At 38.8% G+C, this 288,358-nt stretch overlaps 1 long non-coding RNA gene across 1 annotated transcript; it reads left to right on the top strand.

The window, feature by feature from the left end:
* Positions 1-2,833: 2,833 nt before the first annotated feature.
* On the top strand, positions 2,834-219,188 carry LOC132536992 (uncharacterized). Its single transcript, XR_009548504.1, has 2 exons — positions 2,834-2,897; positions 219,138-219,188. It is a non-coding gene; the product is annotated as an uncharacterized LOC132536992 (long non-coding RNA).
* The last annotated feature ends 69,170 nt before the right edge of the window (positions 219,189-288,358 follow it).

A 288,358-nucleotide genomic window follows, 5' to 3' on the forward strand; every position in this document is an offset into this window, starting at 1 on the left:
AATACTGCCCTATGTGTCACATATAGTTTTTTAAAAATTATTTATTTATTTATTGGATAGAGACAGTCAGAAATCCAGAGGGAAGGGAGGGATAGAGAGGGTGAGAGACAGAGAGACACCTGTAACACTGCTTCACCACTTGTAAAGCTTTCCCCCTGCAGGTGGGGACTGGGGGCTAGAACCTAGGTCCTTGTGCACTGTAACATGTGCGCTCAACCAGGTGTGCCACCACCTGGTCCCGTACATGTAGCTTTTTAATCTCTTATTTAATTAGATTTATACCTAAGTATTTGAAAATATATATGTATAACTTTCCCTGACAGTCAATCTTTTCCTTACTAAGAAATCCTTAATTTCTTGAAATTCAAGCGAGATCAATGATTTCTGCAGTCTGCTCCCCCATGTTTTTAAATTTTTTTAAATCTTTATTTATTGGATAGAGACAGACAGAAATTAAGAGGGAAGGGGGTGATAGAGAGGGAGAGAGACAGAGAGACACCTGCAGCCCTGCTTCATCACTCACAAAGCTTTCCCCCTTCAGATGGGGACCGGGGGCTGGAACACAGGTCCTTTTGCATTGGTGCGCCACCACCTGACCCCCCCCCTTTTTTTATCATGATCCTTTCTTCCAAAGCCTTCTGGTTATATTACAGAAAGTTCATAGGCTACTTGTGGGATGTGGACTGAACAAAGAAAATGAATTTAACCAAAGTCTGTCACATAGACAAGTCTTACTAGAAGGATTTGGAAGATAATTCTCAGAAGGAGAGTCAAATTTGCTTTCATGATTAAATAAAGTATTTTATAACTTTCTTTCTTTTTTGCCTCCAGGGTTATTGCTGGGGATCAGTGCCTGCACTCTGCACTATGAATCCAATGCTCCTGGAGGCTATTTTTTACCTCTTTGTTGCCCTGGTTCTTTATTGTTGTTGTAATTGCTGTCATTGTCATTGGATAGGACAGAGAGTGTTGTTAAAATTTCGGAGGCTCTTGCCGGGCGGGTCTAGCTTTACGGGCGGGTAACAGAGACGCGGAGACAACGGCTGGGCAGGGAAGCTGTATTTCTTTATTTAGGAACAACGATTCATAAACTAAGACAAACTAATCACCACTGTCTCTTTGCGGCGGCGCAAGCACTCTTTCTTTTACTCTCGAACTCAGGAACTCTCTCCCTTACTCTCGAACTCAGGAACTCTTGGACTCAGGAACCCTCTCTCGGGATTCCTTGGGGCGGGGCCAAGCAGGCCCGCGAAATTAACAGGACTGATGCAATTCTTTTGGCGGAGGAGGGCTATAACAAACCAATGTAAAGCATATGACAATTCCCCCTTTTCTTTTAACTAAATGGCTACAGTATCAAGGGTGTGGGGTGAACAGAAACCTATATCGTACAGGCATTTTTTAAAAAAGAAACTGGCACAAACTAAACTTTATCAGCTTAAAAAAAACATTTCTTGCCTCTGGGGGGCGTACTTTCTTCGACGGGCATTTGCATGGGGGCTGGGAACGGCCTAGGGTCCCACAGGCAGCTGGATGCAACTTACTTACTATGAAACAAAACTTGTTATTAGCATATCTACTGCACGATCCAACGTTTCTAATAGAGAAGGAATTCCTGAATAAAGAAATACAGCTTCCCTGCCCAGCCGTTGTCTCCGCATCTCTGTTACCCGCCGTGAAGCAAGCCAGCCCGGCAAGAGCCTCCAAATTTTAACAACAAATGGCACCCACGTGGACCTGACCTGCGCATCTCTCAGATAAGTAAAGACAATTTGTCTACCTATGCACTATGGCCTTCTCTTCTGCTTGTGAAGAGATCTCCAAAGGCCTCTGCTCTTTCTTCACGAGACTGTTTTGCTGTTTCTAGAACATTTATCTCTGGACCACTCTGTGGTTTCCACTCGCTCGGGCGAACTCAGAACAGCCAGCGGGAAGAGCCAGCGGGCAGGAGGCGAGGCGCGGAGCTGCTGTTTCCACCTGGTTAAACAGCCAGCCAGCCGGCTGCGCCCACACAACCCCGTGCACCGCGCCCGCAGCCCCGCAGCCCGCAGGAGGCCGACGCCAGCACACAAGAGCCCCTGGAGCCCGAAGCCAACACGCAAGAGCCTGAGGCCAACACGCAAGAGCCCGAGGCCAGCCCACAGGAGCCGGCTCTCCACCGCGTGGCGCAGGGCACTGGACGCGTGATCCCTCCACACTGCTCGGCCACTGCGAACAGGGCAGCAGACATGGCAGGGCCATGGGGCAGGGCCGCGGCGGCCTATCATGGCCGCCACCCCTGGGCACCTAGGCCCACGCCTTCTACAAAACTGGCCTGCCTGCCCTCTTTCTATGAATTCTGGAACCATCCCGGGCCTCCTGGACCCCCGGGCTTCCTGCCGAAACTGGGCACACGAGATCTCCAGCCGCCGGTCCGGTGTGAAGACAGACAAGCTGGAGTACGCAGAGATTTGTGCAGAGATCACAACCTGCAATTCCTAGAAGTGGAGCTGCGCGGGAAGCCACCTCCGGATGGTGAACCCCCCCCTCAACAACTAAGAAAGTACAGATTTAAATTTGTGTTTAAAATGACATGTCTTCGTAACAAAGGTTTCTCTCCTAGTGTATTAATGACCATGTTTATGTGTATGTTTAAAGTTTGGTAAACAGTAGCTTTAAGGCTAAATTCTTACTAGTCAAAGTTAAATGAAAAAGGTTTTCAACGTAATTCTCATAAAGATAAAATTAACTTACATTTAAAGTCTGAGGTAAAAATTAGTTAACAATCAATATATTTTAACTAAGTTAGGCTAAACAAAAGATTAAATAGACTTGTTGATATGTAAAACTCTCCACTACCTTCTCTATTAGAAATGGTAGATTGCACAATGGCTATGCTAATTATTCTCATGCCTGAGGTTTCCTCTCCGGCCCACACCTAGGGTGTGTCTCCATCTTGAATGGGTGTAACAAAAGGTTAAAAGACGTTGTTGATATGTAAAAGTCTCAAATTCCTTCTCTATTAGAAACGTTGGATCATGCAGTAGATATGCTAATAACAAGTTTTGTTTCATAGTAAGTAAGTTGCAGCCAGCTGCCTGTGGGACTCTAGGTCGTTCCCCGCCCCCATGCAAATGCCCGTCGAGGCAAGTAGCCCCCCAGAGGCAAGAATTTTTTTTTTAAGCTGATAAAGTTTAGTTTGTGCCAGTTTCTTTTTTAAAAAATGCCTGTACGATATAGGTTTCTGCTCACCCCACACCCTTGATACTATAGTCATTTAGTTAAAAAGAAAAGGGGGAATTGTTGTATGCTTTACACTGGGTAGTTCTTCCCCGCCAAGAGAATTGCATCAGTCCTGTTAATTTCGCGGGCCTGTTTGGCCCCGCCCCAAGGAACCCCGAGAGAGGGTTCCTGAGTCCGAGAGTTCCTGAGTTCGGGAGTTCGAGAGTTTCGAAGTTACAGAGTAAGAGGGAGTGCTTGTGCCACCACAAACAGACAGCAGAGTTCTGTTTGGTGATTAGTTTGTCTTAGTTTATGAATCGTTGTTCCTGAATAAAGAAATACAGCTTCCCTGCCCAGCCGTTGTCTCCGCGTCTCTGTTACCCACCGTGAAGCAAGCCAGCCCGGCAAGAGCCTCCGAATTTTAACAACAAGAGAGGAATCGAGAGAGGAAGGGGAGACAGAGAGAGGGAGAGAAAGATAGACACCTGCAGACTTGCCTCACCGCCTGCGAAGCAACGACCCTTGCAGGTGGGGAGCCAGGGGCTCAAACCCGGATCCTTACTGGTCTTTGTGCTTTGTGTATTATTTTCTTAGTTGACTCACAATTAAAATTTTAAATCTAATTTCATTCATTGATTAATAAGGATGCAAACAAAGAGATATACAGTTACAGTAAACTTACCTTTAATTTCTGAATAACTGGTCTTATTTTGGAAAATAAGACCAGTTATTTAGAAATTCACAAAAATTATTAGTGTTATCTAGGTATCAGTATTAACAATATGATGTGTAAGAGATTTCTTGTGCAAGAGTTTAATGATAGTGCATCTCTTTCTTTCCTTCTCTGGGACAGAAATATGCCCAATATTTATTCATTATGTATAAAGTGATATTTTTGTAATAGTGGCATTCTTTTATTTCTTTTTAAAGCAGAACTAATTAGTTTAGGACAGCACTGCTCAGTTCTGGGACCCCAAGTGCTTTAATTAGACCACATTGAGGGGAATTCCCTGACTTTTTCTTGATCACATGTGAGCTGTTATTCTGCTGTTTAGTTTCTTCATTTATAAATTGGTGGATAACTATACATACTTCACAAGGATTTGCAGTATGATGGTGGTTTTGAAGAATTTAACCTTGGACTTGACGCATACAAGTAGGTTTTGCTATAACTTCCTCCTGTGCTCAAGGATTCCGTATACCATAATTCAGTTTTTACAGAAATCAAATAAATGTCTGGTTCATACTTGGGTTCTTGTTTCTTTTTAAGGACTTCCTCCTCCACCCTTTGCAGATAAGATCACATGTTTGAAGTTGTCCCAATTTTCTTTTAAAAATATTTTTATTTATTTCTAGTACACAAAAATATATTGAAAGAGAAGATGGGAGATAGTAAGGGAGAGAGAGACTTGCAGTACTGCTCCATCATTCATGACCCTGCCCATGCAGTTGGGGGCCAGGGCCTTTAAACCTGGGTCCTTGAGCATTATAATACCTCTCAAGCAGGTATGCCATTACCCGGTCCCTCAATCATTCTATCAGCCCTAATAACCTTATTTGGTTTGGCCTGTCAAAATAATTATTGGGTTGTTGGAAAAGTCAGAATGTATTTTCCTATGCAAAACTGTGTCATGACTTTTCCAACAACTCAACATTTGGAAAACTTGAAAAGTGATTTTATATACAATGTATACTTTAGTGTCTCTTTGAAAAATGGCAGTTCAAGTGCAAGAATGTGCTTGACAAGAACCATGACTCTGACTCCTTCACTCCCTCTCTGCTCCCCTCTCTTTGTTTTTAAGATGGAGACAGAGAGGCAAGAAGAGAGAGGAGGGAGAAGTAGACTCCACAGCACCAAAGTTTCCTTCAATGTTGTGAGTTGTTACATAACGAAGCATCCCAATAGCCAAGTGAGTTGTTTATCAGCCTCATGTCATCCTTGTTTTAAATAAATCTTTGTTATTAATAGATTACAAAATTATAAGTTTATGATGAATAATTCCACACTATACCCACCACCAAAATTCTATATCTCTACCCTCCAGCCTCCCAAAGATAAACACCGTAGTTCACATAAGTCTTACAAACAGTTTGCTTCTTTTTTTTTTTTTTTTTTTTTTAGGCAGGTTCATGTAAATCAGATCTCTGTATTCCACATATGAGTGAAACCATCTGGTAGATGTCTTTCATCTCTTTACTTCTTTTGCTAAGTATAATTACTTCCAGTTCAATCCATGTTGTCCCAAATGACAGAATATTCTCTTTATTTGATCACAGAGTAATATTCCATGGAATATATATCCCATAACTTCTTTAGCCAGTCATCTATTGATAAGCATTTAGGCTGCTTTCACTCTTTTCCTATTGTGAATGATGCAGCTATGAACATAGAGGTGCATATGTCTCTTCTAATTAGTGTTTTAGAATCCACTGGATAAATGCCTAAGAGTAGTACTGCTGGATCATATGGTAATTTCTTTTTTATTTGTTTAAGGACTCTCTAAACAGTCTTTCAAAGGAACTGTACCAGTGTGTATTCCCACCAGCAGTGTAGCGGAGTTCCCTTTTTCCCACAACCTCTCCAGTACCTGTCATTTCCAAATTTGTTGGTGTAAGCCATTCTGTCAGGTGTGAGATAGAATCTGAGTGTAGTTTTATTTTCATTTCTCTAGTGATAAGTGAAGTGAAGCATTTCTTCATGTGTCTGTGGGTCATGTGCATCTTTTCTTTAGAAAACTGTTTAATTCTTTAGTCTACTTTTTACTGGCTTATTTTTGCTTCTTTTGTAGATCTGTATCAATTCTGTATAAGTGTTTGATATCAGTTGTTTGTTTAATGTGTAATGTGCAAACATCTTCTCCCATTTACTGCATTTCCTGGCTATCTTGTGTAGCTTGCTTTTGATGTGTAGAAGCTCTTTAGCTTCATGCAATCTATTTTATTTATTCTTGTTTTCATTTCCCTTGCCCATTTGAAGATTTGAATCTCCAAATACATCTTTGATGTGAAGGTCTTGTAAAGTTTCACTGATATTTTCTTCTATAAAACTTTCAAGTTTCTTGTCTAATATCTAGATCTTTAATCCATTTTTATTTGGCCTTGATTTATGGTATTAAATAGTGGTCTATTTTCACTTTTCTAGTTTTTGTCACCCTCAACTTAGGTCCTTTTTTAATGACTACTTTTTATAATTTAGTTATTTATTACCATTTCCATCACCAAAGTGTTGTGTCTCCATCCCCAGCCCCATAGATGATCACTATAGTTCTCCCACAGTATTGGGTGTAGGTTGACATTTTGTTTTTTTGTATTTGTATACTCAATTCTCTGTATTATGAACATAAGTGAAACCGTTCTGTAGTTGTCCTTCCTCCCTTGCTTGCTTCACGAAGCATAACCTTCTCCAGTTCTGTCAACTTTATCTCTCCCCAAAACACTCACAATTATATTTTTATTGCTAAAGAACACTCTGCTGAGTATATGTTCCATAAATTTTTTATGCAGTCATCTGTCAAAGGGCATTTTGGCTGTTTCCAGGTTTTTGCTATTGTGAATAAAGCCACTATGAATATGGGAGTGAATATATCTCTTGAAACCAGTGTTTGTTATTGTATCTTTGGGACATATGCCTAGAAGTGGAATTTCTGGATAATATGGCATTTCCATCTGTTTTTGTCTAAGGATTCTCCAAAATGTTCTCTATAGTTGTTGTACAAGTTTGCATTCCCACCAGCACTGTACAGAGTTCCACTGTTTCCACACCCTCTCCAACACTTACCTTCTCTTCTTTTATTGATGGATTCTATTCTCACAGGTTTGAGGTGGAATCTTGATGTGATTTTAACTTATATTTTTCTAATGATGAGTGAATTGGAGCATTTCCTCGTGTCTGCAAGCCATGTGTATCTCTTCTTTAGATCACCATCTGCTCAAGTCGTCTGCCCACTTTTTTATTGGGTTGTTCTTTTTTCTTTTTGTTGAGCTATAACAGTTGTTTATAGATGTTTGATATCAAATGCTTGTCTGAAGTATAGTATGCAAATATGTTTTGCCATTTGCTGGGCTTCCTGTTTATCCTTATAGAATTTTATTTTAATGTGTAAAAGCTTTTTAATTTGATATAGTCCTATATATTCATTTTTGTTTCCCTTGTCCATGGGGTGGAGTCTACAAATACATCTTTAATTTCAATGCCCTGAAAAGTTTCCCCAGTGTATTATTCTATGTATTTCATAGTTTCAAGTGTAATATCCATATCTTTGATCTATTTTGAGTTAATGTTGGTGTGTGGTGCTAGGTGGTAGTCTAGTTTATTTTTTCTGTACCTGGTTGTCCAGTTGACCAAACACCATTTGTTGAAGAGACTTTCTTTTTCCTACTGGACAATTTGGACTCTTTATTATACATAATGTGTCTATCCATGTGTGGGTTTAGTTCTGGGTTCTCTATCCTGTTCCATTGGTCCATATATCCATTTCTGTTCCAATATCACACTATTTTATTTACTATTACTTTGTAATATAAACTGAAACCAGGAATTCAGATTACTCCATTTTTCTTCTTTTTCCTCAGGAGAGCTTTTGCTTTTTTTTTTTTTATAGTTCCATACAAATTTTTGGATAACATGTTCATTTTCCCTGAAATATGTCATTGGGAATGCATTGGATCTATGGATTGCTTTTGGCAGGATTGCCACTTTAATGATAGTTATTCTTCCAGTCTATGAACTGGGGATGTTTTTCCATTTCTTTGTGTCATCCTCTATTTCTTTTAACATGGTTTTTGTTGAAAAGGTCCTTCACCTCCATTGTTAGAGTTATTCCTAGGTATTTTATCTTTTTGTGTTCAATTGTAAATAGGATTTCTTCCTTAAGTTTCCTATCCTCTGGCCCATCTTTTGTATAAAGAAATGCCACAGGTTTATGAATATTGATTTTGTAACTTGTTACTTTACTGAACTTATTGATGATTTTAAGTAATTTTATGGCATAGATTTTGGGGTCCTCTAGGCATAACAGCATATCATCTGCCAGTAATTATAATTTACCTTCATTCTTCCATATTTGGATTCCTTTAATATTTCTTTCATGCCCGACAGCAATGACAAAAACTTCTAGGATTATGTAGAGTAGATGTGGTGAGAGTGGACATCCTCCCCTAGTTTTCTAGTTAGGGGGAAAACTTTCAATTTTTCCCCACTGAGTATGATGTTATCCATGGGTTTGTCGTATATAGCCATTATTATGTTAAGGAATTTCCCTTCCACTCCCTATTTCTTGAGGTTATTTATTATAAACGATGTTGGACCTTAACAAATACTTTTTCTGCATCAGTTGATAAGATCATGCTATTTTTTATCTCTCTTTTTATTGATATGATGTGTTACATTGACTGACTTACTGATGTTAAACCATCCCTATTTCCCAGGAATTCATTCCATTTGGTCATGATGGATTATTCTCTAAATATATTGTTGGATTTGATTAGCCAAATTTTTGTTGAGGATCCTTGCATAAATGTTAATCAAGGATATAAGTATATAGTTTTCTTTTTGGGGAGGTCCTTTCCTCCTTTGGGTATTAGAGTGATATTAGCCTCATAAAATTTATTTGAGAGTATTTCCTCTTCTATTTTCTGGAAGAGTTTTAGGAAAATGGGTATTAGTTTTTCTTTGAATGCTTTATATAATTAATTAGTAGTATAGCCATCTGAAACTGGGTTTTTGTTCTTGGAGAAGTTTTTGAATACTGTTTCAGTTTCTGCACTATTGACTTTATCTGTTAAGTTTATTTACTTCATCTTGTGTCAAGGTTGGCAGTTGGTATGACTTTGAATGTGTCCATTTCTTTTAAGTTGTCAAATTTATTTCTATATAGATGCCCATAATCATCTTGCATGATCTATTGTATCTCTGCCTCATCTCTAGTAACATCTCCGATTTCATTTCTGAGTGATTTTACCATAGCTTTCTCTCCTTTCCCCATAGTGCATGTTGCTAGTGGTTTATCTATTTTATTTACCCCTTCAAAGATCCAGCTCTTGGTTTCATTAGTTTTCTTGATGATTTTGTTTTATATTTCATTGATTTCTGCTCTTCTTCTTCTTCTTCTAGCATTTGCTGATTTCTGCTCTAATTTCACTATTTCCTATCTTTTTCTGATTTTTGGATCTTTCTGTTGCTCCATTTCTAATAGTTTCTGTTGGGTTGTTAGGTGGTTTATTAGTGATTTCTTTATTAATATAGGCTTGTATTACTATAAACTTCCCTCTCAAGTTTTCTTTTGCTGTGCCTCATAAGGATGTTGTAACTAGTATATTCAATATCATTGAGGAAATTATTAATTTCTTTTTTGATTTCTTCAGTGACCCAATTGTTATTCAGAAAAATGTTGTTTAGCTTCCAATCTTGGGGGAAGTTACTTTTCTTTTTGTGGTTGATTTTTAGCATCATTCCATCATGATCTGAGATGATTTATTTTATACTTTTAATATTCACATATTTGTTTACATTGTATTTTTAGCCTAGAATATGGTCAATCCTTGTGAATTATCTGTGTGTACTTGATAATAATTTCTTTTGGGATGGGGTGTTCTGAATATATCTGTAAGGTCCATTTCACCTATGGTTTAATTTAAAACCCCTGTTTCAATGTTGATTGATTTATTTTTTTATCCAGATGATCACTGTCTTGCTGTGAGTGGTGTGTCAAGATCTACAACCATTATTGTATTTCTGTCAATTTCTCCCTTATGTTCAGAGGGTACTTGTTTTGTATATTTGAGTGCACTCGAATCTAGAGCATATATATTTATAAAGGCTATGTCTTCTTGTTGAGTTGAATTGATCCTTTTACCAGTATGTAATATCCCTTGCTGTCTCTATTTATTTTCTTTACCTGAAAGCATATTTTATCTGAGAACAGAATTGCTGTTCCTGTTTTTTTTTTTTTTTTTTTTGTGCCATCAGCTGCAACCTTTTAGCTTCCAGCTGCAGCAAATTATCTTCTGAATGACTGCCTTAGTTTGAAATGGAATATCAGACTGGTTTGGCAAATTCCCTGCTACTGTGGTGTGATGCTATCATCAGGCTATGGGCTAAATTTCAGAGATTAACTACTTTTACAGTCAGCATCCTGTCCAGTCTTGTCTCCTGTTGCTCAAAGACAGATTTGTGCTATTTGTTGCTGGAACTCTCAACATCTGGGTGCTTGCCTTCAGTCCTTTGCCTCCTTTTACCCATCCACACACACACCAGTACCTGCTTGAAGACTCAGAGTCTGTGGATGTCCCAACTGCAATTTAGTGAAGTTTATAGATTCAGTGGTTATTGATATTTGTTGGTTTGAGGGGAGAGTCTTTGATATTCACTTTTAGTCCAAAGTTACACCTCCTGAAAATCTCGAGTTTCACTTTTCTACATGGGGCTGTCCCATTTTCCCCAAACATCTATTGAAGAGAACTTCTTTACCCCATTGAATGTTTTTGGCCTCTTTCTCATATATTAGGTGGTTATCTATGTGTGGACTCATTTTTCAGCTTTCTATCCAATCCATTGATCCAAGTGTTCATTTTTATTCCAGTACCATGCTGTTTTGATTACTGTCACTTTGTAGTATAAACTGCAGTTTGGGAGTGTGATATCTCCATATTTCCCCTTTGTTCTTATCAGTGCTTTGGAAATTTGTGGTCTTTTGTGGTTCCACATAAATTTTTTGACATGTTCAATTTTATTGAAAAATACCATTGGAATTTTGATAGGGAGTACAATTTTGATAGAATGGCCATTTTAATAATGTTTTTTCTTCTAATTCAGGAACAAGGAATGCTAATCCACTCATGTGTTCTCTCTCTCTCTCTCTACGTCTCTATCTCTGTCTCTCACTCTCTATCTGTCTTTAGCAATGTCCCATAGTTTTCATTCTAAAAGGTCTTTCTCCTCTTTGCTGAGATTCACATTAAGGTATTTTATCTTTTTGGACTCAATTGTAAATTATATTGTCTCTTTTTCCTTTTCCTCTGATTCCTTGTTTGTATACAGAAATGGCTCAAACTTATGTGTATTGATTTTTTTCCTGCTACTCTACTAAGTTTATTATTTCCAATAGTTTTTTTTTTTTTTTTTTTTTGTGGAGTCTTTGAGGTTCTTTAGGTGTAATATCTGTTGTTTTCGCCAGGCTATGTTGTTTTCACCGGGCTGGCTTCACGGGTGGGTAACAGATGACCAGGGACTCATGGTTGAGCTGTAGGCAGTATCTCTTTATTCATGCAGGATGCAGCGCAATCTATACCAAGCTAAGCTAAACTCTAGGTACTGTAAAACTCATGATGCTGTCTTTATATATATACTTGCCAAGTAGGGTGGAAACAGGATGTGTCATAGAGAGGGTGGAGAGAAAAGTGACTGGTGAAAATCAGAGTGTGACAAGGAGAGGATCAGGGTGTGACAAGGAGAGGGGGTGGAGCGGGCGAGAATTCTATCACTGAACCACTAATGCCCTGGAGGGAGGGTGGTGCTTGTTAACAGCGGTTATGTAAATAGAATGAAGTGGTTATGTAAATAGAATAGTGTTAAGCAGGGAGGATTTAAACCAAATGAAACAGAAGGGGTCTCATGCATACCAACAATATCATGTCATCAGCAAAGAGTGGTAGTTTTATTTCTTCTTTTCCAATTTGCATGCCTTTGCTATCTCTTTCTGGTCTAATTTTGATGGACAGGACCTCGAGCACTATGTTGAGTAACAGTGGAGGTAGTGGATACCCTTGTATGTTTCCTCATTTTAGAGAGAAAGCTCTCCTCCCACATCCCAAGAATGATGGTGTGAGTTTGTTGTAATTGGCCTTTATTATGTTGAGGAATGATCTTTTGATTCCCAGTTTCTGAGGATTATTGATCATAAATGGGTGTCGAATGTTGCCAAATGCCTTTTTGGCATCAGTTGTTATGACTGTGATTTTTATCTTTCTTTTTTTGTTGTTGGTATGATGAATTACATTGATTTGCAAATTCCTGTTTCCATTCCTGTTTCCCAGGGATGAATCCCACTTTGTCTTGGATAATTATTCTTTTCATGTGTTGTTGGATTTGCCAAGATCTTGTTCAGGATCTTTACATCAATGTTCATCAGAGATTCAGGTCTATAGTTTTCTGGTAGAGTCTTTTCCTGCTTTGACGATCAAAGTGTCCTTTAGGCCCTGCAGTTTTGTTTTAGAGGGTTTTTTTTTTTTTATTTATAATTCTTTGGTAAAATGATTGCTGAGTTTTTGAATCTTAACTTTAGTTTCTTGAAGTGAATTACTGATGTGTTTTCTGAACTCTATATCTGTCATTTATTTTCTAGGTCTTTATCTCTCTAATCATTTGAGTTTTCTATTATTGCTGCCTTGCTGACAGTTTATTTCTGTTTCCACAGTTAGTGTTCTTTTGTTGTTTTGTTTTGCCAGCAAGTAGTGCTGTGGCTAAGGTGTTCAGTTTCCCTGTTTATGTATCTTGATGAGTAAGGGAAAATTTTATTCTGAGTCACCAGTCTAGGTCAGTGTCCTTGATATCAATATAGGGTTTCTTTGCTGTTATTCCAGCCTCTGTGGGGCAACTGTATTAGAAACTCAAAAGGTCACAGTTATAATTTGGTGATTTTTTAGATGATTTTTTTTTGTTTATTTTTTAACAGTTCTTATTGCTTAAACTCAGACCTCGAAGTGTTGCAGCTCAACCACCAATCTTCCAATTTGGTGCCAGCCATTCCTGTGCCCTAGTTTTTAGTCCTGGGAATAGCTCCCCCACCACCTTTCTGTCTACAAGCCATATGTGTTCATACTATCTATGACTTGGTGAGTTTATAAAGAAATCCTGGATATATATATATATATATATATATATATATATATATATATATTTGAGTTTTCAGGTGATTTTCATTCCTTTTCCTAGTTGACTAGGGAGAGCAAAACAGCTACTGCTACTCCATAACCACATCTTCAGAAGTCTCCTATGACTTTCTTTTTGACATGTCTTATCCTTTTTCTAGTTTCGTATTATCTCCAACTTGGTTCCTTCTTTTATTGATACATATATCCTAATGATCAGTGACTTATCAACTCCTCTTCCTCACTGAAAACGGTTGTTTTAATATTAAAAACCCAGGTTTAGATATTGCTATATTAGATTTTTAGCTTTTTTTTTCCTTAGATTTTGAATTTCCTCTTGCTTGTCAGAGAAACATTTTTCTCCCCTATATCAGGTTTCTTTTTGTGCTCTCCAAGAACAGCTTGCAGGCTTGCAAAAAAGAAGAATCAGGACTCTTTGGGGAGCTGTCAGAAAGAGCAGATGCAGCCCCAGCATGGAGCTCCTGATCCCTGCAAGTGGTGCTGTAACACTTTATTTGTAAAGAGAAGGACAGAGAACTTTTCTTCTCCCCATGTCTTGATTTGCATTTTATTAGGCACCCAGTAGGATGGTTTGAAAAGTGTTCATCTTCAACCACAGATATTTCTACAAACCTCCAGCTTACTAGAGGGCAAAACACAAGGATGTTAAAAGCAGAATGGTGTTAGATGGAACACACACACACACACACACACACACACACACACAAAACAGCTTACAGCTGTGTTTTTTTTTTCTTCTTCAGAAAATGCCTTTTGTTTATAAGACTTCTGACAGAGCTAAGTGGTTGGTTTCCAGATACGTAGTAATAGTACAAAGTTAAGCAGAGGATGGATGAAGTAGATTGAGAGAGGCAGAGATATAATGATTCTTCGTTGAACACTTGCATTTGATGACTGTTTTCTGAGGTAAACAATATCAGGCCTAAACCCGGGTTTCCATAGAACCTGATTTCACAGAGTTGGCCTAGATACAGTGCATCAGTACACATAACTTCCCTGGCCATTCCCATATGTCTAGCTCTCCTTAATTTTTGTAGTTTTTCTTTCTGAGTCTTAGAAAATATGAGGAATATTATATTTATTAAGCAAAAAATTTACTTCTTAAACTCATTTGATACTATCATTCTAATCATTTTAGATAAATTGTTTTTATTACCATAAAATGAACTATATTCCAGAACTTTGTTATCAAGAAATTGGGGGATTATTCATGTAATTATGATTATCTTTCCTTGTAGACACATCCTGACAATATTTTGAAACACTGAGTAATAAACAAATTGTGTTTGGTATTATCATAAATACCAATTATAGAAAGTAGATAACCTATATATAATAAATGTGACAGCTTTTTTATTGTTAGAATAACTTGGTACCTGGTTATTCAATTATTTCAGCCTGCCTTCAATGTAATTTGAATTCTAAAAGTACTGCTGTCAGCTCATTAGTGAGGAAGAATCAAAGTTTAGATTAATACTAACTTCTTATCTTTCCCTTAAGCATAATGGGAAGGTTTTATAACAAAATCATTTTGTTTCATTGTTTTAGTACAAGGAAATTAGATTTGTGCTAGTTATTATAATTATTATTTTTTCATGATGTTGAGAGGGCATTGTTGAGAACAATCTCTTCAATTGCTATCAAACTTTTTCTTGCTGAATGTTAAGATTAGATTGCCCAAATTTCTGTAACATTGAAGTCAGTATTCTCTTGAAGTTTCTCCCAGGCCTGCGACTCTATGAAGTGCCACTGTAGGCTGATGATCAAAATCACTCTGCATTTTTTATACCTTTTGCAATAGTGGAAAGAGCATCTCCTTTGTAGTTTCTCATCTCCTTCATTATAATCCCCTACCAGCTTGTGAAGAGGTTCATTTTAGCACTTTACTATAATTATCTGTTCAGGTATATACTACCTATAAATTTCTTGATGACAAATACCAGGTCTTATTAATCTTTTCATACCTGGAACTTAGAAGAGTGGGAAAATACTTGCTAAGGGTGTTTAGTGAAAAAGAATGAATAAATATAACCTGTGGTGCAGTTAAAAGAGTCATTCACTTACTTTTTTTTTTTTTATTCACCCAATCAGGGCCCCAACATAGGAATACATTTGGCTAAGCAGTACAGTCTTAAGAAAATAAAGATCTATTCATATGCCAGTTTTTTTTACTCCAGTTTGCCAATGGAGAGAGGTTGAGAGTGTGACTAATGAAATAGATGTAGTTCAGTGCCTACAGAAATTTATAAACAACAATAATAGTACATTAATTTTCAAGGTTTTGGTTTAACCATGGTCCTGGTGAAAATCTGTTCTTACCCCTCACAGAAACCACTCTATTCCAAGGCAAACCTTGTAATGGAGAGACATTACCCATATCACCAATACTACATGTTAGACATCCAGATTCACTTTCTTTAAGATAGACAACACAAAGTAGCTTTCTCTAGGGGGGCCTTTGTACATTGGCAGGAGGCCTAAAATAAGACTCAGGGTCTGTTTTGTATTTAGGTAGAGGTAACAAGTTATAGGCAAAGGAAAATACTTCTCTGAAGCTACTGGTAAGCAGGATGAGTGAAGTTAATGAAGTTGTTATTCTGAAAACTACAATTTGGCCTGTGGTTAAAAAACTCAAAGAAAATGCACTCAGCTCCCACAGTCAATTTCCTGGTGTGGTCCACTACTGAATTCTGCTCTTCTCTTCTCTTCTCTTCTCTTCTCTTCTCTTCTCTTCTCTTCTCTTCTCTTCTCTTCTCTTCTCTTCTCTTCTCTTCTTTCTCTTCTCCTCTCCTCTCCTCTCCTCTCCTCTCCTCTCCCATCCCCTCCCCTCCCACCCTCTCCTCTCCTCTCCTCTCCTTTCCTCTCCTCTCCTCTCCTCTCCTCTCCTCTCCTCTCCTCTCCTCTTCTTACTCTTCTCTTCTCTCCCATTCCCTCATATCCTCTTCTCTTTTCTCTCTATCACTTTTTCCCATTCTCTCCTTTCATTAAAATATTTTTTAATGAATCAAGGATAAAAAATAAAACAAAAAAGTGAAACTAGGACTTTGTGGGTGTACCTAAGTAAGGCAGAACAAGCTGAAAAAGGAGGGAATGGGAGGAGGTAAAGAAGACCTTGAGATCTTGTGTGGTGATGGAAAAGGACTTAATTTGGAGATGAGCGTGTTCTTTTTTTAAATTTTTATTTAAGAAAGTATTAATTAACAAAACCATAGGGTAGGAGTGGTACAATTCCACACAATTCCCACCACCCAATCTCCATATCCCACCCCCTCCCCTGATAGCTTCCCCATTCTCTATCCCTCTGGGAGCATGGATCCAGGGTCATTGTGGGTTGCAGAAGGTAGAAGGTCTGGCTTCTGTAATTGCTTCCCCGCTGAACATGGGCGTTGATTGGTCGGTCCATACTCCCAGTCTGCCTCTCTCTTTCCCTAGTAGGGTGGGTCTCTGGGGAAGCATAGCTCCAGGACACATTGGTGAGGTCTTCAGTCTAGGGAAGCCTGGCTGGCATCCTGATGACATCTGGAATCTGGTGACTGAAAACAGAGTTAACATGTGAAGCAAAACAAATTGTTGAGCAATCATGGACCCAAAGCTTGGAATAGTGGAGGGGAAGTGTTAGGGAGGTACTCACTGCAAACTCTAGTGTACTTCTGTTTTCAGATATATATTTTGCAGTAGTTTACGGATACGTGTGAACATATGCTCTCTCTCACAGAAACTGGTGTATATCTAGGTTTTGGGACTTTGTTAGAAAGTGAACCACCTGAGATGAAATTAGAGTATACTATGAAAGGAAAGGTCTCACCCGAGTAATGAAGCTGAAGGGTTGTCATTCCACATGTGAAGTCTCTGGACACAGTCTGAGCTGAAGCATGTTGAGGTGGCAATCATTGTGTTGGTCAGGTTGTGATCGGCAGATAAAATATTATTTTATATGGATTGGGAGAGGCATACGGGAAAGTGCGCTCTATCCAAAGGTTCCAGGACTGGGGGAAGTAGAAGCTCTATAGTGGAGATGGGAGGTTCCTGCTGTCTCAGGGTTCAAAAAGACAATCGATAGTTAATGTTATCATCACATTATTTGGTAATTGGGTTAACTTTGAAAAGTCCTTTTGTTATGGTTTGCTGTACAGTACCCAGCATCTTGTATATAGCTGTGCTATTGGTTGCTTCTGATCAACTTGGTCTAGGCTTTTGAGAGAGTCTGCATATCAACTACACAGCCTATATATTGAAAAAATTCAGTTTGTGTTTTGAAAAGCTTTGAGACATACAATAAATTCTCCCCCTCTCATATTAATTAACTAGTGATTTATATTACTACATTTTACTAGGAGTGTACATAAACACCATTCCCACCACCAAAAGACTGTGACCCATCCCTCCCACCCACTCCCACCCTCCACTGGCCCAGGAAGCTGCATGTCTACCCCTCACCACAGGGTTTTTACTTTGGTGCCTCACTTACAATTTGGTCAGGTCCTGCTTTTAGTTTCCCTTTCAGATCTTACTCAATTACTGTTGATGAGTGAGATCATCCCATACTCATCTTTCTCTTTCTGACTTAGCTCACTTAACATAATTCCTTCTAGCTCTGTCCAAGATGGGTCAGAGAATGTGGGTTCATTGTTCTTGATAGCTGCATAGTATTCCATTGTGTATATATACCACAGCTTTCTCTGCCACTCATCTGTTGTTGGGCACCTGGGTTGCTTCCAGGTTTTAGCTATTATGAATTGTGCTTCTATGAACATAGGAGTAACACACCTCTTTTTGGTTGGGTGTTCTGGAGTCCTTGGGGTATAACCCCAGGAGAGGAATGACTGGATCATATGGAAGGTCCATGTCTAGCCTTATGAGAGTTTTCCAGACTGCTCTCCACAGAGGCTGTACCAATTTACATTCCCACCAGCAATGTAAAAGGGTTCCTCTGTACCCACAACCTCTCCAGCATTTGTTGCTGCTGTCCTTTTTGATGTATGCCATTCACAGGAGTGAGGTAGTATCTTAGTGTTGTCTTAATTTGCATTTTTATGACAATCAGTGACCGAGAGCAGTTTTTCATATGTTTGTTAACCTTTTGGATATCCTCTGCAGTGAATGTTTTGTTCATATCCTCTGCCCATTTTTGGATGGGATCATTTGTTTTTGGTGCTAAGTTTGCAGAGCTCTTTATATATTTTGGTGATTCGTTTCTTGTCTGATGTCTGGCATGTGAAGATCTTCTCCCATTCTGTGAGGGGTCTCTTTGTTTGTTTAATAGTTTCTTTGGATTTGCAGAAGCTTTTCAATTTGATGTAGTCCCATTGGTTTGTTTCTGCTTTGGTCTTCCTTGCAATTGGGTTTGATTCATCAAAGATGTCCTTGAGGTGTATGTGGGAAAGTGTTTTACCAATGTTTTCCTCTAAGTATTTGATTGTTTCTGGTCTGACATCTAGGTCTTTGATCCATTTGGAGTTGATTTTTGTTTCTGGTGAGATAAAGTGGTTCAATTTCATTCTTCTGCATGTTTCAACCCAGTTTTCCCAGCACCATTTATTGAAGAGAGCCTCCTTCTTCCATTTAATCCTTTGGGCCTCCTTATCAAAGATTAGATGTCCATAGGTGTGGGAATTTATTTCTGGGCTTTCAATTCTGTTCCACTGGTCTGTATGCCTATTTTTGTTCCAGTACCATGCTGTTTTGATGATGATGGATTTATAATATAGTTTAAGGTCTGGGAGTGTTTCTTTTCCTCCATTTCTGTTTCTTTTCCTCAAGATGGTTTTGGAAATTTTAGGTGTTTTCATGGTCCAGATAAATTATTATAGTGTTTGTTCTATTCTCTTAAAGAAGCTTGGTGGAACTTTGATAGGTATTGCATTAAATTTGTATATGGCTCTGGGGAGAATATTCATTTTGATGATATTTATTCTTCCAATCCATGAGCATGGGATATCTTTCCATTTCTTGGTATCAGTTTCTATTTCCTTGAGTAGCGACTCATAGTTTTCAGTATATAAGTCTTTCACTTCTTTGGTCAACATTATTCCTAGGTATTTGATTGATTTTGCTGAAACAGTAAAAGGGAGTGATTTCTGGATGTCTTCTTCAGATTTAGTGTTTTCATAAAGAAGTGCCACTGATTTTTGTACATTGATTTTGTAGCCTGATACCTTGCTATATTGCCTAATAACTTCCAGTAGTTTTCTGCTGGATTCTTTAGGTTTTTCTATGTATACTATCATATCAAATATGTGAGAGCTTGACTTCTTCCCTTCCAATCTGTATTCCTTTGATTTCTTTCTCTTGCCTGAATGCTATGGCAAGAACTTCCAATACTATGGTGAAGAGTAACGGTGACAGTGGATAGCCCTGTCTAGTCCCCTATCTGAGGCGGAATGCTTTCAGCTTCTGTCCATTGAGTATGATGTTGGCTGTAGATTTGCTATATATAGACTCCACTGTCTTGAGGAATTTCCCATCTATTCCCATTTTTTGTAGAGTTTTGAGCATGAATGGGTGTTGGATTTTGTCAAAGGCTTTCTCTGCATCTATTGAGATAATCATGTGGTTTTTGGCTTTGCTTTTATTGATGTAAAGAATCACATTGATTGACTTACGGGTGTTGAACCAGCCTTGAATTCCTGGGATGAATCCCACTTTGTCGTGATGAACAATCTTTTTGATATGTTGCTGTATCCGGTTGGCCAAGATCTTGTTTAATATTTTGGCATCTATGTTCATCAGAGATATTGGTCTGTAGTTTTCCTTTTTTGTTCTGTCCCTATCAGCTTTTGGTATCAGGGTGATGTTGGCAACATAGAAGGTGGAAGGGAGTATTCCTGTTTCTTCAATCTTATGGAAAAGCTTAAGAAGTATGGATACTAACTGTTTCATGAAAGTTTTGTAGAATTCATTTGTGAAGCCGTCTGGTCCAGGACTTTTGTTGTTGGGGAGGTTCTTAGTAATGGTTTCAATGTCTTTTTCTGTGATTGGTGCATTTAGATTTTGTAGTTCTTCTTGGTTCAGCTTTGGAAGGGCATATGCTTCTAGGAATTGTTCCATTTCTTCCAGATTCTCTAGCTTGGTGGCGTGTAGTTCTTTATAAAAGTTTCGCATGATTCTCTGGATTTCTGTGGTGTCAGTTGTGATATCTCCTCCATAGTTTACAATTCTATTAATTTGAGTCTTCTCTCTTTTTTGTTTGGGAAGTCTGGCTAGGGGGTTGTCAATTTTGTTTAAACTTTCAAAGAACCAACACTTGGCTTCACTGATCTTTTGTATGGTTTTTCCATTTTCGATGTTGTTTATTTCTGCTCTAACTTTAGTGATTTCTGTCCTTCTGGATGCTTTAGGGTTCATTTGTTCCTCTTCCTCTAAGTCCTTGAGGTGTGCAGTAAGGTCGTTCATTTGTGCTTCTTCTTGGTGTTTAATATGTGATTGTATGGATATATGTTTCCCTCTCAGTACTGCTTTAGCTGTGTCACAAATATTTTGATACGTTGTGTCTTCATTTTCATTTGTTTCCAGGAACATTTGAATTTCCTGCTTGAGTGAAGCTCTGACCCAGTGGTTGTTAAAGAGTATGTTGTTTAGTTTCCAAATTCTGTGACTTTTAGAAATTGTTTGTTTGTTGTTAAATGTTAGTTTTACTCCACTCTGGTCAGAGAAGATATTTGGGATGATTCAATGTTCTTGAATTTATTGATCTTGTCTTTGTGGCCTAACATGTGGTCTATCCTTGAGTATGTGTTATGTGGATTTGAAAAGAAGGCGTATTCCAATTTTTTGGGGTGAAGGACTTTGAAAATGTCCAAGAGGTCTAGTCTGTCTCTCCCTTCATTCAATTCTCTTGTATCTTTGTTGGTTCTCTGATTTGTTGATCTAAGTCGGGTATTAAAGTCTCCCACTATTATTGTATTACTATTCATGTATTTTTGAAATTATTTCAGTAAGTTCTTGACGTATTTAGACGGTCCCTCATTGGGTGCATAGATGTTAATGATTGTTAAGCCTTCTTGGCTGATTGATCGTCTAATCATTATGTAATGTCCTTGCCTATCTTTTATTACTTTATTTAATTTAAAATCTATTGTGTCTGAGATGAGAATGGCTGTTCCTGCCCTTTTTTGTGGTCAGTTAGCCTGTATGATAGTTTTCCATCCTTTCACTTTAAGTCTGTGTTTATCTTGTTGTGACAGATGGGATTCTTGCAAGCAGCATATGGTTGGATTATGTTTTCTGATCCATCCCCCAACTCTGTGCCTTTTTATGGGTGAGTTTAAGCCATTGACATTTATTGATATTATGGATTTAATGTATTGTAGTGCCATTGTTCAAAAAAAAATTTTTTTTGTTTGCTCTGACATATTGTCAGTATTGTAGTTATGTTCTTGTTTATAAGAGGTCTTTTTAACCTCTTTCAGGGCCTGTTTGGTGATGGTTGCCTCCTTTAACTGTTGTTGGTCTAAGAAGGTTTTGATCCCTCCATCTACTTGAATGAAAGTCTAGCAGGATATATTATCCTTGGTTGAAACCCTTTTTCATTCAGGGCTCAATAGATATCTTGCCATTCTCTTCTGGCTTTTAGAGTTTGAGTGGAGAAGTCTGCAGATAATCTTATGGGTTTTCCCTTGTATGTGACTTTTTGTTTCTCTCTTCCAACATTTAGGATCCTTTCTTTATCCTTACTGCTCATTGTGACTATGATATGTCTTGGTGTCTTCAGGTCTGGGTTGATTCTGTTTGGAACTCTCTGGGCCTCTTGAATCTTGATGTCCTTTCTGTTATACAGGTCTGGGAAGTTTTCTTCTATAATTTCCTCTAGAATGTTTGCTTCCCCTTCCTCTCTTTCTTCCTGTGGCAGGTCAATTATGCGAATGTTACTTCTTTTGAGATTATCTCATATGTCTCTGTTGTTTTCAGTGTCTCTCAATCTCATTTTAAGCTCTTTCACAGTTTTGTCTAACTCATTCTCTGTCTGACTAATTCTGTTTTCTGATTCTCTTAGTCTGCTTTCCCTTCCCTCAGCTTCTTTCTTCATTACAGCTATTTCAACTTTCAGTTCTCTAATTGCCTCAAGATAATCAGTATTTTCCTTGGGGGTCTCAACTGTTGTTTTCCTAATACTGCCATTCCTTTCCTCCAATGTTGTTTCCATTTCTGTGATTAATAAGTTTATTATTGCTTGCATACTTTTCTTATCTATGGTTACTACTGGCTGATTTGCAGTTTCTTCTGGGCTCTTGTCTTCTTTCATTGGAGTAGCAGTTTTATTTGTTTTTGATCTACCCATTTTTTTATTTATGTGTTTCTTTTTATGCTCTTTTGTTCCTCAGTTGTTGTGTCTTCAGTACAAGCAACACTGTACTAAATACCTTTATGACAATTGCACTCACCAACCTCAGGAATTACAGTAACAACTGAAGCAAGTATTGAAGCAATTTAATCACTACCAGTTAGCCAAACAATTTCTGCAGTCCGTGACATAATAGTAACCAAATCCCAGTGAAGAAGAAGGAGAAAAGAAAGAAGGGATAGCAAGAATAGACAGCTATGAAAATATACTATCCACTGTATATTCTAGGGGTAACAAGAGGAGAAAGGGAAGTAGAGCAGAGATACACACATAGAGAGTCCACTCTGAGTCAGATTTCTTCCCCAAAATAATTCACAAATTCAGAAAGGCTAAGAAGAAGGAAGGAAGAAGTATATGACAAGATATAAAAAAAAGAAAAATAAAAAAGAGACAAGTGATAAAAAAGGGAAAAGATAAGAAAAAGAGCTGTAATTAAAGAGCAGTTAAAGGTTTTTTTTTGATTACTTTATTTTTAATTTAATTTTTTTTAATTAGCTAGTAGGAGGAGGGAGGAGAGAATCTGTAGAGGAGGTAGGAGTAAGGAGATAACTTCCTCCCACAATAGATAAGATGCCCACTACCCTAGCAATGAAAGATACCCTAAGAGTTAATTTTACTCAACCTAAAGGGGGAAAGATATATGCCTTTATATAATATTAATAATAAAATAGAACAGGGTAAAAAAAAAAAACCCTGTCCGAAATTACCTCAGACCTCGTGATCAGAGGCAGCTGATTGTTAAGAATGAGAAAAAAAAAAAAAACCTCAGGACTAGACAAGGATAGCTGAAATAGACAGTTATGCAAATCTACTATCCACTGTATATTCTAGGGGTGGCTAAAGGAGGAAGGGAAGTTGAGCAGAGACACTCGCAGTGGGAGTCCACACTGAGTCAGAATTCTTCCCCAAAATAATTCCCAAATGTGTATCAGTGAATTCAAAAAAGCACACTGTCTGGTGGTGTGGGGGATGGGGCCTTTGGCTTTGGAAGCTGTAGGATTAAGGAAGAAATGATGACAAGAATGAGAAAAAGAATAAAAAGAGAGAGAGAGAAAAGAAAAAGATAAGAAAAAGAACAGTCATAAATGAGTGGTGAAAGGAAAGAGTTTTTATTTATTTATTTATTTTTAATTATTTAATTAGCTTTGCGGGGTGAGGTGGGGGGTTGGATACTTAGAAAGAAAAAAAGGCCAGAGGTTTCAGAAGGGTATAGACTTAGAATGAATGATATTCCCTGGTGGGACAGGAATTTGGTAAAGACAGAAGCTCCTAGTAGGGGAGCCTGCTAGGAGCTGGTGTCCAGGGACTGGTTATGGGGGGGGGCAGTGTGCTTAATAATTAAAAGGAAAAAAATTTGTTCCCCTTTTTTCTACTCTAATTCTTAACCCAAATTAAGTTATAGTCACCTCCTTGGTGTCACCGCTAGGACCCCTTATTGACTGGCCTACTAAAAGCAGAAAATCCTACTGTTTCCAGAAGATGTGGTCAGAGCTCAAGCCACTAGCAGCTTCTCAGTCTGCCATCTTCCTGGAACCCCGAGAGTGTTCTGAAGACACCCACTATGGGGACATGAGAAACTACCTGGGTCAACAATTAACTACCCCCACTTATCCCCCCAAAAGAGGTGGAGAGACACATAATAAAACAAAACAAACAAAAAACATGTCCAAAAGCCTTCTTCAATTCGCAATTTGACAATTACATTATACAACAAATGCCTTTATAAATTGAGCTTTCTGTTCCTTGTGCTGAAACTGAGGAAACTGGTTGAAGTATGTTGGCCTCTGATTGCAAGGAATGAGTAGACTCCTTGGAGAGGAGGTTTGTGTTTATGGACCGAGGTGGTGATAAAGAGTGAGGTTAAATTTTCAAGGTGAAACCAAAATTTGGAGGGTTTCAAAGTGCTATACTAAAGAAGATACCTACATAAATATGATAGTAACCTTTTTTGATAATAGAAAAACTGCTGAACATTTTATAAAGATATAAAATTGATATTGGTCACTACAACTCCAGATCAGAAGTCATATAATTAGCCTAGGGAAGACTGTCATCCCTAGTTTCATTTTCTCTTTTCCCCAGAAGGAAGACCCATTGGGGCCAATTAATACTTCCCCTAGCCTTTATTTTGTCAGATATCATCTTTACATCAAACTTCCAGAACTGTACCTGTAAAATTTAAAAATTGTATATAAGTTTATGTGTTTTCTTGTAAAATGCATTTTCTATTGCTTCTGCTTGAAATAAAATGTGTTTCTAAAGTTGTAAATATGGAATTTAAAGAGTGCATATTTCTTGATAACAATTTATTTCCTCTTACATATTTTGAAGTTTTTTTTTCTGTTTTTTCATCTCTATTTCTTCAGAATGATGTTTGCTTTTTCCATTATGCAAGATTTGCAGCCAATCTCTGTATAGAGTTTATGAATTTTTCCTTAATCAGATAAGAAAATCTCTTTAAACTTTATCTAGAAATTTCTATAGTAAGAATTGTTTTTAAATATGTAAAGAAAATCATAAAAGGGATTAATCTTCAATAGATATGAGCACTATTGTCTATAGTGAATGCAAATTTTCAGCAAATAATGACTTTACATGAAATTCCAAGCTAATAGAATAAGTAATCATTATATTTTTAGGTTAAATGAGTTCATGATAAGGGTTATCTTGCACTTTGTAATTTATCTCACAACAGGCTATCTTTTCCCACTGCACATCATTGGTTTGGGTGAGGGGCAACTATTGTTATTTACAAGCTTTAGCCTCCACAGCTGCTAATTAATACACATTCATCTCTAGTGGATTATAAGACTTCAGTTCTGGATGCTCTTGAAGAGATACTATTGACCATGGATGGATTTGACTGAAGATCTGAACATTAAGTTTGTTTATTTACTTATATTTATCTATTTATTTATGTTTTTAGAAAGTTAATGGTTTATTATACAGTTATTGAACCTAGCCTAAGACTTGAAAGTCCTTATACTATCTTCCCCAGCTGTGAGCATCAGGCTTAGTCGACCACTTGTAGTTTTGTTTTTAGTGGTGATATTCATGATTACAGTTAAATTTTGTGAATCATTTTTGTTTTCTTTTCAATTAATTTTTAATATATTACCTGTGCAAACACCAGTGAAGTTTTCAATAAGTAAGAGATTGGTTTTGATGGACAGAGTAGAGAGTGTTAACACACAAACACATACACAGAAAGATCAGAATTTGTAAATGGAAGATGTTCTACTATTCATCCAATCATCTAGTCACTGCCAATAGCACATTTGGAAGACTTAGTTTTTTGCAAGAACTGAGCTGCTCACAGAAGAATCCCAACTTTCTAAGTTGACTAATATTTTTCTCAGATCAGCATACTAAGATATGTAGAACATTGGAGCCAGAAATTGACAGAGATATTATCAAGTAAAATGATTCAGTAGAGAATATAACATTTCCTTGTATAGGACATTATTTTTCTAGTCAAAAACTTAGACATTTGAAATTTTAGTGATGGCCCTTTTTTTCTGTATCTTTATATTTACTGGCTTTGCTTAACATGGTACCATAATAAAATTTTATTTGATTTAACACAACATTCATTAAGATGTGTTTTACAAGAGCACAACTCCTGCAAAATAATCCATTAAAATTGTGAAACTATTTGAGTGTGTGCAACTATGCAAATGGTATGTCTTTGGTAGCATTGTTTGGGTACTACAGATTCTGTGAAGTCCTGCAGTAAAGTCATTTGCTTAACTATATCACATTATAACTTACTTGGTCATGGGGCTGCTAAGTCATTTTTCTTTCCTACAGAAGTCTACAATATTGTGAGCTTCTTCTTATTCTAGCATTTGCCCTTCTTCCATAGCCAGTCAACAGCGTCAGGTTGAGCCTGATGTAGTTTCAAAAGAACTGGCATAAGACATGGAAAACAAAATAGGCGAACAGCAATAACCAGTGTGGTGCCGAGGGGAACATTTCTTGCCTCAAAGGGCAAGGCCTAGCAGGCGAAAGGGCATTTCTTGCCTCTGGGAATGCTTCATGCCTCTGGGGTCATCTCTTGCCTCAAAGGGCGATTCCTGCCTCTGTGGGCATCTCTTGCCTCTTGGGGCACTTCATGCCTCTGTGGGCATAACCTAATAAGGAGGGGGAGTTTTCTGACTCTGGGGCAGAGCCTGCAGGCGAGGGGACATGGTCTATAAAGTCTAAAGGCAATTGGCTGAAGTTAGTCTTTGAGAAACACAGCAGCGTGTACCAGTAAGTCCGATGGAGGTGTCAGTCCAAAGTAGCTGACCACAGAAGAAAATGCCAGAGGATGAAATGCTGCACGTCTGTCTCGATGGGGAATGTCGGCCACCAGAATTCTGCTTTTCTGTAGAGAGTGAGCTTTGGAGTCTGTGAATCTGTTTCTTCAGGTCGTGCCAGGTCACCTCATTGGTTTCCAGGGGTGTGTTGTAGTCATTCCATCTTGTGGGTGATGTCAGAGAACAGGATCCAAATGGATTTCCAGGAATCCCATTTGAGTAGATGCTTTTTCATGTGAAGACTTTGACAGCTGAAATTCACTTTCTTGTCAAACAAACTTGTAGCAGATTAGTTTACTGTAATTGATAACTCCATTATAATTGGAAGTCCTTTCTAGTATGATTTTAAGGTAGTTTAAACAGTTTAAACTCAATAAATTGTGGAAAGGTAAACAGAAGAACCATGGTTAAAAGCCTCAGGCATGAGAATAATTAACATAATCATTGCACTATCTGCCCCACCCATAACTCATACAGTTTTCAGGATTAAACATTTCAGATTCATGTCAAGACGTAAAAGAGAAATCAAAGGAGGGAAAACACAATTTTTTGGATTGTTTCTGGATGTCTCTAGAAATCATGGCTGCGTCCAGCATTTTTTTTTTTAAGTCAATGTCAAACAAAAATTCAGTCATTCAAATCATTCTCTTATGAAAAGCAACTTGAACCAGATTATCAAGATCTCACCATGTAGGATTAAGAGTCCCCAGAGGGCGTCCTAGTCCAAAAAGCTCCTTGAAATTCCATTTAGGGTGCTTCTGACTATTCCTGCTGGATTGCTTCAGGCACCCATTTTTAAAAATGTCTTCCCATCAAAGAAAGAATCCAATCAGGAGAGTAGAACTAACCACGTGTCTCCATACTTGGGAACTGCCAGGGCACTGGAGAATGCTCCTCAAACTAGAGTAGTCCTTCTCCATGGGAAACATTCGAGAAGAAGTCCAGAAAGTCCCAGGGGAAATCCCCATGCATATCCCAAGGTCTATGATCACGGTCATAAAGAACCAAACTGTGGCCCAGAGCAAAATGTAGTCCTTTTCCTCAGGAAACATGGGAGAGGGAATCCAGAAAGTCCAAGGAGAAATCTCAGTGCATCTCCCAAGCTCTATGAACCCGGTCATAAGAAACCAAAGTTCCCGGTCAGGGAACCGAAGTGTGGCCCAGAGTAAAATGTTCCAGAGACAGAGTAACTGTCTCATAATGAAACAGTAGAGGCTTTGGCAAACCTTTTCATAAGTAGAAGAGAAGACCATAGTGCATAGGTAGGCAAAGTCTTCACTTATCTGGGAGTTGCGCAGGTCCAGTCCCACGTTGTAGCACCATATGTTGTTTTTGATGGGTTATGTTGTTTTCGCCAGGCTGGCTTCACGGGTGGGTAACAGATGACCAGGGACTCATGGTTGAGCTGTAGGCAGTATCTCTTTATTCATTCAGGACGCAGCCCAATCTATACCAAGCTAAGCTAAACTCAAGTACCCTAAAACTCACAATGCTGTCTTTATATATACTTGCCAAGTAGGGTGGAAACAGGATGTGACATAGAGAGGGTGGAGAGAAAAGTGACTGGTGAAAATCAGAGTGTGACAAGGAGGGGGCAGAGCAGGCGAGAATCCTATCACTGAACCACTGATACCCTGGAGTGCTTTATGTAAATGTAAAAGTGATTTATGTAAATAGACCAAAGCTTTGAATGGGATTAAATCTATCCCTATACAGGCATATGGTTAAGCAGAAGCCAGGGGGAGCTGGCATACTATCCAACAGGTACTCACGGGATGCACCACGAGAAGGTCGATCCAATGCATCCATTGTGAGCTGAGAAAGACTAAGATGATGGCCTAATGTCAAAATAGTTCACACAGAGTACCAGAAAAGTCAGTACTAATTTTCCTTGGTCCTTAGTTCCCCCCATGCTGCACTGCTACCAGTCAAAGAGCCAAAGCAGTGAGGATATATATTTATATATATCTATATATCTATCTATATATCTATCTATATATCTATCTATATCTATCTATATCTATCTATATCTATATATCTATATATATCTATATCTATATCTATATCTATATATATATATATAATTACTTAACTAGAGACAGCAGGAAAGACAAAGAGTCTTTGGTACAAAAGGAGTTTTCATGTATGTGAGATCTGAAAATGTGTAATAAATTTAGATAATTTTTTCTTCAAATTTCTTTTTATATCTATTTATTTACTGGATAGTGACATTCAGAAATTGAGAGGGGGAGATAAAAGAACATACAGAGAGAGCCTTGAAATACTGCTTCACCACTTGCAAAACTTACTCTCTTCAGGTGGGGTGGGGGCTCAAACCCTATTCCTTATGCATTGTAACATGTGTACTCAACTAGGTATGCCACCACCCCCTCCAAGATTTTTTAATTTTATTTTTTCACCAGAGTACTGCTCAATGATGGCTTATGGTGATGTAGGGAATTGAACCTGGAATTTTGGAGCTTTAGTCATGAAAGTTTTTTTATATAACCATTATGCTGTCTCCCCCACCTGAAAATTTCTTTACATTGTTTCCTTCCTCTGTTCTGTTCCTGACTCTTCCCATAAATTGTCCACATTATCATGTAGCAGGTGCCACATTGGGTCTTTATCAGGAACTCTCTATCTTTTATTATGTCAGCTTATTCCTAAATATGAGTTTTTAACAACGTTTTTATTGCTTACCTTCCTTAATCTGGCACTGATAATAGCAGAACCACTATGTTCTTCACTTCCTCTTGTCTGGAGCTTGAAGGAATCATGTGAAGTGAGATCAGCCAGAAAGAAAAATGAATAAATATGGGATGATTTCACTCATGGGCAGAAATTTATAAACAAGAACGGAAGGGGAAACACAAAACAAAACTTGGACTGGGTTTGGTGTATTGCACCAAAGTAAAGGACTCTGGAGTGTGTGTAGAGTTCTTTCAGGCCCTGATGCATGATGGAGGAGGACATAGGCTGGGGGTGAGAGTGTTTTGCAGAAAACAGAAATTTTACTAATGAATCACAACTACATTTATTGTTGGCTATCTGTCATTAATCCTTCAATCAAAAATAATTTAAAAAAAAAGAAAATAAAAAATGGGCCCAGGAGGGATGTTATGATTAGCAGAAAATGCAAGGTCTTCTTTTTTTTTTTTTTTTTAATTTTTTATTTAAGAAAGGATAAGTGAACAAAAGCATAAGGTAGGAGGGGTACAACTCCACACAATTCCCAACACCCAATCCCCATAACCCACCCCCTCCCCTGATAGCTTTCCCATTCTCTATCCCTCTGGGAGCATGGACCCAGGGTCGTTGAGGGATGCAGAAGGTAGAAGGTCTGGCTTCTGTAATTGCTTCCCCGCTGAACATGGGCGTTGACTGGTCGGTCCATACCCCCAGTCTGCCTCTCTCTTTCCCTAGTAGGGTGTGACTCTGGGGAAACTGAGCTCCAGGACACATTGGTGGGGTCTTCAATCCAGGGAAGCCTAGCCAGCATCCTGGTGGCATCTGGAACCTGGTGATTGAAAACAGAGTTAACATATGAAGCCAAACAATTTGTTGAGCAATCATGGATCCCAAGCTTGGAATAGTGGAGAGGAAGTGTTAGGGAGGTACTCACTGCAAACTCTAGTGTAGTCCTGCTTTCAGGTATATATTTTGCAGTAGTTTATGGATACGTGTGCACATAAGCTCTCTCTCACAGAAACTGGTGTATATCTAGGTTATGGGACTTTGTTAGAAAGTGAACTACCTGAGATGAAATTAGAGTGTACTATTAAAGGAAAGGTCTCACCCGAGTAATGAAGCTGAAGGGTTGTCATTCCACACGTGAAGTCTCTGGATACATTCTGAGGTGAAGCATGTTGAGGTAGCAATCGTTGCATTGGTTAGGTTGTGATCGGCAGATGCAATGTTATTTGGTTTGGATTGGGAGATGCATACGGGAAAGTGGGCCCTATCCAAGGGTTCCAGGACTGGGGGAAGTAGGGGCTCTATAGTGAAGATGTGAGGTTCCTGCTGTCTTAGGGTTCAAAAAGACACTCAATAGTTAATATTATCATCACATTATTTGTTAATTGGGTTAACTTTGAAAAGTCCCTTTGTTATGGTTTGCTGGACAGTACCCAGTATCTTGTATATAGCTGTGCTATTGGAAGCTTCTAATCTACTTGGTCTAGGCTTTTGAGAGAGTCCGCATATCAAATACATAGCCTATATATTAAAAAGATTCAGTTTGTCTTTTGAGAAACTTTGAGACATACAATTTATTTCCCCCTCTCATATTAATTAGCTACTGATTTATATGTCTACATTTTGCTAGGAGTGTACATAAACACCATTCCCACCACCAAAGGACTGTGACCCATCCCTCCCGCCCACTCCCACCCCCCACTGGCCCAGGAAGCTACATGCCTACCCCTCACCACTGGGTTTTTACTTTGGTGCCCTACTTACAATTTGATCAGGTCCTGCTTTTAGTTTCCCTTTCAGATCTTCTTAGTCAGCTTCTATTGATGAGTGGGATCATCCCATACTCATCTTTATCTTTCTGACTTAGTTCACTTAACATAATTCCTTCTAGCTCTGTCCAAGATGGGTCAGAGAATGTGGGTTCATTGTTCTTGATAGCTGCATAGTATTCCATTGTGTATATATACCACAGCTTTCTCAGCCACTCATCTGTTGTTGGGCACCTGGGTTGCTTCCAGGTTTTAGCTATTATGAATTGTGCTGCTATGAACATAGGAGTACACACCTCTTTTTGGTTGGGTGTTATGGAGTCCTTGGGGTATAACCCCAGGAGAGGAATTATTGGGTCATATGGAAGGTCCATGTCTAGCCTTCTGAGAGTTTTCCAGACTGCTCTCCACAGAGGCTGTACCAATTTACATTCCCACCAGCAATGTAAAAGGGTTCATCTGTCCCCACATCCTCTCCAGCATTTGTTGCTGCTGTCCTTTTTGATGTATGCCATTCTTACAGGAGTGAGGTGGTATCTTAGTGTTGTCTTGATTTGCATTTCTCTGATAATCAGTGACCTAGAGCAGTTTTTCATATGTTTGTTAGCCTTTTTGATCTCCTCTGTGGTGAATGTTTTGTTCATTTCCTCTGCCCATTTTTGGATGGGGTCATTTGCTTTTTTGCGGCTAAGTTTGCTGAGCTCTTTATATATTTTGGTGATTAGTTTCTTGTCTGATGTCTGGCATGTGAAGATCTTCTCCCATTCTGTGAGGGGTCTCTCTGTTTGTTTAATAGTTTCTTTGGATGTGCAGAAGCTTTTCAATTTGATGTAGTCCCATTGGTTTGTTTCTGCTTTGGTCTTCCTTGCAATTGGGTTTGATTCATCAAAGATGTCCTTGAGGTGTATGTGGGAAAGTGTTTTACCAATGTTTTCCTCTAAGTATTTGATTGTTTCTGGTCTGACATCTAGGTCTTTGATCCATTTGGAGTTGATTTTTGTTTCTGGTGAGATAAAGTGGTTCAATTTCATTCTTCTGCATGTTTCAACCCAGTTTTTCCAGCACCATTTATTGAAGAGAGCCTCCTTTTTCCATTTAATCCTTTGGGCCCCCTTATCAAAGATTAGATGCCCATAGGTGTTGGGATTTACTTCTGGGCTTTCAATTCTGTTCCACTGGTCTGTGTGCCTATTTTTGTTCCAGTACCATGCTGTTTTGATGATGATGGCTTTATAATATAGTTTAAGGTCTGGGAGTGTGATGCCTCCATTTCTGTTTCTTTTCCTTAAGATGGTTTTGGCAATTCTAGGTGTTTTCAGGTTCCAGATAAATGATTGTAGCGTTTGTTCTATTCTCTTAAAGAAGCCTGGTGGAACTTTGATGGGTATTGCATTAAATTTGTATATGGCTCTGGGGAGAATATTCATTTTGATGATATTTATTCTTCCAATCCATGAGCATGGGATATCTTTCCATTTCTTGGTATCAGTTTCTATCTCCTAGAGTAGCGACTCATAGTTTTCAGTATACAAGTCTTTCACTTCTTTGGTCAACTTTATTCCTAGGTATTTGATTGATTTTGCTGAAACAGTAAATGGGAGTGATTTCTGGATGTCTTCTTCTTCAGATTTAGTGTTTGCATAAAGAAATGCCACTGATTTTTGTACATTGATTTTGTAGCCTGATACCTTGCTATATTGCCTAACAACTTCCAGTAATTTTCTACTGGATTCTTTAGGTCTTTCTATGTATACTATCATATCATCTGCAAATAGTGAGAGCTTGACTTCTTCCCTTCCAATCTGTATCCCTTTGATTTCTTTCTCTTGCCTGATTGCTATGGCAAGAACTTCCAATACTATGTTGAAGAGTAACGGTGACATGGACAGCCCTGTCTAGTCCCCGATCTGAGGGGGAATGCTTTCAGCTTCTGTCCATTGAGTATGATGTTGGCTGTAGGTTTGCTATATATAGACTCCACTATCTTGAGGAATTTCCCATCTATTCCCATTTTCTGTAGAGTTTTGAGCATGAATGGGTGTTGGATTTTGTCAAAGGCTTTCTCTGCATCTATTGAGATAATCATGTGGTTTTTGGCTTTGCTTTTATTGATGTGATGGATGACATTGATTGATTTACGGATGTTGAACCAGCCTTGCATTCCTGGGATGAATCCCACTTGGTCATGATGAACAATCTTTTTGATGTGTTGCTGTATCCGGTTGGCCAAGATCTTGTTTAATATTTTGGCATCTATGTTCATCAGAGATATTGGTCTGTAGTTTTCCTTTTTTGTTCTGTCTCTATCAGCTTTTGGTATCAGGGTGATGTTGGCTTCATAAAAGGTGGAAGGGAGTATTCCTGTTTCTTCAATCTTATGGAATAGCTTAAGAAGTATGGGTATTAACTGTTTCCTGAAAGTTTTGTAGAATTCATTTGTGAAGCCATCTGGTCCAGGACTTTTGTTGTTGGGGAGATTCTTAATAACGGTTTCAATTTCTTTGTCTGTGATTGGTGCAGTTAGATTTTGTAGTTCTTCTTGGTTCAGTTTTGGAAGTGCATAGGTTTCTAGGAATTGTTCCATTTCTTCCAGATTCTCTAGCTTGGTGGCATATAGTTCTTTATAGAAGTTTCGCAGAATTCTCTGGATTTCTGTGGTGTCAGTTGTGATATCTCCTGCATCGTTTACAATTCTATTAATTTGAGTCTTCTCTCTTTTTTGTTTGGTGAGTCTGGCTAGGGGTTTGTCAATTTTGTTTAATCTTTCAAAGAACCAACATTTGGCTTCATTGATCTTTTGTATGGTTCTTTTATTTTCCATGTTGTTTATTTCTGCTCTAACTTTAGTGATTTCTGTCCTTCTGGTTGCTTTAGGGTTCCTTTGTTCCTCTTCCTCTAAGTCCTTGAGGTGTCTAGTAAGGTCGTTCATTTGGGCTTCTTCTTGGTGTTTAATATGTGATTGTATGGCTATAAGTTTCCCTCTCAGTACTGCTTTCGCTGTGTCCCAAATATTTTGATAGGTTGTGTCTTCATTTTCATTAGTTTCCAGGAACATTTGAATTTCCTGTTTGATTGAGTCTCTGACCCAGTGGTTCTTAAGGAGCATGTTGTTTAGTTTCCAAATTCTATGTCTTTTAATAATTTTCCATTTGTTGTTAAAAGTTAGTTTTACTCCACTGTGGTCTGAGAAGATACTTGGGATGATTTCAATGCTCTTGAAATTATTGATGCTGTCTTTGTGGCCTAACATGTGGTCTATCCTTGAGTATGTGTTATGTGGATTTGAAAAGAAGGTGTATTCCAGTTTTTTGGGGTGGAGGAGTCTGAAAATGTCCAAGAGGTCTAGTCTGTCAATCTCTTCATTCAATTCTCTTGTATCTTTATTGGTTCTCTGCTTTGTTGATCTGTCTAAGTGTGAGAGTGGGGTATTGAAGTCTCCCACTATTATTGTATTACTATTGATGTATTTTTGAAATTCTTTCAGTAGGTGTTTAATGTATTTAGATGGTCCCTCGTTGGGTGCATAGATGTTAATAATTGTTAAGTCTTCTTGGCTGATTGATCCTCTAATCATTATGTAATGTCCTTGCCTATCTTTTATTACTTTATTTAATTTAAAATCTATCGTGTCTGAGATGAGAATGGCTGTTCCTGCCCTTTTTTGTGGACCGTTAGCCTGTATGATAGTTTTCCATCCTTTCACTTTAAGTCTGTGTTTATCTTGTTGTGACAGATGGGATTCTTGCAAGCAGCATATGGTTGGGTTATGTTTTCTGATCCATCCCCCCACCCTGTGCCTTTTGATGGGTGAGTTTAAGCCATTGACATTTATTGATATTATGGATTTAATGTATTGTAGTGCCATTGTTCTAAAAAATGATTTGTTTACTCTGATATATTACAAGTATTATAGTGATGTTCTTGTTTATAAGAGGTCTTTTAGTACCTCTTTCAGGGCCGGCTTGGTGATAGTTGCCTCCTTTAACTGTTGTTTGTCTAAGAAGGTTTTGATCCCTCCATCTAGCTTGAATGAAAGTCTAGCAGGATATATTATCCTTGGTTGAAACCCTTTTTCATTCAGGGCTCGATAGATATCTTGCCATTCTCTTCTGGCTTTTAGAGTTTGAGTGGAGAAATCTGCAGAAAGTCTTATGGGTTTTCCCCTGTATGTGACTTTTTGTTTCTCTCTTGCAGCCTTTAGGATCCTTTCTTTATCCTTACTTCTTCTCATTGTGACTATGATGTGTCTTGGTGTTTTCAGGTCTGGGTTGATTCTGTTTGGTACTCTCTGGGCCTCTTGCACCTTGATATCCTTTCTGTTATTCAGGTCTGGGAAATTTTCTTGTATTATTTCCTCTAGAATGTTTGCTTCCCCTTCCTCTCTTTCTTCCTCTGGCAGGCCAATTATACGAATGTTACTTCTTTTGAGATCATCCCATATGTCTCTGTTGCTGTTTTCAGTGTCTCTCAATCTCTTTTTAAGCTCTTTCACCTCTTTCTTAGTTTTCTCTAACTCATCCTCTGTCTGACTAATTCTGTTTTCTGCTTCTGTTAGTCTGCTTTCCCTTGCCTCAGCTTCTTTCTTCATTACAGCTATTTCAGCTTTCAGTTCTCTAATTGTCTCAAGATAATCAGTATTTTCCTTGGGTGTCTCAACTGTTGTTTCCCTAATACTGCCATTCCTTTCCTCCAATGTTGTTTTCATTTCTGTGATTAATAAGTTTATTATTGCTTGCATACTTTTCTTATCTATGGTTACTTCTGATTGATTTATGGTTTCTTCTGGGCTCTTGTCTTCATTCACTGGGGTAGCAGTTTTATTTGTTTTTAATCTACCCATATTTTTTTTATTTATGTGTTTCTCTCTCTCTCTTTTTTTTTAATGCTCTGTTGTTCCTCAGTTGTTGTGTTGTGAGCACAAGTAGCACTGTACTAAATACCTTTATGACAATTGCACTCACCAACCTCCGGAATTACAGTAGCAACTGAGGTAAGTATTGAAGGAGTTTAATCATTACCAGTTAGCCAAAAAATTTCTCCAGTCCGTGAAAAAATAGTAACCAAATCCCAGTGAAGAAAGAGAAAAGAAAGAGAGGATAGCAAGAATAGACAGTTATGCAAATCTACTATCCAGTGTATATTCTAGGGGTAACAAGAGTGTAAAGGGAACTAGAGCCGAGATACACACATAGAAAGTCCACTCTGGGTCAGATTTCTTCCCCAACGTAATTCACAAATTCAGAAAGGCAAAGAAGAAAGAAGTGTATGACAGGATAAAAAAAAATAGTAATAATAAAAAAATAAAAAAGAGATAGAGAGAGATAAGAGAGAGAAAAGGGAGAATATAAGAAGAAGGGTTGTAATTAAAGAGCAGTGCGAGGAACTTCCCAAATGTGTATCAGTGAGTTTAAAAAAAAAAAAAAAAACAAAAAAAAAAACCCTGTTTGGTGGTATGGGGTATCCTGCTAGTAGCTGGTCCCAGGCGCTGTTTATGGTGGGGCGGGGGGAGCGGCGGGAAGGATGTATGCTTGAAAATTAAAAGGAAGAAAAAAGAATTTTTTTCCCCTACTCTAATTCTTAACCCAAATTAAGTTATAGACACCTTGGTATGACCGCTGTGGCCCCTTATTGGCTGGCCTGCTAAAGGCAGAAAATCCTATTGTTTACAGGAGATGTGTCCGGAGCTCAAAGGCTAGCCGCTTCTCCGTAATCCGCCATCTTCCGGGAAACCCCCCCCTCCAGACTTTTTTAAAGGATTTCTCAAAAATGAAAACTAGCTCCAAATCCTTTGATCCAATGAGAGCTATACTCAAGAAGTCTTTGGATCTGCTCTCAGGGTCGCGGTGGACCCTGGATTCTCCCAAGAGGAAGCCCCCGAGCTAAAGTGCTCTCTCCGGGTCCTCTGCCCGCCGCGCTCTGCAACCGGCGGAGGAGCCGCCTTCCCGGGCGGGCGGAGGACAATGCCCGGCGCACTCGCCTTGCCCGGCGCAGCCTGGGAATTCTGGTGCCCCGCTAGTCCGTGTCACCTTTACTCTAATTCTTAACCCAAATTAAATTGTACCCACTCTTTGGTGTCACCCCTTATTAACTGGCCTCCTAAAGGCAGAAAATCCTACCGTTGCCGACGATGCGGTCAGAGCGTTCGCTGTCAGCAACTTCTCAGGCCGCCATCTTCCTCTCCCTCTGTTCAAATGCAAGGTCTTCTATAAAATCTTACTCAGAAATCAAAACAGCCATTCTGGGCTTTCTAGAGAGCCTACTGAGTAGGGTGCTGGCACTACCATACTTGCAGCCCAGGTACAAACCCCAGGGACACAGGGGAGGTGTCATGGAACTGAGGGAATTTCTGGCACTATAAACTCCCTCTTCCTCTCCCTTTCCCCCCTCCCCACTCCCCTCCTCCCTTTCTCTTTCTCTGTCTGAATGGAAAAAAATAAAGGCCTAGAGTGGTGAAATTGTAACCAAGTATGGGGAGAGAAAAACTAGCTAACATCCTATTAAGATAAAAAAACTTGGTCTTAAGAAAGACATTTTAATTCATACCTGTTAACATGAGTGGGGGGAAAAGAATTCCAGTGTGAATATCTATGGGTGTTTACTGTGCTTAAATATCTGTTGAAAGAAAATATCTGGTGTCAACTGATTCACCTGTGAAAACTTGAGGTCATCTCACAGTAAGGATAAAAGCTATGTGACTGAGGAAGGCAGGGAGGGAAGTGGAGAAGAGATCTGAGAATTATATCTCCTCCAACTCCCCCAACCCCCCCTTCCCAGTTTGGCAGTGGTTTTCTCCTTCCCTCCCCTCCCCTCCCTTTTCCTCTCCTTTCCTCTTTTTCTTTCCTCTTCTCTTACTTTATTTTTACCAGAGCCCTGCTTATCTCTTGCTTATGATGGTCTGAGGTGTGCATGGTGGGTGGGGGGAGGGATTGAGCCTGGGAGCTTAGCACTTCATGCATTAAAGTCTGTTTGTATAACCATTGAACTATCTCCCTCACCACTCTTTTTTCTTTTAAACAAAGCTTTATTTTTGTTTTCCTTAATATATATATATATATGTAAGAGGATTGTTGTCCACTAGTGTTTGTTGCATATTCTTGTATACTATATTTATAACATATAGGTAAGTGCCAAATAAGGTTCAATATAATGAACAAGACACCCATATCAACAGAAAATAACTATCTCGTTGAAGTGGTTTAGTTTCCAGCCAAGTGTTACAAACTCAATTAATGAGGAAAATATTTTACAGGTGAGTGTGTTACTTCATCCAGAGCTAGAGAAACAGTTGGGTGTCATAATGGTAAAATGTTAGAGCTAGTAGCCACCAATCTTGGTGGTGATGCCTTTTCTACCCTCTCTCTGGGAGGGTCACAGAATGCAAAGACTCTCGATAAAAAATATCTCAGTTAAACAGAGGCACAGAGCAGTGTTCTCCTTTCTATAGGTCCTCACCATCCAGTAGGAGAGGACACAAAGCAAAGTGTATAGCCAAAGTAGGTAATACACATTATAGGGAATCAGAGATGGGCCATCTTCATCAAGCTAGAATGTAAGGAGTGAAAAAAAAGGGGGGCTCAGGTTTGAAGGATGAGTAGAATTCTTCTGTGTGGACTACAGAAAACACCTGTGTAAAGACAGAGTGGAATAGGAACTATTGCCCTGCCAAGGGATCCAAATCAGAACCTTGATCGTGGTATATTACTATCACTGGACAGTGGCATGGACCTGATGCCAGGATCTTGAATTTGATATGCTTAAGGGCTTAATAGTCATTGGTTACAAGGTCAGAAAATCTGGTTCCAGTTCTGTGTTGGCATGCAGTGGTTATATAATGCTGGTCATGATTCTCTTTGGACCTCTTTTCTCACTTATGTCTCTAAAATTTTTCTTCTAGTTCTAAGCTTTGCAATGGTATTTACTGAACTATTGTCTTTCTTGCCTTGTCCCCTCTTCCTAGTTTGCCTTTGTCAGAAAACTTCACTGATCAGGGTCAGTTGAGTCACTGTATTCATGAATAGGTGTTTTCTATTTCAGCAGAAATGCCAACTTTTCTGTAAAGCACATGCCCTTTGTGTTTGAATGGAAGAGCCACTGCTATGTCACAGAGGAGTAAATTATTATTCAGACCTTTCTCCTCTTCCATGTTATGTGATCTTTCTCATAATCCTATTATCTTTGTTTTCTCAGGACCAAATACAATTAATTTATTAAATTTTTATTAAATTCATTTCTTTAAACTATCAATGGAATGCATTCTAGCTTCTATTCACATTATGGACTTGTGTGTGTTACTAAACACTCAAGGCTTTAAAACTTGTTTGCGGGTATTTTCTCTTTTGTTATATCTTACACTGGTAATACTGTTTTGGAGAAACTAAAAAGAAACTAGAAATATGTAACTGACATCCATGTTTTATTACCAAGGATGAATTGCTATTTGTTGGGACACAAACACAGACTCCATGTTTCCTATCCACATTGGGGACATTAATGTAATTAGCATTCAGCTGCTGAACATAATTAGCCTATGGCTGACATCAGGCTGACAGACTTAAGTAAACCAAGTGTTTTAAGTGTCAGCCTTCCAGAACTCGGGTCTCTTCCTGTGCGTTGTCACTCTTGGTGCCTGCTCCTCTCCCCAGGACCGCCATACTGCTCCAACCCCCCGACCCCCCTTTTGGGCCTCTCCTGGGAAACTGAAGGTACGCATGTAGCTTAACTCTGGTAACTAACTTATGTACTCATGGGCCTGGTCTAGCCTATCTCTGTTCCATTGCTTTTTTTGTTGTACCTAAATAATACTGTTCCATACTGCTATACCATGGGTGTAATAAACCTACCATATTTTTAAAAGCCCAACCAAACCTATATCATAAAGATTTTTTTATTTTTTACCAGAGCATTGCTCAGCTCTCTTATGGTGGTGTGGGGGATTGAACCTGGGACTTTGGAGTCTCAGGCATGAGAGTCTCTTTACATAATCATTATGATATCTACCCTCCACTTGTTTATTTTTTAATTACATAGCTATTGAAAAAATTCTATGTGTACTTCAGGGTGAATTTTATTTTATTTTATTTTAGATAAATGAAAAATTTTCTTCAGCTATTACCAAATTCCATTCATTAGCCCCTACCACATGCCCCATCTCCAAATTTGAAATGTGTCTATTTATTCATATCCAAGTTAAAATATCTAAGGCACATGTATAATAGTATTTCATATAATTTATGATTAGTGTCATTTAGTGCTTTAAATTAAAAAATTAGGAAAAGTGAAAATCAGAGTTAAATTTATATCAAAAACCAATCAATGGGGCAGGGAGAGCACACACATCATCATGCTTAAGGACCTGGGTTCCAGCCCCTGCTATGCCTCTTCAGAGGATGTTTCATGAATAGTGATAAATATGTCTCCATCTTTATCTCCCTCTCCCTTCTCAATTTCCCTCTGTCCTATCAAGTAAAAATACAAAGGAAAAAAAAAAGGATAAATGGCTAGCAGGAGTGGTGGATTCATAGTGCTGGCACCAAGCCTCAGTGATAACCCTGCTGGAAATAAAAGAGGTGGTTAAATAAACAAAGTAGGTGTGTGTATTTTACCCAGAGCTATCTCTTGACCTCCAAGTAAACAAGACTTAAGAAAATTAAGTAAGGTCATAGAGGTAACCAGAAAAAAAATGGGGGAAATAGTTAAATGGTCACTAGATTGTTTCTTTGAGTATGGCTCCTGGCTCTGTGTTATTTTTAATTGTTATTCCAAATCTAAATTTGAATTTGCCTTGTACCTGTCAACATAGGATGTGGGGCCATTCATCTTTCCTTTATCTTCAACTCAGTGTACAAATAGTCTTATTTAGATGAATACTGCTCAGTAGGTGAAATAGGGATCCCTGTGGAAATAAAGAGCAAACTTTTCCTTGTTTTCATTTTCTGAAAGGTGTTTATGATGGATTCAAATGATCTTATTCATAAGTTTAAACCTTGGGGAAATGAGGCAATGGCTCAGAAGCAGTTGAGAAATTATTCATGACTGGATTTGTAAGAATAATAATGGTTTATGATTTCTCCAATTTACATTCAACAGAATGTGCCAGGAACTGCTTGTTGTAAGAATTTTATGTGCAAAACCTCATTTAATCCTCATGATAATCATATGTATCCAATACTGTTATGCTATTCACTTTGCATATTAAAATGAGGGTGAGATTTTTTAAGTATCTATTTACTTGTAAGTTCTGTTGTTGGACAAAACTCTAGGCATATTTTTCAGACAATTAACTGAGATTGAGATAATTAATTAATGGCTTATAATATAGTTGCTGATACATATGTACAGTTTCTCTCCTCTCTGTGATAAGTGTCAGCAGAACACTATCATTCCCAGTTTAGGTCCCTCTGCCAACAGGCGCCAGGACCCCAAAGTTCTCTATACTCTTCTCTTAGTTTCTCCTCTCCCAGAATCCTTTGCTTTGGTGCAATACAACATACCCAGTGCAGGTTTCATCTTATATCATTTTTCAGGCTTATGGTTGTTTTGTAAGACAGCTTATTTTGTCTTTTTTGTAGTTGAATTGGAGTACTGTAAGATATTTAGGTGTTAGTGAGAAAATTGCACTACAATCTGTTACAAAGAACACAGAGCTCTTTTATGGTAAATGGATATATTATTTTTTTGTTCGTGATTTAATAAAGGTTAAAAAGATCATAAGAGGGGGTTACACGGTAGCACAACAGGTTAAGCGCATGTGGTGCAAAGCACAAAGAACAGTGTAAGGATTCTGGTTCGAGCCCCTGACTCCCCACCTGCAGGGAAGTTGCTTCACAGGCAGTGAAGCAGGTCTGCAGGTGTCTGTCTTTCTCTCCGCCTCTCTTTCTTCCCCTCTTCTTTCCATTTCTCTCTGTCCTATCCAACAATGACATCATCAACAACAACAACTACAACAACAATAAACAAGGGTAACAAAAGGGAAAATAAATTAAAACAAATTTTAAAAATATCACAAGATTAGCTGTTATAGTTCCACTGCATACCTATTGCCACAGTTTTATGCCCACCTTCCCATGGCTTTCCACCTTTCCCTCCAAGGATAACCACAATAGTTTTCACAAAGTCTTTGCAACAGTTTGGTTGCTTTTTTTCTTTCTTTTTAATGAATTTGTGTGTTTCAGTTTTTGTGTGTTTCTTTTCCTTGTTTCAGCTTTCTTTTTTTTTTTTTTTTGCACATATGAGTAAAACCGTCAGATAGTTATCTTTCAGAGAAATGTAGGTTATTTGGTAGTAGATGTAAACTATAGCAATGAGTCCTTTAACACATACACCAAATTAAAAAAGGATGAGAAAAAACAAAATGATGTAGGGAAGATTAGAAAATACTACAGGTAAAATGATATAATTTAAAAAGACATAGAGGACTGTGTGTTAACACCTTGTTATACATAAAAGTATAGATATAGATAATTCTACAGATAATTTATTTATGTATTCTATAGATAATTTATATATAAGTATATAAATGCATCTAAAATAATCTATTTTAATATTTATTCCCTTTTGTTGCCCTTATTTTTTTATTGTGGTAGTTATTGTCATTGTTGTTATTGATGTCATTGTTGTTAGATAGGACAGAGAGAAATGGAGAGAGGAGTGGTAGACAGAGAGGGGGAGAGAAAGACACTTGCAGACCTGCTTCAATGCTTGTGAATTGACGCCCCTCAGGTGGGAGCCAGGGGCTTGAACTGGGATCCTTATGCCAGTGCTTGCACTTTGTGCCACCTGTACTCAACCTGCTGTGCTGCGGCCCCACTCCCTGAGACACTTTTTAATTTTTTTATTTTTTGATTTGTTTATTTTTTCTTTATTTATTTCCTTTTGTTGCCCTTGTTCTTTTACTGCTGTAGTTATTACTGATGTTGTTGTTGGATAGGAGACAGAGATAAATGGAGAGAAGAAGGGAAGACAGAGGGGGAGAGAAAGACAGACACCTGCAGACCTGCTTCACTGCTTGTGAAGCCGAGACTTTTTTTTAACTGTTCTCATCTCACTGGTCTTTGCTTGAATAGCATCTATCCATTTTTTTATTTCCCTTTCATACTTTTAAGTTGTCCTATAATTCTATGGCTTGTATTCCTGAGTCGGCTACACTGTGCATTGCCTTGTTGAGAGTTAAATGCTCCTTGTCTCTTCTTCTGTGGCACTCCTTCTATTAACTTTTTCAAGGAAAGTCTAGTAATGGAAAACTCTTTTAGTTTCTGTATATCTGGTACAGTTTTGACTGCTCCTTAATATTACTAACTCTTGCAAGGTAAAATATATGGTTGTAGTTGTCTTTTTAAAAGCAATTCCCTCCCTTTCGGCTTCTGTGATTCTTGAAGGACAGTATGATGCTAATATGATTATACTTTTTCTTTATCCTGGTAGCTTACAATTTTTTTATTTGTCCTTGAGTTTTGACAACTTCACAATGATGTGTCTTTGGTGGATAAGCCTATTTTAGCTTAGGAATTTGGTAGTTCTCTTTTGTTTCTTCAGTTTTTATATTGTGACCATAGTCAAGATTTGGAAATTTTTGGCTATTACTTATTTGAATATTATTTCTGCTCCCTTTTTTCTCTCTTCTCCTTCTGAGACACGTATAATTTTGATATTTACATTTTTCATGTCATCTCCAATCTTGAAGAGCTTTTTGTCTCATTCTGTTTTGAAAACAAAGATTGTGGCCAGTTTACCATCTATTTTTAATGTTCTATTTTCTATATGGTTAAGTCTACTTTCTTGATTTTCTATCTGAGATTGGAATATATTTAAAGTGTCCTTTACACCATGTAACTATATTTTCAAGCTTTCCATTCCCCTGTCCAGTGACTCTTTGAAGTTACGGATTTCTTTCTTAATCTATTTTTTTCTCATTCTTTTTTTAAAAAAATCTTTATTTATTGCATAGAGACAGCCAGAAATCGAGAGGAAGGGAGAGATAGGGAGAGAGACAGAGAGACACTTGCAGCACTGCTTCGCCACTTGGAAAGCTTTCCCCCTGCAGGTGGGGAACAGGGGCTTGAACCCGGGACCTTACACATTGTAACATGTACGCTCAACCAAGTGTGCCACCACTGGTCCATTTTAATCAGTTTTTTTCTGTAATAAATTGAGGGATTTACATTTCTTCAAATTTCATGACAGTATGTTCCTAACATTCTTTCTTTGATAATATCTCAATCTGTATCACTAAGTTTCTGGTTGTCACTTTGGTGTGGCAGAACTAGCACTTTCCTAATTTTACCCATCTGTTTTGGTTTCTGTTGTTGGCTAGCAGATAGTGGTGATTTCTGTTTTTGTATGTGAATTGCTGTGGGAAGGAGAGGACTGTTGAAGAAGTGATGTAGTATTATGGCTCCTGACCTCCCTTAAACAGAGCCCTAGAATGAGGGTGGTTTGGTAGGAGGATCCCAGACTTTCTTCTCTTTCCAGGAATTACTGAAAAGTAGGATCTCTGCTGAGAAGTCAAAACCTATTTCCCTCCTGCATACTGGTCTGACCCCATTCAACAGCTTCTACTTGGCACTTGAGACATTGTAGAATTTGATAGGCTTCTCAGCTGCCATAAGGGTAAAGATTGTGGTTGCCTTCTTCTTGTTCTTCTTCTAGCGTTTGCCCTTCTTCCATAGCCAGTCAACAGCGTCAGGTTGAGCCTGATGTAAATTTTCGAGACCTCCTTTGAATCTGGAGAGGTGGCAGTCGTTGACTATGTGGGTCATAGTCTGTCTGTAGCCGCAGGGGCAGTTCGGGTCATCTCTGGCTCCCCAGCAATGGAACATAGCGGCACACAGGCCATGGCCTGCTCGATAGCAATTGAGGCGGGCCCAATCATAACGTGCTAAGTCAAAGCCAGGTTGACGCTTGCAGGGGTCTGTGATGAGGTGTTTGTTCTTTACCTCAGCTGACTGCCAACTCTGTTTCCAAGAGTCTGGAACAGAGAAGTTCAGTGTAGGTGTAGGGGACCAGATTGGATGACGAGACGTCAAGCGTTGGACAGGGTGGGCGAAGATATCCTCGTATATTGGCAGGTCCGGTCAAGCATAGACGTGGGAAATGAACTTAGATGATGCCGCATCTCGACGAATATCTGGCAGGGCGATGTTACTAAGAACTGGCAGCCATGGAACCAGGGTCAAATGGATGGTTCCAGAAATTATCCTCATGGAGGAATATAATTTGGAATCGATCAAGTGGACATGGGGGCTACGGAACCATACTGGGGCACAGTATTCTGCAGTGGAATAGCATAATGCCAGAATGATGATCATAGTGTGGAAGTGCTCACGCCCCATGAGGAGCTGGCCACTCTTGCAATGATGTTATTCCTTGCGGCACCTTTGCTGCAGTTTTTTATGAGATGTTCGTGAAATGACAGGGTGCGATCGAGAGTAACGCCAAGATAGAATTTGTGAATTATTTAGGGGAAGAAATCTGACTCAGAGTGGACTCTCTATGTGTGCATCTCTGATCTACTTCCGTTTCCCCTCAGTTACCCCTAGAATATACAGTGGATAGTAGATTCGCATTAACTGTCTATTCTTGCTATCCCTTCTTTCTTTTCTTTTTCTTCTTCACTGGGATTTGGTTACTGTTTTTTCATGAACTGGAGACATTGTTTGGCTAACTGGTAGTGATTAAACTGCTTCAATACTTGCTTCAGTTGCTATTGTAATTCCTGAGGTTGGTGAGTGCAATTGTCATAAAGGTATTTAGTACAGTGTTGCTTGTATGGAAGACACAACAACTGAGGAACAACGAAGCATAAAAAAAAAACACATAAATAAAAAAAATGGGTAGATCAAAAACAAATAAATCTGCTACTCAAATGAATGAAGACAAGAGCCCAGAAGAAACTACAAATCAGCCAGAAGTAACCATAGATAAGAAAAGTATGCAAGCAATAATAAACTTATTAATCACAGAAATGAAAACAACATTGGAGGAAAGGAATGGCAGTATTAGGGAAACAACAGATGAGACCCCCAAGGAAAATACTGATTATCTTGAAGCAATTAGAGAACTGAAAGCTGAAATAGCTGTAATGAAGAAAGAAGCTGAGGCAAGGGAAAGCAGACTAAGAGAATCAGAAAACAGAATTAGTCAGACAGAGGATGAGTTAGAGAAAACTAAGAAAGAGGTGAAAGAGCTCAAAAAAGATTGATAGACACTGAAAACAACAACAGAGACATATGGGATGATCTCAAAAGAAGTAACATTCGCATAATTGGCCTTCCAGAGGAAGAAAGAGAGGAAGGGAAAGCAAACATTCTAGAGGAAATAATAGAAGAAAACTTCCCAGACCTGAATAACAGAAAGGACATCAAGATTCAAGAGGCCCAGAGAGTTCCAAACAGAATCAACCAAGACCTGAAGACACCAAGACACATCATAGTCACAATGAGAAGGAGCAAGGATAAAGAAAGGATCCTAAAGGTTGCAAGAGAGAAACAAAAAGTCACATACAAGGGAAAACCCATAAGATTATCTGCAGACTTCAACACTCAAACTCTAAAAGCCAGAAGAGAATGGCAAGATATCTATTGATCCCGGAATGAAAAAGGGTTTCAACCAAGGATAATATATCCTGCTAGACTTTTATTCAAACTAGATGGAGGGATCAAAACCTTCTTAGACAAACAACAGTTAAAGGAGGCAACCATCACCAAACCACCCCTGAGAGAGGTTCTAAAAGACCTCTTATAAACAAGATAATCACTATAATACTTGCAATATATCAGAGCTAAAAATTTTTTTTTGAACAATGGCACTACAATACATTAAATCCATAATATCAATAAATGTCAATGGCTTAAACTCACCCATCAAAAGGCACAGAGAGGGGGAATGGATCAGAAAACATAACCCAACCATATGCTGCTTGCAGGAATCCCATCTGTCACAACAAGATAAACACAGCCTTAAAGTGAAAGGATGGAAAATTATCATACAGGCTAACAGACCACAAAAAAGGGCAGGAACAGCCATTCTCATCTCAGACACAATAGATTTTAAATTAAATAAACTAATAAAACATAGGCAAGGACATTACATAATGATTAGAGGTTCAATCAGCCAAGAAGACTAAACAATTATTAACATCTATGCACCCAATGAGGGACCATCTAAATACGTCAAGCACTTACTGAAAGAATTTCAAAAATACATCAATAGTAATACAATATAGTGGGAGACTTCAATGCTCCACTGTCACACTTAGACAGATCAACAAAGCAGAGAACCAACAAAGATACAAGAGAATTGAATGAAGAGATTGACAGATTAGACCTCTTGGACATTTTCAGAGTCCTTCACACCAAAAAACTGTAATACACCTTCTTTTCAAATCCACATAACACATACTCAAGGATACACCACATGTTAGGCCACAAAGACAGCATCAATAAATTCAAGAACATTGAAATCATCCCAGATATCTTCTCAGACCACGGTGGAGTAAAACTAACATTTAACAACAAACAGACAATTATTAAAATTCACAATTTGGAAATTAAACAACATACTCCTTAAGAGATTCACTCAAGCAGGAAATTCAAATGTTCCTGGAAACAAATGAAAATGAAGACACAACCTATCAAAATATTTGTGACACAGCTAAAGCAGTACTGAGAGGGAAACTTATATCCATACAATCACATATTAAACACCAAGAAAAAGCTCAAATGAACGACTTCACTGCACACCTCAAGGACTTAGAGGAAGAGGAACAAAGGAACCCTAAAGCATCCAGAAGGACATAAATCACTAAAGTTAGAGCAGAAATAAACAACATTGAAAATAGAAGAGACATACAAAAGATCAATGAAGCCAAATGTTGGTTCTTTGAAAGATTAAACAAAATTGACAAACCCCTAGCCAGACTCACCAAACAAAAAAGAGAGAAGACTCAAATTAATAGAATTGTAAACGATGGAGGAGATATCACAACTGACACCACAGAAATCCAGAGAATCATGCGAAACTTATATAAAGAAATATACGCTACCAAGCTAGAAAATCTGGAGGAAATGGAACAATTCCTAGAAGCATATACCCTTCCAAAACTGAACCAAAAAGAACTACAAAACCTAAATGCACCAATCACAGACAAAAAAAATCGAAAGTGTTATTAAGAATCTCCCCAACAACAAAAGTCCTGGACCAGACGGCTTCACAAATGAATTCTACAAAACTTTCAGGAAACAGTTAGTACCCATACTTCTTAAGCTTTTCCGTAAGATTAGGGAAACAGGAATACTCCCTTCCACCTTCTATGAAGCCAACATCACCCTGATACCAAAAGCTGATAGGGACAGAACAAAAAAGGAAAACTACAGACCAATATCTCTGATGAACATAGATGCCAAAATATTAAACAAGATCTTGGCCAGCCGGATACAGCAACATATCAAAAAGATTGTTCATCATGACCAAGTGGGATTCATCTCAGGATTGCAAGGCTGGTTCAATATCCGTAAGTCAATCAATGTCATTAACCACATCAATAAAAGCAAAGCCAAAAACAACATGATTATCTCAATAGATGCAGAGAAAGCCTTTGACAAAATCCAACACCCATTCATGCTCAAAACTCTACAAAAAATGGGAATAGATGGGAAATTCCTCAAGATATTGGAGTCTATATATAGCAAACCTACAGCCAACATCATACTCAATGGACAGAAGCTGAAAGCATTCCCCCTCAGATCGGGGACTAGAAAGGGCTGTCCACTGTCACCGTTACTCTTCACCATAGTATTGGAAGTTATTGCCATAGCAATCAGGCAAGAGAAAGAAATCAAAGGAATACAGATTGGAAGGGAAGAAGTCAAGCTCTCACTATTTGCAGATGATATGATAGTATACATAGAAAGACCTAAAGAATCCAGTAGAAAATTACTGGAAGTTATTAGGCAACATAGCAAGGTATCAGGCTACAAAATCAATGTACAAAAATCAGTGGCATTTCTTTATGAAAACACTAAATCTGAAGAAGAAGACATCCAGATATCACTCCCATTAACTGTTTCAGCAAAATCAATCAAATACCTAGGAATTAAGTTGACCAAAGAAGTAAAAGATTTGTATGCTGAAAACTATGAGTCGCTACTCAAGGAAATAGAAACTGATACCAAGAAATGGAAAGATATCCCATGTTCATGGATTGGAAGAATAAATATCATCAAAATGAATATTCTCCCCAGAGCCATATAGAAATTTAATGCAATAACCATCAAAGTTCCACAAAGCTTCTTTAAGAGAATAGAAAAAACACTACAATCATTTATCTGGAACATGCAAACACCTAGAATTGCCAAAACCATCTTAAGGAAAAGAAACAGAAATGGAGGCATCACACTCCCAGACCTTAAACTATATTATAAAGCCATCATCATCAAAACAGCCTGGTACTGGAACAAAAATAGGCACACAGACCAGTGGAACAGAATTGAAAGCCCAGAAGTAAATCCCCACACCTATGGACATCTAATCTTTGATAAGGGGCCCAAAGGATTAAATGGAAAAAGGAGGCTCTCTTCAATAAATGGTGCTGGGAAAACTGGGTTGTAGCATGCAAAATAAAGAAATTGAACCACTTTATCTCACCAGAAACAAAAATCAACTCCAAATGGATGAAAGACCTGGATGTCAGATCAGAAACAATCAAATACTTAGAGGAAAACATTGCTAAAACAGTTTCCCACCTACACCTCAAGGACATCTTTGATGAATCAAACCCAATTGCAAGGAAGACTAAAGCAGAAACAAACCAATGGGACTACATCAAATTGAAAAGCTTCTGCACAGCCAAAGAAACTATTAAACAAACAGAGAGAACCCTCACAGAATGGGAGAAGATCTTCACATGCCAGACATCAGACAAGAAACTAATCACCAAAATATATAAAGAGCTCAGCAAACTTAGCACCAAAAAAGCAAATGACCCCATCCAAAAATGGGCAGAGGATATGAACAAAACATTCACCTCAGAGGAGATCCAAAAGGCTAACAAACATATGAAAAACTGCTCTAGGTCACTGATTGTCAGAGAAATGCAAATTAAGACAACACTAACCACCTCACTCCTGTAAGAAATGCATACATCAAAAAGGACAGCAGTAACAAATGCTGGAGAGGATGTGGGGACAGAGGAACCCTTTTACATTGCTGGTGGAAATGTATATTGGTACTGCCTCTGTGGAGAGCAGTCTGGAAAACTCTCAGAAGGCTAGACATGGACCTTCCATATGATCGAGTAATTCCTCTCCTGGGGTTATACCCCAAGGACTCCAGAACAGCCAACCAAAAAGAGGTGTGTACTCCTATGTTCATAGCAGCACAATTCATAATAGCTAAAACCTGGAAGCAACCCAGGAGCCCAACAACAGATGAGTGGCTGAGAAAGCTGTGGTATATATACACAATGGAATACTATGCAGCTATCAAGAACAATGAACCCACCTTCTCTGACCCATCTTGGACAGAGCTAGAAGGAATTATGTTAAGTGAACTAAGTCAGAAAGATAAAGATGAGTATGGGATGATCCCACTCATCAACAGAAGTTGACTAAGTAGATCTGAAAGGGTAACGAAAAGCAGGACCTGATCAAATTGTAAGTAGGGCACCAAAGTAAAAACCCAGTGTTGAGGGGTAGACATGCAGCTTCCTGGGCCAGTGGGGGTGGGAGTGGGTGGGAGGGATGGGTCACAGTCCTTTGGTGGTGGGAATGGTGTTTATGTACACTCCTAGCAAAACGTAGACATATAAATCACTAGTTAATTAATAGGAGAGGGGGAAAATCAATTGTATGTCTCAGTTTCTCAAAACACAAACTGAATCTTTTTAATATATAGGCTGTGTATTTGATATGTGGACTCTCTCAAAAGCCTAGACCAAGCAGATTAGAAGCATCCAATAGCACAGCTATATACAAGATACTGGATACTGTACAGCAAACCATAACAAAAGGACTTTTCAAAGTTAACCCAATTAACAAATAATGTGATGATAACATTAACTATCGATTGTCTTTTTGAACCCTAAGACAGCAGGAACCTCACATCTCCACTATAGAGCCCCTACTTCCCCCAGTCCTGGAACCCTTGGATAGGGCCCACTTTCCCATATGCCTCTCCCAATCCATATCACATAATATTGCATCTGCCGATCGCAACCTAATCAACACAATGATTGCCACCTCAACCTGCTTCACTTCAGACTGTGTCCAGAGACTTCACGTGTGGAATGACAACCCTTCAGCTTCATTACTCGGGTGAGACCTTTCCTTTCATAGTATACTCTAATTCCATCCCAGGTGGTTCACTTTCTAACAAAGTCCCAAAACCTAGATATAGACCAGGTTCTGTGAGAGAGAGCATATGTTCACACGTATCTATAAACTACTGCAAAATATATACCTGAAAGCAGAAGTACACTAGAGTATGCAGTGAGTATCCCCCTAACACTTCCTCTCCACTATTCCATGTTTTGGGTCCATGATTGCTCAACAATTTGTTTGGCTTCGTATGTTAACTCTCTTTTCAGTCACCAGGTTCCAGATGTCATCAGGATGCCGGTCAGCCTTCCCTGGACTGAAGACCCCACCAATGTGTCCTGGAGCTCTGCTTCCCCAGAGACCCACCCTACTAGGGAAAGAGAGATCTATACTGGGAGTATGGACCTACCAGTCAACGCCCATGTTCAGCGGGGAAGCAATTTTAGAAGCCAGACCTTCCACCTTCTACAACTCACAATGACCCTGGGTCCATGCTCCCAGAGGGATAGAGAGTGGGAAATCTATCAGGGGAGGGGGTGGAATATGGAGATTGGCTGGTGGGAATTGTGTGGAATTGTACCCCTCCTACCCTATGGTTTTGTTAATTTATCCTTTCTTAAATAAAAGAAAAAAAAGGATCTTCTATTCTGTGGGAGCTCTGTTTATTTGATATAGTCCCATTGCTTTATTTTTGATTTAGTCTTCTTTGTAACTGGATTTGTTTTATTAACATTGTCTTTAAATTTTATATGGAAAAATTTCTGCCAGAATTTTCCTCTAAGTATTTGATAGTTTCTGGTTTTAAATCCAAATTCCTCATCCATTTGGAATTTATTTTTGTATTTGGTGAAATATAGTGATTCAGTTTCATTCTTCTGCAAGTTTCAGCCCAATTTTCCCAACACCATTTTTTGAAGAGACTTTGCTTTCCCCATTTGATAATCTGTGTGCTTTTGTCAAAGATTTGGTGTTAGTAGGCATGGGGACATTTTTTCTTAAGCCACTTGATAATGGTGGTGTTCTAATAATTTTTTTTCCCTGACTGATAGCAAATACAGTTTTTGACACATTGTAAGATTTCTCAATTTTCTGCAAGACACTCTCAACCTCAATCTATATCTTCCTCCACCATCATGCATTAGGCATCCTTTATTTTCCTTTGGTGCAATACAAACCCTGTCCAAGTTCTATTTTGTGCTTCCTCTTTCCGTTCTTATTTTTCAACTTCTGTCCTTAAGTAAGTTCATCCCATTCTCATCTTTCTCTTTCTGGTAGATATCACTTAAAGAAGGTTGATTTACCATCTTAATAGCTAAGTAGTATTTCACAGTGTAAGTATATACCACCAGTTTCATAGTCATTTCATTTGTTGTTGGGCACCTAGGTTGCTGTCAGGTTTGGACTATTACAAATTATACTGCTATGTTCATAGTTATACACATATATCTTTGTATGAGTGTGCTTGATTCCTTAAGATATATCCCCAGGAAAGGAATTGCTGGGTCATAACTATAACTACTGGACATTTTCAGAGCCATCTATCCCCCAAAACTAGAATACATATTATTTTTGTGTCTACATGGGGCATTCTCAAGGATTTTTAGGCCATTAAGACAGTTTCAGAAAATTAAAGAACATTGAAATTATTCCAAGCATCTTTCAGACCACAGTAGAATTAAACTAACACTTAAAACAAACAGATAATTAGTAAAAGTCCCATAATATGGGCCATTATAATCAAAATTGCTTGGTTCTGAAACAAAAATAGACACAATGGCCAGTGGAATAGAAATGAGAGCCTAGACATAAGCCCTCATACCTATGAACATCTCATTTTTTTTACAAAGAGGCTCAAACTTTTAAATGGGGGAAAGGAAAAACTTTTCAGCCAATGGTGCTGGGAAAATTGGATTGAAATGGGCAGAAGAATCAAACTGAATCATTTCACCAAACATAAAAGTAAACTCTAAATGGATCAAGGGCTTGGATGTTATACCAGAAAATATCAGATATTTAGAAGAACATGTTGGCAGAACTCTTTTCTAAGGTTTATAGCCATCTTTAATGACTCAAGTTCAATCACAAGGAAGACACAAACACAAATAAACCAATGGAACTACATCTAATTGAAAAGCTTCTGCACACCAAAAGATACCATCACCTAAAAAAAAGTCTCCTTACAGAATACATCTTTACATGCCATGCATCAATTTCTCTCCTCTCCGTGTGTTACAAACTCCTTGAGAGGCTGCTTCTGTCACGTATTTCTCATCTTACAGAGAAATTCCTATCACCCGCCCAGGCTGGTTTCCGCCCAGGAAGATCTACCTGCGAACAAGCCCTGGCCCTCTCAACTTACGTTGAAAATGGATTCCAGAAGAATTTAAAGACGGGTGCTGTCTTTGTTGATCTCACAGCAGCCTATGACACGGTTTGGCACCGTGGTCTCCTAGTCAAGATCTCAAGATGCCTGCCTCCATGGGTGGCCAACACTATATCATTTCTTCTCCAAAACAGAAGATTCCGGGTACATCTGGGTGACAAGTCTAGCAGATGGAGACTTGTCTCAAGTGGCCTCCCCCAGGGCTCTGTTCTGGCTCCTACGCTATTTAATATTTACATCAATGACCTCCCAGAAACTTCTTCAAGGAAGTCCATCTACGCAGATGACATCTGCTGTGCAACTCAGGCATCCAAGTTTGACATCCTCGAGGAAACACTCACGAAAGACATGTCTCTGATATCTGATTACTGTAAAAAATGGCGACTAATCCCTAGCACTGCAAAAATGGTATCATCTGTTTTCCATCTACACCATGCCTCGGCCTCGCGTGAGCTTAATGTGCAGCTTGGTGATACGAGAATCCGGCATGAAGCCCAGCCAGTCTATCTTGGCGTTACTCTCGATCGCACTCTGTCATTTCACAAACATCTCATAAAAACTGCAGCTAAGGTGGGCACGAGGAATAACATCATTGCAAGACTGGCCAGCTCCTCATGGGGCGCGAGCGCTTCCACACTACGATCATCATCTCTGGCATTATGCTATTCCACTGCAGAATACTGTGCCCCAGTATGGTTCCGTAGCCCCCATGTCCACTTGGTCGATTCCAAATTATATTCCCTCATGATGATCATTTCTGGAACCATCCGTTCCACCCTGGTTCCATGGCTGCCAGTTCTTAGCAACATCGCCCCACCAGATATTCGTCGGGATGCGGCATCATCTAAGTTCATTTCCCACGTCTATGCTCGACCGGACCTGCCAATATACGCGGATATCTTCGCCCACCCTGTTCAATGCTTGATGTCTCATCACCCAATCTGGTCCCCTACGCCTACACTGAACTTATCTGTTCCAGTCTCTTGGAAACAGTTGGCAGTCAGCTGAGGTAAAGAACAAACACCTCATCACAGACCCCTGCAAGCATCAACCCGGCTTTGACCTAGCACGTTATGATTGGGCCCTCCTCAATCACTATCGAACAGGCCATGGCCTGTGTGCCACTATGTTCCATCGCTGGAGACGACCCGAACTGCCCCTGCGGCTACAGACAGACTATGACCCACATAGTCAATGACTGCCACCTCTCCAGATTCAAAGGAGGTCTCGAAACTTTACATCAGGCTCAACCTGACACTGTTGACTGGCTACGGAAGAAGGGCAAGTGCTAGAAGAAGAAGAATGCAAAAGGCCAAGAATATAATATATAATGAGCTCACCAATCTCAGTAACAAACAAACCAACAAACACAATGACACCATCCAAAGATGGGGAGTGGACATGAACAGAATGTTCACCAAAGAAGAAATCCAAAATGCCAACATACCTATGAAAAAAAAATGTTCCAAGTCATTTATTATCAGAAAAATGCCAATAAAGACAGTATGAAGATACCACTTCACTCCTGGGAGAATATCATGCATCAGAAATAATAGTAACAACAAATGTTGGAGAGCTTGTGGGGACAAAGGAAGCCTCCTGCACTACTAGTGGGAATGTCAATTTGCCCAATCAAGGGAGAGCGGTCTGGAGAACTCTCAGAGAGCTAGAAATAGACTTACTCTGTAACCCAAGTCCTTTTCAGTTTACCATTTGGGTTTGAAGTCACTGCCAACATGGTGCCTGCTCCTGCTGTCAACAGGCAATCACAAAGTTTCAAATGGTTCTGTTCCTTTCTTTACCAGAAATTTCATCTATTTTCTGATGAAATTCATCAGTTATTTTGTTTTAATATTTGTTTTCTGGAAGAATGAGAATATCCCATGACTAGGCCACTATAGTTGCCACATCCCTGTTCCAGTGTTGGTACATTATAAATAGACTTTTAAAGATAAATGACAGGAAAATATCAACTGACACAGCCTTGATATATTTAAAATATTTATGTGGCAAATTATCACATTTTTTTCTTTTTGAAGTTATATTGATAATGTTTCTATCACTATTTTTTTCTTTCCTTTTTAAAAAATTGATTAATTTCTTTTTAACTACCACCCAACTTATTTCTGGGGCTTGGTGCCTGCATGACAAATCAAGTGATCCCAGTGGTCATTCTTTTTATTTATTTATAAAAAGGAAATATTGACAAAACCATAGGATAAGAGGGGTACAATTCCACACAATTCCCACTACCAGAACTTTGTATCCCATCCCCTCTCCCCTGATAGCTTTCCTATTCTTTAACCCTCTGGGAGTATGGGCCCAAGATCATTGTGGGATGCAGAAGGCTGAAGGTCTGGCTTCTGTAATTGCTTCCCACCTGAACATGGATGTTGACAGGTCTATCCATACTACCAGCCTGCCTTTCTCTTTCCCTAGTAGGGTGGGGATCTGGGGATGCAGAGCTCCAGAACACATTGGTGGGGTTGTATGTCCAGGGAAGTCTGGTTGGCATCATGCTAGCATCTGGAACCTGGTGTCTGAAAAGACAGTTAACATACAAAGCCAAAAAAATTGTTGACTAATCATGACCCTAAAGGTTGGAGTAGTGCAGATGAAGAGTTGGGGGGTACTCCATTTTATAGATAGCTAGTAGGCATATTTTCATCAAATTCCAAAGGGCCTGTGGCTATACTAGGTCTTTTTTTTTTTTTTCTTTTTTTCCCTGAGCCTGAACTCTGATATGCAGGTGGATCCTTGTTATTGTCTGGGGAGATGATGCCATGGCTGGAAAAGGAACAGAAATCTGGATCAGGGAAGAGAGTAGCTCCCTAATATGGGAAAGGTGTATAAATATTGTTGACTGTAAACCCCATCAATATGATTTGGTCTGGGACCCATAATCAGCTTAGGAGCCAATGCGACCTCTGCATTCCTGTAGATCTGAGCTCACATTCTGTGGTCATGAGTAGGAATGTTTTTCTTTCTATTTCATATGCTAGGACAGAAATAAGTTGATATGGGAGGGAAATAGAGAGGGAGAGGATTGATAGGCCCCTGCAAACCTACTTCACCTCTTAGGAAATGTCTCTCCCACATGTGGAGATCAGGTGATTTAACCTAGGTCCTTATGCATGGTAACATGTGTGTTCAAGAGTGCACCACCTCTCAAACCCAAATTTATTTATTTTAATGAAAGAAAGGGAGAAAGAGGGAGAGGGATAGAGAAAGCTAGAGAGGAAGAGAGAGGGAGAGAGAAGGGGGGAGGGGAGAGGAAGGGGGAGGGGGGAGAATCCTGCTCAGCTTCGGCTTCTGGTGGTACTTGCTACTGAGTAGGACCTCAAACCCTCAGGTCTTTTGTATAACCAATATGCTATCTCCCTAGGCAAGCCACCAGCTTGTCTCATCATTCAATTTTGAAGGAACAAAAGCATGTGTTAAGTTTGACTTGTTCACCACTGCAATATTACCTACATCTGAACAAAATTCCTAGGGAAAATGACTTCCCAAAACAAAGCTTTTTAAAAAATTGTTGTTCTAGGTGTCACTTGCCCTTCAGAAAATGGAATTAATTACTGCTGCTGAATCATTGGAAAGATTATAAGGGCTGTTCCTGCAAACAGCTATTTTTCTTGAAGATATTATAAACGTGTTGCAGTTTTAGAAGTATAATTGAAAGAATGTTATAAAATATTTAAATGGTCACAGAATCCTTTTGTTGGGATAGAAAAAAACAATAAAATCAAGTTGAGAGAGAGTTAGTTGAGGGAAGTGAGATGGACTGAATGAGTATCCGTTAAGCCTTCCTTTGAGTAATGTCTCAATATATTGCCACTGCTAATAAAATTATGGTCTGTGCATCAAGCAGAATGCATTTTTATATAAATAGCTTCTAAACTGATATTACAGAAATTTCCATTATCAACTTGTTTCTTTTCACAGTGTGTAGATAATAGGAGGGGAGATGTGTCTAAAGGTCATTGCTTATGCTGTAGTTATGTGTCTTACAATGCCTGACTGATGTTTTTGAGAGTGGCTGAATACTTTATACAGGATGGATATTCTCTCAGATGATGACAAATACACATCTATCTAGATAATGTGACTGATTCTTTCTTAAAAATGTGTTTGTTCACATAAATACCACACACAGAGCATTCATCTGTGACTCATGAATAAATCTTGAAGATGCATGAGAGGACATAGCATTTCAACTGGCAGTAAAAGGGAGAAGAAAGAGAGAGGACAGAAGACAGAAAACAAAGAGAGAAGCAGAGAGCAGAGGAACTCAGAGGAATTCAGTGAGAAAAAAATGCTGCTTAGTTAAATTCCTCTGGATAGGTAGGTTGTGTATCATGGGGAATTTAAGCGTCTTAGACTCAGTTTTTGTTCATAAAAGTCAAAATGTCTTATAGTTATTACTGTTATTTTGCTTCTTTTACTTTCATTGCCATCTAGTTAGAAGAGAGGCCACCTTTGCTTAGTTAATTTAACGACTACTGTGTTGAGCACCATACCTGGAATCTGATCTATTTTAGTCCTGAAGGGTTAAGAAATATGATAGGGGGCGGGGGTAGACAGCATAATGGTTATGCAAACAGACTCTCAAGCCTGAGGCTCCTAAGTCCCAGGTTCAATCCCCCGCACCACCATAAGCCTGAGCTGAGCAGTGCTCTGGTGTTTCTCTCTCTCTCTCTCTGCATCTCTCTCAAAAATAAAATTAATAAAAAAAATTAAAAAAAAAAAGAAATATGATAGGTTCTTTCCACAAGAAACTTGAATGGTAGCAAAACTGAATATAGTTCTCAGGATCATCAAAATGTGGTACTCTCACATGCTCACTTCCCTCTTCAGTGTCCATGGCAGACATCATTAATTGCTCATGTTTTTTCTTTCAGTGGAACTTGGACGTAGTTTATTTTCTCACCACCACATTCCATGGACACACAATCAGTGGACTGAAGATGTTATTTTCAGTAAAACTTATTCTTAACTTTAGGCAGTTGTCTTAGTCATTTTGAACTGCTATAACAAAAATACCATCATCATGTAGCTTAAAAAACAAACACATATTTATCATACTTCTGGAAGATACATAAAGAAGGAACATGGTGTCTGGAGAGTGCTCACCTCCTGGTTTACAAGGGATGACACTATCCAACTGTGTCGTCTGTCACACGTAAAATCTGAACACCTCTGCTCACTAAATCTCCGTACTAAAGTCACCAAGGTAAAAACATTCAATGCTGTCTGTCAAACACTAAATGAATTAGGGCTTTCCTCTAGAGATGAGAGAGAGCAAAATAGACTACAACAGTGAGTGTCAGACCTCCAGGCCATCAGGCCCCACCTAACAGCCAATGCAGGACAGTTGTCCTTTACATAATTCCTCTTGTGCTGTAGCATAAGGCGTATTCTCCTCTGCAGAGGAAAGATACAGAAGCAGGGTTGGGAAGGTGCCAAGCAAGCACATACTTAAGCAGAACAACAGATTCTGATATAGAGGAAGACATTTTCACATAAGGTGAAAGGTCTATTACAGGCTTCAAGCCCTCTTTATAAGTATCACTGAATTCAAAACCCATTCTTATGTTGTCAAGTCAAGGTTAAAAAAAACAAAACACAACTGCATATGTTAGAGTTCCTTTCACTTCAGACACTAGCATCCATTATGGTGGCTCTACCTTTATGACCAAAGAACTGCTCTTCTAAAACCATTCCATTGGAGGGTGGTGTTTAAATGTATTATTTTGGGGGGGTACCAAATATATTTAATTCATAACAATAGGCAACATGGTCTCATTAAGAGAGGTTATTTGCACCTTTATTAAATATAGCTGCCCAAAAGATTATCAAAGAAGCTACTGAAATATTTGTGAAGGAGAAATTTCTAAAGTATCAAGGGGTCTGACAAAAATGGGAGGTGTTATACTCTGGGAGGCTAACTTGGGTTTTGAGCTAACTTGTGAATACTTTTTGTCTGTTCTTTTTTTAAAAAATGTCTTTATTGAGGAATTAATGGTTTACATTCGACAGTAAATACAATAGCTTGTAAATACACAACATTTCTCAGTTTTTCATATAACAATACAAGCCCCACTAGATCCTCTGTCATCCTTCTTGGACCTGTATCCCCCCACCCCACCGCACCCCCGACAACCACCCACCCCAGAGTCTTTTACTTTGGTACATTATGCCAATTCCAGTTCATGTTCTACTTGTGTTTTCTCTTCTGATCTTGTTTTTCAGCTTCTGCCTGAGAGTGACATCATCCTGGCAAAAACAACATCCCATACTCATTCTTCTGTTTCTTTTTTTTTAAAATATTTTTTATTTATTAATGAGAAAGATAGGAGAAGAGAGAGAAAGAACCAGAAATCACTCTGGTACATGTGCTGCCGGGGATTGAACCAGGGACCTCATGCTTGAAAGGTAAATGCTTCAGCCACTGTGCCACCTCCCAGACCACCATTCTTCTGTTTCTGATTTATTTCACTTAACATGAATTTTTCAAGGTCTATTCAAGATAAGCTGAAAATGGTGAAGTCACCATTTTTTATAATTAAATAGTACTTTATTGTGTATATATACCACAACTTGCTCAGCCACTCATCTGTTGTTGGACACCTGGGTTGCTTCCGAGTTTTGGCTATTACAAATTGTGCTGCTAAGAATATATGTATACACAGATATTTTTGGATGGGTGTGTTGAGTTCTTTAGGATATATTACCAGGAGAGGAATTGCAGGATCATAGGGTAGGTCCATTTCTAGCCTTCTGAGAGTTCTCCAGACTGTTCTCCACAGAGGCTGGACAAATTTACATTCCCACCAGCAGTGTAGGAGGGTTCCTTTGACCCAACAACCTCTCCAGCATTTGCTACAGTTACCTTTTCTGATGGATGACATTCTCACAAGAGAGAAGTGACATCTCATTGTTGTTGTCTTTATTTGAATTTCTCTGACAATCAGAGACTTGTAGCATTTTTTTTTAATGTGTTTCTTGGCCTTTTGGATATTTTCTATGGTGAATATTCTGTCCATGTCCTCCCCCCATTTCTGGATGAGATTATTTTTTTTTCTTGTTGTTGAGTTTCTCAGTCTCTTTATTTATTCTGGTTATTAGCCTCTTGTCTGATGTATGACATGTAAAGATCTTCTCCCATTCTGTGAGGGGTCTCTTGATTTGGGTAGTAGTTTCTTTTGCTGTGCAGAAGCTTTTCAATTTGATGTATTCCCATAGGTTTATGCTTGCCTTAGTCTTCTTTGTAATTGCATTCATTTCACTGAAGATGTCTTTAAAATTTATGCAGAAAAGAGTTCTGCCAATATTTTCCTCTAAGTATCTGATAGTTTCTGGTCAAACATCCAAGCCATTGATTTTACTTCTGTATTTGGTGAAATATAGTAGTTCAGTTTCATTCTTCTGCATGTTTCAACCCATTTTCCCAACACTATTTGTTGAAGAGACTCTGCTTTCCCCATTTAGTAGTCTGGGCACCTTTGTCGAAGATTATAGGTGTAAGGGCTTTCTTCTGGGCTCTCAATTCTATTCCACTGGTCAGTGTGTTTATTCACGTTCCTGTAACAAGCAGTTTTGCTGACAATGGCCCTATAATAGAATTTAAGATCTGGGAGTGTGATGTCTCCAGTTCTGTTCTTCTCAAGATTTTTTTTTTTTGGAAATTCTAGATCTTTTCTGGTTCCGGATAAACATTTGTAGCATTTTTTTCCTATTCTCCTAAAAAATATCGTTTGGATCTTGATGGGGATAGCATTAAATTTATAGGTAGTATATTCATTTTGGTGATGTTAATTCTTCCAATCCATGAACATGGATCTTTCCACTTCTTTGTATCTTTTTCAATTTCCTTGAGTAGTGAATTATAATTTTCAGTATACAAGTCTTTCATTTCTTTGGTTAGGTATATTTCTAGATGTTTTATTGTTTTTTGTTGCTACAGTAAAGGGAATTGATTTCTGGATTTCAACTTCTTCTAACTTAGTGTTTGCATTGAGGAATGCCACTGACTTTAGAGTATTAATTTTGTAGTCTGACACCTTACTCTATTGCCTGATAACTTCTGAAAGCCTCTTGCTTGATTCCTTAGGTCTTTCATTCTTTCTTTCTCTCTTTCTTTCTTATTTATTTTCTTAATTTTTTATTTATAAAAAGGAAACATTGACAAAAACATAGGATAAGAGGGGTACAACTTCACACAATTCCCACCATCAGAACTCTGTATCCCATACCCTCCCCTGATAGCTTTCCTATTCTTTTTTTTTAAATTTTTTTTATTTAAGAAAGGATTAATGAACAAAAACATAAGGTATGAGGGGTACAACTCCACACAATTCCCACCACCCAATCTCCATAACCCACCCTCTCCCATGATAGCTTTCCCATTCTCTAGCCCTCTGGGAGCATGGACCCAGGGTCGTTGAGGGTTGCAGAAGGTAGAAGGTCTGGCTTCTGTAATTGCTTCCCCGCTGAAAATGGGTGTTGACTGGTCGGTCCATACTTCCAGTCTGCCTCTATCTTTCCCTAGTAAGGTGTGTCTCTGGGGAAGCTGAGCTCCAGGACACATTGGTGGGGACCTCAATCCAGGGAAGCCTGGCCAGCATCCTGGTGGCATCTGGAACCTGGTTATTGAAAAGAGAGTTAACATACGAAGCCAAACAATTTGTTGAGCAATCATGGATCCCAAGCTTGGAATAGTGGAGAGGAAGTGCTAGGGAGGTACTCACTGCAAACTCTATTGTACTTCTGCTTTCAGGTATATATTTTGCAGTAGTTTATGGGTACATGTGAACATAAGCTCTCTCTCACAGAAACTGGTGTCTATCTAGGTTATGGGACTTTGTTAGAAAGTGAACTACCTGAGATGAAATTAGAGTGTACTATAAAAGGAAAGGTCTCACCCGAGTAATGAAGTTGAAGGGTTGTCATTCCACACGTGAAGTCTCTGGACACAGTCTGAGGTGAAGCATGTTGAGGTGGCAATCGTTGCATTGGTTAGGTTGTGATCGGCAGATGCAATATTATTTGGTTTGGATTGGCAGATGCATACCGGAAAGTGGGCCCTATCCAAGGGTTCCAGGACTGGGGGAAGTAGGGGCTCTATAGTGGAGATGTGAGGTTCCTGCTGTCTTAGGGTTCAAAAAGACAATCGATAGTCAATGTTATCATCACATTATTTGTTAATTGGGTTAACTTTGAAAAGTCCTTTTGTTATGGTTTGCTGTACAGTATCCAGTATCTTGTATATAGCTGTGCTATTGGATGCTTCTAATCTGCTTGGTCTAGGCTTTTGAGAGAGTCCGCATATCAAATACACAGCCTATATATTAAAAAGATTCAGTTTGTGTTTTGAGAAACTTTGAGACATACAATTGATTTTCCCCCTCTCCTATTAATTAACTAGTGATTTATATGTCTACATTTTGCTAGGAGTGTACATAAACACCATTCCCACCACCAAAGGACTGTGACCTATCCCTCCTGCCCACTTCCACCCCCCACTGGCCCAGGAAGCTGCATGTCTACCCCTCACCACTGGGTTTTTACTTTGATGCCCTACTTACAATTTGATCAGGTCCTGCTTTTAGTTTCCCTTTAAGATCTTCTTACTCAACTTCTGTTGATGAGTGGGATCATCCCATACTCATCTTTATCTTTCTGACTTAGTTCACTTAACATAATTCCTTCTAGCTCTGTCCAAGATGGGTCAGAGAAGGTGGGTTCATTGTTCTTGATAGCTGCATAGTATTCCATTGTGTATATATACCACAGCTTTCTCAGCCACTCATCTGTTGTTGGGCACCTGGGTTGCTTCCAGGATTTAGCTATTATGAATTGTGCTGCTATGAACATAGGAGTACACACCTCTTTTTGGTTGGGTGTTCTGGAGTCCTTGGGGTATAACCCCAGGAGAGGAATGACTGGATCATATGGAAGGTCCATGTCTAGCCTTGTGAGAGTTTTCCAGACTGCTCTCCACAGAGACAGTACCAATTTACATTCCCACCAGCAATGTAAAAGGGTTCCTCTGTCCCCACATCCTCTCCAGCATTTGTTGCTGCTGTCCTTTTTGATGTATGCCATTCTTATAGGAGTGAGGTGGTATCTTAGTGTTGTCTTAATTTGCATTTCTCTGACAATCAGTGACCTAGAGCAGTTTTTCATATGTTTGTTAGCCTTTTGGATCTCCTCTGAGGTGAACGTTTTGTTCATATCCTCTGCCCATTTTTGGATGGGGTCATTTGCTTTTTTGGGTGGTAGGTTTGCTGAGCTCTTTATATATTTTGGTGATTAGTTTCTTGTCTGATGTCTGGCATGTGAAGATATTTTACCATTCTGTGAGGGTTCTCTCTGTTTGTTTAATAGTTTCTTTGGCTGTGCAGAAGCTTTTCAATTTGATGTAGTCCCATTGGTTTGTGTCTGCTTTAGTCTTCCTTGCAATTGGGTTTGATTCATCAAAGATGTCCTTGAGGTGTATGTGGGAAAGTGTTTTACCAATGTTTTCCTCTAAGTTTTTGATTGTTTGGTCTGACATCTAGGTCTTTGATCCATTTGGAGTTGATTTTTGTTTCTGGTGAGATAAAGTGGTTCAATTTCATTCTTCTGCATGTTTCAACCCAGTTTTCCCAGCACCATTTATTGAAGAGAGCCTCCTTTTTCCATTTAATCCTTTGGGCCCCCTTATCAAAGATTAGATGCCCATAGGTGTTGGGATTTACTTCTGGGCTTTCAATTCTGTTCCACTGGTCTGTGTGCCTATTTTTGTTCCAGTACCAGGCTGTTTTAATGATGATGGCTTTATAATATAGCTTAAGGTCTGGGAGTGTGATGCCTCCATTTCTGTTTCTTTTCCTTAAGATGGTTTTGGCAATTCTAGGTGTTTTCATGTTCCAGATAAATGATTGTAGTGTTTGTTCTAGTCTCTTAAAGAAGCTTGGTGGAACTTTGATGGGTATTGCATTAAATTTCTATTTGGCTCTGGGGAGAATATTCATTTTGATGATATTTATTCTTCCAATCCATGAGCATGGGATATCTTTCCATTTCTTGGTATCAGTTTCTATTTCCTTGAGTAGCGACTCATAGTTTTCAGCATACAAATCTTTTACTTCTTTGGTCAACTTAATTCCTAGGTATTTGATTGATTTTGCTGAAACAGTTAATGGGAGTGATTTCTGGATGTCTTCTTCTTCAGATTTAGTGTTTTCATAAAGAAGTGCCACTGATTTTTGTACATTGATTTTGTAGCCTGATACCTTGCTATGTTGCCTAATAACTTCCAGTAATTTTCTACTGGATTCTTTAGGTCTTTCTATGTATACTATCATATCATCTGCAAATAGTGAGAGCTTGACTTCTTCCCTTCCAATCTGTATTCCTTTGATTTCTTTCTCTTGCCTGATTGCTATGGCAAGAACTTCCAATACTATGGTGAAGAGTAACGGTGACAGTGGACAGCCCTGTCTAGTCCCCGATCTGAGTGGGAATGCTTTCAGCTTCTTTCCATTGAGTATGATGTTGGCTGTAGGTTTGCTATATATAGACTCCACTATCTTGAGGAATATCCCATCTATTCCCATTTTTTTGTAGAGTTTTGAGCATGAACGGGTGTTGGATTTTGTCAAAGGCTTTCTCTGCATCTATTGAGATAATCATGTGGTTTTTGGCTTTGCTTTTATTGATGTGATGAATGTCATTGATTGACTTACAGATGTTGAACCAGCCTTGCATTCCTGGGATGAATCCCACTTGGTCATGATGAACAATCTTTTTGATGTGTTGCTGTATCCGGTTGGCCAAGATCTTGTTTAATATTTTGGCATCTATGTTCATCAGAGATATTGGTCTGTAGTTTTCCTTTTTTGTTCTGTCCCTATCAGCTTTTGGTATCAGGGTGATGTTGGCTTCATGAAAGGTGGAAGGGAGTATTCCTGTTTCTTCAATCTTATGAAATAGCTTAAGAAGTATGGGTATTAACTGTTTCCTGAAAGTTTTGTAGAATTCGTTTGTGAAGCCATCTGGTCCAGGACTTTTGTTGTTGGGGAGATTCTTAATAACGGTTTCAATTTCTTTGTGATTGGTGCATGCTTTCCTATTCTTTAACCCTCTGGGAATATGGATCCAAGGTCAATGTGGGATGCAGACGGTGGAAGGTCTGGCTTCTGTAATTGCTTCCCTGCTGAACATGGGCATTGACAGGTCAATCCATACTACCAGCCTGTCTCTCTTTCTCCCTAGTGGGGAAGGGCTCTGGGGAAGCAGAGCTCCAGGACATATTGGTGGGATTGTCTGTCCAGGGAAGTCTGGTTGGCATCATGGTAGCATCTGGAACCTGGTGGTTGAAAAAAGAGTTAACATACAAAGCCAAACAAATTGTTGACTAATCATGGATCTAAGAGTTGGAATAGTGCAGGTGAAGAGTTGAGGGAGGGGTCCTCCATTTTATAGATAGCTAGTAGGCATCTTTAAATGAAATTCCAAAGGGCCTGTGGCTATACTAGGTTTTCTTTCTTTTTTTTTTTTTTTTTCCCCTGAGCCTGAACTCTGATATGCAGGTGGATCCTTGTTATTGTCTGGGAAGATGATGCCATGGCTGGAAAAGGATCAGTAAGCTGGATCAGGGAAGAGAGTAGCTCCCTAATATAGAAAATGGGTGTAAATATTATTGACTGTAAACCCCATCAATTTGATTTGGTCTGGGGCCCCACATTTAGCTTAGGAGCCTATGTGACCTCTGCATTCCTGTAGATCTGAGCTCACATCCTGTGGTCATGAATAGGAATGTTTTTCTTTCTATTTTTATTTCCTGAGCATGAAATCTTATATGCCAAAGGATCCATGTTATTGTATGAGGAGATGATATCATGGCTGAAAAAATGACCAGAGAGCTGGATCAGGTAAGATAGTAGCTCCCTAACATGGGAAATGGGTATAAACATTGTTGATTGTAAACCCCATCTATTTTACATGATCTGGGGCTCATAATTAGCTTAGGAGCCTGTGTGACCTCTGCATCCCTCCGTAGATTTCCAAACAGACTTAAAGGGCCTAGAACTCAAACAAATCCCTCTCTCCATTGTTACCGATTATTTCTATCAGGAACAACAAAATAGATCCCTTTGTAGGCCCCCATAGGACTTTGCACTCAACTTGAATCAACAATGGTAGAGAATGTTAAATTCTCCAAAGGGAGAGGGACAACATACTCTATACTACACCTGAGGAAGATGGGTAGATATTGGGGCAGTCTAGAATGTTCCTACTCATGACCACAGAATGTGACCTTGGGTTTTTCTATGTATACTATCATGTCATCTGCAAATAGGGAAAGTTTGAATTCTTCTCTTTCAAGCTGTATGCCTTTAATTCCTTGGTCTTGGCTGATTGCTATGGCAAGAACTTCCAACACTATGTTCAATAGTAATGGTAATAGTGGGCAGCCCTGTATAGTACCTGATCTGAGGGCAAATGTTTCCAGTTTTTCACCATTGAGTATGATGTTGGCTGTATGTTTTTGCATATAGACTTTACTATCTTCTGGAATTTCACACCCATTCCCATTTTTGTAGTGTTTTGATCATAAAGGGATGTTGTACTTTGTCAAAGGCTTTCTCTGCATCTATTGATATGACCATGTGGTTTTTGGTTTTGCTTTTGTTGATGTGGTCGATCACGCTGATTGATTTACATATATTAAACCAACCTTGCATGCCTGGGATAAACCCCACTTGGTCATGATGAACAATCTTCTTAATAAACTGCTATATCCGGTTGATAGAATTTTGTTCAATATTTTAGCATATATGTTCATCAGAGATATTGGTCTGTAGTTTCCTTTTTTGGTTGTGTCCCTGTCTGCTTTTGGTATCAGAGTGATGTTGGCTTCTTAGAAGTTGGAAGGGAGTATTTCAGTGTCTTTGGTCTTTTGGAAGACTTTTAAAAGTAGAGGTATTAGGTCTTCTTTGAAGGTTTTATAGAATTCATTTATAAAACCATCTAAAAGTCCAGGACTTTTATTTTTGGGAAGGTTTTTGATAGCTGTTTCAATTTTATTAGTTGTGATGGGCCTGTTCATGTTATCTTGTTCCTTTTTACTTAATTTTGGGAGTGTGTAGGTATCCAGGAAATTGTCCATTTCTTCCAGGTTCTCTAGCTTGGTGGCATATAGTTGTTTATAAAAGTTTCATATGATATGCTGAAGTTCTGAGGTGTCTGTTGAGATATCTCCTATTCCATTTATGATCTGATTTATTTGGGTCTTCTAATTTTTTTGTTTTGTGAGTCTGGCTAAAGGTTTGTTGATTTTTTTCTCTCTTTCGAAGAACCAACACTTACTTTCATTGATCTTTTGTATGGTTTTCTTATTTTCCATGTTACTGATTTCTGCCCTATCTTTAGTGATTTCTGTCCTTCTGGATGCTTCATGGTTCCTTTGTTCTTCTTCTTCTCGGACTTTCAGGTGTCAATCAGGCTGTTTCTTTGTGCTTTCCTTGTTTCATAATGTGTGCTTGTATGGCTATGAACTTCCCTCTCTGTACTGCCTTAGCTTTGTCCCAAATATTTTGATAGCTTGTGTCTTCATGTTCATTGTACTCTCGAAACATTTTAATTTCTTCCTTGATTTCCTCTTTGACCTAGTGTTTGTTAAGTAGTGTACTGTTGAGCTTCCACATTTTGTGACTATTACTAATCTTATGCTGATTGTTAAGTGTTAGTTTAATTCTCCTATGATCTGAGAAGATGCTTGGGATGATTTCAATGCTCTTGAATTTGCTGATGCTGTGTTTGTGGCCTAACATATAGTCTATCCTTGAGAATGACCCATGTGGTCTTGAGTCCAATGTGAATTCTAGTTTCTTGGGATGAATGACTCTGAATATGTCTGATAGTTCTAGTTTATCTATCTCCTCATTTAGCTCCCTCATCTCTGTATTGATTTTATGCCTGGATGATCTGTCAAGTTGAGAGACTGGGGTGTTGAAGTCCCCTACTATTACTGTGTTGCTGTTAAGATATTGCTGTAGCTCTTTCAGTATATGTTTGATGTATTTACATGGCTTCTCATTGGGTGCATAGATAATAATTGTTAAGTCCTCTTGATTGACTGATCCACTGAGCATTAAGTAGTGTCCATACCTATCTTTTTCAATTTTATTTATTTTAAAGTCTATCATGTCAGATATGAGAATAGCTGATACTGCCCTTTTTTTGTAGGCCATTGGCTTTTATGATAGTTTTCCATTCTCTCACTTTGAGTCTGTGTTTGTCTTGTTGAGTTAGTTGGGTTTCCTGTAGACAGCAAATTGGTGGGTTGTGTTTTCTGATCCATCTTCCTACTCTGTGTGTTTTAATAGGTGATTTCTGGCCATTTATATCCATTGATATCAAATACTGAAGATATTTTAATGCCATTCTTATAGAATTTTAGAGTGTTCTGATATATGGCATGTGGTCTGACTCTTTATAGGAGACCTTTCCGAACTTGTTTCAGGGCAGGCTTGGTGATAGTTGATTTTTTCAATTGTTGCTTGTCTGAGAAGGTTTGTATGCCTCCATCTAGTCTGAATGACAGTCTAGTAGGATACAGTAGTCTTGGTTGAAAGCCTTTCTCATAAGCACTTGATAGATATCTCCTCTCTGTTCAGGAGCCACACGTGTTTGTAATAACCCATGATTTGGTGGATTTCTGAAGTTGTCCTACTCCTGTCTTTTTGCAGTCCCAGGTGGTCCCCTTCAGAATTCCTAGTTGACCCAGAAGAGGAGAAGAGAGAAACACAGCTGCTGCTGCTCCGTAGCCCTGCCTCTGGAAGTCTGTTGCTAACTTGTGAATATTATTGTGATCTGTAACAGTCTGATAGGTCAAAAGTGAGTTTCAAAATCAAAATATTCCCCTAAATATGATATTTCTCCTCCATTTGTTCATTCATATACTTATTTGTAATTCAACAAAAGGCATATCTGTGATAGGTGGGCATCTTCGCTTGCCAAAGAGACTGCTAACTAGAAGGAGGAGAAAAACATTTCCCATGATGTACATTATTTCTCTCTTTTGTATCCAGAATTTGCAACTCTGGGACCAAATAACATATAAACTCAGTAAGTGGGGCAAACAGCTCTCCATAGCAATTCAGTTTGTTATAGTCCTAAACTCACCTGATGCATGTATATCCCAGAAAGAACAGAACAAACTAGACATGCTGCCGGGCTAGCTTGAGGGTGTTTCTTCCCAGGCACGTGCTCTCTGGGTTGGAGAGAACTTGACCAGAGCCAACCTGGGCTGCTGCTTACTCAGCGATGCGGGAGAGAGACCAGGTACTAATGGTGGAGTGGGGACACAATGTGTCTTTATTGATCAGAGACAAAACTTTTATCTATTAAAATAGGAAGTGGCAAGTCAGAAAGGGAAATGGCTAGGAAAATGGGTGGAGAAAAGAAAAGAGCGGGCTAAGGTAGAAACTCCCTTAGCAACTTTTGTGAAGGTTTTAACCTGTGGAATTAATTAATATCCTGCAGGCAAGGTGGGTCTCGAGGTAAAAAGAAGATAGATCAAAGGTGGGGATCTTTCAGGCAAAATATGTGATTATGTAAATAGGCCATAGTATCAGTAATGGAGCATGGAGCAGAGCAGGTGGTGGGGGGCTGGCTTAAGGCCCGACACATGCCATAGCATTATACCCCAGATGGGGCTTATGTGACTTTTCAAGACAGAAAACTCAGTGTCTTTTTTTGCTAGACACTATCTTTTATAACTCTAACTTTTGTTGTTATTTTACTTAAAAAGAGGTTGATTGGGGGCTGCTGCAGTGCGTAAAGGATTCACAGAAAGGAGCTGGGAACTGGTTTAAACAATACAAGGTTTATTTGGGTGAAACAGTTAAAGGCAAAATAAGCTCTTATCATCAAGGGTTAAGAGTACGCTAGGTCCATAAAGTCTGAGTATAGTTATCAAAAGTTTAGTCTCATAAGATAAACAATTACCAGCTGAGATATAGATTGCTCATGGATGTAGGGGCATCTTAGAAGTTTACCGACTAGCAGAGTCACACATGTTCAGTTCCCAGGAGAAGAAGCAACAGCCAAAGAGAGCATGACTTCCGGCTGGCTGTTCTTTTAAGTCTATTTAGCCCACCCACAATGCTCTGTACACCAGCACAGACTTGATCCATTCATTGTCCACCATGTGCCTGGTCAGATCACTGCATACTCTGTCACCAAGGCTGACATCAGCACTGTGTCTGGACTTCCATCCATGATCACAGGTATAGTGCGTTACCACAAATTTCAGTAGACAGCAGTGTCAGAGGGAGAGAGAAAGAGACCACAGCACTGAAGTTTCCTCCAGTGTGAGGTCAGATTCAAATATGGGTTATGCTCATGCCAAAGCAGGTGCACTTTTAATCTTGCCAGCCTTATATTTGATTCTCTGTGCTTCATAAACACTCTAGGAGTCCCTAGAGACTTTCTATTATACAACTTTGTTACATTGTGAGACAAAGAAAGGAACAAGTAGCATCATCAAAGATGTATTTGACTGATGGGAAAAGTATAGAATCATCTTTATAATCCAGAAAGAATTTAATAATTATTAATTATATTTAGAAATAAATCTCACAAAATTTATAAATTATTTTCCTCTAAAATTTCCTATCAGATAGACAGTTTTTCTAGAAATAACTTTGAATTATCGGGTAGTAACATGGTAGAATGCCAACAAAATAAAGAATTGCCATGAAATGAAAGACTGGAGAGGCAAAATTTTTGAATGCACAAGAAGGAAATATAATTTGAGCAAAAAATAAGATATAAGGATGATCACCCCAACAATCAGAGAAAAATGCAATTAAAAGACACCTCAACCATCAAAATACTATACTGATTATTTAAGAATCAGCTACATGCTAACCTCCTGCAACCCAGAACACAGGCTATGAGACCAAAATTAAGTGTAAGGGACATGCCGTGTGTGTGTGTGTGTTAGTAGGGGGTGAGAAGGGAAACCTTGAGATGAGATGTGGGATAATACTGAAGACAAAATATTATTAAAATAATTTTTGAGACTCACTAGTAGCTGAAGGCTAACCTTATGATTGTGCTCTCCTATGCAGAATGAACCCCAGTGCCATTGATAGTCTCTCAATCAAGATTGCATAAGCAGTAGGCATCTAAAACAAAAGAAAGGCTTAAAATATGTGACTTACATACCACTTTTTTAAATATGTCATTTATCAAGAAACATGTATAGTAAGCAGCTGCCAAACAAATGCTACAGAGGAACATGTTGATCTTCTCAGTTATAAGTCTTTTCCCTCTAAAGGGTACAGTGGAGGAGAGTTTAGATCCTGGAACAGGGTGGGAGAGGACCTAGTGGGGGTTCTATTGTTGTGTGGAAAAATGGGAAATGTTATGCACATACAAACTATTATATTTACTGTTGAATGTAAAACATTAATCCCCCAATAAAGAAAATTTTAAAAAATAAAGAAAAAGAAAGAAGATAGAGCAGGAGAAAGAACACCTGCAGCACTGCTTCATGGCTTATGAAGCTTTCCCATTGTATGTGGGAATGGGGAGTTGAATGAATCCAGGTTCTTGTGCATGGCAACTTGTGTGCTCTATCAGATATGCCACCATCCAATCCCAGTTCATCTCAACCAACATAGTGTATTGGAGGTACTGACTATGTGCTTATTTAAGTTATTGGTTATAGAATTTTAGTCATTACCACCCAGCAAAAAAGCAGAGCACTGATTTTGCTGTTCAGGGAACAATTTTAACCTTTAAAAGTCCTATGTCAATGCAGTAATTTGGAAAAGCTGTGTTTCATTATGAAATCATATTATCTCACTCATAGACAAAAGTTGAAAAACAAGACCAGAAGGGAAAACACAAAGCAGATCCTGGACTGGAGTTGGCGCCTTACACCAAAGTAAAAGACTCTGGGGTGGGGGTGGGAGTACATGTCCTAGAGCAGAATAGCAGAGGACCTAGTGGGGCTTGAATTGTTATGTGGAAACCTGGGAAATGTTATGCATGTACAAACTATTGTATTTTACTGTGGACTGTAAACCATTAATCCCCTAATAAAGAAATAAAATTAAAATAACGTCATCTTGGTGTAGATATTAATTTTATTTCTGGAAAGTGATTACTAAATCACATTAATCCATGCTGGTACTAGATTATAAAATATTAGAAGATAACTGTCAGAGAGTTATAGAAAATAAATGCATATGTATTATAGGAGTTTATTTCTATACAGTCTATTGATATAGTTGAATAGCAGTTATAAGACTTTTTTATGTCTCAGCTGAATTTAAACAGTAAATATTAAAATAATTATGGATATATCCTCAGTACCAATATTTATAATTAATTTTATCTACACACACTAAATAATAAATTGGGTTAAATTTTTAAGTTTATTTTAGTAGTCATTAATGTGTTCCTTTTCCAATGCCTTACTCATTTTTAGAAGTACATTAAATGATTTTCAATATTTTTAAAAGCAGATTAAAGGCATGTGAAGCCCAGATAAAACCCCAGTGAATATGATTATTCAGTAGCAATGTAGATTGTTCACACAGTCTTCTCCTTCAGTCCACTGTGGTTCTGTTTGTTTCGAGAGATGAAAAGAACTCTGGAAACAGTTTGAAAGAATGGAGTTCATCATTCAGGACAGTGACAGTTTTTGGGAACTGAGAATTGTGATCGAGGGCGAGTTTGGTGAAGACAAAACTTAGATAATGTTACTTCTAAGAGGCTTCAAAGCAATGATAATGATGTGCAAATGTGTATGTTAGTTAGCAGGTGACATGCTTGATTCATAATGGTGGCTTCCTTGACATTCTGACACCAATTAAATACAAAAAACACTCTAGAGTCCTTATTCTCTTCTGAGAATATAAACATTTCTCCCTCCCGCTCAGCAGTGATCTTTACTAATTACTACTAGTGATTCTTCCTTGGTGTTGTGGAAAGATTCAATTTGTGTGTCTCATACTTCCTAGATAGTTGTAGATACATTTTTGGTGCTATACAATTCATTGTTCAGTGAATTTAATGAATTAGCATTAAGTAATATTGTGTCTTTTTTTATACTTGTCAGTCCATGAGCTGTTTTATATTGTTTAGGCCTCATCCCCTCTCTTCCTTTGCATCATTGTGAGGAATTCTCTTATAACAACAAAATAAGGGTGCTTATAAGGTGGATTGAGATTATAGGAACTGACAGACATTACTTCAAACTTACTGTTTTTCTGTACCTTGTAGACACCAAAGAAAAGACCTGTTCAGGAGGTGTAGAGAGGATATCATCAGCACTATCTTATATAGTTCATTATGCCTATATGACTAACAATGAACATAACTAAAAGCAATAAAAATTAATCCCTTCCCTCCTGTCTTTCTTTTTCTTTTCCTCTCTCCCTTTCATTCTCTCTCTTCCTTACTCCCACTTACCCCTTCTTCCTTCTCCTCCTTTTTCTCCTATCCTCTCTCCTTCTTTCTCTTCTTTCCTAGGGCCTAGACATGTACAATTTTACCTTACCAGGTTAATTCAGATAGACAGACTGAGAGAGAAAGATATAGGGAGAGACACCACAGCATCGAAACTTTCTCTTTTGCCATAACATCTTCCATGTGGTACAAGGCTCAGAATTGGGTCATACACATGACAATATAGGCACTTTACCTGTTGGGCTATGTCTCCAGCCTATATGCTGGGTTTTCAGAAAAGATATGGCATATTTTATTAGCATAGAAAAATAGAAAAAAAAAGTAAACACTGACAAAACCATAGGATAAGAGGGGTACAGCTCCACACAATTCCCACCACCAGAACTCCATACCCCATCCCCTCTCTTGACAACTTTCCTATTCTTTAACCCTCTGGGATTATAGACCCAAGATCATTGCAGGATGCAGAAGGTGGAAGGTCTGGCTTCTGTAGTTGCTTCCCCTCTGAACATTGGCATTGACAGTTCAACCCATACTCCCAGCCTGCCTCTCTCTTTCCCTAGTGAGGTGGGGTTCTGGGGAAGAGGTGCTCTAGGACACATTGGTGGTGTTGTCTGTCTAGGGAAGTCTGATTGGCATCATGGTAGCATCTGGAACCTGGTGGTTGAAAAGAGAGTTAACATATAAAGCCAAACAATTTGTTGACTGATCCTGAACTTAAAGACTGGAGTAGCGCAGATGAAGAGTTTGGGGGTGGGGTGTCTCCATTCTGTAGATAGCTAGTAGGCATATTTTAATTATATTCCAAATGTCCTATGGCTATAGTAGTTTTTTTTTTTTTCCTGAGCCTGAAATCTGATATACAGGTGAATCCTTGTTATTGTCTGGAGAGATGATGTCATGGCTGTAAAAAGGACCAGAAAGCTGGATCAAGGAAGAGAGTAGCTCCCAAATATGGGAAAGGGGTATAAATATTGTTGACTACAAACTCCACTGATTTGATCTGATCTGGGGCCCATATTCAGCTCAGGAGACTATGTGATCTCTGCATCTCTGTAGATCTGATCTCACATTCTGTGGTCATCAGCAAAGACAGCACCCATCTTTAAATTCTTCTGGAATCCATTTTCAGTGTAAGTTGAGAGGGCCAGGGCTTGTTCACAGGTAAATCTTCCTGGGCGGAAACCAGCTTGGGCAGGTGATAGGAATTTCTCTGTAAGAGGAGAAATACGTGACAGAAGCAGCCTCTCAAGGAGTTTGTAACACACGGAGATGAGAGAAGTTGGTCTATAGCTGGCGGCCAGTGTTGGGTCTTTCTTTGGTTTCAAAACTGCTATTATCTTTGCACGATGCCAAATTTTGGGCATAGATTTGGATTCCAAGATGTGGGACAGGAATGCATTGAGCCACTTCTTTGCCGCAGGGCCCAAGTTAAGAATGAGTTCTGGGGTGATGTTATCATAGCCAGCAGCCGTTCCCAGTTTAACCCTCTTCAAAGCGTCTTCCAGTTTAGACAGTGTAAAGGGAGAGAGTTTTGGAGATGGACAGGATAAACAGAAGTGGGATGACCACTCATGGGAAATTTCTCTTTTCCAGACTGGGTCGATCTTAGCACGTCCAACTTGAGTTCGGTGACTGGCCACTGAGTTTGGAGATACGGGAGGATGGGAGATGAGAGAGGGTTGGCTACCGGCACACAGACTATGAAGAAGCTTCCAGGCCTTCCTACTTGAGTGGGTGAAGTTCAGACTTTCCTTGAGTTGTTTCCAGTGGGCTTGGCGTGCTGTATCCAGGGAGGCAATGAGATGGTCGTCCACATCTGGGTCGCCGGACTCATCATACTGCTTTAGTAGTTGCTCATATTCAGCATCAAGACAAGGCATATAGTTAGCACGTCTCCCACGAGGACTAGCTTGGGAAGCTCTTTGAAGATGGCTTGGCGGAAGCACCTGTAGGAATCTTCAGAGGGGATAGAGTTAATTGGAATTGCAGGAATAGATTTGTTGGTAAGATCTCACAGCAGCCTATGACACGGTCTGGCACCATGGTCTCCTAGTCAAGATCTCAAGATGCCTGTCTCCATGGGTGGCTAACACTATATCGTTTCTTCTCCAAAACAGAAGATTCCGGGTGCATCTGGGTGACAAGTCTAGCAGACAGAGACTTGTCTCAAGTGGCCTCCCCCAGGGCTCTGTTCTGGCTCCTACGCTATTTAATATTTACATCAATGACCTTCCAGAAACCTCTTCAAGGAAGTTCATCTATGCCGATGACATCTGCTGTGCAACTCAGGCATCCAAGTTTGACAACCTCGAGGAAACACTCACGAAAGACATGTCTCTGATATCTGATTACTGTAAAAAATGGCGACTAATCCCTAGCACTGCAAAAACGGTATCATCTGTTTTCCATCTACACCATGCCTTGGCCTCACGTGAGCTTAATGTTCAGCTTGGTGATACGAGAATCCGGCATGAAGCCCAGCCAGTCTATCTTGGCGTTACTCTCAATCGCACTCTGTCATTTCACAAACATCTCATAAAAATTGCAGCAAAGGTGGGTGTGAGGAATAACATCACTGCAAGACTGGCCAGCTCCTCATGGGGCGCGAGCACTTCCACACTACGATCATCATCTCTGGCATTATGCTATTCCACTGCAGAATACTGTGCCCCAGTATGGTTCCATAGCCCCCATGTCCACTCGGTTGATTCCAAATTATATTCCTCCATGAGGATAATTTCTGGAACCATCCGTTCCACCCCGGTTCCATGGCTGCCAGTTCTTAGCAACATCGCCCCACCAGATATTCATCGTGATGCGGCATCATCTAAGTTCATTTCCCACGTCTACGCTCTACCGGACCTGCCAATATACGTGGATATCTTCGCCCACCCTGTCCAACGCTTGACGTCTCATCATCCAATTTGTTCCCCTATGCCTACACTGAACTTCTCTGTTCCAGACTCTTGGAAACAGAGTTGGCAGTCAGCTGAGGTAAAGAACAAACACCTCATCACAGACCCCTGCAAGCGTCAACCCGGCTTTGACTTAGCACGTTATGATTGGGCCCTCCTCAATCACTATTGAACAGGCCATGGCCAGTGCACCGCTATGTTCCATCGCTGGGGAGCCAAAGATGACCCGAACTGCCCCTGCTGCTACCTACAGACCATGACCCACATAGTCAATGACTGCCACCTCTCCAGATTCAAAGGAGGTCTTGAAACTTTACATCAGGCTCAACCTGACGCTGTTGACTGGCTATGGAAGAAGGGCAAACACTAGAAGAAGAAGTAGGAACATTCCAAGCTGCCCCAATTTCAGGACCCATCTTCCTCTGGTGTAACATAGAGTATGTTGTCCACCTTCCCTTTGGAGGATGGAACATTCTCTACCATTGTTAATCCAAGTTGAGCTCAAGGTCCTATAGGAGTTCCACAAAGGGGCCTGTTTTGTTGTTCCTAATATAGATAACTGGCAACAATGAGATACTATACAGCTATTAATAATGATGAAGTCACCTTCTTTACCTAGTCTTAGATGGAGCTTGAAGGATCATATTAAGTGAGATAAATCAGAAAGAGAAGGCTGAACATGGGATGATTTAATTCATGGGAAGAACTTAAGAAGCAAGAACAGAAAGGGGAAACACAAAGTAAGACTTAAACTAGCTGAAGGAAGTAAAATTTCATTATAAGAATTTTAGACGTGAGGAGAGTGAGATTCACATTGTGACAGAGTCAAAATTTATCCTAATTTATCCTAATCTATTCTCTATATGCCCTAGATCTGTCTTAGATTCATCCTTAGATCTTGATCTCTCCCATCTCCAAAGCCTTTTTTTTTTTTTTACCTCCATACTATATTATCTCAGAAGACATGATACTGTTGGTTACAGGATCCTAATTTATTTACCCTGATATCTGATTACTTGCACATGTTACAGTCAATTAAAACAATAGCTGAAAATAACCCTGTTACCTTTACTATAAAGTGATGTTTAAAAGAACAGTATAACAATGGAATATTAGTCAGCTATAAGAAAAGATTTGATATTTTCTTTTACATATGTTTGGATACAAGACCTAGTCTAGAATTTATACAGAAAAGCTAAATTCTGTATTCTTCCAACCAACATATATTTACAGAATCTGTGAATCTGAATTTTCATTTCATCACTTTTTTTCAGATCACAATATTGTCAACTGTAATATTGGTGAGAATTACTTTTTTTTATATGTTAGTCTTCTGGGAATTTTTTCTTGAAGGTCCTTAAAGTTTTATCATATTTCTTTAACACTTTACGTGAATTGTCATGAATATATCTCACTTCTACTGCCTTCTACCTTTTTTTTTTAATTGTCACCAGGGTTGTTGCTGGTGATCAGTGTCAGCTCTAAAAATCCACTGCTTCCCTTTTTCTTTGGTTTTATTTTATTTGATAGGATAAATAGAATTTAAGATTGGAAGAGGACGTAGAGGGGAAGAGAGAAAGATAGACACTTGTAGACTTACTTCACCACTCTTGAAGCTTCAGTCTACAGATGGAGAGCTGGGGCTCAAACCCAGGTCCTTGGTCATGGTAATGTATGTGATTAACTGGGTACACCACCACTGGACTTTACTGATTTCTATCTATATTTAAAAGCAAAGGATTTAATAGAAATACTGTTTTCAATAGGATATATTTTCTCTTATTCTAATTTCATGTAAATATCCATTTTCTATAGTTAAACATCCAACATCAAGTAATGAATCCATGAGTTACCAGTGATTCTTCCTTTGCTCTCTTCTTCATTATGTTTTTCCTATGCAGTATAGAATGATCATTCCAAAATCCAAAATTATTCTCCTTAAAATCCTTTACTGGATCTTCCCAGTAAAAGCACAAACATCTTAGCACAGCTCAACACCTACCTGCTTTATTCAATTTCTTACTATCTTTTCATCCTTCCATAGTCAGTTCTACTTCCCACTCAAATGGTTTCCTGGGCTTCTGATCCTGACAGAGCTTTTCTGTGTGCTGTTATGTCTTCTGCAAAATCTTTGCTCTGTCAGTCTTACTCATCTTCTAGGACTTTGCATAGATGGTTCCTCTATATTTTCCCTTACCTTTCCCTTAATCCAAGAAGGTCTAATGCTCATTTTTATACTGCTCTGACACTATGCCATATCCCCTCCCCTCCAACACAGTACAAACTTGTAATCTCCTTTCACATCTGGTTTTCTCACTGGGACTTTAAACTCCTTGAGGACAAGAGGTTATGTATTTTGTTCACATTTCTGATTTCTAGAATAGGTGTTGATTAAATAAATGGAGAGTAATAGCAAAGACCTTCTTAAATTTGAAGTATCTTACATCCCTCTATATGAGGAGCTCCATCTAGAGGGTATACCCTGAGTTCAGGTTACTGATTCCCTCCTGAAATCTCAGGTGAGTAGTCAAATATTTTCTTCCTCTCTTTTCACTGAAGTACTCTGTAAGGAACAAAGCCAAGTTGACATACTTCAAATATCATATGTATTATAAATGTACTATACTGTGAAGTGTTTCTCCTAAAGTATATTCTTTAGCATTTAAGATCCATATGTATCTTAAAGAAAATCTAAATCATATGCTTGAGATTTATTTGCACTCAACTGTATTTTTTTTCTATAAAAAAACAAAAATGTAAACTGATGGTCAGATGCCTTCAGGACTTTTTAATAACTTTCAAGTCATTTTTCTTTCCATGGAATCATTACAAAGGAAAGTGTCTTTGAGCAATAGAAGGTCATGACTCAATCTCAGTCTCTAAGCAAAGGGAATTTTACTAAATTCCAAATTGGTTAAAACACTTATCCCACAGACCTGATCCACAAAGTCTCAGTTGTCTTTGTTCTCTTCATCCAACAGAGGTAGAAACAAAGTGAAGTGACCTTTTTGGTTTTTTATTTTTATATCTTTAAAATATAATTTGTTTGAGGAAAGAACTAGGAACAAGAACATCTAAGTTTTAGGCTTAGCTTCTGCAGGAAATAAGAGTGATATCTTTTCTCTGTTTCATAATAGTAGTGGGAACATTACATAATATGAGCATAAGTGGACACAGTAAAGAGTCATTGTTGATGGTTTATTAGTGGGAAAATGAACTGATGTAATGTCTCTAGAGATTACCTATAGGAATTTTCAAAAATGAACACAGGGAACATACAGTTTTTTTACTATAAAAAATAAAATCACTATATATTTGCCCTGTGAATATACTCACAGAATTGTCATAATATGTGCATAAGAATATTCATTGTGATGAATGAACTGTTTAAATAAACTGATAGAATACTAAATGATCATTAAAAAAAGAAATATACACACATACATACTATTATGAAAAGAATACCAGAGAATGAAAAAAAGCAAGGGTGTGTTAATGAGTCACCCCGTAAGTGGAAAAGAGCAATATGGGGGAGGAATCAAAGTGAAGGAGGAGTATAAATCTTTCATATGTCAGTTCAGAATATCTTGTTCTGCTAACAACTTTTAGCTTTCTTCATTAAGAAAACAAGCCCAAGGTAATTTAGAGCTCAGCCTTGATTCAGCACCAGTTTTGGGAAAGCACAATGTGATAGCTGCTTCTTGATCATTTGTAATAGTTATGAAAAACACTCTTAGGAATGCTCCATCTTCTAAAGGGAGGGTGGACAACATACTCTATGCTACACCCGAGGAAGATGGATCAATATTAGGGCAGCCTGGAATATTCCTACTCATGACCACAGAATGTGAGTTCAGATCTACAGGGATGCAGTGGTCACATAGACTCTTAGGCTAAATATGGGCCCCAGACCAAATCAAATTGATGGGGTTTACAGTCAACAATATTTATACACCTTTCCCATAATAGGGAGCTACTCTTTTCCCTGATCCAGATTTCTGTTCCTTCTCTGGCCATGACATCATCTCCCCAGACAATAACTTGGATCCACCATATTTCAGGCTCAGGGAAGAAAAAAAAAAAAAGAAAACCTAGTATAGCCACAGGCCCTTTGGAATATAACTAAAATATGCCTACTAGCTATCTACAAAATGGAGGACCCCCCCCCCCAACTCTTCATCTGCGCTATTCCAGCCTTTAAGTTCATGATTGGTCAACAATTTGTTCGGCTTTGTATGTTAACTGTCTTTTCAGCCACCAGGTTCCAGATGCTACCATGATGCCGACCGGACTTCCCTGGACAGACAACCCCACCAATGTGTTCTGGAGCTCCACTTCCCCAGAGCCCTTCCCCACTAGGGAAAGAGAGAGGCAGGCAGGGAGTATGGACCATCCTGTCAATGCCCATGTTCAGCGGGGAAGCAACTATAGAAGACAGACCTTTGACTTTATGCATCCCACAATGACCTTGGGTCCGTACTCCCAGAGGGTTAAAAAGTAGGGAAGCTATCATGGGAGGGGATGGGTTATGGAGTTCTGGTGGTGGGGATTTTGTGGAGTTGTACCGCTCGTATCCTATGGTTTTGTCAATGATTCCTTTTTACAAATACATAGATACATAGATACATACATACATACATACATAGATACATACATAAATAATATAATAAAATAAAATAAGATAAAACACTCTTAGGCTATTGGAGTGAATAAACCAAGCACATTTGAAGCAGCATATTTCACTTGAAGCATGCCCCCATGCATCCATGTATGATCCTGAATACTTACTGCCAATGCTATGCCCCCTTAAAATTCTGAGTTGAAATACCATGTTAACTAGCTCACAGTGTTCGTTACCACATTTCCACAGGATAATCCAGTGCTAGGGTGAGACTCTAAAATCCCTGGCCTTTAGCTTAGTGTCCTTCAGCAGACCACTGGTATAGTGCATCTAAGGAACAGTTTTTTCTAGAGTTTGAAAAAGTTAAAGTGCACTTGTGACCCAAAACCATTTCTTGACTCTGAATAGAAATTGTTCCTGGAAGTGCTTCAGGGTAGAGATTTGGAGAAGCAGCTTTCCATTTTGACTTGAATTGCAAACGCACATTAAAAAACATTAAGGATAATAAACTGGAAATTCAATTACCAGGCTCGAAGCCAGAACACCGCACACTCGATTTGGATTTGCATCTTAACTTATAGCTTGTTCTTGCCAATATTACTTACAATTCAGACCTTTGCTCATGGTATAAAAAGCACTTAGTGCACAGATGATTTCCCACAAAGTTCTCTTTGATGGGCCTTCCCAAATGTCAATTTGAGGATGAGTTTAAATTAGGAGGGAATTTAAAATATTCTCTCTTTTATTTGTGTGTTTTTATTACTGCACTTTGGAGATTTAGAGTTTGCAAAAGTACAGTCTCAAATATCTCTTCTTGGATATCAATTGATGTTTCTATTGGATTTATTGTCCAGTTTGTTTATAAGAAACTCATATTGATATATTGGACACCTGCCCTTCTAAAAATGAATTCCTAAGGTTGGGCTTGGAGATACATTGACAGGATGTGCTATACACTTGTCAAAGAAAGTAGCTCTTAAGTGTTGAATATTTGGCCTGCTTCAGGTATACAGATGAGAACCTACATAAATCTGAATATATGAACCTCAAGGCATATCTTCTCTGTTCCTTTGGAAGTGTGATCTCATTTAGCCATGAAAAACCGTAGACACTTCTTCCTCAGTATGAATTCAAGCTCTGTCATTCATCAACCATGTGATGAATCAGATATGCTACTTAAACTTTTTATGCCTCCATTATCTTATCTGTACAATTGGGATGAAAATGAGATAACCTTTATTTTAGAGCTACCTAATGATTAAAAAAGGTTAATAATGCATGTGCACAGCTTAGAAAAGTATTTGGCAACAGAAAATCTCAATAAATATTAAGTTTTACAGTATGAGGTGTGACACAGAAATATTTTCAGGAATAATTACATTACTATAGTTAGTAAGGAGAAAATAGTGATTTCTCTTTGGATGCCTCCCAGGTTTTTGATTTTTGTCTGTAACAGTAACAATGAATCTCAATCTTAGATGTGCATTGTTATAACCAGTGTCAAAGTATCATTTTTGAAAGTTCAAAACTTAACCTTCTTACAAAATATATAGTTTTACTCAACTCATTTAATGAGGGAATCAGTAGATGAATTCAAAGGGAATTAGAAAGAAAGAGTTATAGATTCTAAAAAAAAAATACTGGAACAAAATTTCTATATTAGATAAAAGACTGGTTAATATTCTATAGTAAAATAAAAACTTTCTATCATAAAATTGGACATAAATTATTACCATACTTGCTGAGCAAAATGTATTTTCTTTGATTTTGGGCCATAACCTGTAGCACTCCTGCGGTTGTCAAACTTGATCATGTGTCAAAGTCATATGAGTTGGCGTTAACATTGTAGAAACACAAGTTCTATCCTACTTTCATCAGCCTGTGCTTTTTTATTATTTTGTATCAATGTCACTGTGGCCTTATTGCCCTAAGGCAATTTTATTTTTAGGTAGAAATAGAGAGGCAGATTCAGAGAACCAAAGTAGAGAGGGAAAGGAACCTTAGCACCAATACTTCCCCTCTGCATTTGTGACCATATGCAAGTTGGGCTCTACTATGGTCTGTTTCTTATAAAAATAAACAAGCTTTCAACATGGAAATTTATGTATTTTTAAAAGGAAATTTGGAGTAAATATTTTCATTTGAGGGGCCAGATGGTGGTGCATCTGGTTGAGCACACATGTTACAATGCACAAGGACCCAGGTTCCAGCCTCTACCTGCAGGAGTAAAGCTTCACAAGTGGTGAAGTAGGGATGCAGGTGTATCTGTCTCTTTCCCTCTCTATATCCCTCTTACTTTGAATTTTTGGCTGTGTCTATCCAACAAATAAAGAAACTACAACAGTTTTAAAAATTAACAAAATATTTCCACTTGATTTCTAAGATGTCTACATAGCATATTTCATAACTCTAAATAGTAGATATTGTCTTGTGGAATAGTAGTTCTCAAAATTTAGCATATAGTTGAATCACATAAAAATTAACAGAAACACAGAAGTTTAGCAATTTTTCATATGTTTTTGGATTTTTGTAACTCTCTGTAGTGAATATTCTATTCATATCTTCTCCACTTTTTAATTGTGTCATTTGCTTGTTTTTTGTTGTTTTTTTTTTTTGCTAAGTTTGGTGAGCTGTTTATATATATTGGCTATTAACCTCTTGTTTGTAAAGAGTATGTAAAAAGTATACAAAGATTTTATCCCATTCTGTGAGAATTTTTTTTTTTTTTGAGAAAGGACACATTAACAAAACCATAGAATGAAAGGGGTATAGTTCTGGACAATTCCCATAACCCTATATCCATAACCCATCCCCTCCCTTGATAGCCTTCCTATTCTCTATCTCTCTGGGAGTATGGATCCAGGGTCATTGTGGGTTGCAGAGTGTGGAAGGTCTGGCTTCTGTAATTGCTTCCCTGCTGAACATGGGCGTTGAATGGTCGATCCATACTCCCAGCCTGTCTCTCTCTTTCCCTAGTAGGGTGGGGCTCTGGGGAAACGGAGCTCCAGTACACACTGATAGGGTCGTCTGTCCAGGGAAGTCTGGTCAGCATCTTGCTGGCATCCGGAACCTGGTGGCTGAAAAGAGAGTTAACAGACAAAGCCAAACAAATTGTTGAACAATCATGGACCTAAAGGCTGGAATAGTGCAGATGAAGTGTTGGGGGGTATTCCCTGCATGCTCTTGTGTACTTTTGCTTTCAGGTATATATTTTTCCCTAGTTTATGGGCATGTGTGAACCTATGCTCTATCTCAGGGGACCTGGACTATATCTAGGTTTGGGGACTTTATTGGGGAGTGGACCACCTGGAATGGAATTAGATAATACTATGAAAGGAAAGGTCTCACCTGAGTGATGAAGCTGAAGGGTTGTCATTCCACACTTGAAGTCTCTGGTCACAGTCTGAAGTGAAGCATGTTGGGGTGGCACTCATTGCATTAAGGAATTTCTTTGTTTGAGTGATTGTTTCTTTTGTTTTTGCTGTGCAGAAACTTTTCAATTTGATATAGTCCCATTGGTTTATTTTTGATTTAGTTTTCCTTTCAATTGGTTCTGTATCATCAAAGACACCTTTGAGATTTAGATGGGAAAGTGAACCACCAATATTTTCTTTTTTTTTAATTTTTTATATTACAGAATTATATGTCAACAGGGGTTTGAATCCATGCCATTCCTACCACCAGAGTTCTGAATCTTCACTTTCCCCACTGTAATCTACCACAGTTCCCCTGAAGTTGTAGACATGGAGCAACCATCTTCTCTACAACTATCTGTCCACATTTATACATAGTTGCCCCATTCTTTCCCTGATTCAATCCTTTCTTTCCCTCTAAGCCACTCATGACATCATAACTACCTCCATATGTCCCTCTCCTTTTCCTTGTCTCTCTCTGTGTGCTGATAGAGTGCCGTCCTCATCTTCATGCTATCAATTCTCCCTCGCTGGGAGTATGGATCAAGGTTGTTTATGGGGAGCAGAAGGTAGGAATTCTGGCTTCTGTAGTTGCTCCTCTGCTGAACATGAGCACTGACAAGTTGATCCATAGCCCCAGCCTGTTTCTATCTTTCCCTAGTGGACCAGAGCAGTGGAGATGTGAGGGTCCAGGACCCACTGGTGAGGTCATCTGCCCAGAAAAGTCAGGGTGGAGTCATAGTAGTATCTGCAGCCTAGTGTCTGGAAGGTGGCATGACCTGAGGCTGTGGATTCTTTTCCGCTGTAGATTATGTGTCCAATTTGATCTCTTGTATTCAGTAGTTGTATCACGGAGAGCGTAGGTGTGATTGCAGCTACTCCATAAACCACGCCTCCTGGAAGTCTCTCCAACTGTATTTTCCTCTAAGTATTTGATGTTTCTTGTTCTAACATCCAGTTCCTTGATCCACTTGGAGTTTACTTTTGTTTCTGATGAGATATAGCAGTTCACTTTCATTCTTCTGCACATTTCAACGCAATTTTTGAGCACCATTTATTGAAGAGACCCTCCTTTCTCCACTTAATATTTTGGGCCCCCTTATCAAAAGTTAGATATCCATAGTTGTGTGTGTTTGTCTCTGGTATTTCAGTTCTGTTCCACTTCTGTGTATCTATTTTTGTTCCAGTACCAGGCAGTTTTGATTATGGCAACCTTATAATATAATTTGAGATATGAAATTATGATACCTCCGTTTCTGTTTTTTTTTCTTTTCTCAAGACTGGAAAAACAGTCTTAATGGCAATTTAGATCTATCATCATGTACCAAGATCAGTCCAAGTTTTACTTCATTATTTATTTATTATTGGATAGAGACAGAGAAAAATTGAGAGAGAAGGAGGAGGTAGAAAGAGGAAGAGACAGAGAGACACCTACAGCCATATTTCACCACTGGTGAAGCTTTCCCTGTGCAGTTGGGACTGGTCTTGAACCTAGGTCCTTGTGAACTATAATCTATACACAGGCTTGTCACTGCCTGGTCCCAAGTTTTACTTTATGCCCCCCTTTTTCCTTCTTTTATCTTAAGTTGTGGCCATGAGTGAGATTATCCCACATTCATTCTTCTTTTACTGGATTATGTCACTTAACACAATTCCTTCAAGCTCCATGATGAACTAGAAGATATAAAGATGAAGTAAAAAATAAAACTTTATCAGACTTAATAGCTGAGTGGTAGTCCACTATGTATATGGACTCTTCTTTGGCTGGTTCTTTCTTTTGCTGTGCAGAAGTTTTTCAATTTGACATAGTCCCATTGGTTCATTTTATCCCCCTTATAAATGGATCCAGCTGGAAGCTCCTAGAAATTATTAGCTAATATGGTAAAGCGGATAGTTACAAAATTAACATAAAAAATTATTGACTTTCTTTATGCAAACATTAACTTTAAAAATAAATTCAGATATTCTTCTCATGTACTACAGCAACATGAATAGTCAGATATTTAGGAGTAACCTAACTACAGAAGTAAAAGGTTTATATATTGAAAATTACAAGTCACTATTTAAGAAAAACAAAAAAAGTTTCAAATAAATGGAAATAAATCCCATGTTCATTAATTAGGAGAATTAACATTATCAACATGACCATTCTACCCAGAGCCATACATAGATTTAATGCAATCCTGATCAAGGTCCCACAAAATTCCTGTAAAAGAATAGAACAAATGTACAAAAGTTTATATAGAATCAAAAAATATCTAGAATTGTCAAAAAATCTTGAGAAAAATAATAAGAATGGAGGTATCATACTTCCACATCTCAAAACATATTATAAGACTATTAAAATGAAAATTGCCTGGTATTGGAGCAAAAATAAACACATGGGCCAGTGAAAGAAAGTTGTGAACCTATAAATAAGCCTTGACATCCATGGTCATCTAGTTTTTAATTTAATTTAATTTATTTATTTTTCCTTTTGTTGCTCTTGTCTTTTTATTGTTGTTGTAGTTATTATTGTTGTTGTTGATTTCGTCATTGTTAGATAGGACAGAGAGAAATGGAGGGGGGGAGAGAAAGATAGACACCTACAGACCTGCTAGACCACTTTTGTTTTTTTATCTTTTTTTTTTTAAAATTTTTTATTTAAGAAAGGATTAATGAACAAAACCATAAGGTAGGAGGGGTACAACTCCACACAATTCCCACCACCCAATCTCCTTAACCCACCCCCTCCCATGATAGCTTTCCCATTCTCTAGCCCTCTGGGAGCATGGACCCAGGGTCATTGAGGGTTGCAGAAGATAGAAGATCTGGCTTCTGTAATTGCTTCTCCGCTGAACATGGGCGTTGACTGGTCGGTCCATACTCCCAGTCTGCCTCTCTCTTTCCCTAGTAAGGTGTGTCTCTCGGGAAGCAGAGCTCCAGGACACATTGGTGGGGTCTTCAATCCAGGGAAGCCTGGCCAGCATCCTGGTGGCATCTGGAACCTGGTGATTGAAAAGAGAGTTAACATACGAAGCCAAACAATTTGTTGAGCAATCACGGATCCCAGGCTTGGAATAGTGGAGAGGAAGTGTTAGGGAGGTACTCACTGCAAACTCTAGTGTACTTCTGCTTTCAGGTATATATTTTGCAGTAGTTTATGGATACGTGTGAACATAAGCTCTCTCTCACAGAAACTGGTGTATATCTAGGTTATGGGACTTTGTTAGAAGGTGAACCACCTGAGATGAAATTAGAGTGTACTATAAAAGGAAAGGTCTCACCCGAGTAATGAAGCTGAAGGGTTGTCATTCCACACGTGAAGTCCTGGACACAACCTGAAGTGCAGCATGTTGAGGTGGCAATTGTTGCGTTGGTTAGGTTGTGATCGGTGGATGCAATATTATTTGGTATGGATTGGGAGAGGCATACGGGAAAGTGGGCCCTATCCAAGGGTTCCAGGACTGGGGGAAGTAGGGGCTCTATAGTGGACATGTGAGGTTCCTGTTGTCTTAGGGTTCAAAAAGACAATCAATAGTTAATGTTATCATCACATTATTTGGTAATTGGGTTAACATTGAAAAGTCCTTTTGTTATGGTTTGCTGTACAATATCCAGTATCTTGTATATAGCTGTGCTATTGGATGCTTCTAATCTACTTGGTCTAGGCTTTTGAGAGAGTCCGCATATCAAATACACAGTCTATATATTAAAAAGATTCAGTTTGTGTTTTGAGAAACTTTGAGATGTACAATTGATTTTCCCCCTCTCATATTAATTAACTACTGATTTATATGTCTACATTTTGCTAGGAGTGCACATAAACACCATTCCCACCACCAAAAGACTGAGACCCATCCCTCCCACCCACTCCCACCCCCCAATGTCCCAGGAAGCTGCATATCTACTCCTCACCACAGGGTATTTACTTTGGTGCCCTACTTACAATTTGGTCAGGTCCTGCTTTTAGTTTCCCTTTCAGATCTTCTTACTCAACTTCTGTTGATGAGTGGGTTCATCCCATACTCATCTTTATCTTTCTGACTTAGTTCACTTAACATAATTCCTTCTAGCTCTGTCCAAGATGAGTCAGAGAAAGTGGGTTCATTGTTCTTGATAGCTGCATAGTATTCCATTGTGTATATATACCACAGCTTTCTCAGCCACTCATCTGTTGTTGGACATCTGGGTTGCTTCCAGGTTTTAGCTATTATGAATTGTGCTGCTATGAACATAGGAGTAACACACTTCTTTTTGGTTGGGTGTTATGGAGTCCTTGGGGTATAACCCCAGGAGAGGAATTACTGGGTCATATGGAAGGTCCATGTCTAGCCTTAAGAGAGTTTTCCAGACTGCTCTCCACAGAGGCAGTACCAATATACATTCCCACCAGCTATGTAAAAGGGTTCCTCTGTCCCCACATCCTCTCCAGCATTTGTTGCTGCTGTCCTTTTTGATGTATGCCATTCTTACAGGAGTGAGGTGGTATCTTAGTGTTGTCTGAATTTGCATTTCTCTAACAATCAGTGACCTAGAGCAGTTTTTCATATGTTTGTTAGCCTTTTGGATCTCCTCTGAGGTGAATGTTTTGTTCATATCCTCTGCCCATTTTTGGATGGGATCATTTGCTTTTTTGGTGCTAACTTTGCTGAGCTCTTTATATATTTTTGGTGATTAGTTTCTTGTCTGATGTCTGGCATGTGAAGATTTTCTCCCATTCTGTGAGGGGTCTCTCTGTTTGTTTAATAGTTTCTTTGGATGTTCAGAATTGAAAGCCCAGAAATAAATCCCAACACCTATGGGCATCTAATCTTTGATAAGGGGGCCCATAGGATTAAATGGAAAAAGGAGGCTCTCTTCAATAAATGGTGCTGGGAAAACTGGGTTGAAACTTGCAGAAGAATGAAATTGAACCACTTTATCTCACCAGAAACAAAAATCAACTCCAAATGGAACAAAGACCTAGATGTCAGACCAGAAGCAATCAAATACTTAGAGGAAAATATTGGTAAAACAGTTTCCCACCTACACCTCAAGGACATCTTTGATGAATCAAACCCAATTGCAAGGAAGACTAAAGCAGAAACAAACCAATGGGACTACATCAAATTGAAATGCTTCACCACTTTTGAAGCGACCCCCCCTGCAGGTGGGGATCTGGGGTCTTGAACCCAGATCCTTATGCCAATCCTTGTGCTTTGTGCCACATGCGTTTAATCCACTGCACTACCGCCTGACTCCCTGGACATCTAATTTTTAACAAAGGTGCCCAGAATATTAAAAGGAGAGGCTCTTCAACACATGATGTCAGGAATATTGTATTTTGGCATGCAGAACAATTGCCACTTAACCAATTCATTTCACCACATACAAAAGTAAACTTTAAATGAATCAATAATCTGGGTATTAAACTGAAACCATAAAATATTTGGAGGAAAAGATTAGAAGAACTCTTTTTGATCTATATTCTAAAGGTATATTCAATGATAAAAAATTTAACAAATGATGTTTTAAATAACAGGTTGAAAAATTTAAAAAAATGAAACTGAAACTCTGCCTCAAAATAATCTCTATAGACTAAAAACTGCAGTCTGTCCAGGCTTCACTCTCAGCAGCTTGCCTGAGCAAGTTCACAGAAGGGTTGTGAGTATCCCTTTACTTATGCCCTGAGACACTGCTTGTTCTAGGTCAATTTTCACAAATATTTCTGTTTCCAGTAAGACAAGTCACAACAAACATTTTCTGCTGAAATTTGAAGTGACGTTTGCTTCTGGAATAGTCAGTCACATTCTCATTTGGGAGTGCAATGCAGTTTACCTCTGGAATGCAGAATCCCAAAAGAAATGAATCTCTAGCCTCAGGTTAGGGAAGCAACAAAATCACAGGTCACCTTTGTCCTGTCCATTGTCCTACTGCTGTTCTTAGCCACATATGTTATAAGTTTCCTATAGGATTTATTTTAAACTCTTTTTTTATTTCATTTAATTCATTATTGGATAGAAAGAGAAACAAATTGAGAGGGGGGTGGATATAGAGAGGGAGACAGACCTTTGGCTCTGCTTTACTACTCATGAAGTTTTTCCCCAGTAGGTGGGGAGTGAGGCTTGAATCCAGGTCCTTGTACACCATGTGTGTGCTTAATCAGGTGTGCCGCTGTAGGAGTCCATCTCCACAGTGTTGGAGTCCAGTTCCTACCATGGTTGAAAAGAGGGGAGGGAAATGAAAACACTCAAAGGCAAGGAACCTTGGAACTATCCAGAGAATGACCTGGAATAGAATACTGAACACATTTATTGTATACACATATGTATACAAGACTTTTGGCAAACTTCCCCATGAATTTGGACCCTTCACTGAATTATGTAATTATTTGTCTTATTGGACTGAGATATTCTTTCATTCTTCAATCTAGTCTGGGAGAAGGTCACAAACAGATGGTGATGGCCTCTTGGGCACATAACCTCAGAGAGCTTGTGTGTTTCAGCACATTCACAGAGGTCTGCCCCTGAATAGCTGACTAATAAGCACATGGCACAGAGGATTTGCCTTTATAAGCTGATTAACTGGTTCTACTGTGAGGTTTGTCTCAGAAAAGGTTTTCCACCATTTCTCTCCTTAGGTTAGTATGACCTGTCTTCTATAGGCCACTGCCTGGCTCCCTATATGATTTCTGTAAATTCCCTTTTCTGAAACTCCTCTTGTTCTCTGTAATCTATGTTCTTGTCAAGAACAGGATATGAAGAGATATACTGAGCAAAGCTTCCCTAGACTTGACTTAATGTAGCCATCTTCTAGCTATTTTTTTCTTTTTTTAAATTTTTGTTTATAAAAAATAAAACACTGACAAAACCATAGGATAAGAGGGGTGCAACTCCACACAGCTCCCACCACCAGAACTCCATATCCCATAGCCTCTCCTGATAGCTTTCCTATTCCTGGGAGTATGGACCCAAGGTCATTATGGGGTGCAGAACATGGAATGTCTGGCTTCTGTAGTTGCTTCCCCTCTGAACATGGGTGTTGGCAGGTCGTTCCATACTCCCAAGCTCTCTCTTTCTTTACCTAGTGGGGCAGGGCTCTGGGGTATTGGGGCTTCAGGACACATTAATGGGGTGATCTAGCTAATATTTTTAAGTTTTGGAATTTATTTCCTATATTTTGAGCAAAGTTATGAAGCTACCTATTATAAGGGACTGGGGCAGTGACAAGCCTAAATAAAAGCACATATTACCATGCACAAGGACCTAGTCTGGAGCTGCTGTGCCCTACCTGTAGGAAGAAAGCTTCACAAGAGGAGAGATAAATTCTTCAGGTGTCTCTCTCTCTCTCCTCTCCTCCTCTCATTTTCTCTCTTATCAAATAGACAAATTTGGAGGCAGCAGAATCATAGTTCAGTCACAAGCCCCAGATAACCCGATGGCAATAAACAAACAAAACCACTTATAACTAGGCAACACTACTCACTTCTGATAAATTAACTTGAGTTATAGTTTTTGAATCAAAGGTTTAGATGGACAAATATCAAATTATCTCACTCAATGCTGGGCTTTAAGAATCAAAGAAGGCTCAATGAAGTGAAAGAAAAAAATAGTAAAAAAACAAACAAACAGTGGGCCAAAAGTGTCTATTTAGTTCTTTGTTCCACTGTTTATTTAGTTCACACAATTTTCTAAAGAAGAGATACACATGGCCCACAGTTATATGAAGAAATTCTCCCACTTATCATTGGAGAAGTGCAAATTAGAACTACACTGAGATTCCATTTCACACCTGTGAGAATGGTTTACATAAGCAAAATGGGAAACCACAAGTGTTAGCAAAGTTGTGGAACCAAAGAAACGCTGTTATACTGTTGGTGAGAGTGCAAACTGTTGCATACTCTTTGGATGACATTACAGAAGGAAACTCCCTAAATAAAAATGGAATTGCCTTATGATCCAGCAATACCACTCTCAGACATTTATCCAAAGACAAGCAAATACTATTTAGAATGGATATATGCACCCCTATATTTATAGCTGCTTTATTCACAATCACCAAAGAGTGGAATCATCCTAAATGTCAAACAGCAGATGACTGGTTAAAGAAGTTATGAATAAATACTTTATGAAATACTACACTGCAAACAAAAAGATGATATTGTATCCTGAGGGACAAAATGGATGGGACTGAAGGTGATTATGCTTAGTGAAATAAGTAAAGAGAGCAAAGACAACTACTGGAAGATTTCAGTCATATGTGGAATATAGAGAATATATGAATTTACAAAAACAAATAAACAAAAAAAGAAGCAAACTTTCTCTAAGACACTGTGAGAACTATGGTAGTTATTGTTGGGAGAATAGGGACACAGAACTTTAGTGGTTGGCATGGTGTAGAACTATATCCTGTGATCTTACAATCTTATAAGATACCACTAATCACAACTAAAAAAAAAATGCCTGAAAATAAAATAAAGGGAATTCATAGGATGAAGATTAGACTAGTGGTAGCCTGTTGCCAAAGAACCAGGAACTATAAACAGGGAGGTGTATAGAGGTTGTGGGGATGCGGTGGAGCCTGGCAGGGTTTGACCTGAGAGGTGAGTCAGTCCTGTTAGTCTCTCTACTGAGGGGTTGAGCAAAAGGGGGCACACAGACACCTCAAAAGGTCGCCCGCCATATAAGACTTCCCTGCTTCACAAAACATCCTGCATCTTCACACCTCCAGGAGCCAGCATTCCTTAAAACATTAAGCCTGCTCCACCCTGCATTCCTTTTATTATCTACATATCAATCTTCTGCTTTGTCTTCTTCTTCTTCTAGTATTTGCCCTTCTTCCATAGCCAGTCAACAGCATCAGGTTGAGCCTGATGCAAAGTTTCGAGACCTCCTTTGAATCTGGAGAGGTGGCAGTCGTTGACTATGTGGGTCATAGTCTGTCTGTAGCCACAGGGGCAGTTCGGGTCGTCTCTGGCTCCCCAGCAATGGAACATAGCGGCGCACTGGCCATGGCCTGTTCAATAGCGATTGAGGAGGGCCCAATCATAACGTGCTAGGTCAAAGCCGGGTTGACGCTTGCAGGGGTCTGTGATGAGGTGTTTGTTCTTTACCTCAGCTGACTGCCAGCTCTGTTTCCAGGAGACTGGAACAGAGAAGTTCAGTGTAGGCGTAGGGGACCAGATTGGGTGACGGGACGTCAAGCGTTGAACAGGGTGGGCGAAGATATCTGCGCATACTGGCAGGTCCGGTCGAGCGTAGACGTGGGAAATGAACATAGATGATGCCGCATCCCGACGAATATGCTTTGTCTAACAAATGACTAAAGGTCTCCTTCCTAATTCCCTGCAGGGTATTGCTAATCCTATCAGTTGAATCCTGAGCAACAATTGCTGGGGAGGTCCACACCATCCCTGGCTCCTTTTGCCTTTCTCCACCCCTTTTCTAACCATGTATGGTATTGTCAAGCCACTTCTGTTTCTGTCTTGTCTCTTCGGTGTTCTGACCTGGAGGAGCACCTGCAGGCAATCTGAGAGGCTGAGGCCACTGAGGTTTGCACCACATGGCTTAACCAGGTGTGCAACCACCTGACTCTGGGTCGCTTGGATGAATTAAGATTTGAATTGCCTTGCCACCACGAACTTGGTTCCTAGGTCATCTCTCTCTCTTGTATGCGTAACCAGCCCAGCAACTGGTGCCTGAATGTGGGGCAACCCCCTTGGCTTCCTGCATAAGTGGCAGACTATGAAGGCACCCCAGGTAAGTATACGGCTGCTTGGCTCTCTGCAGCCTCGTGTTTATGAAGTCACTGCGATTATTTTTCTCCCTATTCTTATTTTCCTGAGACCTTTCTGTCATGGGCAGCCTTTTTTCTTATAAAGAGGATCTCTAAATCCTCTACTCCTTTTTCGCTAGACAGGCTCTCTGTGCCTGAGACATTTTACTCTGGGCCACCAGCCTGACAGGGAGGAAGTGGAAGCAGGTTTGGTTGGCACTGGGGACAGAGTCATGATGGTGGTGGAAGTCTTCATTGATAGTAGGAGTGGTATGCAGACATCTATCATGAGAATAGAAGAAATTGTACTTATGTGACAATTGTCCTATAAATCATTACTTTTCCCCAACAAGGTTATTTGACTATTAAAGAACATTTCATAGGTAATTATAATTTACATTCAAGCTTGAGGACCCCTGGCCTTTGTCTGCTTCATTTCCTGACTGTGTTTTACATTTTATGATCTTCCAAGAATATATTATATGTTTTACATTGTATATTCAATGAAAAAGTTCATTAAACACACACAGAGTAACTTGGAATGGTCCATGCTGCAGTGGGGAGGGTTCATCTGGTCAGTGTTCAATAGAAGTGCATACTTCCACAAGGAATAACCACTCCATTCTTAGTTTCAGCAAATGAGTAAAGAATTTTTGTGCTAATTTTCTTCATGTATCAGATACTGTTCACACTATGAATCCACTGTTACTGGAAGCCATTTTTTTCCCTTTTCTTGTTTCTTTTTCTTTTTTCCCCCAATGGACAGACAGATAAATTGAGGAGAGAGAACATGATGGGGCAGATACGTGCAGACCTGCTTCACTGTTTGTGAAGCAACTCCCCTGCAGGTGGGCAATTAAGGGCTTGCTCTTTGTACTAAGTGTGCTTAACCCAGTACACCACCACTTGGCCCAGATCCCCATGTCTTTACAGTTCCACATTTTAAGTCTTCTGCAAATTCTATTTTATAAGTACATATCTAAGCAAATTGAATGTAAATTATTAAGGAAAAAATTGTACAACATTTCATGACTGGATCAAGGTAACAGAGTTAACATACATAGACACAATAGCCAAAGCCAGAAGGAAGTTGACTAAGGAAATTCGAAGAAGTTTGAATGAGGTTCTGGAATGGGATTCAAAGTAGTCTTAATGCTTTTCAGCCACCAAATTGGAGATGCTACCATGATGCTAACCTGGCTTCCCAGGGGAGACAACCTCACCAGTGTGTCCTGGAACCCCACATCTCCAAAGCCCTGTGCCATTAGTGAAAGATAGAAACAGACTGTGAGTATGGATAGACCTGTCAAGTCCCATGTCTAGTTGAGAAGCAGTTACAGAAGCCAGAACTCCTACCTTCTATACCACATAAAGATCTTTGGTCCATACTCCAAGAGGGATAAAGAATAGGAGAGCTTTCAGTGCAGGGGATGGGATAAGGAACTCTTCTTCTATCTTGTCAATCATTAAATCAAATATATATATTTAGGCTTTGTGGAAATTAATTTCAGAAGATCTGAAAAACTTGAATATTTATTACCCTCTGCTTTTAGAGACTTATTTCAAATAATAATAATAATAATAATAATAATAATAAGTAGTAGTAGTAGTAGTAGTAGTAGTAGTCTTACATGTTCTACCAGTTAGGCTACATTAAATTCATTATTTCACAGTAACTTGAAGGAAGGATGAGAAACGTATGGATTTATATACTGTGAAAGATCTGTTTTATATATTTTAATTACTTATTTATGTGTTATTGGATAAAGACAGAAATTGAGAGAAGTGGGGGATAGAGAGAGAGGGAAAGAGACAGACCTGCAACCTTACTTCTTCATTTGTGAAGCTTTCCCTCTTCAGGTGAGGACCAGGGGCTTGAACCCAGGCCCTAGTTCACCATAATGTGTGCTTAACCAGGTACAACACTGCCTGGCTCCACAGTGCATGATATTAAGAACCATTCAGACATACTTCATCAAGTGGACTAGTAGGCTAGTTAAGGAGATGAGAGATACTGGATAAGTCATGACACATTTTTCATATAAAAACTACATCATAATTTTCCTGACAAATCAATATGTATAGAGGGACCTTCCCACTGGGCTGTTAAGGAAGTAGTACAAAAGTAAGAGTGTTCTTTCAAAGAGAAGAAGTTTCTTCTGATTGGGAACTATCACAAACTATACAGAGGAAATAATATCTTGAGTTAACCTTTGAAAAAATAGCACTTAGATATAAAGAGGAAGAGATTTTTATTAAATGTTATATAGGGGAAATATACTTATGTAATTACAACTGCATTAAGATTCATAGTGTAATTACCAGAAAGCTAGCTCACTAGAGAAAGTGCCAGCTTTTCCATGAATGTTAACCACTTTCAAGTCTGGCCCCTGTCACAATGGGGTAAACTCTACTTTGTGTTTTGTTTGTCTGTCTCTCTATTCTAGTCTTACGAAGTCAGCACAGACTAGTGGGGAAAAACACACACAGTATAATCACCCCATTATAAAATTTCATGTCGTGGAGTGGGGCTAGATAGCATAATGGTTATGTAAAGAGACTCTCATGCCTGGGGCTTCAAAATCCTAAGTTCAACCCCCCACACCACCATAAAACCAAAGCAGAGTAGTACTCTGGGAAAAAAAATAAAATAAAGTAAATTTCAAATTGCCTTTAGTCAAGCAATACCTCATGATCCTTGACACCAGGAAATGGCTGATCCAGCTATCTCACTTCTAGTTGCATATTATGCTAAATGCTTTACTTGAATTATTTGTGTTTTCTCCAGTCCTTTGATATAAGCACAGGGACAGTCATCACTGTACACATGAGGGAACTATTTTACTTAGTTAATAATTAGTCCTAGATTGTATTGTCAAAAACAAAAATGACAAGCAGAGCTAGTACCAGAACCCAAATTTGATTCCAACATCCACATTCTTATTGAACACACTGGGAGAATAACATAAACAAGGAGGAAATTAAAGGATGTGTGTGGACAACAGGGATTAGTTTGCAGTATCAGGTGGGTGAGAGAAAATAAAGGGAAATTTAGTCAGAATTTGGTGGTTTGCTCTGGCTCTCTTTTTCGATCAGAAGAATTATGTTTATAATCTTCCAAGTTTCTAATAACTTTTATCCCTTAGCCTACAGATGTAAATCACCTTCTAGATGATTTTTGGATTGCCAAAAATTATCCTACTTATAAAGCAGAGAATAACTCCCAGGTGGCCTTGACTTCATAGTATTTGCTGTTATTTATACATATGCATGTACACATTTTTACAGAAATAAATACACATCGTACACATGGGCATCTGTGCTGCAGTATGCAGCCAAGTGTCAGCACATTATCAGATTTAAATTAGCTGCCTGACGCTATTAATAGTCCTAGTTTTCCAGTTTCTAAAATAAAAGTTCCCAGAACAGCTGGACTGAAATCTGAAACAGAATGGAAGAATATAACCCTGTAAGCAATAGTAGTCAGTCTGTAACTACTAAATAAATTTATAGGTTCATAGATTTGTGAATACTCCCATAAAAGAACCCTCCATTGAAATGCTAAGTGCTTTAAAAGAAATCAGTTTAAAACCCAGCCAACAAAGAGATTGACCAGGCCTTATAAATCATGACATTTCAAAAACCTCTTGGACATCCTATTAAAAATTGAAAGCAGAGCTGCATCCAGGAGCTGACAGCTTCCACACTGACCACATGGCTTAGGTGGAGGGTGGCCTAAAGGCCTCTATCCACCCATTGATAGTTCACTCCTTCTAGGTTATGCTTCCTAAAATTCCACCACTAAATATTTGGATTTTCAGAATCAAATCCTTTTCATAGTCTCATTGAATATCCCTTCTATAGACTTGTCTCTTCTTCTATCTAAAATGTAAATTATGGTCCTTATTCACTGTTCTCTGAACATGCTGTGCTGCTCTCTACCAAATATTTCATTCAGCCCCATGTTCTCCTTCCTTCTGTCTAGGAAAATTATATTCATTCCCAAAGCTCACCTCAAGCAACCACACCATAACATTTATAAGTCACTGTTCCACTGTGTGACTAACATGACAGAAGAGACTATGTTCTCCTTGTTATTCCAATAATACTTTGTACTTGATCAATGGTGATAAATACCACACCCTTTCAGAGTGTCTTCCTCTTGTTTGAATCAGAGCTCATGACTTCTTTGGTCTTAAAGTGTGCTTTTGGAAATGATAGCATTGGCTTCACCTTGGAGATTTGGAGAAAGCCATAATATCAAACCATGCCCCAGATCTGCTGTGTAAGAAACTCATTTTGACAGTATCCTCAAATCCATTCATGTATGCACTGATATTTGAGAAGCCTATTATTAGAGGATACAGACTTAGAAAAGCTGTAGTTCTTCACAAACCTTTGCAATTTATGTATTCGGCTAAAAAGTACATATACTGAGTCACATGGCAGACAAAATCTTTAAAATCAGAGATGCAAAGATTTTAAAATAGTAATAACTATGACTTGGGTTTTGGGTCCTGAAGATGAGATAGGAAAGGCCAAGTCCATTGAAAACCTTGAAAAGGTCTTACGGTTAAATTAGTCTAAGAAACATAAGACTGGATATTATTCAATAGATTCCTTTATAAGATACACCCTTCCTCTGTTCCCCTCTCCCTGCACAAAACACACTTAAATGTTACTGTGTCAGCCTCAGATCACATCAAATCAATGGGACTTACAGTCAACGATATTTATATACCTTTCCCATATTAGGAGCTACTCTCTTCCATGATCCAGCTTTCTAATGCTTTTTCCAGCCATCACATCATCTACCCAGACAATAACTTGGATACACCTGCATATCAGATTTCAGGCTCAGGGAAAACAAAACAAAACAAACAAACAAAACTCCTATAGCTATAGGCCCTTTGTAATATAACTAAAATATGCCTACTAGCCATCTACAAAAATGGAGGACCTCCCCCCCAAGTCTTCATCTGCACTACTTCAACCTTTAGATTCATGATTAGTCAATAATGTGTTTGACTTTATATGCTAACTCTCTTTTAGCCAACAGCTTCCAGATGCTAGCTTGATGCCAATCAGACTTCCCTCGACAGGACAGACAACCTCACCAGTGTGTCCTGGAGCCCCATCTCCCCAGAGTCCTTCCCCACTAGGGAAAGAAAGAGGCAGGTTGGGAGTATGGATCAACCTGTCAACGCTCATGTTCAGAGAGGAAGCAATTACAGATGCCAGACCTTCGCCTTCCACATTCCACAATGACCCTGGGTCCATACTCCCAGAGGGTTAAAGAATAGGAAAGCTATCAGGGGAGGGGGTGGGATACAGAGTTCTGGTGGTGGGAATTGTGTGAAGTTGTACCCCTCTTATACTATGGTTTAGTCAATATTTCCTTTTTATAAATAAATTAATATAAAAATGTTACTGTGTAAGAGGGGTTGTATGCAATAAGCTCCAAATTTACCTAATCATAAAACTTTATGCATTTATTCATATAGAGTTCATTTTTTTGTGGTATTAATGTCTTCCAAGATATAAATTTAGAAGTACTGATCTACTCCCATATGTTTCAAATTCATTTGTTTGGTCTGGTGACAGTGTTTGTGCTATTTTACTTAATCATATAACTAATGAGCATCTTTTTTACTTTTTTCTTCATCTAGATTGAACCATTTGCAAGGTAAAGAAGAGACTTATGCTTATTTGTTGTTTCATTCTATTCTTGGCACTGAAACTGGTATTTGCTGATGACTGGTCTACCTTACAACTAAGCAGAGACCAAAGGCATGGTCGATTTTTAATAAACATCTAAGTGACAATAGGTGGTCTTTCTCTCTCTGCGTGTGTGTGTGTTTGTGTGTTGGGTGGAGGGTTAACATGGTAGGGGCAAGATTTGATGGAGTTGTAATCTTAGTTTGGATATGGACATTATCTCTGTTGACTTTGAGCCAGTCAGTTAATTTTTCTGGGCCCAAGTATTCACTTCATCTATCAAGCATAACCACTGAGTACCTTTAAATAGAAAGTGGACCTGCTAACTTATGAGTCTTTAAGTAGATGTTAGATATTGTTAGAGAAATTTGAATTTGACTTAAATCCTATCAAATATTGAAAATTAGAGACATTTTTTAGATAATTTAGACAAGATCTATCCTCAAGGTGTGTAATAGATTCAGTCCTCTTGAGAGAGCTTTCTCAGGCCTAAGATTCTATGACCTGTAATTCAGAAATAACATGTATTTTCCTTTGCCATTTTCCATATTAAACTTGAATAACTATGAGGATAGTTAGTCTTATAAATTTTAAAGTAGATAATAGAAACATAATTAGATTTTCACTGCAATAGCCAAAGAATTAAATATGCATTGAACTCTTAAAATGTTTTTAACACTGCATTAAAATATCCACATACTTCTAGTCCATTTTTAAAAGCTGTTTTAAGCCACTCTAGTTGATAATGGGAACATTAATGACCTTATTTTTTGGTTGGAGGTGGAGAGTAGAAGTTCAAAACAGATTTAGCTGGTACTTGATCAGTGCTGGTTATTGCCCGTACACTGGATGTCCCTCTGCCCAAATGGCCTTTTCCCCACCAACAAATATTCATTGTTCTTCTGGTTGATAAAAAGCTGTCTTGCTTCTTTAAAATATGCCTCTGCTTGCTAAATGTTGTGTACTTATATATGTAGCATATAAGATATTTAGTGATTTCCTGAAACCTGTAGATCAATACGGATTAGTAGAGATGGACAGTGTCTTTTGGAAGATTTGAAATACTAAATAGTTAAGATTAATATCTGAATATTTTTTATAGAAAACAACCTCCAGCAACCCAGGTGCCCAACAACAGATGAGTGACTGAGAAAGCTGTGGTATATATACACAATGGAATACTATGCAGCTATCAAGAACAATGAACCCACTTTCTCTGACCCATCTTGGACAGAGCTAGAAGGAATTATGTTAAGTAAACTAAGTCAGAAAGATAAAGATGAGTATGGGATGATCCCACTCATCAACAGAAGCTGACTTAGAAGATCTGAAAGGGAAACTAAAAGCAGGACCTGATCAAATTGTAAGCAGGGCACCAAAGTAAAAACCCAGTGGTGAGGGGTAGACATGTAGCTTCCTGGGCCAGTGGGGGGTGGGAGTGGGCGGGAGGGATGGGTCACAGTCCTTTGGTGGTGGGAATGGTGTTTATGTACACTCCTAGCAAAATGTAGACATATAAATCAGTAGTTAATTAATATGAGAGGGGGAAATCAATTGTATGTCTCAAAGTTTCTCAAAAGACAAACTGAATCTTTTTAATATATAGGCTACGTATTTGATATGCGGACTCTCTCAAAAGCCTAGACCAAGTAGATTAGAAGCTTCCAATAGCACAGCTATATACAAGATACTGGGTACTGTACAGCAAACCATAACAAAGGGACTTTTCAAAGTTAACCCAATTAACAAATAATGTGATAATAATATTAACTCTTGATTGTCTTTTTGAACCCTAAGACAGCAGGAACCTCACATCTTCACTATAGAGCCCCTACTTCCCCCAGTCCTGGCACCCTTGGGTAGGGCCCACTTTCCCGTATGCATCTCCCAATCCAAACCAAATAATATTGCATCCGCCGATCACAACCTAACCAAAGCAACGATTGCCATTTCAACATGCTTCACCTCAGAATGTATCCAGAGACTTCACGTGTGGAATGACAACCCTTCAGCTTCATTACTCGGGTGAGACCTTTCCTTTAATAGTACACTCTAATTTCATCTCAGGTAGTTCACTTTCTAACAAAGTCCCATAACCTAGATATACACCAGTTTCTGTGAGAGAGAGCTTATGTGCACACGTATCCATAAACTACTGCAAAATATATACCTGAAAGCAGGATTACACTAGAGTTTGCAGTGAGTACCTCCCTAACACTTCCTCTCCACTATTCCAAGCTTGGGATCCATGATTGCTCAACAAATCGTTTGGCTTCATATGTTAACTCTCTTTTCAATCACCAGGTTCCAGATGCCACCAGGATGCTGGCTAGGCTTCCCTGGATTGAAGACCCCACCAATGTGTCCTGGAGCTCAGCTTCCCCAGAGGCACACCCTACTAGGGAAAGAGAGAGGCAGACTGGGGGTATGGACCGACCAGTCAACGCCCATGTTCAGCGGGGAAGCAATTACAGAAGCCAGATCTTCTACCTTCTGCAACCCTCAACGACCCTGGGTCCATGCTCCCAGAGGGATAGAGAATGGGAAAGCTACCATGGGAGGGGGTGGGTTATGGGGATTGGGGTGGTGGGAATTGTGTGGAGTTGTACCCCTCCTACCTTATGGCTTTGTTCACTAATCCTTTCTTAAATAAAAAATTAAAAAAAAAAAAAGAAAACAACCTCCAGTTAACCTAAATTTGTACTCACAACTGAATGGCAATTATTTGATATTATGAGATACATTCTGAAATTTCTCTGTTGCCAGGACCCCAGTCAAGTCTAAGGTCAACCTAAATCTGAAGTATGGTTGAGTTTGGAAATAGATGAGAAAGCCCAATGTTATTCCTCTTCAGACAGGATCTGCTGCCTAGTTCTGGCAGCCCAATTGCTTAAATGTCAAATTCTATTTCCATCTCAATGAGGTTAGGCCCAATGTGATTGCACCTTTCCCTGGTAGGGCCCATCCACCAAAGTTGCCCTTTTATTTGCCCCTCAGCTGCTTACATGGAAGGACTTGTAACCCCTTATGATCTACTGAGCATTAATATTCACTAACTTGCTTCAGGGAGCTATGCTTCACTGAGCACATTTTCACCTGAAAGGAGTTGTTTAATATAAACATTTGGTTAATATTCTGTACATTTGAAAGTATTTTATCAGCATCAGTGTAGTACCAAAAGTCATTTAAATTCAATGGGAACTGATTATGCACCAAGAATCGTTCCTTTCCAAGAGTGTGCCCCCCCCCCCCCCGCTCTAATGTATACATTATGAAACTCACTTACATGGTTGATGGGAACACTTTGTGGACAAACCAGCAGCCCTGCATTTCATCTGGCTGCGTATTCATCAGCTCTGATACTGGTGTTAAATGGGGGAAAATGTTATACAATATTGCTCTAAAAACTGTCTAAATATAATTATCAGCCTCTTTGGAGTGATAATAATTATCATAACAAGAGCTCATCAGAGGAAACACACAGTTTGATGAGGATCTTCTTCTCTCAAGTCCCTGCTCCCTACAAAAAGATGGTAGTCTCCTCTTTTCCTTTCTAAAGAACTCTAGCTCCCTGAGCTCTTCTTCTGGTCTCCCTTACAGATTTTGTTTAGATATGTGTCTATAGAATTCATTATTATATAGCCTTTTATAGGTAGAAGATATAATCAGTGCCAAGAAATATTGAAATAGATAAATAGAAAATTTGCTTCTTGATGACTAATGAGGTTTGCTTTACTTACATTCTAAACTTTTGGATAGGTCTTCTTAAAAACAAGCCATTGTTGCTTTTTACATGTAGCACTGGTTGGATACTGATTTTTCCTAAAAAAATTTTTAATGAAAAAAATATAATGCACTAGGAAGTGAAATATATGTGCTTGTAAGTGTGTGTGTGTGTATGTGGGTACATATAGCAAAAATCAGTGTGATGATCTTTTTGGTCAAAAGCCCATTATACACCTTTATCAAACAACTCTCCCTACCTGATTGAGTTAATCTTGTCTCTAAGTTATATGCTTTAACATATGTATTTTTTATGACAAATGTGTTTATTCATACATTCTAATATTGACAGACATTTGGGAAACATTTTGGAACTACTAAAAGTGATGTTATTATAAATATTATTATTGGTATACATATTTGGTTGTATTTCTGGAACAGATAGTTTATTTTTTATATTTCACAATATTTACACATCATCGATTTTATTGGATAATGCCCACCCATTTTTTCCAAAATGATATTACCAGTGTCTGTTTCTCCCAGCATCGTATGAGAATTAATAGGTTCCACATCTTCATCAGTAAAAGATACTGCTAGACTTTAAATTTGAGTCAATCTGATGATATCTTACTACATCTTAATTTACATCTTTCTATCTAAAAATAAAACTACATATATTTTCATGATAGATTGCTGTTTTCAAATTATTTTGGGAAATCACTGTTAAAGTTCTTTGACTACCTGTCTGTTTAAAAAGCTTTCTTTATTTCCTTACTGAAACCCTGATACAGAATTGAAAATCCAATTATGGAGTCTATGTAGAAAGTAACAGGTGGAGTCTAGTGGCAGCACAGTGGACTAGCGCATGTAGTGCAAAGCACAAGGACCAGCAGAAATATCCTAGTTGGAGCCCCTGGCTCCCCACCTGCAGGGGAGTCACTTTACAGGCAGTGAAGCAGGTCTGCAAGTGTCTATCTTCCTCTCTTCCTCTCCTCTCTCCATTTCTCTCTAACAACAACATCAATAATAACAACAATAATCACAACGACAATAAAAAGGGTAACAAAAGGGAAAATAAATAAATATATATTAAAAAATTTTTAAAAAGAAAGTATAAGTGCCATAGACAACAAACTGGTGTAAAAATATTTTGATAGTATCATGAATTTCTACTTTCAAAAAAGAAAATCTGACTCTTTAAAAAAAAAACAGGAAAGGAAGTGTGGTGTGGTGGCAGAGGGGATTAAGCACACAATACATATCATAAGAACCCACTTACGGATCCTGGTTCAAGCCCCTAGCTTCGCTCCTGCAGGGGTGAAGCAGGCCGCAGGTGTTTCTCTCCCCCCTCCTTCCCTTCTCCTTTCAATTCCTCTCTCCTTTATCCAAAATATAGAAGAAAAAAAAAGAAGGAGCAGTGGATTATTAGTGTAGGCATGAGCCCCAGTGATAACCCTGGAGGCCATAAAAAATTATTAAAAGTTAGTGGGGATGGGGACAGCAACATAGCTCACGTAGAAAACTTGCTTTGTTGTTCCTATGACTCGGGTTTAAATCTAGTTTCCACTGCAGTGGAGGAAGTTGTGATGCTGTGGTCTCTTACCTTCTATCCTTTTTTCTGTCTGCTCTAAGAAATTCATGCAATAGCAAGAATAAAGGTTAGTATGGATATGTATCTAAACATCAAACTTTCTTGTAATTGAACCTTTTTGGAAGGGCTCTGGCTCCTTCAAGGATCATTTAGATTTCTGCAACAGGGATTTAATAACCTACCCACAGAGTCCCAGAAAAACAAAAACAAACAACAACAACAAAAACGACGTTCAAATAATAGCTGATTTACTCCTGGCACCCTGGAAGACTACCAGGATACTCAGATATATTAATTAGTACAGAACTTCAGATGAGATCGGGTGTGTTCAGGGTAGTATGGCCGTAGACAAGTACAGAACTTCAAATCCTAACTGGCAATATAGCCACATACATGATGTCACATTGAAACAGTTAATTAAAGAGAATCCTTTTAGGAGAAAGATGGCCCTGGCAAGAGTATGCCAACTCATCTTCTGAAATGATGTTTTAAAGGGTCAGATGCTTTTAGAGTCTAGGAATTACTCAGGATTTGTATCCTATGATTAAATGATTTTTTAATTCTAATTCCAGAATTCACACATTTCTTCTGTATATACTGAATTGAAGAGGAGCTTGGAGGTTCTAGTTGCCTCCTAAAGAATGAGTTTGCTTTGAGAAACAAATCTTTTCCTTATTACTTCAGAGCATATATTTATTTTTCAACTCTTAAGAGTAAGGTGCTGGCTGGGTTATGAGAAAAGTCATGATGCGTTTTTGCATAGATAAACAGAAAAAGTATTTCATGATTTTTCTGACAACCCCGTATGATCAGGCTCCAGAGGTAGGACTTCTGTGCAAATTCTTGCAAATGTTTTTGATTAGAAGCCATGGCTATAGTTTATATTCAGTGTTAAGCACAGAACTCTTAAGACAATCCAATGCTAATAGAAATCTTGGGGTAGGTGAGGCTGCAAATTTCCTTTCTATTCTCTCATCCTTTAGTGATAGAATCATTGACTTAAATATGAACATATGGCAACTTTTATCAAACATAGAAACGGTTCCCTCTTCCATGGCAACCAAAGAATCAATGTACACTTACGGTTTGAATTTAATAAATGTATGATGTATGGAATTTTTTTCCTAAGATGCATTCAAAGCATGCACAGAAATTATGACCTTTCCCTCAAATATCCCTACCAGGTCCTCCTGTGGAGAGAGGCACTCAAAATTTCTTCTATGTTTTCTTTTCTTTCTTTTATCTTTTTATATACTATTATACAACATATTCTTACAACCACATTTCATTTTCATACTTAAGTGGTGGTATTTATTCATGCATAAATTGGATCCTTCTCAGTTGTCTTCTAAAGATCTTTGAAATTGATTCACCAATATATTGGCTCTAAATTGAGCTATCCTTAAGGATAGAACATTGTACTTACAGAAATGCCCTAATGTAAATGGCATCTATACATTAGATAATTGGGCTTAATAGTGATGAGACTCCCAGAACCATACATTAATTCTGCCTAGAATTATAAGGGTAAGTATGTTTGTTTTGGTTCAGTGTTCATATCTGTGGTGCTTTCTCTTCTGACTCCATTTTTTTTTTAAAATGATTTAATAATGATCAGTGATCAAGAAGACCATAGAATAAGAGGGATACAATCCATACAATTCCCACTACCAGAGTTTCACATCCCATCCCCTCCATTGGAAGATTTCCTATTCTTTATCCCTCTGTAGCATGAACCCAGGATCATTGTGGGATGCAGAATGTGGATGGTCTGGCTTCTGGAATTACCTCTCCTCTGGACATGACCTTTGGCAGGTTGATTCATACTCAGCCTGTTTCTGTCTTTTTCTACTGGGCAGGGCTCTGGAGAGGTGGGGCTCCAGCACACATTGGTAGGATTGCCCAGGGAAGTCAGGTTGGTGTAGTGGTAGCATCTGCAACTTGGTGTCTGAAAAAGACTAGGACATAAAGCAGAACAGACTGTTTAATAATCAGAAAGCTAAAGATAAGAATATAACAGATGAGATTTGGGGTCTCCATTTTGGAAAAGGATAGTAGGTATGTTTTAGTTATATTCCAAGTGGCCCATGACTTCACCAAAAATTTCCCAAGCTCAACAGCTAACATGCAAGTGGGCTAAAGGTATTGTCTGGAGAGATGGTGTTAGAGCTGAAAATAGAACTGGAAAGCTGTATTGGGGATGAGAGTAGCTCCCCCAAATGAGGAAAGTATACAACTACCACTAACTGTAAATCCCACCAATCTGATCTGGGCCTCATATTCAGCATATAAGTCTGTGCAACCTCTGCATCCCTGTAGATCTGAGCTTGCATTCAGTGGTCACAACTAGGAACATTGTAGGCTGCACTTATTTCAGGACATGTCTTCCTGGAGTACTAAAGTATTTTGACCTAGCCTCCCTGTGGAGAGTGGAGCAGTCCCCACCATTGTTTCACATTGACAACAAGGTCTTGTAGAGACCCACAAGCATGCTTTTCCTGATGGTGATGACCAGCAATGGAAAAGAGAGGGATCTGTCTAGGCCCATCATATCTATGTGGGAATCCCTGGATTCCCTTATTAGGGCCTTGGATGATGAGATGGCCTGGTAGTGACCAAAAGGGCCATCATTAAAGTATACCAGTCTCTTGCCCTTATCCAGCTTCTGTAGTACTTAATTTATCTGACAAGGTTGGCCTTAGAGTGATTGGGAGAAGTGAAATTGTCTATATCAAAGTATTTCCATGACATAAATAGTTGAGAGGGGAAGGGGAAAAAAAAAGATATTTTCTGTGAAAGAGCATTGCCATAGGCTGTTTCTTCAGACTCCATATAAATTAATTACAAGAAACCAAGCCAGAGTTGAAAGCAACAATATCTTAATGAGTAGGCATGGCAGTTTGATTTCTCCTTCTTCCCTGTTTATGCTGTTTCTAGTCCCTCAAATGAAGCAGGCTAAGGCAGACTGTACTGTAGTGGGGATTTTTTTTTCTTTTGTATATAGAAAAACATGTGCCTTTAACTCTCAACAATGTTCTGTTTTCTCTGTGTCTTGCTTAGCCATTAGCATTTTAATTTAGTTTCATATAGCACAGTTTTGCTGATGGATGCATTTTCTTGCTTTTGCTTATTTTGTGAGTGACAAACACTAGGGCATTTTCATGATGTGAAAAAAATGCCACGAAGTTGTGAAAATGAGGTAACTTCTCCTTGCCAAACCCCAAGCAATGTTAAAGTAGAGATGGCTCTGACAAGGAGCCACAAACATCCACAAATGTTCTCAATATTAAAATGTTCAGAATCTTTGATTACATCAAAGTGAGAAGTTTTGGAGGAGGCCTGTGAACTCAGACATGACCTTCAACTTATATTTGCTTCATACTAGGCAGCTTGTTTTCCTCTTCAACAAGTTAATCCATCCTTTCTTTATGGGCTCAACTCCTCCTTTATGTGAATTATGAGCAACATTTGGAAACTAGACAGACACATCTTGATTTGGGGGGATATTAAGTTGATAGAACTTTATTTTATTCTATTTTATTTTACCAGAGCACTGCTTAGCTCTAGCAAATGGAAGTGTGGGAAAATCGAACCTGGGGTCTCAGTAATGAGAGTCTTTTTGTATAAACATTATGCTATCTCCCCCACCCTTAAGCTGTTCACACTTAAAACACTATTTTTAGATATTGAAAGACTTATGTTCTAGGAATCCATAACTTTGTGAGGACTGTAAATTTTTATATTGACCTGGTACTTCTGAAAGACTCATGTATTGAGTTCATATGTAAACATTTTACATAAGATATTTTTCAAATAATTTTTGTTATTAATAGCTTGTTATAAGGTTATAATATTACAATGTATAGTTCCACACCCAACTCAGCACCAAAGCATGTATCCCCACTCTCCAACTTCCCAAAGATAACCACCATAGGTAGTTATAAAAAGTCTTATAATTTTCTTGCTTCTATTTTGTGTGAATTTTTTTTTGGCAAGTGCAGGTAAATAAGATCTAGATTCTACATATGAGTGAAATCATCTGTTCTCTTTCATCTCTTTATTTTTTAAAGCATAATAGCCTCCAGTTTCAGCCATTTTTGTCCTGAAGGACACAGTGTCATCTTTTTTGACTACACAATAATGTTCCATGGAATATATATCTCATAACTTCTTTAGCCAGTAATTTTTAATGAGCATTTATGTGGCTTCCACTCTGACTATTGTGAATAATGCAGCTATGAACATAGGGGTGCATACATCTCTTCTAATTATTGTTTGAGTGTCCACTGGATAAGTGCTCAAGAGTAGTATTTCTGGGTCATAAGGTAATTCCATTTTTATTAAAGGACTCTCCATACAGTCTTCCAAAGGGACTGTACAAGATTGTATTTCTACTAGCAGTAAATAAGAGTTCCTTTTTTTCCACAGCCTCTACAACACCTGTTCTTTCCTGTTTTATTGATGTAAGCCCTTCTCCCAGGTGTGCAATGGTATTTTAGTGTAGTTTTAATTTACATTTTCTCTAATGATAAGTGAAGTGAACTATTTCCTTTTTATTGTATTTATTTACTTATTTATTTATTATTAGATAGAGACAGAAATTGAGACGGAAGGAGGAGATAGATAGGGAAAGAGACAAGAGAGACACCTGCAGCCCTGCTTCAACACTCATGAAGCTTTCCCCCTGCAGGTGAAGACCAGGGCTTGAACCCCAGTACTTGCACACCATAGTATGTGAACTTAACCAGGTGATACTCTGCCTGCTCCCAAGTGAAACATTTCTTCATGTGTCTGTGGGTCATGTATATGCCCTTTGTCATATATTATGGGGTTGTCTATGTGTGAGGTTATTTCTGGACTTTCAGTTCTATACCAGTGACCTATGTGTCCACTTTTATTCCACTACCATGCTATTTTGATTACTGTTGATTTGATGTATAAGTTGAATTTGGGGAGGATGATACTTCAATATTTTCCCTTTTTTCTCAGAAGTGTATTGGCAATTTGTGCCCGTTTGTGGTTCCACACAAATTTTTGGACACATTGATTTTTGGATGTTGAAACATCTGTTTCCCAGGGATGAAACTCGCTTGGTCTTGGTGAATTATTCTATTGATTTGTTGTTGGATTTGATCTGCCAAGGTCTTATTCAGGATCTATGCATCAATGTTCGTCAGAGATATAGGTCTATAGTGTTTTATTAATATGTTATTTATTTATTAATGAAAGATATGAGGAGAGAGATAAAGAACCAGACATCACTCTGATACATGTTCTGCTGGGGATTGAACTCAGGACCTCATGTTTGAGAGTCCAATGCTTTATCCACTGCAGCACCTCCCAGACCACTGTAGTTGTTTTTATTATGATTTATTTATTTATGAGTAAGATAGAAGGAGAGAGAAAGAACCAGACATCACTCTGGTACATGTGCTGCTGGGGATCAAACTCATGCTTGAGGGTCCAAAGCTTTCTCACTGAGCCACCTCCCAGACCACTATAGGTTTTTTTTCCCATTATTTCATTTTATTTTATTTATAAAAAGGAAACACTGACAAAACCATAAGATAAAAGGGGTACAACTCCACACAATTCCCACCACCAGAACTCCATATCCCATCCCCTCCCTTGATAGCTTTTCTATTCTTGAACCCTCTGGGGGTATGGGCCCAAGGTTATTGTGGGATGCAGAAGGTAGAAGGTCTGGCTTCTGTAATTGCACTATAGTTTTTCCCCCCCAGTATAGTTGTTTTCTGCTTTGGTGATCAAAGTGATGTTTGCCTCTCAGAAGATTTGGTAGAGTTTGTACATCTACAATTTTCTGCAGTTGTTTGATGAGATCAGGTGTTGATTCTTCTTTGAAAGTCTTAATAGAATTTTCTATTTAACCTGTCTGGGTCTGGGCTTTTATTCTTGGGAAGATTTTTGATAATTGTTTCTATTTCTAAACTAGTATCTGGCTTGTTTAAGCTATGTACTTCCTCTTGAATTTGGTTAAACAAGTGATATGACTCTAGGAATACATACATTTAGTCTGGGTTGTCCAATTTGTTTCCATAGAGATGTTCATAATATTCACGTATGATTCTTTGTATCTCATCTATAATTGTAATTTCATCTTTCTCATTCCTGATTGTTTTTATCATATCTTTCTCTTCTTGTGAGTCTAGCCAGTAGTTTATCTTATTTATCTTTTTAAAAAATCTCTTCGTTTCATTAATCTTTTGAATTATCTTTCTGGATTCTATTTCATTGATTTGTGCTTCCTTTTTGACTATTTCCTTTCTCCTGCTGACTTTTGGGTCTCTTTGTTGATCTTCTTCTAGTTGGCTCAGTTGTAATGTTAGGTATCTTACTTAAAATCTTTATTGTTTATTAATGTGGCTCTGTATTGCTATAAATATCCCTCTTAGGACAGCTTTTGCTGCATCCCACAGGGTCTGGTAGTTAATCTCTTCATTACCTTCATTCTCCAAGTAATTTTCAATTTATTTTTTGATTTCTTCAGTGAGCCAAGTATTATTCAGAAATGATAGTTAAGTCTCCATAATTTGACTGCATGTATTCATTCTTTTTGTAGTTGATTTTAACCTTACCAGCTCATTATAAAAAATATACATTTTATAATATCAATATTCACATACCTACTAAAGCTTTCTTTGTGTCCCAAGTTGATCTTTGAGAATGTTCCATGTGCACTTGAAAAGAATGTAAATTTTTTGGGGGGAAGGGGCTGAAAGGTTATGAATATATTTGTTTTTTAAAGATTTTATTATTATTATTTATTTATTCCCTTTTGTTGCCCTTGTTTTATTGTTGTAGTTATTGTTGTTGTCATTGTTGTTGGATAGGAGAGAGAGAAATGGAGAGAGAAGGGGAAGACAGAGAGGGGAAGAGAAAGACAGACACCTGCAGACCTGCTTCACTGCTTATGAAGCCAACCCCCTGCAGGTGGGGAGCCAGGGGCTTGAACTGGGATCCTTACGCCAGTCCTTGCACTTTGCACCACGTGTGCTTAACCCACTGCGCTACCGCTGGACTCCCGAATATATTTGTTAAGTTCATCTCATCTATGATTTAACTTAAGGCCTCAATTTCCTTGTTGGTTTTTTGTCTTGATGACCTCTCTTGCTGTGAGTGATGTGTTAATGGTCTCCAACTAAGACTGTGCTACTGTCATTGTTTCCTTTAAGGACAGTGATTACTTTTTTACATATAGGGGTGTAGGCATATGGGGAGCATATATATAGATGATGGCCATGTCTTTCTGTTTGATTGATCCTCTGACCAATATGTAATGTCCATGTCTGTAACTTTTCACCTTCCTTGCTTGAAAGTCTAACTTATCTGATATTAGAATAGGTATCCCTGCCCTTTTGCTTTCATTATTGAATTTGATATCTTATTCCAACCTGTCACCTGGAGCTTCTGTTTGTTTTCCTTTTGGATGTGTATTTTCTAGAGATACAAAATATATGGGTCTTGATTTTTAATCCATTCAGTCACACTGAATCTTCTAACTGGCAATTGTAAGCCATTCACATTTAGGGTTCTTCTTCTAGCGTTTGCCCTTCTTCCGTAGCCAGTCAACAGCATCAGGTTGAACCTGATGTAAAGTTTCGAGACCTCCTTTGAATCTGGAGAGGTGGCAGTCGTTGACTATGTGGGTCATAGTCTGTCTGTAGCCGCAGGGGCAGTTCGGGTCATCTCTGACTCCCCAGCGACCGGCCATGGCCTGTTCGATAGTGATTGAGGAGGGCCCAATCATAACGTGCTATGTCAAAGCCGGGTTGACGCTTGCAGGGGTCTGTGATGAGGTGTTTGTTCTTTACCTCAGCTGACTGCCAGCTCTGTTTCCAAGAGACTGGAACAGAGAAGTTCAGTGTAGGTGTAGGGGACCAGATTGCGTGATGAGACGTCAAGAGTTGAACAGGGTGGGCAAAGATATCCGCGTATATTGGCAGGTCCTGTCGAGCGTAGACGTGGGAAATGAACTTAGATGATGCCACATCCCGACGAATATCTGGCGGGGCGATGTTGCTAAGAACTGGCAGCCATGGAACCGGGGTGGAACGGATGGTTCCAGAAATTATCCTCATGGAGGAATATAATTTGGAATCGACCAAGTGGACATGGGGGCTATGGAACCATACTGGGGCACAGTATTCTGCAGTGGAATAGCATAATGCCAGAGATGATGATCGTAGTGTGGAAGCACTCGTGCCCCATGAGGAGCTGGCCAGTCTTGCAATGATGTTATTACTCGCGCCCACCTTTGCTGCAGTTTTTATGAGATGTTTGTGAAATGACAGAGTGCGATCGAGAGTAACGCCAAGATAGACTGGCTGGGCTTCATGCCGGATTCTCGTATCGCCAAGCTGCACATTAAGCTCACGTGAGGCCGAGGCATAGTGTAGATGGAAAACAGATGATACCGTTTTAGCAGTGCTAGAAATTAGTCGCCATTTTTTACAGTAATCAGATATCAGAGACATATCTTTCGTGAGTGTTTCCTCGAGGATGTCGAACTTGGATGCCTGAGTTGCACAGCAGATGTCATCGGTGTAGATGAACTTCCTTGAAGAAGTTTCTGGGAGGTCATTGATGTAAATATTAAATAGCGTAGGAGCCAGAACAGAGCCCTGGGGGAGGCCACTTGAGACAAGTCTCCATCTGCTAGACTTGTCACCCAGATGTACCCGGAATCTTCTGTTTTGGAGAAGAAATGATATAGTGTTGGCCACCCATGGAGGCAGGCATCTTGAGATCTTGACTAGGAGACCACGGTGCCAGACTGTGTCATAGGCTGCTGTGAGATCAACAAAGACAGCACCCGTCTTTAAATTCTTCTGGAATCCATTTTCAACGTAAGTTGAGAGGGCCAGGGCTTGTTCACAGGTAGATCTTCCTGGGCAGAAACCAGCTTGGGCGGGTGATAGGAATTTCTCTGTAAGATGAGAAATACGTGACAGAAGCAGCCTCTCAAGGAGTTTGTAACACACGGAGAGGAGAGAAATTGTTCTATAGCTGGCGTCCAGTGTTGGGTCTTTCTTTGGTTTCAAAACCGCTATAATCGTCGCACGACGCCAAACTTTGGGCATAGACTCAGATTCCAAGATGTGGGACAGGAATGAAGCGAGCCACTTCTTTGCCATGGGGCCCAGGTTAAGAATGAGTTCTGGGGTGATGTTATCATAGCCAGCAGCTGTTCCCAGTTTAACCCTCTTCAAAGCATCTTCCAGTTCAGACAGTGTAAAGGGAGAGAGTTTTGGAGATGGACAAGATAACCTGAAGTGGGATGACCACTCATGGGAAATTTCTCTTTTCCAGACTGGGTTGATCTTAGCACGTCCAACTTGAGTTAGGTGACTGGCCACTGAGTTTGGAGATACGGGAGGATGGGAGACGGGAGGGGGTTGGCTACTGGCACCCAGTCTGTGAAGAAGCTTCCAGGCCTTCCTACTTGAGTGGGTGAAGTTCAGACTTTCCGTGAGTTGTTGCCAGCGGGCTTGGCGTGCTGCATCCAGGGAGGTAATGAGATGGTCAGCCACATCTGGGTTGCCCGACTCATCATACTGCTTTAGTAGTTGCTCGCATTCAGCATCAAGACAAGGCGTATAGTTAGCACGTCTCCCACGAGGAATGGCTTGGGAAGCTGCTTTGAAGATGGCTTGGTGGAAGCACCTGTAGGAATCTTCAGAGGGGATAGAGTTAATTGGAATTGCAGGAATAGATTTGTTGGTAAGATCACTGAACAGACACCAGTTTGCTTTCCGAAAGTTCCATCTTAGTTTCTCCGAGCACAGAATCAGTGGAAGCTGGAGACCAATGTGGATGATAGCTGTGTGGTGATGACTGTGCGGGAAGATCTTGAGAACTTGTCTCGTAACGGGAAAGGCTTGGCCGTTGACTGTGCTAATCCAGCACAGGTCGGGTGACGAGTCTTTATTCCATCTAGCACTGTGAAAAGAGCCTAGCTGTTTGGGATTGTATAATAGGGAGAGGTCATTCGATGAAGCCCAGTCGGCTAAGATAGAGCCGTCAGCACAAGTGGAGGAATATCCCCAGTCTTGGTGATGACTATTAAAGTCTCCAATGTAAACAGCTGGGTGATTCGGGCTAGGCAGGACCTCGTTATCCCATGAGACACTGGGAGGCTTATATACGTTGACGAGCTGAATAGTTCCAACAGTAATGGAGTCGTAGAAGGTCGAAGAGGCCGTATGGTAAACGTCCGCAAGACACGATTTGGCATAGATGGCTCGGCCATGTTTAGGATGGAGATTATAGCATATTAAATAGAATCCACTGATGGTGAATTGAGCAGCTTCATCGACTGCTATATGTGTTTCTTGTAGGCAGATAACATCTGCCTGATGCTGTATCGCCAGTTGACCAATAAGAATGCGTTTGGCAAAGGACAGCCCCTCAACATTAAGTTGGAGGACTCGAAGAGCAGGACCAACAGCTTGAAAGCTGGCAGGAGCTGCTTGTTGCTGGCTTTGAAAGTGACTAGGATCCATGTGGATTCAGTCAGCTAGGAAGGATCGTCAGTTTCCCCAATGAATGGGTACTCACGAGATGCACCACAAGAAGGTCGATCCAGTGCATCCCACATTTAGGGTGATTATTGACAAATGTGGTTGACTTATAGCTAACCACATTTTTGTTTTTGTGTCAAGGTTGCTTTATGTTCTTGTTGACTTTTTTCTTGTTTGTTGTTTAATGTGGACTGTGCCACTCTGAATATTTTGCTTTCACCTTTCCCATGTCTGGTTTTCCCTGCTGTCATTGTGTTCGTGATTCTTTTCTAATACTGATCATCTCATTAAAATTTAAAATTTATTAATGGGACTCCTCTCCTCTCTGTCATTTCTTTATTAAGGGTTATTGCTGGGGCTCAGTGCTGGCACTACAAATCCACTGCTCCTGGAGTCCATTATTTCCCATTTGTTGTTGCTATTGTTGCCTTTGTTGTTACCACTGTATAGGACACAAAGAAAGAATTGAGAGAGGAGGGGGAGATAGAGAGGGAGAAAGACAGACACCTTCAGACCTGCTTCACTGCTTATGAAGCAACCCCTTGGCAGGTGGGGGGGGGGGCTGGGAGCTTGAAACCAGGATCCTTACCTAGGTTCCTGTGGTTTGTATCATGTGCACTTAACCCACTGTATTACTGCCTGGTCCCCTTCCTCTCTGTAATTCTTGCAAGGCAGATTTGGTGATGGCAAATTCTTTCAGTTTTTGATTGTTTACAAAGATTTTTATTTCTCCTCATATTTGAAGGATTATTTAATAGATACATAATTCATAGTTTGCAATTTGTATCTTTTAATACTTTGAGTATGCCATTCCACTCCCTTCTTGCCTCTGAGGTTTGTGATAAGAAATCTGATGAAAAAGCCTGATGGCTCTGCCTTTGTAAGTGACTTTCTTCCTTTCCATGACAGCCTGCATTTTTTTTTCCTTGTCCCTGGTTTTGGATAGTTTGACAATGATGTGGCTTGGTGTGTGCCACTTTGAATTCAAAAGTTTAGGATTTCTTCCTGGATTTCAATGTTTTTAATATTGCTCAGATCTGTAAAGTTTTCTACTAAAGCTTCTATGAACAAGTTCTGTACTTCTCTCCTTCTTCCTCAGGGATCCCAATAACTCTGCTGTTCATATTTCTGATAGAGTCTTTTATTTTGTTGAGAAGTGCTTCATTTTTCCTAAATTGTTCCTCTCCAGAAGTCTAAATTCACAGACTATGGTAATTGAGTCCTCTAGTGTTGATATTGTGTCTTCCACCTGATTAAATCTGCTTCTGAGGCCTCTTAACCTCAACTTGAACTGCATCCAAAGTATCTGTTAGGCCCTGCAATTCTGCTTAGAGGCTTTTCTTTGTTTGTTTTCCTGTGCTTTGTAATTCTTTTGTAAAATAATCATGGAGTTCTTGAATCTTCACTTTAATTTCTTGAAGTGATTTTGTAGAGAGTTTTCTGAACTTTACCTTTGTCATTTTCCCTAGATCTGTGCCTATCTGGCCATTTGGGGTGTCTGTCATCGTTGTCTTTTTAACTCCAGTTTCCACAGTTATTGTGTTTTTGTTGTTTTGCCAGTAGGAGGTGCTGTGTCTGTGTTCGAATTCTCTGTTGATAGATCTTGACTGGGGAGGGAAGATTTCACCCTGAATCATCAGGTCAGTCAGGTCAGTGTCCCTTTTGTGAATATAGGCTCTCCCTGCTGCTGTTCTAGCATCTGTGGGGTAATGACATTGGAAACTCAAAAATTCACAGTTGTAAATTGATGAGCTTTGGGGTTATTATTGTTAGTATGTTTAATAGTGATTTGTTGTTTAAACTCAGACCTGGAAGTGGCACAGCTCAGCCACTAATCTCCCAATTTGGTGCCAGCCATCCCTAACCGATTTTTAGTCCTGGCAAATACTTCCTCACCCCCTTTCCATCTACAAGTTATATGTGTCCATACTTACCTGTGGCTCAGGTAGCTTTCTTTATGTTTCTTATAGCATTTTTATTTATTTATTTATTTTACTCAGACCCAGAAGTGGTGTGCCTAAGCTGTCACTTTCCCATTTTGGTAATGATCACTGAGCATGGCATTTCAGTCCCAAGAATATCTCCTTCATTCCTTTTCTGTCACTTGTGTCTGTATTCACTTGTGGCTTAGTGAGATTCTGATGAAATCATGGTCACATTTTGTTGAGTTTTCAGGTAATTTTCACTGCTTTTCCTGGTTTACTGAGGAAAGTGAAAAGTGGCTGCTGTTACTTCATATCCATGTCTCTGGAAGTCACCTATGGGTGATTTAAATGTAGTCAAAGAGAGTTTCAGGGGTGGAAAGCATATGTCACTCTTCTAAAAAGTTTATTCCTTTCCTATAATTTGGATATTCCTAAGCACTTTTAGTCTTAGCATTTGTTGATACCGTTTTTCAATAAAACATAGAGTTTAAGGCAGGGATAGTGAAACTTACTTACTATCTCACCACAAATCCACAGTTCATGACAGATATCATTAACCATCCACAGAAAGAACTCTTTCCTGGTGAATCAGAAAGGAAGGATACTTTCAGAATCCTTCTAAATACAGTGATCTTTAAAGACTGTGAACCAAACAGAGTTGTAAGGAAAGATGAGACTGATATACCTTTTCTGGCCTGGGTTCAGTCAGTGCTATGATTTTTCTTCTTAAGGTGCAAGGTCAACTGAGACAGACTCTTGTACCAGAAAATAATTAATATTCCACTCTTACTGTAACAAATCTAGTGAACCATGGAAAGTACAGGAGAGGTGGGATTATTTGCCACATAGACAGTTTCTGACTTGTCTCATTCCATACCATCTTCTTTGTGTTTTTTCTTACTTATTCCTGGCTTCATCTGAGATTGGGCATGTCTTCTCACAGAATGTCATCCTGACCTGAAACCCTAGTTTCACATGTGTGGCAGGAAGAATTTTGAGATGGTCCGAAGATTCTAGCACCCTTGTGTTCATTCTCTTTATCCTCATGATTTGATTACCTAATATGACTAAAGTAAAGAGATTTTGTAGGTGTAATTCAAGTTCCAAACCTGTTTATTTGGAGTTAATCAAGCCGTAAGTTTTCAGAAGTGGTCTGATCACATCAGTGGAGTTCTTAAGTAGCTGAGAACAACTTTGTGAAGGAAGAAACAAATTCTCCTTTCAGCATTGAAGAATAAAACAATCATGTTGTAAATGGTTGTATAGCAAGATCCTGGGAGAAACCCTGAACTACTAAGAATAGTCATTTGTTAATAACAAGAAAATAGGAACATTAGTAATGCAGAATCAAGAAAGTAAATTCTTACATCAATCAGACGAATCTTGAAAGTGACCACTTATCTAGTTGAACATCCAGATGACCATTTAGGTGGCCAATATATTATTTTAATCTTGTGAGAACATGACTAAAATATGTTGGACTCTCATTCATGGAGCACAGATTCCAAAACATATGTGCTTTGTTAAAGTGGCAATTTGTTTCATAGTAATAAAAACAAACAAGGACTGAGTGGTGGCTTACCTGGTAGAACACTTGCTACAATGTCTAAGAATACCAGTGTAAGCCCCTGGTCCTCACCTACAGGGGGGAAGCTTCATGAGTGGTGAAGCAGTGCTGTCGGTGTCTCTCTCTCTCCCTATCTCTCCTTTCCCTCTCAATTTCTTTCTGTCTGTATCCAGTAAATAAATAAGTATAATATTTAAAAACAAACAAATAAACATCATCAACAACAAAAAACTAACCCACCAAATCACATGTAAATCATAGTACTGGAATGTCCAGTTAGCCCTTTCTATTACCTTTGAAAATCGGCAAACCAAATGTTTTCTTATGAGTTTTTTGATATGTTTACTTATTGTTTTTTTCTGAAGACAAATAAGGGTAGTTAAGCAAAACCAAGGCAGTGACAACATTGGGTAAATTAAATCTATTTCAAAACTGTGTTGTTATGTCTAGTCCATATAAGAAGAGGAAAGACAGATTCAGCTTTTTTTTTCATTTCCTCACTCCCATGTGACAATTTCCTCACCTTGTACCTAGATGAAATGAAGTTGTCTCTGGCTTAGAAGACACTTGGTAGTAATATCTGCTGAGTCCAGTCTTATAAAAAATGCTAACATTCACAAGCCACTCGTTCAAGGCTTCTTATTTGTAAGTGGTAAAATTGTCATTTCTTTTCTTTCCCTTCCACTTACATTTTTCTTTATGTATGTGTTATCTTCCTCATGAACCTAGACTACTTTCAAGGTTTTCAGTCTTAAAAAAACATTATCAACTATAAACATTTTGAGAAGTTCCAGATCAAGGGTCTACATGCTACAGAGCCATGGATCAATGTGTCATTGTTCATGTGTAGTAGCTTACTGTGAAACTATCATAGAATTTATTTGGGGGGCAGGTGGTGGTGCACCTGGTTGAGTGCACATGCTACAATGCACAAGGACCCAGGTTTAATCCCCTGACCCCACCTGCAGAGGGGAAACTGCACAAGTGGTGAAGTTGTGCTGCGGGTGTCTCTATTTGTCTCTCTCTCTCTCTCTCTCTCTGTGAGTGTCACCACCTTCCCTCTCAATTTCTGACTGTATCTATCCAATAAATAAATAAATATAATAAAAACAATGTCTTTTAAGGAGCTAAATGTTTTAAAAAATATTTTGATGACTGCCATGAATCTCTGTCTTCTTTTAAGAAGATTTTCTTTCTTTGTGTGCATTCTTATTTGGAACTTTAATTTACTATGTAAAGCAGAAAATATTAATGCAAGAATTGCATCTATCTCATAAAAATTTATAAGCATTAAGTGAAAGAGTACATGAGAAATTTCAGTACCATAAGGTGCCAGGGGCCAGCCCCAGCAAACGTTACTAGAGTACTTCCTGAAGGAAAGGGGAATTGGTGGAATGAATTGAGCAACACGTCAGCTGCTTCAAGTGCAGAAGAGAAGTGTCTCTGCACCCTTCATATGCATAACTACAACTGACAAAACAAATTCTAGCTTGATTTTATTGGAAATTTTATTTGCCAATTTTATTTAGTCTAGTATAGCCTCCATCTTATCAAATAAGATATAAAATTATATTTTAAAAGTATTCTAACAAGTAGAATCACATCTTATTTAAGGACAGATGAATGGAACTTGATGTCATAATATTTTTTAATTGAGGAAATTAAAGACCTTTGTTAGATTGTTTCACTGAAGGTCAAAACTTTATCTCTATACCACCTCCTGGGCCATGATCAAGAGGACTTTAATCCTGAAAGGTAGAGTACAGGGTTGAGATCACAGAAGTAGTTAAGAAAATATAACTTTTTTAAATTTATAAAATGGAAATATTGACAAGACATAAGAGGGGTACATTTCCACACAACGCCCACCCCCAGAGCTCCATATCCAATCCCCTCTCTTGATAGCTTTCCTATTCTTTATTGCTCTGTTTGAGTATGGACCCAGGATCATTGTGGGGTGTTGAAGGTGGAAGATATGGCTTCTGTAATAGTTTCCCTGCTGAACATGGGCATTGGCAGATAGACCCATATTCATAGCCTGTCTCTCTCTTTCCCTAATGGGGCAGAGGTCTGGAGAACGAGGGCTGCAAGACACATGGTGGGGTCCTCTGTCCAAGGAAATCAGATTGGCATCATGATAGCATCTGGAACCTGGTGGCTGAAAAAGAGTTAATATATAAAACAGAATAAATTGTTCACTAATCCTGAACCTAAAGGTAAAAATATTGCAGATGAAGATTTGGGGCCTCTGCTTTAGAAAAACCTAGTAGGTCTGTTTTAGGTATATTCCAAGGAGCCCATGACTTTACTTGTTTTTACCTGAGTCTGACATCTAATATGCAGATGGACCCAGGTTATAGTCTGGGGGAGATGGTGTCATAGTTGAAAAAAGGACTAGAAAGCTGGATCAGGGAAGAGAGTAGCTCCAAAATATGCGAAAAATATATAAATATTGTTAAATGTAAGTCCCACCAGTTTGATCTGGGGTCCATATTCAGCACAGGATCCTATGTCACCTCTGCATCCTTGTAGGTCTGATATGTAATTCTGGGTTCATGGCTAGGAACATTCCAGGCTGCACTAATTTTGGGACCCATCTTCCTTGGGTAGTAGGTAGAGGACGTTGTCCAACCTCTCTTCAGAGAATTGAATATTCCCTACCATCATAGATCCATATTAAGAGCAAGGTCCTATGGGGGGCCAAAAAAAGGCCCACAAATGTTGTGGAGATAGATGACCAGGGACCATGGCGAGAGGGATCTGTTAGAAGTCTAGGCCCATCAAGTTCATATATGGGTGTGTGTGCGTGTGCGTGTGCGTGTGCGTGTGCGTGTGCGTGTGCGCGCATATATGTGAATGACACACCACTGAAAGAAGCAATTTAGCTGGCTATAGAAACTTTATGTTTGATTCTGTATCATTGTGGTGTGTCCAAATTACAAGTATAGGGATTCTTTATAAACCTAGGGAATTTTGGTCTTTCTGTTGTTTGGCCTGCATAATCTTTGTGTTTTAGATCTTTAGCCCTTTAAAAAAATGTCACTCTTTTCCCATGGTTCTTCTGATCATTGGGTCAGAAGCATCTGAGTTCTTGTCACCAGTTGTGCTTCAGTCATGCCAGTACTAGAGGTGTAAGAATATCCTAATCCCACAGTGATATAAAGACCTTTCTGAGGAAGATGAGATACCCAGAGGCTGTAAAAGAGAAGTCTGAAAGATTTAACCAACTTAAAATGAAAAGCTTCAATTCAGCAAAACAGTAGAAACAAATTCAAAAGATAAAATACACAGTGGAGAAGCACATTCTCTCAACACAACTGACAGTTCACAAAGAGCAACTACAGTCCAACTTAAAAAAAAAAAAAAGGAACAAAACTGTAGAAAAATTACATAAAAGGAGATAGGAATGCCCAGTTAACTAGCAGAAGTCTATTCAGTTTTAATAAAGTGAAGATTAAAAACTTGGTAAGTATTAGAATTTACTGATGATTAAAATATTTTCTGTCATAAATAAAAAAAAATGTTCTCAAGGGAGTGGGTTGTCTAGCATTCCCCTAGAGTAATCCATAAGAGGGTATCCTCTTGAATATTTAACAGATATAAATAATTCCTACATTTGTAGTTCCTATTTTGAGCAGTGGTCCAGCAAGATAGAGCCCCCCCGCACCCCCCAGCAAGAATGACTCACTCTTGGTAACTTTTTAAATATGAATAAGCTTTCAAGTGTCAATTTTGTTAAGTCTGAGGCTGAGATTTTTCTCTTTTGTAATTTTTCCTGCCCAGGTCTCTCTCCCTTCCTCTCCTCCCATCTGTCCTGCTTTCTTTCCCTCCCTCTCTTCACACTTCCTGTTTTGAAGCTCATTATCAGAGTATCTTTTTTTTTTTTTTTGCCTCCATGGTCGTTGCTGGGGCTCGGTGCCTGCACTATGAGTCCACTGCTCTTGGAGGCCATTTTTTTCCCTTTTGTAGCCCTTGTTGTTTATCCTTGTTGTTGTTACTATTACTGTTGTTATTACTGTCATTGTTGGATAGGACACAGAAATTGAGAGAGGAGGGGAAGACAGAGAGGGGGAGAGATAGACAGACACCTGAAGTCTTGCTTCACCATTTGTGAAGCGACCCACCTGCAGGTGAGGAACCAGGGGGCTTGAACCAAGATCCCTAAGCCAGTCCTTGTACTTTGCGCCATGTGAGTTTAACCTGGTATGTTACCACCCGGCCCCCATATCTTGGTGTTTTCTCAAGATATGGACAATACTTTTTAATCCCAGTTGAATTGTTCTTCCTTTTAATTCACTCATGCTCTATTTTTTTAATGTTCCTCTAACTTCTAATTTCTATATTGCTGAGTATTTTTATTACTGTGTAATAAAATCTCTTTTAATTTACTTATGCCATTTTCTGTAGTCACTATTTTGTGTCAGGTGTTTTTTCTCTCATAGAACATTTGACTATCTCAAATTTAAAAGACAAGCTACTAGTGTTTAATAGAGTAGAGGCTAGGGAAGATTATAGTTAAATACCCTACAGTAGACAGAATAGCCATTATCACGAAAAAGAAGTATTCAATTCAAAACATCTGTTCTGCCTACGGCAGGGGTGAATGTTGAAATCTGATGGATCTCTATTTCTAGTGGTTTCAACTGACTAGATGAAGACCATCCTTGCAGAAAAAAAAAAGTAATATATTTTTATAGACTTTTTATATTAATGCCAATGTTTAGAGAATTTGGGAGCATATTTATGAATACCTGAAACACAAAAACAGAATTATAACCTTACATGGCTTATTTACAATTTTATATAGTAGATACCATAATTTTGATGAAGGAATCTTACCTACTAAATATTTGTACTATGTGTATGGAAAAAACATTTATTAATTGATAGGGAGAGACAAGAGCACTGCTTATGTCTGGCATATGATGATGATGGTGAGTTTAAACCTGAGACTTCATTCATATCTGGCATCAAATATGCAAATCCTCTTAGATGCTTAATTATCTTTCCAGCTACCCTATTATATTTCTTAGTTAATAGAAATATAACTTTTAAAATATTCTGGTTTCAATCTTTTTAGAAAATCTTTATTTATTAGAGACAGCCGAGAATTAAAACAAGGGGAGATACAAAGGGAAAGAGACAGAGAGACACCTGCAGCACTCTTTACCACTAATCAAGCTTTCCCTCAGCAGGTGGGGACCAGGGCTCAAACCCGGGGCCTTGGAGCACTATAATGTGTGTTCAACCAGGTGTACCACCTCTGGGCCCCCTGGTTTCAATCTTTATTTATAATGAAAAGCCTTTTTTTCTGGCTAAGGTTATTAATGTTTCATGACTTTTCAAGCAAATTGGTAATCTTGAAGTCCCTCGACAGGCCTAGACCTCGAAAAGATCCCTCTCTCCTTTGTTACTGGTCATCTCCATCAGGAACAACACAATAGACCCCTTTGTAGGCCCGCATAGGACCTTGCCCTCAATGTGGATCAACAATGGTAGAGAATGTTCCATACTTAGAAGAGAGGCTGGACAACATACTTTATCAAACACCTGAGGAAGATGAGTCCTGAAATTGATGCAGCTTGGAATGTCCTACTCATGACCACAGTATGTGAGCTCAGATCTACAGGGATGCAGAGGTCACATAGGCTCCTAAGCTGAATATAGGCCCCAGATCAAATCAAATCGATGGGGTTTACAGTCAACAATATTTATGATCCTTTCCCATATTTGGGAGCTACTCTCCTCCCTGATCCAACTTTCTAGTCCTTTTTCCAGCCATGACATCATCTCCCTGACAATAACCCCACCTGCATATCAGATGTCAGGCTCAGAAAAAGAAAACCAAAAACTAGTATAGTCATGGGAGCTTTGGAATATAACTAAAATATGCCTACTAACTACAAAATAGAGACCTCCAAATCTTCATCTGCAATATTCCAGCCTTTAGGTTCATGATTAGTTAGCAATTTGTTTGGCTTTATATGTTAACTTTTCTTCAGCCACTAGGTTCCAGATGCTACCATGATGCCACCGGACTTCCCTGGGCAGATGACACCACCAATGTGTCCTGGAGCTCTGCTTCCCCAGAACCCCACCCTACTAAGGAAAAAGAGAGTCGACCTGCCAACACCCATGTTCAGAGGGGAAGCAATTACAGAAGTCGGACTTCCACCTTCTGCACCCCATAACGACCATGGGTCCATACTCCCAGAGAGATAAAGAATAGGAAACTTATCAGGGGAGGGGGTGGGATACAGAGTTCTGGTGGTGGGAATTGTGTGAAGTTGTGCCCCTCTTATTCTATGGTTTTTGTCAGTGTTTCCTTTTTATAAATAAAAATTTTTAAAAAAGAAGAAAGAAAAACAATTTCTCCTGGATACAGATAGGACTAAAATGCTACTGAACATGATGTACTTTCTCAAAGTGATTTGAAAATAAGGAATTAGCTGTGTTTAGTTCCAGTTATTGAAGGTATGACAGAAATTTTATCTAGTACTCTAGTCACTTATGTATGCCACTTATCAGGACTGAGAAATTTCATAAAACTAATGGATTGACCTGAGCTCAAGTTATTTTCCCCACCCTTATAAAGCCACATATGTATTTGTGTTCTTGCTATTCTACTCGTTTGTAAATTCATTTGCCTGAGTTCCTTTACTGTTTCATAGAAGTTCCAAGATTAATTGCTTGATATCTGTAATAATACCCATCCTTGTCTCCTCCCTTTTTGTATCAAGGCTAATTTAAAGGGAGGAATTTTAATTCAACAGAGTCTCATTGTTTACTCAAATTACACATGCATAATAAGATCTCAGTAGGAAAGGATGTTCAATGCCACCTTTGAGATTCAATCAATACCTTGGGGCAAAAATATGATAGTGTGACCATGTTGTCACTGAGACTTCCTAGATTATAGCCTTTGGACAGTAAAACCTGTGCTTTCTTAGGTGTTTCTCAATTCTAAAATACTAGAGTAGTTCAAAGGTCGACAAAATCTTACAGAGACAGAAGTCCCCATTGTCAGCATTGTAGTGGGTTGTAGAGTTTTCATTGTTTCCTGAAGTCTTTAGATATATTATACCTAATAAAAATGATGTGTTACCTCCAGGTTATCTTCCTTTTCTATGACCACCTTTTGGTCATAAAATCTCCACAAAGTATTGAAATAGAGCACTTAAAAAAAAAAAACTAACGTGCAGTGCTGTCTTTCTGGGTCAATTTTTGATGCTATTTTTATTTCTATTTCAACTCATCTGTCTGAGGGGTTAGAATAATGTTAAATGAGATTTAAAAATATAAATGTTGTCAGTTTACATCTATATGGGCATATGATTCATAAATTACCTAATCCAGGGTCTTTCTGGAATTCAAGCATTCTTTATTCAATGTTAGTTGGGACACACCATTTCACTTATACCTGATCATATCCAAGCAAGTTTTTTTATTACCTTTATTGATTTATTGGATAGAGACTGCCATAAATTGAGAAGGAAGGGGTGATAGAGAGGGAAAGAGGGAGAGAGACACCTGCAGCACTTCTTTACCACTTGTAAAGCTTTCCCTCTGCAGGTGGGGACTGGGGGCTTGAACCTGGGTCCTTGTGCACTATACATGTGCACTCAACCAGGTATGCCACCACCTGGCCCCCCAGAAATTTTTATGAAGGCTATAATGATGCAAAGTTCAAATGATGCTCTGTTTATATCTTACTGTACCATGTAGACTCAATGGTAACTGAAATAATAGATAATAGCTAAAATCTTTTGGTTATATTTGGATGAAGGCTATAACGATGCAAAGTATAGATAATGCTCTGTTCATATCTTACTGTACCATGCAGACTCAACAGTAACTGAAATAGATGATATCTAAAATTTCTTGGTCATTTTTGGACTCATTACAGTTAAGGGTGTGTTCACTGTTTGTTGTGAGTTCCAGAACTGAGTTGGACTCTCTGAAATATACAGAAATCATTATGTAGGAGGTATAGGAAACACTGCCTAGAGAATAGGAACATTGTTTGAATCCAGAACCTATTTCCCTACGCAGAAAGCAATTAGGAGGTAGGAGTTAAATCTTTCATCACCCCCAAATAGTGAGATAGTATCCTGACTTGAAAACTTTTATGTGTGCTTTACTTATGGATTTAACTAACAGATTTAACTCCCAAACTCATAGTAGTTGAGGAACAGTGAATTGGAAAGTGATATATTTCTACTGCAGGCACACTGATGGCTAAAAAACTTATGCTTGTAAGATAGGAGAAACAAATTAGAAAAATAAATTGATAAAAGTAAAAAAGCCCTGCAGTGTGAAGGCATTAGATACAGGAAGGACACCTAGGAATAAGACACAATACAATAATGGATGCCAGTGGTGTACTTGACCTAATGCTTAAACAGATGAGGTATATTGAATAAATCCCTCTCTCCATTGTTATCGGTCATTCCTATCAGGAACAACACAGTAGACACCTTTGTGGTCCCCCATAGGACCTTGCCCTCAACTTGGATCAACTATGGTAGAGAATGTTCCTTCCTCCGAAGGGAGGCTGGACAATATACTCTATGCTACACCTGAGGTATATGAGTCCTGATATTGAGGCAGCTTGGAACATTCCTACTTATAACCACAGAATGTGAGCTCAGATCTACAGGGATGCAGAGGTCACACAGGCTGCCAAGCTGAATATGGGCCCCAGATCACATCAAATTGATGAGGTTTACAGTCAACAATATTTATAACCCTTTCCCATATTTGGGAGCTACTCTTTTCCCTGATCCCACTTTCTAGTCTTTCTTCCAGCCATGACATCACCTACCCAGACAATAATTAGGACCCACCTGCAAATCAGATTTCAGGCTCAGGCAGGGGAAAAAAAACAACAAAAAAAAAAAAAAAAAAAAAAACAATACAACACTAGTATACCCACAGGCCCTTTGGAATATAACTAAAATATGCCTACTAGCTATCTACAAAATGGAGCCCCCCAACTCTTCATCTGCACTATTCCAGCTTTTAGGTCCTTGATTGGTCAACCATTTACTTGGCTTTGTATGTTAACTCTCTTTTCAACCACCAGGTTCCGATGCTAGCATGATGCCGACCAGACTTCCATGGGCAGATAACCCCACCAATATGTCCTGGAGCTCTGCTTCCCCAGAGCCCCATCCTACTAGAGAAAGAGAAAGACAGACTGGGAGTATGGATTGACCTGTCAATGCCCATGTTCAGCAGGGAAGCAATTACAGAAGCCAGACCTTTAACCTTCTGCATCCCACAATGACCTTGGGTCCATACTCCCAGAGGGTTAAAGAATAGGAAAGCTATCAGGGGAGGGGATGGGATACAGAGTTCTGATGGTGAGAATTGTGTGAAGTTATACCCCTTTTATCCTATGGTTTAGTCAAAGTTTCCTTTTTATAAATAAAAATATAAAAAGATGAGGTTTGAAATACTTAATATAAAATGTATTCTATATTATAATATTTTATTTATTTATTTATTTACTTACTTACTTACTTACTTATTCTGGCAGACCACTGCTCAGTATTAGATTATGATGGTTGGTGCTGGGGTGAATTTAGAATTTCTGAGCCTTTGGTATGAAAGTTCATTGTGTACACCACTCTGCTATCTCTCCAGCCAAAGTGATATATTGTAAATGTGCATCTTGGTAAAATCTTCTTAGTTTTTACAAAGTTTAGATCAAAAGAGAAAAAAAAAAACCTCAGTTATCTGGACATTTTAGCCTCTTTGATGGATTTATTTTCTGGATAGTGAAATTGAGTCCCCAAAATGACTGAATTTAGTCTAAGGGGAAACAGTGATCTGGGCTGAACTCACACTCTCCCCACCCCCATTCCTTGTAAAAGGAGGAGCCAGGGTCCTGTGACAGGAAGTAGCCAGAATTAGAGAAATAAGAATCCTGGACATTTTGCCTTCCCAGGTTTCCTCTGGTAGAACAAGAGTATAGGGGGATGGTTGCAGGAAGTGGGAAAAATCTGGCTCCCAGTCTTCTTGCCCTCTCCCATTTCTGAAAATATAAAAAGTGGTCATTACCAAGGATGTTGAGACTTGCTCTGAGTGGAGGTACTTGCCCTTAGATTATGCATTCTAAAATATTTTCATTTTGTAAGAGACAAGAGTGACAGAAATTGGCTTCTGCAGCTCTGGACAGGAACAGTAACTGAGATTTTAACACTGTTGATGTGACAGGATTAATAGTAAATAGCAAGTGACAGGTTGTCATTAAATACTGAGCTGTCTGCCATCTCCCTTGATAGATTCCAAAGGAAAGCAAGAGATTGCAAATTTTAGTAGTCAAAGAATGGTGAAAGATTCAAGATAGGGCTTGAAGAAGGACTAAAATTCGTATAGGTTGTATGGTTTTCTTCTGTTTAAATATGAAACCATTTTTTTTTGTCTCTTTGTGCCAGGTTCTATCTTGAAAACAGTCCAAGGAGAGAGACCATTTGGAGTAGATATTCTAAAAAAGGGAGGTCATGGTGCTAAAGCAAAACCTTCCACTTTTACCATTTTAGATATATCTTACTTCTCATTATTTTCTTCCTTCCAACTATCCTTAGTCAATTGATTCCTTCCAACCACAATTAGTTAAGGAATTTTGCCCCAAGTTGGGGGTGTAGAGGTCAAGAATAGATCATGACAGTAGGAACCATACCATAGAATCAAAATCTGAAGTCTTAATACCTAGGTTATCATGAGCAAGATGTGAATCTGAGCCTTTAAAATGATACCAGTAGTAATGAAATTAAAATGATGAGTCTGGAAGACACATCACAAATTTTTCTAAACCACAAAATTATAGGAGTTATAGTTATTGGTTTTCTACTTAATGATGAAAATCTTAAAGATTCCTATATTCTTCCAAAACTGAACCAAGAAGAACTACAAAATCTAAATGCATCAATCACAGACAAAGAAATTGAAACCGTTATTAAGAATCTCCCCAAGAACAAAGTCCTGGACCAGGCGGCTTCACAAATGAATTCTACAAAACTTTCAGGAAACAGTTAGTACTCATACTTCTTAAGCTTTTCCATAAGATTGAAGACACAGGAATACTCCATTCCACTTTCTATGAAGCCAACATCACCCTGATACCGAAAGCTGATAGGGACAGAACAAAAAAGGAAAACTACAGACCAATATCTCTGATGAACATAGATGCCAAAATATTAAACAAGATCTTGGCCAACCACATACAGCAACATATCAAAAAGATTGTTCATCACGACCAAGTTGGATTCATCCCACGAATGCAAGGCTGGTTCAACATCCATAAGTCAGTCAATGTCATTCACCACATCAATAAAAGCAAAGACAAAAACCACATGATTATCTCAATAGATGCAGAGAAAGCCTTTGATAAAATCCAACACCCATTCATGCTCAAAACTCTACAAAAAATGAGAATAGATGGGAAATTCCTCAAGATAGTGGAGTCTATATATAGCAAACCTACAGCCAACATCATATTCAATGGACAGAAGCTGAAAGCATTCCCCCTCAGGTCGGGGACTAGACAGGGCTGTCCACTGTCACCGTTACTCTTCAACATAGTATTGGAAGTTCTTGCCATAGCAATCAGGCAAGAGAAAGAAATCAAAGGAATACAGATTGGAAAGGAAGAAGTCAAGCTATCACTATTTGCAGATGATATGATAGTATACATAGAAAAACCTAAAGAATCCAGCAGAAAACTACTGAAAGCTATTGGGCAATATAGCAAGGTGTCACGCTACAAAATCAATGTACAAAAATCAGTGGCATTTCTTTATGCAAACACTAAATCTGAAGAAGAAGACATCCAGAAATCACTCCCATTTATTGTTTCAGCAAAATCAATCAAATACCTAGGAATAAAGTTGACCAAAGAAGTGAAAGACTTATATACTGAAAACTATGAGTCGCTACTCAAGGAAATAGAAACTGATACCAAGAAATGGAAAGATATCCCATGCTCATGGATTGGAAGAATAAATATCATCAAAATGAATATTCTCCCCAGAGCCATATAGAAATTTAATGCAATACCCATCAAAGTTCCACCAAGCTTCTTTAAGAGAATAGAACAAACACTACAATCATTTATCTGGAACCTGAAAACACCTAGAATTGCCAAAACCATCTTGAGGAAAAGAAACAGAAATGGAGGAAAAGAAACACTCCCAGACCTTAAACTATATTATAAAGCCATCATCATCAAAACAGCATGGTACTGGAACAAAAGTAGGCACACAGACCAGTGGAACAGAATTGAAAGCCCATAAATAAATCCCCACACCTATGGACATCTAATCTTTGATAAGGGGCCCAAAGGATTCAATGGAAAAAGGAGGCTCTATTCAATAAATGGTGCTGGGAAAACTGGGTTGTAACATGCAGAATAATGAAATTGAACCACTTTATCTCAACAGAAACAAAAATCAACTCCAAATGGATGAAAGACCTGGATGTCAGATCAGAAACAATCAAATACTTAGAGGAAAACATTGCTAAAACAGTTTCCCACCTACACCTCAAGGACATCTTTGATGAATCAAACCCAATTGCAAGGAAGACTAAAGCAGAAACAAACCAATGGGACTACATCAAATTGAAAAGCTTCTGCACAGCCAAAGAAACTATTAAACAAACAAAGAGACCCCTCACATAATGTGAGAAGATCTTCACATGCCATACATCAGACAAGAAACTAATCACCAAAATATAGAAAGAGCTCAGCAAACTTAGGATCAAAAAAGCAAATGACCCCATCCAAAAATGGGCAGAGGATATGAACAAAACATTCACCTCAGAGGAGATCCAAAAGGCTAACAAACATATGAAAAACTGCTCTAGGTCACTGATTGTCAGAGAAATGCAAATTAAGACAACATTGAGATACCACCTCAACCCTGTGAGAATGGCATACATCAAAAAGGACAGCAGCAACAAATGTTGGAGAGGCTGTGGGGACAGAGGAACCCTTTTGCATTGCTGGTGGGAATGTAAATTGGTCCAGCCTCTGTGCAGAGCAGTCTGGAAAACTCTCACAAGGCTAGACATGCACCTTCCATATGATCCAGTAATTCCTCCCTGGGCTTATACCCCAAAGACTCCATAACACCCAACCAAAAAGAGGTGTGTACTCCTATGTTCGTAGCAGCACAATTCATAATACCTAAAACCTGGAAGCAACCCAGGTGCCCAACAACAGATGAGTGGCTGAGAAAGTGGTGGTATATCTACACAATGGAATACTATGCAGCTATCAAGAACAATGAACCCACCTTCTCTGACCCATCTTGGACAGAGCTAGAAGGAATTATGTTAAGTGACCTAAGTCAGAAAGATAAAGATGAGTATGGGATGATCCCACTCATCAAGAGAAGTTGAGTAAGAAGATCTGAAAGGGAAACTAAAAGCAGGACCTGACCAAATTGTAAGTAGGGCACCAAAGTAAAATCCCTGTAGTGAGGGGTAGACATGCAGCTTCCTGGGACAGTGGGGGTGGGAGTGGGTGAAAGGGATGGGTCACAGTCTTTTGGTGGTGGGAATGGTGTTTATGTACACTCCTAGTAAAGTGTAGTCATATAAATCACTAGATAATTAATATGAGAGGGGTCAAATTAATTGTATGTCTCGAAGTTTTAAAACACAGACTGAGACTTTTTAATATATAGGATGTGTATTTGATGTGCAGACTCTCTCAAAAGCCTAGACCAAGTAGATCAGAAGCAACCAGTGGCACAGCTATATACGAGATACTGGGTACTGTACAGCAAACCCTAACAGAAAGACTTTTCAAAGTTAACCCAATTACCAAATAATGCGATGATAATATTAACTTTCCATTGTCTTTTTGAACCCTAAAGCAGCAGGAATCTCACATCTCCACTATAGAGCCTCTACTTCCCCCAGTCCTGAACCTTTGGATATGACCCACTTTCCCATATGCCTCTCCCAATCCATGTAAAATAATATTGCATCTGCCGATCGCAACCTAATCAACACAACAATTGCCACCTCAACATGCTTCAGCTCAGACTGTGTCCATAGACTTCACGTGTGGAATGACAACCCTTCAGCTTCATTACACGGGTGAGACCTTTCCTTACATAGTATTCTCTAATTACATCCCAGGTGGTTCACTTTCTAACAAAGTCCCAAAACCTAGATATACACTAGTTTCTGTGAGACAGAGCATATGTTCACACGTATCCATAAACTACTGCAAAATATATACCTGAAAGCAGAAGTACACTAGAGTTTGCAGTGAGTACCCCCCAACACTTCCTCTCCACTATTCCAATCTTTGGGTCCATGATTGCTCAAAAATTTGTTTGGCTTCGTATGTTAACTCTCTTTTTAGTCACCAGGTTCCAGATGCCATCAGGATGCCAGCCAGGCTTCCCTGGACTGAAGACCCTACCAATCTGCCCTGGAGCTCTGCTTCCCCAGAGACCCACCCTACTAGGGAAAGAGAGACACAGACTGGGAGTATGGACCAACCAGTCAACATCCATGTTCAGCAGGGAAGCAATTACAGAAGCCAGACCTTCCACCTTCTGCAACCCACAACGACCCTGGGTCCATGCTCCCAGAGTGATAGAGAATGGGAAAGCTATCAGGGGAGGGGATGGGACATGGAGATTGGGTGGTGGGAATTGTGTGGAGTTGTACCCCTCCTGCCCTATGGATTTGTTAATTTATTCTTTCTTAAATAAAAAACAAATTAAAAAAAAATTCCTATTTTATCTTCACAAATCTAGGCCTACATGGTCTTGATTATGGCAACAAACTATATTTTAGAACTTCAACTTAGCAGTAATGGCAGAGCTACATTTATTATTTCATATGGTTTAAATCTTAGCATGAATAATGGGTGGTTGAAAAACCTACAGCCTTTGCTCTAAGAAAGAATCTAAAAATGGGTATTATTTGCTTGATTGAGTGAAATGTACTAAGACATTATAAAAATCCAGATGGTATGAGTGAGAAAGGAAGCAGTAATGATTCTAAATCAGTCTGCCTGGTGATTTGTGGCAAGTTTTGATAATGATCGATGACTGCCTATTTGAGCTATTATGGCCTGTTAGGTTCAAGTGCACAGGCTGGAAATCCTTATCAATCAAATGAGGAGGAGGATGTAGCTACATATACATGTTGGGCCATACCATTCAAGCTAGCCTGTCTACTACTCCACTTACCAGGTCAAGGCCTCCTGTATCTCAGTCAGACCTCTGCTTGTGTTTTACTCCTAATCAGAAAGAGTTCATTGTTATAAATGGTTTGAGAGTGAATCCCACTTCATGTCCCCTGGGGAAATCTACAAATGCCCAGAGCTCATCTTGCCCTCTTTCATCATCATCTAGCCTTCTTTCTTTGAACCTTTCCTTGGCTATGAAGCCATAATAATCTATTTAAAATGCTAATCTAACCACTACTATTCTTTTATTATTATCTGAGTCCTCTAGAAAAATTCTAAATTCTAAATTCCTTGACATGGACACCAATTGCCTCTGTTCTTGTACCCTAGTTAGGAGTACAACCTCACCAACTGTGAATATCCATTTTACGCCAGAGTACTTGTAAACCATGCACCCCACCACATTACCTTGGGAATATTTTACATTTCTACGTCTTGATTTGTTCACCTGTGCCTCCTAACTAGGCATAAAATTAATAAAAATCCTCACCTTCAAATTTAAAAACTAGAATATCTTTTCCAATAACATTTCTTGTAACTCCAGATGAAGTTGGAGGCTAGAATTGGAACAAGGAAAGTTCTACTCTATCTCATACCAAAATTTATGCAAGCCTTCATATTTTCCTTATTATTCAAAAATCACTCGTTGGATCATATTGGGCATTATGGGGCTACATCAGTGACTAGAAGGAGCATTTATGCCTAAAGACTTTCTTTCCTAGGGATTGTAAGAAAAGTGACAGCCTTAGAGTTTTAATAAAGAGAATGACTGAATATTCTGGAGTCAGAAAAAGTATTTATAGGACTAAGGGAATACCATATAACTTTTGCAATTAACTAAGATTTTGGAAACTAGAGAGAAAGAGAGAAAGCTTGGAAAGAGATAAAGGAGAGAACTATGTTTCTACTTAGAAGAAAAACTGGAGGCAAATGATTGAAAAGAAACCTTGAACAGATTTGGGAAATAGTGAAACCAAACACTGGGACTGAATTTCTTAGTGGTAACTGGGGTTCTTTGGCAGGAAGAAGTGGAGCAGAGAAGGTACCACTTATCTTTCTTTGGCAGGAGAAAAATGGGATAAAATATCAGGAGGGGCTAGAGTCTTGGGTCTGAAGGTATCAACCCGTGCTCCAATTCATCTTGGGAGTGTAAAGGGATTCATGAGGGAAAGGAGTGCAGAATGCTTTGTGGGGGAAGAAAACCTCTAGTCTCATGTTTGAAACATGTTTCCCTTTACACAAAGAACTAAAGGTCAGAGTTTTTATTCTTCTGTGGCATTGGGAAAACTGTTTATTTTTGGACTATTTTAATATGAGTCTGTCTTTCATTTAGACCTAATGTGAATTCTTTTCCACCTTTTTACCTCCACCTCAATACTCCAGATAACAAAACTCTTTTCTCTAGTCCAAGGGTTCACAAGCTTGAATATAAGATAAATCTACAGGGCTTGTGAAATATATTGGGTTGTTGGAAAAGTCATGGCATATTTTTGCATAGAAAAACATAGGAAAAAATTCATGACTTGTCTAACAACCCAATAGATTGTTAGATCTTAACCTAGTACTGAATTTCTGATTCAGTAGGTCAAGTGATGCTGTGGTCTTAGACCATATTTGAAAAACATGGTGAAACTTTCCTTTTGACATTATCATGGTAAAGATATCATCTCACTCCTGTCCTAGATACTATGGGAGAAGGACCTCAGAACTCATCTGTAATCTTGGTCCCTTTGGACTCTGGAAAAACATTTATCCCTTGAATCAATAGCCAACCAACCATTGCCAAAGCAGTCACCTCCACATAAACTATAGAACAGGCAGTGTTTGCTCATCATCCTGGCAAATGAAAGACTAACTTGAACCATCTGGTTCTCTAACACCCTCCTACACCACTGCTTAAAAGCAGTTGAACATATTTTCTTTTACATTTTGTCAATAAAATATTGCTCCCTGGGGCTGTCGGCTTGTCATGCTGTAGCCCATAAGCAATATTGGAGCTGTTAGTGGTTGTACCAGTTAGAAGAAGGCTGTAAGACTGCCCCTCAGTCTTTTACTGCCAATTCTCTGGAAACCGCTTTTCATGGGGCAGATTCTCTGAAATGAAACCTTTAAAGTTGAACTAAAATGTGCCCAAATCTTTCCTGGTGACTCTGCCCTTTCTGTCCTGTTGATTTTACTTTGCCTTGTTACAGTGAAGAATCAATCTCTAGCATTTTCAACAGGGAGGTAGAGTGTGTACATATTTATTAAGATTAATTAAAAAATAACAAATTGTAAAGTAATAACATTAACAACCAGTAGAAAAAGTGTAGACATTTTGACAGTCTTTTTGAATTTCATTAAAAGATGGTAGTGACAAAAACCCCAGAGACTATTTCTACTTTACTAAAGAAATAGGTCACAGATTCAATTACAGTCACTGAAGCATGGACTCAATCTATCATGGCAAATTAAGTACATTTTAGCAACCTACTTTCCTTTAAAAATTTTATAGACACTTTCAGTGGAAGAAGAAAGACTATAGAAAAAAAAAAAAAGAAAGAAATTGCAAAACCAGGTCCCACCCTTATTCCCCCCTTGGCTTTGAGTAAGCATTTGGCTTGTTTTAGGTATAAGACAGAAAATCATTAAGAAATACTCAGCTTGTTCACAATTACTACTCTTCACTCCTTCACGGTTTAATGATTCAGATTTGGAATTGGAAATGGAAAATGGCTCCAAATTAGAACTGCTTCTCTTCAAAGGGGGGTTTTGTTCTACAAGCTGAGCCCCACCCACTTCTTTAAAAGAGAACTATTTGTACTTAGCAGCTTTTGTGATTTTTTTTCTTTATACTCTCAGATCAGAAACATTGTACTCATTTTCTGGAAAGATAAATAAATACATAAAAATTGCTCATTCACTGTGGTTATGGCTTAGCCAAGTGCAAATATTGGGACAATGAAACACTCTCTTGCCCACAGCCAAACTGATTTCATGTTGACAACTGGAAATTATAAAGGGCCTCTTTAAGCAACTGCAGTAGCAATAACAATTGTAGAGCACAGCACCAGGGGGTGAAACTCTCATGTTTCCCCTCTAAGAAGTAGGAGCTTGGGGATCAGATCTCTCACAAACCTCTCTCAAAGAGTCTAGGTCTGAGCTTGCATGAGCTCCTGTGCTGAATATGGGCCCCAGATCAAATTGATGGGGTTTACAGTTAATGATATTTATATAATTTTCCCATATTTGGGAGCTACTCTCTTCCCTGATTCAGCTTTCTAGTCATATTTCCAAATCTGACACCGTCTCCTCAGACAATATCTTTAGCCTACCTGCATGTTAGCTACTGGACTCAGGCAAACATTAATAAAGTCATGGACCCCTTGGAATATATGTAAAATAAACTTACTAGCCTTTTTCCAAATGGAGACCCCAAATCTCATCTGCTATATCCTTGCCTTTAGGTTATTATTATTAAACAACTTGTTCTGCTTTATATCTTAATGCTTTTTTTGCCACCAAGTTGCAGATGCTACCATGATGCCAACCCAATTTCCTGGGCAGATGACCTTACCTCTCCAGAGCCCTGCCCCACTAAGGAAAGGAAGAGACAGGCTGGGGTATGGATCAATCTGCCAGTGCCCATGTTCAGAGGAGAAGCAATTACAGAAGCCACCTTCTACACCCCATGATGATCCTGAGTCCATGCTCCCAAAAGGATAAAGAATAGGAAAGCTTTCAAGGAATGGGATGGGATACAAAGTTCTGGTAGTGGGAACTGTGTGGAACTATACCCCTCTTATCCTATAGTCTTGTTGATATATATGTTTTATTTTATAAGTAAAATTTTAAAAACAAGTCTAAATATGTGTTGTTTGGCCTGGGTAGGAAATATCAGAATACCAGTTTCAGGTTTACTCCTAAAAAGACAGTGCCATCAAAATACCTACCCATGTTACTGATGGTCTTATCCCTCAGTAGTTTCACCTTTTACCTTAGGTCTCACATTGGTCTTTTCCTGATGCCTCTGTGTAAAGTGCACGTAAGACATAATGCATTTCATTTGCTTGGGAGAGAATTACTAGAGATGCATCAGAAATCAGACTGCCCATTTAAAAATATGCTGTATTCTGTTAGGCACAGCACTAAACTTACTGCTAGAAGCCCAGGCAACCCTGGTTCTAAATTTGATACCAGAATTACAGCTTCCTTAGGGATTAGTTTTAACAATAGATGATGATCTCACACAATCAATGTCACATTTAAAAATATTATAGATCCACAGGCATCCATTCTACTTGCTTGGTAGTATATAGATCATTAGTGAATAGCCTATAGGGGGTCTTCATATTACATGAACTCTTTAAACGTGAGATTTAAGATAAATGTCGATGACGTGTCTATTTTGTCTGCTATGACACTCCTATGGGTCTTTCCCTAGAAGAGGGGACCTATGAGCTTGTGTGTGGCACATATGATCAGGAAGGTAAATGACTGCACAATGAGACTGTAGGATCCATGTGAAAGCCAACACAAGAGTGCTCATCTGCAGGAGCCATACTTAATAGTCGAAGGGTCAAAAGAAGCTATATCCTTAGGTGTCTCCATAGCCTCCGAATGCTTTAAGCTGGTGTTCTCCACTACTACCCCCTCCTCCCCTTCTCTCTACTTCTTAAAATGTGGTGTTAGAAATGGGACTCTGGGTCTCATGTTTGTACTTTAAAACTGAACCATATCCCAGGAAAATGTTTTGCGGGAAGGAGAGACAGATGGGTAGAGAGCCAGAGGGAGGGAGAGCAAACCACAACTCTTCCATTCATGTTCTTCTCATTGCTCTGTCACGTGGTCTTGGTGGATTTTTCCATAGAACCACTTTTCCAAGACTTCCTGTTACATTTCTTAAGTCCATATCTATACACATTGGCATATTGGTGCAAAAAAAAATGCTCTAGTAGATAAATATATTTACCAGTGTACAATATATATATAGTAATTCATAACATATGTTTTTTTTTATATTTTAAGTGTGATTTTACAGTATATGTTAAATCACACTCACTGTAGTCACATTCCCACTGTGAGAGGTGCCTGGGAAATGAAAATGAAGGGAGAACTGTTTCCATCTTAAGGACACTTACTAAGTGGACAATCCCTAAAATACTGAAGTCAAGGCCCCTACTTTTGGATGGTTTATTTTAATTGATCTGGGAAATATCAAGTATTGGCAGCTAGGTTTTAAAGGTTTCCAGGAGACAGGTGTATAGCATTGCTAAGCACCATTCATTTGCTTTTTTTTCTGTCTCCCATTATATATTAAAGTTTATTTTACTTTATGTATTTATTTATTTTTGGATACAGGCACAGAGAAATTGAAAGGGAAAAGAAGAGAGTGAAAAAAAAGGAGGGGGGGAACCTGGTGCATTTTTTCACCACTTGTAAAACTTCCTCCCAAGAGGTAGAGCCAGGGGCTTTAACCTGGGCCTTGCACATTATAATGTATGTGCTTTATCAGGTGCTGTCTGTGTCTATTTTCATAAATTAAAACAATTTACAACATTATTTCTGTATGCTGGTCTCTCTTGCATTTGGGGAACTATCAACTTCCAGCACATATGGTGGGGTCGGCTGAGCAGTGAAGTCAGGTTGGCATCATGATAGCATCTGTGGCTTGGTGACTGCATTAAGATATAAAGCAGAACAAACTGTTTAATAATCAGGAATCTAAAGGTAAGAATATAGCAAATGAGATTTGTGGTCTCCATTTTGGAAAAGGCTAGTAGGTCTATTTTAGGTGTATTCCAAGGGACCTATGACTTTGCCCCACTCCCCACCTATAGGGGCCATGCTTCACAATTGGTGAAGCAGGTCCACAGGTATCTGTATGCTCTCTCCCTCTTTATCTCCCTGTCTCCTCTCAATTTCTCTCTATTGTGTCCAATAAAATAAAAAAACAGTCTTTTTGATTATGTGATATTTACTATACCAAGTGTTTCTTGTAAATCACTTCATTGAAGCCTCACACTAACTTGGAGAGAAGAAACTCAAGAAATGGAAGCCAAGAATCTCCCTAGGCCATCAAAAAGGCTAATCTTGTAAGCACTTAATTGTCCCACATTCAGCAGTATAATTGAGCATAAATACATTATATTAGATAATATGTAAGGACATGATTAGGAACTTGTAGTATGTGATGTTAATGACATTTCATTAATTGGGAGTTTTTCTGTTTGATTTATATATTTATCTTCTCAGAACAGCACAGAGACATATTTTAGTTACATGACGTATCACTCATTAGTGATGAGGGCTCATTACATTCACTTCTCTTCAGACACTAGCAATTAAGTTGGTATCTAAACACTAAAATATCCCTATATCTAGAGCTAACTTTGGAGAAACATTATATAATATGGCTGCTTTTTATCCTCTACTTTTCTTGCCTTTGCCGATTTTTCTCTTCAGGGTGGCACATAGCTGGCCTATTAAAATCTTTGTCCACATGGAAATTAATGAACTGACAACTGTCTCCAGTGTATAGCAGTGAATTAGAAGTTCAGGATGAAGAAGAAGAAAAGCTCTTTGGAAAGTAGGATAACCAGGGTTTCTTGGTTGAGTTATTCCCCTCCATCTGACTCTGATTCTGCCTTCCCTTTCTCCTGCTCCCTGAGAAGCTGAACCATCTCCTGATGAACTTGGCATAATAACTATTCACAGCTGGACTACAATATGGCTTGAGAAGAAGTACACTCATAGCCTGTGATGCTAGATGAGCTTCAATTTGTTCAAACTACTTGCTGTGCCAGTCTGACTCCCGACATCAGTGTGAAAAATGGGAAATTTAGTTACCTATATAGATAGTAATAGCAACAGTCATACTTTGAAATTTTGTAATATTCTTTGAGTTTCTATGCACACTCAAACATATTTCAGGCAATTCTTGCAACAATTTGGTGAAATAGAAAGACTTATTATTCTTATTATAAGGTAAACAAACCTAAGGATTTTTTACCTTTGCTAACCTACCACTCAGGAGGGGCAGAATCATGGCTTTATTCGCCGCGCCTTTCTGTGTTGACACTAGTGTTTTGCTTTCCCAAAACTGTTCTTGTCAAAATAGAATTTTATTTTGGGAATTCCTATGCTCTCAGCTCCAAATATTTGTTTTCAACTGCCTTGTACTTATCAGGCCTTTTCCTCCTGGCCATATTTGATTGATATGCATTTGGACATCTGACTAATGTAGGATGGTCATTCTCTAGAATTTCTCAAACTGAAAATGGGATGAAGCATTTATAATCGCCAATAAAAAATTTAAAAAAATAAAAACTTTGGGAGTCGGACGGTAGGGCAGCAGGTTAAGTGCATGTGGCACAAAGCACAAGGACTGGCGTAAGGATCCCGGTTCAAGCGCCTGGCTCCCCACCTGCGGGGGAATTACTTCACAAGTGGTGAAGCAGGTCTGCAGGTGTCTATCTTTCTCTCCCCCTCTCTGACTTCCCCTCCTCTCTCCATTTCTCTCTGGCCTATCCAATAACGTCAACAAAACAACAAGGGCAACAAATGGGAATAAATAAATATAAAAACATTTTTTTAAAAAAGAAAGAAAAAACTTAGGCAACCATAATTTTTCTCCCCCTCCCCCTTCCATTCCCACTCCCTCTCCATCTCCCACTCCTCCTCATCCTCCTTCATTACTATGCTGAAAATAATTATTTCTGAGAAAAGGAGGGAGTGACAAAGAGAATCAAAGAGGAAAGTGACTTAATGGAGTGACTTAATAGAATGAGTCACTGGTTCCAGTTATTCTAAGGACTGTATCCCTTAGAAAAATATTTCTTTCTTCTTTTTCTTTTTTATTTCAGAGAGAGAGGGAGAGAGAGAGAGAGAGAGAGAGAGAGAGAGAGAGAGAAGGCAAAGGTAGATAGCATAATGGTTATGTAAAGATACTCTCATGCCTGAGGATCCAAAGTCCCAGTTTCAATCCCCTGCACCATCATAGAGTTGATCAATGCTTTGGTAAAAGAGAAAGAGAAAAAGGAGAGAGGGGGGAAGAGAGAGAGAGAGAGAGAGAGAGAGAGAGAGAGAGAGAAAAGAAGAAGAAGAAGAAGAAGAAGAAGAAGAAGAAGAAGAAGAAGAAGAAGAAGAAGAAGAAGAAGAAGGAGAATGGGGAGGGGGAGGGGAGGGGAGGGGAGGGGGATGGGAGGAGAGGAAGAGGTGGAGGAGGAGGAGGAGGAGGAGGAAGAGGAGGAGGAGGAGGAGAAGTAGAACTTCCCAGGTGTGTCAGCAGTCCTATGTAGTGCAGAGGTTTGAATCCAGACCTCACATATGGCAAGGCATGAGACCTACTAGATGAACTGTTTTCCAGCCCAGGAAAATTATCTTTGAATAAATTTCCTATTATTATCATTATCATTATCAATCATTATCATTATGTTTTTCTTTTGTCCTTACCAATGTTTTACCACTGTGGGCCACCATTTTCAGATAACAAGAGACAGAAAAAGATAGTTATCTGGTTCACTCTTCCAGATGTGGACATTACTAAACAGGATACGGAGAACTGAACAAGGTTGCTAATTAGCTTAGCAGAACATAAATATTTAAAGGCTCACTGAAGAAATTGGCTCTAAACAGGCCATTGTTCCCTCTACTCCTACCAAATCAGTATGCTTTGAAACCATGAAGAACATTAGCTCTGACTTAACATAAACAAGACAGTGACATTTCTGAACATGCTTTAGTAAAATATTATTTCTTAGCTTCTAAAATCAAGGTTCTCAAATCAAAATGTCATACTGGTATATTTTATATTTTTATTACCCAGAAAATGTGCCAGATTTCCTGGCCAAAATCTCAACTCTTGCGTTTACTCTCTGTGTAACCATGGGTTAAGTTTCTTTCTTTCTTTCTTTTTTTCTTCCTTCCTTCCTTCCTTTCTTCTTTACTTTTTTTAAGCCTCTCCTTTTTTTTTTTACTATTATCATTATTTATTTGAGAGATACAGCCAGAAATTGAGGGAAGAGGGTGATAGAGGGAGAGAGACACCTGCAGCACTGCTTTACCACCTGTGAATCATTCTCCATGCAGGTGAGGACTGGGGCCTTGAACCTGGGTCCTTGCATACTGTAACATGAGTGCACAACCAGGTGTTCCACAACCTGCCCCCCTTTTAAAGATATTTTCCCTTGTTGGGGAGATTAATTATAGCTGACAGTAAAATATAGTAGTTAGTACATGTCTAACATTTCTCAGCTTTCCACATAACAATCTTCCCCCATCCCCCTAGGTCCTCTGTCATCATGTTCTAAGACCTCAATGTTCTCTCTCAACCTCACAGTCTTTTACTCTGGTGCAATGTACCAAATACAGTCCAAGTTCAGATTTGTGTTTCCCCTTCTTTTCTTATTTTTCAACTTCTGTCTATGAGTCGGATCACCCCATATTCTCGTACTCTTTCTGGCTTATCTCACTTAACATGATTTCTTCAGATCCATCCAAGATCTGAAGAAGGTGAATTCACCTTTTAAAAAAATTATAAAATGTAAATATTGACAAGACCACAGGATAAGAGGGGTACAACTCCTACCACCAGAACTCTGTATCCCATCCTCTCCCTTGAAAGCTTTCCTATTCTTTATCCCTTTGAGAGTATGGACCCAGCATTATAGGGTGCAGAAGGTAGAAGGTCTGGCTTCTATAATTACTTCTCTGATGAACATGGGCATTGACAGGTTGATCCATACTCCCAGCCTGTCTTTCTCTTTCCCTAATTGGGCAGGGGTCTGGGGAGGTGGGGCCCTAGGACACATTGGTGGGGTTGTCTACCCAGGAAAGTCAGGTTGGCTTTATGGTAGCATCTGGAACCTGGTGTCTGAAAAAAAGTGAAGATATAAACCAGAATAAATTGTTGACTAATTATGAACCTAAAGGTAAGAATACTGCAGATGAAGATTTGGAGTCTCTGCTTTGGTAAAAGCTAGTAGGTCTGTTTTAAGTATATTCCAAGTGGCCCATGACTTTACTAGTTTTTGCCTGAGCCTAATATGCTGGTGGACCAAAGGTATTATCTGGGGAGATGGTGCCATATTTGGAAAAAGGACTAGAAGACTGGATCAGAGAAGAGAGTATCTCCTAAATGTGGGGCAAGTATATAAATATTGTTAACTGTAAACCTCACCAGTGTGATCTGGGGCTCATATTCAGCACAGCAGCCTAGGTCACCTCTGCATCCCTGTAGGTCTGATCTGTCATTCTGTGATCACGGCTGGGAACATTCAAGGCTGCACTAATTTGGGACTTTTCCTCAGGTGGTAGGTAGAGTATGTTGTCCAACCTCCCTTCAGAGAACATTCGCTATCATTGTTGATCCACACTGAGGGCAAGGTTCTATAGGGGTCCCTAGAGGGTTCCACTATGTTGTTCTTGATGGAGATGGCTAGTGACAGTGGTAAGATGGATCTACTAGAGGTCTAGGCACACCATGTCTGTGCGAGAATTTCAAGACTCCCTGCCTAGGGTCCCAGGAGATGGGATGGCTTGATAGTGATTAAAGAGTCATCCTTAAAGTGTGCTAATCTCTTGCCCTTATTCAGCTTTCGGAGTCCTTACTTTGTCTGACAAGGTTAGCTTTGAAATGATTTAGGGAAGTGTAATAGGAAGTAGGTGAGGAGGGTTTATAGGTCTAAGTAAAAACTATTCAATTAGGTATTTTGCTTTAAGGTATATATTTCCCCCTTACTTATGGATAACTGTATATATATATATATATATATATATATATATATATATATATATATATCTTATCTCATGAGCTATGGTCTATATCTATATTATGAGGTTTTGTTATGAAGTCCACTACCCAAAATGGAATTAAGGAGTCCTAAGAGCTACGAAAGGTATCACCAGAGTAATGAAGCTGGAGGGCTGACATAGCACTCCTGACATCTCTAGACACAGTCCAAAGTGAAGCATGCCAAGGTGGTACTGGTTTCATTAACTAGGCTGGGATCATCAGATGAAGTGTCAATTGGTATAAATTGAGAAAAGCTTGCAGAAGTGAGCACCACCCTAGAGGTTCCAGGCCTGGGAGAAATACGGATTTTATAGAGAACGGGAAAGTTTCCTGCGGTCTTCAGGTTTAAGAAGGAAATAAATAGTTACTGCTATAACCAAATTATTTGGCAATTGGGTTAACTTTGAAAATCCCATTGTTAGGATTTCTTGTATCATATAAGACCTCACTATAATTTATGTTCTTCAATGCTATTTACATATAGTTTTATCTTATAAAGCATTGCCACCAATTGCTCTGTTCTCCCTGGTCTAAGCTTTTAGGAGATTTAATATTTCAAAGAACAAGTCATCATTATAAATGTAGTAGCAATTTGAGCCCACTGTTAAAATTCAATCTGATTACCAATTTAAAGTCTTAAGTGTTCGGATTGAAGGAACGTATATTCAGAGCTATGGTCTATACACCAAAAAGTCTGAGAAATTCAATGCATTTCCCCCTCTCATATTTATTAAATAGTGATTTGTGAGACTATAAGTTAATAGGACTGTTTCCTTGTTTTCTTAGATTCTACATATAGAAGAAATCCTATGGTGATTATCTTTCTATTTGGCACATCATGTAGCATAAATGTAAGAATAATTTCCCTTTTTAATTTTTTTAAATTATCTTTATTTATTTGTTGGCTAGAGACAGAAATTGAAAGGGGGCAAAACTTTGCTAGTGGTGAAGCAGTTTTTCAGGTGTTTCTCTCTCTCTCTCTCTTTCTCTCTCTCTCTCTCTCTCGTTTGTTTTCCTCCAAGGTTATTACTGGGGCTTGATGCCTACTCTATGAACCCACTGCTCCTGGTGGACATTTCCCCCTTTTATTTTGTTTGTTGTTGTTGGATAGGACAGTGATACATTGAAAGGGGCGGGGGATAGAGAGAGAAGACCTGCTTCACCACTTGTGAAACAACTTCCCCATGCATGTGGGGAGCTGGGGTCTCCAACTGGTATCCTTGCTGCGTATGCTTAATACTATGTGCGCTTAACCCAGTATGGCTCCATCTCTCTCCCTATCTTTTAACACCTTTATTTGCATAGTTATTTTTAATTATGTACAATTTCCACAGTGAGTAGTTAACTACTATTCTATAAAGTTGAATTTTGGTAGGAAAAATAATAATATTTGGACAAAGATACCCATCTGTACACACTCAAGAAAACAGTTTTATCTTTTGTGCACTCAAAGACAGAGCTATTTGATAATGTCTGTTGGATTACTATGAATGGCATCCCAGAGAAAAATTTTTGCATGGAAAGTCATATAAAAATGCATCATAACTTTTTCCAATAGCCCAATATTCAGTGTATCTAAAAGGTTGAACTGTGTACTATGTGAAGTGCTTTAAGAGAACTGCTGAGAGAGTTGAGATTAACAGAGGAAAGGTTAATGGAAGACTAGTGCAGATGAGGGGCATTTAACTTAACACTCAACGGTCTATAAAAAGTTGATACAACACCTGATTTAATTTTCATCAGAAACATTTTCTATTTTCACAGTCACTTATAATCGAAACAAAATCCCTAGTAATAAAAGTCTAATATTTATACAGAATCCGTAGAACAACACCTTATCATTTTTGCTTTTAGTTCTCACAAAACTCTTTTATACATAGTTCTTATCTCCCCAAATTCATTACTGAGTAACTATGGCTTGGGGAGATGTGTGCTTATATGTACAGGATATGCTCTGAGGTTTAATTAGACAGCCCTTCTCCTTGTAAATGTTTATAGAAGTAATCTAGAAGGTTTGCTACCCAAGTCTAATAGAATTTCTATTCTTAGATGCTTTCCCACCTGTAGCCCCTCAGTACTTACCTGCTCTAATTGTCTGAGCTTGCCAGAGGTACTCAGCCATTCTATGCTTTCTAGGCTCCAAGCACCTCTCATATAACATCTGAGAATTTGATTTTTTAACATTTGCAAAAAACGAATGTCCAAGGTCTTCTCTGGGACATTCTACAATACATTGTCTTATGATATTCGGTAAGATAAACTTAGAATTCTCCCACATTTTATTTTATTTGGTGAAGTAATTCTATGAGGGCCATGGAGGTAGCTTGGTGGTAGAAGACATACTTTGAATGCATTAGGCCCTGAATTCTATTTCCACACTCCATAAAATAAATCTCTACTCTCATTGCCAATAATAGATAACTTGATGTTTAAAAATATCTAAAAGAGACAGTGTTTATAATTTAATAAATTCCTGAGGAAGTGGATATATTTTATGTTTTGTCCCAGTCTACTCCCCATTCCCCACCCCTGCCTCTTTTTACTTTCATTTTGAACAATGCACCACTCATTACTTAGTAATGAGAGTCTGGATGAAGTTGATGCCATCACAGCTTCAATGTGGGGATTCTAAAAGTCAAGGCATAACACCCACCTTCCTAGTTCAAAGATGGCCTCGTGGCCTAAATTATACCAGTAAGAGTGAATCACAGGTTTGGAGATATTAAGCAGATATGTCCATTTTTCTATTGAGCTGTGAGGTTTGGTCTTATAATAGAGGCATATGGAGCTTCTTAAATTTTGTTACCATAAAGAAATATCCTAGAACCACTGAAGTTACAAGCTAAAACCAATGAAGGAGTCTGAAAGCTCAAGGGCCAGGTTCATGATGACATCTTTTAAGGACTTCTGGATTTTTCTATTATGCAATCCAACAATTTTCCTTACTAGTGAAATCATATCATTTGGGGACCAAAGTGGTGGTACAGTGGGTAAGATGATGCTCTCTCTCAGATGGTCATGAGTTCAATCCCCTAGATCACATGTACCACCAGAGTGATGATCTGGTTCTCTCTGTGTCTGTTTCTCTCTAATAAATAAATAAGTGACTAAATATTTAAACCAGATCATCTGGGTTTCCTAACTTATGTGTTGTGTATTTGTCCCTTTTATAAGTGTGTAACAACTTCCTTCTAATGGATCTTTTCTCCCTGTTCAGCACTCCCATCTATGGAGTAGAAGAACTAGTATCTGAAATTCCCAAACCTACTTTAGAACTTACCTTCTGTAAACACTGAATAAATGAATATCCATACTGTATATTTGTGAAACAGTGATGATAAAAACTATTTAAACTACAGAATTATTGGTAGAAATAAATTGACGACTGTAAAAATATCACACAAATATTATCTATCTTTCGGGAAATTACTGAATTAATCTAGAATTTATTGTTGAATCTATTTCCCCAAGTTCTTTCCAAGGATGAATTTATAATGATTTGGTTATAGATTTATGCCTTTGTAGAGTAAGAACTGTTGTATACAAATATGTCGCAGGTCGGAAAATAAAATAATTTTCTAGTACCATGGAAATGTATGTAGGACCTGATTTAATGCATCATGAACTATGCCATTGAATAAAATAACTGAAAGCCCTAAGCAGTAAGTTAATATTTTTCGGAGGCAGAATTTATACATTGTGATTGATCATATTAAGATAATTTAGTACAAAGTAGGTATCATAATATCTCCTCTACACTTTCCTCCTAATGTGAGGAAGTGTTTCTGCATGGTAAATTTGCTCGATTTTACAGCAGCTGTTCCTGAACTGGAGAACTGGTAGCTCCCTGAGGCTAGAATGCTAGAGGTTTTGAAAGCTGAGCAGCATCTTTTTGACCTCATCATAGAGTAGGCATATGCTCTAGACTTTACCTCTTGCCTAAGTATTGCCTGTCCACACGCTATTATTTGCCAGAAATGCCATATAGCTGCATAAACAACTTCTAAAATGATTCCATGTTGCTGGTCTCACGGAATGAAACTGTTCATATATATAGAAAAAGGCATTCATTAGTACAGCTCCCTTTGCAGTTGAATTCATTCCAACTGCCCCATCTTGTGGAAGAAAGGAAAATAGCCAGATTTTTCCCCTTTGGGAAAATGCCCCAGAAGAAATTCAGCACACCTGCTGTCCTCTTTCTGTCTGTAATATCTTCTCTTCTTCATGTCACATTCAAATAAAATGTTCTTTAAATAGGTTTGTACTTCACATGTATTTGTGACCTGACCTCCTTTTTTCACTGAGAGGACCAGGTCATGATGACCACATTCACAAATTCTAGCCAGAAGCCTTTTATGATACAGAAGCCTCAGTTTTCTTATAATGTAGGTCCAAGTTAGATTGCATTTCTGTAGCTCTCGTGACCTGTTAAATCTTTCTTGGGTTCTTGGGAAGTAGTGATTATCATAATAATATCATATCCAGCCATAAGATTTGCTCTCTTATTTCCACCTTACCATCTAAATACTCCTTATCTATCTAGAGGAAACCTATCTATAGGAAGAGTGAAGAGTCAATATATGTATTTGTTTGCCAGTTTATTTATTCATTCATTCATTTATCATTTATTTACAGAGGATCTTCTGTCTACTATGCACTGTTCATTGGACTATGGAAACAGTGATGTCAAAGCAGCTACATTCTCTGTTATTATGAGGTTTACACCTTAGCTGGAATTGATGAAATAGTCATCAATTAATCAAATACAAAGTCATGGCTTATAATAAGTCTATGAAAGGAAGTTAAAAGGTATTGTGAGATCATTAAAGAGGATACTTGATCTATAGGACTTGATCTTTCTTGATGTAAGAAGTAGCAGTTATTTACATTATTGAGTGTGACAAGACATTGAAAATAGAGCTACTCTACCCTACTTTTTAGCTCCTATTTATTAAACAGTTTTATTGCTTTGTATCTTATCACCTTACAGCCACCAAATTGAAGAAGCTACTAGGATTCAATCCTGACTTTTCTGGGCAGACAACATCACCAGCATGTACTGGAACCTCACCTCTCTAGGGCCCTGCCCTACTAAGGAAAGATAGAAACAGACTGGTGGTATGGACCAACCTGCCAATATTCATTTCCAGAAAAGAAGCAGTTACATAAGCCAAAACTCCCACCCTCTGTACCCCACAAAGAAGTTTGGTCCATACTCCCAGAGAGGGAAAAATGTTGGTGGAAGATGACCAGAGGGTTCTGAGCTCCAATTCCATCAGGATCTGGAAAGAGAAGGGCAATAAAGGAAGGACATTCAGAAGTAGTAATAGGTATAGCTATACTTAGAAAGAAAGAGAAGGCATGGCCATAGGAAAAACATGTCAAATATATCAATAATTATAGAAATAATAGTTAACTCTATTTGTGACCTAGGTAGAACTACTGCAGTTTACATTGGAGGGAATAGGGACACAGAACTGCTGGTGGGAATGGTGAGGAATTCTATCCCTGTTGCCTCATAATTCTGTAAACCCATATTAAATCACATACACACTACCAAAAAAAAAAAAAAAAGAGCCTATAAGTCCTAAAGTACCATAATATTAGAGTACTGTTAGAGCAGGGATTGGAACAGAAGTGAAGGAGACCAGTGGTACCCAGATGAGTCTGTAAAAGCAGACAGGGACCACCTTATGTCTGGACATGTTAAGAATTTGGCCATCTGGCCACATGACTTGAAAATATGATGAACTGTCCACTGATTTGATCTAACATTCCTGTGCTCTGGCTCACAACAACTGTGGCAAAAATAAATAAATTAAATAAGATTAGTACTTTCTGGAAGCCTCAGCCCATTTCATTGCTGGGTCAGAAGAATGTTGTGAGGGCCACAGCCTATCGTGACCAGTGATTTACAACAGCATTTTTAGGAAGGGCTCTGTAATTTATTACATTACAATTTACTTATAGTATTTTTCTAAGGTTTATTCAAAACCTAAATGTGCTTGGGTTTCTGTGCATAAATGACTGTTGATTCTGTCTGTTAATGACAAAAAGCCAAGTCTGCCTTCCCAAGCAGTCAGCCTGAAAGTTGCGCAACACTGACATCTGGTGCTTGTGTGCAGTTTAAAAATTGTATACAGGCTCAGAAGGGGGTTCCAGAAACTAATTCACGTTGCAACAAACAGCAGGATTCTTTGAAAATGTTGGGAAGACATGAGCACACACATACACATAATATCTCTAGTCTTTTTTTTTTTTAACTACTTTGATTTTCCTGTAATATGCATGGATAGAAAGATAATTTCAATATATTTTATTAATGCTAATATTTTTCAAGTGAACTTGAGGTTTACAAGGTGGAAGTTGAGGTGCTGCCTGAGCTTGGACAAAGCACAATCAACAAAAAAGTAAACTAATGTTTTACTTTAGCATACAAATACAAAGCAATCAAATGGGGAGGGAATGCAGAACCATCAATATATAGCTCTTAAAAGAGCCCTAGTGTAAATAGAACTTAAAGCATGCTCAAGGCCATGTGGAGGAGGATATCAATAAATTATATTTTAAAAAATAAATCTAGAGGGCCTGAGGGACCAGGTGGTGGCACATATTACCAAGCATAAGGACCCGGGTTGGAGACCACAGTCCTGACTCCGCACTTGCTGAAGAGATGCTCCATGAGTGGTGAAGCAGGCCTGCAGGTGTCTGTCTTTCTCTCCCTCTCTCTACCTCCCCTTCCCCTCTCACTTTCTCTCTGTCTTATGAAAGAAATAAATGGAGAGAGGGAGAGGGAGAGGGAGAGGGAGAGGGAGAGGGAGAGGGAGAGGGAGAGGGAGAGGGAGAGGGAGAGGGAGAGGGAGAGGGAGAGAGAGAGAAAGGAAGGGGTAGTTGGGTGGTAGTGCAGTGGTTTAAGTGCACACGTGGCGCAAAGTGCAAGACCGGCTTAAAAAGATCCCCGTTCGAGTCCCCGGCTCCCCACCTACAGGGCAGTCACTTCACAGGCGGTGAAGCAGGTCTGTAGGTGTCTATCTTTCTCTCCCCTTCTGTCTTCCTCTCCTCTCTCCATTTCTCTCTGTACTACCTAACAACGACGACATCAATAACTACAACAATAATAACTACAACAATAACAACAAAAAAAAGGGCAACAAAAGGGAAAATAAATGAATAAAGGAAAAGGAAGGAAGGGATAAAGGAAGGAAGAAAGAGGGAAAGAAAGGCAAGGAAGGAAAAAAGGGAAAGGAAAGAAAAATAAAAAAGGAAACAGTTTGGATGAGTTTTCTATGGTGACTGCATTGTCCTGACAAAAAAGAGAACAATATTTACCAATATCTCTCATTATTATACATGTAGAATGCTTAACAATATATTTGCAAATAGAACTCAACATAACAGAAAAAGAACTATACACACTAAAAAAAGGGCAGGGTAGGTAGCATAATGATTATGCAAAGAGACTCTCATTCTTGAGGCTTCAAAGTTCCATGTTCAGTCCCCCACACAACCATAAGCCAGAGCTTATGGAAAGAGAAAGAGGGAGAGGGAGAGGGAGAGGGAGAGGGAGAGGGAGAGGGAGAGGGAGAGGGAGAGGGAGACGGAGAGGGAGAGGGAGAGGGAGAGGGAGGGAGAGGGAGAGGGAGAGGGAGAGGGAGAGGGAGAGGGAGGGAGAGGGAGAGGGAGAGGGAGAGGGAGAGAAAGGTATAAAAAATAACTGGAATTAGGAATCAGAAACTTGTGACTTGTGGGTTGGGCGGTAGTGCACCAGGTTAAGTTCATATAGTATGAAGCACAAGGACATACAAGCAAATATAATTGTATTATGTGAATAAAAAATTGATTCTGTATTACAAAATTAATCAATATAATCTATAAATTGAATAACTTAATAAAAAGCATATACAGGAAAAGTATTTAAGGGTTCCAAGTGGTGGTATATCTGGTAGTGTGCAAGTTACCATGCCCACAAACCCATGATCAAGTCCCAAAGTCCTCACCTACAGAGGGAAACTTTGTTGAGTGGTGAAGCAGTGCTATAAGTGTTTCTCTTCCTCTCTTTCTCCTACCTTCCTTTTTAGTTTCTCTCAGTAAACAAAACAAAAAAAATGACCATCCAGAGTAATGGACTCACTATGCGGGCACAGAGACCCAGAGATAATCCTGGTAGGAATGAGGGAGAAAAAAGAAGACACATTTGACAAATTCAACATCAAAACACATTAATGATAAATAAAATAAATAAATAAATATCTCATGGACTGAGCTACAGTGCACTGGGTTGAGTACACACAATACCAAGCACAAGGACTGGTGCTCTAGCCTATGTGCCCCTCCTGTAGGAAAAATTCATGAACAGTACAAATACTGCAGGTATCTCTTTCTTCCTCTTCTTCCTCTCTTAATTTCTTTCTGTCCAATCAAATGAAAAGAAGGGAAAAATTCCTCCTAGCAGACTAGAAATAGAGAACTTCCTCAAAGAACATTTTAAAAGTTAACACCATAGAAACTAGATATTTTCTGCTAGATTGTGAACAAGGTGATACTCTGTCATCATTTTTATCAAACATAGTGAGGTATTTCTAGATAATAAGAGAAATTATAAATGTACATAGATTAGGAATAAAGAAAACTATTTAATTCAAAAATGGTATTGTCTATATAGAAAAATTCAACAACAGAATCTTCAGTAATTAAGTAATTGAAGCAAGTATATAGACTACAAGCTTTCTATACAAAAATCAGTTGCTTTCTTTTTTAAATTTATTTTTATTATCTTTATTTATTGGATAGAGACAACCAGAAATTGAGAAGGAAGGGGGAAAGAGAGGGAGAAAAAGAAAGAGACACCTGCAGCCCTGCTTCACTACTTGTGAAATTTTCCTCATGTAGATGGTAACCGACCGGGGCCTTGAACCCTGGTCCTCGTGCACTGTAATGTGTGCACTTAACCAGGTGCACCACCACCCAGCCCCAACCAATTGCTTTCTTATATACCAACAATGAACACTTTAAGTTTAAAATTAAAAATAAAATTACACTTGTTTAGAACTGAAAAAAAAGATAGAAATGTTTAGGTATGAATCTGACAAAGTGTGCACCAGATCTACATTAGGGATACTACAAAATTCTAATGAACAAAATTAACAAACATTTAAGTAGATAAGGAGATATTCCTTGTACTTGCATAAGACATATCAAAATTGATAATATGTTAGTTTTTCTTGTATTAAGTTGTAGACTCAAATTCAGTAATTTATTTTGTGGATGTCAGTAGATATTTCTTGTATTAAGTTGTAGACTCAAATTCTAGTAATTTATTTTGTGGATATCAGTAGATCTTAAGATAAACATGGAAAGGCAGAGACCAAAATTTCTTTTTTAAAAAAAATATATTTATTTACTTGCTAGATAAACTGTCAGAAATTGAGATGGAAGGGGGTGATAGAGAGGAAGAGAGAGAGAGAGAGAAGACACCTGCATCACTTCTTCCCTATCTGTGAAGCTTTGCCCCTGCAGGTGGGGACTGGGGACTTGAAGCCACCACTTAGCCCCCTGAGACCAAAATTTCCACCGCATTATCAAAGGATAATATGCTCAGAAAATGGAAAAACACATGAAGACTTGCTATAAGGCTAAATAATAAAGCATTGATGAAAAAGGAGACAAATACATCAATAGAACAAAGTAGAATGCACATAAACACATGCACATACAGTTAGTTGGTCTTTCACATAAAGAGGGCAATCTTTTCAATAATTGACTCAGAAACTGAACCTCCATATACAAAAATTAAACTAGATGAAAATGTTATGTTTTTCACACAAAAAAAATAGTTCAGAATAGATTACAGACATACATGTAAGTTGCAAATTTTCAGAGGGTACCAGCACCAAATGAGAACACTGTAGATAGTATCAGGAATAAAAAGGAATTGAAATGCTTGGGTTGTGGAACAATGTTTTGGTGCTTCTCTTTCTCTCTCTAGAAATATCGCCTCCATCGCTCTATCTACTCAAATAGCTACATAGAAGAAAGTAAGATGTATCTCCCAAGCTATTCTAACAGCCCCAGCATTATTGTAACTCCTTGCTATTCTTTAGAAGAAACACTATATACAATTGGTCAAGAATATTTATATATTAAAGGACAATTACTGTCTCTATGAAAACTTTTATCAGAATCATTAAACAATAAAATACATTTAAACTTAGCGTTATTTAGATCCCACTAAATTCCTAGTTATATTTTCTCCTTAATTTAAGGCCAAACCTCATAAATCTAATACTGGATTGGACACAACAAATAATAATGATTTAACAACTGGGAAGAAGTCTAAGCTCATCAAATAAAGCAAAGGCTACAAAAGCTGGATAAGGGAACATACCTAAAATAGACTTTCTAGCTTCTCTCCTCCCTAAGATCCCTATGCTTGTCTGCTCTATTCCTACTTTTAGGTTCCTACTTATTATTCAATGTTATTGTTTTGTCTTGCTTTGTATCTTGTTGCCTTTCAGCCACCAAATTATAGATGCTACCAGGATTCAATCCTGCCTTCCTTGGCCAGAATACCTAATCAATACATCCCAAAGCCGTAGCTTTCTAGAGTCCTTCCCCACTAGGGAAAGACAGAAACAGGCTGAAGGTATACATTGACCTACCAATGCCCAAGTGCAGTGGAAAACTACTGTAGTTCCCAATGGAGGGAATGACAACACACAACTCTGGTGTTGGAAAAAGTGTGGAATACCCCTGTTGTCTCATAACATTTTAAATCAATACTGAATCACTAATAAAAAATAAAATAAATATTGGAACAGAGAGACAACTAAGCAGAATCCCACATGTCTGAGACTCTGGATTTATTTCCTGGTTCCACCTAAAAATAAAAGAGAGCAGTGGGAAAGGAGGACAAGATGGGAATTGATCATGGAAAAAGACTTAACTTAGAGGAAGAATGTTCTGCAGATATATTTCTGGGAAGGTGAGAAATTGTACTCATGTCTCAATAACTATACAATATACCACTAGCCCCCAAATAATATGTTAATGTGGAGTGACTCAGCCTGTGAAGCAGAAATAATAAATAATTACTTAAAACTCTAGCTTTTTCTTAAGGTGCCCAGCATGGCTCACAGTAATTTACTCCCCTGAAAAGAGATGGTAAGTATTGAGGACCCACCAGTTTAGTCCATTGCTTTTTAATAGTTATCAATGTTAAGATAAGAATTTGCAACTTCAGATAAGGGCAAGAGACTTACATCCTCTAATGATGGTCCTTTTAGTCACTACCAGGCCACCCATCATTCAAGGCCCTAGTCAGGGAATACTGAGATTTCCATATAGATATGATGGGCCAAGATCTCCAACAGGTCCTTCTATTCACCATCACTGCTCACTTTCATCAGGAATAACATCATAAACTCTCTTGTAGGCTTCTACAGACCTTGCCTTCAAAGCAGAATAACAGTGGTAGAAACTGCCCCACTCTCTAGAGAGAGGCTAGGTCAGCACACTCTGCCATTTGAGGAAGACCAGTCCTGGAGTTCAGCCTTGAATGTTCTAGCCATGACTGTAGAATTCAAGCTCAGACTGACAGGGATGCAGAGGTTATACAGTCTCCTGTGCTAAATAGAAATAGATATGGGCCCTAAGTCAGATCGATGGGAATTACAACTAATGTTATTTGAGGAGCTCTGACTGCCTCAATTCACCTTTCTATTCCTATTATCAGCTCTGAAACCATCTTCCCAAACAATATTCTTATCCCATATTTATGTTAGATGTTAGGCTCTGGCAAAAAATGTCATGGACCCCTTTGAATGTACCTAAAATAGACTTCCTAGCTTCTTCCATAATGAAGATCACAAATTTCACCTGTTATACTCTTATCTTTAGGTTCCTGATTATTAAACAACTTGTTCTGCTTTATATCTTGTTGCTTTTCGGCCACCATGTTGCAGAATCTACCATGACCAAACCTGACTTCCTTGGGCAGAGAACCTCACCAATGTGTCCTGAAACCATACTTCTCCAGAGTCCTGCCCCACTAAGGAAAAACAGAAACAGGCTTAGGATAGGGATCAACCTGTCAATGTCCATTCCAGTGGAAAATCAATTGCAGAAGCCAGACTTCCTATCTTCTGCTACCCATAAATATTTTTGATCAATACTCCCAGAGGGATAAAGAATAGGGAAACCTCAAAGGATGGGGGGTTATGGAACACTCATGGTTGGGATTGTGTGGAATTGTATTCCTCATATCCCACAATTTTGTTAACCATAAAATCAGTAATAATCATAATAAAAATTTACATGTGCAAATACCTTGTTTTGCTAAATAATTCCTCAAGAATGAGGAAGAAATAAATTACTTTTTTAAACATTTGGAAACAGAAAAAAATTCACACTACCAATCCTACCTTTCAAGAATTACTAAGAGGTGTCCCACATGAAAAGAAGCACATGAATTTCATATTTTAAAGAGATGGTCAGAAGTATAATAGAACTAGGAACACAACAATAGGGAAAACATAGATATAGGAACAGGAAGTGCAAGACAAACAGAGCAATACTATCAAATGTTGGTGAGACAAGGCCAACTTAAAAAAAATTGTTGGATATACTATAAGGTAGAGACAATAATCCTGATAACCACTAAATAAAAGGTAGCATAGAGACAAATAGGAAGCAATTATAGAGCAGATAAAACCATCACAGAATACTATCTATACAAAGTAACATGCAGAAGCAAATAGGAAAAGAACAAGAGCATCAAAGATCCACAAAACAGAAATCAGAATGGCTATAACTAAACCATATTCATCAATAATTTCTCTAAATATGAATGGCTTCAATAATCCAATCAAAATATTAAGAGTGAATGGATGGATTAAAAAGCAAGATCCATCTAATCTGTGTTGCCAGAAAACACATATAAAAGAAAGATGAACAGAAGCTATAAATGGCAGACTGGAGGAAGATTATTTCAAACCAATATTTCAGGCAAAGGAACAGGAATGGGTATACTAAGATCAGATAAAATTGACTTTCTAGTAAAGAAGGAGATAAGAGACAGAGATGAACACTACATATTGGTCAGAGGATTAATCCAATAGGAAGACATAATCTATATCTATCTATCTATCTATCTATCTATCTATCTATCTATCTATCTATCTATGTATTTCCAATATCAATGCACCAAAATATGTAAAACAAATACTCACTTCAAGGGAGACATCAACTACAACATGAGTAGAAGATATTAACAAACCAGTAAAACAATAGTGTTGTAATTTAACTTAAAAAGTGTTTGGGGGAGCTGCAGCACATAAAAGAATTCACAGCAGGAGTTGAGAATGGGTTTAATCAATAGAGACTTTATTTGGGTGAACCAAGTAAAAGACAAACATTTATCTAGGTGCTGAAAATAAGTGTCTTCATTTAACGTAAAGCAAAGGAGAATTGTATAAGAACAGTAAAAAAAAGTATGGGGCATAAATTTTAGATACACAAAATAAGCAGTTATCATCAGAGGTTAAGAATATGCAAAGTCAAAGGGGTGGAGTCAAGTTGGCAACTTGGAGGCAGCTGCTGGAATGAGCTCCAATAAGCAGTGACTTGTAACCTAGGATTATTCCCTGGATAGGGTAGGATACTGTGCCCTCAGCAGGAGGGTGAATAAGATGTCCTAAGTGAAACACCAAGGAGGGGTCCTATAGCTCACTCTTAGGTTAGAAAAAGAGGAAAAACATAGAAATCTTTTATTATTTCTGAAGCTCACCCCTCCCACACACCCCAGAACCAGACCCCACAGCTGGACAGGTGCTCCTAGCAGGCTAGGAGTTAAGTTCTTTATCAAGATTCCTGGCTCACCAGGGGTATCATTACCTTTACATTTTGATTTCCTTCTCTCTGTCTTTTTTTTAAGTGGCTGGAGCACTATCTGAATGACAAAATATCTGACCAATCAGAGCCTCACCCCTGCCTGGGAAAGACTACCTGAAGGGTTTGTTTGTTTGTTTGTTTTAATTTCTTATAATTGGTTGTCTTTGCTCAGCCTGACTGAGCCAATCCAGAGCTGTCCAAGCTGCAGACTGACTGTTAGGGCTTTTTACTGTATTATATTTTATTATTACTATTATATATATGTGCCCCTTTCCCCCACCTCCTTCTTCAGGTTGACCAAAATTAACTGTTATTGTATTTTCCATTGATAGGTGACTGGGTGTCCTATCCATTGTAAGAGGACCCTGTTTCTCTCTAACTCTTCCCTCCACTCTCCCCTTTTTCCCACCTCCTAGCTAATTAAAAAAAAAAAATCTTTCACTGCTTTTTTTTTCTTGTTCTTATTTTCTTTTCTTCCTTCCTTCATATGCTTACTGAATTCACAGATACTCATTTGTGAATTTTTTAGGGGAAGAAATATGACTCATCATGGACTCTCTGTGTGTGTCTCTCTTCTTTACTTCCCTTTCTCCTCTTACTATCACTAGAATTTACAGTGGACAGTAGATTTGCATACTTGTCTATTCTTCATTTCCATTTTTTCTTTCTTTTTCTTTTGTATTTGGTTGATATTTTTTTCTTGGACTGGAGATGTTGTTTGGCTAACTGGTATTAGTTAAACTGCATCAATCCTTGCTTCAGTTGCTATTGTTGTAATTTCTGAGGATGATGATTGCATTTTTCACAAAGGTATTTAGTATAGCATGGCTTTTACTCAAAGCACAACAACTGAAGAACAACAGAATAGAGAAATTAAAAAAATAAATTAAAAATGGTTAAATCAAGAGAAAATAAAACTGCTTCTACAATGACTCAAGACAGGATAGCAGAAGAAACACAACCCAACCATATGTTGCATGCAAGAATCCCATCTGACCCAACAAGACAAGCACAGACAAAAGTTGAAAGGATGGAAAACTATTATACAGGCTAATGGACCATAAAAAAAAAAAAAAAAGCAGGAACAGCCACTCTCATCACTGACACCATAGACTTCAAATTAAACAAAGTAATAAAAGATAGGCAAGGCCATTACATAATGATTAGAGGATCAATCAACCAAGAAGATTTAACAATTATTAACATCTATGCACCCAATGAGGGACCATCTAAATACATCAAACACCTACTGAAAGAATTACAAAAATACATTAATAGTAATGCAATAATAGTGGGAGACTTCAACATCCCAATCTCACACTTAGGCAGATCAACAAAGTAGAGAATCAACAAAGAAACAAGAGAATTAAATGAAGAGATGGACAGAATAGACCTCCTGGACATTTTCAGAGTCCTTCACCCCCCAAAACTGGAATACACATTCTTTTAAAATCCACACAGCACATACTCAAGGATAGACCACATATTAGGCTATAAAGACAGCATCAACAAATTGAAGAGCATTAAAATCATCCCAAGTACCTTCTCAGACCACAGTGGAGTAAAGCTAACATTTAACAACAAACAGAAAATTATTAAAAGACACAGAATTTGGAAACTAAACAACACACTGCTTAAGAACCAATGGGTCAGAGAGACACTCAAGCAAGAAATTCAAATGTTCATGGAAACAAATGAAAATGAAGACACAAGCTGTCAAAATATTTAGGAAACAGTTAAAGCAGTACTGAGAGGGAAACTCATATCCATACATGTTAAAGAACACGAAAAAGCTCAAATAAACGACCTTACTACACACCTTAAAGACTTAAAATGAAGGGGAACAAATGAACCCTAAAGCAACCAGAAGGACACAAATCATTAAAATTAGAGCAGAAATAAACAACATTTAAAATAGGAGTGCCACACAATAGATTAATGAAGCCAAATGTTGGTTCCTTGAAAAATTAAACAAGACTGACTCCCCCCCTAAAAGAGAGAGAGAGAGAGGAAAGACTCAAATAAACAGAATTGTAAATGATAGAGGAGCTATCACAATGTACACCAAAGAAATCCAGAAAATCATGTGAAACTTCTATAAATAACTATACACCAGCAAGCTAGAGAATCTAGAAGAAATGGAAGAATTCCTAGAAATATATGCCCTTCCAAAACTGAACCAAGAACAACTACAAAACCTAAGAAATTGAAACAGTTATTAAGAATCCTCCTGACAACAAAAGTCCTGGAGCAGATGGCTTCAAAAATAAAGTCTAGAAAATCTTCAGGAAACAGTTAACAGTCATACTTCTAAAGCTTTTCCACAAGATCAAAAAAAAAAAAAAAAAAAAGAAAAGAAAACAGGAACACTCCCTTTCACCTTCCATGAAGCCAGCATCACCCTGATACTAAAAGCAGATAGGGACACAACAAAAAAGGAAAACTACAGACCAGTATCTGATGAACATAGATGCCAAAATATTAAACAAGATTCTGGCAAACTGGAAAGAGCAGTATATCACAGAGATTATTCATCATGATCAAGTGGGATTTATCCCAGGAATGCAAAGCTGGTCCAACATATGTAAGTCAATCAATGTCATTCACCACATCAATAAAAGCAAAACCAAAACCCACATGGTTATCACACTAGATGCAGAGAAAGCCATTGATGAATTCCAACAATGATTCATGCTCTAAACACTACAAAAAATAGGAATAGATGGGAAATTCCTCAAGATAGTGTAGTCCATATATAGTAAAACTCTGGCCAATGTCATACTCAAGGACATATGCCGAAAGCATTCCCCTCCAGATCAGGGACTAGAAAAGGCTGAACACTATCACCATTACTCTTCAACATAGGATTGGAAGTTCTTGTCATAGCAATCGGGCAAGTGAAAGAAATAAAAGGAATATAGACTGGAAGGGAAGAAGTCAAGCTCTAACTATTTGCAGATGATATGATAGTATACATAAAAAAAACACCTAAAGAATCCAGCAGAAAACTACTGGAAGTTATTAGGCAATATAGCAAGGTGTCAGGCTACAAAATCAATGTACAAAAATCAGTGGCATTTCTTTATGCAAACACTTAATCTGAAGAAGAAGACATCCAGATATTACTCCCATTCACTGTTGCAGCAAAATAAATAAAATACCTAGGAAAAAAGATGAAGTAAAAGTCTTATATACTGAAAACTATGAGTTATTATTCAAGGAAATAGAAACTGATCACAGGAAATGGAAAGACATCCCATGCTCATGGATTGGAAGAATAAATATTATCAAAATGAATAGTCTACCCAGAGTCACATACAAGTTTATTGCAATATCCATCAAAGTTCCACCAAGATTCTTTAAGAGAATAGAACAAAAACTACAGTCATTTATCTGGAACCAGAAAACACCTAGAATTGCCAAAACAATTTTGAATAAAAGAAATAGATGGAGGAAAACCCCTGCCAGATCTCAAACTATATTATAATGCCATCATAATCAAAACAACTTGGTACTGGAACAAAAATAGGCACACAGACCAGTGGAACATAACTGAAATCCTAAAACAAAACCCCCACACCTACGGACATTTAATCTTTGATAAGGGAGCCCTAAGTATTAAATGGATGAAGGAGGCTCTCTTCAATAAATGGCGCTGGGAAACCTGGACTGAAGCATGCAGAAGAATAAAAGTGAACCAGCTTATCTCACCAGAAATAAAAATCAACTCCAAATGGATTAAGGACATGGATGTTAGACCAGAAACTATCAAATACTTAGAGGAAAGCATTGGTGAAACACTTTCCCACCTAAACCTCAAGGATATCTTTGATAAGACAAACACAATTGGAAGGAGTACTAAAGCAGAAACAAACCATTGGGACTACATCAAACTGAAAAGCTTCTGCACAGCCAAAGAAACTATCACAAAAACAAAGAGACCCCTCACACAATGGGGAAAGATCTTCGCATGCCATATACATTAGACAAAAGACTAATAACCAAAATACACAAAGAGCTCAGTAAACCTAGCAACAAAAAAGCAAATGACCCCATCCAAATATGGACAGAGGGTATGAACAGAACATTCACTACAGAAGAGATCCAAAAGGCTAAGAAAAGTTGCTCCAGCTTGCTTATTGTCAGAGAAATGCAAATAAAGACAACATTGAGATACCACCACATCCCTGTGAGAATGATATACATCAAAAAGGACAGCAGCAACAAATGCTGGAGAGGCTGTGGAGACAGAGGAACCCTTCTGCACTGCTCATGGGAATGTAAATTGGTCCAGACTCTGTGGAGAGCAGTCTGAATAACTCTCACAATGCTAGACATGTGCCTTCCATATGACTCAGTAATTCCTCTCCTGGGGATATACCCCAAGGACTCCATAACACCCAACCAAAATGCTACGTGTACACCTATGTTCATATCAGCACAATTTATAATATGTAAAACCTGGAAGCAACCCAGGTGCCCAACAAAAGATGAGTGGCTGAGAAAGCTGTGAGTTTTAAGTTGAAGAGGTAAACCCATTACAACAAAAGAGGAGAGCATATGGCTGTAAAACTTTCTTGAGCTTTCTCCCATCTAAGCAGACACCCACATAAACTTAGAAATGGTATAAATTGAGACAAACACATATTTTTGTTTGCCATAGTTGGGTATGTGGTTGACATCAATTTGCCGAAGAGCATTGGCTTTTAAGCCTCAGGGGTTAACCCCAAGAGTTTGAATAGCAGGTGTTTTTATTAGACCTGCACAGGAGGAACATGTAGCAAGAATACGTTTCAACTGTTCTAAAGGAACATCAAGAAATCTAGCTAGAAGGCCTTTAAGATTAACATGGTTTAGGAAATGAAAGTCAGCAGGATTAGAGACAGAAGCTAGGAGAATTCCTGTGGAGATAAGGCGGTCATCTGCAGCATTCCCTCCAGACAGGGGACCAGGAAGAGGGCTGTGGGAATGAAGGTTTTGAACATACAGTGGTTGGGTTCAAGAACAGAGCATAGAGGCAATTTGAATTAAGAGAGGGGAATGTGGGTTGTCATCAATTCTCACAAAAGAATGAGCAAGCCATGGAAGTAAGTTAACAATATACACATTGTCAGAAAAAAAGGTTGAAGGATTCTGGTACAGTTTTTAATGCAAAGAAAACAGCAAAAAGTTCTTTGTACTGAGGGGAATTATCAGGAAGCTCAGCAAAGAGAAGCTTAGGGTATTGTTTATATGGATACTATATAAGGGTAGCAGCTCCCTTTTTTCCACCATCAGTGAAGACTGTAGGAGCAGAGGGGATGGGATCACAAGAGAAAAGTTTAGGTACTAGTAGAGGCAAAAGAGGTAAAGAGGCTATCAATTTATTAGAAGGAAAATGGTTATCTATTTGTCCTGGAAACCCCACTAAACTTACGGCAAAACAAGAATAGTAGCATATGAGCCACTCTGTATCTGTGAGAAAAAAGGGAAGAATAATTGAATCTGGTTCTTTTCCTAAGACCTGCACCGATCTGTTTCTTCCTTGGCAAACCATGAATGCTAATGAGCCTATCTCTGTAAGAAGTCTTGGAGCTCCACCTACTGGAATATAAAGCCAATCGAGAACCCCATGGTTCTGCCACAGTGCTCCCACTACTGTGGTGGTGGAGTTAAAGATTAGAAGTTTTACTGGAGAGGAGGGTGAGAATCGAACGAGGTGCATGTCTTGGAGGGCCTGGTTAACCCTTTCTAGTGCCAAGGAGGCTTCGAGGGTTAACATATGTTTTGAGGAGGGCTGTTTGTTTCCTTTTAACAGGTCAAACAGAAGTTTGAGGCAGCTAGTAGGCAGATAAAGATACTGCCTAAGCCAATTTAAATTTCCAAGAAAACTTTGTAAAGAAGCAAGAGTGATATTAGAAGGAAAAGTAACTCAAGGTTTTAAGGGATGAATCTGCATTAGAGAAATCTCTGAACCTAAGAAAGATATTGGAGGAATTAGCTGTACCTTCTCAGGAGCTACATTAAGGCTGCTTTTCTTTAAGGCAGGAATAAGAAAATCATGTAGGGCACAGAGATCTGTATCTAATTCTCCACATATTAAGATGTCATTCATATAATTAAGAACCTTAAGGCCAGTATGAATATATGGAAAAAGGGCAGATTTAACAGCCTCTTGACAAATTGTAGCACTATTGGCCATGCCCTGGGGCAGAACCACCCATTCAAATCTATTGGAAGGTCTGGCACTATTAGTATAAGGAACAGAGAAGGCAAAATGCTCACAATCCTGTGGGTGCAAGGGAACAGAGAAAAAAACAATCCTGTATATCAATAGCTATGATTGGAATTCCTGTGGGAATTGCAGAAGTGAGAGTCAAACCCCTTTGGGGGAGCCCCAGGACTTCATGATTTTATTAACCACATGGAGATCTTGGAGTAGGCACCATTTTCCCAAGCGCTTTTTAATCACAAAGACAGGAGTATTCCATGGGATCTGGGAATGATGAATGTGTCCCAAGGACAACTGTTCTCAGAACAAGCTCTTTTAAAATTTCTAACTTCTCCCTAGGCAAAAGCTACTGTTCCACCTAGATAGGCTCCTTAGAAAGCCAATCTATGCAGGTTACGAACAGTCGCAGTTAATATTGGGGGTGCTGGTTAGATCTAGAAGTCCCACAGGAGTAGGTGTGGCACCCGGCAGAGGTGTCTGAGGATATTACTACATCAAGAGATTCCAGCAGATCTCTGCCCAGTAAATTGGTGCTAATATCAGCTACCAAAGGATGAAAGTGTCCATTAGTCCCTTCTGGGTCTTCCCACATAAGCGAATCTCATGTGAGAAAGGCTTGGGACAACCCTCCAACATCATGTAAATGGGGTCCTGGGAGGAGTTCCCAACTTTGGGGAACTTCTGCTTGTCTTAAAATTGACTTAGCTGCCCCTTTGTCAATCAAACACTTAAAAGGAATATTACCAATTCTTAAAGTCATAGTAGGGTGATCTCGTTCTAAAATAGGAGTGGTCCACAAAATCTCAGGCGCTGAATTCACGCAATTTGATTTCCCCATCCTATCTTTACGTGGGGAGTTTCCACATGCCCCGGGCTCCTCCTCTCACTTGCCCTCTGCTATGGTTACATGGCATGGTGGGTGGAGTGATGGGTTGGGTCCCAGGCTGGGCCTTTGTGTAAAAAAGGTTCAGTGCCAAGTGTGCCACAGTTCCTTCTTGGGGGTGGGGCTAAGGGATGCCACATACATAGTTTAAATCACTGTTTAAATCTACATTTGACAGGGAAGTGCCATTTTTATGAAACTTGGACCAACAATCTCTCCTCCAATGAAAACCTTTCTGGCATCTAGGACAAGGCGTTCATGACCTGGCTCCCTGACTGGAAGCAAGGTCGTGATTTATTTCGGGACATTGGTTACTCCAGTGCCCTTGGTGACCACACTGAAAGCAAGCTCCCTTTTGCTTATGTGGGGTAGCTGCATAAGCCTGTGTCATAATGGGTGCCTCATAAGAGCTTGGTCCAAGTTCCTGTGTATCTAAAACCCAGGTATCTGGTGTTCGTGTTTAAGACTGAGGCATGCCTGATGGAATTCTGGAAGCATGCCATCCCAGACAATAGAACACAGGAGGAGAAAACGGGCATCAGGATTATAAATTTTTCTCTCTAAGCTTGACTGGACCCTGGTAATGAATTTAGCTAGGGATTCATCAGGTTCTTGGCAAAGGGAGAGAATGGAAGCTGAGGCCAATCCCATGGGTGGTGTTAACCTCTCCCATGCTTGTGATGCACAGATGCGTACCTGTTCAAAATAACCAGCTGAAAATTTGGCTTCTGCCTGCTGAATTCTGGTTTCAAAATTACCCGTTCCAAACAGTATGTCGAAATTCCACTCCAGTTGATTCTGACTATTTCTCTGGGATTGCTGTAAGCATTTATCATGAAAAAATGCCTCCCATTGCAGGAAGAGAGGGCCTGAGAGCATAGCATGAGCTACGTCCATCCAATCTTGGGGGGTATTAAGGTACTGGAGAAAGCCTCGTGTAATGGACTTGGTCCATGGAGCATGAACTTTGTCCTCCTTAATTCCCTGATGAAGCTCTTGAAGATCTTTGGAGCAGTATGGATGCCACCCCTGAGGGTTTTGTCTATAAGATCTTTGGAGCAGTATGGATGCCACACCTGAGGGTTTTGTCTATTGGGGACCACATTTACTTGGAAGGTGTGGACTTGCTTTGATAGTGGGATAGCTGCAGGGGAAGGAGTCACGAAAGTGGAAGCTGCCCGAGAAGTGGCAGCAGCAGCCAGAGAAGCCAAACATGTGTCTGCCAAAATGGAATTCTTGGGGCAAAATGCAGAGGGCTTAGGGTGGGTAAGCACCAAGACAATATCCCTTAACTCTTGGATCTCAGCCTCAAGGTCCCTTAACTTTTTGGGAGGATGCTCTATATATACCCTGAAAGCTGCAACCATGGCAAAGAGGATCCATGGTGCGGCTCTGAGTAAAAGGTCTCTGAGATAGAAAACCTGTCTCATGAGAAAAGAGTAGAGGGTTTGGGAAACCTCTTCATAAAAAGGTAGGTCACCCATGGTGGTGAGAAATACGAGGCCGCAGATAGTTAAGTGGCTGTATACTTACCTGTGTCTGGGCAGGTCAGGTCCCCGTTCAGGCACCAGATGTCGGGCTGAGATGCTGAGGAGATACAGGAGATCCGGAGTGGAGAGGGAACACAATCTTTATTCACGTGGGCACCTCAGAGTTGGATGGGAGCACAGCAGTTTGTGCCACTTGGAGATACCAAGATGGCCACCTCCCACTATGCACAGCACCCTTCCCTGCATGCAGTCACCAAAGTGAAAAGCGGGCAAAAGAGAGAGATGGAAGCAGTAGGGCTTTATAGGGCAAAAACCAGAAGTAACAAGTCGGGACAGGATTGATTGGAAAAGGCACTCCGGGAATATCATTTCAACTCTTGTGGGAATTGACAATGCCCTGAGGGGACAACATGGTGGAACAAGGCACTCTGGGATTAGAATTACAGCTCTCACGGGAATGGACTATACCCTGAGGGGACAACATCGTGGAAGTGACCTCATCTGCACAATTTCCCAGCAATCCAGCTTTTTGGTCTTTTTCTAGTCATGACATCAACTCCTCAGACAATAAGTTGGATCCAACGTCATATCAGTTTTTAGGCTCAGGAGAAAAAAAAATACATCAAAAAACAAAAATCTAGTATAACCACAGGCCCTTTGGAATTTAACTAAAATATGCCTATTAGCTATCTACAAAGTAAATGACCCCCCCAAACTCTTCATCTGCAGTATTCTAGCCCTTAGGTCCATGATTGCTCAATAATTTGTTTGGCTTTGTATGTTAACTCTCTTGTCAACCACTAGGTTCAAGATGCTGGCATTATACCAACCACATTTCCCTGAACAGACAACCCTACCAATGTGTCTTGAAGCTCCACTTCCCCAGAGCCCTTCCCTACTAGAGAAAGAGAGAGTCTGGGAGTATGGATCAACCTGCCGACACCCATGGTCAGCTTGGAAGCAATTAGAGAAGCCAGACCTTCCACCTTCTGCATCCCACAATGACCTTGGGTCCATTCTTCCAGATGGTTAAAGAATAGGAAAGCTATCAGGGGAGGGGATGAGATCCAGAGTTCTGGTGGTGGAATTTGAGCAAAGTTGTACCCCTCTTATCCTATGGTTTTTTCAATGTTTCCTTTTTGTAAATAAAAATAAAATAAAATAAAACACTAAGTCTATAAAGTCTATGAATAGTTATCAAAACTTCAGTCCCATGAGATAAACAATTAACAGTCAATGTAAAATTTGCTCATTTCTGTAGGGCGGGGGTCTGAGGAATTTACTGTCTATCAGAATCACACATGTTCAGTTCCCAGGATAAGTAGCCATGGAGGATACCTGGAGCACCTCTGTTCAGATGCTTCTGACCAGGAGAAGCAGCATCCAAAGAGACTGGAAATTTGGTTTGCTGTACTTTTAAGTCTATTCAGTCCACCCACATGCTTTGTACACCAGCACAGTCTGCATCCTCCCACACTCCACCATGCATCTGCACAGATTACTGCATGCTCTGTCACCAAGGCTGATGTCAGCAGTGTGCTGGGACATCCATGGTCTCCAGTTTACTGTGTCACCACACAAAAGACAGATTATTGGGACAAAAAAAATCAACAAGGAAATAAAGTTCTATTATTAAGTCATAGATGAGAGGAACTTAACAGATATATACAAAATCTGCCATCTTCCCAAAATAGAATGCATGTTTTTCAAGTGTGCATGGGAAATTCTCAAGGACTGACCAGGTGCTTGGAACACAAACACAGTCATAATAAATACATGAATACTGAAATCACAAAAGATATCTTTTCGGACCCAGAGTTTGCCAATTTAGAAAGCAACCACAAAAATAAATGAATGAATACACTCCAATTATGGAGTCTGAACAATGCCCTTCTGAGTAATGCCTGGGTCACTGAAGAAATCAAAAGATAACTTAAAAATTTATTTGAAAACAACAAAAATTAATAGACCAACTTCCAGACCATGTGGAATGTGGCAAAAGCTTTCCCAGGTGGGAAGTTTACAGCAATAAGGTCCATAGTAACAAATAAGTAAGTTCTCTGGTAAGCTATCTGATATTACAACTGTGTTAACTAAAGAGGAGTAGAAAAGAGACCCAAAAGTCAACAAGGGAAAGCAAATAATTGGAGCATAAATTAAATAGAAACCAGAAAAAAAATTTGATGGCTTTATAATATAGTTAGGTCTGGAAGTATGATGCCTCCAGTTCTATTTTCTTTCTTCTTTTTTTTTATTCTCCTCAAGATTATTTTGGTGAATCTAGGTATTTTCTGATTCTAGATAAATGTTTGTATTTTCTGTAATATTCTTTTAAAAATTTTTGGTAGTTCCATGATGGCTACTGCATTAAATATCTTTATTGCTCTGGGTAAAATATTTATTTTGATTATATTAATTCTTCCAGTCAACAAACATAGAATATCTTCTATTTCTTTGTATCTTTTTCTATTTATCTTAATAGTGAAAGTTTTCTGCATATAAGTATTTCACCTCTTTTGTTATGTTTATCCCTATATATTTTATTAACTTTGCTACTATAGTAAATGGGAGTGATTTCTGGATTTCTTCTTCTTACTTACAGTTTGCATAAATGAATGCCACTGATTTTTGTATGTTGATTTTGTAGCCTGATATCTTACTATATTGCCAGAAAATTTCCAGAAGCTTTCTGCTGGATTCTTTAGGATTGTCTATATATACTATCATACAATATACAAAACAGTGAGATTTTAGATTGTCTTCAAATCTGTATCTCTTTAGTTCCTTTTTATTGCCTAATTGCTATGGCAAGAACTTACAATACTGTGTTGAAGAGTAATGAGGGTAGTGGAGAGCCCACTCTAATACCTGATCTGAGTGGGAATGCTTTCAGTTTCTCACCATGAAGTATGATTATATGAGGATTTGCTTTATATGAACTTCACTATATTAAGTTATTTTCCATGTATTCCTGTTTTTGTAGTGTTTTGATCATGAACAGATTTTGGATTTTATCAAAGACTTTCTCTGATTATATTGATATAATTATGTGGTTTGGGATTTTCTTTCATTGATGTGGTAGATCACATTGATTAATTTATGTATATTGAATCAGCTTTGCATTTCTGGGATAAATCCCACTTGGTTGTGATAAACAATTGTGTTTTTTTTTTTTTTTGCCTTCCGGGTTATTGCTGAGGCTCAGTGCCTGCACCATGAACCCATTGCTCCTGGAGGCCATTTTTTCCCTTTTGTTACCCTGGTTGTTTTTATCATTGTTATGGTTATTATTATTGTTGCTATTGATGTCATTGTTGTTGGATAGGACAGAGAGAAATGCAGAGAGGAGGGGAAGACAGAGAGGGAGAGAGAAAGACAGACACCTGCAGACCTGCTTCACCTCCTGTGAAGTTACTCCCCTGCAGGTGGTTTGTTGGGACTATGTGTAAGCTTGATAGAGCTTAGGGGGAACTACCCCCATCCTTGGATGGAGGTCTGAGAAGATACCCTCTTGGTGAGTCTCTCTCAACCGAGGTGAGAAAAAGGGGGGAAACTCAGACTTAGTTCTTTCCTTCTTGACTCTCAGGCCCACAGAAACCCCAATACTTCTCCCCATTAACTGCAGGCCACATGGCCGCCTACTTTAAGATTCACTTACTCAAAGTCACCTTCTGATCACAGAAGAACACACCTTATCACACACTCCATCATACACCTCAGACCCCAGACAAGAGAAATTCCAAACTATATGGCCTTTTGATATCCATCTTCTCTCTGTATCAACCTACTGGTTTAACCCCTACGCTTCTCTCAAAGACCTTTGGATAATTAAGTTGCTTGCATCATGGAGAATAACTGTCTTGTATCTCATCAATTCCTGTCATACCAGCCCCCTACCATAAGGGAAAGCTGATCTTTAAGAAACCTGTAATTTCTGACATCTTTCAATAATTCCCTTTGTTTGGTTTTCTATTTCACTCATGTCCACCTGCTAGAAAACGAGTTCTGAGCACGCTGCAGTCTCCCCAGTGTCTTTACTCTAGAAAGAACCGGTCTGTTACCTTTACCCTGGAGACCACCGTGCCAGAGACCCTGACAGTAGGGAACCATGGGCTTGAACCAGGATCCTTACACTGGTCCTTGTGCTTTGTGCCACCTGCACTTAACCTGCTGCAATACTGCCTGACCCCAACAATCTTTTTAATATACTGCATTATATGCTTGGTTAAGATTTTGTTCAGTATTTTAGCATCTATTTTCATCAGAGATACTGCTCTCTCTCTCTCCCTCTCTACACACACACACACACACACACACACACACACACACACACACATATATTTGCTGTGAAGGACATTTATTTAGTAACTGAATATTATTCCACAGTGCCTGTGTACTCTCATCTTTTTTAATTTAATTTATAAAAAGGAAACACTGACAAAACCATAAGATAAGAGAGGTAGAACTCCACACAATTCCCACCACCAGAACTCCATATCTCATCCCCTCCTTTGATAGCTTTCCTATTCTTTAACCTTCTCGGAATATGGACCCAAGGACATTGTGGGATGCAGAAGGTGGAAGGTCTGGCTTCTGTAACTGCTTCCCCATTGAACATGGGTGTTGACAGGTCAATCCATACTCCTAGCCTGCCTCTCTTCCTAAAAAATGTAAGTTATATAATATAGTCACAGGCCCTTTGCAATATAACATATATTTTTCTTGTGCATATATTTGCTCTTGGTATGAAGGTGATGTTTGTCATGGAAACTGGAGGGGAGTACTGCTGTCTTCAGTCTTCTGGAAATAATTTAAGAGTAGAGGTATTATCTCTTCCGTGAAGGTTTTGTAGAATTCATTTGTAAAGCCATCTAACCCTGGACCTTCATTGTTGGGAATGTTCTTGATAGCTCTTTTAATTTCTTTGGCTGTGATTACTTTTACTTTATAGTGCCATCTGGTTCAGTTTTAGAATGTTATATGATTCTAGGAAATCTTTCATTTCTTCCAGGTTCTTTATCTTGGTGGCATACAGTTGATCATAGAAGCTACCCATGATACTTTGGATTTCTGTGGTGTCTGTTGTGATATCTCCCCTTTTATTTAGGATTCTAATTGTTTTGGTCTCCTTCCCCCTTTTCTAGTGATTCCGGCTAATGTCTTGTCAATTTTGTTTACTCTTTTAAGGAAGCAAAATTCAATGATCTTTTGTATGGTTCTTTTATTATTAATTTTATTTATTTCTGCACTAATTTTAGTTATATCAGTCCTTCTGATTGCTTTAGAGTTCCTTTGTTCCTCTTTTTCTAAGTCTTTAAGGTATAGAGTCAGGTTATTTGAGCTTTTTCTAGTTTCCTAGTGTGTTTGTATTACTATGAATTTTCCTCTTACTACTGCTTTAGCTGTGCCCCAAATATTTTGATAGCTCATATCTTCACTTTAATTTTATTTTCAAAAAATTTTAAAGTTATTCCTTCAATCTTCTTTGACCCAGTAATTGTTATGTAGTGGACTGTTGTGCTTACATATTGTGTAAATTTTACTAATTTTCTGCTTTTTGGTGTCAGTTTAATTCCACTGTGTTCTGAGAAGATTCTTGGGATGATTTCATTGATGCTGAATTTGTTGATATTGTCTTTGTGGTCTAACATATGATCTATCCGTTTGAATGTCCCATGTGGACTTAAAAAGAATGTGCATTCCATTTTTTAGGACTCTGAAAATATCCAGTAGTTCTAACCTATTTCTTCTATTCATTCTCTCATTTCTTTATTGACTTTATACCTATTTTTTAATATTTATTTATTCCCTTTTGTTGCCCTTATTGTTTTATTGTTGTAGTTATTATTGTTGTTGGATATGACAAAGAGAAATTGATAGAGGAGGGAAAGACAGAGGGGGAGATAAAGAAAGAAACCTGCAGACCTGTTTCACTGATTGTGAAGCGACTCCCCTGCAGTGGGGAGCCGGGGGTTCAAACTGGGATTCTGGGATTCTTAAGCTAGTCCTTGTGCTTTGCACCAGGTGTGCTTAACCTGCTGCACTACCACCCAATTCCCAACTTTTTACCTATTTAAACTGTCAATTTGAGTGAATAAGGTGTTGAAGTCTCCTACTATGACTATTTATGTATTTTTGCAGTCTTTCAGTAGATGTTTGACATATTTAGATGCCCCTCATAGAGTTTTCACCTGTTAATAATAATTAATTCTTTATAATTTACTGATCCTTTGAACATTATATAATGTCCATGCCAATATTTTATTACTTTATGTATTTTAAAAGCCTACTATGTCATAAATAAGAGTTATTCCTGGATTTTTAATTTTTTTGTTGTCCATTTTTTTATTGTCCATTTGTGTGATTGTTTGCCATTCTTTCACTTTGAGTCTGTGTTTGCCTTGTTGAGTGAGTTAGGTAGGATTACCGAAGACAACATGTGGTTGGGTTGTGTTTTGTGATCTATTTTCCTACTCTGTGCCTTTTAATGGGTGAATTTAGACTGTTGTCATTTATTTATACTATGAATTTAAGGTATTTGTATTTCATTATTCTACACTTTTTTGTATAATCTTATTTATAGTATGTCTTTTGTTGAAGTTGTTAATGTCTATAGATGGTCTTTTAGAACCTCTTTTCATGGCAGGAATGGTGACAGTTGACTTCTTTTACTGTGGCTTCTCTAAAAATGTTTTTATCCCTCTACCTGGTCTGGAAGATAGTCTAAACTATTTTTGTTTGAATATCTTTTCATTGAGTGCTCAACAGATATCTTGCCATTCTCTTTTGGCTTTTAGAGTTTCTGTGAAAAAGTCTGCTATTAGTCTTATGAGTTTTCCTCTGTATATGACTTTTTGTTTTTCTCTTGCCATATTCAGGATTTCACCTTATCTTTAGTTCTTTCTGTGATAACTATGATGTAACTTGATGTCTTCTCATGTAGGTTTATTCTGTTTGGGAATCTGGGGATTCTTAAATCTTAATGTCATTTCTGTTGTTTAGAGTTGAAGTTTTCTTCTATTATTTCCTCTAGTATGTTTTCTTCCCCTTCATATCTTCCTCTGGTTAACCAATAATGTATGTATTTTTTCTTTTGAGATATACATCCCATATTTTCTATTGCTGTTGTCAGTCTCTTAATCCCTTTTTTTTTAGTTCTTTTAAATCTTTTTTAGTTTTCTCTAATTCATCCTTAATCTGGCTAATTCTGTTTTCTACTTCTGTTATTCTGTTCTCTTTCCAAAACTTCGTTCTCCAGTTTATCTTTTTTTTTTTAATTTTTTTACCTTGTTCAGTTAGATTATTAGCTTGTTCTGCTAATTAGTCTTTAGCTGAGCTATTTCATCTTTCAGTTCTCTAACTCAAGATAGTTTGTGCTTTCTTTCAGGATCTCATTTATTATTTCCTTCATTCTGATAGTTTTTTCCACAAAATCTTTTCTCACCCTTGTGATCAATTAATGTTTGGATATTCTTCTCATTCTTTTTTATTTTATTTTTACTTATTTAAGAAAGGAGACATTAACAAAACCTTAGGATAGGAGGGGTATAACAACACACAATTCCCATCACCCTATCTCCATATCCTATCCCCTCCCCTGATAGCTTTCCCATTCTATATTCCTCTGGAAATATGGACCCAGGGTCATTGTGGCTTGCAAAAGGTAGAATGTCTGGCTTCTGTAATTGCTTCCCCCGCTGAACATGGGCATTGACTGGTTGATCCATACTCCCAGTCTGTCTCTCTCTTTCCCTAGTAGGGTGGGTCTCTGGGGAAGTGGGGCTCCAGGACATATTGGTGGGGTTGTCAATCCAGGGAAGTCTGGTCAGCATCATGCTGGCATCAGGGACCTGATGGCTAAAAAGAGAGTTAACATTCAAAGCCAAACAAGTTGTTGAACAATCATGGACCAAAAGGCTAGAATAGTGCAGATGAAGTGTTGGGGGGTACTCTCTGCGGACTCTTGTGTACTTCTGCTTTCAGGTATATATTTTTACCTGGTTTATGAACTCCTGTGAACATATGCTCTATCTCAGGGGACCTGGTCTATATCTAGGTTTGGGGACTTTATTGGGGAGTGCACCACCTGGAATGGGATTAGAGAATACTATGAAAAGCAAGGTCTCACCCAAGTAATGAAGCTGAAGGGTTGTCATTCCACACCTGAAGTCTCTGGACACAGTATGAAGTGAAGCATGCTGGGGTGACACACGTTGCATTGATTAGGTTGTGATTAGTGGGTGCAATATTATTTGATATGCATTGAGAGAAGCATGCAGGAAAGTGGGCCCCACCCTAAGGTTGCAGGACTGGGGGAAATATAGGCTCTATAGTGGAAATGTGAGGTTCCTGTTGTCTTAGGGTTCAAGAAGACAATGGATAGTCATTGTTACCATCACATTATTTGGTAATTGGGTTAACTTTGAAAAGTCCCTTTGTTAGGGTTTGCTGTATAATATCCAGGATCTTGTATATAGCTGTGCCACCAGTTGCTTCTGTTCTACCTGGTCTAGGCTTTTGAGAGAGTCCACATATCAAAAACTCAGCCTATGTATTAAAAAGACTCAGTCTGTATTTTAAAAAGTTCTAGACACATGATCAATTTTTTACCTCTCATATTAATTAAATATTAGTTTATATGACTACATTTTAATAGGACATAGCCTTTTGGTTGTGGGAATGGTGTTTATTCTTCTCAATCTTAGTTGCTACTAGCTTTTTGAGATTTTTTTTTTTCTGGGCTTCTGTCCTGGTTTATTGTTGTAATACTTTTTTTTTCCCTCGAGTGTTATCCCTGGAGCTTGGTGTCAGCACTGTGAATCCATTGCTCCTAATGACCATTTTCTACTTTTTTTTTTTTTTATTACTATTGGATAAGACAGAATGAAATACAGTGCTTGTTGAAATATATACAATTTCTATTCTTGTGAGGGACATTTATAGAACACTTCCAGTCCCAATTTATGACCCCTGCCATCATACAGTAGGTACAAAATATGCTTTCTTCACCCTTCTATGAGTCTTCCCCAAAATATTTAGTTTCATTACAAAATATCACACCCCATTCAAGTCTAATCTTGTGTTTTCCATTTCTTTCTTTGGTTCTAAAGTTCCAACAATGAAATCATCTAGTATTTTCCTTTTCTTTGACTTAAGTCATTTAACATTATTCCTTCAAGAACTATCCATGATTCGATAAAACAGAAGAATTAATAATTTTATATTGCTGAATGGTATTGTATTATGTGTTTTTGCCTACTACTCCCTTGACCATTCATTTGTCATTGAGTATCTGGGTTTTTTTTCAAGTTTGTAAAACTGTGCTGCCATATATATATCTAATCTTTGGGCAGGTATTTTGCATTTTTTATTAAATTCTCAAGAAATAAATTGCCTGGCCCAGCTGATAAATCAGCTGTTTTCCAGAGTGGTTGGACTAGTTTCATTTCCATCAGCAATGTAAAAGAGTTCTTTTTACCACACCTCCTCATCAACATTTTTTGTTATTGTCCTTTCTAGGATATGGCATTCTCACAGGTACAAAGTGGTATCTCATTACTATCTTTATTCATCTTTATTTCTCTGATAATCAGTGAATTTTGAAGTTTTAAGAATATTTTAATTATTTAGTGCAGAGAGTTGATTTTTGTGCATAATTATACCTACTCATCCTGTTTCATTCTTCTACATGTTTTGACACAATTTGTTGGAAAGACTCTCTTTTCTCCATCTGATGTCTTGAGATGCTTTGTCAAAATGCAGATGTCTGTTGTTATGAGAACATTCTTATAGACTCTCAACTCTGTTCCAATGGTCTGTGTGTCTCTTTTATTACAGTACCATGTAGTTTTAATAGCAGAAGCCCTGTAGTATGATTTAAGATCAAGAAGTGTGATGCTTCTATTCTTCTTCTTATTTTTAATATTATTTTGGCAACGTTAAGTATTATTTTATTTTAGATCATTTTTTGTAATATTTGTTCTATTCCCCTGAAGAAATTTGGAAGGACCTTGACATAGATTACTTCAAGTGTTAATATGCCTCTAGTAAATTTATTTTGGCATTGTTAATTCTAATCCATATCCATTTCTTTATATCTTTTTCTAGAATAGTGATTCATAATTTTCATAAAAATTGTACTAGTCTTTCATATCCTTTAAGTTTATTCCTCAATATGTCATTGCTTTTTCTGCTATAGTAAATGAGATTTATTTATGGAATTCTTTTTTTTACTTAGTTATACATATTTTGAAGAGGTATGACAATATAACCCTGTAAATATAACATTGAAAATCAATGTTATCTCAGTTACAAAAACATATGTTGTTTTCAAATTATACAAATTATGACACATTAAAGAATAGTAATCCATTTTAATATCAAGTTGCTCTTAGCCTATTAATACAACTGAAGCTACATTTCATATAAAACAACTCATATTGAAAATTGGTCAAAGATGTTATAAGAAGAGACATAACCAACCCCAAGTACTAGTGTACGATTTTCATATCCATAAAAGTGATCAGTAAATGTGTATCTATAACCCCAGTGAAGATGGATGTTGAATTTGAGAAACAGCTAATAATTCAATTCTCCCATTAATATATATTAAGATTCTAAAATATCTCAGTCACATAATTTATGTTTCTATATATTAATAAGTGTCTTATATATTCATCATCACTATTATTATTGTTACATTGTTATTTTTATTGATTTCATATGTAAAAATAAGCGTTTCAAATGAGTGAGAGAGAAACCAAAGTATACTCCAGCATATTTAGTTCCAGGAATTTAACTGGGAGCATTAATTATGCAAATTGTGAATTATACCACCTGAGATACTTCCTTAGCCTCCTTATTATTGTTTTTCATCAAATATTAATAGTTACCTTTCTGTTACTCATGTACAGTATAATTTTATGTCTCAGAGTGGACAAATATCACTCCCACAGAGACCTAGATGGTGACCCACTCAGTAAAGTGTATATATTACCATGTGTGAGGACTTGGGTTCAAATTCTTAGTCATCACATAAAAGCTACTTCAAAGGATGTGTGGGAAGAGGTATCTTCATGAATCCTGTGGTGGCTGCCCTCTATCTTCTTCTCTGTCTCTCACTATTTTTCATCTTTTATCTAACAAAAAAAAAAAAAAAGGCCTCTGAGAACAATGGAGTAAGGCAGGCATCAAGTCCTAACTATAACCATGGTGACAAAAAAGCCACCACACAAAAATAGCAAACATCAAGGTGCTTCTTTAATAAAAGGCTATGATTAGAAGAATGGGTACATAAATTGTATTGCTAGAATGTGAGGAAATCAAATGACACCCAGTGGCGAGGATTCTAATTTTTCTTCATGAGGGTCTACAAATGGGATTTATAAATAAATCTCTCCATTTCTGCAGACTTTATGAGCCCTGTTGTCTTTTCACTGTTCTGACTTCTTTATTTAAACATAATTTAAACTAGATTATATTTAGAAATCATTCCTACTCCAAAAAATTACTTTACTACTTTTAACATTTTCTATGAAATCAAATAAAGAACTCTCAAAATACTTCAGCACAAAACAGAATTGCACAATGAAAAGAGTGTCAGACTAGATAGTAGTCAGCAACCCAGGGGTACAGACCTAGATCTAAGCTATGATCTTGCTATGTGAGTAAGGGAAAAATATACTAACTTTTTTGACCCTTAGTCTTATTCTTCCAAGCACAGGTATATTTATTCTTCAAAAATGTCTCAGATATGTTCTTCTCTCAATTAATAATGCTAGAACCTTGGATTTAGTCTCAGATTTCATGCCAAGAAACCAGTATACAAATAAATTTTTGAGTCCCATGAAATAGTCTCAAGCATAGACCACAAATATAATGTCAGTCAATTGAATTGAAGAGCATTGAAATAATCCCAATCATTTTCTCAGATCACAATAGAATTAGACTAACACTCAAAAAACAAGCTTAAAATTAGGGAAAATTCCTCAAATGTGGAAGCCCAATGATACAGTGCTTATTAATGGTACTTATTGTGTTAAAGTAGAGATTAGGGAAAAAATTAAAATGTTCCTGGAAACAAAGGAACATATGAGCTATTGGAATATTTGGGAAACAACTAAAACAGTACTAAGAATAAATTCATAACCATACAGGCATGCATTATAAAAAAGGAAAAATGCAAATAAACAACCTAACTATGTGTTGTGATGCAGTATACTGGCCAACCATGGGAAGTTGGACCCACAACTTGGCTTACGTCAGCCTGTAGACAGAGCATACTACAATCTGTGTAAACACACAATGGATTGTGGATGGATCAAATGGACTTAAACACAGCCAGCCTGAAGTCTGGTCCTTTTGGCCCCCACTTCTTCTCCTGATCAGATCTATCCTGGCTGAAGGTGCTTGAGATGTCATCATGGCTGCCTTTCCTGGGAATAGAACACGTGTGCCTCAACTAGCCAGTAAATTCCCAAGACTCCTCTACAGCCATATAAGCAAACTATAACTCTGCTGATAATTGTTTAACGTGTGGGGCTGAACTTTGGGTGATTAATTTATGGACTTACAAGACTGGCTTATTTACTCCTGCCTATAACTTCTTATTTTGCGGTACCTAATATATTGTTTTGTTCTATTGTACTGCCATAATAAAGCTTTGATTATTTAAACTCACTCCCAGCCACCCCACCGCCAAGTCCTTTATGCACCAAGCAGCAAAGTACTTTAATTTTAATTACAACAACTGTACACACTTAAGATTAAGAAGAAAAACAAAGTAAGCTTAAATTAAGTAGAAAAAGAGAAATAATTTAAATTATAGCAGAAGTAAATAACAGAAAATTAAAAAAATAATAAATATCAGAGGAGCTAACTGCTTGTTATTGAAAGAGCAAACAAAATTTACAAACTCTTGGCCAGAATCATTAAAATAAGAGAATACTCAAATATATAGAATTATAAATGAAGGAAGAGACACCACAGAATTCCAGTATATCATGCTAGATTTTTTTTTTATCTGGAGCACTGATCAGCTCTGGCTTATGGTGGTGTAGGGGATTGAACCTGGGAGTTCAGAGCCTCAAGCATGACAGTGTGTTTGTATAGCTATTATGCTATTTACCCCCACCCTATGCTAGACTTTTATGAATAACTATATGCCAGAACCTGGAATAGACAGAAAACTTTCTAGAAACATAATCTTGCAAAACTGAACCAGGGAAAGCTAGAGGACATAAATAGACCAAGCACATCCAAATAAATTTAAATAATAATAAATATCTTTGAAATAATAGAGGCCAATATCCAGATGATTTTATAAATGAATTTTACAAAAATTTTAAGAGCTGGGAGTCAGGCAGTGGCACAATGGATTAAGCGCATATGACACTAAGCACAAGGACCAGTGTAAAGATCCTGTCCAAGCCACCAGCTCCCCACCTGCAGGAGAGGTGCTTCACAGGTGGTGAAGCAGGTCTGCAGGTGTCTTATCTTTCTCCTCCCCCCGTCTTCACCTCCTCTCTCCATTTCTCTCTGCCCTAGCTAACAATGATGATATCCATAACAACAATAATAGTAACTACAACAACAATAAAAAACCAAGGGCAACAAAAGGGAAAATAAATATAAACTTAATAAAAATTGTTTAAGAGCTAATACCTGTATTTTGTAGGAACTTTCAAAATATCCAAGACACAGAAATACTTTAAAATGTGCTGTATATATGTGGGCATAATAAATGTGTCTGGGGTTCCACTCTCTGAATTGTTTCTTGCTCCAAAGTGTTTTCTTTTCCCTCTCCTCTTTCAAACTATTGTGGGGTCTGGACTCCCAAACTGTGGAGTCAGCTTCCCGCAAATATAAGAATATAACTCTCCACAGGAAACTTAATCATACTATTTCAGCCTAATCTTTTTTTTTTTTCATGGATAACCCTCTGACTGATTGGCATTATGGTCAAAATTTGATCATATATATATACATATATATATATGTATCCCTAATAAATGTGTCCAAAGTTCCACTTGGTATATAAAAAGGTTTATAATCAAATAATTAAAATAGACAATATCTGTTACTAGTATTTAGGTGAGATTTTGTTTGTGTATTTATAGAAACATTGCAGAAACACTTATAGAGCCTGGTGACCATGTAACAGGAGGGATGGTGGCCCTCAAGCCAACAACATTAAAATCTGAAAATTGAGTACTTGCATGACCTACATCCCATCCAGTTGCATGCATTCAACATATATAAAAGACAAAAGGGGAGATGTAGGGGATCAGGTCAGAAGAGAAATGGAAAATCTTTTCTGACACAAACCTCATAGTAGACTATTAGAATTAGCAATGACTGGGGCCCTATTTGGGGAGTTCTGAGATTCCCGAACAGACATGATGGGCCTAGACCTCAAATAAATCCCTCTCTCTAGTGTTACCACTCATCTCTATCAGGAACAACAAAATAGACCCCTATATAGGACCCCCTCCATAGGACCTTGCCCTCAACTTGGATCAACAACGGTAGAGAATATTCCATCCTACAAAGGAACATATTCTATGCTACACCTGAGTAAGACAGGTTGAAATTGGGGCAGTTTGGAATGTTCCTACTCATGACCACAGAATGTGAGCTCAGGTCTACAGGGATGCAGAGGTCAAATAGGCTCCTAAGCTGAATATGGGCCCCAGACCAAATCAAATTGATGGGGTTTACAGTCAACAATACTTATACCCCTTTCCCATATTAGGGAGCTACTCTCTTCCCTGATTCAGCTTTCTGTTCCTTTTCCAGCCATGACATCATCTCCCCAGACAATAACTTGGATCCACCTGCATATCATATTTCAGGTTCAGGGAAAAAAAAAAAAAACTTGTATAGCCACAGGCCCTTTGGAATATAACTAAAATATGCCTACTAGCTATCTACAAAATAGGATACCCCCCAACTCTTCATCTGCACTATTCCAGCCTTTAGGTCCATGACTGTTCAACAATTTGTTTGGCTTTGTATGTTAACTCTCTTTTCAGCCACCTGATGCTGGCACGATGCTGACCAGATTTCTCTGAATAGATGAACTCTCCAATATGTCCTGGAGCTCTGCTTTCCCAGAGCCCCACCTCACTAGGGAGAGAGGCAGGCTGGGAGTATGGATCAACCAGTCAACACGCATGTTCAGTGGGGAAGCAATTATAGAAGCCAGACCTTCCACCTTCTGCATCTCACAATGACCTTGGGTCCATACTCCCAGAGAGATAAAGAATAAGAAAACTATCAGGGGAGGGAATTGGGTATGAAGAGCTGGTGGTTGGAATTGTGTGGAGTTGTACCCCTCTTATCCTATGGTTTTGTCAATGTTTATTTTTCATAAGTAAAAAAATTATTTAAAAAACGAATCAGTTATGAGAGGACAAATCCTCTGTCTCACAGCTATGTAATTATCAGAGGCTAAAGCTTTATGTCCTATGTGCCATGGTGATGTGTACTGCTGCATCAGCTTTCAGCTACATGCTGAAGCTCATAAGATCTTTGAGGGTATGTGTAGTAAAGGACATCACTGTCTCTGACCTTCTCACAGACTAGAGAGTGATAGAATGTCGTAAATTCATAAGACAAATAATTACATAATTGGGTGAAGGATACATAATCATGGGAAAGTTTGCCAAAATTACAATATATATATTCCTAATAAATGTGTCCACCATTTCATTTCAAGCCATTACCGAAACAGTTCCTAGGAATCTTGCTCCAGAGTGTTTTCATTTCCCTCTCTCCCTTCAGACCCTCGTGGAGGCTGGACCCCTGAACTGTAGAGTTGGTTTCACACACACACTCTCACACACATAAATCATAAAACTTCAGACCTATCTCTCCAGTAAACATAGATGCTAAGATATTGAACAAAATTCTAGCCAACCAGACAATTGCAAGGAAGGCAGAAAAAAAAACCATAATAAACCCACAGGACTAAATCAAATTTAAAAGCTTATGCACAGCAAAAGAAACCATAACTCAAAGAGACTCCTCACAGCATAAGATAAATCAGGGTCTGGTGGTAGCACAGCGGCTTAAGTGCACGTTGCACGAAGGGCAAGGACTAGAGTAAGGATCCGCTTCTATCCCCTGGCTCCCCACCTGCAGGGGAGTAGCTTTACAGGTGGTGAGGCAGATCTGCAGGTGTCTATCTTTCTCTCCCCCTCTTTGTCTTCCCTTCCTCTCTCCATTTCTCTCTCCTATCCAACAATGACAGCATCAATAACAATAACTACAACAACAATAAAAAACAAGGGAAAATAAATAATAATAATAATTGCTTTAAAGGAATGAGAGAAAAGATCATCACATGCCATATATCAGACAAGAGGTTAATAACTGAAATATATAAAAAGCTCACTAAACTTAGCAACAAAAATGCAAATAACCCAATTCAAAACCGGGAAAAGGATATGAATAGAATATTTACTACAGAAGAGATATAAAAGGCCAACAGACATATGAAAACACCCCTGTGAGAATTTTGTACATTAGAAATGACAGCAACAACAAATGCTGGAGAGAATGTGGGGACAAAGAAACCCTCCTACACTGCTTGTGGGAATGCAAATTAGTCCAACCATGTGAAGAGCAGTCTGGAGAACCATCACAGCACTAGTAATGGACCATTATTGTGATGCAATAATTCCTCTCTTAGTAATATATCCTGAGTCAAACACACCCATCAAAAAAGATGTGTGTACACCTATGTTCATAGCAGCATAATTCCTATTAGCCCAAATCTGGAAGTAACCCAGATGTCCAACAACACATTAATGGCTGAGAAAGTTGTGGTATGTATACACAATAGAATACTCAGCTATTAAGAATAACAAGTCCACTTTCTTCAATTCATCTTGAATGGAGGTAGAAGAAACCATGTTGAGTTAAGCCAGAGAGAGAAAGAAATTATGAGATGATGTCACTCATAAACTGAAGTTGATAAAGAAGAACAGAAAGGGAAACACAAATCAGAATTAGACTGAGTTTAGAGTATTGCATCAAAGTAAAAAACTCAGGGGTGGTGGGGGTTAGAATTTAAGCTCCATTGTAGGGGCCTATAAGTATGGGCATAGAACTTTGGTGGTTATATATACTCCTATTAACTTATAGGTCCCCCACTATTACCATTATTATTCAGTGTGGTTTTGGAGGTTCTAGTCATAGCAGTTGAGGAAAAAAGGAATTACAGAGATGCGGATTGGAAGAGAAAAATATTATCACTATGTGAAGATAATATGATAGAAAATGCCTAAGGAATTTACCCAGAATCTCTTGGAAATCATTAAGAAATATATTGAGGTGCATGTTACAAAATTAATATACAAAAATCAGTGGTGTTCCTCTATACAAACACTAACTCAGATGAAGAAATTCAGAAGTTGGGGGCTGGGCAATAGTGTACTGGGCTAAATGCACATTATGTGAAGCACAAGGACCCAAACAAGAATCTGGGTTCAAGCCCCTGGATCTTTACCTGTAAGAGGGTTGTTTGGTAAGCAGTGAAGCAGGTATTCAGTTGTATATCTTTCTCTCCCCCTCTTTGTCATCCTGTCATCTCTCAACTTCTATCCAACACCAACAATAACAGTAACAACAATGGAAAAAATATGCTAACAGGAGTAGTCAATTCATAGTGCAGGCACTGAGTCCCAGCAATAGCTCTGGAGTAAAAAAAAAAAAAAAAAAAAAAGAAAGGAAAGAAATTCAGAAGTCAAGTTCATTTAATATAGCAGCAAAAGCAATCAACTATATAGAAATAAACCTTATAGAAGAAGAGAAAGACTTGTATACTAAATACTATGACTCACTATTTAAGGAAATAGGAAAACATACAAAGAAATGAAAGTTATCCTATGTTCATGGATCAGAAGAATTAAGATTGTCAAAATGAATGTTCTACCCAGAGCCATATACAAATTTAATTCACCAACTCTTTAAAAATAAAACAAATAAAAAAGAAAATAAAACAAAAAACTTATAAATTTTATTTGGAACCAGATAACATATGGAATTGCTAAGGCAATATTGAGAAAAAATAAATAACAATACTGGAGGCATCATGCTTCCAGCTGTCAGACTACATTATAGGGTTATTATAATAAAAACTGTCTGGTATTGGAACTAAAATAGACACAGTGACCATTGGGACAGAATTAAGAGTCCTTAAAGAAGTGCACACAGATACAGACATCTAATTTTTGACAAGGTGCCCCAAAACACTGAATGGAGAAAAGAGAGTCTTCAACAAATAGTGTTGAGAAAACAGGATTGAAATATGTAGAAGAATAAAACTGAACCACAACATTTCAGCAGAGGTAAAAGTAATAACCAAACACATCAAGAATTTGGATATCAGAGGAAAATAGTGGCAGAACTGTTATCATTATAAAATGTATAGGCACCTTCAAGAACTCAAGTTCAATAGCAAGGAAAATAAAAATAAAGAATAATCCAATGGGAATGCATTGAATTGGAAAGCTTCTGCATGGCAGAAGGAACTTCCTCCCAAATAGAGTCACTCCTTATAGAATGGGAGAACTTTTTATTCCAAACATGAAACAAATGGTTCTAGAAACAATTTATAAAGAGATCATCAAATTTGGCAGCAGCAACAAAAACAACCCCATCCAAAAATCAGGAGATGATATGGGACAGAATATTCACCAAAGAATGTTGTTGTACGCGGGCTACAGAGAAGAGAGAGGGGGTCTGGAGCGAAGAGGAAACACAAATCTTTATTTGCGCTGGCACCTCAGAGTTGGGTGCTAGAGAGGCAGGTTGGGCCACGTGGAGGTAGCGAAAATGGCAGCGTCACGCAGTAACCTTTCCTGTGTCTGAACACTGGAGAGAAGCGCTGGCAAGAGAACGAGGTGCGGAAGAAGAAAGGCTTTTATAGGAGCAGCTTTCGCAAGAATGGGAGGGGGGAGGAGTAACAAAGCACTCCGAATATCACGGGGATATAGACAATGCCCTGAGGGCACAACATGGCTGAACAGGCACTCCGAGAATGTCCCAACTTTCGCGGGAACTAGCAGTAGCCTGAGGGGACAACATGGCAGATGTGACTGCATCGGCACAATTTCCCAGCAAAAGAAGAAACCCAAAGTGACAACAGACATGGAAACATGCTCAAAGTCACTGATTATAAGAGAACTGTAAATAAAGACTACAGTAAGATACCACTTCATTCTTGTAAGAATCTCACACAGGGGTCAGGCAGTGGTGCACCAGGTTAAGGGCACATAATATGAAGTGCAAGGACTCATGCAAAGATCTGGGTTTGAGCCCCCGTAATGCTCCCCCGCCCCCAAATAAAGAATGTCACTCATCAGGAAGGACAGGAAGGACAGTAAGGGGAGGTTGTGAGTCTAAAGGAATGCTGCTTTCTACACTGCAGGTATACATGAAAAATGGTCCAACCCTTATGGAGAGTAGTCTAGAAAACACTCAGAATGCTAAAAATGGATCTACTTAGCTATTAAAGTTGATAAAGTCATCTTCTTCACCTCATCTTAGATGAAGTTTGAATGAATCATGTTAATTGATATAAACCAGAAGAAGAAGGATGAATATGGGGTGATCTCACTCATGGACAGGACTTGAGAAACAAGAACAGAAATGGGAAACACAAAATCAAACTTGGGCTTGGTTTGGTGTATCGCACCAAAGCAAAGTATTCTGGGGAAAGGGGAGAGCAGGTATGGAGAAGAGGAGGAGGTTAGTGGTGCTGGTGCAAGACGGTGAAAAATGACCCATGCTAGTGTGACCCACGTGAGAGTGTTTTGCAGACACCTATCAAGGCAAGATGAAAAATTTTACCTATGGGTTGGCCACTGTACTGTAAATTTTAACCCCCAAGAAAAAAAATAAAAGACAGTGTGGTTAAGAGGGACACTATTTAAGAATATAACTTTTAGTTTGGACCCCCATTTTACTTTCAAATAATTGAAGATTTCCACTTACTTGGAAAAAAAAGTAAAGAATATGCAGGACATATGTATTAGTGTCCTGGCAGAAGTGTGTACTGGCCAAAGTGCAGGTGGAGAAAATCTAAATCTTGGCTCTATGAGAGACTGCAATAATCAGATATTAAAGAAGAGACAGTCTGTGACTTTGGTATGATGTATTTTTTAAAATTATTTATTTATTTATTTATTTATTTATTTATTCCCTTTTGTTGCCCTTGTTGGTGTCATTGATGGCATCGTTGTTGGATAGGACAGAGAGAAATGGAGAAAGGAGGGGAAGACAGAGAGGGGGAGAGAACTGTGAAACAACTACCCTGCAGGTAGGGAGCTGGGGGCTCAAACTGGGATCCTTACTCGGGTCCTTGCGCTTTGCACCACGTATGCTTAACCCACTGCGCTACCACCTGAGTCCCAATATGATATTTTGATAAGTAGAATTTTGTTATTAACAAATATTACTAAATGGCTGACTTCTGGTAGATTCAATGGAATAAAAATAAAATAACAATATTAATAACAATAACAAAAACAATAATAATAATAAATGACCCAACAATATCTGTAAACTTCTTGGGTACAAACAAATCTTAATAAACAAAAACTATATTAGAATACCAGTGGCTATAATAAATTTACTGCTGCACTCAATGAATTTCAAATAAAGTTGAGTTTCATGTACTTGAAGATTAAAAAGTAAGTATTTATGACCTGAGGAATATTATAGCTGTATGCACATTTTTAAGTACATACAAATAAGTATACAGTGTGGGGCCTGGTGGTGGTGCATCTAGTTGAGTGTACGTGTTACAGTGCTGAAGGACCTAGGTTCAAGTCCCCAGTTCTCATTTGCAGGGGAAAGCTTCATGAGTGGTGAAGCAGGCCTTCAGATGTCTGTCTGTCTGTCTGTCTCTCTCTTTTTTTTTTTGTCTCCAGGGTTATTGCTGGGGTTTGGTGCCTGCACCACGAATCCACTGCTCCTTGAGGTTATTTTTTCCCTTTTGTTGCCCTTTTTTAATCGTTGTTGTGGTTATTATTATTGTTTTATTATTATTATTATTATATATCATTTATTATTTTTTATTATTATTGTTTTATTGTTGTTATTATTATTGATGTCATTGTTCTTGGATTTGATATGGAGAAATGGAGAGAACAAGGGAAAACAGAGAGGTGGGGAGAAAGACACTTGCAGACCTACCTCACCATTTGTGAAGTGACCCCCCCCCCCCGCAAGTGGGGAGCAGGGGCTGGAGCTGGGTCCTTGAGCTTCCCACCATGTGAGCTTAACTCACTGCACTACTGCCTGACCCTGTCTGTCTCCCTATCAGCGCCTTCCCTCTCAACTTCTGGCTGTGCCTATTCAATAAATATATAAAGATAATAAAACTATTTAATATAAGTATACAGTGCAAATCAAATTAATATTTTATAATAAATAAATATTTACAAAGCATATGGTTATTTAAAATCATGATTTTATTATATTAAGTGTTGTATAATCAATACTACCAAACATGTGAAGGAAATATCACAGGAAAAACATGTGCATTTAAATTTTCAAGTGACATAAGAAATATATTTCTCTGAACCCAGTGGAACTTGGAACCTTGGTAACCAGGCACCCATATTCTACAAACAGAAACCTTCCCACTTCACTTTCCAGAAGACTGAGAGGAAGTAGCATGTTTTTCTGTGTTCAGAGACCAACTGGCTATAGTTGTTAGAAATGCTAAGTGGTTAAAAAATTAAACATATGGAGTAATTCTGCATGTAAGTAGAATTTGGGAGACAGGAAGGGAGGGACATAGGATGAAACTTGGACTGTGGGGGTATTGCAACAAAGCAAGGAACTTTGGGGAAGGAAAGGAAAAAAAATTCGGAAGGAAGAGGAGGTTTCAAGCCCCTGATTTGGAGTGGAGGGGAGATAAAAGTGTGAAGCAGACATCTCTTAAGCAGAATGGGAAACCATATGTATGTGTAAACAGATGAACTATATTTATTTATTTAAATTATTTATATGTATTTATTTATTCCCTTTTGTTTCCCTTGTTTTATTGTTGTAGTTATTATTGTTGTTATTATTGTTGTCACCGTTGTTGCATAGGACAGAGAGAAATTGAGAGAGGAGGGAAAAACAAAGAAGGGGAGAGAAAGATAAACACCTGCAGATCTGCTTCACCACCTGTGAAGCCACTCTCCTGCAGGTGGGGAGCCAGGGGCTTGAACCGGGATCCTTAAACCGGTCCTTGCGCTTTGCGCCACCTGAGCTTAACCCAGTGTGCCACTGCCTGCCTCACAAACTGTAATTTATTAACCACATACCATAAAATAGATGAAATGGAACATACATAAAAAATGGGTAAGAAATCATGTGCATTGCTCCTGGCAACTTTCTACAAGGGACAAAAAGACATCCAACATTATGAGTGAGCACCAAGTGTACCTCACTACCAAGATCAATTACTGTGATTATATTCATAATGAAGTTTCCATATGACAAACTTCAAACTGATATCTTAGGACCTTATGACCAGATCTCATCCGGTCCACTTCCTACGGTCCAGACCAGGGGCTTATTACACAGACATGCAAAGAACAATGACTTGTGCTTGTATTAGAGAAATATCAAATTATTTAAGTAGGACTTTATCAACTTATGAAAAAAAAAGTGAGGGTTAGTAGCCAAATTCAAGTAGCAGAAATTACTAGTCTATCAGCTCTATGACATCTGCTCCTGCGTATAGTAGGTCCATAATGGGCTTTCCTTTAATCTGTTCAATTAGGAGTGTTCAATGCACAATGAATCCTTACTTGTTCATAAAGGCTTTCAAATGGATTCCCTAGGGCTAAAGGTGCATTCAAAGTACCCCTAGGGGATCCATTTGAGGGTTTCTGAAAATAAAGAATAAGGATTAATTGTGCAGCTTGGGTGCCTAGGAAATAATGATAAAATCCTTTGCTGGAAATAATAAATTTAATTCATCCTTCATAGTCAGAATCAATAATTCCAAGATGCACTTGACCATTTTGAGAGGTTAAACTAGAGTGTCCCAGCAATAGACCAGTAAAACCACTGGGGAAAGGACTCCAAATATTGGTAGGTACAGTTTTCATTTTATCCCTTTCAGTGAAAAAGCATTCTCCAGAAGTGGTAAAGTCTAATCCTACACTGTCCAGGGTGGCAGACAAAAGGTCAATCTGACTCAAAATGGATTGAGAGGAGCCCTGCCTGGCTGGAGGATAGGCAGCAGATCTGTTATGGCCCATGTCTGTTGTGATTGGCTGTCATTGTGAGCCATCAAATAACCTTTGATTTTGTGCTGGGCCCCAGGGCTGGGGCCCCACCTCTCATTTCCTGGCAGCAAATGGAACTTGTGCATTAGTTCTGTGAATCTTTCATTGTCCAATGAAAACTTTTTTTTTTTTAAGTATGGGCATTCAGTAAGAGGAGATTTTGAGCATCTATAATATCTAGGTGCTCTATAATTAGGTCGTGGGATATTTGCCTTACTTTCCCTTTGTATATGACTGTTATTGTAGCATTTAAAGCAATCTGTGTTTTGGATGGGTTGTGCTTAAGATGCAACAAATGTGGCCTGGTTTACCATAGCCATAACATGTGCTGTTGGTCTGCTTCTAAATTCTGCTTCTAAGACCCCTTCTGTTGCATTGCTTGACCCTGTGGTCTATTTACATAATCATTGTTTTGCCTGCACTGGTTTAATCCCCACTGGTTCTCACTCTTTTTCCATTCTGCCCCCTCTCCTAGTCACATCCTTTTTTCCACCATTTAATCCCCACTTGTTCACTGTGTTTTGTTCCTTCTCCCAACCCTTATCCTACATACATCCTCTTCCAACCTGACACTTCCGCCTCAGGAGATATATAAGGACAGGATTGTGATTAGAGATAAATTGAACTGCATTCCCACTCAATAAAGATTGAACTGCATTCCCAGCTCAGTCATGAGTCCCTGGTCATCTGTCTCCCGCCCACGAAGCTAGCCCAACAATGTGCCTTATGTGTTTGTGTTTTTATTATTTGAGAAATATTTAAATTTTGACCTCTAAGTGGTCCAAAAGTTCCTTTCTAGTCTTGGTTTGCATTACCATAGGCTTGGGTTGCATTGGATCGACCTTCCCGTGGTGCATCCCATGAGGACCCATTCATTGGGGAAACTGACGATCCTTCCTAGCCGACTGAATCCACATGGATCCCAGGAACTTTCAAAGCCAGCAACAAGCAGCTCCTGACAGCTCTCAAGCTGTTGGTCCTGCTCTTCGAGTCCTCCAACTTAATGTTGAGGGGCTGTCCTTTGCCAAATGCGTTCTTATTGGTCAACTGGTGATACAACATCAGGCAGATGTTATCAGCCTACAAGAAACACATATAGCAGTCGATGAAGCTGCTCGATTCACCATCAGTGGATTCTATTTAATATGCTATAATCTCCATCCTAAACACGGCCGAGCCATCTACTCCAAATCATGTCTTGCAGACATTTAACACACGGCCTCTTCGACCTTCTATGACTCCATTACTATTGGAACTATTCAGCTCGTCAATGTATATAAGCCTCCCAGTGCCTCATGGGATAATGAGGTCCTGCCTAGCCCGAATCACCCAGCCATTTACGTTGGAGACTTTAATAGTCATCACCAAGACTGGGGATATTCCCTCCACTCGTGCTGACGGCTCTATCTTAGCCGACTGGGCTTCAGCGAATGACCTCTCCCTATTATACAATCCCAAACAGCCAGGCTCTTTTCACAGTGCTAGATGGAATAAAGACTCGTCACCTGACCTGTGCTGGATTAGCACAGTCAACGGCCAAGCCTTTCCCGTTATGAGACAAGTTCTCAAGATCTTCCCGCACAGTCATCACCGCCCAGCTATCATCCACATTGGTCTCCAGCTCCCACTGATTCTATGCTCGGAGAAACTTAGATGGAACTTTCGGAAAGCAAACTGGCGTCTGTTCAGTGATCTTACCAACAAATCTATTCCTGAAATTCCAATTAACTCTATCCCCTCTGAAGATTCCTACAGGTGCTTCCGCCAAGCCATCTTCAAAGCAGCTTCCCAAACCATTCCTCGTGGGAGACGTGCTAACTCTACGCCTTGTCTTGATGCTGAATGCGAGCAACTACTAAAGCAGTATGATGAGTCGGGCGACCCAGATGTGGCTGACTATCTCATTGCCTCCCTGGATGGAGCACGCCAAGCCCGCTGGCAACAACTCACAGAAAGTCTGAACTTCACCCACTCAAATAGGAAGGCCTGGAAGCTTCTTCACAGACTGGGTGCCGGTAGCCAACCCCCTCCCGTCTCCCATCCTCCCGTATCTCCAAACTCAGTGGCCAGTAGTTGGACGTGCTAAGATCGACCCAGTCTGGAAAAGAGAAATTTCCCATGAGTGGTCATCCCACTTCTGGTTATCTGGTCCATCTCCAAAACTCTCTCCCTTTACTCTGTCTGAACTAGAAGATGCTTTTACACCAGGAACAGCTGCTGGCTATGATAACATCACCCCAGAACTCATTCTTAACCTGGGCCCTGCGGCAAAGAAGTGGCTCGCTTCATTCCTGTCCCACATCTTGGAATCTGAGTCTATGCCCAAAGTTTGGCGTCGTGCGAAGATTATAGTGGTTTTGAAACCAAAGAAAGACCCAACACTGGCCGCCAGATATAGACCAATTTCTCTCCTCTCCGTGTGTTACAAACTCCTTGAGAGGCTGCTTCTGTCATGTATTTCTCATCTTACAGAGAAATTTCTATCACCCACCCAAGCTGGTTTCCGCCCAGGAAGATCTACCTGCGAACAAGCCCTGGCCCTCTCAACTTACATTGAAAATGGATTCCAGAAGAATTTAAAGACGGGTGCTGTCTTTGTTGATCTCACAGCAGCCTATGACACGGTCTGGCACCGTGGTCTCCTAGTCAAGATCTCAAGATGCCTGCCTCCATGGGTTGCCAACACTATATCGTTTCTTCTCCAAAACAGAAGATTCCGGGTGCATCTGGGTGACAAGTCTAGCAGATGGAGACCTGTCTCAAGTGGCCTCCTCCAGGGCTCTGTTCTGGCTACTACACTATTTAATATTTACATCAATGACCTCCCAGAAACTTCTTCAAGGAAGTTCATCTACGCCGATGACATCTGCTGTGCAACTCAGGCATCCAAGTTCGACATCCTCGAGGAAACACTCATGAAAGACATGTCTCTGATATCTGATTACTGTAAAAAATGGTGACTAATCTCTAGCACTGCTAAAACGGTATCATCTGTTTTCCATCTACACCATGCCTTGGCCTTGCGTGAGCTTAATGTGCAGCTTGGCTGTACGAGAATCCGGCATGAAGCCCAGCCAGTCTATCTTGGCGTTACTCTCGATTGCACTCTGTCATTTCACAAACATCTCATAAAAACTGCAACAAAGGTGGGCGAGAGGAATAACATCATTGCTAGACTGGCCAGCTCCTCATGGGGCGTGAGCGCTTCCACACTACGATCATCATCTCTGGCATTATGCTATTCCACTGCAGAATACTGTGCCCCAGTATGGTTCCATAGCCCCCATGTCCACTTGGTTGATTCCAAATTATATTCCTCCATGAGGATAATCTCTGGAACCATCCGTTCCACCCCGGTTCCATGGCTGCCAGTTCTTAGCAACATCGCCCCGCCAGATATTCGTCGGGATGCGGCATCATCTAAGTTCATTTCCCACGTCTACGCTCGACAGGACCTGCCAATATACGAGGATATCTTCGCGCACCCTGTCCAACGCTTGACGTCTCATCACCCAATCTGGTCCCCTACGCCTACACTGAACTTCTCTGTTCCAGTCTCTTGGAAACAGAGTTGGCAGTCAGCTGAGGTAAAGAACAAACACCTCATCACAGACCCCTGCAAGCGTCAACCCGGCTTTGACCTAGCACGTTATGATTGGGCCCTCCTCAATCGCTATCGAACAGGCCATGGCCGGTGCGCCGCTATGTTCCATTGCTGGGGAGCCAGAGACGACCCGAATTGCCCCTGCGGCTAAAGACAGTCTATGACCTACATATTCAATGACTGCCACCTCTCCAGATTCAAAGGAGGTCTCGAAACTTTACATCAGGCTCAACCTGACGCTGTTGACTGGCTACGGAAGAAGGGCAAACGCTAGAAGAAGAACCATAGGCTACTTGCTTAATTAGGATTTTTAGGCTAATTAAATTAGGATTTTTTAGGCTGCCTCCTCATTGTCTATTTGTCTATCTCTAGCTTCTTGAAAGCTGTCCACAAAGTTCACGTAAGATTCTGTGGTTTATTTGAAAAACAGAGCTAAAGGTCCCTGCTGGGATGCTAAGATATAGTGTTTTATTCCTTGGCCTGATTGTAGCTTCCACATCAAGGAACATTCCTTTTTTTTTGCCAATGTTCATTTGTTTACTGGGAGAAGCAAAGTTACCTTTACCTACTAACTGACTGGGTAGACTAGCTCTAAGAACCTGATAGGGCAAAACTTCATATTTCATCTCAGTCCTTTCCCTTTCAGTGAAAGTTGGAAAGGTATGAATGTCATCAAAGATTATCCAACAGGTTAAGCAAGCCCACATCTGAGAGGGGGATTCTGGTTGGGTGGTGAACACAGGCTGGTGTGAGACTCCTGTCAGAATCTAACATGGTGCATAAGGGCTGTGTGGTGGCTTATATGGATCAGCCCTGGAGCTGGGATGGGGGGAGTATAGGCCATCGGGATAAGTTCATGAACTATAATGGGCAAAGAAACAGCTAGGCATGGGTCTGTCAAGCCTACATGAGGTATATCAGTGATTATAGAGCATAGAATGATGGAGCTTATGGCCAAAACCTGTTCTTTCCTGTCTCCTCTCCTGTGTTCCCTGTGTTTATCTTTTTCTATCTTTAGCCTGTCTGTTGTATTCTGAGTACTATTCCAATGTTTCTTAGTTCCTATAATTGTCTTAGTTGTCAGTTATGAGGACTCTTGGGGCTGCTAAGCTATTTACATCTTTGGTGTTCTCTTTGTGTTGGTTTCAAATAGGCTGTTTTTCTGTTTGTTTTATCTGTCTGTTTGTTAGTTATTTGTCTTTTCTGATGTTCCTATACTTCTCTTCCTCCATCATCTCTGTCTTTAGGTTCCCTGGTGTTCCAAGGATTGTTTTTGTATTCAGTAATTGTGAAATTTGCATAGCTGAAATTTTTATGCTACGATGTCGCAGTATGCTACTATATTGTGTGACCATGGACAAATCACCTTTTCCTGATCTATAAAATTATCTGTTTCAAAGAAGGGAGATATATAAAAGCATTAAAATGTAAAATATAATTATATGAATATATAAAAATATATTATACATATAATATATAAATATATTATATATTATGTGAATATATAAAATATAAAATATCATTATATGAACACAAACTATTATTACATTTGGTCAATTAAAAATGTCTTCTATGTCGGGTTGGAGAAATATCACACTAAGATAGTATGCTTCTTTGCCACGTGTGTGATCCCAGTTTGAGCCCAACCCTCATCTCATGTGAAGGAAGCTTCAGTGCTGTGGTCTCTAACTTTTTCTCTTTCTCTGCATATATATATATATATATATATATATATATATATATATATATATAATTTTAGAGACTTTTTATTGGTGAAATTTTTAATAGTTGACATACATGTTTTTAATCTCAGTAAAGATCTAATAAGTGGGGGACCAGGTTGAACAACTGGTAAACCATAAAAGTTACCGTGTGTGACAGCTAATGTTCAAGCCCCTGTTCCCCATCTGCAGGGATAAGCTTCATAAAGAAGGCAACAGTGGGAAAAAAATGGGGGGAATAATGCTGCAACTGTCCTTCCCGCTTCCCCTATGTTTCATCTTCTAGGAAAAGAAAAAGTTAAAAAATAAATAAATGGGAGTTGGGCTGTAGCACAGCTGGTTTGAGCCCCCGGCTCCCCACCTGCAGGGAGTCACTTCACAGGAGGTGAAGCAGGTGTGCAGGTGTCTATCTATCTCTCTCCCTCTCTGTCTTCCCCTCCTCTCTCCATTTTTCTCTGTCCTATCCAATAGTAGCAATAATAACTACATCAATAAAACAACAAGAGCAACAAAAAGAATAAATGAATAGATATTAAAAAAACATAATTAAAAGTAATTTGTGAATAGTATTTGGGCATACTGTACACAGTGCATACACATTTCATAGACTGAAAATAGTCTATTGATAATCCTAGCTAGGTGAGGAACTATTTTTAAATTGAGGTTCAGAATATTCACTAAAGTGAAAATATTTACTGTATCCTGCCAAGTACGGTTTAATAGAATTTTTAAAGAGTCTTCTTGAATGTAGTCTGTTGACCATGTCAAGATTTCAATACTTGAAGTTGTCAATGTAATTTCCTGTTACTCATATAAAAATCAAATTAAAAAATGTTCCAATATTTCTAAATGTCAGTTGTGAAGATGGGTAACCTAAAATGGCATAAACTTTCTGTCACTGGAGATTTTTGAGTTGTTGCTGAATATCTTTTTTTGAAGGTGATGGGTCAGAATATGTTCTGATTTTTACTTACAGTTCTTTCTAATTTAGAGTATCAAATCAGAATAGGTATTCTAAAAGCTTATGATATGTCTCTTTCATAGTTGTTGGACATAATGTCCAAACCTCAAGGGGTTTATATTATAGAAACCATGAGAAGAAACTACAGATGTTTATGATTAAATAATAACTTAAAGGGAAGAGTATAAAATTTATTTTGGGTAATTTTACCTATAGAAATTCAAGATGGGTTTTAAATTCTCTAACAAAACAGAAGGAAAAATAGAGTGGGTAGCCTTCCATCTGATTTTAGAAATAAAGTTGGGTAGAATGCAGTGATACATGTTTATTTCCTAATTTAATTGGCTACTGTTACAAAGCAAGGTTGATTTGATATGACCGAGACTATCTGTCCCAAAAAACTAGAGGCATGGACTCTGGTGTACACAGAAACCATTTGACATCCCCCATGATAATATATTGCAAAACTGACTGCAAGCCGCATGGCCATGCATAAAGACTCAAGTTTGAACCCCTATCTGCAGGGGTGGGTGGCATTTCCCAAGCAGTGAAGCAGATGTCTATCTTAATCTCTCTCTTTCCCTTTCTGTCTTTCTTTCCATCTCAATTTCTCTCTGTCCTGTCAAATAAAAATGAAATGAAAAAAGAAAGAAAGGGAGAAAGAAAGAAAGAAAGAAAGAAAGAAAGAAAGAAAGAAAGAAAGAAGAAAAAGGCAAAAATGATTGCTGCTGGGAACAGTGGATTTATTGTGCAGGAACTGCCCAGTGATAACCCTGGTGGCTTCCTAGAGTATAACATTATTCTTTGATATATAAATTATGTTAAAGCACCTGCATATATTTGTTTTCCAATTACCTCATAATATGGAAAATAAATGTAAGATATTTTCTTTGATTGTTTCTAGTTCCTAGGTTCCCTGCCTCTAGGGTAGATATATTGATAATGCTGTCTTAATAATTAGGTTATTGTGGGGTTTATATAGTTGCATGCGAAATATACCACACAACTTGAGCCTATATTTGTAACTACAATATTGTATTAATCCAGAACCAAACAGAATAGTGAGGTAGATGAGGACTAGAAACAGAAGAGGGAGAAGAAGAAAGGATTGTTTAAGTGTTGAAATGTGACAAAAGTTGTATTTCTGGAGAGAGGATGATGATTTGAATAGCAGTAAGGACACTTTTATCTTCCCTCAGTTATAGGGAGTGTGGCTAAGTCAACCTCTAATCTTCCAAACAAGGGGGGAGTTCTGTTCCTTCTATCTCTACTTGCACCATGTTTTGAAAACTCGGAGATTTTTGCTTGATAGATATCCACCTGACCCAGAGAAGTAAGTGCCTCTGTAATTTCAATCTGCGCTTTCTATCACTAAAATAAACTTGTAATGATTTGCCAATAAGATGCAATTACAGTGCCTGCTGAGGTCAATATTCAATCAGTGGTCCCATTCTGAGTGCTGCTTTGGTCAGCTGGTCAAAAATTTCCTTTCTTCAGATGCTTTGTAAACCATTATTGACTTGGAGGTTTAGGGGCTTAAAATTGGGAAGTGGTTTCATTTTTAATCCAACTTTGAGCAGTGCTTCAAAATAACCAAATGTGACAGTCTTCCCTTGGGAAATCCCCCACCCTCCCTGAGAACAGACTGGCTATTTCTTGACATGATTCCTAATTATCTTTCCACTATATTCATTCTAAATAATGGTCAGACTCAAAGCATCAAGAGAAAAGTAGACATTTTTGAAAGTTATGTGAGGATATCAGGAGGTTACACAAATCACTCCATAGCAAACTTTAATGCAATATTATTATTATTATTATTAATATCATTATTATGCATGCTTCCATTTCTATTCTGGCTTCTGGTCTCTCCCCTGTCTATTCAGTTACCTTTTTTTTTCTTCCTTTCTCTCCCTCAGAGTCTCTTAATCATTCCCCTACACAATAGAACAATTTGCAGAATTTAAATACGCTCTGGTCTGGAGTCTCTCTGTGAAACATAATCCTCAACAGGTGTGTTAAGACCATACGTTGGAGGATGAGGATGAGGATGTCATTCAGCTTGTGATGAAGTGAAACCTTTCCCATTTTCCCACTTGCCAAACCAACCCACAACAACTTTCTCTATGACTGAGTATACTCCTCAAACTCATTCTGTCTGACAGTCACTGGGTTAGGATTCAGCGGAGAGAGATGGAGGTACTGCAATGGAAATTCATTTGAATTATCTTCACATCATCGTGTGTATTGAACTGTATAAAATATCTGGTAGGCGAGCTGACTATGAGATAATAAGTAAATAAAATATAAGTATAAATAAAATAGTACAACTGAGATTTTCCCTTCACTTTGGAAATCTCACTCAAAACAATAAAGTCCCTGTAGATAATGTTAAAAAGTAACTGTCGAATATTCTGATTGAGAATATCAACCTAGAGCAACATACTGGGAGATCTTTGTCTTATTTATATAAATATAACAGGATTTAGAAGAAAGTAAATAATACATCATAATATGATTAATACGTTATATTCCAGAGATGCCCAAAATGTTGCTTTTCAGTAGATCTTATTGTTCAGACAGATCACAATTAAAGTAGAGGATCTCATATTTTGTGTGTTTCTTTTTCTCTCTGTTTTCCTTCCTTCCTTTTCCTGTCTTCTTGCCCACTCCCTTCCTTCCTTCTTAACTTCTTTTGATCCTTCCTTTCCCTCTTTTGTCTAATATAATTTCAAGTAGGATTTTAATGTAGTTTAAAGACAAAATTTTCATTTAGGTTTCGCTGTGGATTCATATTTAATTAGGAGTCACATCAGGGATTCAAGTAGCTGGTGACAGCTTTTCTGTGAAGCTGACTTTATTATTGTATATTTAAATCTTAAATATTTAATTCTCTTGTATCTCATTTTACTAAAATGAGCACATAAATTTACAATGTGCATACCTTGTATGTCAATTTGTTTCTTTTTAAAAATTATTTATTTAAGAAAGGAGACATTAACAAAACCTTAAGGTAGGAGGGGTACAACCCCACACAATTCCCACCACCTGGTCTCCACATCCCATCCCCTTCCCTGATAGCCTTCCCATTCTCTATCCATCCCTCTGGGAGTATGGACCCAGGGTCCTTGTGGGTTGCAGAAGGTGGAAGGTCTGGCTTCTTTAATTGCTTCCCCACTGAACATGGGCTTTGATTGATCGATCCATACTCCCAGTCTGCCTCTCTCTTTCCCTAGTAAGGTTGGATCTCTGGGGAAGTGGGACTCCAGGACACATTGGTGGGGTCCTCAGTCCAGGGAAGTTTGGTCTGCATCCTGCTGGCCTCTGGAGCCTGGTGGCTGAAAAGAGAGTTAACATACAAAGCCAAACAAACAAATTGTTGAACAATCATGGACCAAAAGGCTGGAATAGTGCAAATGAAGTGTTGGGGGGTACTCACTGCAGACTCTTGGGTATGTCTGCTTTCAGGAATATATTTTACCCTAGTTTATGGATACCTGTGAAAATATGCTCTATATCAGGTTACTTGGTCTATATCTAGGTTTTGGGACTTTGTTAGGAAGTGAACCACCTGGAAAGGGATTAGAAAATACTATGAAAAGAAAGGTCTCACCCAAGTAATGAAGCTGAAGAGTTGTCATTCCACACCTGAAGTCTCTGGACACAGTATGAAGTGAAGCGTGCTGGGGTGGCACTCGTTGCATTGATTAGGTTGCGATTGGTGGGTGCAATATTATTTGATATGCATTGAGAGAAGCATGCAGGAAAGTGGGCCCCACCCTAAGGTTGCAGGACTGAGGGAAATAAAGGCTCTATAGTGGAAATGTGAGATTCCAGCTATCTTAGGGTTCAAGAAGACAATGGATAGTTATTGTTACCATCACATTATTTGGTAACTGGGTTAACTTTGAAAAGTCCCTTTGTTAGGGTTTGCTGTATAATATCCAGGATCTTGTATATAACTGTGCCACCGGTTGCTTCTGTTCTACCTGGTCTAGGCTTTTGAGAGAGTCCACATATCAAAGACTCAGCCTATGTATTAAAAAGACTCAGTCTGTGTTTTAAAAAGTTTGAGACAATCAATTTTTCCCCTCTCATATTAATTAAATATGAGTTTATATCACTACACTTTAAGAGGAGTGCACAAAAAACACCATTCCCAACACCAAAAGACTGTGTCCATTCCAACGACCCACCCTTGCCCACCCCACCACTCCGGGAAGCCAAATATCCACCCTCCCCCTCACTACAGGGTTTTTACTTTGGTGCCCTACTCTCGATTTAGTCAGATCCTGCTTTTAGTTTCCCTGTCTGTTATTCTTTCTCAACTTCTGTTGATGAGTGGGATCATCCCATACTCATCTTTATCTTTCTGACTTAGCTCACTTAAAAATTTCTTCTAGCTCCATCCAAGATGGGTCAGAGAAGGTGGGTTCATTGTTCTTAATAGCTGCATAGTATTCCATTTTATATATATATATATGCATATTTCTCAGCCATTCTTCTGTTGTTCAGCACCTGGGTTGCTTCCAGGTTGTAGCTATTATGAATTGTGTTACTATGAACACAGGAGTACACATATCTTTTTGACTGGGCATTATGGAATCCTTGGGGTGTATCCCCAGGAGACGAATTCATATGGAAGGTCCATGTCTAGCCTTGTGAGAGTTCTCCAGGCTTCTCTCGAGAAAAGCTGGACCAATTTACATTCCCACCAGAAGTGCAGAAGGGTTCCTCTGTCCCCACAGCCTCTCCAGCATTTGTTGCTGCTGTCCTTTTTGATGTATGCCATTCTGACAGGGGTGAGGTGCTATCTCAATGTTGTCTTTATTTGCATTTCTCTGACAATCAGCGACCTGGAGCAGTTTTTCATATGTTTGTTAGCCTTTTGGATCTCCTCTGAGGTGAATGTTTTGTTCATATCTTCTACCCATATTTGGATGGGGTCATTTGCTTTTTTGGTGCTAAGTTGCTGAGCTTTGTGTATTTTGGTGATTAGTATCTTGTCTGATGTATGGCATGTGAAGATCTCCTATTCTGTGATGGGTCTCTGTTTCTGTGATAGCTTCTATGGCTGTGCAGAAGCTTTTCAATTTGATGTAGTCCCATTGGTTTGTTTCTGCTTTAGTCTTCCTTGCAATTGGGTTTGTTTCATCAAAGATGTCCTTGAGGTTTAGGTGGGAAAGTGTTCCACCAACATTTTCCTCTAAGTATTTGATAGTTTCTGGTCTAACATCCAGGTCTTTGATCCATTTGGAGTTGATTTTTGTTGCTGGTGAGATAAGGTGGTTCAATTTCATTCTTCTGCATGTTTCAACCCAGTTTTCCCAGCACCATTTATTGAAGAGAGCCTCCTTCTTCCATTTAATACTCTGGGCCCCCTTATCAAAGATTAGATGTCTACAGGTGTGGAGATTTAGTTCTGGCCTTTCAATTCTGTTCCACTGGTCTGTGTGCCTATTTTTGTTCTAGTACCAAGCTGTTTTGATGATGATGTCTTTATAATATAGTTTGAGACCTGGGAGTGTGATGCCTCCATTTCTGTTTCTTTTGCTCAAGATGGTTTTTGGCAATTCTAGGTGAATTCTGGTTCCAAATAAATGATTGTAGTTTTTGTTCTATTCTCTTAAAGAAGCTTGGTAGAACTTTCGTGCGTATCACATTAAATTTGTATATGGCTCTGGGGAGAATATTCATTTTTGATGATATTTATTCTTCCAATCCATGAGCATGGGATGTCTTTCCTTTTCTTGGTATCAGTTTCTATTTCCTTGAATAGTGACTCAGAGTTTTCAGTATAAATTCTTTCACTTCTTTGGTCAGCTTTACTCCTAGGTATTTTATTGATTTTGCTGCAACAGTGAATCAGAGTGATTTCTGAATGTCTTCTTCAGATTTAGTGTTTGCATAAAGAAATGCCACTGATTTTTGTACATTGATTTTGTAGCCTGACACCTTGCTATATTGCCCAGTAACTTCCAGTAGTTTTCTGCTGGATTCTTTAGGTTTTTCTATGTTTACTATCATATCATCTGCAAATAGTGAGAACTTGACTTCTTCCCTTCCAATCTGTTATTTCTTTGATTTCTTTCACTTGCCTGATTGCTATGACAAGAACTTCCAATCCTATGTTGAAGAGTAATGGTGATACTGGACAACCCTGTCTACTCCCTGATCTGAGGGGGAATGCTTTCAGCTTCTGTCCATTGAATATGATGTTGGTTGTAGGTTTGCTATATATGGATTTTCCACTATCTTGAGGAATTTCCCATTTATTCCCATTTTCTATAGAGTTTTGAGCATGTATGGGTGTTGGATTTTGTCAAAGGCTTTCTCTGCATCTATTGAGATAATCATATGGTTTTTGGCTTTGCTTTTATTGATGTGGTGAATGACATTCATTGACTTGCATATGTTGAACCAGCCTTGTATTCCTAGGATAAATTCTTTTGGTCATGATGAACAATCTTTTTCATATACTGCTGTATCCAGTTGGCCAAGATCTTGTTTAATATTTTGGCATCTATGTTCATCAGAGATATTGGTCTATAGTTTTCCTTTTTTGTTGTCTCTCTATCTGCTTTCGGAATCAGGGTGATGTTGGCTTCATAGAAGGTGGAAGAGAGTGTTCCTGTTTATTCGAGCTTATGGAAAAGCTTTAGAAATATGGTTATTAACTATTTCCTGAAGGTTTTGTAGAATTAATTAGTGAAGCCATCTGTTCCAGGACTTTTGGTGTTGGTGAGATTCTTAACAACTGCTTCAATTTCGTTGTCTGTGATTGGTGCATTTAGGTTTTGTAGTTCTTCTTGGTTCAGTTTTAGAATGGCATATGTTTCTAGGAATTTCTTTCAGATTTTCTAGCTTGGTGGCTTATAGTTCTTCATAGAAGTTTAGCATGATTTTCTGGATTTCTGTGGTGTCAGTTGTGATATCTCCTCTATCATTTACAATTATATTAATTTGAGTGTTCTGCCTTTTTTGTTTAGTGAGTCTAGCTAGGGGTTTGTCAATCTTGTTTAACTTTTCAAAGAACCAACATTGGGCTTCATTGATCTTTTGTATGGTTCTCTTATTTTCAATGTTGATTATTTCTGCTATAATTTTAGTGATTTTTGTCCTTCTGTTTGCTTTAGGGTTCCTTTGTTCCTCTTCCTCTAAGTCCTTAAGGTGTGCAGTAAGGTTGTTTATTTGTACTTTCTCTTGTTTAATATGTAATTGTATGGCTATGAGTTTTCCTCTCAATACTGCCTTAGCTGTTTCCCAAATATTTTGATAGATTGTGTCTTCTTTTTCATTTGTTTCCAGGAACATTTGAATTTCTTGCTTGAGTGACTCTCTGACCCATTGGTTCTTAAGCAGTATGTTGTTTAGTTTCCAAATCCTGTGTCTTTTAATAATTTTCTTTTTGTTGTTACATGTTAGTTTTACTCCACTGTGGTCTGAGAAGATACTTGGTATGAATTCAATGCTCTTGAATTTTTTGATGCTGTCTTTGTGGCCTAACATGTGCTCTATTCTTGAGTATGTGTGGTGTGGATTTGAAAAGAATGTGTATTCCAGTTTTTTGGGGTGAAGGACTCTGAAAATGTCCAGGAGGTTTAGTCTGTCCATCTCTTCATTTAATTCCTTTGTTTCTTTGTTGATTCTCTGCTTCCTTGATCTAAGTGTGAGAGTGGGATGTTAAAGTCTCCCACTACTATTGTCTGGAAAGCCACTTCAGCTTTCAGTTCTCTAATTTCCTCGAGGAATCTAGTATTTTCCTTGAGGGTCTCATCTGTTGTTCCCTAATTCTGCTAGCCCTTTCCTCCAAAGTTGTTTTCATTTTGTGATTAATAAGTTTATTATTGCTTGCATACTTTTTATCTATGATTACTTCTGACTGATTTGTAGTTTCTTCTAGGCTCTTGTCTTCATTGTAGTAACAGTTTTGTTTGCACTTGGCTTAACCACTTTTTTGCATTGATGTGTTTTTTTATTTTTATGTTCTGTTGTTCCTTTGTTGTTGTCTTTTGAGTACACGCCACACTATACTAAATACCTTTGTGACAATTGCAGTCACCAACCTCAGAAACTACAATAATAACTGAAGCAAAGATTGAAGCAGTCTAGCCAATACCAGTTAGCCAAACAATGTCTCAAGTCCGAGAAATAATAGCAACCAAATCCAGATGAAAAAGAAAGAGAAAGAAAAATAGGGATAGCAAGAATATACAATTATGCAAATCTACTGTCCACTATAAGTTCTAGGGATAGCAAGAGGAGAAAGGGAAGTAGAACAGACACACAAATAAAGAGAGTCCACTCGTATTCAGATTTATTACCCAGTGATAATCAGTGAATTCAGAAAGTAGAAGGATGAAGGAGGAAAGGAAGACAATAATGAGAAAAAAGAGAGAGAGAAAAGAAAAAAAGAAAAGAAAAAACTAAAAAAAGCAGTGAAAGGAAAGAGGTTTTTATTATTTATTTATTTATTTATTTAATCAACTAGGAGGAGGGAGAAGGGAAAGATTGGATAGAGGAGGTAGGAAGTGCAAAACAAGTTCCTCTCACAATGGATAAGACACCAGTCACCTAGCAATGGAAAATACACTAGTTTTGGTCAACCTGAAACGGGGGGAAAGGGACACACTATATATAATAGTAATAATAAAATAAAACAGAGTATAAAACTCTAACAGTCGGTCTGCAGCTTGGAAGGCTCCTGATTGGCTCATGCACCCTGAGCAGAGGCAGCCAATTGTTAAAAAGACAAAAAAAAACATAATAAACAAACAAAAAACCTCCAGGCAGTCTTTCCCAGGGAGGATGAGGCTCTGCTTAGTAGATATTTGTAGCTCCAATTGGGCCTAAGCCACTTATACAGGGAAAAAAAAAAGAGCAAAGAGATTCAGAAAGGAACAGGGTTGTAATGACACCCCCTGGTGAGCTAGGAACCTTGGTAATGAAAAAATCTCAGCAGGGAGCCTGCTACCAGCAGCTCTCTGGCCCCCAGGTCTGGTTATGGGGGAGGGGAGGGGAGAAGAGTGCACTTCAGAAATAATAAAAAATTTCCTTTCTTTTTTCTCTCACAAATTGAGCTATAATCACCTCCTTGGTGTCACACTGAGAACCCCTTTGTTCCCCGTCCTGCTGAAGGCCAAGTATCCTACTGTCTCCAGCAGTTGTCAGAGCTCACACCAGTAGCTGCTTCCAAGTTGTCATCTTGGCTCAAAAAAAGCCAAAATTTTTTCTTGAGTGAGTTCATCTAAAAAATAACAGCTTCAAGATTTTTTAGATCAAGAATACTTATTGGAAGTCGGGGGTTGTGCAGCAGGTTAGGCGCATGTGGCACAAAGCTCAAGGACCTGAGTAAGGATAACGGTTTGAGCACCTGGCTCCCCACCTGCAGGGGAGTCGCTTCACAGGCAATGAAGCAGGTCTGCAGGTGTCTATCTTTCTCTCCCCCATCTTCCCTTCCTCTCTCCATTTCTCTCTGTCCTATCCAACAATGACATCATCAGTAATAACAACTACTACAGCAACAATAAAAAGACAAAGGCAACGAAAGGGAAAATAACTAAACTAAACTAAACTAAAATAAAATAAAGAAGAGTTTTTTCTTTTTCCTCCAGGGTTATTGCTGGGCTCGGTGCCTGCACCGTGAATCCACCACTCCTGGAGGCCATTTTTCCCCCTTTTTGTTGCTCTAGTTGTTGCAGCCTTGTTGTGGTTATTATTGCCATTGTTGACGTTGCTTTGTTGTTGGATAGGACAGAGAGAAATAGAGAGAGGAGGGGAAGACACAGAGAGAGAGGAGAGAAAGATAGACACCTGCAGACCTGCTTCACTGCCCGTGAAGTGACTCCCCTGCAGGTGGGGAGCCCGGGGCTCGAACCGGGATCCTTATGCCGGTCCCTGCACTTTGCGCCACGTGTGTTTAACCCACTGCTCCACTGCCCAACTCCCAAGAAGAGTTTTTAAAAAAAGAATACTTATCACACCATTTCAAGGTAAAAAAAAAGCCAGAAAACCAGCAAATATGTGGATGTTTGTCAATAGAAAAGAGATTTGAGTAAAATTAACCTACAATTCTATTATACAATATTGCATGTGTCCTTAAGATAATTTAAATACCGATTTACAATGCATTGTCATATGAGAAATGCAGTAATTGAAAATAGCATCCTCAAAGATAACCCTCACAGCAATGCTTGTTTTTGACTTTGGAGATATAGATTACAGGAACAGGGTCAAATATTAATTGTTTTTGTCTAAGATAAAGATAGATTAACTTTTATCTGCCCATGAACATATATTCCATTGTGTTTTCATTGTCTGTGCAAACACATGGAGAATTTGTAATTTGACAAAAATGTTGACAAGTCAAGCCTGTCACCATAGGAAAAGTATTTGAAAATCGAAAAGGAGAGCTGTGATAGCTCTCCTTTTATTCCTTTTTTCTGTGCCTTGTTTGATGAAAACTGTGACCTTAGATTGGTGAATTCAAGCATGTTCAAGTCTCTGATTACACACACACACACACACTTCTTGAGAAAATTGGTGTAAAAATTTCTAGGAACTGTACACAGGTTTGCAGAAAACAATATGTGGCATTCTGTCTACAGTGAAATTTTCTTGTCTTCAGAATTATTGACAGGTCTGAGTGCCTGTACTATGAATCTGCTGCTCCTGGCAACCATTTTTCTTTATTTCTTTCTCTATTTATTTCTCCTCTCTTCTCTTCTCTTCTCTTCTCTTCTCTTCTCCTCTCTTCTATTCTTTCCTCTCCTCTCTTCTCCACTACCTTCCTCTCCTTTCTTCTCCATTCCTCGTTTTTTCTTCCTCTCCTCACCTCTCCTCTCCTCCAGCTCCTACAATTAACACTATAGAAATCTGAGAAAATGCAATTAAGGAAGTAGACTTCATGCTGCAGTTGATGACAGGAGTAATCCTAGAGATACCAGTCTTGGATTCTGATGAATTTCCCTTTGTTTCTATATCCAAATATTTCTATTGTCATTCACTTTCCTGGTGGCTCTTCTACCTCTTTTTTTTAAATCAAATTCCAAAACAACTTGGTTATAACAATATCTATTGCCTCCTTAAACTCTAAGACAGCAAGTTACATTCCTCATTCTCTATAAAACCCATACTTTTCCCAGTCCTGGAAAGTCTGGGGCTTTGCTCATTTTCCTTCATGCTTCTCTAGATCCATGCCATTTGATACTGCATCTGATTACCTGATAACCAAATTAATGCAACCAGTCCCACCTTGACATGTTTCACTTTAGACTGTGTCGAGAGACACCAGGCCTGTGATGTCAACCCTCCAGCTCTAATACTTGGGTGGGTTCCAGGACTCCTTTCCTAACAAAGTTTTTTTTCTCCAGTATGGGAGCTATTCCCTGCTGTAATACAACTTTATATCCCATTTTCTTTACTCTGACACCATTTTCTCAGACAATATTCTTATCCAACCCTCACTAGCTACCAAACTCAATCCAAACTACCATAGTTGTATAACCCAGGAACATGCCTAAAATGTTTTTCCTAGATTTCTGCCAAGAGCCATTCTTTGCTTGACAGAAGATAAGCCTTTGAAACAATGAAAGCCCTTGAGATAAGTTTCTATTTCCCCGCAGGTAGGCCATTTACCAGAAAACAAGTGACACACCACATTGTTATAGTTAATAGACATAGTTTTACCAGAAAACAAGTGACACACCACATAGTTATAGTTAATAGACATAGTTTCAACTATGTATGTTGCAAGGGACATTCCACCCTGATAATTGCCCCCCTTTCTCCTCTTGCAATCCCCCTTCCCCAAAGCCTTATAATGCCTGTGAACACAATAAAATTTTACAACTTGATCAGAATCCTGTCTTGCTGTCATTCTTTGTGTCTCCTGTCCCTTTCATTCCAGGTCCCAGGGTTCCTAGCCCCTGTTCTCACCCCGCTGGCCGGGGAATCTGGCACCCAAATGTGGGCCTAAGAAACCTTCTGGAGACCTTGGAATGCTGCTGCTAGAGAGGATAGGCCTATCCGATTTCACTGAGCCACTACAGCCTAGGAGGTAATGCACCGGCTCACATAGATCGCCATGGAGCTGGCCGGCCGTGAGTTAGATCTGGAGGAGTGTCACAGCGGCGCAAGGTAAGCACTACCATGGGACAGGCATTTAGCAAACAAGATTTATTTATTAAAAGACTCAAGGAGTCCCTCAGGACATGAGGAACAAGGGTTAAAAAGAAAGATTTAAAGAAGTTTTTAGACTATATTGGAGACATTTGCCCCTGGTTTCCCCAGGAAGGCGCTATTGATGAGAGGCGTTGGAGGAGAATTGGTGATTGTCTTAATGATTGCTATCAATCTTTTGGTCCTGAATGCGTACCTGTTTCTGCCTATTCCTATTGGAATTTAATTAATGATATCTTAAAAAGTTATAATAATCACCCTGATATTAAAAGCCTTATTACAGAGGGTGAAAAAGTCCTCCAACAATTTTCTCACCCACCCTCCAGGACAAAGATCCCATCCCCGTGCCCTTCTGTAACTGTTGATCTTGATTCCCCTGCATCCGGTCAAAATAAAAGCCCTTCCCCCCTCCTTACAGGTTCCACCTCACCCACTAAAGTTTCCTCCACTGACCCTCCTATTGCTAATTCACATGAGAATAAAGCCCCACATTCTTTCCCCCGCCTCTATCCAGTTTTACGAAATCCCCCCTCTCCTGAAGCACTTCCCGTGGAGGATGAGGCTTTACTAGAAGGAGAAGCTGCCAAATATCACAATCCCTAATGGTGTCCCCCTCCCCTTAGTCCCCTTCCTTACATTCATGCCCCCGCTCTCCAGCCTGACCCCCTCCTTGACGATCCTTGCATCAGGCGGGTGCGCTCAGGAGCCCTTACAGGAATTTCCACCCTCCGCGAGGTCCTTGCTGACAGGAGAGAGCAGCTTCAATTAATGAAAGAAATAGCTGCAGTTACAAAAGAACTTACATTTTTAGCATCCCCCAAAACCCTAAACCCAATCCCTAAAACTAAACCATCCAAATCAAAACCGGTTTTGGCTTTCCCTGTTACTTGGAGCCAGACTCAAACTGACCCTGACCCCGAGGTTTCTATACAAATAGAAGACCCTGAAGACCCTCCAGATTCAGATGCCGATAGTGACGATAATCTCCCACAATCTTCAGTCCCCTCTAAAACTAAAAATAGTAAAGCCCAATCAAGTTCAGATGATGATAATGATTCTCTAGATAATTGCTCTCAAAAATATAAAAATCTAAATCTTAAATACTTAGAAAAATTAAAAGCAGTGGTTACTAACTATGGTCCGACCGCTCCCTTTACTGTAGCCTTGTTCGAAGGCTTTAGTGATAAATGGCTCACTCCCAATGACTGGAATTGGTTGGCTCACGCTGCTCTTAACGGAGGGGATTATGTCTCCTGGAGATCTGAATTCATAGAAAACTGTAGAGACTTGGCTCAGCGCAATGAGAAAAAAGATTCCTCAAAGACCTGGACTCTTAAAAAGCTTGTAGGTGAGAGCCCTTATAATTCCAATGAGGTTCAAGCCCGTTTCCCACCAGGCTTACTCACCCAGATACAGCAGGCTGGCTTAAAAGCATGGAAGGGCCTGCCCCCAAAGGGATCTACCACTACCTCTTTGGCAAAAATCAGACAAGGCCCAGAAGAGCCCTATAATGATTTTATTAGCTGGCTGAATGAGGTGGCAGAGAGGCTTTTCGGAGGTGATGAAACTGATAATCCTTTTCTTAAACATTTGGCCTTTGAAAATGCTAACCCTGCTTGTCAAGATGCCATCCGTCCTCACAAGCGTGGCACTCTTGCTGATTATGTTAAGCTTTGCTCTGGCATCGGCACTACACATGCTCTTGGGCTCACCATTGGGGTTGCCCTCCATAACAACAATTTTGCTGCAGGCCCCCGCCAACAAAATAAGACGTGCTTTAATTGTAAACAGCCTGGTCATTTCGCCGAAGAGTGTACGGCCGCTGCCCAAGCCCAATCTTTGGTATTAGAGCGCCCTCCTCTGGCAACAGTTTGTCCATGCTGCCAAAGAGGCAAGCACTGGGCCTCTGAATGTAGATCTAGAACTAACATCCAGGGCCAATTCTTAAACACCCGGCCATGGAGAAACTTCCTGCGGGGCGGCCTCTGGCCCCCACACAAAGGAAAACCCCTGGGGCTATCAGGTTTGTCCCTCGGGCTCCAGCCCAGCCGCTTCCCCCTCCCCAGCCAACTCCCAATGCCTCCGTAGATCAGTCTCTAGTCTCTGGAGGGCCACCGCTTGCAGCACAGGACTGGACCTCTGTGCCACCTCCCGCACAGTATTAACCCCCGATACAGGCCCTCAGACCATAAATACTGGAGTCTTCAGCCCCCTCCCTTCAAATTTGTTCGGCTCATTTTAGGAAGAGCTAGTTCCACCCTCTGAGGTCTACATGTGGTCCCCGGAGTTGTTGACAATGATTTCACTGGAGAAATTAAAGTTATCACCTCCTCTCAAGAAGACACACAGGTCATTCCACCCAGTGAGCGTTTAGCACAGATAATATTACTTCCCTTACATCACCTTAATAATAACTTCCATAAACAACCCCACCTCGATGACCCCCCCTGGGTCTTCAGACGCATATTGGGTCCAACAGGTCTCTCTTGACCGCCCCTCCTTGAAACTATTTTTGAATGGCAAACCTTTCACTGGTATTATAGACACAGGGGCTGATGCCATAGTCATTTCTGAAAAAGACTGGCCACACACTTGGCCCTTAATGGCCTCTCACACCCATTTAAAAGGCATAGGCCAGTCCAAAGTCAGATCCTAGGCTCTTACTTGGTCAGATGAAGAGGGCAATACTGGCTCTGTTACTCCATTTGTTATCCCTGGGCTGCCAGTTAATCTCTGGGGCCGTGATATTCTCTCTCAAATGAATGTCATTATGTAAAGCCCCAACGAAAAGGTGACCCGGCAGATGTTAATTCAAGGTTTTATCCCAGGAAGAAGACTAGGAAAAATTCTCAAGGAATTAGAGACCCCCTTACAGTCATCCAAAGAACAGATCAGTCGGGGCTGGGCATCCCTCCCCCTCCGCCTTTTTCCTAATGGCCGTTGACATGCCTGCGCCCCATGCAGAAAAAATTGCCTGGAAAACAAGTGTCCCTGTATGGGTTGATCAATGGCCTTTAACTCAAGAAAAAGCCAAAGCAGCACTGACGCTAGTGCAGGAGCAGCTTGCTGCAGGTCACATAGAGCCAACTACCTCCCCATGGAATACTCCAATTTTTGTCATAAAAAAGAAATCAGGAAAATGGTGATTATTACAATATTTAAGAGCTATCAAAAAACTACAAACACTTAGTTGAGATTTGAGAAATAGATATGACCCTTCCTCTGCACAATCATGGATGAATTCCCCTTTCCTTACTTGGCTGCCTTCAGTCGTGGGACCCTTGATTAGTCTTTTGTTAATGATTACCTTAGGACCCTTTTTTTCAATAAGATTACTGATTTATAAAATGGCAGATTGACTCCTGAGCATCAAAACCCTTACAAATACATTATCACAAGCTTGATTTGGCTGACAGAGGCCTGGCTGAACCAGAGGGTGACAGACCTCCCTTTTGGATGGCATAAAACTCAGAATTATGCATTGAGACATCCAACCTTGGCAGGGCAAAGACACCAGTAAGGGGTGTGAGCCTAAGCACTGTAGGGGGAGGACCCTATATAGTCTGCCTCTGAGTCCCCCGTGAAGCAAACCTGATTTGCATGGAGGTTGGTGTCAGCAATAAAAATTTTGTTCCTTGAAGTTCTCTTCACCCTGGAAACCGTGGCTCTGCCTCCCCTCCCCAAAAGACACCAAGAGCCTTATAAGATGCGGGAAGATTGGTTCTATATCTACCCCATGGGAGGAATCAGGTCAATACTTCTCCTCTCTGGTTAATGCCCACCAAATCTGCTGTTAAGGTCTCTACCCCTCACCCTCAATTACCTGCCTCAGTTAAATTGAAAAGAAGCCATTTACCAGAATACAAGTGACACACCACATTTTTATAGTTAATAGACATAGTTTTACCAGAAAACAAGTGACACACCACATAGTTATAGTTAATAGACATAGTTTCAGCTATGTATGTTGCAAGGGACATTCCACCCTGATAATTGCCCCCCCTTCTCCTCTTGCAATCCCCCTTCCCCAAAGCCTTATAATGCCTGTGAACACAATAAAATTTTACAACTTGATCAGAATCCTGTCTTGCTGTCATTCTTTGTGTCTCCTGTCCCTTTCATTCCAGGTCCCAGGGTTCCTAGCCCCTGTTCTCATCCCGCTAGCCGGGGCAGCTTTCTTCTACCTTAAGATTCCTAATCTCATCTGCTCTAATCCTACTTTTTTCCTGTTCATTAACCATTTTGTCTCAGACTACTTCATGCCACCTTCCAGACACAAAGTTACAGATGCTACCATGACTCCATTCTGATTTCTCTGGGCAGATGACCTCACCAATGTGTCATGGACCCTCACATATCCAGAGCTCTGGCCAATAAGGAGAGATAAAAACAGGTTGTGGATATGGATCTACTTATCAATGCCCATGCTCAGTAGAGAAGCAGTTACAGAAGCAGAACCTTCTTCACCACAGAAACAACCCTGAACTGTACCCCCAGTGGGGGAGAGGTGATAAGCTGAAGATAAGTTGGCTCTAAACTCCATCTCCATCAGCACCCAGAAAGAGAGAGTGAAAAGGAGAGGGACATATGGAGGTAGCTATGCTGTCATGAGTAGATTGGAGGGGAAGAGAGGATTGAATCAGAAAAAAGGGGGGCAGCTATGCATAAATATGGATAGATAGTTGTAGAGATGATGGTAGAGTCTATGTATACAACCTTAGGGGAACTTTGGTGCGTTGCAGTGGGGAGACTGGTGGTCGGAATGGTGTGGATTCATGTCGGGCTGCGACTCGAGGAGAGAGAGAGGAGATCCGGAGCAGAGAGGGAATACAATTCTTTATTCATGCAGACACCTCAGAGTTGCATAAGAGCACAGCAGTTCAGGCCACGTGGAGCTAGCAAAAATGGCCTCTTTCCACTACATGCATCACCCTTCCCTGCATCCATTCACAGAGGTGAAAAGCAGGCAAGAGAGAGAGAGAGGCAGAAACAAGAGGGCTTTATAGGGCAAAAACCAGGAGTGATGAGTCAGGACAGGATTGGTTGGGATAGGCACTCTGAGAATGTCATATTAACTCTCTTGGGAACTGGCAATAACCTGAGGGGACAACATGGTAGAACAGGCATTCCAAGAATATTGTCTAACTCTCCTGGGAACTGGCAATAACCTGAGGGGACAACATGGCGACTGCACAATTTCCCAGCATCTCCCCCTTTCCTTTTATCTAATGTCCTCAGTATACGAAATTTAGAGTGGAGCAGGCTTAAATGTTTTTAAGGAATGCCATGCTTAGGTGGGAAGATGTAGGATGTTTTTGTGGGGGTGGGAAGACTTATATGGCTGCCAACATTGTGAGATTTATGTGCCCCCGCTGTGCTCAACCCCTCTGTAGAGAGAGAGAGAGACTTGCCTGGAGGGACTCATCTCATAGGTTAAGCTCTGCCAGGCTCCACCATCTCCTCACAATTTTTCTACATTTTTCCCTATCTTTCTATCTAGTCATCGCATTAAGATGGGTTAATGTATGTAAAAGACTCCATCTGTAACAGAGGAATAGTAGTGTAGGGGTGAGCAGAAACCTTTTGGGCATAAACATGAATGCTATAACAAAACAGGAAGGGACAAGTAGGGGAGCAGTAAGAGCCAGTGTGATCCCAAGGGAAGGCTATTGGGCAAGGGGTTTTTTCCTGTCTCTGGGGACATCTCATGCATCTGGGGGCATCTCCTGCCTCTGGGGTCAGGGCCTAGTAATGGGGGGAATTTCTTGACTCAAAGGACAGGACCTGCAGGCGGAAGGGTGTGGCCTGTCAAGCAGAGGGGCTATTTGATGTTGTATAGTCCTCAAGGCAACAGGCTGCAAAGTCCATGAACTTTTGTGGGTCAGTCTTTGAAAAACCAGCAGCATGAAGGGAAGGAAGCTGCTGTAAAATTGTGTAAAGTGTCCAAAGGTTATACCAGCAAGTCCAATAGAAGTCTCAGTCCAAAGTAGGTGACTAGGGGAAGAAATGCCAGGGGATGAAATGCTACACATCGATCTCCAAGGGGAAGGTCAGCCACTGGAATTCTGCTTTTCTGTAGAAAGTGAGCTGGAACTGCCAAAACGTGACAGGCAAAGCAGAAGCAGGAAGGGCAGACAGGCAGTAAGAAAGTCCTGTCCTTGGAGTCTGTGAATCAGGTTCTTCAGATCGTATCAGGTCATAATATGGGCTTCAGGGGGTGTGCCACTGTAGTCGTGCCATCTAGTGGGCGATGTCAGAGTGTACAGGGGTCCATATGGTTTTTCCAGGGATTCCTGTGAAAGAAACACAAACAATCTGCTTCCTGTGGTTAGCAGGGCATCTGATTCGAATTTGTATAGAAAAAGAGGTTTGGTGCCTTAGCCAACTGAATATTAGGGGGATGTATCTTCCCTTATTTCTTTCTTTACATAATTGAGTCTAGGTATTCGGTGGGCCTTCTCAACAACCATTTGACTTTTGGGGTAGTAAGAGATGTCTGTGGCATGGGTGATGTTATAAAAAAAAATCTTTAAATTGTTGGCTGACAAAGGCAGGCATATAGTGGCAAGATGAGATACACCAGTTAAGTGTAGAAAAATATGTGAATGTTGTAAATTCACATAAGTTGTACATGGAGGAACTTCTTATAGTTTAATGCCTTACTATATGAGCAGATGCTTCTTCATGTGAAGGCTTTGACATAGTTGTAGTCATTTACTTGTGAAAAAAAAACTTTTGACAAGTTAGAAGTTTACTATAATTGATAATTCAATGATCATAATTGGTTTAAGTATCTTTATAATTTTGTTTAAAGGTCATATAATGTGACCTCCTGTAGCAGTCTCTACAGCAGGATCTTCAGACCAATTTTAGTTAAAATATATATTAATTTTTTAAAACTATTTTTACTTAGGACTAAAAACAGACTCAGGTTACCTAGAGAGTTAACGCGTGTTAATGACAATGGTTCTAACATTTAGAGTGTCAGACTGATGCCAGATCTGTTGTAGATTAATTTCCGCAAGATTAGGTTAGAGGGCACTTTTTGGGGCCCTCCAAAAATGTCCTGTATAGAGAATTTGTATTTAATTTTGGGGATGTATTGTCACATTAAATATTAAGACTTTTACTTTAAATAGTTACTTTTAGAAAATCAATTTTACCTTGCCTGGTAATAATGTAGCTTCAAGTTTACACTTTTAACCATTAATTTAATGTTTACCAAACTTGGAACATACCCATAAGCATTTAGTTATAACACACAGGAGGAGAAAAACTTTTGTTACGGAAACATATCATTTTGCTGGTAAATGTAGACCCATTGTCAGTTTTAAGTTGAAAATGTAAGCCCATTACAGAAAAACAGGAGAGCATATGGCTTATAAGCTTTCTCGAGTTTTCTCCTGTCTGAGCTGTAGCCCACATAAATTTAGAAAAGGTATCAATTGAGACAAATACATATTTTTGTTTGCCAAAGTTGGGTATTGTTGGTATGTTCCCTTCCCCCTGACCTCTGAGAAGAATTGGTTTGCCCCTTTCTAGTTTTGCACCCCGCTTTCTCCCCACCCCCTATGCTAAGGACGGGCAGAGTCCCAGCAGCAGCAGCAGAGAGAGGATGATGGAGAAAAGCACATGGTGTGGTGATTTGCCCATTTTTGAATAAAGATTAAACTGCATTCTCAGCCCAGCTGTGTGTCTCTGCTCTTCTCTGTTACCCACCCGTGAAGCCAGCCTGGATAAAATAATATATGGCGCCTACAACATGGGACTGGTCCTGCGAATCTCTCAGATAAGTGAAAACAATTTGGCTACCTATGCACTATGGCCTTCTCTTCTGCTTGTGAAGAGATCTCCAAAGGCATCTTCCCTTGCTTAATGAGACTGTTTTGCTGTTTCTGGAACATTTATCTCTGGACCACTCTGTGGTTTCTGCCCAACGCCAGCCCGCAGGAGCCCAACACCAGCCCGCATGAGCCAGCTTTCTGCCGTGTGGTGCGGGACATTGGGAGTGGGCTCCCTCCACGCTGCTCGGCCACTGTGAGCAGGGCAGCAGACATGGCAGGGCCATGGGGCAGGGCCGTGGCAGACTATCATGGCCACCACCCCGGGGCACCTAGGCCCACGCCTTCTGCACGGCTGGCCCACCCTCCCTTGTGTTATGAAGTCTGGATAGATCCCGGACCACCTGGAGACCGCGGGCTCCCTACCAAAACTGGGCCCTCTGGCCAAGATCTCCAGCTTGGGTCTGAAGGCAGACGAGCTAAAATACGCAGAGATTCATCCAGAGACCACAACCTGCAATTCCTAGAAGTGAAGCTGCCCAAGAGGCCACCGCTGGACAACGCACTCCCAGAACGTCTAAGACAGTATAGATCTAAATTCGTGTTTAAAATGACATGTCTTCGTAACAAAAGTTTCTCTCCTTGTATATTGAAGACCATGTGTATGTGTGTGTTTAAAGTTTGGTAACATTAACTTTAAGGTTAAGAAGATAACTTTAAGGCTAAATTCTTACCAGGCAAAGTTAAATGAAAAAGATTTTCAATGTAATTCTCATAAAGATAAAATTAACTTACATTTAAAGTCTAAGGTAAAAATTAGTTAACAGTCAATATATTTTAACTAAGTTGGTCTAAACAAAACCTGCACACACCTAGGGTGTGTCTCCATCTTAAATGGGTGTAACAAAAGGTTAAATAGACTTGTTGATATGTAAAACTCTCGATTACCTTCCCTATTAAAAATGGTAGATTACACAATGGCTATGCTAATGATACTCACGCCTGAGGTTTTCTTTCCTTGATTCTCGTGTTTACCTTTTCACATTCTATTGTTTAAACTTTAACCAACCTTAAAATCATTCTAAAAAAGACTTCTAATTGTAATATTTATCAATTGTGATAAACTTCTAACCTGCTACAAGTTTGTTTCATAGTAAGTAAATTGCAGCTGTCAAGTTCTCTACAGAAAAGCAGAATTCTGGCAGTGGACCTTCCTCATACAATGCTCCACCCCCTGGCATTCTTCAGTGGACATCTGCTTTCAACTGGCACTCCAATTAGCCTCACTGGTACACCCTTAGACACTTTGCACAAAAGTGCAAAAGTGCTGCTATATTTCTCAAACACTGACTGCAGCCAGCTGCCTTTGGGACTCTAGGCTGTTCCCCGCCCCCATGCCATAAAATGCCCATCAAGGCAAGTATGCCCCCCAGAGGCAGTAAATGTTTTTTTAAGCTGATAAAGTTTTACCCACAGAGGCAAAAATATGGCCACCTCAGGCCCTCCCTTGGCAGCACACTGGTTCTTGTTACTTGCTTACATGTTTCTCCATGTTTGTGCCAGTTTCTTGTTTGAAAATGCCTGTATGATATAGGTTTCTGTTCACCCCACACCCCTGATACTGTGGTCATTTAGTTAAAAACAGAAGGGGGAATTGTTGGTATGTTCCCTTCGCCCCAACCTCTGAGAAGAATTGGTTTGCCCCTTGCTAGTCTTGTGCCCGCTTTCTCCCTGTCCCCTATGCTAAGGACGGGCAGAGTCCCAGCAGCAGTGGTGGAGAAAAGATGATGGAGAAAAGCACATGGTGTGGTGATTTGCCCGTTTGTGAATAAAGATTAAACTGCGTTCTCAGCCCAGCCATGCGTCTCTGGTCGTCTCTGTTACCCGTCCGTGAAGCCAGCCCAGATAAAACGACAGGGTATGTAGATAACATCTATTTGCCAAAGAGCATTGGCTTTTAAACCTCAGGGGTTAACCCCAAGAGTTTGAATAGCATGTGTTTTTATTAGACCTGCACAGGAAGAACATGTAGCAAGAATACATTTCAACTGTGCTAAAGGAACATCAAGAAATCGAGCTAGAAGGCCTTTAAGATTAACATGGGTTAGGGAATGAACATCAGCAGAATTAGAGACAGAAGCTAGGAGAATTCCTGTGGAGGCAAGGCAGTCAGCTGCAGCATTTCCTTCAGACAGGGGACCAGGAAGAGGGCTGTGGGAATGAAGATGCTGAACATACAGTGGTTGGGTTCGAGAACAGAGCATAGAGGCAATTTGAATTAAGAGAAGGGAACATGGGTTGTCATCAATTCTCACACAAGAACGAGCAAGCCATTGAAGTAAGTTAACAATATACACACTGTCAGAAAAAAGGTTGAAGGATTCTGGTACAGCTTTTAATGCAAGGAAAACAGCATAAAGTTCTTCGTACTGAGGGGAATTATCAGGAAGCTCAGTAAAGAGAGGTTTGGGGTTTTGCTTGTCTGGATAATATATAAGGGCAGCAGCTCTCTTTTTTCCACCATCAGTGAAGACTGTAGGAGCAGAGGGGATGGGATCACGAGAGAAAAGTTTAGGTACTAGTAGAGGCAAAAGAGGTAAAGATGCTATCAATTTATTAGAAGGAAAATGGTTATCTATTTGTTCTGGAAACCCCACTAAACTTACGGCAAAACGAGAATGGTGGCATATTAGCCACTCTGTATCTGTGAGAGAAAAGGGGAGAATAATTGAATCTGGTTCTTTTCCTAAGACCTCCACCGATCTGTTTCTTCCTTGGCAAACCATGAATGCTAATGAGCCTATCTTGGTAAGAAGTTTTGGAGCTCTACCTACTGGTGTATAAAGCCACTTGAGATTAAAAGTTTTGGAGCTCTACCTACTGGTGTATAAAGCCACTTGTATTAAAGCCACTGCCACAGTGCCCCCACTACTATTGTCGTGGAGTTAAATATTAGAAGGTTTACTGGAGAGGAGGGGGAGAATCGAACGAGGTGCATGTCTTGGAGGGCCTGGTTAACCCTTTCTAGTGCCAAGGAGGCTTTGCGAGTTAACATACATTTTGAGGAGGGCTGTTTGTTTCCTTTTAACAGGTCAAACAGCGGTTTGAGGCAGCTAGTAGGCAGATAAAGATACTGCCTAAGGCAATTTAAATTTCCAAGAAAACTTTGTAAAGAAGCAAGAGTGAGATTAGAAGGAAAAGTAACACAAGGTTTTAAGGGACGAATCTGCATTAGAGAAATCTCTGAACCTAAGAAAGATATTGGAAGAATTAGCTGTATCTTCTCAGGAGCTACATTAAGGCTGCTTTTCTTTAAGGCAGGAATAAGAAAATCATGTAGGGCACAGAGATCTGTATCTAATTTCCCCCATATAACACGTCATCCATATAATGAAAAACCTTAAGGTCCTTATGAATATATAGGAAAAGTGCAGATTTAATTGGCTCTTGACATATTGTAGGACTATTAACTATGCCCTGGGGCAGCACCACCCATTCAAATCTATTGGCAGGGCTGGTGTTATTAATAGAAGGCACAGAGAAGGCAAAACGCTTACAATCTTGTGGGTGCAAGGGAATAGAGAAAAAACAGCCCTCAATATCAATAGCTATGATTGGAAGTCCTGTGGGAATTGCATAAGTGAGAGGCAAACCCCTTTGAGGGGCGACCCAGACCTGCATGGTTTTATTAACCACATGGAGATCTTGGAGGAGGTGCTATTTTTCCAAGCACTTTTTAATCACAAAGACAGGAGTATTCCTTGGGTTTCGGGAATGAAGAATGTGTTCCAAGGACAACTGCTCTCAGATGATCTCTTTTAAAATTTCTAGCTTCTCCCTATGCAAAGGCCACTGTTCCACCCAGACAGGCTCATTAGAAAGCCAATCTAAGCAGGGAGTTTGGTTACAAACAGTGGCAGTTAGTTTTGGGGGTGCTGTTTAGTTCTAGAAGTCTCACAGGAGTGGGTGTTGCACCCTGAAGAGGCATCTGTGGATATGATTACATCAAGAGATTCCAGCAGATCTCTGTCCAGAAAGTTGGTACAAATATTAGCTACCAAAGGACAGAAGTGTCCGGTAGTCCCTTCTGGGTCTTCCCACATAAGCACATGTCATGTGAGAAAGGCTTGGGTCAGCCCTCCAACACTGTGTAAACGGGGTCCTGGGAGGAGTTCCCAACTCTGGAGAACCTCTGCTTGCCTTAGACTCGTCTTTTCTGCCCCTGTGTCAAACACTTAAAAGGAATATTACCAATCCTTACTGTCATAGTAGAATGACCTTGTTCTAAAACAGGAGTGGTCCACAAAATCTCTGGCTCTGAATTAGTGCTATTCAGGGGTCTGCCATTTTTATGAAACTTGGACTAACAATCTCTCCTCCAATGAAAACCTTTCTGGCATCTAGGACAAGGCATCCGTGGTCTCTGGCTCCTGACTGCAGTTGGGGTTGGCCTAACTGGAGGCGGAGTCACAGCTTATTTTCTGGACATTGGTTATGCCAATGCCCTTGGTGACCGCACTGAAAGCAAGACCCCTTTTGCTTGTGTGGTGTAGCTGTGTAGACCTGTGTCATAATGGGTGCCCCATAAGAGTTTTCTCTAAGTTCCTATGTAGCTAAAATCCAGGTATCTGTGTTCGTGTTTAAGACTGAGGCATGCCTGATGGAATTCTGGGAGTATGCCATCCCAGAGAATAGAACACAGGGGGAGAAAACGGGTGTCAGGCTTATAAATCTTTCTCTCTAAGGTTGACTGGACCCTGGTAATGAATTAAGCTAGGGATTCATCAGTTTCTTGGTGAAGGGAGAGAATGGGGGCTGAGGCCAATCCCATGGGTAGTGTTAACCTCTCCCATGCTTGTGATGTGCAGATGTGAACCTGTTCAAAATAACCATCTGAAAACTTGTCCTCTGCCTGCTGAATTCTGGTTTCAAAATCTCCCGTTCCAAACCATGCATAGAAATTCCACTGCATATGATTCTATTTCTCTGGGATTGCTGTAAGCATTCATAATGAAAAAATGCCTCCATTGCAGGAAGAGGGGGCCTGGGAGCATAGCATGAGCTACGTCCCTCCAATCTTGGGGGGTGCTGAAGAAAGCCTTGTAAAATGGACTTGGTCCATGGAGCATGAACTCCATCCTCTTGAACTTCCTGGCAAAGCTTTTTAACATCTTTGGAGGAGTATGGATGCCATGCCTGAGGGTTTTGTCTATTGGGGGCCACATTTACTGGGAATGTGTGGACTTGCTTTGACAGTGGGGTAGCAGTGGGTGGAGGAGTCATGGAAGTGGAAGTCCAAGGAGCAGCAGCAGCAGCCAGAGAAGCTGAACACTTGTCTGCCAAAACGGAATGGGTCAAAATGGGTCAAAATGCAGAGGGTTTAAGTTGGGTAAGCGCCAAGACAATATCCCTTAACTCTTGTATCTCAGCTTCAAGGTCCCTTAACTTTTTGGGAGGGCCTCTATATATACCCCGAAAGCTGTGAACATGGTCAAGAGGATCCACAGTGCGGCCCCGAGTAAAACGTCTCCGAGGTGGAAAACCTGTCTCATGAGAAAAGAGTAGCAGGTTTGGGAAGCCTCTTCGTAAATTGGCAGAGAGGAACACGAGGCTGCAGAGAGTCAAGGGGGTGTATACTTACCTGCATCTGGACGGCTCAAGCCCCATGTGCAGGTGCCAGATGTCTGGCTGTGACTTGGAGGAGAGAGAGAGAGGAGATCCAGAGCGAAGAGGGAACACAATTCTTTATTTGCACAGACACCTCAGAGTTGGGTGAGAGCGCAGCAGTTCGGGCCACGTGGAGCTAGCAAAAATGGCTGCCTCCTGCTACGCACATCACCCTTCCCTCCATCCATTCACAGAGGTGAAAAGCGGGCAAGAGAGAGAGAGGTGAAAACAGGAGGGCTTTATAGGGCAAAGACCAGGAGTGACGAGTCAGGACAGGATTGGTTGGGAAAGGCACTCTGAGAATATCATATTAACTCTCGTGGGAACTGGCAATAACCTTAAGGGACAACATGGCGACTGTGACTGCATCTGCACAATTTCCCAGCAGATTAAACCCCTGTCGACACGTAATTCTGTAATATAAAAATAAATAAGAATTAGAGGACCTGCAAGACATTTCACTTGGCTAGTACCCTTCTATGTGAACTTGTGTAAATATCTGCTAGTCTGATTCTCTATTACATAATGGGAACAGGAATATCCAGTAATGTTAAGTAAGGATAATAGGAGCTTAATTCACTGGGGATAGTTGTAAAAAGACATTTTCTTCTTAAAATAAATAATAATGTAACTATCTTAATTCTCTCGATTATCTTACTTTTAGGGAACAAATGACAAAACATTTTCCTCCTATGTGAGGGTCTCAGTGTTAAGCATTATTTAATTATTTTATTTATTGGATAAGGACAGTAATCCAGTGAGAAGGGTAGATAGAGAGGGAGAGGAGAGAGAGATAGAGAGACAGAGAGAGATAGAGCTGCAGTCCCTCTTTTTTAAATTTTCCCATTTTGTTTCCCTTGTTGTAGTTATTATTATTGTTGTTATTGGTGTCATCATTGTTGGATAGGACATAAAGAAATGGAGAGAGGAGGGGAAGACAGAGAGTGGGAGACAAAGATAGACACCTCCAGACCTGCTTCACCACCTGAGAAGCGATTCCCCTACAGGTGGGGAGCCAGGGATTTGAACCGGGATCCTTATACTGGTCCTTGAGCTTCACACCAGCAGTCCCTCTTTAGTGCTTGTGAATCTTTCTTCTGGTAGGTGGAGGCCAGGGGTTTGAACTTCACCCCTTATGCACTGAAACATATGTCCCCAGCAATAAGTACCACCACCTGGCCCCACATTGTTCGGTTTTCATTCTTTCTGCATCTTGGGTTTCTATGGTAGAGGGTGAAATTTAGTATAATTTGTCCTGGGGAAAGCTTATAGGTATATAGAACAGAGGTCAAATTGCTTTTTAGTTTATTGAGTAAGGATTAAGTGCTTCCTTTATCTCCAATGTTATGGCAATCAACAAGCCTTTGATTAAAGCAAAACCACTACTAACTCATTAGCTCTGAATTTATTATTTTGTTGCTATCAGTGTGTAAAACAATATAATCTCTGTAGTAGTTTTAGTTTTAAATTTAGATGTTCAGTCTGCTGTTTTCGTGTTGTTCTGTTTTAGATTAAGCACCTATTTTATGCAATTACTCTTTTTAAGATAGACCAGAGACACTGTCTTAGGAATAGGACTATTGTACATGTTTAGCTGAGCAGCTTTCAAAGCAGGTGTTCATTATAAGACCGTATTAACAACCAACACTGATCTATTAATTGCAAGTAACTAATGACTTGTGCACATAATGCTTTCATGTAATCCTCAAAATAGAGACTCCAGGGAGAGCATGGTTTGTCCAACTTTTTATTACCAGTGAATAATGACAGACTCAGAAGCTTATTGAAATTTATTTTATGGACCTCTTGCAGCAGAAGTGTGAGAATAAACTGGTCCAATAGATTCAGACTCACATTACAGTGGCTACCCTTTCACTCCTTCATTTATGACTAGATACATATCATTAGCTTTTTTTTTTTTTTAATAGAGGCAGAGGATCTCTTTTAATAAAGGCAAAGAGAAAGTGAAAGAAACCACAGATCCAAAGATTTCTTTGATGTGTATGGTTAAGCTTGAATCTGGGGCATGCACATGATAAAAACACGTGCTGGGAGTTGGTAGTGCAGCAGGTTAAGCACAAGTGGCGCAAAGTGCAAGGACCAGCGTAAGAATCCCGGTTTTAGCCCCTGGCTCCCCACCTGAACGGGAGTCACTTCACAAGTGGTGAGGCAGGTCTGCAGGTGTCTATCTTTCTCTCTCCCTCTCTGTCTTCCCCTCCTCTCTCATTTCTCTTTGTCCTAACAAAGATGACAACAATAATAACTACAACAACAATAAGAACAACAAGGACAACTAAAGGGAAAATAAATAAAATTAAAAAAAATGTACTTAACTCTTGTAAGAGGCTGTATTTACATATTACTTATTCTCTTCTGAGTGTACAACTATTGGTTGACTTTAGCTCCAAAAAATTAAAAGTCGCCAAGTGTCATTTGTGCTTGTGAAATATTCTTTTGTCAGTAGACTTTAAGAGCCATTATCATTAATATTTTAATTAATTATTTATTTTTAATTTGATAATACAGAGAGTACCTAAGGGGAGGAGAGATCAATTGGGTGGAGAGAGAGACACACACATACACACACACAGCACTGCTTCACCACTTGTGAAAATTCCCCCTGCAGGTGGAGCCTGGTGGCTTGAACCTGGCCTACTGACATTTTGTAAAGATTTCTGTATTTGTTAATATGAGGTAAAAAGGAGCTTCACTTCTGGGTTGCCAGGTCAATTGTTACAAACCCTTTCTGTGTTCACATTGCATTTTTTTCAATGGCAAAATTTAGTTATTGTCTCCAGACTTTGGATTCTGTTTGTGAAACTTTGGCAAGTTGCCATTCTGAAGAATAGCACAACAAAACTAGGCCTACAGCTTATATTTGGATGAGGTTGTTAAAAGTTATCAGATCTGTCTCTTCTCACAATGCCTGTTTTAAGTAAATTTAATTTTTAGCGCTTTGCTTATTGGAGATAGTGGAGAGACTCTCTACTATTTAGATATTATCTTTATTCTTATTAAAAAGGGACCTGGGAGATGGATTGCTGGGTATTTAACTACCACAGAAACTGTAGACTGAATTCATCTACTTTCTGTTCAATCTCCGTTCAGAAAGACATTATGGTCAAGCTTCACTCTTGTAACTGCAAGTAGCATCAGTGACAGCTTTGCAAGTGGCCTTAACAGCTTGTCAGGAAACTAATCAATGAAGCTTTTCACAAAAGAATCTACTTGATCGATATCACCAGGCAAGGCCAAAACTAACATACAGGTCACAAAAGCATTTTCATTATCAGTAGAAATCACTCAGATAATGAATTATTGGATGTATTTCAATAAACATATCATAAATGCTTCTTGACAATGTCCCTTTCCCTGTGAGATACAGTCATATATTAACAGCAACAGAGGAGAGTGTATAGATTATCAGACAGACCCTTGTAAACATGGTCTCAACACAGGATGTATACATATATGATCAGGATATATAAATCCAGCATTGAAAAAAAAATAGTTTGATTGCTTTAAATATTAGGTATACTAGCACTTCCCTCATTAAATAGACTAAATTTTTAAATGGGTAGGAATATTTTGGTGTCTCAGTACCAGGAGCATGAGCACACAAAAGGCAGGTAAGTAAATTCTTGCTGACTTATTCCTCATTCCAGATATCTGTCCAGAGACTAATATTAATACCAGGTCGACTCTATTATTTCTACTTTCTGCCACTTCTCCTTGATTCCTTGAGAAAACTCCCTTTTAAAATATTTCAAAATTTCCACATTAGAAATGTGAACATAAGATGTTGAAGATCTTAGAAATAAATATGGCTTAAGGTACAGATATTCAACAATGACACAAAAAGGCATAATGCAACTGTTCTTAGTGTTTTATGTAAGTATTACTTATCCATTGTCTCACAACATGACATAACTTAAAAATTGCTACTTGGAGGCCCAGCGGCAGCTCACTGTGTTAAGCACACATGAAGGGGGGGTCACTTCATTAGCGGTGTTTATCTTTCTCTCTCCCTCTCTGTCATTGCTCCCTCTCTCAATTTCTCTCTGTTTTATCTAGTAAAAAAACGGGGGAAAAATGCCCTTCAGGAGCAATGGATTCATAGTGCTGGCATCCACCCCCAGAGATGACCCTGGAGGCAAAACAAACAATAAAAAAATAAAACCTACTATTTGATTTATATGAAAATGGATTAGCTCTCCCCAAACATGACTTTTTTTGTACATGAGGAAGCAGATGTTTATCATAGAATATCTGATTTAGTTAAACATTTTTATCCTGTGGATATTGAGTGAATATTTGCATCCACCTATTATGTACTAGGTTCTTTGAAAGTATTGATAGGCTTTATGTCCAAAGAGACTTGACCCTTATCCTTTTGGATTTGTAATTTTCTTTTTAATATTTATTTATTTATTATTTGTTGTTTTCCTGATTTTATTGTTGTAGTTATTATTGTTGTTGGATAGGACAGAGAGAAATAGAGAGAGGCGGGGAAGACAGAGAGGGAAAGAGAACGATAGACACCTTCAGACCTGCTTCACCTCCTGTGAAGTGACTCCCTTGCAAGTGGGGAGTCGAGGGCTCGAACCAGGCTCCTAGCCAGCCCTTGCGCTTTGCGCCACCTGCCACCTGCGCTTAACCCACTGCATAGTAAACTTTAGTAGAAATAATTTTATATGTTTATATTCTAGAGACAACTGTGTAGTCCCAAGTAGATCTGTACAGCTCTTCAGAGGGTGACACTATAGAGACCGTAGAAGAGTTATCAGTCATTTCTTGACATTAATGTTACACATACTAGCTCCCCTGTGATAAATATTTCCTACCTATGGGAAACTATTACTTTGGAAAAGATGCTGTGTTATAGGATTATATCATTTTATGTTCTCAACTCATCTCAATGTAGAATGTTTTCTGATTATGTGCCCTATCTATAAGATCCATTGTAGTGAATGTTCACTCTTTTCATCATAACTAATTGAAATTTTGCCAATTTGTGAGCTTTCCTGCATACCATTATGATCTCCTAGAAGTCATAATAAATCAGTACATTGTGACAATATTTAATTCTGGTCCAATGATGAAAACAATTTCATATTTCCATAATACGTATGGAATTAAGTAACTATACTTTTAATAATAATACAAAAGCAAAAGTTACACCATGGAGCTTTAAGTATTGAGTTTCAATTCATCAGTGCCTTTTCAGAGTCTTTATGAAAGGACCCTCTCCAAGCAGGATGAGAATGTATAAGTTTCCTTCCATTTTTCTCTTTCAAAGAAAATCAGCATCAGCTCAAAATAAAGGATGTGCTGACACTTGTGAATGAGCACACATCCCTCTCTCATTGATCATTTCTCCTCTCTGCATCCTCTGAGATATATACGTATATAATTCTAGGGGGAAATGCTTTCTTTTTTGCAATACACAGTCTGTAGTTATATCCTGGATAAGCGCCAACTGGATTCAAAGATTGGATAGATATCAGATACAAACAAGCTTGGAGGGGGGAAACTTAAAATTTCTTGGGGATATAAAATATCCTTTAGATCTCACCCTAAACAAAACAAAGAATAATGATAATAAAATCTAGTAATCTGATTGCTTGTTACCAAAAAACCAGCCTTTGAAAGTTTACAATACTTTGATTCTTCATATAGTAAATCAAGAATAGAAATTCTCATAAGTGCTGATAGATTTTCTTGCCATTAACCTGGGGGTAAGTTCCTGGAGGGAAAGCTTTCTGCTACTCAAGTTCTTTTGGCATTTGTTTCCATAGGGATTCAGTAGCTAAATGTGACTATGGCCAGATCTGATATTGGCAACGAGAAAGCAGTACTCTTATGGGTTTATGGTTTCCTCAATAAAGTCCCAAGAACATTTAAATATTTCTGTAAAATATTTAACTTATTTGATTTGATTTGATAAACAGAGAGAGGAGGGGTATTGAGAGAGACAGAGACAGAGAGGCATACTTGCACTACTGCTTGCACATGGTAATGTGTGCACTCGACCAGGTGTGCCTCTGCCCCATCAAGAATATTTAAATATTTCTTATCTTTCTTTGCCTCCAGGACTGTTTCTGGGACTCAGTGCTAGTACAATGAATCCACTGCCTTCTGTTCCCATCTTTTCCTTCCCCCTCCCCACTTATATCTATTTCATTAGACAGGAAATTGAAATTGAGAGAAGATGGAGGAAATAGAGAGAGAGAAAGATAGAAACTTGCAAGGGGCCAGGTAGTGGCACACCTGGTTAAGTGCACACATTACAATGCATAAAGACCCAGGTTCAAGACCCTGGTCCCCTCCATTCTCAATTTATCTCTGTCTTTATTCAATAATAAGTAAATATAATACTTTTTTCTTTTTTTTAATTTATAAAAGGGAAACACTGACAAAACCATAGGAAAAGAAGGGTACAACTCCACACAATTTCCACCACCAGAACTCCATATCCCATCCCCTCCCCTGATAGCTTTTCTATTCTTTAAGACTCTAGGAGTCTGGACACAAGGTCATTGTGGGATGCAGAAGGTAGAAGGTCTGGCTTCTGTAATTGCTTCCTCCCTGAACATGGGCATTGACAGATCAATCCAGACTCCCATCCTACATCTTTCTTTTCACAGTGGGGTGGGGTTCTAGGGAATCTGAGCTCCAGGACATACTAGTGGGATTGTCTAGGGGGGTCTGATTGGCATCATCTTAAGCATAGGTTCACATGTATCCACAAATTAGGGCAAAATATATATCTGAAAGCAAACGTACACAATAGTCTGCAGTGAGTCAGTATAAAGTTCATAATAAAATAGTGTCTACTTAGACTTAGATACCCTCCTCACCTACTTCCTATTACACTTCCCTTACTCACTCCAAAGCTAACCTTATCAAAGTAAGTACAGAATGTACTCCTCTTAGGCTACAATCTTGTCAATCATTAAATCACTAATAAAAAAGAAAAAGAAAAATTGATAGGTGTATATCATAATCATATAAAGGTATCTGTACCCAAAACAGTTCAACTCAGATCTATTGATAGATTGACTGCCTAGAATCAATGTTATTGCTGAATCCCAAGGTAGCAAAAGACTCTGATCCCAACTTCATCTCTTTCTGAATTGGGCTATTATAGATAACTCACTCTATCTAGCCTAGTTTACTATTATTATTATTAATTTTGTCTAGAAAATTAAGAACAGTAATGATTCTTACCTAGCAGCATTGTTGTGGTGGTACAAATGACTTCTCTGGCACTTAGCACTGTGTGGTGCAGTAAATGCCTCATAAATGATGCATACTACAAGGATGCCTTGTAAGTTATTGGGTTTCATTAAGTAGAGACTGTGACTATACAATAAAGAAGTTTTATTGCTGTGGAGAAGGAGTAAGTGGCTAGACATTCAGCAAAGGACATAAACGTTCATGGGAAATATAGTATATCTGCTAACTTCTACCTAAAATCTTCAATGATGAATGCATATAGTAAACCACAGTAGTACTAATGCTACCATGTCTTTTTTTCCCACTCAACAGGAATCCTTGAGATACTAGAGCATTATGTATTCTAGAATATAACAATGCACCAAAATTATAGCAGTCAATATATCTTATCTATCCATGACAGTGGGCAACTTTAAAGAATGAGCATACTCACTCTAATAACAGGTGGAATGAAAAGGAAGTCTTTCTGTTGTGTGCCTTGTCTGCATATCTTGAAAAAGTCAACTTCTGAGTTAGGACTCACCAACTTTTATCTTTTTATATCCTTTTCCTCTGACTGTGTATACTGGCCACTTCAGTTTCAGTGAGGAAAGTCTAGATAAAAAAAAAATCCCATTACTTTGCATACATGAATAATATTGACCAATCCAACTTTGAACTGTATGTAGAAAAGTTGAAGCAGAATCTGAATTACCTGCTGTATCTTACATTTTTACATTCTTTGAACTTAATCTTCATAGGAGAAAAAAAAAAGAATGAATAATTTTTCCAAGGTCCCAAACTTTTACAATAAAACATTGTCAATATTCTAGTCAAATAATCCCTCTAGGAGGGCATTAGCATTTTAGCACGTGATGCATATTTATCGTGTCCCAAAGACTGAACTGAATTTTTGACTAGTATTATCTCAGCTAATATGCATAGTCATCTGAGATATGGATAGTGATAGATAACATACCATAGAGATGCCAGAATTAAGATTTAAATTTAGGGCCAGGTCATGGCACACCTAGTTGAGTGCATATGTTACAGTGTGAAAGGACCCAGGTTCAAGTCCCTGGTTCCCACCTGCAAGGGGAAAACTTCACATGTGATGAAGTAGTGCTACAGGTGTCTCTGTCTCTCTCCCTCTCTATCATGCCTTCCCTCTCAATTTCTGGCTGTGTCTATCTAGGTATATCTAGTAAGTAAATAAAGATAATAAAAAATTAATAAAATTAGATTTAGAGCTGAGAGAATTCAGGTTTAAGGAGGGCAGGCAATAGTGCACCAGATTGAGCGTACATGGCCCTGGCTCCCCATCTGCAGAGGGGTCTCTTCACAAGCTGTGAAACATGTCTGTATGTGTCTTTCTCTCCCCCTCTCTGTCTTCCCCCTTCTCTTGATTTCTCTCTGTCCTGTCCAACAACAATAACAACGGCAACAAAATGAAAAAAATGGCGTCCAGGAGCAGTGGATTCGTAGTACAGGCACCAAGCCCTAACAATAACTGTGGAATATATATATACATATATATATATATATATATATATATATATATATATATATATATATATCCAGATTTAATAAATCACCAAAGATTAATCTGTTAGTAAGTGGGATTTAAAGTACAGGATCTTCTGATTCTAAGTTTTGTGTTGCTTCTACTACTCAAGATAAAATCAAATAGGAAAAAGTAAATAGTTTATTTTTTGTGAATAATAAATTAGATTCTGAAACAGCAAAGTAGTTTACCTTGATAGAATGTTTCCTTTGCCATGCATATGATCTAGGATTGAGCATGGTTCCCACCGTATTAGAGGAAATTTAGATGCTGTGATGTCTTCCCCCAACTCCCACCTCTTTCTATCTGTCCCTGTCTATATTTGAAAATGTTATCCCAGAGTGCTGAAACCTTGCTGGTGATAAAAAATCAAGTTCTGTAGTTGTGATAAAAACATGGAGAAGGGGGTCGGGCGGTGGCGCAGTGGGTCAAGCGCATGTGGCGCGCAGGGACCGGAGTAAGGACCCCGGTTAGAGCCCGGGGCTCCCCAACTGCAGGGGAATCGCTTCACAGGCGGTGAAGCGGGTCTACAGGCGTCTGTCTTTCTCTCCCCCTCTCTGTCTTCCCTTCCTCTCTCCATTTCTCTCTGTCCTGTCCAACAACGAACAACATCAACAATGGCAATAATAATAACCACAACGAGGCTACAACAACAAGGGCAACAAAAAGGGGGAAAAAATGGCTTCCAGGAGCGGTGGATTCATGGTGCAGGCACCGAGCCCAGAAATAACCCTGGAGGGAAAAAAACATGGAGAAAAATATTCACTAAGTATAGAAAATTAATATAAGAAGTAGATTTTGCTTGATGTCTGTCCAAAAGTGAGAGTATAGTAATAGTAATTTCAAATAAAATCCTTTGTTTGCTTCAGTGGTGAAGAGCATAGCAATGGTTGTTTTGTATCAATTATTTCTTTGCTTCAGTGGTGAAGCACTTAGAATTTTGCTTGAAAAATGCCTGTTTTGTCAAATAAGATTAGACATTCTGACTGATAATGAATTTTGCATATACCTTTTGCTGGAAACTCTTCCTGGACACTAAAAACTTGTGTTAACTGAAACTGCTTTTTAGCCCTTTTGTGTTTGGATACATCTCAGTGGTACATAATACAAGTCAGAAATCCTGCTTTCATTTCTTTCAAAAAACATCATCAGTTAGTCAAAGGCTTGCCATTTAAGACCTACTAAACTCATCTCAACTATATACACTGATAGCCATCTCTGTTCTTGTCAGCATGGTGAAATTATAGTTTCTTGACTGCAATATGCATTGGACTTCCAATTAGTCTATTCATCTTTGCTTGCTAGTCATCAACTTTTTTTGCATGTCTTTTCCACACAAAAGTGTGCAAGTCAGCTTTTCTGTCTTTCTTCTTTTTTTAAACTGATGGTGATTTTTTTTTCCATCAGATTATTCAGTGATTTACCATTGCTAAAAGCCTTAAATCTTTGGCTCCATAATATCTCATGTCTTACCTTGTCCCCCACACCCCCTTAATCTCTCATTTTCAGTTAAAAATCACTCTCAACCAAGATATGATATCTTAGGCTGCAACAAATAACTCCTTAAATCTCAGCATTTTAAAAGAAACAGCTTCATTGATCGATTATACCATGTGTCTAAGAATCATCAATGAGAAGTGATTTGCACTGAAGGGAAAAAGAAAGCATAACAAATCATATACTGTTTCTTGCTGTTTTCTACCCATGAACATATACATTTATGTACACAAATTCCACAGGCAAAAGTAGGTCATGCACCAGTACCTCCCTTTAGGAAGGCAAGGAATTGAGAGAAGCATGCAGGAAAACTCTCAATTCATACCAAATGATATTGCATCCATGGATCCCAGCCTAATCAACACAATGAGCAGCTCAGCATGCTTCACTTCAGACTGTGTCCAGAGACATCAGGCATGGAATGTCAACCCTTCAGCCTCATTACTTTGGTGAGACCTTTCTTTTCATAGGACTCTCTAATTCCTATCCAGGTGGTTCACTTCCTAACAAAGTTCCAAAACCTAGATATTGACCAGATCCCATGAGATAGAGCATATGTTCACATGTATCCATAAATTAGGACAAAATATATAATTGATAGTAAAAGTACACAATAATCTGCAGTGAGTTCATAATGAAATACTGTCTACTTAGACTTAGATACCCTCCTTACCTACTTCCTATTACACTTCCCTCACTCACTAATAAAAAAAAAAAAGGAAGGCAAGGAAATATGACTCTCTCTTAAAAATCTATTTTTATTTTTACTTTTATTAGTTGGATTAATGATTAACAAGATATATAGTTGTTGGTACATGTCTAAATTTTTAATTAATTTATTTATTACTGGATAAAGACAGAGGGAAATTGAGAAATTGAAGGGGAAATAGAAAGAGACAGAGAGACATCTGCAGCCCTGATCACCATTCATGAACTTACCCCTGCAGGTGGGGACCAGAGTTTTAAACCTGGGTCCTTAAGCACTATAATGTGAATGCTTATCCAGGTGTGTCACCATCTTATCTATTTTTTTTTTTCAGTTTTCTGCAAAACACTTTCATTCCCAGTCTAGGTCCTCCTCCACTGTCATGCACCAGGACCTGAAAGCTCTTCTTCCCACCCAAGCCCAAAACCCTTTCTTTAGTGCAAAACACAAAACCCAGTCTAATTTCTTTTGTGTTTCCCCTTTCTGTTCTTATTTCTCAATTTCTGTCCATGAAGTGCAGTTCTAATACTATGTTCCCAGAATGATAACTTCAATAGTTTCAGAGTATTCTACTTACTTCCCACCTTCACAGGTCTTCAAACTTGCTTGTTCCTCTGCCTAGAACAATCTTCCATTTGGAAAGGAGAGTTCAGTGTAGAAAACTCTTATTTATTTCCATGTTTTTAAAAAACTCTTCCCCAAGTGGATCAAATCCACATTATAGTATCTTACTTCATAACAAATATGTATAAGAACCTATAATAGTGGGTGCTTCTGTTTGAATGAAATATACATATATTTAAGGTAAAAAAAATTCCTAGTGACCATGCTGAGTTTTGCTCATCAGTGTTAGACTAACAGCAAAATATTTAATGTGTCACATGCCAGATACAATTCTAGGTGCTTTGCATGGAATTCACTTTTTACAATTCATTGACCTTTACAATTATGCTATTAAAATGTCCTGTAATTTGCTTTATTAACACAAGGATAGGATTATTATTGCATTTTATAGAAAAATAAATTGAGGCAAGATAAATGATGTAACTTATCCAAGTTTATGATTGTAACTAGTAAATGATGTGAGGTTAGAATTCAGACATAATTCCCCTGCCACCAGAATTCTCCTCTTAATCATTTACTAATTATGGTCTCTCAAATATCAGACCACTCTATGGTACCAAAAGAGGCGGATTAATTGTAGAATAAATTGGTAAAGAAGTAAATTGGTGTGATATGGTGTTTGCTTAGGGGGAAAATAGCTAACCTGGGGTTATTTTCTTGTAATGTCAAACATAAAAGGTTTCTTAGAGATCATTCAATTTAACCATCTGCTTTCACAGTCTACAGACTCTAGTCCACGTTGATTGAGAGTATGCATTCTTCTTTCCTTGAAGGAATAATATGCAGATTCATGACTCCTAAATCCATACCATTATTACTTCATTAAAAAAAAAATTGCACCAATGAAGATTTCTTCCAAAAGATCAATGGAAATTTTTGTGTATGTGAAATATTTGAGTGCAGCGAGTAGAAGTATTTATTTTCTTACCTTCTCCTTTTTGTTCTGAAATTAGATTTTCTAGGACAAAAAGAATGCCAAAGGTAACGAAATCTCCACGGTTCACACACAGTTTAAATTAACACTGTGAGCCAGTGTTCAGAATAGAAATAGCAGCAAAAGCTGTCATCCTGGGAACAAATGACTCAATTAACTGTATATGCCCTGTCACCCAGCTAAAATGTCCTTGATGGTTTGTAATCAGAGCCCCATGGAAGTTAAACCTCAAAGGGACTGGCAAAATTTGTAATGGCTTATTGAGGTATGTTGGGAACTGCTTAAGCACCTATATTTCTCTCCATATCCCTATGCTTATGAGTTCTAGTTTGCTACCCATCTCCCGGAGGCTTGGTGTGTTTCAGGAACAGGAACCATGCCAGATGTCTTCTCCATAGCTCCCTCTACTGAAAGTCAGGTCTTTAGAAAAGAAAACATAATTTCTTCAACTCCCCAGGAATGGAGACATTATATTACGTTATATTATGGTGTAGCCATACAGAAATACATCTGGAGAAAGGGCAGCATCATGTGGCCATGTTGTATGGAAGCAAAGTACCTTTGAGTATTAAGTTTACTCCTTTTCTTTCTATGGAGAAAAAGACAACTAAACCTTGGGTTTTAGAGGCTATTTGAACCCTGAGAAGAGAGAACTGTGCATTTTAGTAGCTGGGCATACTTGGCTCCAAATGGGAATTAAATAAGCAAGCTTGGTTAGAAGGGTATAAATACAAACTTGTTGCTGAAGTCTCCCAGAAAGTAACTTAGAATAAGAATGTGATAGGAAAACTGGGCTATCTCTCTCTCTCTCTCAAGCCTTATCTTTTATGTTCTCCTTTAAAAGTGTCATTCTTTAAATTCTCAGTCTCTGTTAAGGGTGTGAGCTTCTTTGATCCTCACCTGGCCTGGAAATTTGATATAGGGAGGTCATTTCTGAAGTAGTAAGGACAAAAGAGACTCTGAGAAAGAAAACATCCTTTTGGGCTGGACAGCAGTAGCCTGTAGCTCACACTGGACCCTGAAACCCCACTCAGAGTCTGATTCAGTCTTTTTTATGTTATTTGTATGTTTTTACTAGAGCACTGTTCAGCTCTGACTTATGGTGGTGCCTGAGTGGTGCTTAACCATTACGTGATCTCTCTGGCCATTGCACATGAGTTTAGGCGGGTCAGTGGTCCATTTGGTTACAGAAGATGTAACAACATCTATGGAACCTGCTTATTGAATATCTAATAGAGCTAATGTGGTGTTTCCTCTTAAGAAAAACATTGCAGGTTTTATTCCAATTAATCTAGTGCATGAGCTGGAATCTAAGGTCTGGAATCTGGTTTCTGACATATAAGACAATACATTTTCTTTTTTCTTCATCTTCATTACTATCTACCTACTATTTATCAAACATCCATCTATCTCCATATTCTCCTCCAATATGATTTTTAATTCCTCAGTAATTAAATTCCTATAAATGCTCTTGTGGTTTCAGATACAAAGATAAGCAACTCAGTTGTTGGATTTGAGGTCTGTCATCACAGTCCTTGTGAACACTATCTTTCAAAGCTTACATGTGCCTGTTGGATAAGATATTATTTTACCACCCATACTGCCAAGTTTGATGACTAATATTTAGTAGTAACATAAATAGTTGAACCTGAAAAGGACACAGTAGCCCTGAAGATATCACCCACCTTCTTCACATGCCTCATTCCTGGATAAAACTTCCTCTTCCCAGAATTCCATCAAAGTCTCATTTATTTCTGCCTTGAGGTGCCCAGTGTCTGCCTGGCCTAGCTAAATATTTCCCTCTCTATAAAGAAGGGCGCCTCTTTTTCTTTATAAGTATTTTATTTATTTATTTTATAGAGACAGAGAAAGATCAATAGAGAAGGGGGAGTTAGAGAAGCAGAGAGAAAGAGAGACACTAGCAGCACTCCTTCACCACTTGTAAAGCTTTCTCCCTTGCAGGTGAAGAGAGGAATCTCTTGTTTCAGAAAATTGCTTTAAAATGGAAGGACAGAGAGAGAATGGCTTCCTGTGAGAGAAGGAAGTAAGATACTGTAACACACATGTTGGGAAATTGTGAGGAGCCTCACAAAGCACCCTGCATTCCTGATACTATGGCCTATCTACATAGTCATTGATTTGCCTGAAAGATCCCCACTCATTCCATTCCTTTGATCTATTTTCTTTTTACCCTCAAGACCCTCCCTGCCTCCAAGGTATTATTAATCCTACCAGTTAAAACCTTTGCAACAGTTGCTAAGGAATTTCCTACTTTTCCAGCTCCATTTTGCCTTTCTCCATCCCTTTCCTAGCATTTTCAGTTTCCAACTTGCCACTTCCACATCTGTCTTTTAAAAGCTGTGGCTCTCTGATGAATAAAGACATTACATTGTCTCACCACGTTTGGTTCCTGAGTCATCTCCCTCATGTCACTGAATGAGTAGCAGCTCAGGCTGGCTCCAGTCAAGTTGTCTCCGACCCAGAGAGTACACTCCCGGGAAGAGGCACCCCCATGCTAGCCCAGCAAACACACACACACACACACACACACACACACACACACACACACACACACACATGGCAGGCATGTTGTTTCTTTGATGTGACTAACAATACTGATTTGAAGCATGATCTTTCATATACACCATCCAGAATTTGGCAGAGAACATGATTTCTTTGAGTGTACAAACTAACTCCCCAGTCTTCTGTGAAGAGTTTCTCTATAGGCCTATTGAAGTAAGAAGGGCAGGGGGCATGATCTTCTTTGAAAAGAAGAACTAGAAGAACATAGTGATAATAACTTGCATTTTCTGAGTACTTCTAGTGAGCTTAGTCCTACACAAGACTTCTTCCATGCACTGAGCTCACTGAATTTAGTAAAACTGCTTCAGTTTGTTAAAATGTATGTAACCCCCTAAAGAAGCCATTTGCCATTTTCTCCAATATATACAGGAATTCAGGGTAAACCCAAGTTAATTCTTCTTCTTCTTCTCCTCCTCCTCCTCCTCCTCTTTCTTATCCTCCTCCTTCTTCTTCTCCTCCTCCCCATCCTCCTTCTCTTTCTCCTCCTCCTCTTTCTCTGTTTCCTCATCCTTCTCCTACTCTCTCTCTCTTTCCTCTAAGCTTCACTGTTTTAGGATGGATTTTTTTTTCAGATAGAGAGACAGGTAGAAAAGTGCAGAGATAGAGAGCATAAAAACAACAACATAGTACCAAATCTTCCTTCAGTGCAATGAGGGTAGGGATCAAACCCAGGGTGCATAGGTGGCAAACAGCAGACTATCCAAGCGAGCTATTCTGCTGGTTTAAAATTAGGTTTTAAATGAAAATTTTAGGCCCAATATTCAAACTCTAAAATATTTTGGAGGCACAGACACACATATTATTCATTCTCTCTCTCTCTCTCTGTCTCTCTCTCTCTCTCTCTCCATATATATTCATTCCTAAGGGCACATAGCCACCAGTGGTGGGTTTGCTAGTGGGGCCCAGTGTTTGAAACCCCCCCCCCTCAGTCTAGTATTGTTCCAGTGTTTCAGTTTCTGAGTTTGATATCCACCATACTAAATTCCAGATTAGCAGAATAACATCTAGAGAAGGTGTGCTAGATACTTCCCAGTAGAAGCTGTTCTGTAAAGGCTGGTTCTCAGCAATTCCTATACAATCTAGAAAGGATGAAAATGCACTCAATTCATGGTGTAAGAATTGACAAGTAACTGGAATATTTTGATCTTGGCTTGGATGAACTACCTAAAATAAGTCGGCAAAGATAAAGCATTTAAAGATATAAGTTCATCTATACCTTCAGAATCATTCTGAAAAGAGATAGAATTCCTTTAGTATTGCCTGGCCCACCATAGTCACTGATAATTGAGGACTTGCAAAGTATGTGTCTATTCTGTTTTTCAATGAAAAGATAAAGACACTGGACATGGGGTGATGACACACCTGATTGAGTACACAAAGACCCAGGTTCAATACCCCATTCCTCACGAGCAAGGGGAAGCTTCACAAGTTCTGAAGCAGGTCTGCAGGTGTTTCTTTTTCTCTCCATCTCTACCTTTCTCTCCCTATCAACTGCTTTCTGTCTCTATCCAAAATAAGGAATATGTTTTTAAAATAAATAACTAAAAGGTTTTTAAAAACCTGATGGGTGCTAGATTAACCTAGCTTTGAACTCAGATCTACATGTTCCCCAGATTCTAGTCATCATTAATCTTCCCCTGCTCTGTTTCAAGTCAATCTGCCTCTCAGAGCTTCGGAATAAGGGTCACGGTTGTGGAATGTCAGTAAGCAGAAAGACATGACAATTGTAGGATGAGGCATGGATCAAATCTAACAGGTTAATTTTAATGTCCCCAGTGTTTCTGATTTCACCTTGAACCAGAAATACAGTCTGATTTATATGAGAGAGAAGCACAGCCTTCTCTCTGGAAGGACATGCCAGTATATGGAGTTCCTTCTCTGTCAGTGAAATTAACATTCCATTTTTTTCTTGAAATTTACCAGTTTAAAATGTACATTTTCTTGAAATTTGTCCTGCTTGATCTTTTTAACAGATATAAATATTTACCTGCTTACATAGTTTTTACTGGTGCTATGTGGAATTTCTACTTTTGTTTGATTTCACTAATTACACATGTCTTCTTTCTAGTAGTGAATCAATAATAATAATGATGAAAGGCACAAAAGTGCCTAAGCATTTCTGTTTCCAGCTTCTATTTTACGAATAAAACATTGATGCTCTTTTTAAGTTGGCTATCACTCATCTGGTAGGTTTGCAGACAATAACAGTTCATTAGTAATATCTGGTGGAGAAGATGTATGATGCTGTAAATATTTAAAATCAAATTTGAAAAAGAAGACAGAGATAAATGCATGTGTTGGGGGTGGGGGTGCCCAGGGCAATGGTTTTCATAGCAACTTCCATTTGGGCTCTGCCATTGTTTTCTCTTAGAAGTTCCATGAAACAAAAGGGATTTAACAATGTGGATGCACCCAACAGGGTACAAAATGGTAGGTATCAAATTCAATGAGTGTCCTACCTAGCCTGTGGTCCTTCTAAAAGCAGCCTTCTGGCCAAGGATTTGAGTTTCAGAAATCTGATAATTCTGGGAAGTATTGTGAGTGAGTGAGTGAGTGAGTGAGTGAGTGAGTGAATGAGTGAGTGAGTGAGTGAGTAAGTGAGTGAGTACATATGACAGTAAAGAGCAAAAGACCAGTGCAAGGATATATTCATGCTGGAAAATTGCTACAGTTATATATCCTCTGAACAACTTCTTTGAGGGACACTGGCAGGTCAAGACACTAGCTTCATTATTGACCAGTTGCTTCTGGAAATATATTTATTCTTCAAGCTTCCAGCCAGACCTAAGAAGACCCTTATAGTGTGTTTGGCATTTGCCTTTCATCTGTGAGTAGATCACTAGGAATGGGTAAGACACTGTAATCTTAGCTATACTAGGTGGGAGTTGAGTTCAGAGTTTGTTTAGGTAGTTGAGTCAACACATGAAGAGAATAAGACTGGGGGTTAGTTAAAGTCTAGGGAAAAAATAATAACCATAGAATACAGCAATAGAGACAATAAGGTGATGGGATTCATCTAGAGGAAAGATGATCTCTGGAAATGAAAATATGTTTACAATGAAAGATTCCTTAAGTTAAATGCTCTTACCTAAATTATTTCTAACATATCTGGGAGGGTGACATGCTATGACCCAGTACTGAACCCAGCCCCCACCTCACTGTGGAAAGCATTGGTGCTGTGCTATCTTTCCTTCTCTCCCTTGGACACTCCCAATTTCATCTATCATCTATTTATCTATCATATATCTGAAACATTTGCCTTATAGAACTGGAGCTCCAATAATGTCAAAATAAGAATAATAACAAGAACTATAGTAATAATATTAAGTTTCTAAAGTCTTCTATAACTGATTCACATGAATCTATAAAATCATGCAGTATTAATCCAGGTAGGATATCAGGACCATATAATTCAGAGTTCAGTTCACAGTATGAAAAATAAAGCTCAGAGATGTAAAGGTTCTTCTCTGACTGTAAAGGTTCTTATCATGACTGATACTGTGACAGACTGATGAAAGAAGTATACTGTATATCATATATCTGCAAAGGGTCTCAGAGCTAAGACAACACATGGGAGATATGTACCCTAATCCAGGGCATACAAAATTTGGGAAAGTCAGTACAAATTGCTATAAATAGCAGAAGAGACCTTATATTCTTGTCATCTCTGGGGCTTTACTGCATCTGGCCAGCTTTTTCAGATAGGAAGAATCAGATGGAGAGAGGCAGTGAAAGGGAAAAGACACTATGGCACTGAATCTTCCTCTAATGCAATGGGACCTGGACTTGAATCTAGGTGGTGAGCATGGCAGACCAGGCACAATATACAAGTAAGTAGCCTCATTACTCAGCCACCAAGTTCCATGATGCCAACTGGACTTCTCTGGGCAGATGACCCCACCAATGTGTACTGGAGCCCCATTTCCCCCAGAGCCCTGCCACACTAGGGAAAAAGAGAGACAGGCTGGGAGTATAGTCAACTTGCCAATGCTGATGTTCAGCGGGAAAGCAATTACAGACCCAGACCATCATCTGCACCCCATAATGATCCTGGGTGTATACTTCCAGAGGGTTAAAGAATGGGAAAGCTATCAGGGGATGGGGTAGGATACAGAGTTCTGGTGGTGGGAATTATGTGGAGTTGTACCCTTCTTATCCTATGGTTTTATCAGTGTTTCCTTTTTATAAGTAAAAATAAAAACAAGTAAGCTATTTCGCTCTCTTGCCATGTGTAGACTTGAAAAGCAAATGTGTACTTTTCATGTGGCCTGGTAAAAGTTTTATATGGGACCTTAAATCTTCTTTATGGCCTTGGTTCTCTCCATACCCTGTGCTTGAATTTTCTTTCAAATGTTGATACTAAAGAATTACATCTCTAAATGCCTTTCATGACAGGATGGAGGCAGTTTATGCTATTTTCAAATGGTTCTGGCTCTGAGATTCTTCTATGCACATCCAGAATCCATCTGCTAATGTCTTCTACACACAGTCAAGTGACTCTACACTCAGAGCTTTCAGAAAGGCAACTCCTAAGGTGATCTAACAAATATCTAAGTAGTATTGCAAATTACCATGTGGCTCCATTTAGGGTTAAACAAGTGAGAGGTTTATTTGTAAAAATCACTATGACCCCCTACACAGGCATGATGGGCCTAGACATCTAACAGATTTCCTCTCTCCATTGTCACTGGTAATATGCATCAGGAACAACATAACAGACCCCTTTGCGGGCCCCTATAGGATTTTGTCCTGAATATGGGTCAACAAGGGTAGGGAATGTTCCATTCTCCAAAGCAAAGTTGGATAACATACTCTACCTATCACCCAAAGATGATGGGTCCTGAAATTAGTGCAGCCTGAAATGTTCCTATCGATGACCGCAGAATGTGAGCTCATACCTACAGAGATACAGAGGTTACATAAGCTACTGTGCTGACTATGGACCCCAGCTCAAATCAGTGGGGTTCACAGTTAACAATATTTATATACTTTTTCCATATTTGGGAGCTACTCTCTGCCCTGATCCAATTTTCTAGTCCTTTTTGCAACTATGACACCATCTCCCCAGACAATATCTTTGGTTCCCCAGCACGTTAGCTGTCAGGCTCAGGTAAATACTAGTAAAGTCATTATACCTAAAATAGTCCTACTAGCTTTTTCTAAAATGGAGACCCCAAATTATCATCTGAAATATTGTTGTCTTTAGGTTCATGGTAAGTTACAATTTGTTCTTCTTTATATTTTAACACTTTCTCAGTCACCAGGTTCCAGATGCTAGCATGATGCCAACCTGACTTCACCACCAATGTGCCTGGAGGCCCATATCCCTACCCCACTAGGGAAAGAGAGACAGGCTGGGAGTATGGGTCGACCTGTCAATGCCCATGTTCAGCAAGAAAGCAATTACAGAAGCCAGACCTTCCACTTTCTGTACCTCATAATGATCCTGGGTCCATACTCCCAGAGGGATAAAGAGTAAGAAAACTATCAAGGGAGGGGATGAGATATGGAGTTCTGGTGGTGGGAATTGTGTGGAATTATACCCCTCTAATCCTATGGTCTTGTCAATAGTTATATTTTATAAATACAACTTAAAAAAATGCTGTGACCTTGAAAGTGAGAGGAAAATTCTAGCTAAGAGAATTTGCAAAAGTCTAAAGTCCACAAAAAGAATTTGCAAAAGTCTAAAGTCTAGGTTACCCAAGAAAACCATGTGAAGAGATCAGGATCAACCCAAAGCTACAGCAACAGAAGAGAGTGCAGTGATGGAAGTATTCCAATCACTAAGTGAGCTATTTCAGGCCCTTGCTTATATAGTCCCTGTACCTACCTTCTCTTGTGAGTTTGCTTGGTAATCAGGCTGATGGTCATTTGTATGCTAATTGTCCCAAACTCCTGCTGGGGTCATAACAAAGTAGAACACTCATTCTTACTGCATTCACTGTTCTTTCCATACTTTTAAATTTCTCAGTTAAGTTCTTAGGATCCACAGTTGATAACAGCATTCTGGCTTAAAAGGCTCAGCAACAGAAAGTGGGTCTTGTCAATGTGCCGGCCTGGTATATATGTTTCTAATCCTGGGAAGGTTATTAACTTCTGTGTAAGTGCTAGTGCTAATTTAGTCTAAAATCTTAATTTTGTATTTGTTCTTGCAGTATTGAAGTAACACAATTTAGCTTAACCCAATGAAAAACGTTTAGGCCTTTTCCGTCAATTTCTTACTGTTGCTCCCCAACATAATAATTGGGCACCTGGTATTTAGGCTCTGAGTGAGAGGAGCTTCACTTTTGTTAGACTGAACCACCTATCTTAAATGCTGATTGAGTTATTGCTCAAAATATGTTCACCATATTTATAATGAATATTAAAGAATAAAACCTGTGACAATATCATATACCCAGCCAAATACATAGTAAAAGAACTTAATTCAAGAAGAAAAAAGAATCCCGCTTCTCAGCTCTGTCCTTGAAACTAGATTGTTAAGGTTCATGTTAGAAATAAATGATCGCCATTTTTAATAGCTGAGTAGTATTCCATTGTGTATATACACCACAACTTGCTCAGCTACTCATCTGTTGTTGGACACCTGGGTTGCTTCCAGGTTTTGGCTATTACATATTGTGCTGCCAAGAATGTAAAAATGGTGACTTCACCATTTTCAGCCGATCTTGGGTGGACCTTGAAAAAATCATGTTGAGTGAAATAAGTCAGAAACAGAAGGATGAATATGGGATGATCTTACTGTCAGGCCGAAGTTGAAAAAAAATAAGAAAACATATGTCCATACAGTTGAAGTCATCTGGTTTTTGGAAAGTACTATGTCACTCTTACACCCTAATTTTATATATTTGGGGACCAGGTGGTGGTGCACCTGGCTAAGCACACACATTACATTGCACAAGGTCCCAGGTTCAAGACCCTGGTCCCTGCCTGTAGGGGAAAAGCTTCACAAGTGGTGAAGTAGGACTGCAGGTGTCTCTCTGTTCTCCTCTCCCTCTCTATCTCCCCCACTCCTCTCAATTTATCTCTATCCAATAATAAATAAAATATTTTTTAAAGTTTCTATATTTTTATCTGTACAAATGTCTTCCAGTGAGTGACAGAGTCAGTGAAATTTCAGCCTTACCTATTTCGGCAGGTGTTGTGCCACTGATCCTGAGCAGAGAGAAGTGCCTCTGAGCATCAGCTCTTTTGCTTCCCTGTGTCTCCTGGAGAGATGTCACTGTGATCACCATAGTGTTAGATACATACCCCTTGTGTTACTAGGTAGCTGGGAGTGTGCTGTAAGACTTGGTTGGGAGCATAGTGATGGGAGCAACTTGCATTTGACAAGAGATAGGACTGGGTTGGTCTTCAGAGTTATATTTTTAAACATAAGTGAGGTTTTCAGATGGAGGGTTGGGGAAATAGATTACCATTTGTCCATGACTTTATCCATCTATTCAACTATCCACCCAGCTACCTTTACATACATCTACTATATCCATTCTATTAACAAAACTTTAAGTAACACCAGGCCATCCCTTTGAAAATATGCTGAATGTAAACAGCCACATTTTTCATAATTAAAAATTAAAGTATTTCTCATAATTAGAAATTAAAATGGACCTTAAGGATCAGAGATTTTCCTCTCAATATATGTGTATATATATATATATATATAACTCCACTTGTTGTGTGACTTTGGGTAAATTCCTTCATTTTTCTGAGTCTGTGAAATGATTTAGAAGTTGCTCTCCAGCTCTCAGATTTGCTGATTCAGTCTATATTAGATTGTCCACATTTTCTGATACGTTTGCAGAACTGTGATCATGAGCAAGATGCACATAAATTGAGATATTGTGACTTTGTGCTTCCACCAATAGAAACCGATAAGAGATGTCCCAGTCTGGGCTTGAGAACTTAATGCTGGTAACAACAGTAATAATGAAACAACATAAGCACTTGTGCATAGAAAAGCAATATGTGAATGTGATTTATAGACTTGAGCTTAAGAATAGTTGTTCATCTGTGAAAAGATTCTATAAACACCAAATGGAAAAATATGTGAAGCTTCCCTAGGAATGACATGAAAAAGTGCTCAGTAATGGATAAATATACTTTTTCATGACATGCATGTGTCTTTAACAAATATTGACCTGTTCTTTACTGTTATGTTTCAAAATGTGAGTAAATAAAAATAAGGTATGTTTTATAGGACTCTCTTGTTTTATTATCTATCATTTAATTTTTAATACCTAAGTGACATCTGATATATTACCTAATCAAAAGAAGAGAATTATACATAGCACATAATCAGTTATTTTTGCCATATCACTGAAATTAGACTAACAGATGAGGAAAATAAATAAGATGAACTTTAAAAATGAAAATGCTTAGCCTTTGGAATTTTAGTTGACAGCTTTTGAAAATTAAATTATAAGTCAAGTCCTGATAGGTTTGATATCTTCCTTGCAGCTTTGCTGATGATGTATTGCAGCTTTAATGGAATATCATCTATCATTTGATAATAACAAATGTAGTATTTCTGAGCTTGTCATCTCTTCTGTGATGACAAATAGTCCAGCTTGTAGTGGTGATAATGGAATTTTATAATGATCTGTCCTAAACTGACTCAACTGCAGCCTGAGCTATTTTTCTTAAATCTCATAATGCCTATTACATGTAGATTACAACAGTCAGTGCCTTCCACCAAAGCACGGGAGCTGATCAATGAATCTTGATTTTCGGCAAACAACCTCAAAGAACCAAATAACATTCATTTGTTTATCAAAATTATCCCTCTTAGGCTAATAAGAGAGCATGTTGGAGTCTATTGAATGACAAACTATGAAACTTAGAGGGAAAAAAAACTAATAATACAGACCGTTTAGCTCCTAAATAGTAGACAGAATGTTCAGTTTGCAGCTCTACACATTTAATTCATCATTTTCTAGAGATTTGTTGAATGAAAGCCTAATGCTAAGAGCACAAGTTAGAGAGCATAGTCACCTCTCCATTTTATCTTGAAACAAGATTTATTTTATGTACCACCATGTGTCTAATATTGCCTTGCTGCACCTGTATATGCTGTAGTCCAAATCACTTGTCCACTCACCTCTTTTATGAAACTTTCAAACAGCAGGAAACATCATAAAAAAAACAACAACATAGATTTGGAAAATACAGAGTTCCTGAAACATTCTGTCAACATGCGAGTGTAAGTACAGCTGTCATGATGTTCTGAAGTCAGCCTCACATAACCAAGTGAGGTATCTCAGTGGATCATAGATAGTACAGTATTTCACACAGCAGAGCTGAAATTTATCTGTCATTTTTCTGTCATTGGTCAGAGCAGGCAAGCATATGACAAAGGGTCTATGTGAATACGTAAGCTTGGACACTGAGCGAGCTGGAGTGGAATAAAGAACAGAAAGTATTGCTAATGCTATGGATTGATATGCAAATTGATGCCTGACATGTGTGAAATGTTCACTTACTGGGGACAGAGAAAAGTAATGGAAGGTGTGCATTTCAGAAGGGCTCTGATGACAGGGCCAATAAGGACTTTTCAAACCTACTTAGTCTCTGACCTTATGTTTCAGTGTCTTCATGGATATGATCTTTCTTTTTCATCAGTAGAATTTCACTCTAGTCCCAACTAAATTGTCTGGTGGCTTATTTCATGTTCTGGAATTCCTGCAAGGTTTCTTTGGGCTGCTAGAGAAATTATTGTGGGCATTACTATCCACATACCTGTGTAAAGGTTGCTCCTCCTCCTGTAGTAAACCAGAATTTCCCAACCTTTTTAGATTACCTTTCTTGACCTTCTACTTTTCTCCATTTCCTCATTTTATTTGTTCCTTCCTCCCATTTTTCACTATTTTATACATAAAGTCATACATTAAAAAATGTGTAGGACCAGATAAATAAGAAACTGATGGAAAGGTGAAGTTAATATGTGCCTGATTTAAAGAAATATCCACATTCAGCTAGTTGTTCCCAGGTGGAAAGGCAATTGCAGATGTGTCCTATCTAAAAGTCTTTTCAAGAGTAGCTGCAAATCTGGTGCATATGTGACCATATCTTTAAAAAACTGAAAATGACTTCAGTTTAAAAATAATTAGTGTAGCAGCCTAACCACCGAGTTTAGGTTAAGATCCTGAATAAATCAAGAGCTATGGTTTAGACAATCTGCTTGGATGACCTTTTCTACACCAGTGAAATTCAATACCAACTACTCAGAAACCAGGGTTCCCCAACTTTAACGTCAGTTTTCTATTGTTAGTGAGTTACCACTATATGTCTGAATATTTGTCAGATGTTTTTTCGGGCAGGTTAAGTTTAGAGGCAATGTAAGGATACTGCATTTAGAAAGCTGTGACTTGAACAGATGATTAAAGGAATGGAAAATTAGGAAGTAGGTTCAAGCAGGTGTGAGGTTAGGGAATTTGGGTGACAATATGTGAATTTCAGTATGGCAAGAAATTGGCAACCATTGTGAGTTTGTGAGTAAAAAAGTGGTATAATGGAGTGGGATTTGAGAAAGACGAGTCAAGTATTGCTTGCCAGAGAAGAAGTGGAAACAGGGAGAAAAGTAGGGTGGGCAAGTGAATATTAGGAACAAGACTTCAATAGAATGGATAGAAATGCGATTTTGAAATAGGAGGTAATTTAATGACAGAGATGACATTTAACCTGCAGAAATAACACTCTGGAAAAAACTAGTGGTACATCTATCTGGTAGAGTCCTGGTAAGTTATCATAATGGTTATGGGAAAAAATGTTCATTCCTGAGCCTCTGAAGTCCTAAATTCAATGCTGGGATCATCTTAAGTCAGAGTTGAGCAGCACTCTGGTCTTTCTCTTTGTATCTTCCTCTCTTGTTTTTCTCTCTTTTTTTTCCCTTCCCAATGGGGTTATCACTGACTGTGCTAGCACTACAGGCCCACTACTCCCTGCAGTCATTTCTCTTTATTTTCTTTTTCTTATTCTTTCTATGTTATTGAATAGGACAGAGAGAAATTGAGAGGGAGGGGCATGGAGACAGAGGGGGAGAGAAAAAGATAGACACCTATAGATATGCTTCTCTGCTCATGAAGTTTTTCCACTGAAGATGGGAAGCAGGGGCTCAAACCCAGGTCCTTGAGCATGGAAACATGTGTGCTTAACCAGGTGCGCCACTGCCTGTCCTCCATTGATTCCACCTGTTTAATGGCTTTCTTTCCTTGATATAAATTAGATTCTCAGAAGCATCCAGCCCAACATCTGTTGACAGACCATCTTAACCTTTTTTCAGTAAAAATGTGTATTAGATTATATGCAGTGGGAGTTACCACAAATAATATGTTCTAGCTGTTATCCCAGTAACACTCCACCTACAGGGAAAATAGATCTCTGCTTGTGGAGAAACAAAGAATCCATATCTACATGGCAGAGAATCTGCATAAGAAAAATGTATTGCTATGCTTCAGAAGAGGGGACACAAAAAACTTGCAAATACAGTCAGGAAAAGAAATTCCTAAGTCCTCTCCTTGTGTTTGCTTTTCCTCCTCTTAGACCAAGAAAGGAACAGTTCAGATCTCATATTCTGTCTCAGGTACAGGCTTAACTATCAGGTGACTTTAACTCACATTGTCCTGGCAGTGAATTTTTGTTTATTTTATTTTATTCTATTTTATTTTATTGTTGTTGTTGCTGTTTAATCACAGGGTTGGAGTGAAACTCCTAACTTGGTGACTCATCTTTTTATTTCTTATCTCTTGATGTAATTAAAAGGACCTATTCAGAATCCCATAATTAACATGATTATTTAAAACTGAAGACATCTGAAATTCACCAGATGTAGAAAGAAACCCTCTTGGAGCTTCTCTCGTCAATTTGAGCAAACAAAACTGCCATAAATTGTCTTTTTAAGTTGGATTTACACCTAGAGAGAAGAAATAAAACCTCTCTCAAATCTCTTCCAGGCCAGGGTGGTAGGTGGAGATCCCAAAGAAAGACCACACATACCTATATAGACAAACATTATATAAAAAAAAAAAAAACCTTAAGTTCACATTTTTTCCCTAAAAATCTATCTTTCCCAAAGAAACCTATTTAGTCATTTCATCAGATCCTTTTCATATCCTGCTGTTTCTCCTATGAAATTAAATTAGTTGTATAAGCCTCAAATTCTAGCCACCTCTGAGTCACTCATCATTGAGCACTCCAGCTCATTTATTTTGCATATGCACATAAGCTCCCCTCCCTCCCCAACCTGTCTTCCATCAATATAATTAACAGGTAGCCAGAAAAACAGGGAAAGTTTTGTTGTGTTGTGTTTTTTCCTACCAGACATGTTATTATGCGTATTTTTCTAAATGAAAACTAAATTATATAACTGTTAAAACAAAATACTCATTGCACCAAAGCAAAAACTCTGGGGTGGGTGGGTGGGGGAGAGTACAGGTCCTGGAAAAGGATGACAGAGGCCCTAGTGGGGGTTGTATTGTTATGTGGAAAACTGAGAAATGTTATGCATGTATAAACAATTGTATTTACTGTCGACTGTAAAACATTAATTCCTCAATAAAGAATTAAAAAAAAAAAACATACACAAGAACCCAGGTTAGAGCCATCTGATACCCCACCACTACCTGCTGGAGGAAAGTTTCACACAAAAACAAAAAACATGATACTTTAGTGAAAAGTGTAATTAGTGAAGTGCGAGAGTGTGTGTGCGCGCGCTTGTGTTTTGAGGGGAGATAATGTATACTTTTTCCTGATATGAAGTGTTTAGTAGCATAATCTCTTGGACCCTCTGAAAAGTTGAGTGCAGTATCTCTATGAAATTGATGAAATGTAAAGAGGTGTGCATGATAATTCACCTTTTTGCCATGCACATGATCCAGATTCAAATCCCCCACTTCCCCAAGTGGAATACTGTAGCACTAGGGAAAACATTAGTACTATAGTCTCTCTCTCTCTCTCTCTCTCTCTCTCTCCCTCTCTCTCTCTATCTCTCTCTCTCCTCTCCCTCCCTCCCCCTCCCCTTTTTTTCTTTATCTGAAAATGTGTGCCCAGAGTAGTAAAGTCCTAGCAGTCATATTTTAGAAAAAAGTACACATTCAATGTCTTTCTCAGCCCTTGGTTTTGAGAAGAGGTCTCTATTGGCTTTCCTAGTAGCTGAACCTTTTGTGATGGTTATGGTTATAAGTGAGGTAGATAACTGGTGAGACAGTATATTCTGTTTTATTATTTCATGTATATAATGTAAAAAGAAAGCAGTGTAGGAAGGAGGAAGGGATGAGGAAGGGAAAAGAGAAGTTTGGGAGAGAAGTGGAAAGGAGAGTGGAAGGTCAGAGAGAGAGCTGAGTTTTGAGCAAAGGTTGGTGTTTAGAGCAGGTGGAAAATGATATTGAAAACATCTGCTCCTTTGTGAAAACTAAAACAAGAGATTGAGATAGAAGTTAAGACAGTTTACAAATGTGTGAATGAAATTCTTTGTCATCTTTTAATGAACCGTCAGTTAAAAAAAATGAACTTGCTGTTTTTGTAAATTTAGGCTGTTATATGCATAATATCATATTCCACTGACCAAGAGGCAACTTAACTCCATGTAGGCCACACAATTATTTACTCTCCTCAATTCACAATTGAGTAGAGGTGAAATGACTTCTTAGATGAGAGCATTTAAAGATGACTTTAAATCTGATTATACTATATGCATGTTATCCTTTTGTATTTCAGTATACTGTCTAGGTTCCACCACTTTTAATAATTTAAATCAGTGAAAAAAGGTAAAATCTCTCCCAACCATAGAGTTTTTCACAAAAATTCTCTTATTATATGAATATTCCCAAATATTCTCCCTCCAAACTCTCAGAAGAGTGAACCTTGACTCTCTCTTCTCCTCTCTCTATCCTAAAAGCGTAAGATATATATGGGAAGACTTATATTTCATAGTTTTTGCTTGAAAATTGAAAATTCTCAGAAACACAGCATAACATAGAAGTAGACAAACAGTTCAACTACAGGGAAAAGAAAAAGAAAAGAAAAGAAACACACTGGGATTAGGAAACAGACAAGATAGTTCAGTTGGATAGTTTACAGGCTTTGTTATGATCATGACCCAAGTTCTAACCCAGCCCCCAGACTACTGAGGGAAACTTTGGTCCTAGGTGCAGTGGTGTTTTTCTGTCTCTATCTTACTATCTGAAAAAGTCAACTTGGGTCAGCTTAGCCCAGTGATGATGACAATTATGTATATAGTGATAAAGGTTTCCTGTAATCCTATATTTATTAGTGTAGGCATTATGATTTCACTGGTTCCTGTGACCATCTCTCTCATCTCTCTTTCTTTTTTTCTAGATAGGTTAGAGATAAATTGAGAGGGAGGGGATGGAGAGAGAGAAAGAGAAAGAGATACCTGTAGATCTGCTTCACTACTTGTGAAGTGACCCCCTGCAGGTAGGGTACATGGTTTTGAACTTGGGTCCCTGAGCTTGGAAATATATGTGTTTAACCAGGTGTACCACCACCTGGTCTCCTTAGTCACTATTTAAATGGAATGTTCTAAGCTTAGTTTCTTTATCTATGAAATGTGGCTAATGATGGCTCCTCTAGGGGGTGTTTGAAGAATTAAATGAAGTCTTCTAAGGTGCTAAACTTAGTATTGTCACATGTAAATGCTGAAAAAATACTGGCACTTAAGCACAGATGTTCTGTCCTCTTTTATCTATCACACATTGATGTGTTATATTGTTGTTAATATTAACTTTATCTCTCCAACCTCTACTATTACTACTTTCCTTAGGAATTCCAGACTTGAGATTCCTAAAGAATGACTGTTTCTTTTTCCAACAGACAGGTGATTCAAAGGGCAGGTAGCTCACCACAATAAGGGAAAAAAGTTCACTTCATTCAGGCCCCAAGTCCAGCCTTCCCACCCTTAGCTACCACCCAGGACTGGACTTTATATACAAGAGGAACTCCCAGCTGCCTCTACTTTACAAGGAATCCTTGGACACCAGGCTAACTAGGATTGTGGTCCCTTCTTAGTCAATCTTGTCAAGTACTTCCATACCTCACCTTGATCTAGTCACTGTGATGGTGTAGAAGTGAGACTTTGGATCATTGCAGACTCATGTCCATCACTGCCCTTAGTCACACCTTGCACTTTACCCCTGCTGAGACATAAACATAATTAATATATGAATGCCATCAGCCTAGAGCATACTATAGACTTATTCAAACCCACGGATTGTGGGAACTTCAGAAGTTCTTTAAGAATGTGCATATTAGGGAGCTACTCTCTTCCCTGATCCAGATTTCTGGTCCTTTTTCCAGCCATGACATCATCTCCTTAGACAATAATTAGGATTCACCTGCATATCAGATTTCAGGCTCAGGTAAAAAAACAAACAAAAACAAAAACAAAAAAAAACAACACTAGTATAGCTACAGGCCCTTTTAAACATAACTAAAATATGCCTACTAGCTATCTACAAAATGGAGGAGCCCCCCAACACTTCATTTGCACTATTCCAGCCTTTAGGTCCATGATTAGTCAACAATTTGTTTGGCTTTGCATGCTAACTCTCTTTTCAACCATCAGGTTCTAGATGTTAGCAGGATGCAACCAGACTTTCCTGGACAGACAACCCCACGAATGTGTCCTAGAGCTCCGCTTCCCCAGAGCCCTTTCCCACTAGGGAAAGAGAGAGACAGGTTGGGAGTATGGATCGACCTGTCAACGCTCATGTTCATCGGGGAAGTAATTACAGAAGCCAGACCTTCCACCTTCTGCATCCCAAAAGGATCTTGGGTCCATTCTCCCAGAGGGTTAAAGAGTAGGAAAGCTATCAGTGGAGGGGTTGGTATACAGAGGTCTGGTGGTAGGAACTGTGCGAAGCTGTCCCCCTCTTATCCTATGGTTTTGTCAATGTTTCCTTTTTTATAAATAAAATATTAAAAAGAAAAAATGTGTATTCCACAAATGCTATCTCTGTTCCTGAAAACTCAGTTCCAGCTAGCTGTTCCTGCATGCTCTCCTCCTCTCTAGAACTGCCATGCCACTTCTTCTAGGACTTGAACACATATAGCCGAGCTCTGGTAAATTTAGCTTAAAAGATTCATGGCTCTCCATCCATCATGACCAGCCTAACTCTGTTCCATTGTCTGTTTTTCTGTACCTAAGAAACCATAGCAACCATGGTGCAACAAACTCCCCATTTGTTAAAACTCCAACCAAAGTCACACATTTTTAAAAAAATCTTTTAATTACTATAGACCTCATCATGGAACTAGAGTAGGTCCTCTATGCAAATTTTTATTTCTTTATGTTTTGTATTAGTGATTTAATAATGAGTTACAAATTTATAATTTTGCAGAGATATAGTTCTAGACTGCACCCACAACCACTGTGCACACTTTTGGCCTTTGAATAATAGAGAATAATCCACTCACTGATGATGCTATTCCAGTATGCCAGTAGATTAGTCACAGCTATTTGATCTCTCCAGTCTCCTTCCATCATTACATAGTAATAAGGTCCCTGCCATGGCCTTGTTCAGGGGTACTATACTGTATTTTTCTAAGTACTCTGCCTATACCTGATATCCAGATTGAGTAGAGTATACAAACCAGGCTGTGATTCATCTGGGGTCTGTCTAGGCTTCTCCTCTTCAGAGTATGTTCTGACTTTTTACTTGTAGGCTTAGTAGGAGAACATCTAAATATGTAGTCTAGAAATGGATCCCTCCCACTACTAGCATAGTATACTGTTTTCACTGAATTATATAAGATCTTGAAGCCACAATGGTGCTGACATCCTAATTTTGAATGACCCTCAAATCAGGAGTAGGCAGACCAGTGTAGCTATGGACTATCAGTAGTCCACTGCATACCCTTAGGATAAGTCAAACATGTAGGCCATGCATGAATGCTGTTCTGTCACTGTGATACTACTTTAGTTCTGCAGCATCTGAGGATGACACTTCTTTAACTTTGACTCTTGGGTTGTTCACCCATACTTTAAGAGACTTGCAATCAAGTGTAATAGGTGATCATCCATGCCCTCCAAGTGCTCCTCAGACAATTGTTCAGTATTCTCTTAGGGCCTTTCTGTGCCCTCTCTTGCCTCAGATGGATGTGACAGAGTTGTGTCCTCTGAATTCATAAAATAATAACTCAAAGGGGTGGATAAGCCTTATGCTATGATAATCTATAGATTTTGAGAGATCATATAGTTGAAGATGTGTTCTGATTTCCACTCAAATCTAATATGATCAACCCACTCAATAGTGCCCTCATTTTTCTGTGTTCTTTGAGTAAGCTGTGTGTTTGTGGAGCTCAGTAAAGACCTTTAAGACAGTCATAGGAAGTCACTATTCATGGGGGCACATAGCTAACATAGCTTTGTGCTAATGCAACCAGGTGGAAACAACAGCCAGGTGAAGAGCTGAATTGTTTCTATGCAAACCGGCTGGAAGGAGCCATGATGCTGTTAGAAATGGCAATGCTGTTACCTTTTTCTGTAGCATACATTTGAAATTAACTGAAGATAGTACATTTGACAGTAGAAAATGTGGCAGACAGTTTCTCAGTCTGAAAGGAAGGTGAGCTGGCACTTCAACACTACAGTGAATCTTGATATGCATTGATCTGATGTGACTGTATTCTGCCTGTTACCTTGAATTTTGTAAGGCACTTGAATAAGGCAAAATGATATTGTAGGCAGAAACTTTGTAAAAATTATATTATATTTTGTTCTTGTCCAGTTTTTCACATACCTTACCTTGGGATAAGTGAGGTTGATTCAGGTTAACTGTTTGAGAATTGTTATTCTCAGGAAGGAACATTTTTTTTAACAATTCACTGAACTCTTCTATCGTCTCTAAAGGGGGTGCTGACACTACTTACTTGCCTACAGAAATAAGAGAGAGATGGAGAGAGAGAGAGAGAGAGAGAGAGAGAAAGGGAGAGGAAGAGACAAAGAGAATGGAATGCTTCCTTCTCTGTATACACAGTGCAGTGTGTGAGCAAGACATCAATATTTGCTTCAATCAGAAAAAAAAAAAAATTATATCCCATTGCACACCCAATCTAAAAGTATAGCAAAGGGATGCAATAACAATTTGATAAATTATTGAATAAATGTTGAATGCTTCCTAGAGTTCTCTATAATTAGTTGGTTAAATAATCAAAAGTGTAATGCCCACACTGATCCTACATAGTTTCCCATCACTCATTATCATTGCAAAGAATGAAAATGTATAATCTTTTCTTAATCTGGATATATTTTAAAAGAAAAATGAAAAAAAAAACTAATATAGCCACAGGCCCTTTGGAATATAACTAAAATATGCCTACTAGCTATCTACAAAATGGAGGACCTCCAAAATCTTCATCTGCACTATACCAGCCTTTAGGTTCATGACTGATCAATAATTTGTTTTTAGCCACCAGGTTCCAGATGCTAGCAGGATGCCTACCAGAGTTCCCTGGAGAGACAGCCCCACCAATTTGTCTTAGAGCTCTGGTTCCCCAGAGCCCCACCCTACTAGGGAAAGAGAGAGACAGGTTGGGAGTATGGATTGACTTGTCAACACCCATGTTCAGTGGGGAAGCAATTACAGAAGCCAGACCTTCCACATTCTGCATCTCACAATGACCTTGGGTCCTTACTCCCAGAGGGTTAAAGAATAGGAAAGCTATCAGGGGAGGGGATGGATACAAAGTTTTGTTGGTGGAAATTGTGTGGAGTTGTACCCCTTTTATCCTATGATTTTGTCAATGTTTTCTTTTTATAAATAAATAAATAGAAAAATTAAAAAAGAAAAAAAAAGAAAAATGAGAATCTGAAGCTACATCCCTATAAGATACTACCCACTCGATCAAAACAATACATTCTAGGAGAATCTATTGTCTAATCTTGGAGGTCTATAAGATTCTATAAGGAATTTAGGCCTCCAGAATCCTTTCCTCATAAATCTCTTTATAATAATAGACAAAGCCTGGGATTTCCACTATTAGAGTTTCATTTCACTGGCTGAGTTAAGTAGGTCATGGCCCTATATATAAAAGCAGTTGTCACACTGGTGGTGGGTATAGTGAGTAGATCAGAACAATTTACAGACTTTGGTTTTACTTTCTTAAAAGTAAACTGTCTCACAGGTAATAAGAGAGAGCATACAGCACTGGGGCTTCAGGTGGGGAATTAGAGAAATGTGAGAGAGCAGAGTCAATGGTATAACATTTTAACAATTTACATTCTAAAATTTTATGGTTTAGTGCATATGATATATTTCTTAGGTACTGTAATATGATGTATTATAATGAAATTCAAATGTAAAACTATTGGACTATACATTTTCACATTTATTAAAACTTATTCTAATAAGTTTTAATTAAGTATTGTAACTCAGGCTTCACCTAGAATGATGGTCTTCAGATATTACTTTAATTATTCTTGTTATCCTCATAAATTTGTATGCTTTGGCTTGGGTTTCTGAATTCTGATTCTTAGCTTTAAACTATTATAGTTGAGTATGAAAAGCAATTAAAATACATACTCATATATTTAGTTAAAATATGAATTCTGTAATAACTATATTTAAAGTTATTTTAAGTAATTATCTATAATTTATGAGTAATATTGATAGATTTATATATTTGTTGTACATTCTCCCCAAATCATAACTTTGTTGTATATATTGTAATGCAATAAAATAGACCATGTACCTTTAAATATTTTATATAACATCATATATTGTCTTGAGTAGCATTAGGGATATGTGTTCCATACACATATCCCTAATGAAAATGCTGTTTCAGTTGCCCTTATGAATGATCTTGCTACTCAGAGAGATTATATCTGGGAAATTGTACCCTCACCCCCCAAATTTATGCATATAGCAGAATGTGTTATTTATGGTGGGAGAGAGTATGACTGGTATCTTATGTAATATGAGTTCTAATGTTAACTCTGCCACAAAAACTTCTGTTTATCTTTGGGAAGTCCCCACTCCCTAGGTCTCAGTTTCTCCATTTACCCAGTATAGAGGTAAGGCCCAGGACACCTTCCCTCCTTGACCCTCTAGATGGCTTGATTCCCCTGCAGTTAAGTCAAGTGTGTTTAAGTAAGCAAGCCACCCACTGCTCACCTCATCAGGTCTCTTATCTTAATAAGTAATGAATATGCCAAAGGCTGACAATGACATATTTTGAAAATAGTTTTAATGCATAGCTGGCAGAGGACCTGTTGGGCGTTGACAAATTACACAAACAAGGATGATGAGGAGTGCATCAAATATTAAAGGCCCAGGGCCCAGACAGAATGGAGAACTCACCTGTATCTTACATAAGCTTACTCATGTTCAGCTGAATGGAAAATTTATTTTCAGCGTCTCCAGGCAAGTGTAAGGCTGGCTCTCAGTGAGCTGGAGTAGCCAGAGATGTTGACTGCAGACCTTTGGTTTTGGCATGATTTATTTAGGAGGATATTTGAGAGTTGATCTCTTTGAGTGGATCTTATTCTTAATGGTGCAAATAGTATAAGTTGAATTTCTGCTCTTGGATGCTGTAAAAAGTTCCTATAAAAGGTATTGAAAAATGCATATGCATGTAAGTACAGAAATATACCCCTAAATAATTTAATGTAAAATCAAGAATGTTTCTTTCTTATGGTACCTAATTGATTAAATCTTCTTAAGTATTAGTACCTACCTCAAGAATTATTTTCTAGTTACTTATTTCAGCAGCTTTCATTACTCCAGTTGTCTTTGAACTGCCTTTGAAAATTTAAGTGTACATGTTAAAAAATATTCACTGCTAATTTGAAGAATAAGGGAGTTCCCATTGTAGACACTTCAGTTGTATCTCTTGCTTTTTGAAATCAGTGAGATCTTGATAGGTCTTGACTCTAAGCTAGTAATCATAGCTTAGCCGGGATAGAATTATAAGGTTGACAACAAAAATATATGATGTCCAGTTAATTTTGAATTTAAAATGATCTTGTATATTTTAGTACAAGTATGTTTGGATGCAATATTTCAAACATTAGTGTTGTTTTATATATGATATACAAGTTTATCTGGGCTTCCTTTGCTTTCTTGGCAATCCTAAGCATAAGGGTTGGCAAACAATTTTTAGTTTTTGTGAGCCAAGACTTTGCTTCTACTATAGCTGCAGGTAATATGCAAATTACGGCTGTGCCATGACAAAATTTTATTTATGAACACTAAGAATTTGAATTTCATGAATTTTTCATATCATGAAATATTCTTTTGTTTTTCTCCAAATCATTTTAAAATGGAAAATATTTGTGAACTTGTAGACAAACTCTTGCCATTTCAGATTTCCTTTGGACGCTTAATTTGCCACCTTCTGTAAAATCTCTCAAGAGATAGCTATTGTTTAAGTCAGTATATGCTGTGTGTTCTTAGTAAATTATCAAAAGAGGCCCCCTTTTTTCTTTTTCTTCCTTCTCTATCCATCCATCTTCCATCCTTTCACTTTTTCTCTCTTTTGTCCTCCTTCCTTCCCTCCCCCTTTCTCTTCTTTATTTCCTTCCTCTCTCCCCTCTCTCTTTCTCTTCTCTTCTTTCTCTTCTCTTCTCTTCTCTTCTCTTCTCTTCTCTTCTCTTCTCTTCTCTTCTCTCTCTTTTTCTTCTCTCTCTCTCTCTCTCTCTCTCTCTCTATATATATATATATATATATATATATATATATCCTTTCTTTCTTTCTAGAAGCTGGAAATATGAGATCAGGGTATAAACTTGGTCAAACTCCTGCTTTACAGATGGTTGTTTTTTCATTATCTTCTAAAGATGGAAGAGGTACTAAATAACTCTCTGACCTATTATTCTTAAATTTATTTAATTTTTATCTTACACACAAACACACATACACACACACGCTGACAAAAGCAAAATTTCATTATATGCTATGATACAGGAGATCAAACCCAAGGCTTCAAGCGTGCAAAGCCTATGTTTTAGTGCTGAGATAACTTCTTAGATCCCCAGTCTCTCTCTCTTTTAATATTTATTTATTTAGTTTCCCTTTTTGTTGCCCTTTTTTTTTGTTGTTGTTGTTGTAGTTGTTGTTATTGATGTTGTCATTGTTAGGACAGAGAGAAATGGAGAGAGATGGGGAAGATAGAGAGGGGGAGAGAAAGATAGACACCTGAAGACCTGCTTCCCTACATGTGAAGGAACTCCCTTGCAGGAGGGGAGCTGGGGGCTTGAACCGGGATCCTTACGCCAGTCCTTGTGCTTGGCACCACTTGCGCTTAACCCGCTGCACTACCGGCAGACTTCCCCTAGTCTCTTCTTATATGGTCACTAATTACATTCATGAGATATTTACTGTCATGATATCATTACATCTCAAACATCACAATTATGATTAGTATCATGTTGAGATTATAGTTTCAACATATGAATACAATCATACCTTGGATATATATTGTATGGGAATTTGATTACAGTATACCACAATAAAGCAAGATTACAGGAAAAAAAAAGTCACCTCAATTATCCCAGTATACATAAAAACCATGTATACATCATACTGTCGTCTATTATGTGTGAAATTAGCATTATTTTTAAAAGCAACATAAATATCAGGATGAAAAACATTTTATTACAAATAAATGCTAATCATCATCTAGCTCTATTATATGTCTGCAAAACACTCTCATCCCCAGGTAAGTTCTCTTTTAACCATCATACAAAAGGTCTCTACTATCTTCTTCTTCCCCAGAGTCCTTTGTTTCAGTGCAATACACCATGCATATTACAAAATTTACTCTGTGTTTTCTGTTTCTGTATTTGTTGCTAAAGTTTCACCTATGCATGATATCACACAATAGTCATTCCCTCTCTTTTTGGTTTGTCTCACTTAAAGGATGCCTTCAAGTTCTATCCAAAATGAGGTGAATGTGATGACTTTATCATTTTTAACAGCTGAGTAGTATACCATCATGTATTTGTGTGTATAACACAACTTCCTTAGCCACTCATTTGTTGTTGGGCATCTGGGTTGCTTCCAAGTTTGGGTTATTAAAAATTGTACTGCTATGAATATAGGTGTAGAGAGATAACTTTGGTTATATTTCTCTGCTTTCTTTAGATATATCCCAAGGAAATAGTATATTTCTAGCCTTCTAAGAAATCTCCATACTATTTTCAAGGAGTTGGGCCAGGTTATATTTCCACAAGCAGTAAAGGAATGTTCATTTCTCCCTACATCCTCGCCAACACCCTTTTCTGTCTTTTCAAATGTCTTACATTTTCACAAGTATAAAGTGCTAACTCACTGTTGTCTTTTATTTATTTATTTATTTATATTTATTTCCTATCACCAAAGGTTTGTATCCCCATTTCCATACCCGTACATAACCACTATACTTCTCCCATAGTCTTAAAACTTAGTTGACAATTGTTTTTACATTCGTATGCTCAATTGTTTATGTACTGTGTTTGAGTGAAATCATTCTGTAGTTCTTTACCTCCTTACTTGTTTCACCGAGCATAATCTTCTCTAGTTCTATCCACTTTGTCCCAAAGGATAACTGAAGTCAGGAACTGTAATGCCTCCATTTTTCTTTTTCCTCAAGAGAGCTTTTGCTATTGGTGGATTTCTATAATTCCATAGAAATTTTTGGATGACTTACTCAATTTCTTTGAAATATGTCATTGGAATTTTAATAGAGACTCCATTGAATCTATAGATTGCTTTTGGCAGGATTGCAATTTTGATGATATTTATTCTTCCAATCCATGAACAGGGGATGTTCTTCCATTTCTTGCCTATCATCTATTTCTTTTAACAATGTCATATAGTTTTTGTTGAAAAGGTCCTTTACCTTCTTTGTTATATTTATTCCTAGGTACTTTATCTTATTTATTTATTGGATAGAGACAACCAGAAATCAAGAGGAAGGGGGGAAGATAGAGAGGGAGAGAGAGAGACATCTGTAGCCCTGCTTCACCACTCGTAAAACTTTCCCCTTGCAGATGGGGACTGGTGGCTCCAACCTGGGTCCCTGTACATTGTAACACATGCGCTCAACCAGGTGTGTCACCCCTGGCCCCCAGGTATTTTATCTTTTTGATTCAGTTGTAAAAAAAAAGATTGCTTCCTTGAGTTCCTTTTCCTTTGACCCATCTTTTGTATAAAGAAATACACACCACCCTAATAGGGAAAGAGAGAGGTGGACTGGGAGTATGGATCGACCAGTCAGCGCCCATGTTCAGTGGGGAAGCAATTACAGAAGCCAGACCTTCCACCTTCTGCAACCCACAACGATCCTGGGTCTATACTCCCAGAGGGATAGAGCATATATCAAGGGAGGGGATGGGATACGAAGATCAGGTGGTGGAAATTGTGTGTAGTTGTACCCCTCCTATCCTACGGTTTTGTTAACATCTCCTTTCTTAAATAAATAAATAAAAATAAATTTAAAAAAGAAATTTATTTTACAGATTTATCAGTATTGGTTTTGTAACCTGCTATTTTACTGAATTTATTGATGATTTCCTCTAGATTTTTCTGCCAGAATTTTTAGGGTTCTCTAAGTATAACAGTAGATCATCTGCAAATAATGATAATTTAACTTGTCCTTCCAAATTTGGATTCCTTTAATTTAGTAACTAAACAAATAAAAGGAATTTACAGGAGTGTGGCTTGGCTGGGGTTTAAAACAATCAAGATTTATTACATGGTAGTACAGCAGTACAAAACAGTACATTTTAGGTAGAGCGAGATAGACAACTATCAACAGAGGTAAGATGAGGCTCATGTGTTCATGAGCTAGTTACCAAAAGTGTTTGTTTCACTTTATTCAGTCAGAGGCAGCATATAAGGTCTTAGGAAGCTGAGTTAGTGTGAGTACATATATAAGAAACAGGAACCAGGAAAGAAAGGAGGCTGGAATTCTGGCCACATAAAGTTAAATCACTTGGTTTACATAAGTCCATCAGCCATATGCTAATTGTATGTTCAAGGTCAGCCTACCAAGTCCCAAAGTCCTATTCATGGATTGTATTACAACACTCTAATTATCTCTTTCTTGCCTGACTGTGATGGCAAAGACTTCTATGACTATATTGAATATGAAAGTGGTGAGAGTGGACATCCTTGTGTAGATCCCTATTTTAGATGGAAAGCTTTCAATTTTTCCCAGTTGAGATGATGCTGGCCATGGGTTTGTCATGTTTAGCAAGAACTATGTTGAGGAATTTTCCTTCCACTTCTAATTTCTTAAGGACCTCTTTATCATAAATGAGTGTTAGGCCTTATCAATTTTTTTTTTCTAAATTAATTGGTAAGATTGTGTGTTGACTTGTTTTTATAGATATGGTGTATTACATTGATTGACTTGGGGATGCTGAGCCATCTCTGTTTCCCAGGAATGAGTCCTACTTGGTCCTGATGGATTATTCTCTTAATATATTGTGCTGGATTTGATTAGCCATGATTTTGTTGAGATCTTTGCATCAGTGTTCATCATGGATATAAGTCTAGTTTTCTTTTTTGGTGAAGCCCTTTTGTGCTTAATGGAATAAAATAATATTAACTTCATAAAAGTTGTTTGGGAGTATCCCCTCTTCTATTTTATAGAAGAGTTTGAGGAAAATGGTTGTTCATATTTGAATATTTTATAGAAGTCATAAGTATATCCATCTGGATCTGGGCTTTTGTTCTTAGGGAGGATTTTGATTACCACTTCAATTTCTGCACTAGTGATTAGCCTGTTAAGTTTATTTACTTCTCCTTGTGTCAAGGCTGGCAGTTGGTATGACTCTAAGAATATGTTCATTTCTTCCAAGATGTCAAATTTATTTCCATATAGATGTCCATAAGAATCTTTCATGGTCTTTTGTATCTCTCCCTCAACTGTTGTAGTAACTACTTTTTCTTATTTGACTGATTTTACCATAGCTTTCTCTCATTTTCTCTTGTGTAGCTGGTGGTTTATCAATTGTATTTATCCTGTCAAACAGCAAACTTTTGGCTTCATTAATCTTCTTGGTGGTCTATTTGTTTTCTATTTCATTGATTTTTGCTCTGATTTTAACTATTTCTTTTCTCCTGCTAACCTCTGGATCTCTTTGTTGCTCTGTTTATAAGTGGGTTGTTAAATGGCTTATTAGTTATTTATCATTATTAATGTGGGCTTGTATTGCTTATAAACTTCCCTCTCAAGATTGCTTTTGTTGTGTTCCATAAGATCTGATAATTAGTTTCTTCAATTTCGTTGATATAGAGAAAATTCTTAAATTCTATTTTGACTTATTCAATGACCCATGTGTCATTCAAAATCATATTGTTGGGAGTCGGGCTGTAGCGCAGTGGGTTAAGCACAGGTGGCACAAAGCACAAGGACCAGCATAAGGATCCCGGTTCGAAACCCGGCTCCCCACCTGCAGGGGAGTCGCTTCACAGGCGGTGAAGCAGGTCTGCAGGTGTCTGTCTTTCTCTCCTCTTCTCTGTCTTCCCCTCCTCTCTCCATTTCTCTCTGTCCTATCCAACAATGACAACAACAATAATAACTACAACAATAAAACAACAAGGGCAACAAAAGGGAATAAATAAATAAAATAAATATTTAAAAAAATCATATTCTTTAGTCTCCAACTTTTTGGGCAGTTTCTTTTCTTTTTATGGTTGATTTCTAGCATCATGCCATCATGGTCTGAGAAGACATATTTTAAAATTTTAATATTCACATATTTATTTTGGCTATCGTTATGGGCCAACATATGGTCAATCCTTTGTTTCTGTCATTTTTTAAAATTATCTATAAAATGGAAACATTGACAAGACCATAGGATAAGAGGGGTACAACTCCACACATTGCCCACCCTCAGAGCTCCATATCCAATCCCCTCCCTTGATAGCTTCCTTGTTTTTCATCCTTCTGGGAGTATGGACTCAGGATCATTATGTGATGCAGAAGGTGGAAGGTATGGCTTCTGTAATTGCTTCTCCACTAAATATGGGTGTTGACAGGTCAATCCATACTCCCAGCCTGTCTTTCTCTTTCCCTACTGGGGAGGTGGGTCTCCAGGTCTGTCTGTCATATTGTATAGACTGGCTTCTCACTAATTTTACCCATACTTTCTATTGCTCTCATTCCTTGTTTTATGTTGTGGTTTCATAAGTGTAATAATTAATCTGCTGTAACTTTTGAGTCATAAAATAACTAGCATTTGATAGTACTGTTTTTTTCTCAATTCCCTCTTCCTCCTATTTTGTTGTTCATTCTTATTTCTGTCAACCCGGCTTTGACCTAGCACGTTATGATTGGGCCCTCCTCAATCGCTATCGAACAGGCCATGGCCGGTGCGCCGCTATGTTCCATCGCTGGGGAGCCAGAGACGACCCGAACTGCCCCTGCGGCTACAGACAGACTATGACCCACATAGTCAATGACTGCCACCTCTCCAGATTCAAAGGAGGTCTCGAAACTTTACATCAGGCTCAACCTGACGCTGTTGACTGGCTACGGAAGAAGGGCAAACGCTAGTAGTAGTAGTATTTCTGTTGTGTCCTTAGTTCTATTCTGCTGCTGTTCTCCTCACTTAGTATGTGTTACCCTTTGTTTCTTCCTTTCCCATGGGACACTTTTCAGAAAGTCCTGTAAGATGGTATTGCTGGTGGCAAATTTCTTTGTGATGATAGCATCTCCCCTGCCAGGCAAATATTGGTGGCAAATGTCTTTAACTTTTGAGTATTTGAAAAGACCTTTATTTCTCCCTTGTATTTTAAGGACAACTTTGCAGGATAGAGAATATGTGATGTCTATCAGTTCTTGTATTTTAGTACTTTAAACATGTCATTCCACTCTCTCCTTGTCTCTAGGGTTTGTGAAGAGAAATATTATGAAAGCTTGATAACTTTACCTTTGTATGTCACTCCTTTCCCTAGCAGCCTGAAAAATGTGTTCCTTGTCCTTTAGGTTTTCTTTTGTTCTTTTTTATTTGGGATTAATGGTTTGTGGTCTATAGTAAAATACAATAATTTGGTCATGTTTAACATTTCTAAGTGTTCCACGTAAGAATTCACCCCCCCACTAGGTGCTCCTCCATCATCATGTGTCCTTGAGTTTTAATAATATCACTATGATGTGTTGGTGTTGGACTTTTTGTATTTAGGTACCCGGGTGTGTGGCCTGCATCTAGGAAGTTTATGTTCTGAGGATTGCCTAGATAAGGGAAATTCTTAGCTATAATTTCTCTAAATATATTCTCTGTTTCCTTCATCTTGTCCTCTTCCTCAGAAATATCTATCACTCTTATATTAAACCTTTTGATGGAGTCAGCTATTCCATAAAGGGTTACTTATTCTTTCTTTCTTTTTTTTATTTAAGAAAGGAGACATTAACAAAACCATAGAATAAGAGGGATACAATATCACACAATTCCCATAACCTGATCTTCATATCCTATCCCCTCCCCTGATAGCCTTCCCATTCTCTATCTCTCTGGGAGTATGGATCCAAGGTCATTGTGGGTTGCAGAGGGTGGAAGGTCTGGCTTCTGTAATTGCTTCCCCGCTGAACATGGGCGTTGACTGGTCGATCCATACTCCCAGTCTGCCTCTCTCTTTCTCTAGTAGGGTGGGGCTCTGAGGAAGCAGAGCTCTAGTACACATTGATGGGGTCATCTGTCCAGGGAAGTCTGGTCAGCATCTTGCTGACATCTGGAATCTGGTGGCTGAAAAAGAGAGTTAACATACAAAGCCAAACAAATTGTTGAACAATCATGGACCTAAAGACTGAAATAGTGCAGATGAAGTGTTGGGGGGTATTCCCTGCATGCTCTTGTGTACTTTTGCTTTCAGGTATATATTTTTCCCCTAGTTTATGGGCATGTGTGAACCTATGCTCTATCTCAGGGGACCTGGACTATATCTAGGTTTGGGGACTTTATTGGGGAGTGGAACACCTGGAATGGATTTAGAGAATACTGTGAAAGGAAAGGTCTCACCCGAGTGATGAAGCTGAAGGGTTGTCATTACACACCTGAAGTTTCTGGTCACAGTCTGAAGTGAAGCATGCTGGGGTGGCACTCATTGTGTTGATTAGGTTGCGATCCACAGATGCAGTATTATTAGATTTGAATTCAGAGCAGCCTGCAGAAAAGTCGGCCCCACCCTAAGTTTCCAGGACATGGGGAAATATAGGCTCTATAGTGGAAATGTGAGGTTCCTGTTGTCTTAGGGTTCAAGAAGACAATGGGTAGTTCTTGTTATCGTCACATTATTTGGTGATAGGGTTAACTTTGGAAAGTCCCTTTGTTAGGGTTTGGGGTATAATACCCAGCATCTTGTATATAGCTGTGCTACCGGTTGCTTCTCTTCTCCCTGGTCTAGGCTTTTGGGAGAGACAACATATCAAAGACAGCCTATGTATTAAAAAGACAGTCTGTGTTTTAAGAAGTTCTAGACATATGATCAGTTTTTCGCTTCTCATATTAATTAGCGGTTTATATGTTTACACTTTAATAGGATTGTACGTAAACACCACTCCCACCACCAAAAGACTGTGTCCCATCCCCACCTCCCACCCCGCTTCTACACTGCTGGTGGGAATGTAATTTGGTCCAGCCTCTCTGGAGAGCAGTCTGGAGAACTCTCACAAGGCTAGACATAGACCTTCTGTATGACCCAGTAATTCCTCTCCTGGGGATATACCCCAAGGATTCCATAATGCCCAACCAAAAAGATGTGTGTACATCTATGTTCATAGCAGCATAATTCATAATAGTAAAACCTGGAAGGAACCCAGATGCCCAACAACACATGAGTGACTGAGAATGCTGCTTTATTCTTTCTAGATCTTTCTTTTCCACCATCTTAAAATTGAAAGAGTGGGCTAATTCTATCTTATAGTATAGATATTCTTTCTTCTGCCTGAGTAAGTCTACCTCTAAAGCCCGGTACTTGATATTGCACTGTACTCAAATTATTTTTCATACCCTGAAATTCTATCTGAAGTTTTTCCTTCATACTTCCTAACTACTTGGTGAATTCTGTTTGAAGTTCTTCTTTCATATTTTTAGTTGCTTAGAGAACTCTGGAGCTCTTTGTGTTTCCTAATTCCTTAATAAAAATATTCTTTTAATTCTTGAGTGTACTTTTCAATACTGTGCTTGCACTCTTGGAGAGACCTCAAAATGAGTTTCCTATAGTTGTCCTCTAATAGCCCCTCTAATAGTCCATGTCCTCTCCCTGTTCATTTTATTTATTTATATTTATTTTATCATTTTATTGGGAAGTTACTGGTTTACAATGAGTTGCTGACATATGAGTATACGTTTTTATCTTCTCATCATGGGTGTCTGTAATAAACTCTTTTCCCCATTTTATGTTCTTTTCCACTATCATTTACTAGCATCCCAAAGCCCCCACCACCACCACCCCACTCTTCCTTTCCAAGAGTCTTGCGTAAAACATCAAACCCAGTCTAAGTTTTACTTTGTGTTTTCTCTTTCTTTTCCTTGTATGAATGGCTGAGAAAGCAGTGATTATATATCTCCATTATTTTGGGGTCATGTTTTTCATTGGTGAGTCTAGTCAGTTATTAATTAATTAATTGTGATAATCAAAACTGTCTGGTAATATAATTTGAGGTCATGAAGTGTGATACATTCATTCTTTCTTGGGATTGTTTTGGTCATTGTAAGTATTTTTTGGCTCAAGGTAAACTTTTGTAGTTTTTTTCTCTACTCTCATAAAAAAAAATTATTGGTCCCTTGTTGGGCATTGCATTGACTCTATATGTGGCTTTGAGAAGAATAGTCATTTTGATTATGTTACTACTTCTAATTCATGGGCAAGCTATGTCTCTCCTTTTCTTTGTATTTTTTTTTTTTTTTTACTTCTTTGAGTAGTATCTTGATTTTTTCAGTATACAAGTATTTCACTTCTTCTGTTATATTTATTCCTAGATATTTCATGATTTTTATAGCAAAATGTTGTAGTAAATGAGATTAACTTCTGGATTATTTTTCTTTCTATAACTTGATGTTTATAGAGAAGAATACCAATGATTTTAGTATTAATTTCCAGAAAATTTCTACTGGATTTTTGGGGGGCTTCCATATTTACTATCATATGTCTGTAAATAGTGACACTTCCACTTTCTCTCTTCCAATCTGAATAATTATATTTTTAAAATTTATTTTGCCTAATTTCTATAGGAATTGTTTCCAGACTATGTTATAAAGTAATGGTGTGGTAATGACAGCCCTATCTTTTATCTGATCTAAGTGAAAAAACTTTTAGCTTCTCAGTATTGAATAAGATGTTTACTGGATGAAAATTTTCTGCGTAAAGACTCAGCTAGACTGAGGAATTCCAGGTCACTATAATAAAGCAAGATTACAACAAAGTAAATTACCTCAATTTTTTACCAGCATATATAAAAGTCATATTTGTACTATAAATTAGATCATTATGTTGAACAGCATAGTTTTTGAAAACATCATAAGTACCAGAGTGAAAAAAAATTATATAAAATGCTAAAAATTATCTGAATCTTCTGTCACGTATTTATATATGTCATATATATGTTATATATATATTTTTTTTTCTGGTAGGAGGGTCTCACCTTGGTGTTGACGGCTGTTGATTTATTGGGATGGTGGTTATTAAAGGTTGATTAAGTGTGGACATTTGTTATTGATTACATGTGAGCATCTTATATGAGACAGAAAGAAAGACAGGCCAGGGCACCATTTTGGTACATACAGTGCCAGGGATTGAACCAGAAACCTCAAACATGAGAATCTACCAGTTGAAGGGGGGCCAGGTAGTGACTCACTTGACTGAGCACACATGTTACAATGTGAAAGGACCCAGGTTTGAGCCTCCAGGCCCCATCTGGAGGGGAAAAGCTTTGCAAGTGGTGAAGAAATACTGCAGGTCTCTCTCTCCCTCTCTACTTGCCCTTTATCTATCTATTTCTGGCTGACTTTATCAAGTAAATAAATAAATAATGATAAAAATTAAAGAGAGAGAGAGAATCTACCAGTGAGTTCTTTCCCTTTTGATCATGGTGCTCATAAAATACAGTAGCACTGAAATTTAATGCATCAGTTGAGCCTTCTAATAAATCTTTCTCTGTAGCAAGTGATGATGCTTAATAGTATTTTACCAGTAGTAGAGCTTTCTTTAAAATTGGAATCAGTCCTCTCAACTTCCTTCAAGATGTCTATGTAATAATCTACACCCTTTGTTATTTCAACAGTGTTAACAGCTCTTTCTTTCTTTCTTTCTTTCTTTCTTTTTTGTTAACAGCTTTTGCACCAGGAGGAAATTCCATCTCAAAAAGGTAAATTTCTTTGTTTACCTATAAGAAGTAACTCTTCATCATATGTGATTATAAGGTAACAATCATTCAGTGACATCATCATGCTCCACTTCGAAGTCTATTTCTTTTCCTTTTCCCATCATATCAGAAGCAATTTATTCCACTGAATTCCTGACGCCATCAATGTGATCCATGAAAGTTATAATCAGTTTCTTCAAACATTTGTTAATGTTAATGTTATTGCCAATAAAATATTGTTTTAAGAATACTTTAGTCAACTTTTATAATCCGCTGCTCCAGGCCCTTTTCAGATAGAAATACAAAGGGAAAGACAACATAGTATAAAAGCCTAACCCAGTGCCTTGTGAGTCAGACTTAAACCTGGGTTGTATGCATGGCAAAGCAGTCACATCCCCAGGTAAACTATTTTTGTTGCCCTACAAATGTTATTAGTGACATCTGAAATGGTGAATTCTTTGCAGAAAGGTTTCAATTTACTTTGTCCATACCCATTAGAAGAACCATGATCTGTGCCTGTTACGGTTTTTTGAAATGCATTTCTTAAATAATACATATTGGATACCAAGATTATTCCCTGATCCATTGGGTCCATAATAGATATTTTGTTAGCAGGAATGAAAATAACATCGATTTCCTTTATATGCCTATGTTCCTATGTTAGCAAGTATGTTGTTTATAAGCAGTAGTTATTTTTCCAGTCATTTGGGAAATTTCATTAATTCCGAAAACATTTTAAGTATAGATAGAAAACCAGAGATAGAGGAAGGGAAGAAGAGTGGGAAGAGAGATCAAGGGCAGGAGAGAGTGAGTGAGATAGAGAGAGTGTTTGTGCCTGTGTGTCTGTGTGACACACAGAGAGAGGGAGTGTGTGTGTGTGTGTGTGTGTGTGTGTGTGTGTGTGTGTGAGAGAGAGAGAGAGAGAGAGAGAGAGAGAGAGAGAGAGAGCACTATAATACCAAAGCTTCCTTCAATGTCACTGCACTCTGGGCTGTATGCACAGCAAGGCAGATGCTATCCTAGATGAATTATCTTGCTGACCCCAGTAAGCAGTAATATTATTTTTTTGATCACTAGATTTCAACTGTAGGCATACAATATTTAGCAAACTATGTTGTAAACTGATGTGCTATAATTTAGCTTTGTTGTTGTACTTCTAGAGTACAAAGTAGACTTGACCTAACTTTTAAGACCCGCAGGACTTACTGAATAGCAAACAGGTATTAGTTTCCAGTGTAAATTGCCAAGTTTTTTTTAGTTCCTAACAGGAGAGAAAACCTATTCATTGAAATTTGAAGCCCCATATTGACTTATTATATAAACCTATATAATAAGTTCTAAGTGACACTCTTCTTCAAATAGATCTTTCATATAGTATAGATACCTTAATTAATTAATTATCTAAGCTGGGGTTCTTTTTATTTTGATAGAAATTCAGAGAGACAGAGAGAGAATAGCAGATATCACAGCATGGAAATCTTCTTCAATTTTGTAGAGGCATGACACTCACCTGGTTCATGTACGTGAAAAAGAAACACACTCATGGACCCAAAGGTTGGAATAGTGGAGAGGAAGTGTGGGGGGATTTGTTTGGCTTTGTATGTTAACTCTTTACAGCCACCAGGTTTCAGATGCCGGCCAGGCTTCCCTGGACTGAAGACCCCACCAATGTGTCCTGGAGTTCCGCATCCCCAGAGACCCACCCTACTAGGGAAACAGACTGGGAGTATGGACCAACCAGTCAACATCCATGTTCAGCGGGGAAGCAATTACAGAAGCCAGACCTTCCACCTTCTGCAACCCACAATGACCCTGGGTCCATACTTCCAGAGGGATAGAGAATGGGAAAGCTATCAGGGGAGGGGATGGGATATGAAGATTGGGTAGTGGGAATTGTGTGGAGTTGTACCCCTTCTACCCTATGATTTTGTTAATTTATCCTTTCTTAAATAAATAATAAATTTAAAAAAACACACTAACCAAGGGATCTATTTTTCTTACTCCAGGTGGGCTCAACTAATAACTTACAGTGGTTTCTCCCTCAGAATGTTCTGCACCACATTGTACTTTGTAAACCAGAGGGTTTTACACCCCCATTCTACTAAGACCTGAAGCGTTTATCACCAGGAATCTTATTTTTATACCATCACTGAAAGGGAAACAAATCTGGAAAACACCAGATGAAGTCAGTCACTGTTTCTCTTATCAGAGAGAAAAGGAAAAAAGAAGGAGGACACTTGGAAGTAATAATAGGTGTAGGTGTTAACTAGAAAGAGAGTGTGGCAGTACCATTATATGTATATATATATTACATAGGTAGGTGTCAGGGTAACGATGCTAGAGAGATGACCCAGGAACCAAGCTTGTGGCAGCGAAGCAGTCCAAATCTTTATTTATCTGAGCACCCCGGAGCCTGGTGGTAGCACACCTGGTTAAGCCGCGTGGTGCAAACCACAATGGCCAGCGTCAGCCTCCTGGTCTGCCCGCCCAGTCCTCCAGGTCCAAACACGGAAGAGACAAGTCGGATGTCATGGCTGGACATGTATCCATAAATTAGGGCAAAATATCTATCTGAAAGCAAAAATACGCAGTAGTCTGTAGTGAGTCAGTATAAAGTTCATAATGAAATAGTGTCTACTTAGACTTAGATACCCGTCTCACCTACTCTCTATTACAATTCTCTCACTCACTCCAGAGCTAACCTTATCAAAGCAAGGACTGCAAAGGTTTTATTTATTCTTTTTACTTTCCTTCACATGTTAATTGGTTTATTTTTTAAATTTGCATTTTTATTAATATTTGTTACAAGACTGTAAAATTACAATCTATATTTCCACACCACACCCACCACCAAAGTTCTGTATTCCCACACTACCACCTCTCAAAGAGAACCATCACAGTTCTCATAAGTATTATAAACAGTTTGCTTGCCTCTGTTTTGTGTGGATATTTTTTTCAAATTCATATAAATTAGATTTCTCTATTCCACATATTAGTGAAACCATCTGGTGGTTCTCTTTCATCTCTTTACTCATTTTACTAAGTAAATTTACTAATTTTACTTAACTTACTCATTTTACCACATTTAAAGGATAACATAGTTTTAAATTTCAGAATAATATTCCATGGAGCATATATCACATAACTTCTTTTTCCAGTCATCTGTTGATGGGTATTTAGATTAGTTTCATTCTTTGGCTATTGTGAATAACGCAGCTATGAACATATGTCCCATTCAATTAGTGCATGAAAGCCCACTGAATAAAGGCCTGAGAGTGATATTGTTGGATCTTAGGGTAATTCCATTTTTATTTGTTTGAGAACTTTCCATACAGTCTTCCAAAGGGCTGTACCAGTTTGCATTCCCACCAGCAATGAAACAGAGTTTCTTTCTCTTCACAACCTCTTCAACACCTTTCCTTTCCTGGTTTGCTGATGTAAGCCATTCTATTAGGTATGAGATGGCATTTCAGTGTAGTTTTAATTTGCATTTCTCTAATGATAATTGAAAAGGAACATTTCTTTTTTTTTTTTTACTTATTTATTTATTTATTTTCCCTTTTGTTGCCTTTGTTTTCTTTTTTATTATTGTTGTAGTTATTATTGTTGTTGTTATTGATGTCATCGTTGTTGGATGGGACAGAGAGAAACAGAGAGAGGAGGGAAAGACAGAGGCAGGGAGAGAAAGACACCTGAAGACCTGCTTTACCGCCTGTGAAGCAACTCCCTTGTAGGTAGGGAGCCAGAGGCTCTAACCTGGATTCTTCTGCTGGTCTTTGTGCTTTGCGCCACGTGTGCTTAACCCGCTGCACTACCACCTGACTCCCGAGGAGCATTACTTCATGTGTCTGTTGAGCACATATATCCCTCCCTTAGAAAATCTATATGCTTAGTTATTTGGCCCAGTTCTTTATTGGATTATTTATGCTTCTTTTTTAGATCGATCTACAAGAGTCTTTCTCAAGTTGGTATTGGTCTGTGTTGCTCTATTTTGCTCTCCTCTTTCCTGTGTCTTGTTTTCCCTGTTATTGTTGTGTTGCTCATTTTATTCTAATATTGATCATCACATTAAAAGTTAGGATTTCTTTGCCTCTTCTTTTCATCTTAGACTCCACTCAGAAAGATTGGTACTAGCAAAACATTTCAGTTTCTGAATGTTTGAAAAGATCTGTATTTCTCCCTCATATTTTAAGAATAGTTTAGCAGGCTATAGAATTCTTGGATAGAAATTCTTATCTTTTAATACATGAATATGCCATACCACTCCCACCTTGCCTCTAAGGTTTGTGGTAAGAAATCTGATGAGAAAGCCTGATGGTTCTGCCTTTGTATGTGACTTTCTTTCTATCCCTGGCAGCCTGCTTTAGGTCTGTTAAAATATCTTTGAATATGTTCTCTACTCCTCTTTCTCACTCTTCTTCCTCAGAGATCCCAATAACTTTGATATTTGACTTTATTATGGAATCTGCTTCTTCTTCCTCTTCTTCTTCTTCTTTTTTTTTTTTTTGAGAAGTGCTTCACTTCATTCTTCAAGAGTTCTTCAATTTTTCTTAAAGAGTTTTAAATGCAGGTTGTGGTGATTGTGGCTGACGTTCTCTCCTCCACCTAGTTATGTCAGCCTAGGATCAAAGAAATTCCATACTAACAAGCCATGGTATAGCCAAAAAAATAAAGAAATGGAAAGAGAGGGGGCAATGATGGTGCACTCAGTTGAGTGCACACGTTACCATGCAGAGGTCCCCACCTGCAAGAGGGATGCTTCACAGGCAGTGAAGCAGTTATGCAGTTGTCTATCTTTCTATGTTCCTCTCTTACTCTCCCTCCTGTCTCAATTTCTCTGTACCCTACCAAGTAAAATAGAAAGAAAAAAAAGGAAAAAAAACTTCAGGAATGGTGGATTCTTCATGCAGGCACCGATTTTCAGTGAAAACGCTGGTGGCAAATAAATTAATAAATTAGTTCAAGTTGTATTTAAGACTTATGAATATTTGAAATAATAAAACTTTAAAAATGATGTATATAAATATATTTTTTATATTTATGAGTCTTGGCAGTGAATTATTAAATCTAACATCACATCAAAGCCAACTAAAATAACAGTAAGCAAGTGGGGCTATATCAAACTAAAAAGATTCACAACCAAAAAAATCATTAAATATAAAAAATACATAGTAAATTCTAGGAAAATTTATTTGTAAATTATGTATCTGATTAGGGGTTAATAATATTCATGATCTATTTATTGAAAAAAAACTCATATAACTCCATCTGGTTATGTAAAAAGACCATTTGGAATATAACTAAAATATGCCTACTAGCTATCTACATAACTGAGACCCCCTCCAACTCTTCATCTGCACTACTCTAGCCTTTAGGTTCATGATTAGTCAACAATTACTTCTGGTGGTGGGAACTGTGTGGAGTTGTACCCCTCTTATCCAGTGGTTTTGTCAATGTTTTCTTTTTATAAATAAAAAATTAAAAAATACATTGTAAAGACTAGGAAAATTTATTTGTAAATTATGTCTCTGATTAGGGGTTAATAATATTCATTATTTATTTATTAAAAAGCATATAACTCCATCTGGGGAGATAGCATAATGGTTATGTAAAAAGACCCTTTGGAATATAACTAAAATATGCCTGCTAGCTACCTACAAAACTGAGACAAGCCCCCCCCCATCTTCGTCTGCACTACTCCAGCCTTTAGGTTCATGATTAGTCAACATTTGTTTGACTTTATATGTTAACTCTCTTTTCAGCTACTAGGTTCCAGATGCTAGCATGATGCCAACCAGACTTCCCTGGACAGACAACCTTGCCAAAGTGTCCTGGATCTCTGATTCCCCAGAGAGGCAGGTTGGGAGTATGGATCAGCCTATCAACCTGTCAAAGCCCATGTTCAGTGGGGAAGCACAGACCTTTAACCTTCTGCATCCCACAATGACCTTTGGTCCATACTCCCAGAGGGATAAAGAATAGGAAAGCTATCAGGGAAAGGGATGGGATATGGAGTTCTGGTGGTGGGAATTGTGTGGAGTTGTACTGCTCTTATCCTATGGTTTTGTCAGTGTTTCCTTTTTATAAATTAAAAAAAAAAAAAAAAAAAAAAAAGACTTCCAAGCTTGAGGCACCAAAGGTCCCAGAAGTTCCTTGGTTCAATTCCCAGGACTACTATAAAACAGGGCTGAGCAGTGCTTTGGTAAATAAATAAATACTCAACTCAATGATGATAAAAATAAAAACAATACAATTTGAAAAGTGAGCAGGGAGTTACTGGATGATAGTGCACTGGATAAGAAACACAAGGACCCTCCTAAGGATCCCAACTAAAGCCTGGTTCCTCACCTATGCTTGGGGGGGGGCTCACTTCACAAGAGGTGAAGCAACTTTGCAAGTGTCTATCTTTCTTTACCCCTCTCTACCTTACCCTCTGTCTTAGTTTCTCTCTGTCTTTTCCAATAAAATGGAAAAAATGGCCTCCAGGAGCAGGGGATTCATAATGCTGTCACAGAGTCCCATTGATAACACTGTAAATAAATAAATAAATAAATAAATAAATAAATAAAGTGGGCAGGGGGGACTGGCAAATAGCTCATTTGGATAAATTTGATTGCTTTGCCATGTTTTAGCTCCAGGTTTGAGCCAGTCTCCTAGCACATTGGAGGAGAGTTAGTTATCTTGGTGTCTTTCCTTTTCTGTTTCTTTCTAATTGAGAAAGCCAGCCCAGAATAGGGAGCTGTAGTGATAGAAAAATTTAAAAAGTTGGTAGAGAAATTAAATATACACTTTGTCAAAAGAGGAATGTAGATAATCCCAGGCTAATGAAAAAATATACAACATCACTCATCAAGGCAATGTTAAGCAAACCCACAATGAGATATCTCCTCACAGCTACTAGAGTGACTATTATCAAGAAGACAATAGGTAAAAAGTGTTGGAAGAATTGAAGAAAAGGTAATCCTCTTTACTAGTTGGTGGGAAAATTATTTGGTGTTATTATAATAGAAAACTGTGAGTTGTCTTACATCTTTTAAATTAAAGCTATTATTTGATTCAGCAACTATATATATATATATAGATATAGATATAGATATAGATATATGCAGGGTATCAAAAAGATAATTGCATTGTATGCTTATTCTAACATTATTCACAGTAGCCAAGATATGAAAAACAACTTAAGTGTCTTGTCAGTGGATGAATGGATAAAGAGAAGGACTTTTTACACAATGAAATTTTATCCAGTCAGGGAAATACAAAACTAGCTATTTGTGACAAAATGGATGAGTCTTTCAGGCATTGTGTTAAGTGGAGTTGTTAAAGAGAGAAAGGCATATAAGACACAGTGTCACTTACAATTGAAATCTAAAATTAAAAAGAAAATCAGACTCAGAAAGAGAATAGGAAAGTGTTTGTCAGAAATAAGAAGGTGGGAGAAACAGGAACATTTTGGTTAAAGGAATGAAACTTTGGTCTTTAAGGTAAATAAGTTCTGGAAACTTGTATAACATAAGGACTATAGTTTTAGTTCAGGTATAGTTAAAGTGTGCTAAGAGAAAAAATGTACTAAGAGATTAGAATTTAAACATTCTCATCAACACACACACACACACACACTGATAACAGCTATGGTAACTAGATGAGAGGAGTTTTGTCATAATGCATATGTGTATCAAGCCACCAGGATATGCACTTCACGTGTTTTGCAATTTTCTGTGTCACTTGTACCTCAGCAAATCTGAGATGTGGGCGTGGGGGTGGGCAGAGAAAGTTAGGGAAGTCTTCAATGAGAAAGTCACAAAAGCACTGGAATCTGAAAAATAAATAGTTTTGAATTAAAGGATGAAAAGGAAGGAGTATTTCAGATAGAGTGGTGTGATGGTCACAAAAGGGAAGATAATAATTTGGGGATTAGGAGACCCTGAAGCCAAAACATGGAGGTGAGGGCTAAAGGGATGGTGCTAAACAGGCCAGGAATCAGATTATTTGAAGTTTGTCTTTTGAATGGTACTTGCATTTGCAGATTCTCTGCTTGCTAAGCACCTTCAACTCTTGGTAAACAGGGATGCAGATAGACTGCCAAGGAAATCACAGATTTAAAGGATTACTCACCCACCCCCTAATGCAAATTCTTGGATGAGTTCTTGGAGGGTGATAAAGTAAAGGCAAAATTGTCAAAGCTGTCAGTCAGCATTTCCAAAAGTTTCTTAAAGTCATTGTTTTGTGGAGCACTCACTCCCAAAGCAGTGACTCTGGACTGACATCTGAGATTACTGTGATGCTGAAAGGGGAGGAAAGGAGCATACTGATATGGGCACCTGGTATGTTAGCTCCAGAGTAACCACTGTTAAAGCTGAAAAGCAGGGTTGGAGGGTAAATAGCATAATGGTTATGCAAAGGAACTCTCATGCCTAAGGCTCCGAAGTCCCAGATTCAATCACCTGTGCCACCATAAACCAGAGCTGATGAGTTAAAAAAAAAAAAACAAAAAAACTGAAAAGCAGGAAGAAGTCAAGGACCTTTGAGGGGCAGGGGTCAGCTCCATGTAAGAAAGTACAAGGTAGCAGTGGAAAGTTGAAACTCACTTATTTTGTTTACTTATTTTTATTTTTTTATTTGACACTCGCTTATTTTAAATAAAATGAATTACCCTAGACATTGCAGACTTGATGTAAATGTTGTGTATATCAGAAACAAAAAAAATGTCACTTTTGAAATTCCAAGCAAAAAGAGGGTATTTTGGTAAAATTGTATGTAGTTGCTTGACCATACCATAATCTTGCCAGTGGGCTGGCACAATGGCTCATTTGGAAAATATGCTGCTCTGCCAAATGTGTAACCCAGGTTTGAGCCTGACCCACACGGCACTGAAGGATGATTTGGTACTGTGATCTCGTTCACTCTCTCTCTGCCTTCCTGCTTTCTGTATCTCTACCTAAATGATGATAATAATAATAATAGTAATAATACTGCCTGCATCTCCTGTCTACACACAAGCACATATACCTTATATTCTATGATGGCTTATCCTTTACTGTTAGACTTTATATTATGTCATGAAGTTTTTTGTTTGTTTTGTTTTTTGTTTTTACATTTCTATTTTGATAGAAAGCATCAATGGCTATTCTCAACTGGTACCTAGTAGGCAGCTAACTCTATCCCCCAAACAAGGAACAAGGTGGGACAAAGTGAAGCCAGGAAGCTATTAACTCCCTTTAATATATTATATGAAATCCTTTCATAACCTGGATGAGGCATGAATAGAGATGTGACTTATAACTTATATGGAAGACATATGGGGAAGGAAAGGAAGAAGGGAGGAAGAAAGGAAGGAAGGAGGGAAGGACGGAAGAAAGGAAGGAAGGAAGGAAGGAAGGAAGGAAGGAAGGAAGGAAAGAAGAAGGGAGGGAGGGAACAAGGGAAGGAGGAAGGAAGGAAGGAAGGAAGGAAGGAAGGAAAGAAGGAAGGATCTTGTGATGTAGCTTTTTTCTCCGTTAGAAACAAACTTTCTATCCATCTAGTCCTAGATTAACATTCAGTATAATTCTCTCTTCCAGGCATACTCTACTACTACTTTGTAGTTCTTTTAAATTCCTTACTTCTTATCACTGAGGTGGAATCCTTTGCCTCCTATCACTTCCTCCCCACTTCTTGACCTCAGAGATTGGAATAAATTTATCTTAGATTCTATACCCTATATTCTCATACTCCCAGAGGGATAAAGATTAGGAAAGCTACCAGGGGAGGAGATGGAATATGGTGTTCTGTTGGTAGAAATAGTATGGAATTGTACCCCTCTTATCCTATAGTCTTGTCACTGTTTCCATTTTACAAATAAAAATAATTATCTTAGAGAACTTTACTCCAGTAGGGTGGGGAATGATAGAAAACCTTTCCTCTGTAGGATGCAGAGCTACTGGATGGGAGAGATGTTGGGACTTTTTGTCCCAGGTTGATGTCTGAGGGTTGTACTAGTGTAACATTCTCTAGCTCAGCTTTTGAAACAGAGAGGAGCAGGATTAAGGGATATGCCAGCTGATGTTGTGTCTGTATCTTTCTCTTCAGAATGCTCCAAATAATCCTGGATGATGGATTAGATCTGAGCCACAATCTTTGTCCCACTAGACCCACTAGGTGCCAGACTGATTAAAATAGGCTGGCCACTTGACCAAAGCTGAGCCAGTCAGCCTCTCTCAAAAACATGAATGATGTGTGTATCACAGCCATATGGAGCTGGGGTTCCCAGTTGTAATATCTGAGTAAAACTTGAAAAGGCTTGAAGAAGGAGAAAAAATAACTTAAAAATGCAGAGAATTGGACAAGCTTGCAAAGAAAAAGAAACAGAAATCAGAGGTTGATTATTAAAAAAAAATAATAAAAAAATGAGAGGTTAGGTGATCTCTAAAGTAAGTAGACACAAAGAAAAACTGAGTGGTGGTATTCCAGTTCTTGTAATGACCAGATGTATTTCCTCAAGTAGGTTTCACAAGATTTTCCAGCATCCCTCCAATAAATTCCTTACTGTCAAAGCCAGCTCGAATGTCTGTCTTTTGAAATAAAGTGATCCTTCAGACTGGACTGTAAAATTTGATATCATAGAGAAAAGATAACTGCACTGTTTTGTACCCCAAATTCATCCGCCAGGCATGTGGCATATGATAGAGTCTAGATCTTGGCATGCCCTCCTGCTGTAAATGGAAACATAAGGGACCCAATGTTTTAGGTTAGAGATTTGTCTCTCAGGGAACTTAGATCAGTGTAACCCAAAACATCTAAAATGAGCAACTCAGAGATAATTAACTTGGAAGATATCTCAAAGGGGAAAACAAATAAATGCACATGGTTCTGAGACAATGAAACTCCTGACAGGCATGTTCTGAGATGCTCTGTGTTATCCCACTCCTTTCAGGTAGAATATAAGCCTCACTTTTATCTGGAATCATACTTTAGTACAGGCAAGATAGCTCACTTATGAAGGTGTCTGGTCTGCCATTGTGTACTTCAAGTTTGAGCTGCCTGGGACCCACTAAATTATGAGAAATTTTGGTGCTGTGATATCTTTCCTTATCTCTGTCTCTCCTTAAGAATATACTTATTGGGGGCCTGGCAGTTTCATACCTGGTTTAATGCACACATGACCCCAGTTTGAGCCCCCACTGCCACCTACAGGAGGCAAGCTTCAGGAGCAGTGAAGTAAGTATTGCAGGCGTCTCTCTGTCTTTCTCCCTTTTTACCTCCTTCCCCTCTCAGTCTATCCCTATGCTATCAAAGAAAAAAAATTTAAAAAGAGGTAAAATGATATCTGGGAGGGATGATTTGTCATGCACTCACCAAGCTGCAGTGATAACCCTTATGTCAAAGAAAAAACAAACAAAACAAAAAGGAAAAAAAATGTACTTATTGCCACCAGGTTTATCACTGGGGACTCAGTGTATGGTTTAAAAATCCAGGAAAACATTTTTACTTCCTTTTATTTGATAGGACAGAGAGAAATTGATAGGGGAGAGGGAGGCAGGAGAGAGAGGAAGAGATGCCTGCAGACCTGCTTCAACACTTGTGAAACATCCCCCTCTTCAGGGAGTAGGGACTGAAAAGCAGGTCCTTGCACATAGTAATGTGAGTGCTCTATGGGGTGCTCCTATCTGAAAATGTCAGTCCAGAAAGGTGAAACCTTGGTAATGACAAAAGATATAGATAAAGATATATATGTATATATATCAACCATACACCTGATAAAATATGTATGATTATCATAGAGGTAAAAGAGATGACATAATGTTTATGCAAATGACATTCATGCTAGGGATTCTGTAGTCTCAAGTCCAGTCTTTTGTATCGCCATAAACTAGAGCTCTGATAAAAAACAACAATTTTTGCTTTGATTTTTTTTTTATCTTCCCATCTGGTCATACATGCATATTTATGATCATGCATTTAAACATTTCACCTAACTGCAATAAGATGTATGACCTACCTTGCTCTGCTTTTAAGATGCCAAAGCAATCACTGGGTTTTTTTTCTAGAGAGTAGAGATTTCCACTATATACTTGGCAATTTTTTTTTCCCTGAGTACTTTGGTTTCTTCATCTGTGAAAGGAAAATATCCGGGTAAGAAGGTCTAGGAAGAATTCCTCTAAATCAGGATGGGCCACTGAAATGTCTCCTAGTATCATAAAGGAGTAGAGCAGGCCCAGGGGAGGCAAGAAGTTATTGAGCAGTTCAAATAAGTAAACAAACTAAAAAAAAGAAAGAAAGAAAGAAAGAAAGAAAGAAAGAAAGAAAGAAAGAAAGAAAGAAAGAGAAAGGAAATACATGAAAGTACATACCGGGGCCAGGTGGTGGCACACCTGGTTGAGTGCACACACTACAGATCTCAAGGACCCGGGTACAAGCTCCACCAGCCTGGGGAAAGCTTCACAAGTGGTGACACAATGCTGCAGGTGTCTCTCTATTTCTCTCCCTATCTCCCCCTCCCCTCTCAATTTCTGGCTGTCTCTATCTAGTAAATAAATAAACAAATAAAAATAAATAAATAAAATTTAAAGAAGAAGAAGGAGGAGGAGGAGGAGGAGAAATTACAGACCAAGATAACCACAACTGAAGTATAAGAATTATTTTGTGAAGTCCCTGTTTATGACCTCTGCCATGTGGTTTCTCTTGATGCTGGAAATGCAGCACTTCTAAGTTTGTCTCTAGGAACAAGCATAACTAAGAGGAATCAATGGATACAGAAGGAATACTCTTGTGTCAGTCAAAGTGCAGTATCTTACTCATTGCACTACCTCCCAGGTCTAACAGACTGAATATTCTTGTGGAGGATGGGGAATTATCTGAGATTCCTATCAGGCTGATAGGATAATGATATTGATTGGGAAGTATAGAGAAATCTGTGTGTCAGAGTCAACTTTTGATTTTCTCTCTCCCCTTCTGCTTTTCCACTCTGTGCTCTCCTCACCCCCCAACCCCTGCCAATGTTCCTGTGGCTTGAGCCACATGTGTCATACTCAGAGATGTTCAGTAATGAGTTAATGCATGCAGGTGGCCTGTGATCATGTGTCCCCAGACTCTAGAGTTGATGACCAGCTAGTGGTCCTCCTTACTTGCTCCATGTGAGACATTAGCTCCAAATAGAGGACGGGGCCAAGCATCATTCTGAAATTCCTGGTGAAAAGTCCCAGAGCCTTCCAGACCCTAGGACTCTAGTGGTATCCAGTTTCATTCTTGTTGCTTTTTCCTTTTGCTTTTTAACAAAACTCTTATACTAGGAAGATGTTAGAGGCTTGAGCTAGGTTTGTCTGTTATGTTATTTTTAAAATAATGGGAATGGTAAATTCATTGAGTATTCTGCCAACAGCAGAATATACTTTTTTTCATGTAATTCATGCCAAGATAATGTTTTAACTGATACTATTCTATATTCACTCTCTTTCACCTTCCCCTACCTTTTTGTTGCCTAAATAGGGCCTCCCAAGGCCCACATCTTCACAAAGTAATTTTAGTCTGACCCTGATTAAAATTTCCTTCCAACAAACCTGAGAAACAGCTGTTTCTCAATGACTGGACTCTAACACACCCCAGCCATCCTGCTATCCCTACAGGCTATTTTCTGAAGCCAGCTGTTGTGATGCAGAAGATGAAAAATGTCAGTCCCATTCATAATGCTTGTAACTTAGGGGACGCAACAAGATCTGCTTTGCGCTTTGTCCTTTATTTATTTAAGAAAGGAGACATTAACAAAATCATAGGATGGGGGGGGTACAACTCCACACAATTCCTGCCACCCAATCTCCATATTCCATCCCCTCCCCAATAGCTTTCCATTCTCTATCTCTCTGGGAGCATGGACCCAGGGTCATTGTGGGTTGCAGAAGGTAGAAGGTCTGGCTTCTGTAATTGCTTCCCCGCTGAACATGGGCGTTGACTGGTCAGTCCATACTCCCAGTCTGCCTCTCGCTTTCCCTAGTAGGGTGGGTCTCTGGGGAAGCGGAGCTCCAGGACACATTGGTGGGGTCTTCAGTCCAGCGAAGCCTGGCTGGCATCCTGATGGCATCTGGAACCTGTTGGCTGAAAAGAGAGTTAACATACAAAGCCAAACAAATTGTTGAAGAATCATGGACCCAAAGGTTGGAATAGTGGAGAGGAAGTGTTAGGGGGGTACTCACTGCAAACTTTAGTGTACTACTACTTTCAGGTATATATTTGCCCTAGTTTATGGATACGTGTGAACATATGCTCTATCTCCTGGAACCTGGTCTATATCTAGGTTTTGGGACTTTGTTAGGGAGTGAACCACCTGGGATGGAATTAGAGAATAGGAAAGGTCTCACCCGAGTAATGAAACTGAAGGGTTGTTTTGTCCTTTTAAGTTGAGTATATCTTGTATATATATCATCATTACCATGCTTGCTGGATGGGAAGGAGGGATTCATTAGTCTCCTCAGCTTTCATTGATAATATATGGGATTGGTTTAGTTTGGAATACCAGATTTTCTGTGTTCCAGTCTTTTTTTTTTTTTTTTTTTTTTGTACCCTGTTGTGTGTCATCACAACCATTGCCATCTAAGAAATTAAACTATGGAGGGGGGAGTAGTTACAGGTGTCAACCTGAGACCCTAATGAGTTTCACCTGATCTCTAAATGACAGCAGTTTAACTTGACCATGAAGACAAGAAAACCCCTATTGCTCTGGTTATAGGAGTTGCACGTGGACTTAATTTATAACTGGGAACATATAGCCTTAGGTGGTTTCTGACCTACCTCTCCTGACACTTCCTTTTTTGTTTGTCTTTTGCTGTTGTGGATTTCACCACTTTTGAATTCACTTTTTTGGATATATACAGAGAGATAGAGGAAGAGAAGAAAAGGTATCACTAAATCTTCTAGTGCAGTGGGAACTGGACTAGAACCTGGATTGTTTGTACGATGAAGCAGGTATACTATCCTAGTGAGCTACCTTGCTGGCCCTCAAGGTACCTTCTTGAATTTATTCAGTTAAATGTAATTTAAGGAAAATAATCCAAACACCCTATGACATTTTATATTTTTTATTTATCCCAATTGTAGATCCATTCTTCTTCTTAATATTAAATAATAGTTATGGATTGAAGTGTTGTTTATAAAGAATCCACGATCTCTAGCTGAGAAATGGGATCTGATGGACTTTAACTGATTTGGCCTTATTTCCTGTTTTTATATTGAAGAAATAGACTCAAACCCACACTTCAGTTACCTACATAGCAAGAAATTCTTGTGATAGGAGCAAGATCCTAGGAATACACCTTTTTTTTTTTTATAAGCAAAAATTTTACGTAAAAGACTTAAATAATTAAGTAAGGCTAGAAAAAGAGCTAATGAAGTAAGACACCTGCCTTGCCATATTCATGACCCAGGTTTGAGACTCAGCACCATATGGGAGGTTCTGGGGCACTGTAGGAAGCTCTGGCACTTTGCCCCTGCCTATATTAATAAAAAAAATATCCTGAAATATTGAAATCATACATATATGATGCTTAGTCTATACACATACACACTCATACATAATAAAATATATAATAAATATATATATTATATATGTGTGTGTTGTTCATGTGTGTACACACATGTGTGCATACATATATATAAATGGAAATGTAAATTGTTAAATTTTAATGTGTATGTATGTGTATATATCAAGAAAAAACCCTACGCTGGCTAATTTTTTAAAAATATATATTTTTTTAATTTAAGAAAGGAGACATTAACAAAACCATAGAATAAGAGGGGTACAATTCCACACAATTCTCATAACCCAATCTCCATATCCCATCCCCTCCCCTGATAGCCTTCCCATTCTCTATCTCTCTGGGAGTATGGATCCAGGGTCTTTGTGGGTTGCAGAGGGTGGAAGGTCTGGCTTCTGTAATTGCTTCCCCGCTGAACATGGGCGTTGACTGGTCGATCCATACTCCCAGCCTGTCTCTCTTTTTCCCTAGTAGGGTGGGGCTCTGAGGAAGTGGCGCTCCAGTACACATTGATGGGGTCATCTGTCCAGGTAAGTCTGGTCAGCATCTTGCTGGCATCCGGAACCTGTTGGCTGAAAAGAGAGTTAACATACAAAGCCAAACTAATTGTTGAACATATATATGTGTATGTATCAAGAATAAACCCTAAGCTGGTTAATTTATACTTGATTGTAAATTAGTTGGCATAGTTTTCCTCTTAAAAGTTTCTTTTTAGTTTTTTTGTTATCTTTATTTATTTATTGGAGAGACAAACAGAAATCAAGAGAGAAGAAGGTGATAGACAGGAAGAAATCTAGACACCTGCAGACTTATTTCTCCTGCTTTTCCTTTCTCAATTTCTTGCTGCCCTATCCAGTAAAATGGGCACGGGGAGAATGGCCTCCAGGAGCAGTGAATTCATAGTGAATTCAAGCCCTAGAGCTAACCCTGGAAGCAAGAAAAGAAAAGGAAAAGAAATGAAAAGGAGAGAAGAAAGAAAGGGAAATATGTCACATCATGACTTTTTCAACAGCCCATTATATACTGACTAGATTAATGAATGGGTTGAATTTCAAGCTAATAGGTCATTGATTTTGTTTGTGTGTTTATTTAATAAGCCAAGACCTTGAGTATGCATGATTTCATTGTTCCTGGGCCACTTTTTTTTTTTTTCATTCAGAAAGTGCCAGAGTAGTGTGCTGAGTGGGAAGAGGCATCAGAATTCCTCTGATACTATAGTGCTCCTTTGGTAGCACTTTAAGTGTAAACCCTGCCACCCTTTTTGTCATGGTGACAGTGTCAACCCCATATAAATTAGGAGACCTCAGAGCAAAAGGATATTGTGCTCCTTCTCAGTACAGACCCAGTGCTATCAAAGGTTGCAGAGTAGACATAGCTGCATGACATATGAGGGCTCACAAGTCAAACTGTAGTAGGGAAAAGGAGAATACTTTCATGACACTCACACCACTCTGAATTGGGTTCAAAGAATTAGCCTCTCCAGAAATCCTTGGGACTATGTCTAGAACACCCTCTTGGGATGAGGATGCCCTATGGGTACCACTTTCCATAAAGAAGGACACAAGATATGTGACCCATGGTCCAGGAGATGGTGTAGTGGAAAAAGCATTGGACTCTGAAGCATGAGG

The sequence above is a fragment of the Erinaceus europaeus genome, chromosome 2, assembly GCF_950295315.1.
Source record: "Erinaceus europaeus chromosome 2, mEriEur2.1, whole genome shotgun sequence".
NCBI lineage: Eukaryota > Metazoa > Chordata > Mammalia > Eulipotyphla > Erinaceidae > Erinaceus > Erinaceus europaeus.